Below are 288,358 nucleotides of genomic sequence, written 5' to 3'. Positions count from 1 at the left end.
ATGAGTTTGGCCCCATCACTCAGGGTCATCTCTCTCTCAGACTCTCCTTACTATGCAGCCACACTGGCATTTTCCCTGGCTTTCAGGAACGCCAGCCACATGTGCTACCCTTCCACAAAAACAGGACCTCAGCCTCAAAGCCTGTGTTAATCCCTTCATTTTCCCCCATTCAAGCACACTCTTTCTCAGAGGTCCAGCCTTGTTCAGCAGGAGGGGGTCTGTTCAAAAAAGATCCTTTAGGTTTGTCAAAAAATATTAATGGACCTGGACAAAACAATAAATGAGGAAACCTGCACTGCTTTCCTCACTGCTCTGTGGTGTATTGTGGGTCTTGGTCAGCGTCTTTGAGATGTCCACGTTTCCCCCAGCTCATGGCTTCTCCCCCAGTTTATACGGTCTCTCTTACTCCTGCAGACATTTTGTTGTTCTTTTTTCAGACTGATCAGTGAGGGACTGTCATCTCTCATCTCCTTTGTCACGTATCTCCTTCGTCCAGTCTGTCCATCAGTGTTATCAGGCAATAGCAGTCTTCTGCTAGACAATCAATTCCCACCTCTTTGAAACCTGTTCTTGAAAAATGTTTTTTCTGAGCCATCTCTTTTTTCCCAGTAGTCCTCTGTTTGAATAGATGAGCATCAGAGTTTAGCAGCCCTCCCTTCTAGTCCTGGATGAGATGGAAGAATTTATCCTGTCACACGTTGTGGGTTTTATCTCCATGTAGGGACAGGGAGGCAGCTAACTCCCACACTCAAATCGAATTTTAAGTCTGACATGAGTAAATGTGTAAAATGCAAGTTCCTAACACTGAATTCACCAACTCTCTGTAGATTTTGTGAATTATTTCAGGCTAGTTTACTGAAATTAAATTACATAAAAGTCATGCAAAACAGCACATCATTATGTAAAACTCCACAAAACAAGTGCTGTGATTTTAACTGAGTTGAACAAATAAAACATTAAGTGTAATTTTTGTTCAGGGCCATGTGTTAGCTTTTGAAAACAAAGAGGAAATAAATGAACCATGCCACACAAAACATACATCTGCAGAATAATGATAAAACATATACCGTATCCGGACATCTTGTGTGGTTTTAATTCTTGCTGCTGTTGTGGCTGGAGGCTTTTGCTGTGCAAAAAGGCTGCACTATGTTCATATTATAACACAGAATGATTTTTATTCCTACTGCATCAGGAATAATGTAATCCTCTTGCACTAAGGTGGTAGGTTCTGAGTCCTTCAGCGGAGACACCTTCCTGGAGAGTGCTGAAAACTTGCAGAAAGACACTGTTCAGTCTTTCTGACTGATACGGGTCACTTATCAACCCACCCACAATATGAAGGAGACTGACTTCGCCTTTGGTGTACAAAACCCTAAACTTTGAGACTAAGAAGTCCAAAGGAAGGGTCAGCATGTGACCAGCTAAATTTAAGCAGTCTCATACCAGAATTTCTGTCACTATGCTCTTAGAGTTGCTTTGTTAAAAAAGCCATATGAGAAGTGGGGTGTTTCTGTTCTCCCTATTGTGTGCAGACTGCATTTTGGGAAGAGAGGCTGTGGTGGTGGCTCTGAGCATGCCAAGAAGACTCTCCTGGTATATACAGGATAGAAGGGCACTTGCCTCTCTTGGCATCTTACAATTCATGCCAGGATTAACCAAAAAGGCATGCTCAGAGGTATTAACAAGGTCCCTTTGGTAGCTAAAGATCTGTCTATTCCCTGGATTCATCACTGCCTTACCATCCGTCATCCTATCATCTGCTTGAACTTGTCTTCCACAGCTGCTACTGCAGCCTGAACCCTGGCTCTGGTACACTGCTCTTGGAGCACAAGTATCCATATCTTGCAATTCTGCCATTGCATCTTTGTCATTCTCTGGGCAGCACAGTTGTGGTGCATTTCTGTCAGTGTTCAAGGCATGGGTCAAGAGTATAACGTCTTAATTAGCTTTTTCTTGTTGAGCGTGATTTCGTATTGTAGGTACACGTGTTTAGCTGTCAGCTTGATTCTTGCAACAAAGGGAAAAAACCAAACCAGTAATAAACAGAGAAGTTGCACAAGCCGATCTTTAAATAATGGCATTGGGTGGAACACGTGAAATAGGAGCTGTGGCTACAAAGCAGATTACTGCTTCCTATTCCTTGTATGAGCATGATATAAATTACAGCTGTTTAAACTGATGCAGCAACCAAGGAGAATATTGAAAGCCTGAAGATGCCTCTGTATCCCTCCCGCTACTGTTTCAGGTTTGTAGACTGAGAAGTGAAAAACTGAGCCCTGAGCCCCAAGCCCCAAGTCCTCTTCCACTGAAGACTGGTTTAGTTCTGCTGTACTGAGCAAAAGCATTGCGAATTCATGCTCGTATTTCCTGATGTAACAGTCGCTGATGCTGCACAGGACTTTGAGGTCCCAAGTCACGAAGAACTGAGTAATCAGGCACTGACTTTTGAATGGCTGTGGGAAGGGATTTCTGAATACTTAAAGAAATCAGGCCTTAAAAATGGAGGCATGGTATTCCAAAAATATGGAAATGTGGCTTTTAATCTTCTATCTTTTAGTCTTCTATCATTTCATTTTTTTAAAGGTCTTAGTTTATATTTAGAAGGTAATGACTCATTTTTGCAGCATTTCATTGTATCACATGAAATATCTTTTTTGGTGAAGGCAGGTTAATGTGACCAGTAGATGCGTATTCATCTGTCAGTACATTTGTATTTAAGTCAATGAGTGGTTTAAATGATTAATACCATTCCAGATTTCTTCAAACATCATCATTCAACATTAAACCACAAATATCTTCTTTTTAAAAAAACATTTCTTCAGATGTTTGTTTTTGAAACTGTGATGGTATCATATACCTGAAATATAAATGCATTTAGAGTAGTGGAATGTCCTCATGGTTTTTTGTATTATAAATGTTTCCAAACATATATTGTAAAATCTAGATTTTGAAGCCCTGAATTCCACAGGATTCCTACAGTTCTGTCCAGATTATATCAAAAAAATGAAAAGAAATACTGAATTTTAGTTTTTCTTACAGCAGTCATTGACACAACTTCTTCTGATTTCATTATTTACATGCCTGTATCACAAAATTCTGGAAAGAATGAGAAAAATGGGTTCTTTGGGACAGAGGTAAGAGATATCTGAAGTACCACATGCCAGAGTGATTCCCCTAGCCCCCAGCTCACGCTTTGCCATGCTTTTTCCTCAGGACTTCTCTAATTTGGGCAGTGACTTATCACAATGAATTATTCTGATGCCCCACTGCTGACCCCAAGTTCTCCTCTTTCTGGAGGGCCTCATGTGCCCTTCCTTGTCATGAGATCACGTGTCCACTGCAGACGGCAGCATGTAAGAACAACCTTCTTGCCACAAAGCAGAAAGGGACAAAAATATCAAGCACTATGGGTGTATGAGACAAAAACAGTTTCAAAAACGAAAGATCTTGGTACCTCCATTTTAGGGTGTTTCAGCTTACTAGACACATTTGAAACTCTTGTCCCTAACGTGTGTTTTTGCAGAAGCATCCTACACTTAACGATAGTACAGTAGTAATCCCTAGGACTTTCTTCCTTCACAGATTAAAGTTATAACTTCATTTTAGTTGTGAATTAACTTGTATTATCACCTAGGGCAAATAATGCTCTTGATCAAAACGTTACTGACAAATTTGTTGTTTACTTGAATCTAGACATAAGCATGATCTCTGAACTTTTTGAGGAAGAAGCTGCTTTTTAACATGCATTTTTCACCAGAAAAACAAAAACTTGGAGATTATTTTATCCACAATTTTTTGCTTAATCATCAACATCTTTTTTTAATGAAATGGTAATGTTTTATGGGGGAGAGAGGAATAATTTTCTGGGCAGTTCTATTCTGAACTAAACCCATCTGAAAAGGATGTACTTGGCACCGGTGAGGCCGCACCTTGAATACTGTGCTCAGTTTTGGGCCCCTCACTACAAAAAAGACATTGAGGTGCTGGAGCGTTTCCAAAGAAGGGCAACAAAGATGGTGAAGGGTCTAGAGCACAACTCTTATGAGGAGTGACTGAGGGAACTGGGGCTGTTTAGCCTGGAGAAAAGAAGGCTCAGGTGAGACCTTCTTGCTCTCTACAACTACCTGAAAGGAGGTTGTAGCACTGTGGGTGTCGGTCTCTTCTCCCAAGTAGCAAGTGATAGGACAAGAGGAAATGGCCTCAAGTTGTGCCAGGGGAGGTTTAGATTGGATATCAGGAAAAATTTCTTCACCGAAAGGGTTGTCAAGCATTGGAACAGGCTGCCCAGGGAAGTGGTGGACTCACAATCCCCCAAGGTATTTAAAAGATGTGTAGATGTGGTGTGTAGGGACATGGTTTAGTGGTAGACTTGGCAGTGCTAGGTTGATGGTTGGACTTGATGATCTTAAAGATCCTTTCCAACCTAAATGATTCTATGATTCTAAGATTTTACAACTACTTAAATGGATCAGTGCAAGAGGGATTCATTTACACTCCCCTGGAAGTGGGGATGGTGTATATGCACCATCAGAGATACTTGATTGAACCTCAAGAAGAATGCTATTAAGCTTTTTGCATTAATTATGCTTAAAACCATCCCTCTAGTGATATTTGGGCTAATTTTTAATTGATACACTTAAATCAATTCCTTAATGGACAGACATTTGTTCATTATGAACTCGTTTTTACGCACGGCCACTCTCAGAGAAAGCAAGCTAATATTGTTCTGTCAGCAGTCAGGTACATTAGAGAAGCAATTGCTATATGTCTCCTTCTGATGTGTTTTGATGGTGCTCATTTCTTCTGGCATGCTTTTAGCTCCCAGTGATTCAGATGTGTCAGCTACTATAGCTGTAAGAAAACATTGATGATGGATTTATAACACTCAGGCTTCAACTTACTGACCTGAAAAATGGCTAAGTATTTGCTTTTGAAGCAAAATTGGTTTTACCCATACAAAACCCATGCTTCCTAAGTTTCCCTATCTGTATTTTAATGAAACATTTTATCCTGGTTATAATTCATGACTCCTGTCAGATGAAATTTTCTCAATGAAGTATATTTGGGGTAGCTACTGAATTTAAGGGAAGGAATCAACTTAATCTCTTTAAAAGTGAAGTCGTCATGTAAAGTGTCAATTGAACTGTATTGTATAATGGTTCTGAAATGTCTCACTGTCTATATTAAGGAGGAGTTTCTCTAGGCAGAGAGATGCTAGAGCTCTGTCAGGGCAATGGTTGTCCAAGGAAGGATGCTCTTCAGATGTCCCTCTGGGAACAAATGAAATTTACTGTTGTTGTTCTTGTTGTTGGTGGTTTTAGAGCAGCTCCTATCTGAAATCAGGTCTCAGCACGCTAGGTGTTGAAGAGGTATGAAGGAGACCCCCGCCTCTGCACCAAAGGTTAACACTCCAGACAGAGATAGGTTAGAAGAATCAAAGGATTAGTAAAAAATTGCAATATATGCAGACAGAGCTCTCTTCCTGCCAGATGAATTCCAGCAGTGAGATCAGATATCAAGGCTCCAGTCCTGCCGTCCTCATTCAAACAGAAATCCGGTTGTACTTCTGAGCAAGCTGTTCCAGCATAAACCCTGATAGATTATTAAATAATGAATTGGATGTATCTAATATTTATTTTCCATCTACGTTCTTCAAGTGGAGGAAGAGCTCCCTGAGACAGTGTCAGCTCTGGGACATTCATGCTAGGTTTGTTGAAAGCTTTACTGAATCTCCTGAGAAAAGAAAATAATCTGCCCAACAACAATCCCACTGGATGAAGTCAGGAGATCTCAGTTCACTTTTCAGCCTGACTACAGATTTTCCTGTGTCCTTGGATTAGCTATTCAATCCCGTTCTTTCTCAATTTACCATTTGCAAAATGGGAATGACAGTATTTCCCTCACTGACAAGGAACAGTCCTCTACTCAGGTACTATCCTAAACTGTAGGGTAGATCTGGGATATATTCTTGGACTGTTTTGTCTCAAGTAAATAGGGTCTCCCATGCAGAAGTTAAATGGGATACCTCTCATACAGTCTCATTCTGAGGGCTAGCTGGATTAGGGAAGACAAGTAAAAGGGCCCACATTTTAAAAAATATTTCTATGCTGCAAAACAGTTTAAGTGTTTTGAAGTTACATAAGATAATCCCCTGTTGATGTTGGACAGAAGGAGTCGGGTTATTTGGCTTTGAAGTACATCAGAAAGTGGCTTCTTCCCCTCCCTCCTCCAGCAACTACTATAATATTTCTTCCATCCCACAGAGAGAATTTAGCTTCTAGTACAGGCTACCCATGGAGCACCTCGAAGTGCATCTCTAATAGGGCCACAGGGATTTCGTAGTATATAATTCATAACCAGAAACACTTCCCTTATGGACAGGTTCCTTGACACACCCTAAGCTGAGGGCAGACAGCTGTGGTTTTCCTCCAGTTTCAGGAGACTGGGTTAACCTCCCTTCTGCAAGTCACTAAGGGAGGTATTTAGCTCTTGTCACCCCTGCTGCTGCAATGGTGGATGGAAAACAGAAGTCACTGAGCATTGAGCAGGCAAAAATCAGGCAGGAGAAGAGCAAGATACCCCTGTGTGTGGCTCTCTTTGAATCTTAGCTTTAGCACTTAATCTTAAAACTCATTCTGCCCTTGGCCTCTGCACTGAAGGTGCCAGTCATGGAAGTGGTTTTCGTGGTATCGACCTCTCTGGAAATACAGTGGAAGCAAAGGCCATCTATCCATGGTCAGACAGTCGATGGCTTTTGGTCATTACCACACCGGTCTGGATGTTGACCTGTCGCGGGTGCAGCAGGAGAGTGAATAAAGGAGCTATACCCTCCCAGGGGAGAATGAAAGCATTTGGGGTCCTCACACCAGATGAATGGGCTAGCGGGGAAAGCAGAGCTGCATCAAGGTGCTCAGCTTTGTAAGATACTGCCTTTACTTGCCTGTGGAGGGAACTGGGAGCTGGCAAGGGGAGTGATGCGAGACCTGCAGCTGCAGAGGTGCTGAGCCCTGTGCCTTGGCCTGTGGAGACAGCAGAGCCCAGAAAAGGCTGCTGCCATTTTGGGGGAGCAGAAAGAAAGAAACGAATCCACTTGCCTGGCCTTCTCCCACCCCCCTCTCCATCGACTGGGCCCTGCCAGCCTCCTCGAAGGGGGCCCCAGACACTTCTCTGCTGTGCAAGAGCCTGTGCTGGGAGTTCCTACCTGCTCGCTTGTTTATAGTTCCCTGGCTCAGACCTGATGTCTGCTCTCTCCTTTCAGCTAATTGGCAGACAGAGGCCTCGAGGGGTTTGGTTTAGTGCCATCAGACTCCTGCTAGCTCCAGCGGTGGTGTTCTTCCCCAGACAATGACTTCAGTAGCCTCTGGGCACCCCAGAACCTCCTAACAAACATCTCTCATAACTGCCTTATTAACTGATTGCTGTAGTAAGATAATAATTAACACCCTTACTTGTGTCTTAGCTCAGCCAAAAATATTCTCAAGTGAACTTAGAAATGCATAAAATGAATAAATGATTTATGTTTACTATTTTTAATGGAGCTACTTATTAGCAATGCTCTGATACAGAGCACCGTAAAAACACTCCTGATTTCGTTACAGATTTAGAAGGTGGTAATGAAAACCTGTAGGGAATAAAATGGGGAAACACTCCCTGAGCCAAATTCTGCTCTCAGTTGTATTTAAAGATCTTGCTGAGTTGCATCCTACAGAGGATTTTGGCCAGAAAAGCATTGAAATGGATAGAAATCTCTGTCATCTACTCATTCCAGCTCACCCATTCAGAACCTGTACCAGCCAAGAGAAGGGTGCCTACCCCATAAGTACAGATACAAAAACACAAGTGCAGGACGTGTATATCTGCAGCAGATCAGAAGGGCCATGTTTACGCATGCACCCTGTGTTGCTGACTGTATGAGGCATGAGACAGTGGGGAATTCAGCCTCGGCCGATGAGAGATGAGAGACGGGGAAGATGTGCTGAGCTTTTTGTGGGCACTCCTTTGCAAACAGAGCAATGTCACTACACCAGGGCCTGGTGTTCATTGGGGATTTTATGTGAAAAAGTGAAAAAAGCTAGTGGGATGATGAAAGATTTCTTACATGGGCACTTGAAATAAATTCTATTTCGCTTCTATCATGGCAGCCTGAAGTAGTTGTGCTGGCTTCATCATGCAGGCCATACAATGCCAGCATCTCTGACCTCGACGGGAAGTGGGAAGGTTCATGCAGCAAATCTTCACTAATTTATGTTGTTTCTTACAGTGATAAGAACACTAATTAGGAAGACATGGTGGCCATTGGAGAGGGCTCTGACGCAGAACTCTGGGGACATGAATGCTGTGCCTTGCACGATTGCTGGATGATCATAAATGCCACCCTTTCTTCATGTCCTCTGTACCAAATTGAAGGCACTGACCTTTGTGTTTAAGGTTCAGGTGCATTTCGGAGCCTTGACGTATGGGAACAGAGCATATGAACTCTTCACAGTGGATGGGTTTACTTGAATTTAATTCTTCAGCCACAAATATTTTTTGCTAATACTGTACCTGAAACGAAGAGATGGGAGTCCATCACAAGCTGCTGTGGCCTGTGACTGTTGTGTGACACACAATTCCCAGATTTGTTTGACTGTGTAAATCACATTGTTTTATTCCAACTCAGAGAGGAGTCCTAAGCCTTGCCTCTCACTTAATTTTCAAGATCTTCTCCTGATCTCTCTTCAGTGAAGATAACCATGCAGGCACATATCCAGCTTGTGGTTTTATCCTGAGATACATATTTAATATTTAGGATATTTCTTTGTGCATGCATTCCATCCAGCAAATGCTAATAGAACAATTTAGCAAATACCACTAAATACCTGCAAATATTTTCTGGCTGTTTGCTCACATCTGTTGTGAGAATTAATAATGTTCATCAGCTGAAGTTCCCCAAAAGAATTTGATATGCCTGTCTAGCAGTACCATTAAAGGCATCTGATTTTTCTTCTAGATGGACAGGATTTCAACCCTGTCTGAAAAATCAGGGCACTTTAAGGTGCTAGAGGTGTCAGACCATTAGTCTCTGGAGATGCCAGAGAATTTTCAAAACTACATTTTTTTCACTAACATGTAAATGAAACATCCTGTGGATATTATCAACATTTTTTAGGCAGTCCTATCAGTCAGTCACATACAAGCTAAAGGCTACAGAACTACACTTGTCATGAAGAAATATAGTATTTTAAGATAACTGCCATACCGACCTCTGTGATGTGTCTTAAAATGATGTATTGCTCTATTTTTTTTAATTTCCAGAAATAAAACCGAGTTTGCTTCAGGGCAGAGACAGTCTAAAAGCTTGTGCTAATAAATCTATGCAAGTTTAGTAGCACTTAATACATATTCTGCTTCAAGTGCTTTTTAAATGCATTATCACCTTTAAGTAAATACAGTGGAAGACTGCCAAATGCCTGGATGCTGTTCTCTGTAAATTTATGCATTTATATCATTAATGCAATGAAATGTTTAAAGTTTCATTGAATTTTGCTAACTGATTTGCAGTTTGAATGGTAGTAATTCTATGCATTTATCAATTACCATTTAAGTAGCTGCTATAATATTTCTGTTTAGGCAGGCAAAGCACACTCACCAAAATACTTTTACTCTAAATTAGATTTGGGATGAAGTATTTGAGTAATCACAAAACAGAGGACACATCCAAGGTATAAAGAGTTCAGAGTTCCTCATTCCTGATACGAAACAATATTGAGCCTTGCAGAAATATATTTTGGGGGGTTGTCTCAGGTTCTTACCCTACTGGGCAAATCCTTCTCTGTGGCACACTTGTGATGCAAGTGGGTCTAAATGATGCCTTGACAAAATTGTTATCAATCTATCATGTGTTGCGGTTATGCTGAGAAACCGTGGCTCCATTGCATGGTGTGCTGTAACAAATTCAGAAGATGACCTTTGCCCCTATGAGCTGATGCATGGTCACTTTATGCAGCTGTACATGGCTGTACCGGGTTCAAAGTAGTGGTGAATTAAGGCTACGGTGTTTTGTGTCACGATGCCACGTGTCAGCTTTTGTAAGCTGTAGACACTTCCTGCTCCTTTTGTTCTTCTTGGCTGCTGGGTGCCTCCCCACCCAGCTCGCTGCCGTGTCCTCGCTGCTGTCCGTGCCCGTCCAGCCTGAAGTACCAGGCATAGCAATATCCATGGCAGCAACAGCTTCGGGAGGGAAATAAAGGATTTATTTGTTCAAGGACCCCATCTCTGTGCCCCGGCTGTGACTAGTGTTAGGAGTGGCTGGACGAGGAGAGCTGGTCTGTAGCCATATGACGCAGGCGGACGGGACTCTGCCCCGTCTCCATCCACTGCGGGTGGAGTGAAGGAGGCCACAGACCACATCTGTGTGCACCCACCTCTTCTAATGCTATTGGCATGTTGGGCTTTGGTTGTTAATAGGAAAGGAAGTAGACAAAGCTGCAGTGGTATTAAGATGAGAATCCTTTGGTAAAGTGTTTCACCAACTATTTTCTGTACTAAATTATGCAAATTTTGTTTTGAACTGTTCTTCCTCCAGCTAGGCAGATCTGTAGGTTTCATGTGGGTTATGTATATGTAGCTGAGAGAAGATTTCCCTACAAAATGGTAGCAGGTATGAGGATCAGTACTTTGAGCACTCTCACCTCCAATAGATGTCAATACACAGCATCAGACTATGTTTACAGTTTTTTAAAATCAAGCCCTACCTGTTTAGGAGCCTACCTGGAGGTAGACATTATAGCAAAGTAATTTTAAGAGAGCTGTGTATTGTCTTTTTGAATTTATGCTAATTTACTAAAAGTTTTGGCAAAAGATTACCATATATGTTAAGGATAGTCTCTAATTTATAAGTGAGCTGATCCACCTTAGTGGATGATAATTCCTCCTGAATTTTTACTATAAGAAAAGAAAGAATATATAATGATCGTGTGCATTTTTCTGCCTGTTTTGCTCAAGTTTCAAGTTCAGAAACAAGTGAAGAATGGATCGAGTGCCTTGTTTGAAGATACAGAAAAACATCTTTCAGCTCCCACTTGGGTTTAGTTTTCAAGAGTGACTAATAAGAAGGTGGTGATTGCTTCATTAGCATGCACTGAACTGAGTGCACAATATAATTATATATTTCAGTTGTAATTAGGACATTTAATTGATTTGTTTTAACTAAATTAACAGACATCAGGAAGAAAAAAAAAGATCTGTGGCAGATTTTGAAATGTTTTCCACACAGCCAGCTGGGTTCAGCTGAGCAGAAATATCTGTCTTATTTCTGGATAATGTTTTGAAGATCAAAAACCTTGCTATTGAGAAACTGTTATGAAATAATCTTGCATTTCTTCAGCTCTCTCCTTTATATGACAAAAATTTACCAGTTGAATTTCACAGAATTCTTATGAGATGGGTATGGATACCTGTAGGGAGAGAAAAAGTGACAGATAGAAATGACTCGAAAAGGAGATGTTTCCATGCATTGCCATAAGAAATAGGGTTAAACTGCAGATTTCCTTTTATTAGATTGGTTAATTGGTAACTCTGCTACCCAGTTAGGCAAATACAAGCATTACTTAGAAACCATCTTCTTCCTCCTTTTTGGTCACCTACTTCCCTCTGATTTTTTTCCTGTTTTTGCAACCTGGCTCCATACTTCTTGATTCTGGGTTATTCTAACAAGATGGCTTTTCACTTCCAGTTTTTAGCATGGAAGCAGAAATGCTGATACAGCATGAGAGAGGCTCTGCATGCAGTATGGCTGCTAGAGACTCTCAGTGGAAGCATTACAACGCCTCTTCCATCATTTTTTTACCAGCCTTTTGTCTTGGAGGAGAGGAGGAATATTTAAAGGAAAGCTTAGAAAGTCTGTAAGTTGAGTTCCATCTACAGTATTTACATCCAGTCAGATGCTTTATCTACCTGGGCTGCTTGATCTGTATGATCCACAAGGGCTGCCAAAACTAGCCACTGACCCTAGGCCTGAGAAGGCTGGACATCCTGACCCAAAAAGTATTTACACTACTGAGTTTCTGTGTGAAATTAATTTGGCTTTTCATTTCTGTTTTGGTTGATCATACACTATTTTGAATTTTCCTGATTTCAGTACACCCATGTTGCAAAAATGAATAACAGCCCCAGAATCTACCCCATCCGACTGGTCCTGAGAAAAATACTGCAAATAAGCGTGGAGACAAGACATGCTTTGGAGGCAGCAGTGGTTTGCTGCTCATGCATATCTGTAGTAGCTGACTGTAAGGAGTAGTTTAGAAACCTCTGGTGTGAGAATGAGGTGGGGCAGCTGAAAACACTGTGGTTCCTAAATTTATTCTGCTCTTACATTTACAAGAATACATAGAATTGTGTGTGTAGCTAAATGCACACAGAATAGGAGAAAGAAAACCTAAAGGAAAGGCAGTAGCTGGGCACTCTTCTGGTAAAACCTGTTCTAGTTTTTAGGAACAGCTCATAATCCACTGTTTACAAACAGCAGTAACATCAACGTACAGCACAAATGACTCATACAGAGACAAAACCACACAAAAAAAAAAGAAAGCAAAATCCCCAAATTGCCACTGAGTTCTGACACAGGGCACTAAAAATAGGCAAATTCAGAATGAAAGTCATGGCACGGCAAATGGCTCTCCTTTATTAATGAGTTGTGTAGGGACTCTGCACTAAAGGGGTGAGACAGATTTTTCTCTGAAATGTTTTCCTTTGAAAATATGGTTTCATTTGAACTAAAAATTTCTTCAGGAAACTTGTCAGAAACAATTTAATTTCATTTAGATATCTTGAGGCAAAGAGATCCTTTGATAATGTCAATCATTTCATGTCAATATTTTCAGAACGTGTACTGCATATTTTTATTTCAAATGATCGTTCATATTTACATATTTTTCGGTTCCTTCAAGAAATGTTTAGAATTAAGTTTGGAAATCAGGATGAGATGGATTCATTTGATCTAACGGAAATAATTCACTTGACACATAATGCTTTTCTATTTTTAACATCTTTATGTGGGGAATAACAAAATGTATTGCAACCCTGACAACACAGACTCAAAACCTATGGAAAAATATTTGCTGTAACAGCAATGTATATTACCAGGAAATTTTGAAATGCATGGTTTGTTCTAAAAACAATTTTGTGTTAAGTGTGTGTGCATTGAGAGCATTGGTTGGGTCATTATGGTTCTGTTTAGGAATAAAAACAAGTTTTGAAATAACAGCTTCTAATGAAAGAGTAACTTAAGTTTTTTCTGTAGGAGAAAGCAGAGTTCCCAAACACCCTTTAAAGCATGGGACGTTCTGAGCTCTACAGTCAAACCAAATGAAAGTCATGGGGGACTTGTAGAGAAAACTCGTACATATGCTGTTGATTTGCACATGGACGGCGAGGTTTTATTTTGCTTTGCTGCGAACAGACAGCTTGACATTTAAAACTTGGCAAACTGCAGCGGGAGCAAGGGTGTGCCCCTGCTTGGGCAGGGCCAGCAGCTGCATCTGGGCCTGGGGTGCAGCAGGGAGATGCTGCGTGGATACGGTTACATCTACAGTGAGATCCAGAAAGCTGTTTGTCCCAGAGATGTGGATCCTGGTTCTGCTACCCCTTTCCTATCTTCAGATAAAATCCTGTTTTTCAGACATTTGGAATACTTGTTGCTACAGTATGACAACTGGATATACGGAAGCTTAGCATCTTTGGAAATGTGGCCTTATATACCATGTCATATTTCCATTTCCAACAGGAAAATGAGGAGACTGAAACTTTTATTGTTTCTTGCCCTTCCCCATCCCATCAGGTTAGACCACTGACTGTCTCATGCTAGGTGTTATTAATCCAATCTCCATTTACATCTGTAAGGTCAATTATATTATTATTAATATATATTGTGCTTCTGCAAAAAAATACAGCAAAACAGGGAAGGAATTACATATTCGGATCATCAGCACATCAGGATGATTCATAGCAAGGAAAGAATTGGTCCATTTTTCTACCCTTTCTATCACTTAGTAGCCAAAATTCATAGTTTATAAAATATTGGAAGTATTTTATATCTTTAACACTGTTGTAAAGAATTCTTCTGAAAGGAAATACACGTAGTTAGTCGCTTACTTCTTTGCACTCTAGGAAATCCAAACTTCACATTTTGGTGCCACATTGCAACAGGAAATAAACAGGTCTAAAAACAGAAAGTGAAAGCACATCAGCCCATTTTGCCTTTCGTTTGGGGGGTAGAAACGCAAACTTTAAAAGCACAAATAGTAATCCGATCTCAACTTTTCACTTTTAATGAGTGTAGATTCCACAGCCAAAGAGTAAAATTAAAGAATAGTCCCATGTGCCCTTTTAAAAGTTTGAAGTTTAGAGTCTTTTCTCTTTTTATTGTAGGAAACCAAGAATCTGTTTATTATCTGTTTATTATAAGGCAAAAACACTTTCAAATGAAATATCTTTGAATTAGAAAAGACTAAACCTCAAATTAAATGGGAGAGTTTGAATGCAGTATTGAACTCCTCCTGCTTTCTGTTAGCAGCACACAGGAGTTTCTGAAATCTGAAGAGAAATTGATGTAGTAGTAGCAAATTACTTCAGGTTTGGAGCAATACATGTGTGGGTGAAGAGTGTTAGAGAAGCCAGTGAAGCTGGCTGAAGTGAGTTTCCTATTCTGGAAGAAGCTGCAGTCTAAAGACAGAATCCATTAAACATATTATTAAAAGGTATCTATTTCTTTGCCCATGAGAGTACACCTGGGAAGCAAACCACAGTATTGATTAGTTGTAACTTCAGCGGTAGCCTACCAGTTTGCATGTAGCTGATGACCAGGTCTCCATACTTCCTTAGGAATGCAGTAATTCATCTAAAACATGGAAGGAACAATGCGGACAGCAGGAGCAAAGGATTTGGATGGAGTACCAGGGAGCCAGTCTGCACCCCGCACCATGACATTGGTAGCACTTCTGCAGGTAGCTCTCAAAACTAGTTTTATAAGCCACTGAATCTTTCATTGTTTGCAGGTTATGTGCTATGGGTGCACTTAGATAAGGCATGTGCAGAGGTATCTGCAACCCCCAGGCCCTCAAAATCTACTTAGCTCACAGCTGGCATCAGTGAAGCCCCTTTCTGTGGCTTGTCCTGTCTTGTGGCTGTTGAGGTGGGATGTGCTTTGCCTTTCCTTTGCAGCTTCTGTCTGGTCATGCACACTTTGTAGGCTGCGAAGAGCATGCTCAGAGATTTGAGCTTCTTGTAGCTCATTTATGGTGTTCAGAGTAGTCTGAGAGAGGAAGGGCTGTAATGAGAGCATCATACGGCTACTCTACCAGAGAGCACAACCTGGGTGTGGTTTAACAGCTGTGAAGAGGAGGTTCTCCTTGTGTTGGCTTTGCTTTTGAAATGTAAGCAGGTGTTCGAAGGAAGAGAAACAGCCTGGGTGCTGTGTTGGATGTAGTTTGTCTCTGCAATGACTGATTTTCTCACAGTTCTCCTTTATTTCATCAAAGTTTGGTGGGGTTTTTTGGTCCGTTTTGTCACAAATTCCACTGAGGTATTTTGAATGGAAATGCATAAAGCAATCAACTATGAAATACCTGGGTGGATGGAAGCCCTATGGCTTACAGCACCAATGGAGTTTGTTACTCACTGAGATCGTTTTTGGTGGGCAGAAAGGCATATCCCAGAGCTGTTTGAGATTTCCCAGAATAACTTATGTAGCTTTCCACCACCTGAAACTGGCCTAGGAGATACATCCAATGTAAGTGATACCTTCCCCCATCACATGTGCCATACTTTTCTAGGTAAAATGCACATTAAGTTTTAACCGGGGGAATGAATGAAAACTTTTCCTTGTCAGATAATAAGACAGGGGAAATGTATGTAATTAGTTTGGAGTGAGAAGTCAACCTCAACAAAACCATAGTCAGAGCAGTTGGGAGAGTGTTCTGCAGGGGCATGGCAGGTTGCTATATCGCTGATTCATGGCTGAAGAGTGATGTGGCCAGCAGACATATCTGAGAAAAGGCAGCAAGCGTGGGCTGAAGGCACACAGAGTACCAGCTGCGAGACTGTAATGAGTCTTTACTCTGTCTAATCCTAAAGATGACACCATTTAAGCTGTATTAGCTGGTACAAGAGCAGCATGTTCCTTAGGAGAAGATATGATATACCTGAATGTTGGACTCCACTATTCAGAAAGCAAACTGTGAGTTGAGTTTTGCAGGCTCTTCATGGCCAATATGACCATGTATTATCTCTCTTGCTAGAGAGACGCTAAGACTACTGCTGAGAAACTCTGGGGATTACAAACCTATCCAACAGGTAGCATAATAATTACTGGCTCTTGCAATGTTACCCTTTGCTTCTCTCTGTCCTCTGGGAAAATTTTATATTCTTCAAGCCCTTGGGTTTGGTGTTTCAGAAAGGAAAGGCACTTGTCCACAAGTGAACCTAGTTGAGGTATCTCAGTTTTTGAGGTCTTTGGATAAAATCTTGATTCATTTTTCAGAGGATCTCTTTAGGGATCATTTCAGAAAGCTTCCAATAGCACCTGGCACAAGGGTTACTGGAACACACTTAACATCTTGTTAGCTCTGCTCATTTCCAGGGAAATGTTGAGTCTCCCTGTTATTGCAGTAAAATTTGGTAAAATAATAATGTCTGCTTTTGAGCCCTTCCTGAAAGTGTTACGTGTTGCTTCAGTAGTTAATCATGTCAAATAATCATATCAAATGCTTCAAACTGAGAAAAAAGTATCTTTCTGGAGAATCTTAAGGGTCTTTTCCAACCTAAATGATTCTATGATTCTAATAGTGAGGCACTACAGAAAGGCACAAATATTTGCATTGGAAAGAATATTATTACTAACTCATATTCTTCCAAGAAATGTAACATTTCGGTGCCTGCTGGTTTTTGTTGTTTAAATCAATGTAGTAGTCTGTATGGGTTAAGCTTCCTAACTAAATTATTAAGTGTAATTAAACTAAGAAATGCATAGCCAGAGACCCTAATTTGTGTTGAGAGATAAATGGGATCTGTAGCAGAGGAAAAATACACTTTATGTGAGGCTGGCTCATGAAGGATTTTGCATTTAGCATAAACAGTCTCCTGGCTACTCCATTGTGTAGATTCCTAATCTCATTTAATTCAGTTTACTTTCCTCTTGTGGGCAGCTATAGCACCTTTTGCACCAGCTTTAAGGGCTATAAATCCTGCATTCGTATAGTCAGCTACTACTTTCCCTGGGGGCTTGAGGGAAAACTTAGATCTTAGAGCACATGGAAAGGGGTGTTTTGACCTGAGCTGAAGAGTTAATCTGATGAAAACTTGAGCACGGCCTCAACTGAGCTCTGTGCTCAGTTGTGGTATTGAGCCAGGGAAGGACCAAGCCAATGAGCATATTCTGGCATCAGCTCTTGGAGGTTACAAGAACCTTATGTATCATTTTATGTATTTTCTTTTCATGTGTATATAATCAATTCCAGTGGCGAGGCTTGTGTTTTGGTTCATACAGCCAAGCCAGGCAATTGACTTGGCTCCATTTTCAAACCTCTTGGCTTGCTAAATGTCAGAGCCTAAGTAGGGCTTCTCTTTGTATTCCAATCTCATACAATTGGCCTGAGTTATGTGTGTTCCCTGAGAGTACATGCACGGCCGTGAATACAAATCAAACCTAGTTAGAAGCCAAACACAGAGGTCAGCGAAGCAAATATTTTTGTCTCCCCAAACTACCTTTCTTGCCTCCTGGCACAGCTATGTGAGGCCCTAGCTCGACAAGTCTTCTAAGTCCCATACGCCAAGAATTGAAAATGAAATAAAGTAATAAGACTAATAATGTAAATGCATCAACAGCCTCTGTTAAAGTTCCCCAGTGACTTAGTGGATTCTTGCAGTTCTGCACCTAAGGGAAACTATAAATACTCTGAAAGAGGGAGGCACTGGAGGGTTTTTTGGGGGATGGTTTCTTCAGACTGTTGATTATCTTAGAGCTCCTTATATAAGGTTGTGAAGAATACGGACTCCAGCAAACAAAAATGATCAGTTCACCGTGAGATATTTAAATTTCCAGTAATACCTAGGAAACAGTGAGATGGTGAACAAAGGAATGTTTAGGAAATTAATATTAAATGCATTATCTTTAGATGAGTCTTATAGGCTTTGACTGAAGAGACCTGCAGATGCAATTTTGCAACAGTTTTACTGGAGCATGGTCAGAGATGCTATTCCATTTGCAGCTGAACTGAGTCAAGAAACTATCACTCTCAAGATGAGCTAGCTAAAAAAAAAAAAAAAAAAGCCCAAACAATAAACATACTAAAAAGTATTTAAGCTAAGCTGGATCATTCTGACAGAGCCAGATTTGGGAGTGTCCACACATGTGGTTATGTGGCTCATGGAAAAGGGTGGTAACCCCTAATGGGGGGCCATGGATAAACAGCTGTGGGCAGGCTGGAGGTGGTAACCTCCTAACCTGGCTCAGCTTCTGCTGGAACAGCACGTCAGGCTGTGCCCTTACTTACACAATACTGGGATTTCTTAATAGATGAATTCTTAGATCGAAGAGCAAGCTGCTGTCCAAGTTCGCAATGGGATGTGCTGCATCCCAAAATGTATGCATAAATATACATTCCCCAAACGTGTGTGCTAAGTGAACATTCAGTCCTTAAGAGCACCAGCACATAATACTGGCTCTGGTTCCTCCCGTAGCCATTGTGGTTGGAGCACAGTATGTTCCAAACAGCACATTTTGCTGCACGAGCCTCAGCTGTAGATCTCGAGCAGAGAGAGGCTTCTATTAAATGCATCTGTACTTGTGTGTCTTTGGTCTGTATCAGATTCTCCTTAGGTTACTTAAACTGCTTCCAGACTAAGCCCTCTTATGCTCCCACTGCTCCATGATATTCTTAACCCTCTCCTCACCTACCATCCATCAATCAGGACAAGCCACTTGCCTGAACGTGGTACAGTGCCCAGCTCTGTTTTGCCTTGCGGGAAGAGAGATTAACTGGTTAAGCATGAAGCACACAAGCTGAAAATAAGGCAGTGCTCCACAAGCCTCTAAACACAAGGAGGAACGAAGGGCTGTGCTTTGCTGAAAGGTCACGGTGAGCTCACGCCGGCAGGAGGACAGCGTTTTGGGCAGGACTCTCACTGGGTGGAGGGAGCTGCCTGAATCGTTCCAGCGCTGAACTGGCAAGAGGCTGTGTGGAGGGGAAAGCCTGACCACACCATAAGAAAAAGGCAGGGGGGAACTGGATATGAAGACTCCAAGCACTGGGTTGGTTTAGATTTGATGCAAAGAGATGGAAAGATGTGGCTTACTGCTATTAATACCTTTGTTCCATTTTTTGCCCCCAGAGCATCTAAAAAGCTATGACAGTGTAACGATGAGACCAACTGTATGCTTTATCTTGAGGTTTTTCCTCAGGCTTTTTGTCCCATATGCTCTCAATCTCTGCTACACCGCAGGACCACAATGCCTGTGATTATGTGGATCACAGAGACCCTGTAGCAATTAGTCCTAGCCCAACTCCTGAGCGTCCTGTACCAGAGGAGGGGTTGCCACCATGCCCTGGGCTCACCATGCACCGTCCTGAGAGGAGCTCTGTGCTCTGCTGACTTCTGCCATGTCTGGCAGCAGGTGGGAGAAGGAGAGGTAGGGAAGATCCCACATTATGCTGCCAAGCTGTCCCTCAGGCATCTCCCTTTGTCTGCTGAGCTGCTTTCAATGCCCTGTCAGGAAGGAAACCCCACAGCACCAAAACGTTACCTTGAGTTACAGCTGCTGGCACCATGTCCTGAGCGTGTCAGGTCTCTAAAATCTCCAAGATTTGGAGTCTGTGTAGTCTTAAAACCTATAGCCCCTCCATGGTGGAGTGCTCCTCTGGTACTGTCCTCCTGTACTGTTCTGTTTAGGAAAGGGCAATCTGTCCATGAGAGAAATATTTGGGTATGAGCCTCTGTGGCATCGATTACTTTTTCAGAGTGAATGTTTAGCACTGCTGGGATAGGTCTCAGGAGAAGAGTGAAAATCAGACTTTAAACTGCATATTCACTTAAGGTTTGCAAGGTGAAGCTTGTGGATTTAGGTTTGGTCTGGTGTTGCTGAAGAAGGTGGATGCCATGTGGAAGACCTTCCTCTTCCCACCTGTGAGTCCTGCCCTGGTAGCCTCAGCTCTGCAGCAGACGGGCTGTGGCAGCCTGCACCTCGTCCAGCACAAAGCGCAGGTGTGACACCTGGCTTTCCTGGCTGATATTTTTTTCTAAATGATAGTTTTGGTGATGCTCAGAAAGAGTCATGTTGTTCAAACCTGCTGTGCTACAGGAATTCCCTGGCACTGGTGCTGCCAGGGAGGACCATGTGCCAGAACCTGCAGAGCTGGAAGAGTGAATTGCCCTGGCCTTGCACAGGAGCTGTGAAACCTGTCGGGCCCTCTGTCCTACTGAGAAAGGAGGATTCCCTGAAGTATTTGTACATGAAAAGTGGGGGAAGAGGACTGTGAAGCAGCTCTTGAGAAAGCATGAGAGGAAGTTAACAACCAAGTGGAAGGGTGGACTAATATGGATGCGTTTGAAGGGCCAGAGAGGGAGCAGGGCTTTATATGCATTGTTTCTGAATGCTGGCTGTATGTTTAGACCTCTATAGAGACAAGAAAGGACATTGTACAAAGCTTGTATGGTTTTCCAACTTGAAAGGCTGAGGTCCAGCTTAGCTTAATTTGATTAGAATTATTTGATTAGAACAGGCTTTATCCCTTCTAAAAATGAAGAAAAGCATGGTCTTTAGTTGTAGAGATGCGATTTTATAGGAACAGATAGTCACCAGAGTGGCTTAAGAAGGGCACGGAGACAAATCCTCAGGGTGGTGGTGGGAGCAAACTATCAGGATAAGCAGAGGCAGTTTCTTTTCTCTTCAGGGTGTCAAATGTATGTAGTTCTTGGCATAAGTTTTCTGAGTGACCTTAGCCTAGTGATATAAATTTTAATTACAACTTTAAATGATGCTGGGACCAGATGGGTGAAGACTAAAGAAACACTGTTAGCTCTGCCCACTTCCTGTCTGTCAGAGCTTTGCTTGCAGAGTATGGAGAATGGCTTTGGGAGAGGACTTAGGTAAGGATCATTTGGTTTACGGATATCAGCAAAGCAGGAATACATGTTATCCCCATCAGTTTGTATGTATGTGGATCAGTGCTGTGGAAAAGCTCTTTATGAGCCTCAAGGACCATGACAATGGCTTGTGAGGCCTGGGTCCGACCTTCCTGAAGCTGCAGGCTTTGGTACCTCAGCATGGCCAGCTGCAGTGCTGGGACTGAAGGACATGTTTGCAGCTGTCCCAAAGTACAACCTGGGTTGTTCTGCCATCCAGCAACACCATTTTTCAAAGACACAGGAGGACCCCTCTCTGTGCTAGTTAGCTGCTTTTCTGTGAGTAGTTGCTTCCAATGAAAATGAAAGACTAGAAGCTTTGGGAGAAGTTGTCGAGCATCTGCTGGGATGATGATCAATTAATCCACTGCACGACTCTTTCTTTGCTAGCATTTGCGAGGCACGAGGGTTTCCTATCCAATGTGATGTTTTGAAGAAATGGGTAGTTTTATTTCATACCTAAAATTTAATGGTGGTTGCAGTTAATTTCACACAGCAAATTAGACAAAATACTTGAGCTACTTCCACCATCTGAACTCAACAACAAATGAAAATAGCTTTTTGGAGGGTAACTTGAGAGTTACTTGAGAGGGTTAAATGTGTCTCACCGGTGCACTCCGTTTGACAGGCTGATGCACTTTGTCTAGATGATAGATACGAAAAACTAATATCTCGGTTTTCAGAGGGGTTCTGAAACCTAAAATCGAAACCAGATGTGCAACAAAAAAGAGCAGTGTATATTACAAAGTGTTGTGAAATAGCCCAAGGGAGGCAAGTAAGCAAAAACAGCCCTGTTTCTTAGCAACCTGCAAAACAAAACAAGTAACAGCTTGGTTGGCATCTGATGGGGCAGGTTTTGGTCTTTGCAGTGGAAAAGAAGACTGGAGAAAACTTGGAATAATTCTGGAAGTTTTGGTGACCTGGAAACACCTTTCTTTTCAACAGAGTGGTTACCTGATTTCTCTCCTCCCCTAGACCTCCTCCCTGCAAATGTATAGCAGTTGAGAAGCACCGGAGCTCTCTTCTTGTCTTTCCTATCCTGCTACAGCCTAACATAGTGTGGAACATAGATCTCCCTTTTTTCCCTTGCTTTCCCTCTTACTAAAGTCAATCACACCCATGAAAAGCGGGTGAATGTAAAAGCTACCAAATCAAAATAATTTTGAAGATTTTGCAGAACTCTAAATGATGAGGTAAAGTTCATTTCCTCAAACACGGAGGAATATCCAAGTGTGACTTTTGTGTAGAAATGGAAAGCAGTGTTCTGTAAGTAAAAAGTTAAATTTAAATACATAATAATTTCCAAAAGAGTATTTAAATCACTTTCTGGAAATGGTGCTCTTTTTTCATTTGATTTCATTCAGCTTCTTAATTAAACTAGTGCATTGTCTCAACCCCACAAATGAAAAACTCACAGCTCAGATCCCAAAATGTTATTAGATAGGTTTAAAATTCAGTCCTGTAAGCAAGAGAGGCACTTGCTCACTTCAGTGAGCGCTATGATGTACACTAGAAAGCTCTACTGGCACAGCTGTGTCCATCAGGAGAGTGAAAAAGTCATACCTCTCAGCAACAGCTGTGCTGCCAGGTGCTGTGATGGGAATGGGCTTCTATCTTCAAACCAGTCTGTTTGGGGAAAGAGCTTATTCTGCTCTACAATGTCCATTGTAGCTGTTTGCCAAGGCAGATCTACTGGTATTTCTGTCTGAGCAAATTCTTTCTGAGAAAATCCTTCCTAGTGTAGGCAAGCCATGGGGTATTCCTGTAATCAGCCTGACTGCAGGACCTACAGCTTGAAGCAAAACCACAGTGTGCCCTGAGGTTTGTAATCAAATTGTGAGAGTTAGCATTTGTGATGGAGAGGGAAGGTGGGTGGATTTGACTCGGATTGGTTATTTTTAGAGAGGTTGAGGCTGCCAGGCAGCCAGGTTTTATGTTTGGGCGTTTTGGTTTTGTGTTGTGGGGTTTTTTTATTTTAAAAGAATAAATTTCTCTTTGAAAATGCTGTTTTGGCAGAATTAGAATTTTGGGGGAAGTTCGTCTTGATGAAGTTTTCAACGGAAACATTGATACTACTTGAGATTGAAATAGCGACTTTCATTTTTACTTGTTTCAGAGTTTAGCTCTTTTCAGCTTCTAAAAATTACTACAATATTAAAGATTAATTATAGACATGAATGGTTTGACATTATCAGATAGAAATTCTTAATGAACTAATTTTGATCCTTTCAGCTAAAAATAACTCAGTTTCCATTCTGCAAAATATTTGATATTTTGCTTTTCTGTCTGATTAGCAGAAAAGCAAATGTCAGTATCAGAATCTTCCATAGGATGAAAATCCCATGGTTTTGCTACCTCCAGTAAAGCCTTTAAGTCACTACCAAGCTGACTGGATCTGAACCAGTATCTTCGAAAGAAGGCACGGTTTTATTAGCTTTGGGTGCAAAACTGGAAGGGAACAAGGTTGTGTTACTGACTTCTTTCTCCCATACTGAAGTAATTGTTTCTCTTGAGGCTTCTAGCAGTTCTGTAGGACATGAAGTCTCCTCAGCTTTAAAGTCCTTTTAGAAAGATGCAAACAAAAATGATGAAAGCAATAGAAAGTGATCCCAACACGATAACTGAAATAAGGGTCACTATCTAATCTGGCCCTGTTTCATGGGACCCATAGACACCATCCAGGCTCAGCTTGTTTTCCACCCAGCATTTTAGTTCTTTCTCTGGTGAATCAGAGTGGTGGGACTTGGCCTCTAGTGCTGCCAGGTGTCCACTACAATCAGTTTAACAATAAATTTTGTCTCAAACAAAGCACCAAAAGGAAAGCAGCACAATGGAACAATAAAACAAAGCAGGAGATTAAACTGTCTAACCCAAAGAAAATCATAAATGATTTTGTGTCATTTGATGTTGTGTATCTTCCCGTACTATCTCCTGATGCCTGTGCTGTTCCTGATGAGTGTGAAACTCCTCTTTCTTTCAGCGGGGTTTCTGGCAGGGGAGTCCAGGGCCCAAGCCCCTCAATAGTAGGCATCGAAGTAAGTATGTTTTGGGTAGAAATGTATTGTTCTTTGCAAATGTACCATGATGCAGAAATTTGTTTTCCTGATGATGAGGAGGTGGACTGTTTTCAGTACCTGTGTATTTTGGCAGGCAGAATTGTTGCTTCATATATCTTGCAGCGAGCGGAGGCTGATCTCACTGGTAGCGTGCAGCAAGGAGGGACGCAGGTGCTAGAGAGGTGGGTGGGCAGGTTTTGTACATCAGTACTAGAGTCTCCAAAGAGCCATCTCTGTCATCACAGAGCAGCAGCAGAGTGTCATGGAGATTTACGTCTCAGTAACAACATGTCCCGTCCCAACTGCTCATCATGCATTTATTTTTGTATTGCCCCATATAACTATTGCAGCTGGTTTTCCTGCATGAAGAAGAGAGTAATTCTTAGATTAAAAAATAACATGACTGAGAACTGCATCCACTGTAAGGTGTTTGCCAGTCTACTATTTTTGCTGTTTGTATTTAAACTCATAGTAAGTATACCAGTAAAATTTGTAAGTGCAGTCCAGGTCAAACATGGCCAGTCAGGCAGGTGCCGCTGGTGTTGCTCCTTTTTTTAACTGTGGAGAGAAATGTGGGCATGTTTACCATTATCAGTGCCTGAGATCCACAATGTTTAATAAATTAAAATGGTTCTTTTCAAATTGCAAAGGCTTTTACATTTGACTTGCATTGGCCAATGAAGTCCATTAATGCCTGAATAAGTGGTAGTGCTGAGTCACAGTTATTAGTGTGTCTTAGCTCCCCCTTTGTAAATCACAATTGGCAGCTGTGGGATTCTTCAGCATCCCTTGACCAGTACCTGGGGCAGGAAGGAGAGGGCTCCACAGGAGGGTTTTGGAAGTGGCCGTTTCTAGTGGTCTTTTTGCAGGGTTGGAATGGGGTAACCCATCTGTGGCGAGCAGCTCATTGTAGAGGATGTACTTCAAGAAACTAGGAAACTTCAAGAGAGGGAATACTTTGGAGGAGATGGCGAGTCTGGCAGTCATAGGATATTCATGTCTCTTCCTTTGGTGTCCAAGAGGCATTGAATTCATTGCAACCTATTGCGTAAAGTCAGCCTGCTCCTGCGTGATGTCTTCTGTATTCCCCCATCAAGCTTACAAATGTCATTGAGTCTCCTCTCCTTGTCAGCTTGTGAAGGATAGCACTCCTGAAATGGTAGGGAGTAGAGGATGGTAGGGAAAACATAGGCATGTGTTTACATAAATACAATTTTCTCTTGGGGCAGCTTTGTCTAAATGAAGCATTAACATACACATTTTATTCAGTGGGACTCTGTAATATTTTCAGCTATGATAATGTCTTTGTAAATAAGGCAAGGAGATGCTTGAAGCTGTTGTGCATCAGTTGTGCTCTTGCCACTCCTGTTTGAGTGTCAAGGATTTTTTGGAGTGGAAGGTTTAGATTAAACACATAGTGATTAGTTTTCTATCCTGCATTTGAAAACAAAGTCTTTCTGTCCTAAAACTCCATTTTCAAGGGGTGGCAATCCTAGTCACTGTTATGCCAGTAATTGCCTTCACTTTACACCGGTGAACTTCAGTATCTTTTGTGATGGAGTGCTATCATTCATACTTCCAGGAAAGATGAGCAGAGAGATAGACAGACCTTGTGACTCAGTGTAAAATTATTTATCGGACTTAACGCCCGTAAGTTGGTTTTGGTGCTTCTCATAGGTACCTGTCCCATCTGTGAGAACATGCAGAGATGGACAGATGAGGAACTTCTAGTCACTTTGCAGCTGTATTTTGTCACAGGATGAAAGTGTGCAAGATGCAGATCAGATACAGCTGCTGAAAAACAAATTGAAACAAAGAGTCTCACAAAGAGAATGGCTGCAGCCAGAGTTCATAAAAGGGCTCTATATGCTTTCTAATGTAATAAGCCTTTATTCTGCCTGGCTAGCCCTTTGAGTAATCGTACAAGAAAAACTGACATCTCTTTTCAATAGGAAAGAAGAACATTTATTTTATTCCTAACGGTTTTAACAAACCTCTCCATGATGAATTATATATTTATTGTAACTGCATGCTCCACAGCTACAAATTCTTGCAGTCTCTTTCCAGCTGAAAGCTCCAATAAAAGACTTCCCAAGATAAAGGCCAGAGGATTTGAGCCATGTTTTTTGTATTTAGATTAATTCAGTTACTCTGATTTCTCTGGACTGGAGATTTCACAGACCAGATGAGTCAAAAGTACAGTAAATGAAGTTATAAAATATTAAAAAAGAGTAATTGTGGAGCCATGTGCCTCAGCTTCTACTAGCTTGCTTCTTTGATTTTTATTTTCCCGCTTTCCCCCAGCAGCTATGGCTTTTCATCTCTTTCAGTCTTCTTTCCTTCATATAACACTGAATCCAGAGGTATTGACAACTTTTCTTAATTCAGAATAGATGTAAAAAGCAGTCAAATTCTTTTTTAGAGAAAAGGTAAAAAAGGAGCCATTACCCCCAAAGAAACAATTGTTTGCCAGCTAGGATGAAATTCAGCATGTGGGCAGAAGGGATTGTTCAGGGAAGCTGTGTGCCCCTGGGAGCAGAAGCACTGGGGAGTAGCCAGAGAGGAGGCAGACAGACAATAAGAACTGGAAATTAGAACTGAAAATATGGCCATGAAAGATACTGAGGATAAAGGTATGTGTCCATGGAGGATAGGAGGAAAACAGGCTTTCAGCTGTGAGCAAAGAGCCTGACTCCAGTTGATCTAGTCCTGTTTTGTTCTGGGAAAGAGGACCTCATAAATAAGATTACACTGGACCTGACACTGTTCTGTGGCTAATGGAAACATCTTAAAAGACTCTGAATATAGGCCAAGTATGTGGGTCAGTAGAGAAACTACTACTTATATTTGGACCTGCCTGTGAATACAGTATAATATCCAGCTGTTGAAAATACTAAGAGAAGTCGCAGGAAAATTTTTTAGGTATAAAATGCCGAAGACTTTGTCAGGTGATGTTGCTGTTAAAACTGCAAATTTACTTTCATCTCCCGTGAATTCAGTGGGCAGCTTCTTGAAAGTTCCCATTTAGCAAAGTTATCTTCAATCTGGTGAGTAAGAAGGATCTACTCCCTGAGTAAAAACCTTGCTGAATCACAGCATAAAACTGAAATATGAAATAACATACAATGAAAGTGAATTTTGCTGTGGATATTTAAGTATTTCTACTGACTTTCAGATTCTACAAACTATCTCTCTCTACAAATTATCTCTTGCTGGCTTGTCAAATCCAATTCTGTCTTGGGAAAGTTCCCACTAGCAGGTTATAGAGGATCTCAGGAATTTTCACTGACTTTGACTGTGCGTGCTGCAGGCGAGCTGTATACACATGTAAAACCAGGGTTTTGAGAAGTATGAGTTCCCTATCCACAAAACACTCATTGTAAATTATTCTTGCCTTGTAAAGAACATCTGTTACAGGATTTAGGATGTGATGCTTCCCTTATAAAAAGAGAGAAGGAGGAAAAAGGTTGCAGGAGTCACTGATGCTGTGAAAAGGGTGTTCATTATAATTTCTCCACAAGTATAAGCAATGAGCGTTTTGGGAGATCTAGGGCTGAGCTCCATTTTGGAACAGGCCCATAGCATCAGTGGGAGCTTTCTGTTGGTGGGGTGGAGGACTTTGATTTCCATCAGGGCTGTGGGGTCTTGTTCCTTATTATAAAAAATGTGTCATGCTCTGTTCTCTACTACATCTATTGATGCAGGACAAAGGCTGTTACTTACAGCCAAGCTGGGCTGTAAGTTTGTATTTTTTTTTTCCTCTAAGTTCTTTTATGATCCAAATCTATAAGAAAACAGCCAACATGTAATTCTGCACTCAAAGAAAATTACTTTTTTCCATAAATGGAATTTAGACAGTAATTGGAGTTAGCAAAGCTTTGAAGGTGCAGCTGGAGTGCCATGTAGAAGGGCGTAGTTGAGTAAAAGAGAGCTTTTCCAGAGGACACAGGGGGCCTGGAAGGGGAGAAATTGGCCATGAAACCTTCCAAACAAGGCCAGAGTGCAAGGTTATTGCAGTCTTTGACAGCTTGCATTGCACTGGTGGCTGGAGTTCATTCTGATGGGCCAAATCTTGCTCCCTACCATCTCTGTTGCTGGGCCTAATATGCGACTTATCTGTAGCTGTATGAGTGCAACCCTATTTACTCCTGGTGGTGTGTATGAGAAGGATGACTAAAAGCAGAGTTAAATTCCTTGTATTTAGGTATTAGCTCTATCTGAAAGCCTTGAAGATCTGCAAATAAACCCTTCCTGGGAAGTTAGAACAAACGGAGAAAATGATGTGCAGAAGAGGTCAAGTCACCAGAGCAAGATGACAGGGTGAGAGCAAGGTCTCAGTCTGGAACCTCCAGTTTGCTCCCAACCACAGTGCACGACGCCTTTCATCTTGCCTGAAGGAAGTGGAAAAAATTACTTCATAATCCTTTGTCGTGGGGTTGAGTATGCTGCAGGTCATGTGGACAAAGCCATTTGTTCAAGTAGCTTAAGCTGAGGACTCCTCAAAAGCTGTTGAAATCTCACGGCCTCTCCTTCCTCAAAGGAGTAAAGTCCTGCATCCAAACTAAACATGGATGGCTCCTTCCCCACTTAATCTTGAGCGCTGACCAAGACCTGCTTCCTCGTTCTCAACAGTGTCTTTTGTATCTGAGAGATTTTCCTGCCCTTTCTGCAGCATCCTTTAAGCACAGTAGGCCAAGATGAGCTAAAAAGTAATCTTTCACTCTGAAAATTTTAAATTATTGCAGTTTGTCACACTTTTTAAAATCAGCAGCATTAATAATATTTGGTGTTTTGGTGGTTTGGCCAAGTCCCTCACTGCTGGTGGTGGTGTTGGTGTGTCACTGTCAGTATTTTGCACTGAACTATCTAACAGCTGTCTTGGCTTCGTTCCCCAGTAAAACAACTGCTGCTTCACAAAGAACACAGATAATTTTGTCTTCCTTGATATTAACAGATCAAGAGAGGCCTTTGCCAATACAAACTCATCTTTTATTTTTACAGTCTGAGAGAGATCCTTGGTAGAATTTGTTGTTCTCTTTTATTCTGTACTTGGAGACTAGTTGACATCTAATCTTTTCATTTCAAGTGATGCTGAGTGGGCGGGACATCTAGAAGGGGGATAAAAACTCTCACAAAAGAATCAAAGTCAAAAGGAAGCCAAAGGCAAAACAAAAAGCCCTGCAAAAGGCACCAAAATGAAAGGACTTGTTTAAAGGCAGGAGAACAGTAACAGCACAGTCTTCATCTAGGTTTTAAAAGGCAGTAAGATGAGAGACGCTGCACTGAGATTAATGTTCACCTCCTGCTATGTCTACAGATTCCATGCTTGCGTGTGGGAAGGAGAGGGGCATCATACACCAAATGGGAAATGCTGCTGTTCCTGCTTTAAAAGCCAGACCTGGACAAAGGTCTGCAGTATCCACAGCAGGCCATTTTCCTCCTGCTCTGCAAAGCCTCTCTGTGTGGTGACAGAGGTGTTCACCATGGAGGTGTTCATGGTACAGAGTCTGTGGAGTGGGATACTGGGAGGTTAACAGTGTCTCCAGCATGACTAAAATGCAAACCTGTGTAGTGAATGATCACTGGGCTTGTCCACGAGTTTCTGGTCCAGCTGCAGTCCGTGGCAGGCATCCTGGTGTGGTCAGTGGTTTAATACTCAATGGGAGGCCAGGACTTGGTATTTGGCACCTGCCATGGAAATGCTGGTGACGGAAGGTTAGATGCACCCACTATCAAACAGGAGGAGAGAGTCCTTCCTGGTGTGAAACTGCTTACTTCTGTGATCACACTAGGTCCAGTTTTTAGTAGATTATTTAGTAGATCAATTAGTTTTGGATAAAAGTAAGACAATTTCAGTTTGAAAATAGTGGAGGGTGGGTTAGAGGAAAATTTTAAACTCTAGTTAAATTTTGGGATGTAAAATAGGGACAATTTTTTTTTTTTTTAATGCCATTAAAAGCAAAACTCATGTCAAATGCATAGTATTGAAGGGCTCATCCTCCAGAATGCCCTAGGGGATTTTAATTGGTGAATCTTGCAGTGATTCAGCGATGACTTGGGTTCTCTGAAAAATCTGCTAAACACCTTGAAGACTTAGCTTGTGATAGCTGTATGCTATTCATTTCCAGCAACCTGGTCTTTAAAATTCCTTGAGTTATGCATTGCTAGTCTATCAGGCAGAACTAAGGTTCTTGCCAGAGCACTCTCATATCTGCATGTTGTATCACAGTCATCTCAACAGTCACAGAGCGGCTGCTGTGGCTTCCTTTTACCTGTTTCTTCTAGAGTCATCCAGCCAAAAATGTGGTGCTCTTTCCAGATATTTCCCTACTGACGCCTCTCTGCAATAAAAGATCAGGATCTCTGGGTCTTTGTTATTTGGATTGGTTGAAGGTAAACCATAAATTTCAGTGACCCTTTATAAAGCCCTACTGGGCTTTATAGCAGAGTTTTTAATGGACTTTATTACAAACTGGACAGTTCAGAGGGGCGGGAGTAGCAGAATAAAGAGTTTTTCAGTACCCAGGGTGAAATCTTGAGTTTCAAGTCAGAAAGGTGAGAATTTCATGCAATCTTACTCAAATTTAGAATTCCAAATTCAGGGCATGGCCTTGCATGCATATACATGCCTTGTTGTGCATACATACATAACCACTGGTCTATTTAACTTGAAGGTTACCTCTTAGCAGAGTTGGTCATAGAGTATTATTTGCAAGTTATGTTCTCAGAGTCATGATGGAAGAGAAGTAGTACAGCAGTGTGGGGAAAATCTGCTAGTTTCAGAGCGGTTAGGTGGGTAAACAGTAATATTTCTCACTCCCTTACTCCCACATGGATAATGAGCTGAACACGTACTATGAGTAATTTTGGTTTTTAAGAATTGAAATTGACCCCAGATTAGAGCATCTGTACCATACTTAATGTGTTGCTGAAGAAGCTGAAGGCTCATCATTTGAATTTGGGAAGGTGGCTGTATTTCTATAAAATGTAATACGATGAAATTATATGGGGAAAAGATCTTATGTGAAAGATGTAAGAGATTATTTTTAAGGGACTATCAGAGGGCACCTGGACAGTATAGTATACTATAAAAACCTATAGGCATTGCAATAGAAGGCATACTACCCCTCCTCCCTTACCCCAGCATCTGTCAAGCACTTCCTATTTATTTATTAAGCAACCTCAATGACTTCAAGTTTCACAAATTATGAATGTCTTCCTACAAATGAAAAAGCCATCTATTAAATTGGTGGACTATTCGGTGAGATGTTTTCTTTTGTGTTCGAGATGTACCTTTACTTACTCTAATGATGGCAGACTGGTGTACCTGACAGTCCCTTTGCATTTCTGTGTTACCTACTTGTGTGTGTGTGATACAGAAATTGTTTCTTTACATCTGGTGTTATTTTTGCATGGCTGGTTAGGATGCCCACCTATCAGATTAATATTTATTTACTGACTAGTGTTAGGCAGCAAATAAGCAACATGTAGATCATGTGATGTAATCTGTGTAAAGAGTAGTATATGTTAGCTAAGTATGTTGGTCACCATCAGGTCACGCGCTGACTGCAAATACCACACAAAGCTGTCGCAGAGTTGTTTTTTCCTCCCACTTAGAAAAGAAAGCTCTTGTGATAGCTTGTATACCAGAGTGGTACTGTTGGCACATTGTGACTCTTCAATGGCTTTACTATAAATAAAAGCAAAATAACTTCATGATATAATTCCTCCTGGAAATACATTGGTGGTGGTTTGTTAATGGATGTTTTGCAGCAAGGTCAGGGTTCTCCACAATATTTGTGTGGTACCAAGTGCCTGAGGCTTTTCCAAAAGCTGTGCCAAATGGAAGAATTCATGAGACTGCTCTTCTGCCTGTTCTCTGTGGGATGTGTCTAGTCACAACCCAACTGGCCAGCTAGCCTCCAGGCAGAGGAACTTGATAGAAGTGGAGGCCTGGCTCCCACACTGGCTCTGTCCTGAAGTCCAGGTGCAATGAGGTCTAGCCACTTGGCTGTGTGAAGCTCAAGCCTGTATTCAAGCAAGGGAGTTTAGGCATGGCCAAGGTGTTTCTGTTTCAGCATTTCATCCCTCAGGAACAAAAAAATGCATAAGGGTAATTCCTGTCCCATCATATGCACCACAGGTCTCAGGTTGTCACGGTGAACAAAAGGGAGCTATAGACAGGACCTGGTGAGGGGAGGTGAAAGAAAGAGAGCCGATGTCCATGATCTTCTTGCCCCTTTCCTTACCACTGTAATTCCTGACCACAGTGTGTTCACTCCAATGCTGGGTTAACCTTCCTGAGGGCTGGTTATGAGACCACAGGACTCCAGTAGCTGGTGTACAGGACCTTCCTACCATTTTCCATTTCTCTCAGGCTTCTTCATGCAAGTGCAAAAAATCCAGCTTGAATCACTAACTTTGTATTTCCAATCCCTTGTATGTGCTAAAACTGAGTGAGCTGCTTCTGGTACAGCTCTGCACTGAAATGGATATGCCCTTGTCAAAGCTTCTGCTTGGCTTTCAGGTTCATTTATAAACTCTATTTCAAGTTTACAGTGGAAGCACTGACATGATCTCTGCCATGGTGGTCTGGCATAACTTTGGATAAGCATCACTTGAATAGCGTGCCCAAGCACATTTTAGTGCCTAGTCTTCCAATGGTGTCTAATAACTTGGATTTGTTCCTTATATCAAATGCTTAGGCCTGACCTTTCCAAACTGCTTACATAAAATACAAATACTGAGGCTTTTTAGAGCTTAGAAAATTATTTCCAAGTTGGAGGGAAGCAAAAAATGCTAACACTTCAGCCGGAAATAGGAATAAGCAATATAATTGTTTATCTTACCTTGGTAAATATCCAGGTGAAACAATAAGCTATGATTAGCTATACCTGTTGACAAGCACTCAGGTTCTGGAGAATAATTTTTGGGGTTTTTTTTAACACCTTGCAGGAGTGTAAGTTCATCCCCAAACTAGTAAGATCCTAAACTACTTAGGTGCATTCAAAAATTCTCCTCCAAGTCTTGGGTTAGAAACACTGACTCATGAGAGACCTTAAGGTTGAGTGGTTTGAAACAAGATCAAGAACTCTAAGACAAGTTAATTAAATACACTGAAACCTTTTTCTTCCAAAACCTGCTAATCCAAATGACTTGGCCAGCTGAATGGTAATGTGTTATCCCCTCTGTCACTCCTGCTGCTATGGCTACATTTTGTCTTAAGTCAAAACTTTGGCTTTAAGGAAAAACAGGAAAAAAAAAAAAAAAAAAGCAGTACTCTGGTATGTCTGACTACATACTAATATTAGCAAACATAACCTTGAAATAGCATCGATGTTCATTAATCTGAACACTGTTCTAGTCCAAAAATGCTCAGATTACTGACGTTCACTGCAATTTTCTTCCCCATGCCACTATCAATAGCAGTCTTAATACCAATCTTTGAATATACTAATTGCCTCAAACTGCCTTTAGGCAAATAAATAATTCTGTGATGCAAGATGAAGGAAAGGAGTTGGGTTTCTGACTAGGTTAACTTGGACATTTTCCAGTCAGCAGATACGTATATGCCCACATTTAGCTGTTTACAGATTTTCTGCTACAGGAGTTTGGTAAGGCATTTTATGCCTATAGGTGGAAACTTAGGGCAAACTTGGGCACCCTGGGCTGTTCTTCAGCTGGTGAAGTCATCACAGCTCAGCAGTAATCAAGAGCCCTTCCAGCTGACACCAGCTACTGCTTTGAGAATCTGTGAGCTGTCTTTGACCTCAGAGCTCAGCTCCATCTGTAAAGTAGGTTTCATGGTTTCATATATACAGTGAAGGTATGAGGAAGTATTCTGTGTGAAATTAAAGGTTTCAAAGGAGCATCTTTTCAGTCTCTGAGAAAGGGAGAGCACGTCCTTGTAAGACATGTTTGTACATAATGTAGATTTTAAGTAAATGCTAATTGCTAAATTGTGTGTGACTTTGTCTTCAGAATGTCTTCACTCAGCCTAAGAAAACAATCTCTAATACCTATGAAAACAAAACTATTAACTTCTTATATACAACCATGTTTATCCTAATTGGTATCTGTGATGTAATTCTAGACACCCACATATAGAAAGTTAATTTAGGATTTTAAGAATTATTATTTTTTCCTAGTGCTCTCTCAGCACCAGCTACATAAATAGATCCAGAACATAGCTAGTAAATTTAGAAGGGGCAGGCGGAGGGGACTTGGTTGTGTCTGGGTCAGCTGTGGTTGATGTCCTGGCTTCACCATGGTGGATTCCTCAGGACGACGGCAGAGCCCCATACCCACATGCTTCACTGTTCCTTCAGAAACAGAACGTGTTCTCTGCTGTCACCTACCACCTCCCTTGAGAAACCTCAGACCTGGTCAGAAGGGACACAAATTGTCATTCATCGCACAAGTTTCTCTTAGGAGCTGTAAGTCAGTCAAGGATTATAAATAGGCTGAACAAGATAAGGAATGCATGTGGTATGCCTTATAGTTTTATTCAATGCACTCTAAAACAACTTTGTGGTCCCATTTTTTTCTAAAACTCTGGAAACTGGAAGACCTGATGGTTTCCTTAAGCTAAATGGTTTTGGTGATACCATTGACTGGTAGACTCTTTTTAAAAAGTACACTAGGCAAAAGTACTTAGTAAAGTGTACTTTAGTATAAATTGCCAGCTTCTGTCTGCAAAAAGACGTAGGAACTTGTCCTCATCTATAGGTTCCTCCTGGCAGTATATAAAAATGATGAGGTGCCTCGTTTCAGCAAATGCCTCTTTCTGGTTTCTGTAGCTTGCTGATTTTTTTTCTGCATTGGCTTTTGCATCTTGCATCCCTAAACGGAGCATCATAGGCGGTCATGAGTCACTGTACAGGAACTAAATGTCAAAGTTGAAATAAAGTTTACTGCCACAGTTGGTGTGAACAGTGTGACTGGCGGTGTGTCATTCTCATAGCATGGATGTCTGGGCAGGGGAGAGCTAGGTTGCCCCCCTGTTAGAGGAGAGCATAATTTGACAGAGGTGTCACTGAAAGCACAGCAGCTTCTGCCTTGATGATCTTTAAAATGTACATTTGAGGGATTCAAGAGACCTTGAAAACAAATGTGGTGACCTAAAAGGATATGCAGGGCAAAGTGCCCTCCAATTCAAGAGAGCCGCCTCTGTGCCACGGTGTGACTCTGCAGACATGCTCGCACCCCAGCAGTATGGCGTGTTTTCCCTGAACAGCTGCATATGGATAATTGAGGAGATCTCAAACTTGAGGTGCCATGCAGAAGGCAAGGCTTTGCTGGGCTCTCTCCTCTGGCCTTACGCTGGAACAGTATGTGAAAATTGTCTGTCTTGGGTCCTCATCTAACCTCCTCTTAACAGAAAACGCTATAGCACTTGATGGGGAGAGCTAAAGGATCATGATAGAAAACTCTACCCCGGTCCTGTGTTAGGTGGTAACACTCAAGACACTTGTTTTGGCTCATTTCCTTCCCTAATGTCACCCTTGCCATCATGGGCTCCCCTTCTTGCAACTCATAGTGTTGAAAATAGGAGAGGATGGAGGAGTCACTGTGGCCTTGCTGATGACAGCAGAGACTGGGCTCTTTCTGCTACTGATTTGCCTGGGTAGCTCGAGTAAATTACTTCAGTGTGCTAAGACTCTGGTTTGTCTTCTGAAAACTGTCTGGGGTTCTTTTGAACTATGTTGAGATCAATGGCTGAAGCCTGTTGTTTCACTATTAAGCGCTATAAAACATAAAAAGGTAAAACACGAAAATTAAAAACAAGAAGCAGAAACAAAAAAAGTTGCAAGAATTCCTTGCTACTTAAATTGAGACTTCTTGGGATCAAGGATCATCCTTTCTGAACACTGAGCAAGTGTCAAATGACAACTGTAAATAGTCAGCGATGGTTTAGGACCATGGTTTTAGGCTGGGTTTTGCCACTGTGATGGGAACTCAGCACCTTTGAATTCTATGTGCGTTAAAAGTACACAGCATCTTGCAGTTTGAGTGTTAGGTTTTTCTCTTTTCTTATCTGGCTCTAAAGCTTCATTCCCATTCAGCAGAACTCCATAAATAAATAAAATTACTTAAAAAACCCCAACAACTGACAAACTGCCCTCTCGGTATTTTTAGGTCTTTTATGGAACCTTGTTTATAGAATGTTATTTATAGATTTTTTATATGCTCCCAGCTAACCTGCCTTGCTGGCTCTTTGCAGAAGCCTCTGCACTATAGTACATAGCAGCACCCCTGTAAGTGTCAGCATTCCTCTGCAAAGTTGGCACTTCAGCAGGGACATGCTAGGTACATGACCCAGCTCAGGAGGTACGTATTGTCCTACATAAAATGCCAGTGCTGAGCCTGTTCCAGTTTTATTAATTCTCATTGCCTACATACAGCTTGAACGTTGTTATAGACAAGGATTCATTCTCCTTCCAGTTTGTGCCTCCTGGTCATAGTCCATAATACTTCCTAAGGACAGGAGAAAAAAACTGGGAGCCGTGCATTGTAGAAGTCTGAGTCTGTGGAATAAAATTCAGAGCAAGGAGAGTCGTCAGTTGCTAGAGTACCCCAAATGCCCCACAGTGAATGAACCAAATCTTTTAAAATAGGAATGAGACGGGGTAGGACTCATGGTTGGCAGGCATCTTGGTAGCAGAGACTTGGAGAACGCAAACGGTAGAGATCTGTGATTCTGATTTGTGTTCCAAACCTGGTCCTTCCAAAGATCAGTCGCGGTTGCGCTTTGTGTACTGGTTGTTTGCTACTTGCTGGAACTAGGCTTGGGCCGAATGCCCCTGGTCTCAGCACGTAAGGTGCCAGGTCAGAGTCCAAGCATTGCTGACTTGCAGCAGCTGCAGCATGGCTTGGATACTGTCAGGATATTCTGCTTTGCTGTCAGACTCTGAATGTCACATTGGCTCTATGGCCACTTCTGGCCTGAAAGAACAAGGCTGTGCTTCTGGGACCGAGTCCTTCCCATAGACTCAGCAGGAGTCAGCTGTCATGACACCTAAAAGGCTGGAAGAGCCATGGCTAATGGTAACAGGGGTTAGGTTCAGCTGAAGGAGGCATGTGTAAGTAGCAACTTTTCCCAAAACTTGAGAAAAGGTCAAAGCATGTGGAGCTGGCATTCTGGGACAGTCCTACTGCTCATAACTCACGTAACTCTATCCCTATGAAGCCATTCCCAGCACTCAGCTCCTTTCCACAAGAAAGTGAAACCGTTTCAACTTTGCAAAAATACCTGGACATCATGCTTACCTTATTGTAGACCACTTACACTTTCACGTCTGTCTCATCAGACCCTAAAAATAACTAATTTTTGTCTCCAAAGTCTTGATATCTCTCCAAGCTGTACTCTTATTGCTTTTGGACCTCCAACTCTTGTGAGTCATATCTGCAAATTACATGAGTCGGGTTTCAGTGGTGACCATCTCAAATTGGCTGGCCATTTAAGGTGGAAAAATCCACCATTAGTTCATGTGTTTTTATTTGGCATATGGTCTTTGTGTTGTGAGTCTTTGCCATTTCTCTTTTCTCTTATTTTTTGAAGTACAGGGACAGTAAGTTTGCATTCAGGGCCATTGTAAGGAAAACTTTGCTCTGCTGGCCTTGGAGGCATTATTATCTTAAGGTGTCCTTAAAACAGAAAAATGAGTTTCAAGTTCTGTGATTCACCTAGAAGTGGTTGAGTTTGCAGGTAACAGATAATACAAGGAGCCTAAGCAGGCCTTGGCAAGCTGAAGGACACTTGGCCAGCATGGCTGTGCTGAGCGGTGATGATGAGTATTGACAGGCACAAGCTGTGGGAAGGATGTAGGTGCCTCCAGCTGCTGCCAGGACTTTGCAGGGACACTGAGACAAGATGCACTTGCCATGCGGAAAGTAACACAGGAAACATTACGTTTCCCAGAGCAGTGGTGGGGAATGGCACAGAGTGTCCTCTATGAGCTCAAATTTACGAAAAGGAAAGCATTTTGTCAGCTGTAGCTTCTGACAGAATGAGGATTGTAGGCTTCTGCATTCAAAACCAAATTTCGTTAAATTGGCAAGCAGCTACTAGTGCTAATGTGAAGACTTTTTCCAAACTCCGAGAGAGGGAATTTACACCGTGCTGAAAACAGCAATGAAATCACACTGCTTCCTTCCTTGCTGCAGCTAGCCTTTGTACTGCACTTAACGTGTTTGCTGTTCCAGAGTAGACAGGGGACTGCTAATACTGTTTGTCTGGAAGATATGAACGTAATATAAGACAGCTATTCAAAGGCTACTGCTGTCTTGCGAGTGATTTATGGTACGCAGGAAAGATTCTGATGTGTCATGCTGCAGGGGGAAAGGAAAGCGGGACTGGGGTCATGAACAAAAAGGAATTTGCTTATCCAATTTCCGTCTCTTTCTGAATTTGATTGGAACTCACAGTTGTCAGGCTGTGTTTAAGTCTCGTCTTTACCAACGCCTCCTTAACTGCGGAAGGTCAAAACCAATTATTGTTTTGCCTCCAGGGACTTTCCTTCTTCAGAGAGACCTTACAGTGGATATTCTTTAAACCCTTTTCTTTCCAATTAAGGCAGCAAATTCCTTTTTTAGAGGTTTTTTCAGGGGGTGGGGGGACAGTAATCAAGAGACTGATAGATTTATCAATAGCCTTGAAAAACAAAGCCTGTATGTCTCAGGAAGCTTGAAATCTAATTCCTTTCAATGACTTTTCTCACTCTGAACTTTAAATCTGTCGTTTCATTACACCGGGAATGGAAAGCCCCTAATTTTCCCAGGCTACAGTTTTCCTCTGTTTTTTAACCCTCAAATACCATGTGGATCTGTGCCTCTGAGTACCTGGTGTTTAAGTCTTTCAAGTTAGCTAAAAATGTTTAAGTTCTCTTTTTGGTAGGAATTTACAGCTTTGTGGACTGGAGGCAGTTGTGAGAGGCTGTACCTACATCAACAGCTGTAGTCTGACAAGTAATTAAGAAGTCTTCCAGATCTTCCGGGTGGAAAGGGAGAGCATCCTGAGATAGTTTTAGTGGTTTGGTTTTTTTTTCCTTTCCTTTCTATTATGGACAGCCTGGTTTTCAGTTTCATAGCCAGTATCTCCTTCTGCTCCAATCCATTGATACCCACTAAAGCCTGTGTCAGCAGATGGCTTTTTTTTTCATTTGCATATATATCATAGAATCATAGAATCATTTAGGTTGGAAAAGACCTTTAAGATCATCCAGTCCAACCATTAACCTAACATTACCAAGTCCACCACTAAACCAGTTAAGGGTATAGTAGCAATTTTGTGTTTCCTGGTTTGGTGGCTGGATTATTTATAATGGAAGTAATGGGCTACTGTCATTATTCTTTTACCCATTGTAGGGGTTAAATATACTGTTTCCCGTATATTTTGAACGTGCCATTTGTTGTGGGAGAAGTAGCAGCAGAGCAGACAGAAAATAATGTCTCTTGAAAGAGAAAATCCAACTCTAAGGTCAGGGGAGAGAGGCTGTAGAGGAAGCGATACTTTGGTACTGCAATTGGTACAATACATTGCAAAAATACTTTGTAATTGCTATTTGTATCAGGATGAAGTGTGAAAACATAGTACTTGGTGAGAGGTGTAATGGCTGCACTTCACTGGGTACTTCTGTATACTGTAATGTTTAGGTGGTTGAGATTACATTGACTACACTGGCTGCTCCTACAAAAATACTAGATTGTGCATAATATTAAAGGAAGTCTGTTTTTCTGGAGCTGGCAGATTTAAAACCCTTGATTAAGTGCATTCACAGCTTCACTGACGAATTGCACACTATGATTATGTGATTATAGGGCCGCTGTGGTCTTCTGGACTGAGAATAAGGACAGGACTTAGGAGATGTGAGTCTTGTTCTTGATCTGCCACAGCCTGTTTTGTATGATCCTGGGCAGGTCACTTAAAATGCTTTGGCTACTATTTGATAGACCTTTTTTAGATGTTTACTTTTGGAGGACTCGGCTCACTCCTTTGACTGTGTTACCCACAGAGAGAGTGTGGAGTGACTGGCTCAGATGCTCAGGTTTCCATCCTAGATGCCTGCATTTAATCAGATAATTCCTATCTGCTGTGCATAATGGGGCTGATAGTGCCCTGTCGGTCAAGATACTGTTTGCAAGTGGTTTATAAAGGGTTAATCTATTATGAATGTCTTGATCAGTCATTACATAAAAAGTTGAATAAGTCTAGGGGGTGCTGCTAAATGACTTACAAGTTACTGTTCCTGTCTGCAACATGCATATAACAAGGGTTAGCCAGGTATTAATCCTTTCTAAAACATTTATAAATAAAACTTGAATACTGAGTGTGGCCGAAATACTCTTAGGTATGACTCTGACAGTAGAGGTGCAGAGTACTGTTTTCCTTTCACACGGTGCTAGCCTTTAGCCCTGAGATCACATCTGGGCAGACATCACAGCAGCAGTACTAAGAAATATTTTATTGGTTGAAAAGAATGATTTCCTTCTTACCCAGAGTAAAGAAAATCATCCAGATCTAATAATAACTTGCTAATCTTGCCCCACCAGACTAGCACAGATAATGCAACGGAAATTTCCTTTTCAACTACTGGGAAAGCCTGTCCCCAAGGAGGGCTTTTCTTTTGATAAGGTGTCTCTCCTATCCCGCACTGCTGAACCAGCCTGAATCAGCACGTCACCATGTGAGTGCAGGAAGATCCCAGTCTCAGCCGCTGAGTCACATGAATAACTGGAATAGTTCTGCAAAGCAGAATTAATTCCCAGAACCTCTTCAGGCATATACCAGCAGGCACATGCTTTTGCTCCAGCATTACTTTACAGCTCTGTGATGTAGTGGAAAGGACACTACTGATATTTTTAATTGAGATAAGGCAGTTTACCTGGTGTTTAGATTGTTAAACCTTACAGGTTTATTGTTGACACTCTCCTGCTTCCAAGAAGATTTAAGAATAAGCCACAACATAACAGAGCTATTAGAGTTAAGCTCAAATCAACTGTGCGATGACTCAGAGCTTGTAGTCCTGTGTTGGGGGGAGAAGCTTGTTATTATTAACTATTGAGTAGCTTGTGGTTCATGCAGACTGTTTAGCCAGCAAAGATATCTAAGGAAACTCTGAGTTTTTTGATCGATTGTACTTTGTCAAAAAAGTCTGAGTTACAAGAACAGCAAATCAACAGCCCTGAGATTCTGGTTTAGCAAAGTCCTTAGACTTGAAAATTGGGCTTGCATTTTGGGCAGAGATAGGAAATACGCTATAGAACCTTTCAGTCCGAAAACTTGCAAAGGCTGCCTGTATGTTAAAGAAATGAACTCATCTAAAACAGGAAAGTGAAGGAAGAATGCCCTGTAGCAAATGCAGAATCCAGGAATTGCTCCAAAAAGTGGACCAGGGTGTGGGGGCTGTAATAGGGAAGTAGGATGAAATAGAATTGATAAGAAAGCAAGTAGAGGGTTAGTCGTTAATGAAAATTTTGAAAGTTTTTCCTTTTAAGCTGTATTTTATGTTATCTGAATAATAATGATAACCTGACCAGGCACACAGGGGAATGAAGAGGAAACACCACTTGTACTTTTACCGGTTGCTCTTGAATATATCATAAAGGAATACAGGATAATCTGCTCTACAGTCCAGCAACGCTGATAAGAGGAACTGGCTACATGGCTTTTATTTCTGTCCTCTCTTCATTGTTCTAGAATATTAAAGTCAGAGTTTGTGCCATTTCTTTACAAAATGCTGTAGTTTTTAATATATGTTAGTCCTTCAGAAAACCTTATGCCGTGTTACTCTTGACCTGTTATTTTCAACAACCGTCACAAAAGAATATGAAATTTAGAAGTGCAATATAATTAGGAAATATTACTGAAGAGGAGCTCTAGGGACAGCGCTTAGAAGTCTAGAAGTCTGGATGTCGATGCTTCGTATTTTGCCCACAGATGAAAATGTGGCACTTGCTTGGGCTCAAAGGCAGTACATTTCCCTGTGATGTATCTGAAATGAATGCTCACTAAAACCAAACATTATTTCTGACATCTGCTGCTTGTTTGGATGGCAAAATTTGTGATAATGGTCAGAAGAAAGTATACAGTCCAGTAGCCATGGAAACCTCATATAGTTTTTTCCTGTTTCTTTCTCTACTTTTTCTAGTGAATGGATTGCTGCTGAATCCAGCTGGATGGCAGCCCAAGAGACTGCAGTTCTCAGCTTAGTCACAGCACAGGGCAAACCTAGTCAAAAGCAAGGAGCTTTCTCTTTGCCTGTTCTCACCAAAGTGCTGTTTTCAGTAAGCAACTTTTTTTCAGGAAGAGTAGTTCAGCGCCTCAGGAAGAATGACCATTCATTCCCTAGTGTCTCTGGCTATGGCTAGACAACAAAATAACCCAAACACAAAGTAGCGTATCATGACTCATATCCACATGATTCAACTTTTTCCCCCCATTCCTGCATCCCAAACAGGTGGCCTCATCCAGACGGCCTCCTGGGAACAGTCCTTGGCCTTCGCTGTCCCCCAAGTGTGCCCAGGCATCGTCTGGGAGAGTGTGAGCTGGGAGAGGCCAGTGTCATGCCAGGGAGTGTCCTGATGGTTACACAACCTGAGAGATCATGGATCAAACCTGTACCCTGGTCCTTCTGTGTTTGCAAAATAGATATAACCTCTGTGAAAGCTGTAAGCAGGGAAGGCAGATAGTGCCAGTGGTGGGTTTGGTTGTGTGATAGAACAAGGCCAATGCTGGCAGTCTTCTCCTGTTCTGTGACAGGGACATGAGAACAAGGCCAATGCTGGCAGTCTTCTCCAAATGCTAGTTCACAGAAGAACACCTCTCAAACCAGGGAACCCATAGGAAGAACAAGGATGGCTGGGATTTTCAGGGTCTATCTGGATGTTTTTGTGTGGTACCTAGGGTTATAGGATCTTGATCCATTCTTGCTGCACTGAGATGCCACTGCAACTCAGCTGCTAACTTTTCGTATACCACTGTGCCATTAAGGTGGTTTAAGCGTATCTCATACTGTCTAGATGTTGTGCAAGTGTTTGCAGTGATGACTTATATACTTTATCAACGCAATGCATAGGACAGACATACTGTCTGCTGCCAATAAAATGTTTCTCAAATTTGATTTGTGCTATCATATTTTGCAACAAAGAGCACTTGCTTAAGGGCTCAGTCCAAGGATTGTTGGTGCTTATAGCACCTTTCCTGTTGATTTCAGTGGGTTCAGTATTAGGCCCCCAACACTTTCATTGTGACAGCAGCAGCAATGCTGCTGAATGTGCTCAGCTGCTCCTACAATCACTGCTTTCAAAAAATTATTTGTTATTTTGTAGGTCTGACCCACTATTAACTTCTGAGAATCCAGTCAGTACCTTCATCCAAGTGAAACCAGTGTGTGGTTTCATTGTTGTCCTCTGAAGGAACTAGATGAGTCCTAAAACCTGTACAGCTACTTTGTGTGATATTAATGCATGTATTTTGTACATTTCCTCCATCAAGGAAGGGTTAAACAAATACGTAACATGGTTCTGTTCAGCTTTGCCTTTTATTTATGTTCTCCTCAGGCAGACAGAAGGTTGATAGCAAAATCGTGGCTCAGACAATAGATCTGGCTGAGCACTAACGCTCAGTTTATGTTCCAAAATGGAGGAGGACAGGTATTTATTATAGGAAAGACCCCAGAGTGCAATAGTTAGTGGAATGCTCTTTCTATAAAATTTTACAACCAGTTTATAGAGTTCCACAGAGAAGATTGTCAAGATGCAATCTTTATTGCATTTCTGTCCAAATCTCTGTGTGGCTTCTAAATGTCTGTAATAAGTGTGCCTCTAAATGGACTCGTCCCTGGTCACATGGGAAGTGTGTCATGCCAGAATTGATATCATTATTGGATTATCCTACTTGTTAGCACTTTGAATCTTTGTAATGCACTTTGAAGTCTTCAGAGGAAGAGCTTCATGGGAATATTTGGAGAGCTTGATTCAGTTCTTAATTGGACTGACTCACGTTGAGTCACCAGGAGATCCATTAGCTGTGTCTTTAAAATCCAACACACAGGTTTTCAGAGGACTGTGAGGAAATCGGGCACCCCCAGCTGCTGCTGAGGTTCCATAGGATTGGGATATCTACTTCCATCATGCTCTCTGGGAAGTGCTCATTTCTAGTCCACCAAGCAACACAGCTCTGGCTGCCAAGCCAGCCAATTTCTGTCGTCTTCTGACACCCGTTTTACCAACTGTTTGCCAGGCAGCTTTTGAAAATTATTTCCTACTCCCTGGCTTCAGCATCACTGGCACCTATTATGCGCAAAGAGTCCAGCACACCCCCACCTTGCCATACTACAGGAAGTACTTGGCTAACAGAGGCAAAGTTAAAAATGCAAGAAGCATTTTCCTTTTCATTTCTAGGAGGGGCTTTTTGCTCCATAAATCAGCTCCTTGAACAAAACACCAAAAGGCAGTGAGTAAGGCACCTGATGACTAAAATAATTTAGGTTGTGGGAAGCAGCAGAATTTGATGTTGAATAAAAATCTGAGTGGGATTCATTTCACCTAACTTAAGCCATCTGAAGTTAAGCATTCAGTCTAAGCAAGTTGTCCAACTCTTGATCTGTTGTCAATGGGGACAAGTAGGTACTCTGAGATGGTGACTCATCCTGTCTGTCTTCGTTCTGCTGGGCTGAAATGAATCGCCCTTTGAAGTCGCTTCCTAACACCACTTCCTAATCCTCTACAAAATATGTAGAGGATCTGGGGTGGGTAGTTTAGTATTGCTGGTTGATGTTAGACAGCTAAAGTTAGGTAAGATAAAGACTAGCACTAATACATTGCCATGTATTGCAAAGGCCCATATTTAATAAAAAAGAACACTGTTTATAAGGCCAAAGTCTGACTTGTATGAAAACAATCATGGGAATTGCCTAAACTGTATATAACCAACCAGACATAACTGGTCCTGGAAATAGTCATACTGGCACTGAGAGATGCACGGGTGTGGGATAGAGCATCTGCTCCTGCTTTGCAGGTATACTGTGGATGCTAGCAATTTTGCACTTAACCTTGTTCCAGACATGCCCATGTACTGAAAGTGTCTTAGTAGCTTTCTTTTCCTTTATAGGTGGCACTTGTAGCAGCTTTTAGCTCATTATTACTGCTTTTGGGGTGGAAAAAAGGGAGGCATCTAATCTATGGACCACCTTGTGAATCACTGCCCCATAAGGCCCTTTCCTAGAGGAAGACATTTGCTTCATTCTGTAGCAACACCACCACAGAACGGACGACAGATGAGAGAACAAGCAATTCCAACTATTAGGATAATGAAGGGAAAAGAATTGGGCCACTCAGTCATAAAATTAAACTTTGGCAAACTTGGTGAAACCCATATGTGTGTTCTGGATCCACTTTATTTTACTTCTCTTTGAGGATCCAGAGAAGGATGTACAAACCCCAGCAGCATTATAGGGCTGCTGAAATTTCCATCACGTAGATGCAATTTGGGCCAAGATTTGCAAACTTGTATTTGATTGATAGAGTAAAAAAAATCCCTGCAAGGTGTTTGCAGAATTGAGGGTAAGCTACTAATGCTACAGCCTGACCTGAGGTGTGATTCTGCTTTTTCATTTTGATACAATAAACCTCTAAAGCTAAGAAAAATTAGTCCTGACTTAGACTCACTAGAAAGACCCCACAAAACAATTTACGTGATCTGTGACAACTCTCTCTGAATAGCAGAAGGTTTGACTTGAGCATAACTGTGGGCAATTAAATATTGAATGTAATATTTCCTTTATGTTTCTTACGACATTTCTTTGGTTAATTATATCATGTATCTGTTGAATATGTAAAGCATGCTGCTAAAAATGTTCCACTTCAAAAATTAATAAAAATATGCCAGAAAACTAGCTGTGTTATGAATAATACTAGAAATGTTACAAATAATGACAACTATGGAGCCAACAGGCCTACTCCCACAAGTGAAAATTATCAGGCATGAATAAGAATTGCAGGATGACAACTACAGTACTTTAAATCTTTGAAACACTTCACACACTTTTCACCCTAGAGACACCTTGCAACTAAAGAAGAGGAGAGATTTCGGACCTGATCCTGTACTGTTACGTCAAACAGACCTTTGCCAATGACTTCAGTAGGTCTAGGATCAAGCTGTATAATTTGCCTAAGGTTGAACTGGATGTCAGTGGCAGGATGAGCTCAGGCTTCTGGATTCCAGCCCTGCATACTGTCCATGAGAGCATACAACTTACATACTGTTATCTTTTAGCATGGTGGTGACCGTATAAATCACTCCTGCCTTTCAGTTTCATAACATTCTAATATTAACAGGGCTAGAAGTTAAGGAAATAGCATTGTGTCCCTTCCAGCTCAAACTATTCTATGATTATATATACACACAAACACACACACATGCCCCCACCCACCCACCCCATACTTAAGACCTGGACATGATCTGCTTTACCTAAAACACCTTGTGGATCATGAAGACTAAGGCTGTTTTAAGGCTTTCTTTCTGATGGCCACACTTATCCCTCCTTGGATCCTAAGAGAAGGAGCAGTACAGGCTGAAGCAGACCAAAAGGGCTTAGGGGACAGTGTGGAAGTTACTGCTTTTTTTTCAGAAGATCGATAAATGTGTAATTCTGGAATAAAGCCCAAGATCTGAAAAGAGAAGGGATCAGCAGAGCTAGACAGCAAGGGGAAGGGGCGGATCTGGCCCTGGCTTCAGCTTACATTTTGGGCGTATCCCTGCTGTTGTATCACTCAGTGAATTTTGTCATCCTGGTGCTTGCAGATTGTTATTCAGAAAGAAAATCAGTTGGGCTGACTGACAGTATGCTGGATGTGTTGTCCTAGGGATAACATTTGCTACCTAAGCAGAGGACTTGATGTAGACAGTGTACTTGCATTTTGCCCACGTCTGCACATGTGTAATTCCCATTGACGTTGCTGATACTTGTTTGTGAAAAGGCTAAGTGAAGCCCCAAGTTAATTCACTTTGCACTATCAACATTTCAGTCTGAAATAATAGCTGTATTTGTGAGGACTGATCAAGTATGACTGAAGTCTTTCCACAGACATGACAGGGCTTAGGGCTAGGCCCTAACAAAGACCAGATTTTTAAATTTATTACCATATTGCAAAAATGTTCTATGTTATTTGCTTATTGTTGAGTAATACTTGATTTTGGAAACTTTTTTTTCTTCCTATAGTAGAATGAGAAATCTGGAAAATCATTGTTTCATGAACAGGACTGGTAAAAAAATGTGAGATATACTGTAACTTCTTAAATGAGAAATTAATCTATCAAAACCCCACAACATTGGACACTCAAAGAGAAGGATGTGTCAGGAAGGAGAACCAACCTTTTCATGGGTTGTATCCTTATTTTAGGCAACAGTGCCTTGTTGCTGTTTTGTTCTTTGCCAAATTTTCTTTTTATCTTGCTTTAGTTACTGTGCTCGGCTTTCTTGAAAAAGAATGTGTAACATGGGGTGATACCTGAATGGTTAGAAAGATATTTCAACATCATATCTTTGTTTATGAAGACTGTCCTTGAAAAAAAGGTAAGTGCTGCTAGGATCATTTTAGCCAAGTTTTCTAAGGAAACAAGACTCACCACCCATAGGTATGTGGCAGTCTGTTAGTCCCTTTCTAGTAATCCTTGATGGTTTTGGCTGATATTAACCAAATTTGACTGGGAAGCAGAGGTCAAATACATGAAGTTCCTATAGATTTTGTGCAAATAGCTGGCCAATTAAAGGGTAAGAGGTCTTCTTAATGTCCTTTATGAGGGAAATGCAAACACAACACCTATATCAGAGTCCACATGGTAAAGGCAGAGTGGGAAGTAGGTTTCTTTTGTCCCAGTGCTCATGGAACTACTTAGAGAGCAATGAGTTCATCCCTCTCTAAAAAGAAATGCAGCATATTGGCTAACTGGGTGACTTCTGCCTCATGAAGAAAAGGTGCTTTTCAGAGGGCTTTAGAGAAGAAGGTGCCACCCCATACTAGTAAAGACTTTGCACATGGAAAAAAGTAGACGTTTAAAAATTAAAGAGAACGATCCAAATGAAAAGGCACAAAGATACAGAGGTGGCAGGAGAAGGGATGAGTGAAGGATGTTTAGAGATGTTGACTGGACCAGATGGGTGGGCAGTACCTCCTTGTGTCTGGCTAATCATTGGGATGCAAAGCTTCAAGGTTGTTTCACAGCACATGAACAAGCAAAAGGATTAAGTAAAAGAGGTGTCATACGCAAAAGAGGGAGTGAGGAAGCTGATCTTAACAGCTACATTTTTCTATGTGTGCTGCGTCCTTTTAGGACCACTGCACAATAGTGACATAATTTAAGAACTCTTTATTTTGTTGGCAGAAGCAGAAACTGGTACAGAGTGGGACAGGGGGTACTTCCAGTTACGAATGGCTGGGTCTGTCCCTCTCGGCAAGAACACTGGATATTTTTTTCCCTGAAATAACACAGTCCCTTTCCCTCCTTCTTATGCTTTATCTAGACCCTGTAATTACTGAAAGCAAAGGGAGTTTCCATTGTATTTCTTCAGCTTTTGCCAGTCTTTCACATCTTACTCTATTTCAGATACCACAGAAGTTCTTTTTAGGGCTTAATTGTTACCAAATGTGGAGGTTTATCAGAACCGATTTTTAGTGCCAAATTGATGTGCTTGCTCTGTCCCTCTCAGAGTTAGTGAGAAGAGTAAGGTAGGGTGTGAGCACACAACATTTCAGCAAGTCTGTGATAACTGCCTGGATGCTCGCTTTTACCCTTGGAAAGTGGAAGTTAGCTTACTTCTCTTTTCCTGAAGGCAGTTTATTTTACGTTTACTGAAAACAAAAGCAAAGCAATAAAGCCACTTTAAGAAGTTCCTTCTACTCTTCAAAGTTCATTTCTGCCCTCATGCTGCAGGTTACTGTCTCTTCTTGGTGCCAGTCCAACTGTGTGTGGAGGTGTGCTTTAAATTAGAGCATGGAAATAATCTGGGCTAAAGAAAACAGACAACACCCCTGATTTTTATTTGGATTTTTTTTTTTTACTTGGGTTATTTCAGTGATCCAGTTCTCCATGTAGCTCCACAAACAGTTGTCTTGCCACATGAATGAGTGGCAAGCATAGCACAGGGGCAGAAGCAAAGGAGGGGGAAAACCTTGCTACTGTCATAAGGTGTCACTGAACTCTGATCGCGTGACTCCCTGCCGAGCAGCTGAAATGCTTTGGTTTCCCGCTGTATCTTACCTAGCTTTAACTCATTTCTGTATTCACTACTAAGGCCTACTAGTAGCTTTAGCTGTATCTTCCTTAAGCAAATCACCATGAGTGTGTTTCATGAAATAACGTCAAACCTCACTAAAGCTTTTTTAACTTACTGACTTTAAGACCTGATCCTGCTTCCACTGTCATAAATGACAGAACTCTCCTGATAGTGAGGCTGGCCACAAAATTGAAAAGTCATTGTAAATGCTTTAATACCAATGGATTTAGGGATTTTCTCAAGCACTTTATAGTTATGTTCCCAGCGCTGTCTCTGTTTCACTGTCAATTGTCTACTGTTCTCCCTAATCCTCCCTGGGCTTTCTGGAGCTCTATCTTCCCTTCCCACTGACAGATAAAAAATTATTGTTGCTAGCTTTAATGTTCTTGATGTATTGAGATCTCACTCCTTTCATGTAAACATAGGAATGTTTTGGTGTTTTCTTTTAGTCTCGAATTGTTTAAAGATAATTCATTCAATCTATTATTCTGTTCCCATTAGCAACCTAACATCTGAGCTTTTAATTACTCTGACCTTGCTGTTTAATTAGTTAAGCTTACTCATCACTTTGAAAATTGAAAGTATTAAATACTTTCGCAACACGATTATTTTATATTTGCTGAACAATTAGCATCAGGACATTTTAACCTTCTCTTTACATCCATTGATGGAGTAATATCCTTTGTCACTTCCCTCCAGAAACCAGAGACATAGACCAAAACCATCCGTAGAGTAATTTCTTTAACATCATTTGACTTCTGACAGGGAGAGGTTTAGCTCTGTGTTACTTATTATGTCTTTGCCTCAGCTTTCCCCACTTTTATGGTCCTCTCTCTGCTATGGATCCTTTTCAAGTGGTTGCTCAAATAGATCCCAGAAAGACTTGGGCATGGTGCTGCTGATGCATTTGTCTGTAGCAGAACCCACCTGCCCATGCCAGGAATGTATTTGTGATGCACTTATTTTGATTTATGCATTGGGAGATTAAAATTCAGTGCACCTCGGTTGATTATAATTACAGAATTCTATCTCTTATCCAGTAACAGTAAATGTGGTAACAGCTGTCCTGTGTTGGTCTTCATCAGGGGAAGGAGAGCAGGCAGCTGTCTAGATATCACTGAAGCTGTGTGAATATTCACACTGAAAAACTAAACAAACCACCTCAGAACTTAATCTTCTTTTTAAGGCAGTTTACCTGCAAAAGAGATGTAGATTTATTATATGGTAGTAGTCAACAAGTTATTCTGATATTTAGTCTTGTGAATTACTTGTATTCTCCAGGACTATTACTTTTAAATGTTAGCTCTTATCATTACTGCTTGTTATTTCCCACTTAAGCCACCATGTATTGTTTCCTTATCACTAACTGGATAACTCCCAAGCCCACAAAGACTCATTGCTTTTGTAAGACTTTTTTCTAAGGCTGATTTATGCAAAGAGAGTTGCATGAGTACTTACAGCAATGCTCTCTCTGAACATACTCCCTCCTGTAACTCTTGTTGTGAACACATAAAAGACAAGAATATGGTTGAAGCAAATTTAGTTTGTATGCATGTGTAGCTTTTGGTTACACTTGACCAAGTTATACCATTGTTGCAAGAGGTCTCAGTGAGAGAAATATCTGAGTTTCTAGTCTACACTGATTTTGAGACATGGAAAAATTATGATTGTAATAGAAACAGGGAGTTCTTCAGATTCAATTTTCAAGAAGACCATTAGATACTTTTTTCTGATATAATTTCCAATCTTTTCCTACTCAGCTTTGATAATAAATATCCCTTGAGGACAGCAAACATGAATCTATTGAGCATCTTGGACGAGGGGTTTTAATGATTTCATTTAAAGTGCTGTTCGTTCAATTCTTGCAATCTGTCTGTCGCTTTCTTCAATTCCTTATGTTTTTACTCAAAGAATTGTCCCTTCCAATTAAGTGAATGAACCTTAGAATTGAGTAAGGCTGTCATGGGAAGTAAAATGAATATGACTGATTTTTGTAATATAAATTGGAAGCAATTACCAAGTTTTCTATCTTCATGCTTGCTTGGAACATTTACACTTAACCCAGCAGTACACCTTAATTAAAGGCCTATCTATCTATCTATATAACCTTCTCTTTCTAGCAAAAGTCCTTCTGTGAGCTATATTAAATTTACTATGGCTTCATCTCTTTATTAATAACCTTTTTGTATATTTTCAATTAAGTTTCTGGTCACATTATAGCACTGAGGTAAGAGCTCTGTCTGACCTTTAATAGGATATGGATAATAGAACAACTTTGGCTCATGTTCTCCTTTGGTAGCACAACCTTCCACTTTTACTAAAAACATCTATGGAATTTGTAGACAGCTAAACGTGCATGTTGCATCAAGAAAGACTACATCAGACTGCAGTAAAACTGGATGGACATCCATTTGCAGTCTCTGAGACTAGACAGTGCTTAAACAACCTCACTTTTTCTAGGTTTTATGGCAAACACCAGTGGGAAACCATGAATGACTCTTAACATAAGATAAAAATGTTTTATTTTGACTGATATTTTCCATATGGCAAGTCATGCTTCTCCCCACATGAACCCTAAGGAGTGTACTGTGGGGCAAAGGGTGTAGTTACTTTCAGATGATTAGGACCACATCATATCTGAATTCAGATGTTAATTTTCTGGGATTTGGACAACAAGCAGAATTGACAATTAATGATATAGAGTAATAAGGAATGTTTACGGTCCCTTCAAGTCCAAATTATTTCTGGGTGGGAAGGGTATATTTGGTAGCCAGCCAGAGTTGTGTCAATATGAATATCTGAACCAGCTGCTTTTCTTGCTGTTCTCCTATGATTGGGCTAATCTGTTCTTCTTTATGTGTCTTTTTTCTTGTAACCTGTAGGTCATGATGCTCTTAAGAATTTTATTGCCAGAGGCATGTGTCATGTATTTTTCTCTTGATAGGTGATTATCATTTAAACTTCATAGAGTATGAAAACCCCAGTGCCTCTTCAGTTCCATTTTTTTCATTCTTGAATCAGCCTTTCCCTAATTTAGTTCAACAAATCATACAACCAGCCTCAGCTGAAAGTTGCCAAAGCACAGAGGGGACATAGTAAGTTACATTTGCCAAGGTGAATATCTCTGCATTGATTCCTGTTGATATTTTTGTCTCCGTGGATGTCTATGAGTGTTTAGAAAGAAACCTCATCTGGTATGTCCACATGAAGTGGGGTCCAAAGATCAAAGCAGTAAACTTGTCCCACATGAGGCAGGGCTTGATATTTCATATGGAGAACTTGATCTGTGGCAGACCCTCACTGGATGCCAAGGGAACAGCTCTGGGATGGGCTTGGCTCAGGGCAGGGGTGCCACTCCTGCCACTGTGATGTGACTCACAGTTATTCCCACATGGGTTTGTCCTATTGACTTGAACGCATGAATTACTGGTTGAACCTGCCAGTAAATGTGCCATATCAAAGAGTCGTGGAGCAATATCTTCCTCAGGCAGGTGCTTGGCTCTGAGCACTCCTTTGGAAGTAGCTGAGATCCACAGATAACGCTCAGAGAGGTTGCGTTATTTCTGAGGCAGTCTTGCCTTGGTTTAGATGCAGTCCAATACATCTTGCCCTGGAGCAGCAGAATCTAACAGTCACTGTCTGGGTTGTTTCACCCTTAGTCAGCAGGACTCATGCTTCATCACTGTCCAAACTGAAAACGTATTCATCATCATCATCGTTTGTACACCTGTCACAATACCGCCTTCAGTTCTACCAGTATTTCCAGCCCAGTCCACTCATTTATCAGCTTCTTCCACAATTATTTCCATACTTCCTTCTGTGTCATAGACTATGTTCCCAGTATGAACTCCCTGACTTTTTCCACCAGGCTCTGAGTCTTTGTGTATTTAGTCTCTCTTAAATACACATTTTGGCTTGTTTTTCTGTGGAACTGAATTTACTTCTACACATATTAGGTTTTGCTCCCATTCTCCTACCCGCTTTCTACTTCCCTATCTGTCCTGAGATTGTGGGTTGAGGAACAATCCCTTGTTTAACATGAAAAGCATGCAAACACATGCTAAATAATTATGCAAATATTTTTCAATTGCTTTCATTGTGATTTTTATTATCTTTGTTTTGGTCTTATGATGGAAAGCGGAAGCCGAGTGAGCCAAAGTACCTGTCTGCGAGTGGAGCTGGGACTAGACCCTGAATTTCCCCATTCCTGTTTAGGCTAGAGCACATGACTGTCTCCTCTGTATGTTCTCCTCTGGAAAATTTTTATTTACAGATACAGAAGTTCTGGAATTTGCATAACTTTGTAGCAGCAGTTTCTGCACTATGCTCAAAAGATCTTTTTTTAATATTCAGGCCATGCCAGCTACATTTCTGCTAAATCATAGTAAAGGAGATTACTGTGAACACTGAATACTTCTCTACTGTTATATTTCCCACTGTGAGTTTGCTGTAGTTGCTACCAGGCTGTTCTGTTATTGGGAATAGGAGGGAGTGGCATAAAAGAAACCATTTCTTTTAAAATGCGGTGCACATTGGAAAGTCTCCAGAGCCATGTGTCTGGGAATTGCATTCAGGCTTGTCTTTGGGGGATGTTAATGAAGTGTAGTCCTAATTGCAGAGGAGGGAAGGGACTCCTTCCCTCCCTCAGAATCAGCAGATCTCTTTCTGTAGCTGAGGCACAGGAGGAAACAGGAGGGTAAAGCCAAGGAAGGAGCTGCTGTAAGCAGTGCTGGTGCTCTGGGACTGGTCTCCCATCGACAAGAAAGCAGCAGACTCATCCCTAAGGTGCTGTCAGCTTTGTCCCTGCAGCCTGCAGGCTGGCTTCTGCTGCTTGGAGGGCCAGCGCAGCAGTGAGTAGCAGGGCTGGGTGCTCCAGAGATATGGAGAGAAGGTTCACCGAGTGGTGCACCATCTCCTCCTGTCACACGCTAACAGGGAACCGGCAGCCCACTTTATTTGTCATCACTTCCTTTCCCTCTTCAGGTAAATCCACCTCCCATCCAGTGGCAACTTCCAAACCAGGGCTGAACACGCAATGCCAAAAGGAGAGGACAGAATGCTCTGGGAGACAGACATGCAGGATTTCCTCCCCGCTGCCATCTCAACCCCTAACAATCAGTTTGTTTTCCTGGACATAATTTTAGAAAGAACTGGAAGGAGAGAAACCTTTCCTGCAACTTCCATTTCTGGAATGAAATAATTTCTGGATCTCATTTCTAGAACAACAGTTCTGCCTGCTAAGAGGTGAACACAAGGGATTTAAGGGAAGGAACTGAGCTCTGACCCTCTGTCCAGACACTCCTGCAACTGCCTGTGCTGTTCATCTCCCTCAGTCTGCACAGGAGACATTGGGAGGGGCTGAAGACATGGTAGGAAGAGCCTGAACATATTGTGCAAAGTCACACATCCTTCAGTTGCTGAAAGGGACACTGAGGAATGCCACAGATCTGTGGAAAGAGCTTCCGGAAACAAGCTGAGGGGAAGCAGCAGTATTGGGCAGCCTGGAAGATTGGATACTAAGGAATTTTGCAAGAGGAGGGCTTGGGCTGAGTGAGATGCCTGGCAAGAGGATGAATTTTCTGGAAATACAGGAGAAGATGTATGCACAATATTCAGTTCCTTCGTGATTTAATCCAAAATCATTCTGTGTTTTCCATTTTTCAGAAAGCCCTAGTTCTCATATCATCTGATTATGTGAGGCTTTCTGCCTTCAATTAAAAATAATTCTACTGGTTCTTCAGGTCATAGAGAATAGCTTCACACAGATAATCCAGTTTGAAAGGCTGAAAGCCTAGAGTGCAAACTGCATCCCTTTGGGGTAATGTGTGTTCACTGTATTACTTTTTTGGAAGTCACCAAGAGCCAGTCAGAGCTGCAACACGTATTTGGGCTTTTAGGCCATGCATTCTACCTAAAATGTGGTACATCTGTGGGAGGAAGATTGAACAGCCCAGAAATGGCATAATTTTGACACATGGAAGACAGTGATTCAGTTATTTCACAGGTACATGGACTACTGCAAGTATGCAGCTCATAAAAATCTTGACAGTGTTTAAAGAAGCAGTTTGATAGTGTCAGTCCCCTTATCATCATGCCAACTGGTCATTTTGTTTTGCCATATAAGTAGAGGGCTCAAGGAACAGGTGAGCACTTGGTTGGCCTGAGGAAACATAACTGTCTTCTAAGGAAGAAGCATTGTGCATGAAGCTTTAATTGACATTTCTTGATTTGGACTTGTTCTGTGAATGAGGAGAGGACCTCAGTCTCTGAGGATGCTAATCCGGCACTTCTTGCTGACCTGGAATTGACCTATGTAATTTAAACCAAACCAATGTACAAGTGACACAATTTCTGCTGAGAAAGTGCAATATGTGCCAACACTTCCAATATTACATTTTTTTTCTGTCTGTTTAATCTAGTATCTGATGTGAATGGAGGGAAAAAATGATGTACAACATATTCCTTGCACCAAAGTCTTAGTAAAGAAAATGTAAATGCATGAGTATGACACAAACTCCCCTTCTGTTAACACGCACTCACACAGACTTGTTCAAATTGCCAAAAGCATAGTGAGCCAACCTACAGCATGTATATATGTAATTTACTGAAGGGAGGGGACAGGTCTAACTTATGCACTTGGCCCTCAGACCATGGTTTACCTCAATACTTTTCAATGCACAAATTCTGTAAATCTTACTGGGAGAAAGAATGTCAGCTCACGCCAGGCTCTGGACATGCTGAAAATGTCGCTCGAGCAGCTGATGACTTGTATTTAATTTGCTGTTGTGGATGGGCCTGAACCAAACTCTCTTGTTCCAAACATCTCTAAATTTAGGAGTTTTTGGCATTGCAGTCCAGATATGAGTCAATAGTTCTCTGTGTTCCAAAGAATAAGTATTAGGTTGCAAAGGTGGGAGTCGTTATGTAAATGGCATAATATAAAGGAATATCTATATTAATGCTTTTGTTATGCCTTGGAGCTAGAGGTTTGCCAAGGCTTAAGTGGACTCAGGATGAGCTGGACGCATCCAATTAATATAAGTAATGTGACTTCTCTTGAACAAATGTGACTCCTTGGTGCACATTACAGCTGTTGAGTGTTCCAGCACTGCAGCATCTGGTCCTTGGAGATTTAGAAATCTGTATTCCAGTGTTGAAGCCCGCTCTTATTTCCTCTTATTTCTGATTTTGTTTGATACTAAATAAATGGGTTCTGATTTTCAATGCTTCTGTCAGGGAAGTAAAAAATATTGGTGTGTGTTATTGATGGATATAGAAGCCCTAGGAAAAAAAACAGAATATGAAATTAAGAATTATGTGTCCATATGCAAAGTAAGTGCATTGGACCTCCCATCTCTTCCCTGATGTCACTGCTGTATTCATAGTTTCTATATCATGTAAAAGTCTTTTAAGGCTTCTCTCAGTGTAGCATCTGAATGTCTTCCGTTAATGCCATAATTAACATCTAAGATGTTCTGCTGCTTCTCTCTCTTGTCCAGAGGGAAACTGTATGTGCAGTTTATCATGGGGCTCGGGGGCTGGCTCAGACAGGGCAGGTGGAAGATGAATGCCTTGAGCTATGCAGTTGTACTTTGCACTTTGAAGATGTACAGTGGGTTTTGCTCAAGTGTGCAATTCTGCTCAGTTTTAAGGAAAAGGAAATGGGACTTCCTTCCACAGTCTCCTACAGAACCCTTAATATTATTTAAATGTTTTGTGATTCACCTGCCATCATATACCAGTCTCACTCCAGGATGTCTCCCGAGTTACTGGGATTCATCATTGGCAGATAAAAGGGGAGGAAAACAGTGGCACCAAGGAAGATTATTCCAGTCCCTCTTATGGCTTCCCAGACTGGGAAGGACAGGCAGTTCCCCCTGCTCCTCCACAGCTTTCTCCATGGCTTACCGTGATCTCCACCTCCACTCACCGCATGGGGCCCCTAACTGGAATTGTTCTTTCCCATCCAGTGGTCCCTTGCTGCTGTGAACCATGCTGGTTATACTGCAGTGGAAGAAGCCAGGTTTGTCCCTTTTTCTATGCCGTCTGAAATGCTATGCATTTTGAATTACCCACACATTGAAGCAGTAGGCAGTATAATGCAAGCATGGAGCAAGCACAATGTACTACATGACGATCAGCTTTGCATGTTGGATCAGTGACACTTTGCAGCATAATACAAACCACTTATTCTTTTTCACAGCTGTTCTCCCAAGCATTTTAAGCATACATTCACCCTCAGCATGCAGGAAATTTACGTATTTCACTTCCATTGACATGGTAGAAGAGACCCTCCTCGCTTACAGATTTGTTCTTTTAATAGGCATCCAGCACAAATGTGAATTAAGTACATGTGTGTGTCCAACAGAGAGTAGACCAGAACCAGCTGCAGGCACAAATAACTGCTTAGGAGGCCCATTTTTTTGTGCTGATTTGGTAACTCACAGGACAGCCAAATCTTCCTTTTTAGGAATGGGAAGAACAGGAGAAATAGGGGACCTCATCTTCAGATTGTATCACCCGTGGAAGAGGAGAGTCAGCAGGGAGAGAACTCTCTGCATGAGGTTCTCCTCTCCCTGCTGGAGCAGCTGGAGCAAATAAGGTTCGTCGTGGGCAAATGTGAGCTCATTTTGCCTCTGCTCCAAGCTGGCAGAAAAGTCACGGTGTTTCGGGCTCTGATTCAATGCTGTGATAACTTGCTCGCGTGACTTACTAATTGAAGTTAGAGATCCTTCAAGATACTGAGCGTCTGTGGCATAGACATGCTTCTCTCAGTCTTAGTTGTCTTATACTCCAAACCTTTTCAAATCATAAGTCTAAGTCAAATGTATTGCAAATGGTAGAAGGACAATGTGGATTTTGGGAGAGACAGGTAAGGCTCTGTACACATTCTCACTATCAGGAGATGCAGAGGTGAGTCATCTGCCTTGTATGATGACAATGTAAACACAAGGAACACAGTCCTCAGCAAAGTCCTTTTAGAATTAGCCATACAAAAAGCTGAATCTTAAAGACAAAAGAAAATGGTATTAGGAGGAAAGAAGTGGCAATGACTGGAGTCCTTAATTTCATGCCAATGATATCTCAGAGTAAGCAATTTCCCAGAGGATTGTCAGAGATGTGAAATGAATTGTAAGAGCTGCTTTGCAGGCATTTGTGGGCACACACACCTGCTTACAGCAAGGGAAAAGACAGTGCGTAAATGTCTGGAATATTACATAAAAGCTGTCTGGTAGGCTAGGCAGAGCAATTAAAATCCATCTCGCTTAAACGAACCCTGAGTGCAGGTCAAACAAATCTAATTTTTATTGTTCCTTAAGGAGATGTCTGTATAGGAGACAAAAGGGGGATGCAACTGTCAGGTTAAAAAATCAAGATGCCTTTAAAAAATTAAATGTTCACAATAGTGCTGCAGCACGCTAGATAAATGATATATTACAGCGATGGTTTAAAACTAATTGATGACTAATGTTGTAATGCATTTGTAGCTACACTGATCTATTATATATCTTGGCCAAGCTGAAGGGACACTTCAAGGAGAAAAATTGCTAACTGTTTTAACCTGATGGAACTTGGGGAAAAAACAGTTACTTTAAGAGATAAATGGAAAGGTTGTGACCTCCTAATGTACATCTGGGTCTTGCAATGCAAAATCAAATTATCATTAAACAGAATGTGATCTGTGATGGAATTAAAACAACTACAAAGCAGCACAGAAATTTCTGTAGAGAAATACAGCAGCGCAGTTTGAGCTGGGACCATGAGCTAAAAAGCTGCCTGGCTAAAGAAGTGGTGTAACAAGTTGGTATGGAATTGTTTTGCTCTAAAATGAAAGTTCATTTAATTGGAGACTGCAGGAAAAATGTAAGCATATTTACAGCAATTTACATATGTAATACATTCTATAAACATTACTTAATTAGTGTATAAATAATTAACAATTTACCCTAAGATCTGAGTAAATGTGTGTCTCTGGCTCTTGGAGGGGAGGCAGGAAGCCTCATTTTCCCCTCCTCATTTTTGTCATGCCTGAGGCTCATGCCCGCTGGCTTTTACCCTTACCGTTGGAATTCAGAGAAGATGTCAGTCAGGCTCTGCTTATTTTCACATCTAATTCATGCAAAACCCAGGTTTCCTCCTGAGGCTGTAAACCGGCCCAGATTTGCTTCAAAGTTTGGCCTAGGTTCAGTGAATGACTCACTTTAACTAAGGTACATCCATCTTCTTGGCTGAAACACAATATGAGAAGTGTTGTCAAGGAGCAGATACCCCCATAGAACTAAAGCCTGCAGATTCAGGACCTTCAAAACCAAAAGTAATAGCTTGTTTCATCCCCTGGTTTCCTATTACCCAATATTAAGGACATTGAGTGGGTGTAATAAGAACATCGTTACTCAGAGAATCAGTGTTGGTTTTTGCATGCTAAACAAGCTGCAAATGGCTTGGATGTATTGCTGGAAGCTGTACTGGGAGGAGTTGCAGTCAGTAAGCCTCTGTGGTCATAGGGTCCGTGCAAAGTTCTATGGAATAAATATAGCAACAGATTACAAACGAAGATAACATTATGGGCCCCTGCTAAAATATGGATTACCTTGAAAAGGCTGTGATTAAAAGGCCAAAAATACCACTGCGATCCTTAGCCTTACTCTCAACCTCTGATTCTATTAAATAGGAGTATGATACGAGACCAGTCTCACAAAGGCAACCCTCACCACAAGTGACACTCATTTTCTTCTGGTTGAGAATAAGTTAATGTAGCAAGGGCATGACCAACTTGTGATATTGTCTGAGAGCACTGGATTCCTCTATGATAAATTAACCTTCCAGTGGGAAGAGACATGATTGCAACACCAAATTGCAGATATTTCGTACTCTGAAGGGTTTGATGTTCCAAAACCCCCAAAGCCTCCATATACTTTAACTGCTGTACATTCGGCTTCCTCCTTTGCATTCATGCAGTTTTGGTTTGAAGCCAATACAGGCAGCAGTTTGAAAAAATAGTTCTCTAGCTCAAGATGGAGCAGCTGAAGTCTTAATTCTGGAGATCTTTCTTTTAAAGGGGGACATTACCCTTGGGTCAAAATTTTAAGTTATTCAGATCATGGTATTGGTGTCAACAACATTAGAAACTCAAGTGACACAAGTACCACTGAGCTGACTTAGAACATACACTTTTTCAAAAGATGATAAACAGTCACGTCCACAGCCCTATCTGGCATTTCTTTCCTTTCACTAACATATTAAAACAAAGCAACTCTAACAGATATTTTTCCTCTCATATCAAGGTGATTTCCTAAAGCTTGGTGCTGAGTAAATGGTTCCTGGATGGGCATTTTTTTTAAGGCAGAAAAAGCATACAAAATAGCTTTAGATGAAACTTTGAGCTGCCACTTAATTTAAAAGCAATAATATAAGGGAAAAAACCTGAGTGAACTTGAAGCATGGCACTAGCCAATCAGATTGACTGTAATAGCTGGTCGAAAAGGATGAGGTTGTATTCTCGAAAATTTGCTTCTTTCAGTAAAAGTTTCTCCTCCCTCTTCCCAATTCTTCAGAGCTTATCTTAAGATTTTTTGGGGAGAAATTTGAGTTACAGCACTAGAATATACAAATGAAGGAGTGGACAGAGTTAAAGCATCATTCCCTTTGAAGGCAGCAGAAGAGAGTACATATAGAGGTGGTTGAACCCCCTGGCCTCCCTCCCCAAACCCCGTCACCAGCTTAGGGGGGTCTGTACAGGCCCCTGTGCTCTCAGCAACCACACGTGGCTCTAGTAGTGTGCCCAGCATGGTGGAGCTGTGCCCTGCACATGGGCTTGTTTCTTAGCTGCTGACCCGTGGAGGCTGGGATTCCATTGAGGGAAATGTTTGCAGCCCATGGGATAATTATCTGCCATCCTAATTTTCCAGTCCTGAGTCTCCTTGGTAGTGTAAGTTAATGGTTGGACTGGATGATCTTAAAGGTCTTTTCCAACCTAAACGATTCTATGATTCTATGATAAGATGATGATTTTTCAGTGTACATCGTGATGATGGGGACGAGGTGTCAATTAAAACATCCTATGATATTTACATGATTACAACATACTGTAGGTAAGGAGACTGTCCTTGTGTTTGGATCACACTCATAAACAACGATCCCAGCAATTCTTGGATAGGGTGGAGTTATGTACCTAGTCTCATACTCCTCCTACTTTTGAAACAATCAGACACAAAATAGCCTAAAATAAGAGTGCAGTTACCATTTATTTTCTTCCTCAATTTTTAATCTTGCTTTATAACAACATTTCCTAGCTGTGGCTGACAGAAATGTCACAAATGTACAGTATTTCTGATTTTTTTGTGTCTTGTTTTTTATTTCACTTTCAATTTTTCAGACTGGTCAATGATTCAAAAAGTTGATTAAAGCTGTGATGGTTTTATCATTGCTTCAGAAAGACGAACTGTAAAATCCAAAGGTCAGCAAACAAAATGTGATGTTAAACAATGCTTAAATGAGTTTTCTTCTGCTGTTTGTGCTTAACATGGGAAGGACCTCTGAATCGCAGCTGTCTTCTGTACCAAAATGTTTTTTAACTTTTGTACACAGATTGCTATGTAAGTTTTAATTTACTGATAGCATTTGCTCCATTTGATTTACAGTAAAGGCTTTATGATTGTCAGATTAGTGTAAGAATGCAAGTAGTAAATTTAAAATGTACCTTTGATGGTTCTATTATGTTTACCATCTTTTTCCATGTTCTTTCTAATATTATGTCAGTAGTCTAAAGGAGTTTTTGATGCGATGCACTGAATATTCTGACTCGTAATAGAGCTCAACATTGGGTACACTATTTACCAGTTCGCTGCTGCCAAAAACTGTTGCATCCTTCTTCCCTCTTGACCCAAGCTTGATTAATCTTTCCATAGTTTTGGTTCTAGTATGATTTTGAAACAGTGTTGATTTTCCCAGGAAGCCTTAAGTAAGAACCTAGGCATCTGCTTCATGCTGTTTGGGCAGCTCAAACAACTGCAGAGGGAATGGAATAATCTCCCCCAGACCTCTGACAGCATCACATTTCCACTGTTTGCAACCCGCCCCCCCCCCCCCCGTCACTGTGCCCAGTACATGTAGCACTGGCAGGAAGAGCTGGGGAGACTCCTGTTTTCTGGCCCATGATCTATGAAGCTGCATGGTTTTAGGAAAGACCAGGTTAGCTCTAGGAGGAGGGAAGTGTTATAGTTCTTTTTCTCTGATTCTGCACAGAAGTCATACGTTTTCAACATCAGTGAGAGCATCAGTGTGTATATTCTGATTTCCATCTGTCACGCAAAGCATAAATCCAAAGCACTATGTGAGATCAATCATGCCCAAAATATTTAAAGTTATCTAAAATGCTGGAGAATTAACATCTTACATTTTTCTCCTGAGTCCTGAGTGGTGCAGACGTTCTGTTAATTGTACATTACAAGCTCAGGCAATACATTAAGTTTGGAAAATAGATTTCTGTAACAAAGATGAAGCAGAATTAACTGGATCCACAAATGTCTTTCTACTCACAGCTGTCCATAATTGTTTCATTACATTTCTTTGGTTTTATTCTGTTTTGCTGTGACCACCTACTGGCAATGTATCTGTAAGGAAAGAAAAAAAAAGGCAAGAAATTCTAACATGTAAGATGTACAAAATAAATCCTGTGATGTTTTCTAATATGTGAATATTCCTAAATGCCAGACTAAAACATCCCTCCAACGGTTTCTTTTACAGACTTTCCTTGTTCCAGAAACTTGGCCTGCGTTAGGAGGAAACCCCATAACTGTCCCTTAAAAGCTGAATTGCATCAGTGTGGGTAAGATGTTGGGCAAAATTCTTCAGTGGTGTAATTCCATGAAAATCAGAAATACTACACCAGGGCTGAATCTGCCCCGTGGTATAAAATTATCTCCCTAGAGGCAAGACTTTTGGAAACAGTATCATATTTTAATTATAAACAGACAATTTGTTTTGGGTTGTATACGGAGCATGAAAATCTAACTGCTGTAGGAACTAGCTACATATATGGTGATTTTATTCCTGTTTCTAGTGCTGTTTGGTTTATTTGTGTATGATTTACAGGTGGCTAAATGATCCCGCAAACTTCTTTTTCTGCACTTGAATGAGCCCCTGTTGAATTTAAGATTTTAACAGATTACAGTGCTGGCTTTAGAACATCATTTGTACATTTTGCAATGAGTTTAGGAGAAAGGCTGCGTGTTGTTTATAATCTGGGAAGTCCAGATTCCAGTTAACAATCTTACCCTTGGAGAACAGACAATTATATTTTTTTACGAATTAAGAGATGCTGATGGTACTTTGCCTCCCATGACTGTGTTCACTAGTTTCTGAATTCAAAGGGCAAAACGGGATCTGCCTTTTGTAGAAAGTCCCAGTCATGGCAAGAGAGTATGCTGCTTGAAGTGTGGCTGAGCCTTCAACCCTTCTCCACACTGACTGGATTTTGGCATCACTGTATGATGTATCACCACTGTAACAAACTGCTTCAAGTAACCTGGTCATATTCTATGGAAAAAGTCTTGAAAGGATGTTGCAGAAAAACATTTAACCTTTGTTAGTTATTTTTCATGAGTTTTAAGGTATTGTGAAATTTAAGGAGCTCGACAGATTTTCACAGCTTGGCTTGTGAAATTCATTTCCAGCTCAACAGATTGTGATTTCACGATTTTGCACATCTGGATTTTGGCACAGAGTTATGATGAAAGATGTCTCTGGCAAATCCGCCTCCCAGACAGAGCAGGACAGTATGTCTGCTCCTGGTCAGTGAGGAGTGCAGTCCTGTCTGTGAGTTGTAACCTGCCTGCCCTCACCTATGTAGTTTCTCTTCCACAACGCAAAGGCTGCACAGCTGTAGTTGGCCCTGACATCAGTGATCTCAGGAATAACTTGAATATGAATGTTACTGATAAAGTCGTATTTCGACCATTTAAGGAGTGTAAAGGAATATGCAAAAGTTGCAGGGGTATCTGTACTGTGTGTTCACAGACTCAATCTGTTCTGGGGAGCAAACAGAACATTTTCACATGCTGGCAACATGGGTGGGTACAGCAACAATGTGTGCAAAGACTATTGAGCACCCCCTCTGCTACACTGCAGCAGTGGGCTTCTTTTCTGGCCAAGCATTTGGGGAGGCGGGGGGGGTCTTCTCCTTAACCTAAGCTGTGGAGATCTGGCAGTCTTCCCAGAGGGGAACCAGTTGATGAAAACATGACTTTAAGCCAGAATTTTTTCAGCATTCACACCACAGAAGGAGAGTTTATAAAGGTGGCAAGTGTCATGCGCGTTTTCCCTTTGTGTATTGCTGTATGGCCACAAAGTCATCCTATTTGCCCACCAGGATCACACGGTCTCAGAGAACCTCACTTATTCTTATGGCATTGGCAGTGCGGTTTCAAAAGAAAAATCCCCGTGCTGTCTGGAATGCTCAACTGTTGGGTACCAGAGTCAGAAAACATCCTGCCTGCCGTGAACGTTAGGAAAACAGGGCAGCCCTGACTCAAGTGCCAAATGGTTTTTTGAAAGGCTGACTCCCCTGAGAATAAAGGATATTGGTATGCAGCCAAGAGGGCAGGCAGGAACAGGCCCTGGGCAAGACACTGGAATTTTGGTGGAGCCTGAAATATTGTATGCTTGTTTGTATCGGCTTCTGACTTTTGTATTAAAAGGTGAGCTACCCAAAAGGTGAGGAAATGGGTCACAAATTGATAAAATGTGAATTAGTTTTCTAGCTACGTATAGAGCCGTGTAAACCAGGGATTTCCCTTTTTTGGCTGCTCCAGTATCTAACAGTAACTTAATATCTCTGTTAAAAACAGAAGAAGTCCCCCAAAGGAAATTTCCTTTTTTTCCTATTGTACACTCAAAAATCCCTTCTTGTTGTTGCATAGTATTCAGTTGTTTTTACTTCCCTGTTTCCCTGTTTGAATGAATAGTCCTAGTCTAATGACTCAGTAAGCTTTTAATCCAGAGTATTCCCCAGCTTCTATTTCCTATACCAGTGTTATACTGCTTCTTAAAAATGAGATTGAAAACCACCCTCAGGTGCTTGTATGAACTGCCTAAGTAAGCACAAGTTACGTGACCCTTTAAAAATCTTTTCTTCCCTTCAATTGTTATGCTAATCAATACCTAAGTAAGTGGAATTTTTGAATGCTCAAAGATCCATTTCTACTTCTGTAAGTAAAACAATTTGCTTATCTGCTTGTTTTGTTTTGGTACATGGATTGGTTTTAGATGAGGTTTTCTGCATAGAAATTCTTGAAAACACCACACATAAATGGGAAAATTGCAAAAGAGGAGGAGATTGTATATATGGATAGATTTTATATTATTTGTTTCCTCTTTATCTTAAATTCAGAAAGGTTTGAAAGATAATAGATCAGATCCCTTTGTGGCTTTATTTCCAGTGTTGCAAAGCAGCTCAGTAGCCAGCATGGCTAGTCTCTAAGCTTCTACCTCCTCTGAAAAAACGTAGGTAATGTGAAGTTGTCTTAGCGATGCTACTTATGCCGTCCTTGGCCTCAGTGAAGGATACTGGATGAGAATATATCCCGACAATCTCTCTTTTATCTGTGCTGAAGTGTGGCACTGAACCTGCGTAAGAACTCTTTTTTCCCCTGCGGTGGTAGTTTCAGTTATCAATATATACCCACGCTTTCTGAATTGGGGCCCCAAAGAAAGTCCCAAAGCCATTTCCGTTCAGCCTCTGGGGTTGAAGTGCACCCCACTGGACTGAAAGGTCTTGTCTGGTGTATCTGAGAATCCTGAATCACTGGATTCAGAAATGCCAACAATTTTTTCCACTTACTTATTTTTGCAAAATGCCCTGTTGACTGCAAAGCTAGGCCCAGTATTTGCATTTCCAGCACGGCTATGGTGGCCAATTCAGCAAGACATTCTGCATATAATTTTTTACTGGGGCATCTCACTTGTGTACATGTGCGCTCCTGAAATGGCGGTTCACACTAACATTCAACAGCAGGCTGGGATGCTGGGCCCGAGCTTGCATCCAGGGGGGCTGAGAGATATTTTTGTGTTGATCTCAATGGAGTGGGACTGGATCTTTATTTTCTTGACAAGTCTGGAAAATGTTCATTCTGTCTCTTTCCCCTATGCATACATATTTTCTTTTCTTTATAGAACAAGTCATTTGTCTTTATCTCACCATTCACCTCTCTCTTTGATTGCAGTTAATGGAATTGTCACCTTTATGTACTCATGTTCCATTTCTCAACCTGTCTGGACTTTGGCCTCCAAAGGTTACCACTGCTAGTGAAGTAATATGATTAAGTGAGTCTTTTTAGACAGATTTACACACGATTTCTTCTCCAGCAAGTGTCACATCTAGTCTAGTTCTGCAAAAGAGAATATTTCAAAGTGCCAACTGTCATCTAAAACCACTAAATTGTTCTGCAGTGCTGGTTGAGAGGACTGCAGGCCACCTCAGAGCAATGCTGATTTACACTACCTGAAGCTCTATCCCTACAGCTTGAAATACGGGCTTTTGTTAATAATGAAAAAAAGAATGTTCCTGTCTCACAGAAAGCACATTTAAAATGGAATTTTCATTAGTTACTCTGTAATGAAAAGGCAAAAGGGTATGAAAAGGCAAAAGGGTATATTTTAAGTTAATATGTCCAGAATCTTGGAAAAAGAGGGAGATTATCTGAAGCAGTAATATCTGAAGCAAAACTGCAACAGTCACACTCTAAACAGAAAAAAGTGGTTTTGTGTTCCATTTAAGGTACCTACAGCTACAAGATATTTCGAAATTTATAGAAAGATCTTGAAATTATAGAGGATTCACCGCACACATATCTACTCTTCCTCCATTTGATATGAAACACAAATTAATCATCATTATTCTGTACTAATATAACACCTCTTAACATTCAGCTTTCAGAATATTTCAAATCAGTAATGAATTAAGCCTCATGAAGTCTTGGGAATATGTGATAATCTAAACTCAGATTCTTTCATTTAAAAAAAAAAAGCATTTTCAGGACTTTGATTTTGGAAGCTGGAGATCTTGTAACTGTTCTTGAAAATATCTTCATTTGTCACCCCCTTGGAAAGAAATCATGTGAGTGCTAGAGAAGTGTAATGAAATGGAAAAATGTGTTAAGGAAAAGTTAAAACATTTGTCTGTACTTACAGACAGATAACTTTTGGGGGTTTTTTTGAGCTATTTATTGCAGCAAAAAGACCTGGATAAATCAAGGTACTAATGTGATATAAGTGTAAAAAAGGCAAAACTGATTCCTGTCTAACTAGAAGAGTGCATAGGGAATTATTATTGCCACTGTACAAGTCACTGGCAAGACACTGTTTTGAACATTACGCATTATGTTGGGCTGTGATCACTCATGTTCAGAGAAGATGAATTCTGACTGAAACAAGTGCAGAGAAAGCTTATTAGATAATCCAAAACTTACTGTTATGAAAATGTAAATGGTTAATGTTTAACTTAGCAGAACAAAAGTTAAGAAGGGATTTAAATGGTGTCTACAAATACGCTGTGGGAGAACAAGTATTATTTATATAAAAACAAAGTGTCAGCAGTCTATGACTATACAGAGGACAGAAATAATGAAATTTGATTTTAATGAACAGAGGAATAGGATTCTGGAACAAAACAGTGAAAAAGGGAGATGGGAGGGTGAAGAGCAAGAACTATAAAACGGAGCTCAGCATGTGTATGGCAAGGTTTATAGGATTTGATTGTCAGAGATAGTAGAAGCACACTCAGGTCCATTTCTCTGGGCTTCATTTTACTGCTTTTCAGTTGAACAAAACATTTTGGTATATCCACAGACACAGTACTTTGTTTCGGGTCACTGAACTAACATGAAACAGCTTGTTTGTGTCTCTGAACTCTATGCTTTCTCTCCACGGTGCACTTCCTTGGTCAGAGCGGTAGCCTTACGCTACGATTTGTTCCCATGGGCCGGGTGCCCGCGTGCCTGGACCGCTCCTGACTCAGATTGGGATGTACACGTCTCAGAAGAGAGAAATTTGCATCCCACTACAGGAGGTGCAGACCTCCCGGGGAGCAAAGCAGAGCATGAGAGCACACACTCCCACCATGCAATGAGCTGACTTGGAATTCCAGTCAGGAGGGTGGTATTCAAAGCAAAACATTTGGACTAATGCAAGAAAACTCCAGATACTTCAGTTTGGGCCTGATGTCCTTTCCTACCCTGCCTAGAAGCAAGGTATTCCCAATGGAAAGTCGATTTTCACCCAGAAGATTTCAGTTCTGTAGAAGGAGTGTTTTCCATCAGAAAACCATTCCAACGGAAAATTACTAACTGGTTCTAATACAGAGTGACTAGCGAAGCTCTCAAAATGATTCAGTGGCAAAGCTGCAATGAGAACCCACAGCTCCTGACCACGAACCCTGTGCTCTAACCACGAGACAACACTCATCTTTCCCTGAGCAAGGTTCTTCCTGCAGTATTTCTGCCTGGGCCAAAGTGGGAAAACTCTGGAAATGTTGCAAGAGAGCTTTTTGCTACAAGATTTTGTGCTGTAGAATGTTTGGGGGATAATGGGAAAAATCCCTGGTGACTCCCTGGGGCCTCTTCAGAAGTGTTTGGACATCATGGGAATGTGAGGGTTTCCACCCGCTCCTCCGTACGTGGGTCATGGAGGGATGTGGTGGGGTCTGCTCCTACCCACCGCTGCCGCGTACAGCCACTGCTGGCCTGTCTCTCTGTTTTCAAGGGATGCATTTGAGGGGATCCTACTGCCCTGTCTCCCATTTTAAGCAAACCTTAAGTAAACTCAGGGTTTATTCCTCACATCAGGAATTTTCCAACTTTTCAGGTAAAACTCTCAAACGGAGTAACGCCATGCAGAAAATACAACTCACGGCTGGCAGTCCTGCTTTATTTATTTAAGAAGCAATTATATATTTATAGGTCAAGGTGGGGGGATGTCCTCAGTCCAGACATACCCTTCTGCTTGCTTCCCTGTATTTATTCTTCCCCTCTGGCTCTCCGTGCACCGCTTAAAAGCTAAATGCTTCTGCAACCCCCAGTTTTTCTGCAGTCTGGTAGGGCTGCGGCCGAGAAATACGATTTAGCAAGAACCCCTTTAACAAAAAGAGCCAACCCCCCTCCTTGTTGCCGTTTTATTCGCTTTTAAATAAAGGAGAAATACGATTCCCTTTCCGAGGCAAAAATACTCGTATCAGTTGAATTCCTGACAGGGCACAGCGCACGCCCGGCTTTCCAGGGCAGTGCAGCTTGACAGCTATGCCTAACACACAGCAGATCCCTTCAACAGCGCTCGGGGCGAGCTCCACACGCGGGCCCCCAAATGCAAACCAGATGCCGGCACCGGCCGGCGCAGCCTTCAAAGGCGAGCGGGGGAGGCTCGGCTGCTCCCGCCTCCCCTTCCCCGCCCCAAACGGGGGACGGCAGCGCAAGCGCGGCCGGGCACGGGGGGAGCGCGGCGGGCTTCCCGGCAGCGGCCGGCGGTCAGGAAATTGCCCTGTCAGGAAAAGCGCGGTTTCTGTAGCCCGCTCCCTGCGCAGCTAATATAGTGTTTCAGTTTGGACAAGTAAGTGACTGACGCTCGCCAAGCCCCGGTGGCGACTAGCCGCGGCCGGGCGGGCTTCCCCTCAGCCAGGCGAGGCGGGCCGCCGCCCCTGCGGGGGGCGCGCTCCCGCAACCCCGCGCGCGCCGCCGTCGGCCGTTGCGGCCGTTAACGGTGGCGGCCCGGCCCGTTGGGCCCGGCCCGCGCGGGCAGCCGGCCCTGCTAGGCCCTGGCGGGCGCCCAGCCCAGCCCAGCCCAGCCCAGCCCCCTCCCCTCCCCGGAGCTCTGCGCTGAAAGCGGAACGCGGTGACATTCAGAAAACTCCTTCCCTGTTCGTGAGGTGCTGCTGGTTGAGAAACCCTATCGCGTTTGCGGTGGAGGTTTTTAATTAAAAAAGCCTGTGATGCCCGCGTGTAACACCCCTCTCCGGCTTTTCCCCCAGGGAGCCCCTCTCGCTGCACCCCCAGGCCGCATGCAGCTTGTCCAGGGCGTGCGTTGGCTGCGCGATTAAATTCCTCCGAATCGTTTTTGGAGCCTGGTTTTCACGTAGCTGGTGGAGCATTATAGGATTTACATTCTCGTCTCCCTGCCCGGCTTCCCAAAGTTTGCTTTTACTGACGTTTCTCAACAGCACAGCCTATATATAACGCCTGAATTTAATGAGAATGGGTCTGCCCTTTTTCACAGTCCCTTTGCGTTGACAGGCTCCAAGCAGCACAGGGGGTGTGCAGTGCCTGGGGAGGCACTTGAGGTTTTGCAGGGCTGGGGCAGGCACGCCGCTTCCTCCCAGTGCCTCCTCCTGCAGATGGTGGTGTAGGAGTCACCATTTTCCCTGCCGCCTTTCCCTGAGCTTTAAATGGCAGCGCTCAGGTGACCTGACGTAGATGGGACATGTATACCCCTTGCATACTTGCTTAATCCTCCAGATCCCTGGGAGATTTCCTTAAATGTATTTCTTGCCCTTACTCAAGTTGGTAGTTTCCAGTCTTGTATCTGTGGCACAGGTATTGCTGGCATTGGTGTCCTCTCGCTGCTTGCTTCCACTGCTGCCGCCTCCTTCCTCTTGCAGCTCCGCTTTCTCGCACCTTTGCAGCACTGTCTCCTTCACATGGCAGTTGCTCCTGTGTTCTCATAAAGCTTGTGGGCTGGCATGGAGCCCACCCCAATAACCTGGTGGAGTTTACTTGTGCTCTGCTCCAGACCTCCCTGTAATGGCCATGTTCCTCACTAGTGACGTGCTCTGCACCGATTAGGAACCGATGACCTTGCAGATTTTTTCTCTACTGAGTTGCCTGGGACTTGTTAGCTAGTTTAATAAATTTAGCATCAGTGCCTCTTCTCTGGAGAACACTTAAGAAATAAATGTCAGGGAAGGAGAGGAGAGGGTATCTCATCTTTGATGTTCTTAGAAAGTAATAAACAGATGTTACTGTGAAGGTGGTCTCCTTGTTTTTCATCCTCATGTATTCCCTCATCCTTGAAGGCCATTTGCTTAATTTATTGAAATTAACTTTTTTCAAAGTGTACTTAAATATAGGACAAAAACATACTGAAATTTTAAAGTATCTTTAAATGTTAATGGTCCCCTTCAGGAATATGTACTGGTGTATGGTTAAAAAAAAACCAAAAAACCAAACCCAGCTTTTTTTTTTTTTTTTTTTTTTTTTTTTTTTTCCCCCTCCCTGGGAAGGGTGCCTGGGTTAGGAGGATGAAAGAGAAAAACAGGGGGAATTCAGTTCTTGTAGGTACAGCTGTTCCCAGCTGTAAGAATTAGGGCAGAAATAAATTTATAGCATTAGGAGAGACTAAATAAACTAGTACTATGCTGGGAAGTTTTTATGTGTATTCTTAGCCACTTTTGTTACTCTGTCCTGTGTTTCTAACAGTCTTACAGCTAAATTATCATTTGAAACTGTTGGTTCTTTTGGAAGAAAAGTCCTCTTCCCAAGTAGGGCTCTTATCCCTTTTGTTTCTTGTACTTCCTTAGTAAGTCTGCCTTCTCTCTTTCCATAAGCCATTCTCCCTTTAAGCGTTCTTTTAATGCTGTTAGAGGTTGATCTATTTCCTGAGAACTAGTAGATTTACAGGAGAGGATCAGAATAGCTCTCCTGTGTGTTCCTGTTTTGTATCTCAGGCTTTTCTAATGACTCACGTTGAAATTTTTCCCTGGTACCTGCCACTGAAATACCGAAGAGCCTCATGCAAAATGGACAGTAGTGGCATGGCCTTGGTAGAAATGTGTTTCTGAGCTTTATTTTCAAAGGGAAGTCTCTCATCAGCATTGTCTGGGTTTTTTGACTCTTTTTAGTACCTTCTGGTTGGTGTCTTGAGCTGCCTTCAGTTTCCCCTCTGCGTTTCCACATGTGAAAGGGAAAGTACTCAGACTGTTCATAAAATAAAGTTGGAAAGTTTGTGACCTTGAGCTGTTTGAAGCAAGCAAGCTTACAAACTCTTAGCTTCTGACATGTTTTGAGAACGGCATTGAAGGGAACTTACAGAGAGGTGTTGGCCTGATACCCTTTCAGGTATCCCTTTGTGGGAGTTTGAAATGATGAGACTGATAGGATCATTTCAAAGGCAGATTTTGTGCTGATAAAACCAAAATAAATAAACATTCTCCCCCCACCCGCCCAGCTGTGTATGTAGGGAGAAGGAAGAGAACTCACTGCATTCAGAAGAACAGATGTGATTTTTCTTTCACTGCAAAAAAGAAAGAGATGTAGGCATGTTACACAGGTACGGTCTATCTAGATATCTGATTTTTGTGCAGAATTTGTGTTTCTTTTAACCTAAGCTAATGTGTAACCTCACTTCCTCTTAAGTAGTTGTGACAGGAGCTGCAGGGCTAGTGTTTTTGGAATTGCAGACCAAATAAATGTTTAATTTTAAAATGACAGATTATTTAGGGCTGTCGTTCTCATGCTCTTACTATGCAAGAGTAAACAAATACTGTATAGTAAACTCTGGATTTGACTTACAGACACATGTTTGCTTCTGGGCTGAGCATCTTGAAAGAAGTGGTTTACAGCATGTCTTTAAAAATTGATTTCACTGTTGCATCTACTACTGGCCTAAGTGTTCCAGTACCTGCCAGAAGTAATTATAGACAGTTGGTTCAGATGTTGCTTAAATGTGTAAGCCTTGATGGGAAATGCAGTGGATTTCAGCCAGAATGCTAATTTTGATGTTTTGTCATTTCATAAAACTGTGAACCCAGAACAAATTATTTTTATACTGATGTACTGATATGTAATCACACAGCTAGTGCCAAATTCAACCTTGGTGTAGCACTGGAATCTACAGATGTGATTAAAGTTAGACTGTCAGCACTAACCTGAAGTTGGCTAATTTGGTATCTGCAGTAGCATAATGGCTTTATTTACCTAGGATTCCAGGTAAGCATATGTACCCTGCACTGATGCTCATGGTGCTGAGGCTGGTTTGCTCCAGGAATGGAGTTTAAAGCTAGTGTGCATATGGTTACATGAACTGTAATTGTGGGTTTTGAATTGCATTCTACTCCAAGTTATATTTTATAATTTAAACAGGTATTTTGTAAATTAACATGATTGTGCTAGGGTGTGTGTTTACTGTATGCTTCTTTTTTGTGTATTTATTTTATTTTATTTGTTTCTCCATTTCCCTTACAGCATAGAAGAGAATGAAAAAATACAAAAGTCACAGTACAGGAATCTGTCTCTCTTTTACAAGCAATGAACAGAGATTGTTCTTTCTGTCCAGTGGTAGGTTAAAGTGATAGAGAGATAGGAATAAGAAAGGTCTTCCTCAGCATTAGATTAATAACCTGATGGATCCAACCACTTGGATCCATCAGTTATTTTGGAGCCTGTTACCTCCTTTCAACTAGTCATGAAGCTGTTACAGCTAGAATTTATGTAATAATCAGATGACATTTTTTTTTCCCCCCTCACAGTCAATGTAAACAAGATAGTGTCTTCTTTCAGAGCTTCAAGTATTCTGCAGTGTCATTTGGGACATGCCTGTCTGCCAGATTATTAGCACAGCCCATGCAGCTGCAGTGTCAGAGGAGGGAATGGATCTAAGTAGGTTAGTGTGCATGAATTATATCAATTGCCATTTTCAGGGTGTGGAGAAGAAGGGGTGCTGCTATATAACCTCTTAATTCCTTAGGTTTTCCTGCGTGAGAATTGTGTCTTGGCATAAACTGATCAATATTTCCTCTGTTTGACAAATTGTAGGTTATGGCAAGCATTCAAAATCCTGCAGACGTGTGAGTGCACCTGTGATGTTCACAAGTGTCAAGAGTTTAATCCTGAACTACTAATATGGCTGGGAGTTTTGCCACTGACTTTAATGGATGCAGGATCAGACCCTGCTTTTGAAGTGATGGCCCAGTCCAAGCAGGGCCAAGAGAGCCCCAGAGGGAATTGGAGCTGTTGGGTTTCCCCAATAGCGTGTGTCTTCTCTCTTTATCTCATTTTGTGTGTTCTTGTGGCTCTTTGCTCGGCCTTCCTTTTTCCTGAGAGCTCCTCTCTGCAGCTGTTTCCTGCTGTGCCTGGTGTTAGACAAGCAGTGAAGCAGAGAGAGAGCTGAACTTGTTTCTTCCGTGCGGCATAGTTATAGGCTGGGGAACAAATTGGGCAGCCCAGTTTACCACTGTCACGTTGATAATCTAATAGTGATGTTGCTGGGTCTGTCTTTGGTCTCGGTCTCTGACCGGGCAGCCTGGCTGCTTTGTGAGGCATGCTGCGGCATTGGTCTCCTGCCTGTTGCAATGCAGAGCCCATCAGGGCATGCAACAACTGTGTGGGTGCCTTGATCTTCCTTCCAAAGAAAACCAGGGTAAGCAGTAGCCTTAAGTCTTCTCCAAGCATATAGTTGGGAGGAGCTCCCAGATTGCTCTGTTTAAACACACTGTGAGGTCCAGAGTTTTGGGAACTGCCTGAAGTTTGAAATCCCTGGCCTTCCATAGCAGGACCACTCTGTTCCCATCAGTTGACACCAACACATTGTTTTTCTACTGGGAGCATCTCTGAGCAGTATCTCTACTTGCCCAAAGCGGTCTTGGGATCGTTACTTGCTGCTTTTTCGTACTTACTACTGCACTGTATTATGGTACTGACTATTGCCACATCTATGAACAGTCAGAGAGAAAAAAAATGCTTTCTGACTTACCTGACCACATTAAGATTGTGAATTCAGCTTATCACCACAGTCTGTAGATAGCTGCATTGAGCCTTCTGGGGACGATTCAGAATACGATGTAATCATGACTCCATGGAGAAGGTAAATACGGAGCAATTGCTTAATGTCTCCTCTAGCTCAGGAACTCGGGCACATCAGACAAAACTAGTAGGTGGCACGCTCAGAACAAATGAAAGGACTTTTCCTTGCATTGTTTACACAGAACTTTATAACTCATTACCACAGTAGTTTGCAGTTGCGAAAGTTCCCTTGGATTCAAAAAGACCACGAACAAATTCCAAGAGGAAAAAGCTTTCAAGGTCTGCTAATCCTAAAGATAAAATTTCTGGCTCAGGAAGTGCCTCTACTATAGATAGCAGGAGGAGGAAGGTGTCCTGGGGAAGTATTGCTGGATGAAAAGGGCAGGCATATGCTTTTCTTATGGCTTCTGCTGTTTGTGGCAGGATACTGTACTAATTGGACCTTTCATCTGACCCAGTGCAGCCATGCTCTTCTCTTTAATCAGGGTCCAGAATGCTGTTGCTCTTATTTGATCAATGGTACTATGGGCTGTATCTGCCAGCATGAGTTCAAGAGAGGAACTGGAAGGCGAGCATCATTTTTCTGTTTTAGTACAATCCCTTCTAGAGCAGATTATAAAGAAAAACAACTCTGTTGTACATTTAAGCACTTGATATTTATTGACACTGGTCATGCTGACATCTTTCTGCTGTTCATGAGTGAGGTATCTATTCAAGCAGAAGCAGCTGAAAATGAAGTTTGGGTCTCATTTCTTAGAATAATTAATGTAGTCATTTTAATTTCTCTGCTGATTAGTTACACCAGGATAAACAGGGATATGTCTTGCTTTGTATCAGAGCAGGTGGAAGTAGCTTGGCCTGAAAGTATTTAAAATACAAAAGAGAGAGTTAAAGGGCAGAAGGCAGCGATGAAGTAATGGCTTTATCTTGGACACTGCGAAAGGAAAAAAAAAAGATATGGAGACATTACAGAAGATTAGTACATAGTGAATTATTTATAGAGAGAAAAAGAGATACTAGAAAATAGTAGAATACTTTCAGTCCTGTGGTGGGATTTATTGAGACTATATTACAATGTTGGGGAGGGTAATTAGGAAGGTTTTGGTGGAACAATCCAGGTATTAATGGGACTGGGAGCTGGGGTCTGATTCTGCTACTAAAATGAGGTCTCTTCCACTACTTGCAGATGCTTTTCCTTGTTCTAAGATCCACACAAAAAAGAAAAGAAAGCTCCACAGAATTTCCCAGAGAATGGATGAAGTTATCTAGAAGTGTTTGTTTTTTAGTGAAGGAGCGTACTTTCTCCAGCTTGGTTTTTATTTATTCCAGTTTTGTTATTGTTAACACAGTCCTCACATTCCAAAGACTGAGAGATCTCCTGCATGTACGTGTTTCTGTTTTGGGAAGGGAAAAGGAGAGACGAGGTGTGCTTTTGTTCCTTGTTTTTGTTTTGTTTGCTGTTGGGTAGCTGAAAAATAAATGCTTGTTGATAGTTGTAGCATAGTGCCTTGGGCATTTAAGGGTATTATTCTATATTAGTACTGCCCTTCAGTGCAGCGTTAGAATTCCCCATCTGCTTCCACTCTCCCACACAGACATGTGCCTTCTTTGTCTCTTCACATCCAAACAGGAATTAAAGATCCTGAAAGGAAAGGGAGTTCACTGTCTTCAAGAAGAGATTGCCACTCTACCACCACCAGTGTTTTGGTTTGGGTTTGGTTTTTTGTTTGTTTGTTTGTTTTAATTTTGTAATTACTGTAACCCTAGAAATCCAACAAAGTGCAGAATTTCCAATACAATGTCAAAAATGCTTCTTTCATTTTATTTCCTTTCTACAATTGAAGAGCAGCTTTTATTTAACATATTTAGATCTTTTTACGCTAACGTTATGAAGCCTAATTTGAGCCTGTTGATCTTTTTCTCGGTAATCCATAGAAAAGCACAGCTGCACTACTGAAAACATACTGTTTATCCATGGTCTCTGGGTCTGGGCAGCCTGCAGTGTTCCAAAGATCAAAGTTTAAAACAAACGTTCCAGTCCTTCATAATTCCTTGCATTTAGGCACATGATACCACAAAATCCGTACTTGCCGTTGATAAATATTTCTGCTGAGCTTCAGCCTGCATGTATGTGAGTATGCAGCTTTCCAGTACTGTAGCTTTAACAGAAAGGTACGTCCTGGCAATTTGATAGCCATGAAGTAAGGTAGGACAAACTGAGTTTAGTAGTTAGTTGTAATGAAACAGTCATCTGGTTACTTAGTCATTCCTTTTAAATTAAAGTAAACAATGTTAAGGATTTTCTTTTTTTGAAGAAATATTTTTGCAAATGACAGTTTCACCCCTCCTTTTTTTTCATTGCCTATGTGGGAAAACTAGCACGTTTGTTTAAGGATAAACTGGGAAGTCTGTGGTTTCCAGCACGCACATTTTGAATAATATTTATACAGACTATTATTTAATGGGCCATATAAATATTTATCATATGCTGCAGCCCTTTGATCATAAATGCTTGTTTGAAAAGCCATTCTGTCCCTGCTGTGATTTGCAAAGAAAGAGGCCATTGCTGTTTTAGTGCTTGGAGGGAATTTTGGCTTCTTGTCCTATCTTAGCAGTTGTAGTCATGGACTAACATGGTCAAGCTGGACATGTCTTAAAAATTATTTTTTTTTCTTTCTCCCTCTTTCTGTTTGCAAATTCAAATAATAAGTTGTAAATATGAGGCCCTAATTCTGCCATGGACAAATCTGTATTGAAGTTTTGGAGGTCTTTTTTCCTGGCTGCAAGAAGCCAGGCTTCCTGGGTTAGATACTTCAGAGGTATAAAGGGTAGTGGCATTATCACCACTGCTTTCCATGACTTGGGAGGTCCATAAACATGCATCATCCATGCATCAGATATTTTGGTGTCTTGTTAGGAATATTGCGCACAAGGAATTGACCTGTCTGACTGGACCTTTAGGACTTTTTGTTTCAACCATTTTTCTGGTTCACTGTTTTACTCGTGATTGTATGGACTGCAGGAGCTGTATGCTAAGAATCCAGTAGATAAAAAATCCAAAACGAGGTTTTAATTGCACAACAAAGTTTTATTTGCACATGGCAATGAACATGGGTGTCCGGATTCCAAAGCAGAAAGTTTGTGCTGGGACCTCCCTCTACCTCTGAACTCTGTTAAAGAGTTTCTTCATTTCTGATTTGGAGCCTTCTTTTGTACTGAAGGAATCTTCTGTAAACAAAACTGAATGACAGCATTTATCTTTAAATTCTTAATAAAGTACTTTGGCTAAATATTTCCCACTGGCCTCACTGCTGAGTTCTTAGGTTCTCAAGAAATACCTTTAGGCAGAGTCCCTACTTGGTGACACTTATGACCTCGAGATGACAGTGCTTTTTGTGGATCCGGCTGACAAGTAGGTGGCATACCAAGTGATTGGTATTCCAGAAAAACCCTTGGCATCAAATGATGTTTTTGCAAGCAGATCAGATCCTATTGCAGAGACGCTATACTTTGAACAGCCTTGGTAACTTAGTGCTTGCTGTGCTTGAAAAAAGGATTAATATTTACTTTTTTTAGCCTTTTTTGGAAAGATACTGAGGCATTGCTTTGTAAACCTAGGTGAGCTTTACCCAGAGAAAGACTGGTTTAAATAGGTTTGTCGTTCTGGTTTTTGGACTCTGTCACTTAACTCTTTCTTGCTAGTTGTCCACTGATACACAGAAATAAAGTACTGGATACGCACAGACTGATATGTACTGCTTGAGCATATAAACAAACTGTGCTTCCTGCGCAGTCACTCACACATGCGCATCCTGGTTGCTTAGTAAGGAAAAAAGGAAAGTAAACATTACATGGGCTGATTGGGTTCCAGATTTCAAATGTTTGTGGGAAGAATCCAATGCAAAGCCATAATTTAAGTGCTGAGTAGGAGGTACTGTGAGCTTAATTTTCTGACATCTGTTAAGCTTGTTCTCAAAGTAGCAAAAACACATTAATGAGCTAAAATCAAGGCTGCCATACAAGGAAGAGAAATAACAATTTAGAGTAATATTGTGTGTGTGTGAGAAGGAAGGTAGGATGTAAAATACTCCTTTTCCTATTTGTATTTTGTGAAAAGCAAGCAAGAAAGATTTGCCTGTGTTTTAAAAAAAAAAAGCTGCTTTGCAGCTTGTGGTTTATTCTCTTCTTTTTATGTGTCAGCAGCTAAAGGCAGTGCCAAAATAGGGAAAACCAGGGAAATTTGTGAGATAGTATCAGGAACAGTCTTATGCAATTTCTTTATAGTAAAATTTCTTGCAAGTAGCTAGCAGCATCTGCAGCCAGCCTTTTAAGCTTTGAGGAGATGGAGTGCAAAATTAAAAAGTGAACATCATCTGTTGAAAAGAATGTCTTAAAACTGCTTTTACAGCCAAGGGCTAAGAGGAAGATGCAGAGTGCTGTAAGTATCCCCAGCTGACAGATGCAGTATTAATCACTGATATCAGGAGAATTGTCCTCTCTGTGACAGAGGCATTAGCTTTTGTTAGTCTGACCAGGTCATAGAGCCAGGGCCAAGAAAATAAAGCAAGCTTTCTTGCCAGTATTCCTAGGTGTTAGACTCACGGCACACCATTATTTTTAGCTGATTGCTCATCGCTTGAACAGATGACCTTGCTTAACAAGATTAGTGTGTATTGCCCCTAATCTACTGGGCAGAGTCAGAATGCTCAGAGAGAGTAGCTAGTATTTCCATCAGTACCACAATATGCTCTATAGCTTTGAGTTTTTTCTAGTTTCTGATACTGTTAGAAGCTAATGATCTGTACAACTTCCTCTAGTGTCCCTGCCATCGTGCATGCAGAATGTGGTGTGATAACTGCTTTCATTTGTACCGGCCTGCTTAGGCACTTTACTGATGGACAGAACTCCCTCATGCTAATGCTTTCCAATAGAAGAACAAAAAACAATGGTCCCTGGCCCCCAGCAGTGGTAGTCTAAGCATGAAATCACATATTCAGGCAGTACAAAATGATCGTATTGGGCAGGTTGTGATAGTAGGTCTCCACAGACTAACCACAGTTCTATGAACCATTTAAGGGGTAGGATGAGGGGACGCTGGGTAGTTTTCTTTAGCCAAGGTGTTGGCTTATGCTGTTTTAAGTGCAAATGAAACTTTGTCCTAATTCAGCTGTTACACTGCTTAATTATTATCTGGGCTGATGCTTGGAGTTTTCTGAGATAGTGGACTGACTTTTTTCCCCCCTTTTTTTCTTCTTTATTTCACCTGCTACCCTCAGTGATCATAGATTTGTAATAGCCATCGACACCAGTGGTTACAAGCCAACCATAGATGTAAACAGCCACTTACATTGTGCCAACACTGTGTTCGAACTGCCACCCAAGGATGGATCTCAACCTGTACTCAAGATATTGCATGAAAAAAAAGGCTTCGTTTTCTGTTTTGTAGAAATAAAACAAGTAAAAAACCTTGCTTCCAAAATTGAGTACAATTTACATGGCTTTATGAAGAAGGCCACAGAAATGATCCGAGGGCTGGAGCACTTCTCCTATGAGGCCAGGCTGTGAGAGAGTTGGGGTTGTTCAGCCTGGAGAAGAGAAGGCTGTGAGGAGACCTTATTGCAGCCTTCCAGTACTTAAAGGGGGCCTACAGGAACGATGGGGAGAACCTTTTTAGCAAGGCCTGTTGTGAGAGAACAAGGAATAATGGATTTAAACTAAAGAATAGATTTAGACTAGACATAAGAAAGAAATTTTTTACAATGAGGGTGGTCAAGCACTGGAACAGGTTGCCCAGAGAGGTAGTGGAGGCCCCATCCCTGGCAACATTCAAGGTCAGGTTGGATGGGGCTCTGAGCAACCTGATCTAGTTAAAAGCTGTCCCTGCTCACTGCAGGGGGGTTGGGCTAGATGATCTCTAAAGGTCCCTTCCAACCCAAAGCATTCTATGATTCTATGATCAGCTGTTATTGTCTGAAGGTAGAAAGAGAACTTTCACCGTTTTCTGTTCCACTGCTTTTTCTATCAGGCTTTTGGTATACTTTGCCACTAAACTCTAGTTATTAAAAAAATATATATGGAGAGAGGATAAATTTGAAATGTGAACTGTTTTACTAAGCAGTACTTTCCAAATCGTTCTTCCTTTGCCCATGTCCCTCCCTCTAAACAACCCATCTTCCACACACAGAAGTAATCCAGGTCACTTCTTTGGGAGAGATGGGCTGTTTTTAAGTAGAACCATTTTGGTGCTTAGTAAATACTGTATATTCATCAAATTATAATTGACCCATTCACTTTCTGGAAATCAGAAACTATGCATCAGCTGAGGTTGTTTGTGTTTTAGAGGCTTATTAGGAGATTCATACAAGCACAAACTTGGTACTGGTCTGACATTTTAAATACTTTCTGTCAGCTCTTACTTAACATTCTCCCAGCTTGATTAAAATGTAAATGTTAACTAATAATTGAGGACAAACTGTGAGAATTTAAGTACAGTGCATTTGTCACTGTATTAAATGTCAAGTAGTTAAACGTAATACAGTGAAGTAAGCAACTCATTGTGAATAATGAAATCAATTAACTTAATCTCACTTTATTCTTGTAGATTGTCAGAGAGTAGGCAGGGATTTCCTGGGATGCTCTCATAACACATTTTCAGCAAATTAATTTCTGAATCTTTAAAATTGTGTGGATTGATGGTGGATACCTCTTAAAAACATAACCAGTTTGTTTTTCAGGTGGTGTATTTTGCTTTGCGGGGCTCAAAATTGGGCAATATGTGCCAGATTGTCACTTAGTTATTTTAATTATCAGCATCATACCCCCTTTTTTTGGGAGGGGAAACTGTTTTCATATTCTGCAGAAATTCAGCCTGACTCACTGTCTCATTCGGCAGTAATATGCCACTCATTAGCTGGTTGGCTCTTTGCGAGCCAGTAGCTCTTGGCTCCTGGTTCCGCTTCAGTTTAGGGTACAGTGGAGCCAGGCACACCACCCCTTTCACCATTTCAGGAGTATAATTTGTTTTCATTGAGGCAATGACTTAGACTAGACATAAGAAAGAAATTTTTTACAATGAGGGTGGTCAAGCACTGGAACAGGTTGCCCAGAGAGGTGGTAGAGGCCCCATCCCTGGCAATATTCAAGGTCAGGTTGGATGGGGCTCTGAGCAACCTGATCTGGTTAAAGCTGTCCCTGCTCACTGCAGGATGGTTGGGCTAGATGACCTCTAAAGGTCCCTTCCAACCCAAAGCATTCTATGATTCTATGACATATCTGTGGTGGTACTTGCTGTCTTGTTCAGAGGTGAATGCAACTTAATAGTCATCAGCAGCTTCTCCATCTGCCAGAATTCAGGAAAACCTTGGAGTCTCTGGATTGAAATTTCCCTTCTGTGTAAAGCACCAGCTCCTGACTGCCACTGTGTTTGGAACCATACCCTTCCCTTCCCTTCCTATCACCTTCCCCTTTTTCCCTTTATGTAGATGTGATATCATATAACCAGAACTCAATTCCTTGACTGTATGAGTCCATGAACTTTTATCATAGCATGCATATTCTTACATGCAAATTGACAAATTGCTTTTCAGGAATTTCTGTGCCAAGCAACTTATATACAAACATTTGAAGAAAAGAAGTACAAGAAGTGCAAGACTTGAAAACTCAAATTAATTAAATAATGCCAAGTGAGGGCTTGCTGCAAAAAAGAGTTATCAAGCAAAGTGCCTGCACAGCATCTCTCCTGTCCTGTTCAGCACAGCTTTCCCTCATCAGTCATTTTATCTGTTTTTAACCCCTTTTTTTATTTTCCCCCAACAGGTTTTATTAAAAATGCACAGTAAGAAGCAGGCTCCAGTAAAATACTACGTTGGAATTGATGTTGGGTCAGCAAGTGTTCGCGCGGCTTTGGTAGACGAGTTTGGGACAGTAGTGGCACATGCAGATCAGCCAATCCAAATTTGGGAGCCCCAACCAGACCACTACGAGCAATCATCTGCTGACATATGGGCTGCTTGTTGCTTGGTCACAAAGGTATGCAAAGAAAAACACAATGAAGGAGATATGTGTTGCAGGTAGCTCTTGAAGTTTTGAAAGTTTAAGGCCTTCCAGTCACTGGCCTTTAATATCCAGTTCTGTGCATGCTGCATTACTGTATAACTTGTAACTATCCTTGTGCATTAAAGGCACCTTTAGGATATGGCTGATGCAGCCTTACAATGTATGTTATATAGGTGAGGAGCTGAAGACCAGACTGAAAAAAGCTTGTGCTACAACTGAAGATAGAATGAAAGGCCTTCTTCCTTTGCGCTGTTAGCTCAGGAGGAAGACTTACCCAGTGCCTTCACGATTCACATCTGTGGGTTTTGTTTCACTGGTTCTAGCCATGAGACAGTTCTTTGAGGAGTCGAGGTTGCTCAGAACCTGGTAATGCATATATTTAAGGATGTGTGTTGTGCTGCACTGGAATCACAAAGGAGCATTTATTGTAGAGAAGTTGTAATCTGTTTTGTGGATGGTGCCTAACATAATGTCTGTCACCTGTGATCCTCATTAAGATGCCTGTCCAGTATTATAAGACCAAAATAAATTACATACATTTGTGGATAGTATCAAACATAAAACCAGATTGAAATAAACCTTACTATAAGGGAAAATTTGTACCCTCTGATCCAACGATCTGCCTGTACATGCTGGTGGTAAAATTAAATTAGTGGCCTTGCTTGGCAGTGCACATGTAGGCCATTTCATCCTTCTTAATAAAGCTCCAGCCTGCTCCGTGTTCTAAGGTTGGCTTTTAAAATATTCATGACATGCTTGGTAATTTGCAGATGGACAGTTCACCCATTCTCTTGTTATTGATCAGCCTTTTCAAACATTAATGAGCTTGGCTCTGCAGAATTGCCCTGAGATGAAGGAGATGAGGAAGGAAGGAAAAGAAGGGAGTGACAGGAGCGATAGGGAAGAACAGTTTGATGTTAAAGCAGAGCAAGTCTTTTATTCTGTGTATTTGATTTTTCTCTTTGTGAATTGCTTTGTTCTTGCTCTGGACCTCTTTAAATACAACCTCTTATATGTAAGCGATAAAATATGGTCTCTGAAACTATAGCTTTCCAGGGCCAGTAAGAGACTGGCACTGTAGCAAGTCTAGTGAAAGTCTTTTGTTACAGTACTAATTAAAATAATGATATTTTTATTGTTGCTGAGAAGTGGCAATTTATTACTGTGTTACATTTTAGGTGTCTTGAAACCTCACTTGGCACTTAATCCATGTGGGTGTTGTGGGTTTTTTTTCCAGTGCTGCAGGAAGCCATGAAGTTCAGATCTTTTGGGATGGTGATCGTTTTTGGAAAATCTTCCAAAAAGTATGCTATCCAAACTCTTGATAGCAGAGCTTTTGAAAAAGTGTGCATTGCAGAGGTATTATCACTGCTATAGATTTTGACCAACTTTATTTTTGGGACCCTTCACTATTGCAAGACACAAAACTGTGGCACAATATTACCAAAGCAATTCTAGAAGATTGTTGCTTCCACAGGTGGGAACTGAGTGAAGTAACTGATGGAAACACTTGGCCCTAACTGTGTGTCCATGTTTCACATGCAGCTCAACTCCAAGCTTTTAGAAAAGAGAGCAAATTAACACTGCTACTTTTCTGCTACTTTTATTTTCTGATATTTTTGTGCTTCCTGCTTTCATCCAGGGCTGTGGCTAGTCAGATTAAAAACCTATTAAAGAACTTGCCATGGACCTTTGAATTCAGTTTTGAAAACCAAAGAATTTTTGGTAATTTGGTGTATTTTTTATTAGAGACGTTAAAGAATAGCAAATCACAAAAATTTCAGAGTGTGAGCTTGCATTTCTAATCTGTAAGTCATTTTCTGTACTCACTAGTTCACATGGTACATGCATATATATGGATATGTTTGTATTCATGTGTGTTTTGTGTATTTGCAGAAAGTTGTCTGTGGAGTAGATGCCAGCCAGATTCGAGGGGTTGGTTTTGATGCTACGTGTTCCCTTGTTGTTGTGGATAAACAGTTCCAACCTTTGGCAGTCAACTGTGAAGGTAGGACTGCAGCACAAAAATTGGTGTTAACTGTGTATGTTTTGCCACTGACATGAATGAACTTACAATTTCATCCAAATACCAAGTGATGGGGTTGACTCTTGGTGATATAGATGATAGAAAATCTTTTTTACGAGAGGATTTTTTTCTGGTTTTACTATTTTAATTCTACTGCAAAATTAAATTTGAGATGAGAATTAATTAGTGTTTGGCTAAATGTTTGGCATCCTAAGATCAAATTCATTCATCTTGGCTCAGAAGGACTGCTTCTGAGAGAGATCTATGCTCATTTTTCTGTTGTGCATATTTTCTCCTTCACACTTTACTAATCATAACTTTCATCACGTGTATAAATGCCCATCCACACTGGCTAAAGGAATACTAAAAATGTAGTGTTAGTTTAGTCTAACTGCTTACTCTGTCATGGAGCGGCAGGCAAGAGGTTCAGCTTGCGTATTTTATTACACTGTGTCCTGTCTTTGTCCAGGACAGTGTTAAACTTGAGAAACAGTCTGTGACCTTTTTCTAAAAATTTTAGGGTTTTTATTAGTTTTCAAGTAGATGATTCAGAAGACTCAAGAAGTCTGTGATGCACTGTTTTTCAGTGAATCCCATTTAAGATTAGGTGTGTGCTAAATCAGTAGTTACAGAGCCATAATCACAATTCTGTTGATGTTCCCTTTCTATTCTCAGATGTATTTGTCATCTTCTCCTGTCTTTCTCAAAAAACCAGCTTTGCCCCCAAAATGTCCCTTGCTAAATTTAGATGAGATTATTTATTTTTCAGTTTGAGAGTCTCTTACAATCTGTTCAATGCCTAATGATGTCTGGGGTTATTTTGGTCTACTGAGTCAAATTCAGTTCTCATTTTTTATTCTGTGATATCCACAAGAACTTTGAGTTTACGCAGTATTGTTTTTAAATAAAAAGACAAGAATGCACTGAATACTGTCACACTAGTATGGGCGTGCAATGGTCTGGTCAGGCAGTCTCACAGTTCTAAGTTGTATTTGAATCCATGTTAGAAATATTGGTGTGCCTCATACTTCTTCCTTGTCTTGGAGTATGTTTTCAAGATTATGCATGAGTGGCTATGTCATGAAGTTGAGTATGCAGTGTACTTAGCAAGAGAGGAGTCTGAAGTGTCATCTGGATTATTGTTCTACCTGTCTAGCAGGTCCTTTGTAGGTTAATTTTGATAAAATGTTCTTTGCTTCTTGTTCTCATGTGTTATGCAGACCTACCAAATGCTTTTTCCTTCCAAAATAAAAGCATTTCAGCAAATTACCCTCTCCTCCCCGAAACTGTATTTCTGAAAGGAATTAAGGTAGTTCTCATAATGACAGAAGAGAAAAGAGAATCCCTGTAACTAACCAGCTGACTAGCTGAGTTAATTTCAGTTTATAACACAAACGCTCAGATGTTCTCACATTTTTAGTTCTTAGTCACCAAAATGCTTCTTAAGTATGCGTACTTTGTCAAAAAGTTTGGGTTCTTTGAATGAAATATGGTCTGCAAGAACATGGCGTTTCAAAGTTCTTGGTTGCTCACAAGCCTGATTGGTTTCAGTCAGCATTCTCAGTGCTCATCATGTCTTAAAGTTGTCTCAGAGGGCTAGAATTTTATCTTTAGATGTCTACTGTGGATTATTAACGCAAATAGAATTCAAGTTTTCTATGTAGAAGTGAAAGTGTGAAGCAGCTTAGAGTCTAGTAACTTACAGTACTGAGGTGCGGTTAAACCAGACCTAAAATAATCTCTTTTTTTTTCTTCCCCCAAGGACAAAACTATAGGAATGTTATTATGTGGATGGACCATCGTGCAGTCAGTCAAGTTGAGCGCATCAATGCAACGCAACACAGGGTTTTGAGCTATGTAGGGGGAGTGATGTCTGTGGAAATGCAGCCACCTAAATTGCTGTGGATAAAGGAAGTGAGTACATCTAAGACTGTGGTGCATTTTTACTAATGATTAATGCCCTTTGTTAATTTCTGAGAATGAAATTTCTAAAACAAAAGTCTTCAGCCTTACTGTTGAACCCAAAGGTGTGCAAAGTAAGGCCAGCCTTAAGTTGTGATGAAAAAGTTTTGAAGTTCTTTTTTTTCCTCTCAATTATTTAGAAATATCTTTGATTCTGTTGAGATTTAGTGTTTCCTGATTGAAACATTTCATATGCCTTTCTTATCTAATTTTAAGGTTAGATATACATACAAATTTAGTTGCAGGTAATGAATGAGTCCTCGAAGTATTCTAGGATTTAGTTATAGAGGCGTATTTCCTGCTCCAACTACTGTAGCTGGGCATGCTTACAGGGGTGTAGGTGCCACTTCTGGGATGGATTTACAGCAATTTGAAAACAGCACCATCTCAACATTGGAAATCCTGGCCAGAGGTACTGCCTTTGAGGCATTGCATCCAACAGTGAGGGGATGTGTGATGTCTTTGGCTGCTGGTAGAGAAACTGTTAGTTAGAGCTTCAATTTAGTTCAGTCCCATTTGTAGGAATTAGACCATCTGTAGAGGGAAGGTGCTCTGTTCATAATGTGGAACTCTACCTCTGTCTCTTGTGTTTAAATTTTGTGTGTTACAGAATGACATATGGCCTTTTAATAATAACTGTCAGATAAAAGGAGAAATGCTTGCCACTTGAATGTTTTATAACCTTCTCCAATCTGGCTTTTCCATTTGGTCTCAGTGATGTTTGCTGTCATTTTAACAAAGCCCAAATGTAAATTACTTGCTGCCAGTTTCAAGCAGCCAAAGTCTCCTGTCCTTACAAACATGAAACGCATCATATAGTAACAAGGTGCAGACTGGGGAAAGTCAAAGGAATTAACTGGTAGAAGCAGGTACTGACAGATTAATGATAATAGAGGATAATTAATGTTGTTTGTAGATGCTATACTGAAATACCAATATCCATCTACTACTTCTTTCCTTCTTGAGCTATGAATATAATATTTCAGTTGTTTTATAAATAATAAAAAGTGAAGCTGTAAAAACCTTAAATGAATCCATTGTGTTTAAAACATTTTTATATTGCAAGGTCTGGAATATCAGTACCTGACTGATCAGGAAAGCACAGATTGTGGGGTCTCCGAATGCGGTCACCTAGAGATGTAAGGCTACGCTATGGTCTCAAAGCCCTCTGACATAATTGCTGTAGTATAAAGGGGAGAGCAAGTATTGCAGGGCTTGTTCCCTCCCTGAGCAAATGAGTAGGAAATAAAATTCACCTTACCCAGCATGCCAGCCAGTAGCAGAGTTCGCCTGGCAGAAGGGCATCACAGAACAGGTCTTGTTCATATGTCCCCTTTCAGCTCCTAACGTACCAGCTAAAGAGATTATTATCATTAAGAGAGGGTTTTTTTTTACCTCAGTATCTACTTGCTGAGCGGCTCACATGACAGTTCCCGCATCCCGAGTGGACTAGCAAAGACATCCTGTTAAACTGCTTAGGCTTATCCTGCTTAGCTCAGGCACCTTAAACAACATCTGCAGTAGCACCTCAGCTAGCTCATGAGAAGGAACAGTAACATTTATTATGGAGTCAGTTGTAATCAGTTGAGATGTGGACATATAGTGTTAAACTTTTTAGCTTCAGAGAGGTATGTGATCGAGTCTTTGCTTACTGCTTCTATACTTGTTGCAAAGTAGGAGGGTGAAAAAACTTGTATGAAGAATGATAGTTTATTTTCAGCACCAGTCACACTAATGCGCCTATGTATTATATTACATGACTTCTAGGGCTAACAGCAAAGGTTCACGTTAGCCTCCGACAGCTGACATTCAGCCTCATGTAATGCAAGTGTTCTCACTTTTTGCCAAGGAAGGCAAATTTTAGAGTAACTTTGATGTCAGGTTCTCCAAATGAGAGCTAAAACACCAGTTTGCACATATGTTCTTATTCATTGGAGTGTCTTCAAGTGGGCTACAAATAATAAATTACTTAAGTCTCTTCAGATTCTTTTTTATTAATATTTTATAGATGAATAAACTATGACTGACACAGGTATTAAAAGCATGGTCAGGAAAACTACTTATAAAATGGTACTTAATGTTTTCTTCATGTTTTTTGAGTTCTGTCATCTTTCTTTTCTGTGTTTGGTGTATTTCCCTCCTACTAATAATGCACAGTTCCCAGAGATGCGGTAGAGTTAGATTTTGATCTAGCTCATACACCACAAGGAAAAAATATTCTAATTTGATTGCAGGATTGTTTCTTAAGTTAGTGATAATGCACATCCTGGCAAAAAGGAAGTTTGGTTTTCACATCCCTTGGGAGAGTCACAAGATCAGCAGGTAGAAAGAAACATTTTTATTTTAGCCTTTTTGACTGAGAATATCTGAAGACTTTGCAAAGTTGAAACTGGAATTCCCATTGTGCTTCTATTTAATTGTGATAACTGGTAGTCAGAAAATAACTGCACTGTACCTGGTTTGCGCAGGCCACACGTTGAGTCAGTTGGCTAGATGGGAACTTCATGAGCATAAAACTAGACTCTTTTAAAAACATGGCCCTCGGTGTTGATGAGGAGGGGGGCAAAATGGGATTGTTACGAGCACTGAATGTTAGGGCTGAGGTGTGTTGGCAGAACTGCCTGGGGAAGTTTACATAGTGTCTGCCCACACTGTGTGCCTGGCTGTGGTCACAGCTTTTGGTGTCTCCAGCTTTCCTGACTACTAAATGTCACCAAATATGCTACCAGCAGGGTTTCTTTAAAGTATCGTAGATCTGAGTGGTTTATTTGTCTGATTTAAATCCTCACTTCTGCTTACGTTTTCTGTATCATATGGGAAATAACCTTTCCTTGCTTGCTCCAGTGAACAGTGAAGTCTCAGGAGCTGCTTAAAAATAAGATCCCTCTCAAAGCATCCCCAAAGTCTGTTGCTATATTGTATAATGCTCTCCCAGAATTTTCTGCCAACCTCTGCAAATACGTACATTTGGTTCGGGTTTTTTTCTGAAAACGTCCCCAGTATTTCCAGAACTATTTGCAGCCATCTGACTGCAGGTGGTACAGCCTGCTGCTTGATGCAAGAACCGTATTGGGTCAGACCAGAAATGCGTTTGACTCAGTATTTGTCTGATTAGTAGTGAGTGTTTTGCTCTATGAATTTAGCTAATCTTTTCTGAACCCCCATGCAGTTTTTGCATGTACTACGTCCTGTGGTAATGAGTTCCACCGTTTAACTGTACTTTGTGTGAACAGGTATCTTTTTTTCTGAGACAAGCTCCTAAAATTTCATTTGCCTTTTAGTTCTTGAAATGTATGAGACAGTGAACTATACAATTCCCCAGTCAACATCTCCATGCCATGGACCATAGTGGTGTTTTTTTTTCTTTTCCTCCTTTATTCCTCCTTCATGTTGTCAAATACCTGACTGTATCCCAGAAACTTAAGGCAAACAATGGATTGGGCACATTGTTCTATGACTGGCCCTAATCAAAACTGGCTAAACGAAGGTATCCAGAAGCTGCTTTGGGCCTTTGTCGCTTTGGTAGGCATCACGTTTCTGGAAGGTTTTTGATTAGAAAGCTTGACGTAGCTGCAACACATACAACACATAGATGTTTTAAAAACAAAACAGAACAAAAAACCACAGCCATACACTTTGTACAGTCATGCTCCAGGTCAGTGGGTATGTCCTGTTATATGAAGATTCACTGTTGACTTTTGCCTCGAATTCCCTGGAACGTTTTTTGAACTTCCTAGGAGTTTAATGTGTCTGCTGTTAAATGCTTTTGCTATTTTTCCCCCTGTACATCTTTGCCTGGGGTTGGTGCTGGGCATATTCCATATCTGCTTGCACTGATCTAGGTTTTGCAGAGAGGGTGCAGTGGTGAAAATAACTGTTTTAAGTTATGTTAAAATAGCCTGGAACTAATAATTAAGAACAATTTATAGACCCATTGATGTAACCAGCTGAATTAACTTTTGTATCACGGGGAAAATGTTTGATACTTTTCTTTTAATCAGACCTCATATATTTGTAACAGTAAACAGCATGTAATTGAAAGAACCTTAAAATGTGTCCTAATGAAATACATTCCTTTCAGTGGATCCTCAGTTCGTTGGAACTCTTAACATTGTTTTCTTGAGCTTCAAAGTTTATTTAGGTTGGCATAAATATAAATGTTTCTTTTTGAGTTTATTGTCTAACTAATAAATATTCAAGATACTCCCTTGACGTTTCCATGTTCCATATTCGTGGAGTCAGTCATATGAAACTGCAGTCTTGCTAATACAAGATAAATTGCACAAATGTGACTGTAAACTAAATTAGTTTGTTAAAAGTCATTTAGGAGACTAGTGATTTAGGAGACTAACTAGATGCACTTTTGGAACTAAGTTATTTAAAGTATTGGTACTAAATGACCCTTTGGACTGTTATTATACCTGTAGGTTAATTGTGTGTACATTGTCTTCAAGGCCTCCCTCTCCCTTTCCATTGCTAACCCGACTATGGAAGGCCACATTAGGAGATCCTGCCTTCTCACTATTTGCCCTGGGCTCTCCTAACTGTAATATCTGAAAACTTGACATCTGTGAGGAAGAGTCTGACATAGGTCAATTCAGCAGTATTGCTAAGTGTCAAGTGATTAGGCTGTCTCTCAAAGAAAGGAATTGAATTTCTGTTACTTGAAGAATTTTCATCTAAGCAATTGAAAGTATTACTAAAGAATATGACTTCACAAATTTACTCTGAATTCATTGGAAGTAATGAAGAGGGAGGAGAAGGGGGAGAGGGCTAAGGTGACCTAACTGTGCTTTTCCATTCCCATCATCATCTTGTTATTAGACTTGAAGTTGAAGATGACCTCACTGACTGTGAGGAATGACCTGACATCATTATACGAGAAGTAGATGCTAGTCTATCTCTTGTGGCTTTCCTGTTACACTTACATTTATTTGCAGAGTGATGTTGCAGTTTTTCTTCCAAGTCACAAGTTACTCTCATCTGCTTCTTTTTGACTTTCTTTTCCATATAATGCTTTCTCTTGAAGATTTCTCTTCATCTCCTTACATTCCCATTGTACACAGAGTAGAGATTTACCTAGAGGCTAAAGGCTTCAGCGCATATTCTATTCTTCCAACTCTTCATCTTTATTCCATTTTGGCTCTGAATTAAGAAACTAAACTATGAAGGCCATAATAGGTCTTTTGAGATCTTTTGTTTGAATTGTGTTGGCTTACATTCAGTTTGGTTTGATTGCTGCTGAATCATTGTACCCTCTAGCGCCTAGTGGTTAGTCTACATGAAATTAATTGGGTGGTCTTGATGTTTGTCATTGCAGATAGGTGTTCATATGACAAAGCCATCATTGCAAGTGGAGTTTGCATGTCGGGGACAGCTGTTTGCAGTAAATGATCAACTGAATGCAGCTACTGTATAGCCCTGTGGGGCAGTCTTGTTAAAGTATGCACATCTGTGGTCCAGTTATGAGGACTATTGTATTTCTCTGCCTGTGTGGACCATGTGTGGTGATAAAGAGAGTCCAGTGTTAAATCTGTAATGTAAAACAAAATGAATATGTGATTTTTTAAAAATGCTAATTTCTATGGATACAGTTACATTTGACTTTTGAATGTGATCAGCTGAATTAAGAACATCAACTGTAGATGAAGTTGAAATAAAGATTCATCCTTTCACAAATATTTAGAAACTAGCTGAAAGATAATTCTCACAAAGTCCTCCTGAAGTCAGTAAGATAAGTTTGAATGTAAACATCACTGAAAAGGAAAGTAGACCCTGGTAACTGGGTCTTCCAAAATAACCAATTAAATTCACTCCTCTTGCTGTTATTTACTTCGATTTCTTAATTGTTTAGAATCATCTTGCAAAACATTATTGCAATAGTTCTTTACTTCTGGAGCTGCAGGTACATTTTTTGCAGCTTTGCTAAGCAGGTTGTGCTGTTTTGTTGACTATGGCTAAAGAAATTGCACGTTCACTGATTGAATGAGTGTGTAGATAGATAGTTCCGGTGGGTAGATGCATGCAGATGAACTGAAAATGTAGGTACATACTCCTTCACTTGGAAATTATTTTGCTACAAATGGTTGTCAGTACAGTATGGTTATATGGATGTCTATGCTGTGGCAAACTAACACCACAGCAGTGAGAGCATAGCTTAAACAGAGCAATGTAAAAACTGCAGTGAGGGTTTGTCCAGCTCTAGAATTAGCCTGTTAGCATGTTTTTCCCAGAGGTAGCAGAAGAAAAAATCTTGTTTACTAATTTCTGGCTGGAAATTGTATTGTGGCTTGTGCCAAAATGAAAGGATGCTTGTTATGTTTTCCTCATATTAATGACATGACAAATCAGCTATTTCTAAAAAATACTAGTCCCATTAAATCAGAGGTGCTGTAGCATATTCTGAATGGGTGGGGGATGCTGGACTGGGAGCAGGTATTTGCTTGGTAACTGTCTCCAAATAAAATGCAGCCTTCTTACAGTGTGCTTTCACAACTCTGTTTTTAATATGGTGCGTAAGAGCAGAGAAGAGCATCCCTTTAGCAAAAAAATCACTTCACAGAGTGCATGGCTAGCATATCATTCCTTTGCAATTAATAACTAAAATCAATAGGTTTTGAGTAATTTTTTTTTTTTTCCTGGCACAGTGGTCAGTGATCTTTCTATATGTTACTGTTCCCATCTTCAGTTACAGCTGCCTTTTTATGCATCATTGTTCTTCTTTCTGTACACCCATGACTTGCAGTGACCAATGGGATAATTTGCAGAAACAATTAAAATGTGTCTTGCCCTGCCTATGGAGTGAAGAAGAATAGTGGATGTGCTGGCATTAGCTTGGCAGCAACTTCTTTGTTGATGCATGTCTTCTCCCTTGCTTGGTGCCTTTGCAGCTGGCTTTTTGTTTAGTTGAATGTGACTGGTAAGATTTTGCCATGAAAATAAATAATCAACTCCATGTTAAATGAGAATGAGTCCAAGCTACTGGGTTCGGAACTGAACTCTTGATTAGAACTGTTTATAAATGCTTTAACAGCTCTGTTATCAAAATCCATATGTAGTGCAGGCATGTACTCATAAGTTGTACTTTAGACTGTTGAGTTTGGCTTTTAGTTGCAGTTGCTAATCAAGCAGAAGTACCATTTAAAAAAAGGTTTAACAGCTGGGAGGTTTGAAGCACCTACACCTCTAAGTATGTCCTACTTAGTCTGTCTCCCAGCCATCTCTCTCCACTCCATTGCAGTGTGATGAGGTTTACAACATGCACACAAATTGTCCTTCTTAGAATCATAGAATTGTTTAGGTTGGAAAAGACCTTCAAGATCATCCAGTCCAACCATTAACCTACACTACCAAGTCCACTCTAAACCAATCAGGGGTAGACTAGACTAAACCATGTCCCCAAGTGCCACATCTACCCGTTTTTTGAACACTTCCAGGGATGGGGACTCCACCACCTCTCTGGGCAGCCTGTTCCAATTCTTGACCACCCTTTCCGCAAAGAAATTTTTCCTAATTTCCAACCTAAACCTCCCCTGATGCAGCTTAAGCCCATTTCCTCTCGTCCTATCGCTAACTACATGGGAGAAGAGACCAACACCCGCCTCACTACAACCTCCTTTCAGGTAGTTGTAGAGAGCGATAAGGTCTCCCCTCAGCCTCCTCTTCTCTAAGCTAAACAATCCCAGTTCCCTCAGCTGTTCCTCATAAGGCCTGTGCTCCAGACCCTTCACCAGCCTTGTTGCCCTTCTCTGAACACGCTCCAGCACCTCAATGTCTTTCTTGTATTGAGGGGCCCAAAACTGGACACAGTATTCCAGGTGCGGCCTCACCAGCACCAAGTACAGGGGCACAATCACCTCCCTGCTCCTGCTGGCCACGCTATTCCTGATACAGGCCAGGATGCTGTTGGCCTTCTTGGCCACCTGGGCCTTGTTACAGCTTCTGCCAACTCAGCCTTTAATGTGCCTGGTCTGTCCTTCTCTATCCCTTTCTGACCTGGACTCTGATGCTCGCTGACTTGCGGTGCTAAGCTCAATGTGCCTCAGGGATTTGAAAATACCTGCACGCATCTAAGACAGTGTCTTGGTGGTAGAGATGGTGTGTTGCAGCAAGGCAACTTTCTCCACCTCCAGCAGCAGCCTTACACTAAGAGGTCACTTTCCAAGTGTGTGTCCTCTGCCCCCCCCCGCCCCCAGTTCCAGCCTCAAGATGAATCTGATAATTCAGTTAGTAAATGTTTTACCAATTAATTTGAGTGCAACTGGTAGTTGCAAAATTGATCGGTTTGCAGCCTTGGCTCTGGCAAGGATAGACAGAGCCTGTCTTGGGTATCTCAGAGTAGCTCTATCGCATGGCTTGGCATCCAGTCTAAGCGTGGGAGATCCAAGTTCTAAATTCTTGATTTGTCTGAATTGGAGTAGGGCATGAGACATCAGTTTCTTATATCCCCATGAGTGTGTGCATTATCTTCAGTTATTCTCTTTCCCTTCCTTTCACAGAATGTATATTTGTTTTCTGTAATTTAGAAAAAGAGAGATTGATACACTACATAGCCTACCATTACAGATTGCCTGGGAGATGGAGAATCAAATTTGGGGTTGAATTGGGAAAAGCAGACAGTTTGTCCTGGTTTCGGCTAGGATAGAGTTAATTTTCTTCCTAGTAGCAGGCATAGTGCTGTGGTTTGGATTTAGTAGGAGAAGAATGTTGATAACACACTGATGTTTTAGTTGTTGCTAAGTACTGCTTATGCTAGTCAAGGAATTTTCAGCTTCCCATGCTCTGCCAGGTACACAAGAAACTGGGAGGCGGCACAGCCAGAATAGTTGATCCAAACTGACCAAAGGGCTATTCCATACCATATGACGTCATGCTCAGTATATAAACTGGGGGGAGTTGGCAGGGGAGCAGCGATTGCTGCTCAGGAACTGTCTGGGTATTGGTTGGTGGGTGGTGAGCAATTGCATTGTGCATCCTTGCTTTGCATATTATTATCATCATTATTGTATTGTTATTATTATCATTACTGTTTTACTTTATTTCAATTATTAAACTGTTCTTATCTCAACCCAGGAGTGTTTCTCACTCTTACTCCTCCGATTCTCTCCCCCATCCCATCAGGGTAGGGGGAGTGAGCGAGTGGCTGCGTGGTGCTTAGTTGCTGGCTGGGGCTAAACAACGACACAGTTCTTTGGTGAATGAGTCTCTTTTCTGATTTTCAGATGACTTAGATTTTGACCTGATATGGAACTTGAATGCTCATGCCAGCTTTCTTTTTTTATATTAAATGCTAAAACATTTTTCTGCTTCCATCTGTGCCTCTTGGTTTTAATCTAGATTTCTAACACACCATTTTGGGATGATTTTTGAATTTGTGGGGTTTGGCTGATAAGTAGCCATGAAATTCAGATTGATAACCTGTGCTAAATCACATCTTGCTTCTAGCCCATCTTTAGTTAATCTCATGGCCAACAGGGATCTGATAGGAAGGCTGTCTATAATGGCATGTAAGATAATTTAATTAATATTTAATCTGTATTAGCAATAACAAGTCAGGACATCTTTGGTGTTTATATACTATTTTAATTCTGGTGGAAAAAAATGCATTTTCACAAACATTAGATACCTGAAGATCACTTCATCTTACAAGAAAATTATGTACCTGGTAGAAGTAGAAATCAAAGGTTTCCTGTACAGAAACAGACTACCTCAGCAAACCAGGAAAATACGAATGTGAAAGCTCTTTCAGCTTTCCTGAGGAGAATGTGCTTCAGGGTGTCTCCAAAAAATTGTATTGGATGCTGGAGTTCACGTAAAATTCTGAGTGTGTGTGTATTTTCAGTCCAATTAAGAAGTGAACAAATACACATAACACAATACAAAATTGTGCAGTAGGGCTTCATGATAATCTTTTGACTTGTCAAGGAATAAATGGTCAAGGGAGGCCTTGCATGTGTTCTGTATCAGTTCTCCCATCCCTCACTCTCCTAGACCCTTCTTGTCTAGGAAGATTAAAAGGCATTGTACTTCATCATTCTTAAACTCTTTGCCCCCAGGTATTTGGGATTATCTGTAAGGATCTAAAACAATTATTGTTTGGAGGTATAGTTGTTAAAAAAAAAACCAAAACAATCAGAGAGAGAGAGATAAAGAAAGGGGACTCCATAAGTACCCCTGGAAAATAGAAAGATTGAATTAGTTTCTTTACAAGTGAGTTTGGAGAGTGAGTCGCAGGATATGAATACAGCATTGGGAACGTTCCCGGATCTTTTCCACAATCCTTTTAATGTGGTCACAGATTCCTGACTGTGAGTGAAAATAAATTAGAATTAACTTCAGTGAGTGTCGAAAACATGGAGACTTTTAAATTTGTTTGGAAAAAGCATCAGGGCATGCTATGATTTTTTTTTTTTTTTTTGTCTGTACTAATTAGTGATGACAAAGCATCAAGATGGCAAAGAATGAATCATTTAGATGTTCATGAAACAACATATTTTAGTTTCACTAACATGTGGCTTTAGGGAATTCTTGAAGTACTAGAATAAGGATCCAAGGAGTGTCTTTGATGAAACAGATTCATTTGAAGAAAACAGTTATTCTTAATCCAATTTCTTTTCTGATTAAAACTAATAGCCAAACTACTCCTGTTGCTTCTTGAAGACTGTCAGGTATGTTAACAAAACATAATGGCTTATATTATCAAAATAATCAGGCTGAATAACCTTTGTACTAAACTATGGAGCACCTTTGCATTCACATGTAAAGTTAAATTTGATGTGAGTAGCAGCCACATATGTCTAGAAGGTAAGCTAAACCCGAGTGATTAGGAACAGGCATTCAAAGGTTGTGCGTTTTATGTTAAAAAGTTGTAATCGGAGCATTTCTTTTTTGAACTCAATAGGAACCCAGTAAATTTTAGAAGCTTTTGAAGAACTAAACTCAAAGAAGACAGGTTTTTTCATGATCCAAAACTACATAAAATTGTGCTTTTTTTGCACTTACCCAGTTGCACCTTAGTTTCTGGAATTCATAGATTCCATTTCAGTAACTTTCTGGACTTGTAAGATTTTAGTTTGTAATCACACAGTATCTGAATTAAGTTATAGAGCCAAATAGTATTTCTTAAAATTGAATTATCTTTTATTTTAGTTCAGCATGTACATTCTTGATACCGCATGGAATTAATTTTTACTCCAGAAAACTGATGGTAGCTTTTAAAATGCAGGTAATTTAAATTGTCATATTAGTTTTTGACAATTTACTGAATAATTTGAAAAAAAAGCTTTGAAAAGAAGAGCATATTCGTGAAGCTACTAGACCCTTTGCTAACTTGGGCCTCCTGCTCAGCTGTGTACCACAGGTTCTTACAGGGTTTTTGGGGATAGGGGGGAGGACTTGGAGTTGCTGTTGACAAAACTTATGCTATTGAGACTCTCTTAGTGTTTAATCATTCTCTAAAAAATTCTCTGCTTCTGGAATCTCGTACAAGAGTCTTGGCCTGAATTTATGGAGAGTAGGTGAAAAAGGTGGGACCTGAAAGCTAAAAGACAAAAAGACAAATAAATCATCCCTCAGATTTCTTCTATAGAGATGAAGACCCACATAGTTTCCCATCTCATGCACTTCTGAAGTATCTTTCCAGCTCTGCATTAGTCTGCTAGGTGCAGGCTTGTGTTCTTGCTGAAGCTGTGTCATCTAGCAGGGCTCCACGCCCAAAATACGCCAGCTAGCCTTTGTGTTTCTGATACAACGGCTGTTCTTAAGTGAGACAACTTCACACTGTTCCAATTATTTAAAGAGCTGGTGGAGGTTTTTAAAGCAGTCTTACCTTTCTGTGGAAGTCTGATTTGTGAACCTTGTCACTTTTGTTTGGTTTTGATAGTCTTTAGTTATTTTAACATACTGAGGCCAGAGGTGGCTGTTGGATGGTATAGTTGTATTACAGGACAGTGATGCTCACTCTTTATGTCACACTGGAATAAAAAGTTACACTTGGGGAAACTTTTTTCCCATTCATCATCGTCTGATACCTGTGGCAAGTGTGGAGATTGTTTACGCGGAAAAGTAATTTTAAGACTATGCATTGCTCTCATAAGCTGAAACCAAACTGAGCTTTGGAGACAGAAACAAAGAATAGAGCCTGGCTCAGGTGATATGACCAACCTCTTGCTTTCTGGACCACTAGCTCTCTGCAGAGTATAGTGCTGGAAACTCTCCGTAAATGATCTGTCTTGGTAGAAGAGGTTTTTTTAGGAGTTTGGAAATATCACATGGCTATCTGGAGCTTGCAGGTATCATTGGAGGGTTATCCTGTAACTGTCTTCAGTTATTCCCTCAGCTGCAGAAATAAGGTTGAACCTCTTTTCAAATGGAAACTTAGGCATTCATACGGCTTTGTGTATTGTTATGCATTTCAAGGAAATTTTGCAGAGGGGCAGAGTTTGCAAAGATAAACTTCTGTTAATTGTTTGTGTGAATTCATGTGCATGCTGTGATGGCAACTGTAGGGTTGTAGTGTGGATTTAAAGCTGGCATTGTTACTGGTTAATCCAGGCTGTTGAGAGCCCCCGAATGTCCCAGCTGTGGAAAAAAGCTTCTTTGAAAGCATACAGGTTCTTATACGCTTCGATCATATTTCAGTCATTTTGAAGTAGATTTGAAAGCTTTGTTCTTGTGCTTATAAGCCATTTGTTTTCTTCCTGTACTTATAATTTAAAAATACTAAAATACTAAATTTAAAATGGTTTATTTTAGAAGGTAGGGCATTCTTCAAGCAAATATTTTATGAGAAAGTTGTCCATTGACTTTGAGACTGCTCTGACATTGAGCAGCTGACGGGCAACTGAGAGAGCCCGCATTATTGATCTGAAACATGTGCCTCTATGAACTCTTCATGGGAAACGCTTCTCTTATGATCAGTCTGTGGTGGGGGAAAGGCTCAGTTCTTCAGGCTGTAAATCACTGTAAAGTGAGTAGAGCAGACTGAGTGATCAGAATATTGGGTTTGGAAAAATTACCATTTTTACATACATGGCAGGTTTCTTAATTGCATTAAAATAAGGACATGATCATGCCTGGCCTCTAATATTGGCATTTCTAAATTTTTTTTTGTTAGAACTTGCAAGAATCGTGCTGGAAGAAGGCAGGCTACTTCTTTGATCTTCCAGATTTCTTATCTTGGAAAGCCACAGGTGTCACTGCAAGGTATGTTAATTATAATATGATTTGGTCATCTTCGTCTGTTTTCTTACGTATGTTTCTGCTTTAATTCATTTTGAATGGACATGCTGTTATGTACATCTGTCTGTAATTCAGCCTGCTCCAAAACATCTTGAACCTATCTATCTCCTGCTTCCATTGTGCATTCCTGAACACAGTTTTTCCTGTGAGCAGTGTAATTCACAGATACAGTATATTGCTACAACTGTCGGTTAATTGGTCTTGTACTCCATTTTGGAACTTAAATATGATTGCTCTAGTTACTGTGAAATATGCTTCTAATAATTTTTTGAAATCTTTTTTATTGACAAATTTGTTGACTTTTTTGAGAATTGGAAGAAAACACCTCTTTGCCATGTGGGAGGGATCTGGTAAAATCTTGTTTAAAATGGTCACCTCACCGTAAAACACAGCAGCTGTATTGCTCCCCAAAAGCATCCTAGAATACTTGCTGAGCAGTTTACCAAACCCCTTTAAAATCTTGATTAAATGATTTTTCAATACAAGTGAAGTGCATTTGCAGATAAACTAGTCTTTGTGAAAAGTGAGGTACAGTATTATTTATTTAAAACAAAGTCTTATGGACCAATTCCGTGCCCAGCTCAGTGCAGTTCACAGTTATTCATGGTTCTTTTTGTTTGAATGCTCTCTTTCTCCCTAGTTAGTCTCCATGATTGACAGCTATTGTTAAATATCTCGTATTATAGAGCAAGAAAGTGCTAGGTGATAATTGAAAGATAGTATCTCAGATCTTCCTTCCTTTGGACTTTTAGTCAGATTCTGCTGTATGCTGTATAACTGGGAACTATGTAACAGAAGAACAACTCTCACCCTAAAGATCTTGCAATCTAAGCAGTCCTGTCACCTGACACAACTCTAACTTCAAGAGGATAAATCCCACACTCCCAGAGGATGTGCCCTGCAGGGTCTCCATCTTGTGAAAGTACTCAAGACTTTGATTTAGAACTAGGACCCTTTGGTCAGGGGACTAGGTGGAGAAAGGTGACTGCTTTGTTCCTATAAACTGTATAAGGGTGTGACAGATCGAGTGCTCCTCAAATTTAGGCACAGTCATATGTGCGAAAAGTACCCACCCATCCTGAAGAGAACCTTTTTGAGTTAGTTGGGGGATATGATGACCCAGAAAATAAATGTCAGTTTATTGGGTTACAGATTCTTGCAATTTGTCTACTAATAGTTCTGTTTAATAGGATGGGGGAACATTCTCATCTGCTCTTACATGTGGTAGGGGTGTCTTTGTTCTACCCTTCTTATTTGGCTAGGGACCCTGTTTGGAACTCAATTCCAAACACAGTTTTAATTTGGCTTTGTGGCCAGATAATGATTAACAGATGGGATAAAATGTGTGAGCAAATCATGAAATATTCACCTTGTGCTAATGGCTGAAGAAGCTAAACCAGAATATGGTCCAGGTGAGCTTGAAGTCAAATATTATTTAGAATTTATTTTTAAAGGAAGGGAAACAGTTTCAGAGAGAATGGTGATATATTTGAAAGAGAATTCTTATCTTGCTTGAGCAGAGGGATCTCCAGCATTGATGAACAGAGTTCCTACTCTTCCCAGGTCTTCCTTGATCTATAGCATGTTCTGTCTGTCTTGTTTTTCCTAGTGGCAGCCATACTTTCAGCCAAAAGAAATCCCTCTCTCCACCCTTTCCTCTCTCCATCTCTCTTAACCTCCAACCTAGGGTATCTTGTGAGAGCAGATGGAAAAGAACAACAATGCCTTCCTGCAGACTTAAAAATGTAGCTGTTATGATGACTATTCTTTAGCTGTTGGGAAATGAATGATTGTATTGTAGTATAGGAGTTATACCAGCTATGCAGCTATCCAAGTTGCAGAATTAATGGATCGCTGTTAACAACTGATGCTGCAGTAGTGGGAAATCTGGATGGAAATGAAGATTAACAGCCTGCTTAGTACAGTAAAACTTTTTATCATCTTCCTTTTACTTGTTCCTGAAAATTCCTATTATGTTTTTTTCACAAAACTCTTGCTAGAGTTACACCATGCATGGTACTTGCTATTCCAATGTAGTATTTGTCCATCTGCTTGCTGCATGTACCTGTCTGTGGTTATAATTTCTGCGAGGTCTTTGGGGAAGGGCAGGTGTTTTCTTGGGTGTATTGTTAGTGCCCAGCACTGTAGGACCTAATTCCTCCTGGGAACTTCTGTTGCAATAAATATTACTAATAACAGTGAAAGAGCAAACATTGTATTCTCTAGTGCTCATCTAACCTGTACAGGAGTACAGTCTGAATTCCTGAGATGAAAATTTTCAGCCTCCTCTGTGACTGTTGTATGTAACCAAAATGTATGGCAGAAAGTTTAAAAGGAAGTTAGGAGGTGTTATATAGGAGCTTGGAGTATGATAACAGAGTTCCTGTCTACTGTCCCTCCTGGATGCCTTAATTTAGGAGGCAGTGCTATTTGTGGGTGTGGGGAAGGGAAGAGAAGGATGGGGTAAGAGTAATGCTGTAGACTTAGTGTAGTGGTGCTGTCAGCTGGTGTCAGGCTGTCATGCCTTGCAGTGGACTTTGGGACTGTCTAAACTCAGGGAAGCTCAGGTTTTGCTTTGGAAGTAGGTCTGGAAAGGGAGCGTACTGTGGTAATGACAGCTCCTTGGTCCTGCCTTGCTTTGGCTTTGTGTTCTTAGCTGTAACGTTCTGGAGGTGAGGCAGAGAATCTGTCTCAGAAAAAAACAGAAAAGCTGCAGAAGATAATATTCAAAAGTAGAAATGACTGAATTTTTACTGGCAAGTTCATTTCCTTAGAAATGGCATTTTGAGTATTCAAAAACTTTTTGACTGTATTGATGAATGTTGTAAGGGAGAAAGGAATGTTGGGAAAAGACTTTCCGGACAAAGTCTTACCCCACCCTTTCATTGAGAGTCTTCTATTTTGGATAAAATAGTTCCTTGTACATCCTTGTTTCTTGTCTTAATGTGCTCCCCAAAATTAAGCCCATTGTTTTGGCTGTAGTGGAATGTCTTATAGGGTGACAAAGGAAGAAGAAAAAGACAGGAAAATAAAGACAAGTAATGTTTTGTTGGAATGAAACCTAATTTTTTTTCTTTCCTCTGCTCTTCCCCATGCACACCTGTTTGTTGGGAATTTCCTTGTAGTTTGGTGAAGTAGTTTGTCCTGCATATGCTCATAATACTAGGGAAGTGTGAATTTATCAAGTATAAGATTCTTACCACCTTTTCTTTCATTAAGCACAAAGGCAGCTATTCACAGGGCAAGACACAGTGTTAGTCATTGTGAATCATACATAGCTTGGCCCTGATAAAAGAAAGATTTATTTTTTAAAATTTGTTTTGGTGATGGGGATTTTACCAAAAAAATTGAAATGCCAAGGGCACTTTTGTAGGAAAGACTTCTACACACATTGAAACCATTACTCTTGCTTCTTTAAATTTTTAAGGGGCTCTTTAAAACATTTTGTATGTATTTAACATTAAAAAACTATGTATAGTCTTTTTGACTTCAGTGAGATTACTCAGAGCAAAAAGTAGTGTGTGAGATGAGGACTTGAAGTATTTGAAAAGCAGTTCTTGATGTGTGTTTCTGAGCATGAAATTGTTTGCCTTTCACCTTTGATTCTGCTGGTTTGAACTGCCTTGTAGCCAAGTTTTTTTCCAGTGCATGTATAATAAACAGTAAATGCTTCTTACGTGAAAGGTGAAGACTCAAACATATTCTGAGATTTTTACCTATTGTCTTTGAAATTGCTATATATCTCACTGAATAGTGTCCACCCATGAACTGCAAAGGGTAAGTGCCAAATCGTAGATTCCCATTATTCTTGGAAGATTGTTGCCTGTAATAGTCCATGGTAAAAATAGGTTTTTTGTATTATTTCTCCTTTGGGTTGATGAAAGACCATTGTATTGTTCTGAATGATCCAGACAGCTGACTATTCTGCATTAAAAAATGTTACTGACAGCTCTTTAGTTAAAAAATTTAAAACTTTGGAACTTCCCTGCTCCTGCCCCCCAAGGCTGCAACAAGAAGTATTGATTTTGCCACTTGAATACTCAGTTGTCTTACTTCAGAAATGCTGTTGTGGAGAGGAAGAGAGAGCTGTTTTTTCACAGACACGTTAGCAATGCTTTTCAGAGGCTCAGCACTTTTACTCATGGTGAGTGTGACTCACTGCTCTCTTCCACCCACCACCTATAACCTCTGATAACTTTTCCTTTATATGGTATTTTGGATAAAGCTATCTTAATAAAATCTAAATGCCTATCATCTAGTTTAGTTACAGGTTACTGTATTATGGATGGAGAATTCTTATTAGAGATGCACATCTGCAATTTTATTGTATTTTGGAAGTCTCGTGAGGGATTACATGGCAGATAAGAATATGGCTGAGCTGTTAAATTTGTAGAATTCACACACAAATTTCTCAGAGGTTGTGTGTATTTAGATCCAGTGTTCTGTTTCAGGGCCACTTTCAATCATAAGCAACTCACTGGAAAATTAACTAGTCTCTACTGTGTTCAGCTGCGTGGCTGAACAGAGTGACTTAAGGGATAGGGGGCAATGGTGACAAGTTCCTGACCGGCGCAGCAGGCGCATCTCCTCCGTGACTATCCCACCTTCCCACATGTCCTTGCATAATAGCTATAAGGCTCTGCAAGTAGAAATGGACAATAATGAGGACAATGGTTCTCTAGCTTGGAGGTGTCGCCGAGGTTAAGTTGGCCTACACCCTGCATCAAAACTGCCTCCATAAAGAAAAAAAGATGGGTTATTTTCATAGGAGACTCTTTTCTGAGGAGAACAGAAGGCCCAATACACAAACCAGAGCCACTTCTTAGGGAAGTCCTCTGCCTCCCTGGGGTCTGGGTTAAAGATGTGAAGAGAAAGCTTCCTACCCTGGTACGGCCCTCAGATTACAATCCATTATTGATTTTTCAGGTAGGCAGTGATGCAGTTGCAACAAGTAGTCTGAGGGCAATCAACAAAGACTTCAGGGCCTTGAGACGACTGGTTAAGGGATCAGGAGCATAAGTAGTGTTCTCCCCTGTCTTACCAGTTGCATGGAATGATGAGGGAAGACACAGGAAGAGCCAGCAGATCAATACCTGGCTCCGAGCCTGGTGTCACCAGCAGAATTTGGGGTTTTTTGATCATGGGTCAGTTTACACAACACCAAGCCTGCTGGCGACAGATGGGGTACACCTGTCTCAAAGGGGGAAAAGGATCCTTGCACAGGAGTTGGCAGGGCTCACTGGAAGAGCTTTAAACTAGATGTGAAGGGGAAAGCGATAAAACCAGGCTTGCTAGAGATAAGTCTGGGGGCGGCATGCCAATGTTTGAGGGATGGTGTGCTAGTGAGGTCCTTCAGTCTGCTGTCTCATCCGTAGGGGATGGAGGTCCATGCGGCAGCAAAGACGCAAGGGTTATGGATGTGTTAGAAACGATGGAAGCACCTGAGAATAGTCACGTAGGAATTAGGGCTTCTCCCCCCAAAAAAGTGGTGGGATCAATAGCGCAACTGAAGTGCGTCTTGGAGAAGTAAGGAGAGGGGTCAGCAGAACTGCTACCTTGGACTTCTGGAGGGCAGACTTTGGCCTCTTTAGGAGACTGGTTGGCAGAGTCCCTTGGGAGGCAGTCCTGAAGGGTAAAGGAGTCCAGCAAGGCTGGACGTTCTTCGAGAAGGAAGTCTTAAAGGTGCAGGAGCAGACCGTCCCCATGTGCCAAAGGATGAGCCAGTGGGGGAGAAGACCAGCCTGGCTGATCCGAGAGCTTTGGCTGGAACTCAGGAAAAAAAGGAGAGTTTATGACCTTTGGAAGAAGGGGCAGGCAACTCAGGAGGACTACAAGGATGTTGTGAGGTTATGCAGGGAGAGAATTAGAAGGGCCAAAGCCCACTAGAACTTAATCTGGCTACTGCCATAAAAGTCAGTAAAAAATGTTTCTATAAATACATTAGCAACAAAAGGAAGGTTAAAGAGAATCTCCATCCTTTATTGGATGCAGTGGGTAACATAGTGACAAAGGATGAGGAGAAGGCTGAGGTACTTAATGCCGCCTTTTCCTCAGTCTTTAATAGTAAGACCAGTTGTTCTCCAGGTACCCAGCCCCCTGCGCTGGAAGACACGGATGGGGAGCAGAATGAAGCCCCCATAATCCAAGGGGAAATGGTTAGTGACCTGCTACACCACTTAGACACGCACAGGTCTACAGGTCCAGATGGGATCCACACAAGGGTACCGAGGGAGCTGGTGGAAGTGCTCACCAAGCCATTTTACATCATTTACCAGCAGTCCTGGCTAACCGGGGAGGTCCCAGTTGACTGGAAGTTAGGAAATGTGACGCCAACCTACAAGAAGGGCCAGAAGGAGGATCTGGGGAACTACAGGCCTGTCAGTCTGACCTCGGTGCCGGGGAAGATTATGGAGCAGATCATCTTGAGTGCCATCATGCAGCATGTACAGGACAACCAGGTGATCAGGCCCAGTCAGCATGATTTTATGAAAGGCAGGTCCTACTTGACTAATCTGATCTCCTTCTGTGACAAGGTGACCCGCTTAGTGGATGAGGGAAAGGCTGTGGATGTTGTCTACCTGGACTTTAGTAAAGCCTATGACACCATTTCCCATAGCATTCTCCTGGAGAAACTGGCTGCTCATGGCTTGGATGGGCATACTCTTCGCTGGGTAAAAAACTGGCTGGATGGCTGCCCAAAGAGTTGTGGTGAATGGAGTTAAATCCAGTTGGCAGCCAGTCACAAGTGGTGTTCCACAGGGATCAGTACGGGGGCCAGTTCTGTTTAATACCTTTATCAATGATCTGGACAAGGGGATTGAGGGCACTCTCAGTAAATTTGCAGGCGACACCAAGGTGGGCAGGAGTGTTGATCTGCTTGAGGGTAGGAAGGCTGTACAGAGGGATCTGGACAGGCTGGGTCTATGGGATGAGCCCAATTGTATGAGGTTCAACAAGGCTAAGTGTCCGGTCCTGCACTTGGGTCACAACAACCTCATGTTGCTCAATAGCCAGCTGCCTATGAGCCAGCAGTGGGCTCCTCTCTACAAGAAAGACATTGAGGTGCTGGAGCGTATCCAAAGAAGGGCAACAAAGCTGGTGAAGGGTCTAGAGCACATGTCTTATGAGGAGTGGCTGAGGCAACTGGGGCTGTTTAGCCTGGTGAAAAGGGGGCTCAGGTGAGACCTTATCGCTCTCTGCAACTACCTGAAAGGGGGTTGTAGCAAGGTGGGTGTCAGTCTCTTCTCCCAAGTAGCAAGTGATAGGAGAAGAGGAAATGGCCTCAAGTTGTGCCAGGGGAGGTTTAGATTGGGTATCGGGAAAAAATTCTTCACCAAAAGGGTTGTCTAGCATTGGAACAGCCTACCCAGAGAAGTGGTTGAGTCCCCCTCCCTGGAGGTATTTAAAAGACGTGTGGATGTGGTGCTTAGGGACATGGTTTAGTGGTGGACTTGGCAGTGCTAGGTTAATGGCTGGACTTGATGATCTTAAAGGTCTTTTCCAACCTAAATGATTCTATGATTCTATGATTGTACTAGATTTACATGGTTTAAGATGAGCTGTAACCAAAGAGAGATTAAACCTGTGGAGGAGGATTTGGAAACAGGAAAGAATGTCAGGCTGACGTTATTGAGGTAGAGAGTGTCCAACATCATGCTATAAGCCACCTCCCAGAATTACCAGAAAATGTTGGAACAAACTCAATATTTGTGCAGAATAATTTTTTTTATATTATTACGCTCCAGATATGGTAATATTTGGGGAAAGTAATGTGTTATCTAGTAGAGACTTCATCTCATATATGAATGTTGGCCTAAATAATTTTTCTTTGGAAATACTTGTCCAGTCAGTGTTCAACTGCTAGCCATCATGACAGGGAAAATGGTGTAACAGGTATGTTTCATATACTTTTACATCTTTAGTAAATGACCTTCTTCCAACAGATCTCGGGATCATGAGTTTCTTCAGATAAAATCACTTGTGTAAGAAGGAAATTCATACTGTTATGGTAATTACAGACAATAAAGTGGAAGACAAATGTTTATAATTCATAAAAAACGTTTCTGGGAACCACATAACTAATATTAGGTTATATCTGTGTGTGAGTGTGATATCTTTTTACTATACAGTATATTTTCAACAGGAAAATACCTTGACAATTTTTTTTCTTTCATTTATGAGAAAGGGGCTGGTTTCTTGGCTTGTGCATGTTTAAATAGCTGACTATTTATGCTAAGCAGGGATTAAGTGCTTAAAGTTTATTTGTAACCTGTTCCCAATTGCTTATCATTAGGGCTAGAGATGGCTCTGTAGTACTGATACAAACCCAGAGAACTCCTCTGATATTAGTGGGGTTGATGGAGAGTACGCTGGGATAGGTAGAAGTAGGGTCTGGTCCATTGGTGAATTGCAATGACGGAAGTTTGTAATAAAACATTGAAGTTAGGAAGGTGCTTTTGAATCCAGGAGTCTGGATTCAAGTCTCTGCTCTGTTATGTTCCCTGTGTGATTCGGAGAAGTGAATTAAATCTACATCTTCAGAGGTGTTTAGGCAGCTGAATACCTTTGAGGATTTGATTCTTATTCATTCCTCTGTTTGTTCTTCATCTGTTAAACTGATACATACATACACTCTTATGAGGTTGCTTACTTTTACTGCTGTGAGGTATTTCATCAGTGTGGTTAGTGGAGTCCTCACCAAATATTTTATCCAGATAGGCTGGAAACTTTGAGAAGAGAGAGTTTGGAAGAGGAGCTTATGTTTAGAGGTGCTGTTGAAAAAACAAACTGGTGTGAGTTAAATGATTATCTGAAGGATGCCTGTGTCTTTTTAAAGGATTGAGCAATCCTGGTTAGTGAGATTTGGTAAATGGAGCAGCACAGACACCAGTCTTCTGGGGCCAGATGCCCTTCCCTTCCTTCCTAGCCTTGCCATGACTAATGTATACACTTTGGCTGGGATTCTGGTGTTTGGCTGCTTCTTGTTTATATTTTGTGCCTACTTCAAAAGATGCCTGGTCTAAAAATCAGGCCTCTCTCTGGAAAGGAAAGAGCTAGGGAGTATTTCAGAAAGCTTTCGTGATTAGCACTGCAGCCCATGTGGCAGTGACAGTATCCTGAATTGCACTCGGGTTTTGTGTCCTGTTTATGAAATGAAACCCAAGACTTCAGACTTGCAGACTTGTTTGGAAAAATCTCTGGAGAAGGGAGAATTATCTTGAAGGGCTAGTTGGGAGGGGAGGGATGGTGTTTTTGTGGATTGGACAAACAAAGTACCATGAATTTCTTGTCATGGAGCCAAAAGCAAGTGTCCCTGTGACAGTATCTTTGCCAAATGAGAGAATTCCACTTCTATCAGGCTTTTAATAAATTCAAAACATGTTATTTGGAGATGGGTGACACACAGACTGATCCAGTGTAAGAAAATAGGAAATGTATAGCTGGAAAAGTTATCAGGACTGTGAAGGGCAGGTGCAATGTGGGCCGTTCCTGTTAGATTCTTTTTTTAAAATATTTAAAAATGACATGTCTTTAAGTCTACAGAGTAATCTGAAAGAGTTCTGTGTGCTAAATAAGAAAATTGTTACCAGGTCTCGTTAATGTTAGCCAGGAAGCACACAGGCAAACAGGAAGCTTTAGCTATTGTTATTGTACAAATGCCCTTTACAAAATATTAGCAAAAGAAGCTTAATGTGTTTTCCACAAGAACAGGAGCCCTTCCTAGTGTCTAACTGTATCTGCACAGTGAAGAAAAACTGCATTGTCCCTTTCCAACAGCTTTGACATACATTGAGACATTGGGTTTCAGAGATTTGCATTCAGATCTTCAAATATTTACTACTTTGATTATTTCTTTTAAGATGTTAGGATTGTTAATTAGCTGTGACAGTATCCAGCCCTTAGTCTTCTATTGTGTTCATTTGTGGCTGAAAAAAAAGTCAGCTAGGTCAGTATAGAAAAGGATTGGGGGCAGGCGCGGTAGTAGATGTGTTACTGGCAACTTGCCACGGAGACAGTGAACTCTGAGCCAACCATGAAGTCATTTTGAACTCAGGGAGTCTCACTAATCCAAGGCAATGTGTCTTAATTTGACAAAGCAAAGGCTGCTTGATAAGCAACCCCCACTAGAAATGCTGTTAAACAGGGGTGTTTGTAAGTTTAGTTTGTGGATGACAATGTGGTGATATGAAAGGAGTCATCTTCTTTTCGGGTTCTTACTCCCCCAAGCCCAAAGGCAGGCTTGGCTCTGTTCTCCCCTGCAGTTCGGGCTGTGCAGGCTTGATGTGAAATCTGAGAAACATATGTAGTTTTCTATTTCAGGAAAATGATCTCAGGGATTGAATGTGTGTTTTGTTGGCTGTTAAGCTCTGATCTTGCCTAGTGTGGTAGTTTGAGAGTGTGTTGAGAGTGTGTGTATATGTGAGTGTGTGTGTGTCTGTGTGATGGTTAAGGCCAGTGCTTTAAAAAAAAAAAAAATCAGGGTTCATATATTCATTGCTGTTAAATATCTTATTTCTTCAGTCTCAAAATGCAACATCCTACATCATAAGAAGCCTCTTAAATAAATATAATATGTACATCAGAAAATGTTTCTGTCTTTTATTTTTCCATAATAGTCATTAACATTTACTTGAGCTGATGAGTGGTACACTCACAGTCTTCCATCAAAGCAAAGGAGCTGTGTTTAAACAACCCTTTCATTGTTGATCCTGTACAGAAGCAATATATATATGAACACTGTAATTAGTAGCTTCTCTGAGGGTCAGATAATAATCTCCCCTTAACAGAGTTTGTAAAGAGATGGCTAGGAGTCTTTGAGATCCAGCTTGTTGACGTGCTAACTAGTGGTGGGACTGGATAACTGTGCTTCACTGAAGCTGGGGTGGGGGGTGGAGGAGTATCGAAGGAGGTTGTGATGTTACGGCCTTAAATTCTGAGGAAAGACAAGGCAGAAACCACAGAGGAGCTTGTTGTCTTTCAGTTCTCTTCATCTTATTTTTTTTACAATCATCTCAGTTCTCTTCAGATGTAGGCTGGGTGTTCAGCGGGTGTATGTTTCTTTTGCATTAGCTTGTGTGAACGCCATCAGGGATCAGACCCTTATGGTACAAGGCATGTTATAAACAATCTGTCATCATCTTTGAACTCTTCCTTATGTGAAACACCATGGAAAGCCCCATGCAAAGCCCTTGTCCCCTGTGAGATTGGGTCTCTGTGCCCCAAGAGCTGTGTAACAATTGCTTTCTTGCATAAATTTGAACCAGATAAGAAAATAGCCATATTTATGAACTTCTGGGTCATTTACAGCCCCAGCAGTGCTTCAGTGTGCACATATATAATGCATGTATTCACAGTAAATTCTTAAAAACCACCCTCTGAAAACAATAACATTCCAGGAGTGTTCTTGTCCAGTGAAGGAAAAGAAAGGTATGTAGCATGAAGTCTGTGCATTGTATGTGTACACATAGTGCTTAAAAGTATTAAAACTCACTTAAATTTATTATTCCATAAGGGGCTCTTTCTTCTTTTTTTAAATTTTTTCTTTTAAACTTTACTCTTCTGTAATATATTGCATATGAGAGAGTCTTAATAAATTCAGCCTTAAAATGCTCTTCTTAAGTAAGAAGGTGGCATTATTATTTTATAGATGGGAAAATAGCCATATAATTTGAAGGGTAACATTTTTCTTAGTGTTTAGCTGGGTGTCCAGATTTCTGTCTAACTTGCAGTGAGAATTAGGTGTCCTATTCCATAGGCAGTTTTACAGATCACACTATAAATTACTTTTTCTGGACCAATTCTTCCTCCAGACTTCCCAAACAAATGCTTTTCGCCGCTAGAGTGTTCCTCCCATCACTTTCACTGTAATACATGGTTGTAACACCAGTCTGGGCCTGGAAGGCAGTTTACTTACATGCTTGCTTTATTTTTGTTGGCTGGCTATGTAAATCTGTTTAATGTTAGTAACTTTCACTGGAAATTCTTCTCGTGCTTTAGGATGACACTGATGGTGTCAAGGTTGATTTACATTATCTCTTTAAAGTAGCATTAGCTTACATAGGACTTTTTCTCTTACTTGTTTTAGCATTCATATTATCCAGAGAGGAGCCTTTTAACTGTGAAATGTAAATAACCTGACAATGAAGACTTCAAAAGAAAATGATTCTTTGTCCATGGCAGTGATACCAGTTTTGCCAACTCCGTAACCTTTAAAATAGTGTACTTTTATGCTTGACCTGTCATCTGCCTATAAAAATAATCTTAGATCAATGATACAGTGCTTTCAAGAATGTGTCTAAAAGAAAGCAGACACTTCTACATACCTGTTCTGTCATTTCTTCATTTTGTGGTAGACCATCTGCTGCTTTAACTATAAGTAAGATCTGGTTATTGATTTGGTGTAAGTGCTTGGCTATGCCTTCTACTTACATTAAGGTAGTGAACGCTTTTACTGTAGCTTGCAAATTGATGTTGCCAGATAGTGAGCCCGATATTATATAAATATATAATGTGTTACATGAAATCACCAAGGATTTGGTTTTCCCTTCCCTTGTTCTTTATTTGAGTGCCATTCCATTAAGCTGCTCATTAGATGAAAGGTTGTAATTCAGTCTTCAGTGGATGAAATGTATATGTACTATGGAATCAAAGACATTCCAAGAAAGGTTGTTTATTTTCTTACTACCTTCTTTAATTAAGTTTCAGTGGTAGGATTCTGACTGTCTGACTTGAGAGAAACAGATGAAGCAATAATGATTGCAGTGTGGTACAGCAAAGATGACTGAAGTTATGTTTATTGGTTGTCAGACCCTGCGTGCATAGGAAACTTAATTCTTCTGTGGATAGGATTGCTGAAATTTCAGATTCCACCATGACTGTTAGTTTTATTTTAAAGTGAAGGGGGAAGTTTTCTATTTTATCTTTTAGTATCAGCTGGCTTCAGGTAAGATTTGGATTTTATATATATTTGGCTCAGATTGCTCACATTCAGCTTTAAATTGCCTCTGGAGCTGCTAATCTAAGTTAAACCTGTGTCCACTTTATTTTAGTTCATGTGCTCTATCTTAGGTTTGTCAGCCTGAGTTATGAGCTTGCTGGTGCTCTGCGTTATAGATGTATCCTTGTACTCTCCTGTGTGAGGATTTGGAAACAGCAAGCATTCCTCAGAGAGCCTGTCCCTGTGTTACCCGCGGGGCTGTAGTCAGCTCGGGGCCCCAGAGCTGTGGCTCTTCTGCCACCAGTCCCAGGCTCCATGTGCCAGTGTTGGAGTAGAAGGGAGTCCGTGGAAGATGGCCTAGCAATTGCCTCTAGTACCCACATGCAAGGAATTTTTGTCAAAGTGGGAAAGTAAGTAGGAAAGCCCTTCATACTGCAGAAGTTGATCAGGAAAAACTTATCTGAGGATGTGCAAAGAGAGATACGCCTGTTATTCAAAACCGTCCCTGCTCCCAAAACCCACTTGCATTTATGCATATGTGGTACACATTGTTAGGATGAAGGAAATAACTCCAACTTTCATTCACTGTAGTTTGAAACTTAGAGTTTTGAAACTTACAACTTTGAATGATACTCTCCTCTCCTTCCAACCTGATTTTCCAAGGTGAGTTCTTTCTTCTGAGGGATGAGGTTGGATCTATACAATAAGGTGTTTTTATATTTATTTAAAAGTGATGAGAAGGGGAGGACATGCCATGAAATACACAGAAAACTATTTTCCTGTAGTTTCAATCCTCTAAGATTCCCTCCATGAACCTGTACTTGGGAGTTTTTGATGCTGGTTTGTCATTGTATATAACGTATCTAATAAAGGCTCTTCTGAGAAAAAGCAGTATTATGATATAATTTTACTTTCAAGAAACAAAGTCAGTGTGCTTCCTGTCATAATGGAAAAACTAGGTTGATGTCCATAATTCCTTGAACACAGCATCTGTACACGAGGTTAATGCTGCATAATGCTTTCATCTCCCTAGAAAAAAGGGAAAATTGGGAATGTGTAAGAGCACGATACACTGTTGACATCTCTACTTCATGTTTGTCCTTCATGAACAGTATCTTTCATATGTCATACTGGGTAGTGCTTGTCCATGATATATGTAATTTGAATGTGTATCTCAAAGACAGATTTGAGTTCTTTAGTGCTCACCATTCCTCATACTGATGCCCCAGTACCATCAGGTATGAATATAATGAAAGCGCTCTCTGGAGGGATTCCAGTTTGTTTCAGACTTCCTGGTTTTGTATATTTTGTCCTGTAGCAACTCTTCATTCTGTGTATAAAGACAGTTCATAAACAGATGTTGAATCTCAGCATGGTGCCTGAAATTTCCTGCTATTTCTGACCTGCCTGTAACAACACAGACAATCCTTATTTACACCGGTTAGCTCTACTGGTAATCTATCTAAGTAAATTTCTTTTTCAGGTTATATCTCTTTAAATGTGGATCAAAGGAAAGCTACACCTACTAAAAATGTTAAGAGTCAAGAGATTTCTAGTTGCCTAACTTATCAAGAGACATATTAATTAATTATTTAAAATAGAAGCTTATTTGCTTTGGCACAAACAGAATAATAGGGAGAGAAAGGAGGAGGGAGAGTAAAAAGAATGATGTCCAAAATGACATAGCACAAATTACCTTGTAACTATATCTGCTGTGCTGATGGAAATCACTTCAGGCTGATTTCTAAGGCTTCATCCGCTACCTTGCTTACTTGTTGGTTTATCTGAAAGTGCCTCTATTTGTGTATGTGTGTGTATGCACACGTGTGCATAAAATAGGGAATACAGTTTTACCTTATTAGATTTGAAACTTTGCTTGGAGGAATATTGCTCAAGAAAACCACATCAGGCCAGACTTTTGAAAATGCAGACTGGTTTAGAGAAAGCATTTTAATGTATTGAAGCCTCAAGCCATCTACCTCTCTGCTCCTGAGAGCTCTACCTGAAAACTTCCAGGGCTGAATAATTTAAGGTTTGGGTTTTTTTAATCTTTCTGCAAGAAATAGTAGTCTGATGTTTTATTTTCTTAAAGTCTGAACTCCACATAACTTTTTTTCAGAACTGTTTATCCTCACTCCAGACATGAACCTTGGAAAGGTGGCAGAAAAAACAAACAGCTGCTGTGTTTTTGGGCAGTCTGCATTCCTTTAAACTCTCTGAGATCAGACTTGTGCTGAGATTTTCAAATTATTTGTCCTAGGGCTTAACCACTTTCACTCCTGCTTAAAAGTCAGTGAGTTTGCCATACCGGTGCTTGTAAGAGCTGTCATGCAGAGCCTAATGATTCAAGAACTATGAATATATGATGTGTTCTTAGGACTTTTTATTATTGTTTCGTTCCAACTTCACCTACCTCCCTAATCATCTTTCCATTTTTGCACTCCAACCTTTTTTTAACTTAAGCATTTTGCTTAAGACATTCTAGGGAATTTTGTTTTCATTTTGGTTTTCGGGTAAATTTGATGCATATAAAAATGTTATTAATGGACCAGGGTGGAGGTAATAAAAAAGACTGTCACATTCTCGAGACCCAGAGTCGGAAATTATCTTCTCCAAGCTTGGGTTGTTTCTTTCCTTCACAAGTGGGAGAGGGGAAGGAGAGCCATCGGTCCTGTGGCAGTGTTTTGTGCCTTCTTGGTGAGGTCTCCAAAATATGTTCTCTGGAGCTTTATGTAAGAGGTGGGAGGGTCAGGACAATGCGGGCTTGTGTGGTGAACTACTAAAAGCATGTTTAATGGTTGGGGCCTTCATGTGGGTTTGCCTGTCAGAGAGACGTGAGGGTGCTGCTTCTGCTTGTGCCTTATATAAGTAGCCTAAATCCCAAGCAAGTCTTGCAGTTCCCTTGCTTTCCAATTCATGGAACGTCCCTGAGTAAAGAGATTGGTTGTACCGGATTTTTGTGATATGGGTTAAATATATTGGGCAGGATGCTGAGACCAAACATGTGTTTACTAGCAACTAGAGTTAATGGAAAAACAAAGCAGTCATTCCAGTTCTGAAGGGCTTTTCAGTTAACCGTGTTCATTCTTTTCTTTGGGCCTTTTTCCAGCAAAGCACTTAGGCACGTGCTTAAAGTTAAAGCATGTGCTTAAGTGCTTTGCTGGTCTGGGTCCTTTATTTGCTATCTAAGCATGTTGGTATGAACAGGCTGTTGGTTGTATGAATGTTTGGGGAGCTGTTCTTCTTACACTGTTCCTTTTTCTCCTCTGAACTTTCTGTCCACTTACAGCCCAGAAAAGAGAATTTGTGGTTTCAGTATGACACAGATAATGATTTGCAAACAGTCTGTAGGTTATTGATTGAGATTAATTGGATCTGATTATGAAGAAATTGTGTATTTGGAAAAATCAAGGTCAGTCCGCCCAGAGAAGTTTTCATCTGATGTCTTGCTCCAGCTGAGTAATCTGACTGGCAGCACTTGTCATATGACAAAAGCATCTTCAGACAGTTAAGGTATTGTGGATTTAGTCCATGGCATGACATGTTATTCCATCTTCCAGAAAATTCTCTTTAAGTAACTGCTGCCTTTTAGGTGAGACTTGTTATTTTTTGATCTGGATGTAGATTTGTTTGTTTATTTATTTATTTATTTCTGTTTTTCATTACTGCAGTCCAGAGTTGCATACCTCTGATTATTGCAGGACAGCAGGTCTTGTGCTGTCCCTCCTCCTCATTCTCATACCATCCATGGCAAGTCAGGACAGGAGAACTCAGTTAAATTCAGACCTTAGGATTTCTGTCTGCATCTTGCAGCAGTGAAAGTTGGCCTTTCACCTCTAGAGCCATCTTAGAACATCAGTGAGTTAATTTTCTTTGTGCTTTTCTTTGTCAAGGTTCAAATCACTTTACACGAAGGAAAATGGCTTAATTATGCAGAATGGACAGCCTGATATTGCTGACTTAATTGCTGGAGTTAGTAAGGACTATCTATATAGAATAAGTCAAGCACAATCCTGCAGTTGCTTATTCAAACAAAGGACTTACATAAATGCTCCAGTTGACGTCAAAGACACTATTCGTTCAGATCAGGTTACTCACACCTAAGTCTTTGTAGGACCAAGCTCATAGATAAATAGCAGTTTGCAAAATTGCATTTTAAAAAATTTGTTCATAATTTCTCCTACCTAAAAATGTACAGGCTTTCTATGAAGAGTGATCTTTTTAATTCCATCATTTAATTTGGCAAAACACACAAATGTGGAAATTCTTGCTTTTTTTTTTCTCATTAAAAAAATGTAAAGTATTAAAGAGGGAATAAAGCATTCTTTGTTTTTTCAGGCAGCTAACAGGGATTTTAAATTGATTTTTAGTTCATTCTTCTCTGTGCTTGCAGCATTTGCAAGTGTATTTTCTGCAAGTATTGCAGTGTAATTCAAGTATCAAGAAAGGGAAAGACAACTATTTCGGTGTTGTTAGAACTGCATGGAAGGGTTCATAAGAGTTTAGAATAGTGGTAAACTCCACCCTTCTGGTTCAACCGTCGCCTTTCACAGTGTTTAGTGTAAGGCAAGCTTGGGCATTAACCCGGCTTACCTGGGAGGGTTAGCTCTGTCTCTGAGAGAGCTGTGGATGTTCATTCCCAGATTAAGTTGTTTTTAAGATTTAAATGAATGTAAAAACCATTGTTGTCCACCTTCCTTGTGTAACAGGCTAAAGCATCTGAAATTAGAAGAGTAACATCTTTCTTTTAGCCACTCTTCCAAGAACCCGTGGGTTGATTTATTTGATTGTTATAACAAGTCAAAGTGGAGGTTCATTTTGTCCAGTCCCTTCTTTTTCACAATAGCAGCAGTAATTGTTTCAGAGGAAAAGAAGGAGGGAGGAATCCTAAAACTGACAACATGTTAACTTCCTTCTCGGGATAGTTCTTTTACGTCATGCTCAGTTAATGAGAGTTTATGTTCCCTTATATTATTTCTCTCTATTATTATGAGTGGAAACAGTCTAGATATCCGTGTAATGTAGTCTTTTTTTTTTTTTTTTTTTTTTTCTGTTAAGGTTTTGGTCCCAGCAATACCCATACCCTTTTTCAATTGCATAATGATTGCTTGTTTTGTTTGAATGAATGTATTGCTGTGTTCCGAGGAATGACACCTGATTTATCTGCTCTGTAGGCCTTCCTTGTTTCCTGGATTGATCTCCCATTCCTCTTCCTACTGATGTAAATAAGCTAGTTTTTTCATTCTTTATGGAAATTTATGTATGCTTTTACTCACTTCTGTTATCTGTTTCAGAACTCCTTGTGGTTCTGCTTGATGGGGTTTTCTTTCTTTGGTTTGCGAAATCATATAGCTGTCCAAATAATACTGTTGATCTCCTTGCTTTTTTGAGATTTGCTCAAAAATTTACCCTCTTTTTTACATGAATACAATTCCAAAGGACTGTAAGCTCAAACCATTATTATTATTATTAAATATACTCTAGAAATAGGCACACTGATACTGTCATTTAAAAGATTAAAGTACAAGCATCCAATACAGCATATGATGTATGTGAAATGAGCCATCTTGCTTTTCCTTTGATTTAAATGCCTTACCTTAAAATCTAACCATCAAAAATGTTTTTAAAATTGGTACTAATGACTGTAAATTCTGACCAAATATGTCTAGTATTTAGGAATTACTTATGATTTTAAGAGTATACATGGACTGAACTGATTCTTCTGACGGGAGATAACAACACACCTCATTGCCTGTGTAGGAATTTCTAATATGCGTCTTTGATTCAGGTGCACATGGCAGCTGAATCCTGTCATCCTAACTTGAGTAAGACTTGAAGGAGGTTTGCCTGAGTAAAGGAGGAGGGCTCAATACTGGCGTTTAGCATGTGAAATTGGATCAGTCTGCATCAAAATGCAGTTATTAAAACTTTCTTTTATTGCAGTACTCTTGGCAATTTCCCTGCTTCTGTTCTGGTTTCACTTAGGCTTTGTCTGGCCACAAGTGCATGACAGCCTAGGTTCCAGTTCAGCATAGTCTGACTAAGCTGGTAAAAACTCCCATTAACTGTACTGACATTTCTTCAGGACTTTATACTCACACATATATTCACGTACCGTGCTAAATGAGCCTCTCAACAGTTTTGATGTTAGGAATAGATACATTATTTACTCAAGAATTAGTAAAATGTGTCTTTATAGTGAACTTGTGAAGAGATTTCTGGGCTAGCAGTTCTCTCTCAAAATACCAATGTTAGGGTTGTAAGGGTGTTTTTTCCCTCCCTAATTCTAACCAATTATACGAAAACAGCACAAACCACATCATGAAGCGTAGCATTGCTCATGTGGAGATTTGCTTTACTAGTCAGTGTATAGAGTGTCAGTGTCCACATGGCTGCTGGCCAGACATTGTCTTCAGCATCATGCCACACTTTCTAAACCACTAGAAAAGTCCACAATACTTCCTAAGTCATTGTGCTCCCTAAACATGGATTTTGGTGGTACGTGTCCCATGTTTACTTTTCACACAGTAGAAGCATAAAGTGTCATGGAGCTAATAACTGCAATCTTCCTATAGCCTGCTGGTGCCAATCCTGTGGAATAATAAAGTCTATTATAGTACAGCTAAGAGATGTGAGGATCAGCGGCTGAAGCACCGACTGGTACTGATAGATGTGTTAGGTGATGCATGTGTGGATGTGAGTAGTGGTGTGCTGCCTTTACGGTAAGGTTGCTGTAAGGGAGTAATCTCGCTCTATCAAAAGCCATATGGTGAGGGAGCTGGCCTGAAACCTGACTTCCTTTTTCTCAGTTACCTGTAGTCTTTGACTAACTTCATCGAGTCTTTGGTGAAGCCTTGAACTATGGTAAATTTGCTCAAGCTTAGACTTCCAGAAGAAAGCTGTATGCTGGCTCTGTATACCGATACTTTCAGTTTTAATTGTGTAAAAGTTTTAACTGCTTGAAGAAGGAGAAGATATGTTTTTAAAATACAAGCTCTTAATTGAAATAGATATTTGACTTCCTGTTGCAGAGTAGTTTGCTTGAAAATACTGAGCTTGAAAGAGTATATTTTTCTGAATAAATTGAACTGAATCACTGCTGATGTTGCATAATGGCTGGAGGTATCTCCAGAGGGCAGGCTGCCGGACTGGAGTGGCTGCATATGTGGGCTTTATTTCCAGTTTTGCTTTTCATTTGCCTTGCCATTTTTTAGATGATTTTTATAACCTCTCCACTGCTTATTAAGCTTTTAAAACTTAGAGTGGCAAGGAGATTCAATTTTACATATGTGCACGCTTCTTGTTAACTCTCATATTTAAAAATTTAGACTGTAGCTGTGCATAGGAATATTTTTATTATGTTCGGCATCGTAGTATCTGAATGGTGTCATTCTGCCTGGATCTCTAGACTGAGTCTCTGGAGTTCAAGATTCAATTCAGGGGTCTGAATGAGGTTTACTCTTTGACCCTTGGCCAAGTCAGTCAATTTCTTTTGCCTCTGTTTGCCATCTTTTAAGGGAATGGATTAATATTTCCAATCCCACATGCTATGTCTGATTTGTCTAGACAATACATTTTTGTGTCTAGGACTGTGTCTCATTATGTGTTTTTCAAAAATGCTGAAGACAATGGGCTTGAATCTTGGTTGGGTGTCTGTAATATAATACAGAATGAAATTAATAAAAAAGCAAGCAGTCTGCTGACTGTTTGCTTCCCCTTGCCTCATGACATGGTGAGGCGTATGTGGGTGGATAAAATATTCTTATTTTCTACTTTCTGGTCCAACTCAACATGTTTAGCTAAATGCATCCCTGGTATGAATCCTCTGAAATTATTGGATGTACACAAAGGATTAATCTGACTTGATATGTTGCACTTGAGTTGGGTGTTTCCCTTCAGGTCTGATGACATAACTTCTTCTAGGAATACTGAATTTAAGAGTCTAAGTCTTCAAAGCTTTTGATAATGTGTTCCTAAAGAGAAACACTTTTTTTTTTTAATTGGACTGTTACAAATAGTAAAAGAAACATAATCTCATTTTAGTTAGTGTGATTCACCTTTTGTTGTACAACTTTTTTGACATTTGCAGTGTTTGGTGCATTTATTTATATTTTTTAAATGACAGGTTTAAATAGATTACAGCAAGCAATTACAGATAGATGCATTCTCCCAATCCAAAGTAAATATCTGTATGTGTATAAATATATGCGTGTGTGTGCGTCTGTTTATGAAAAAGTAAAACATGCCAGTTTTCTTACAATACTTATATATCAAATGCATACTTTCACATCTCTGGCAACATGTACAAAGGTTACTTTTTTAAGGTACCTTATCCAACACAGCATTTTATTTATGTGGGTTGATCCTTAGAGTCTGAGTGTCACAGAAGTGGTTTTTCCAACAGTCTGTCATTAAGTTCGAGGTATATCTGTATAATACAACATCAGTCCCATACCTCTTCTGGAGTACAGGAAACATCTATGCTTCTCAAGAGACTTCTGTACTTATTTTGGTCATAATTGGAGGTCACTCTTAACTCTGGTTGGGGTGGTCAGTAGATTGATAGCAGAGTTTAAAGCACTTTGCTGCTTTGAAACCTTGTGCTGCTATGTTGTCTTTGAAAATGATCCTATTGTTCTTTTTTTTTTCTTTCGAAGTGGCACCCAGGTTTTAAATATAACATGGAATCTTGTCAGGGAGTGGCTGTAATCAGAGGAGATTAATTATAGATGTGGGTGTAGAAAATTGCAAATGTGAACTGTATTTTTCATACAATGAAATCTATCCCTTTAAGTAAGCAACATATTTGCTTAGAAAATTCTGTAATTTAAAAAGCCAGCCAAAAACCTCCTAAGTGTTACAGCATGAACACCAAATACTAGAGTGAGGTTTGAGTTAATTACTCCTTTTTCCCCTTAACAGAAATAATTTTAACTTTTTGGTTTATTAATTGAAAGACTTTCTTGCCTGCTCACTGATTGTTGCTGAGGTCTGTGAGTGGGAGTTCAACATGGATGTGTGGTAGTATGTGTTCAGAAGAGTCAAGAGTCCTACTTCTACATACTGTATCCTAACAAAAGACCTAAAAGCCTGTGGTAATATGTCTGCCTTGAAATGCCTCCTCTCGTTGAGGTCCTGGAAATAATCTGCAAGGAAGCTATGTTATGGTTGTACAAAAAAATTGTTTTCTTGTATTTTCTTCCTGGATATTGTCAAGAACTTATATAATACTGAAATGGTGCTGGCCAGCAAGTGGGCACGGAGACAATATTTGTGAAACGTGCTTAGCCAGTGCTTTTCTTCACGTGGTGCAACCTTTGCCAGAGTTGGAGCTCCTGCTTACTGCATGAGAAAACCAGTCGTGTCCATAGCTGTCTGTTTTGCCTGCCTTGTGACAGCTGCCCTTTGAAGCATAGGGACCATTTTTGTACTTGGATCTGTAGCACAGGTTTCCCTGAGCGGTGATGAAGTCTGATCTAATACCTCACAAGTTCAAAAGAGATACTCTTCATTTCACCTCAGTGGAAATTGGACAAACCCCATTACCCCTTACAGCCCCGTGCACTTCCTTGTCTGGTAAATAAGTTTTGAAGTACTGGTGTAATGCCTATGTCTGTTGGTCAGAGATTTGATGGATACCAGTCCCTCAAGGGCTACGATGTAGCTGCAGTTCCCTAAGAGCCTTCCTCCTACCTAAAAGAGTACATTACTCTTTCATGGACTGTGCTTTGGCAGGGAGATTTACGGTAGAGGAAGGGAGACCTGTTTTACATTTTTCAATAAAAGCTGTGCCACCAGTCCAGTGAGACTTCTGACTTTCCAGATGTGAGACAAACAGAGCTGCTGAATACAAGTTAACAAATTTTCAAACCAAAATTTAGTCTTGTCGATTGTGAAGGAGTCTTTTAGGACCATACAAGTTCACTGAGTCAGCAGTGTTCAGAAAAAACGGAGGGAATAGTGTATATTGAAATTCAAACAAATACGTTAAACACAGATTTTAAAGAAAACCTGTGAAATCTTTAGGCCAAATGTAGTGCTTCAATATAATTTTTTTGCAATAAAAAAATTGTGGCTTGAAGGGGTTTGGAAAGGTTATAGTCAAATATCAGTATCATCGTTAGCTTTAATGTATCTAGCTGATAGGTCACGAGCTGTTCACTGTCCTTTGGGTTGGTGGCTTTGTGGGTTGGCATCTTCTACCAAACTTCCACTCTTGTGGCAAAAAGAAATCTTTTCTACTAAAACTTTTTATTTTGAAACTGAGGAGCTCTTTTCTGAGGTACAGTTTTCCTCATGGTGAATTCAATACCGAAGATGTTTACAACGAGATAATGAAGACTTCTAAACAAACAAAAAAAAGGAAGATCCAAATAATTTTTGGACCACTAATTCTTGAAGGCTGAGATCTGGAGTTTAATCCTATTTCACCTGTGAAATATGACAAAATTGCCAGTGACCTTCATGTTAGCAAATACTGGCTTTTCATTGCATTATGCAGAAGGAAGGAAATTCAGCATATACAATTATGTGTATACTTACATATATATTATAGATCTTTTTTTTTTCTGTGCAGTTTTAGTGAAGATTTCAAAGTGCAGAGAAAGCTTTGATTTTGTCATGATATTTAACTTCTTTAAAAAATCGGCAGTCAGACTACTTTTTATTATTTATGACATATATAAGTGTTATCCAGAGCACAGAAAGGATGAAGCTAGTAGAATTGCTAATGCCAATTACCGTAATTTCCTTGCTACCTTTATTGGCTAGGTTTAAGTCCTCAGACATGCAAAGACTGGAAGTCGAGGCCTCTGAGTGCAACTGGTATGTGTCTGCTAGTCGTCCCAAACAGGCTTCCCCACCTGTCTTTTTTGTTTGGCATGTTTAATGTTTTATTAGAAGAAGAAAACCCTTTTCAGGCAAGAGTCATATTGCACTGCTAAGACAATGGGTTTGGGCAGGCAGGAATTTCGTAGGCTTTGGGTCAAAGGCAACAATAATAAAAAATGGTGTGTTGTAAATATTAGGAACTTGGGATTTGCACGGTTGGGTGGGTGGAACAGACCCTGACATGTTTCAGTTTGTGTACATGCAATTTAAGAGCTGTTGAATAGGTGAAATGAGTAAAATGCAGACAGCGTTTGTGAAATAGAGCACACCCAGACTTACTTGGCCCTGTGGCTTAAAACTAATCTGCCTGAGAGATCTACTGTAGTAACTGAGTGACAACAGGTGCAGCTCTTCTTACACCACTGTGAACTCAACCCACCGCTCTGTGATTCTTTTTAGCAAATGCTTAACATGGGCAACATCTCATGCATTTTATACGTTTCAAAAAGAAACTAGGTGTCACATTTTTTCTCCTATTACCCGAGAAGTATTCCCTTAGGACAAATTGCCCTCCTCTTTTCCTATTTCCCCCAAAGCAGCCAAATACACCAGGCAGGCAGATACATTTGCGTGACAGGTATAAATACCAGCAGCGTATGTGGATCTAATTATCTGGTTCTATTTCAAAGGTCATGTATTAATGTATATGGCATTAGCCATAATGGAGCAGAGAATAATTACATGTTTCCTATCGGTCTGTGATAACCTCTGCTGTATTTCAGGCTCTTGCAGTACCAATGCCCAGTTTTGCTTAATATAAAGCTTGGATGCTCTGAGTATGTGTGCTGTGTCTTAATTTTTTGTCTGGAACATTTTTGCAAAAACCACAGTCAGATCTATGACTGTCTTAGAGCGGTGAATTGCTCGCTTTTGTAAAAAGCCTCGAGACTGTGGGGTGCATAATTTAGGAGGACATTGACAGCTTAGTCCAGATGTCAGTATGTGGAGAAGTTCAGCTGAGCAAAACCTAAGCCCTGGTTTTCAATTTGAATTAAAAATCTGTTTTAAATTGGAAGTTTGCAGAACAAAAGGAAAAACATGTTTGATGTTGTGACAGTCACACTCCATTGTTTCAGGTCTCCTTGCCTTCATAATGTCATACAGCTTTCTTAGTTCTTGATTCTTTGTAGCTTTAAATAAATCTGGCCAAAAGACCACAGAAAATTACTCTGTCCTACTGCATGCTACTCCTTTTGGAACCTACGTATGCCCTATCCTAGCTTCTGTAGGACTCACCTTCGGTACAGTCTTCAGCAGGTGCAGTTGGTTTTAGTTCATCAGCACCAAGTCACTCTCAGTATGACAGCCAGGTTGCAAGGACATTTTTCATGGAATCGAGAGCACAGCTTCCATTCACTTCAGGATGGTCAAGACAGAGTACTCTGCCTTTAAAGCTGGTAGCTGACTCATTTTCCAGGCTAACTGGTATTGTACTAACCCTCTTGAATGGAAGATCATGAATAAATACCCTATGGGGTCACTTTTCAGGGAAAAACTTTCTTTTACTAACTATCCTTGTTAACAGGACTTTTATATTAACTTACACTCAAAGTTAGGATGACTTCCAGAAGACTACTGCAGTTATAGAATACACCCCAAATGGTGTTTCATTGTCAAAGATAGCAAGTATTCTCACAGACAGGGCAGAATCTCTGAAGAGTTGGGAGTCATGTCCTTGTTTGCTTTATCCCTTCTGGAGTTGTGGGAGATGGTGTCAGTGAAGAACAGACCAAAGTGTAAAGCTGTGACAACTCTTAAGTAGGTGTGGAGAAGCTTTTTGGAGAAGCTTTATCTTCTAGATAAATTTTTATGCAGGTAACTAAGACCATGCAGTATTTCCCATTTTTAAATGTGTATCTGATTTCCTTCTCTCCAAGAAGTACAATAGAGTGAGAGATAATACTGACAATGGGTAGACAATGTGCGAAGAGCCACGTATCAACTAACTTTGAGCACCTGAGTTGCTTTGGCCACTAGTCTAGTTGCCCTGGATCCTTTTCAAGGTTAGTGGGGGCAAATAGTTCCTTCCAGACAGCATTTTGGGAATTACCAGTGTGTGTTCGATCACTACAGACTCCTTGAACCTCATGGTTTTCTTATGAGGACATACTGCTGGTGGGTTTTTCAGAATGCTGAGATTCTGGTCATATAGGACTTCAACACATCTGCAGTCAGTCCTCAGCAAGAGATGTGCAAAAACTCAGAGCTAGACAGTAATAGAAAGGATTGTGTAATACGCTGTGCCCAGCCAAATCTACTTTGTAATGAATGTGGCAGGGATTTTTTTTTCTTGAGGCTGTTGGATGCAAGTAGGATCCTATAGTTCTTTGTAGACAAGAATTTGTAAGAAACTCTGAACATAATCATGTTCCTGTTGAAAATCTGGTTTAAATAAAATAAAAGTTTTCCATGCAGAAGGGTTGTTTTTTTCAGTAGGAGTATTCTATGCAAAACTTTTTGTTCTGAACAGAGAAAGGAAATCTTTCATTTCATTGTATTGGGAATATGCTTGAGGAAAACAGTCTTCAAATTCATGGTATTTCAACCTAGCTACACATGGCCTGTGCTACTGAGGGGTTCCGCACCATGTCTTCTCAAGTCCTGCATTATATTAGGTGGTCGGGAGAGGACTGTTGCCTAGATGATTGCTTACTAACTCAGCACCTTTGAACTCAGTTGATCCTGGTAGTGAAGTAAGGGGAACATTTGCTTCTATCCGTCTGGTTCATCTAGCTTCAGCTAGTGCGAGTCTGGTGTTTAGGGCCACATAACTGAGGCAATAACCGCCAAATAATTTGGAAAAAAGGAATATACCACAGTGAGTATCAGTACTGTTTCTGTTTAATGTCTGCCCTTCATCTCATAAAATTTAGGAGTTACTGTGAAATACAAAATTTTGTAATAGTTGAGGCTTGCTTTGTAGGTGTAATGATTTGGTTCCTTGGCTTCCTCTTTACCGTAATGTCTTTCTGGATACAGTTTTTCCAAGTTGCGAGTCATGCTATCACTTTCTCAGGGTGATACTATGGAGGAGAATTTCTGAGTGATTGCCTATAAAGCTAATATATATCTATGCCATTGGTATTCAAAGGTGAAAAACCATGAACAAACTGCTCTCTCTACATGTGCCTACAGCTCTCTAGGATATACAAATCAAGCAGCTGTGTGTAATTATTAGAGCACCTCATCAGGTAAGTGGCAGGGGTTTGAGTTCAACACATCCAGGTTCTTTTGAACCATGTAGTGAAGTTAATATGTCATTACAGGCATCTCAAAGAAGTCCCTTTTTCTTGAACTATTATCTAAGAGAGCAGAACGTCTTTCTGCAGTATAATACTTTCTCTTAGATATTAAAGATTTGTATAAAGCTATATTGTTCAATTAAACATGTACTTTTTACATGAGTAGGGGCAAGGATGGAATAAGGAGCTTAAATCCCAGAGAAGCGTAAATGCTCAGACTGTGTTTACAACAAGTGTTTTGAGGTTCTTGTGGCCATGAAAACAAAACCTACCAACATAATGGGTTAGTGTTTTAGCTCACATTTGAGGTTGGTCTTCATATCAGAACCTTCCACTTACAGATCTCCCAGTTAATTCATTTGGGAAGAGGTGTCCTTCCCAGTTCATGTTTTCTGTCTTGTACTAAAAATTCAACCAGAAATCAGCTATTTATCCTTCTTCTGTAAGCACTTTGCATTTATAAATCTACACAAGTAGGATGAAAATGCTCACAGCCCCATTGCCATTTCATACTAGAGTATGTTCAGTCCAGCCAGATCCAGTAAGAGAGCTCCAATATGCTGGAATTCAGTGCATTGGCAAGGGCTGGTCTGTCCCCATTCACACTGTTTCAGTGGGCCTATATATGTAATGCGGTGGTGTTCAGAGTGAACTGTATGGAAGAACTGGCCCCTGTTTTAAAACATGCTCTCTGGAGTCCAGCAAGGCTGCTCCAGTTTCTCTTTGGATAAGCATGGAGACTCAAGGAGCTGCTTTGTGATCTTTGAAAATGAGGAGCCATGGCATTTAGCGCTCATCCTTAGAACATTTTTCAGGGTGTGGCAATAGTTCATAGCATTGATCTAATTAGAAAAATAGATGTTCAGTTCTGATGAGAATTTGTTATGATTTGGTATTTACCATATTTGGGAAAACTCGATGCATTATTGTTTCACTCTTTATGTCTGAATTTTTCCTAAAGTGATGAAATGATCTTTATTTCAAATACCCTGTCTTTATTTTTCCTTCTAATGAGAGGTTTGGGCTGATTTGGGGAAAATGTTTATTTTTTCCCAGTATTTTCTTCAGCCTAGAATGTATTTATTCACCCAGTTTTTGTCAGAGGTCCTAATTAGATTTCTGTGTCTGGCTTTTAAATCCTTGGAAATTGGAATTTCTTATATCAACATTGTCATTGCTGTAGTTACAGGTCATGTGCTTTTCTGTTTTCAAACCAGACACTGAATTGTAATTGTCTGACCTATTCTTAAACTGTTTAAGAAAAAAAAGGGGGCGGGGAAATGTGTCAAAACTGTTTGAAGAGTAACCCTGAAATAATCTCCAGAGTATTTATAAGAATATAAATAGTTATCTCTAATTCTTTTTTCCCCCAAAATGTGCAATGTTAATAAATTCTCTCGTTGCAAAGAGCAAACAATGCACCTTTGTAAACAGTGGGATTGTGAAAACATCACCAGTCCTGTGGTTGTAAAAATATGGTCACTCCAACAGAACAGAATGAAATGGAACATGATGCATTTAAAATAAACATTTATGTCCTGGATGAGAAAATGGGAGTACAGGGAGTCCATATAATCATCCAATCTCCTGCTCAGTGTCATATATGAGGATATACACTGAGAACAGTGCCTTGAGCTGTCCCACTCTGTGAGAATCCTGCCCTCACTTGTACATCCTTTGTTGTTGTAAACCCCCCAAAAATGGTGAATCCAAGTTCCAGATAGTTCTTCCTGTTCTTCTTTGGCTTTATTGTGTGTACAATATCAGTGTCTAGAAGCCTTAGCTTTGATTTGTAGATAGTAAATAAAAATAGCTTCTCTTTTTCTGTTTTGTTTGCTGATTTCTTTGCTAGTTTCTGTTACTGTGTTTTAATGGAGGAGAGGCACTCACTGTTGCTTTGGTTGTGGGGTATTTCTATATAAATGAAAGGGAAACAATGACAAGGATGTTTGTCAAGCTGGAAAGTAGCAGAATCCATTCCCTTAGTGGCCTCTCTTTTAAAAAGACCAGACCCTTTAGTATTTACTGCATGTTTTTTGCTACAACTGTAAAATAAGAAGCTCTGCTTAGCCTAGACAGGAAAAGTGCAATGGGATCTGTACTAGTAGCAAGTATATTATGTCAAGTTTTGTCTCTCCCTTTGACAGAATACTTTGTATTTTGAGTGTCTAGTTGGGTTTAATTGTGTTTTATATATATGGGTTGTAGATGTTGATATGCATGACATTCTTTGGGACACCCCACTGTATCTGACTATCAGCTATGTTGCTGTCTTATTTTTAAGTTTCCTGAAGGCAGTAGTCTTTCTTCTTTGTTCAGTAATTGTACCTTGCTGTAGAAGGTGGGGTCATTGTCCGGAGCTGGTTTTCCTAGGCATTATGGTCATGTAAGTAACAATATGTAATACAATAATAAGACTTTTAGTTTAATTCTCCTCAGTTAGGTCCCTAGGTGGTTCACTTGGATGAAAGGGAGGGTTTACTTTAACTCAAAAAATATTTTTTGTAGAGAGGAATTTTGCCTGGATTCTACTTATGCAAAACTGCAAGAATAAGTAAAATGCTTCAGTAAAATTCAGTTTGCTTTGAAGATACATTTTCAAATTGTAGCATCCTAATAAAAAGAACATGTCTGTGAAAGCACACCTTGGCTAAAAATTAGTCACAAATAAGCTGTCTTGTAAGACATCAAAGAAAATCCATCTCTGAAAGGGGTTTCTCTTTGAGAATAGGTAAGATGTTGTGTTTCCCTGAGAGGCATCCGAGATGTCTTGCACTTGATGGTACCAAGACTACAGACAGCTGAAATTTTCAGTAGTATATAGCATTTTTAATACCTTTTTGTTTATTGACTTTTCAAGCACATTTAAATACTGATCTTCTGAGATGGTTCTTAGTGTTCAGACAGAAAACCATCTGTGCAATACTAAATCTTCAGGAACGTTATTCATATTTTCGGGTGAATGAGAGGTTGGGGATGTGGATCATTTTAGGAGAAGAACATTCTATTTACTATGATAGACCTTTCCGCAAGTTTTCTTAATCTTTTGTTTATATTCTGCTCCTGTAGTTTGCCCTTGTGATGCTGTACTGTCCCAGTGAAGTTCAGCATCAGTTTATCAGGAATGAGACTTGAAACAAGAACTTAATATTGCACTCAGCGGCATCATGGCTAATGCTGTTTCAGCATGTCACTGAATTGCCATCGGTTTCTGCTGAAATATAGACCTAATGATAGTGGTACTTGAACACATGCTATGCAGAAGCTCTGGTAGTTGGATGCAATTTTGCTTGTACACATTCACCCGATAAACGCATTTTGTACCTGCAGGTATTGAAGCAGTGCCATTTAAGCTAATTATCAGTGCATATGTAATCTCGTGTAAGTTGTAATTCAGCTTGAGCATAAGTAATAGAAAGTTCCTCTAAGGACATACTGTGTGCAAAACATTGCTATTTAGGTACAGCCTGGAAAAGCAGGAATCTCTGAGCTGCTTGCTAAAGAGCTGTTATGTTCATGCTATGCTGTCTTCTAGGCATATGCATGGCCTGTTATTTGACTGATTTATGCAATGAAGTGGCCAGACCAGGACTTGTTTCAGCACAGAAGAATCTTAAACATAAGGTCCTTTTAAGGTATTTCAAGACATGCACTCCAAAGAGTAACCATTTTTTTTTTATTAATGTTAGCATTACGCTTGGAATTTTTGACCAGTGAATGAAGAGATCATTTTGTACAAATTTCTTTCTAGTCACAAGTTTAAAACCAAGTGTATTCATTTGCCTGATTCCGCACCTATATTGTCTCTTTTCTAGGTCCCTCTGTACAGTAGTGTGCAAGTGGACGTACACTTCAGATGGAGGTTGGGATGACAGTTTCTGGAAAATGATTGGTTTGGAAGATTTGGTGAAGGACAAGTATGAAAAAATAGGTATATCAGGGGTTGTTTTCTTTTATACATGTATATAAAAAAGTTATATATGTAAAAGATATATATGTATATATATGATATATACAAATATATAGAAAAGATATATACATATAAAAAGATCTTTTGTTGTATTATTGTGAATGAAGCTTCAGCTGGTTTGATAACAAGGCTGGATGCCAATAGGTAACAGCTTTCTAAGTACACTTTTACTTGGCATTGTTGTCAAAAACTGTGTTTAAATTTTACATCTTCTACCCTTCTGAAAGGCCTAGCTAGCCTTTCAGGACTGCTCAGCCTCAACAATAGTGAAATAAATGGGAGCCTCAGCAACTGATTACATGAAGGAAGCACCTGATATGGGTGTATTGGATGGCAGGCTACGAAAAAATGCCACAACGTAATAATTTATGGCTGTTACTGATAGCATGTTTTCTGACCTGCACCAATCTCCCTTATAATAATTTTTTTAAAAAAGTGCTACTTCTGCTTGTTATTATCTTCATACTGGTTTTTTCACGCTCTGAGAGCCTAAGTTTAATTAGAATGGTAGCCTTGCTAATAGCAATTCCTACAGCAGATATTCATTAAAAGTCCATAATGTTAATATACCAGAAAATTTCCAGGATAACTTTATTAGACTTTCCCTGTTAAGTTAATGGACTTTTAATGGATGTCCTAAGCAGACATGTCATTAACAAGAATATTACCAGACATGAATTAAAATATGCTCATTCATCAAAGTTAATTGTCTGAAATTTCCTTTGATTTTTTTTTTTTTTTTAATGTCTAGCACTTTGAACAAGTTTGTACAGCAGTTTAAATGCAGCAACATGAAATGGAAAGCGTGTAGGGAGGACTGTAGTGAAATGAAATGTAAGGAAATCTATGAACTTTTCTGATCATCACAAAATATACTATAAGTAATTTTCAGGTTATCAGAAAATTGTACTTGAAAGCTTCCTTGAACAGATTTCAGCTTTTCCCCCTGCAACTGGAACTGCTTATGCAAAGGTATAAAACCTACTAGGAGTATTAGGCTTTTAGCTTCCTGAGGTTTTAGTTTGAATACGATTCTTACAACATCATGTGGCTTTTAGCAAATGTTCAACAAGTTCTGTTTTTACCAGAAAATTGAATATCTCGGCAGCTGGTGGTCTCATGGAAGAGTTTTTTTAAAATAAATTATTTATGAAGTGTAAGCTAAGGCTTTAATACAATATTTATGCAATGCACTTCAAGGACAGTGCAAAGCAATTTGCCATTTTAAGTAACTAAACATACATGTTTTAAATGATAAAGTAGCCATTAATAAAAAGGGTCTTTCGTTGTGACGGAAGCCTCATAAAACTAATCTATATATGGCTCAATATTTAGCAAGACAAAAATCATTAATTTCCAATATCAGGCTTACATTTTTGTAAAAACACAATGTTTACAAAATAAATCAGTAAATTAACTTCTGTTGGTACCTGTTTCTTGCAAGACAAAACTGTTTTCCTGAGTTAATGGGGAAAGTGTCTAGTTCCCTGGGCAATTGCATTGATTTTCAGGAAATTAACTGTAGAATACCTGGGTGCATCTCGGCTGGAGTTGGAGAAGCAGAATCTGGCCTCCAGAATTGCACCAAACCATAGGCTAGAACTTGAAGCTTCTGAAGAGCACATACTTTTACTCACCTTGAGAAATCCTTTGATTTTCAGATTCTTGGGCTGATTACCTTAAGCATATCCAAAGTATAAGACACTTTTTGTGTTGCATAATAATGCTGAAACCTGGCCTTAGGTAGAATATATGCTTATTTCCATGACCATTTGTCTAACCTTGCCTTGTTTAAAAGCAAGGTGTTACATTCATTGTATTTAGCTGTGTGATAAAATCACAAAAAAACAGGACAGTGACCTTCATCCGTGTGTCTATGAAGAGGGAGTAAGGAGCTCACTGTACAAATGTGGAAACCAGATAGCAACTACTCCTTAGCATTCCTTTGAGTTTATCTTCTAAACTGTGCCTGTTGGAGTCTCTTGGAAGGGTTTAGCTTCAGGAGACAAAAAGACACCAAAATGGAGCAACTCACTCTTCCTGAGAAGCTACTCAACAATGCTGAGCTCTGTGTTGTGTGCTGTGGAAGCGCTTTGCTTTCTGCCACCCCTAATCTTAGCAGTGTCCCTGTACATGGGAAAATGGAAATGGTAATGCTGTTCCAATGAAAGTTTGGGGGGTTTGCTTGTTTTAATGAATGTTCACTGTTGTTGGACTTGGGAAGAGCACTCTGAATAAGCTCAGCTTTTCTTTACTTAATTTAAATTAATAAGGACAGTGTAGAACCACCTACCAGGAAAGTGCCATTCAGTCAGTCGAGCAGCACTAGTCAAGCTGCAGCTGGAATGGTCTTGTATAGTGGAAGACTCCTTCCTACCCACTCCCAAGGTGTCGGCATTGGTGGCGAGGCACCGTCACTGCATAGACCTCCTCCCAGGAGCCCACAAATGCTACACTGAGCACAATAAACACAGGATCACACCTTGCACAAACTCAACTCAAGCTATGCTTATAATATTGCTTCAGGGTGCTGTCCCATAAGTGAACAGTCTCAGCTGCCGTTAACTTCAGCACATTATACAAAAGGAAGGCAATTTGTTTAAGTAACTCACAGGGACAAACAGAGCGTGTGCTTCCAGGAGGCACATCATAATGTGCTACGGCTGACAGGAAAGAGTTCAAAGCAGTAGACTTAGCTGGCTTGCAGATTAAGGAACTCGAAATTGCCAGATAACCTAGGTAGGAGTAGGTTGAAGGGAGATGGTACATGGTCAAAAACTCCTCCTAAAATGAAAACAAAACCAAACACCTAACAAGTCTGAAGTAATTCTAGTGGAATTTCCTTTTCTGTTCTCAAGCTTGTCCAAGTCCGTGTATATCTGCTCAAGGTTTGTTTAGCTCAAATACAAGGATGTATTTTAATGCCTGCGCGTTCCCCTTGTAAAGAGAGATAATAGTATTTTTCTGACATATCTCCCCTAAAAGATTAGCAGGCTCTGAATCATCATTTCTTTCTAAACAAAGCAAAATGTCACAAGATAAAATTAGCAACATTTTCTTACTGTGACAGAAGTAAATACACAGTTTACCAGTTTAAAATAGGCAGAAAAGCTATGTGTCTAGTGAAATCATTATTGTTTCCAGTCAGAGGGAACTATAGATGAATAGTTATGACTAAATGTTTTGGTTTTTTTTTTGAAGTAGCTTTAACTTTCATGACACTGGAAATATTTATGGAAATTACCTGAGAACAACTTCTTTAATGTATGTATGTATTTATTCTGACAAATACACTTTTAAGCATCACACTTAAAATGTCTTGCCCTTTAAAGATATATTTACTGTAATCAGAGTGGTGCTTGTGGTTCCAGGTAGTACGTTTCTCTTAGTTTCAGTTTAACTTAACATATGACCTTGTTGATAACAGAGACCCTCACATCTGACCTTTAGGATCTTCCACAAACCTTTCCCACATCAAGGCGTGGGTTCACATATGAAAATTCCCAGGCCTTTGACATTTTACATTTCTCAGAGCAGACTAACTTTTCAGGGAATCCACATAATAAGTTGTTTGTGGTTCCTTCTGTACATTGTGAATTTACTGATCGCGTTTGTGAAGGTAAAGAGTGTTACCTAGAGATAGTACAAAATTTATTGATCCCATTAATTTGCCTACCAAGAGAGTGAGAAGATGGCTTGTATTCAAAACCACTATGAAAGTGTTGTGTACTACAGGCATTAGCATTTATCTGCTGTGGTGAAAGTGCATGATGAGTATCTTTTTGTGGTACTATAAAACCTAGAAAGACATTAACAATTCCGTTAAAATTTCATGTACTATAGACCTCTTAGGGTACTGAAGCATATATTCCATTTGGAGGAAAATGCCTGATAAATTTTCACCACAGCTCTCTACTTCAGGGGCTACTTAAGGGACCAAATAATGATTTTTTACTGAATGGTAATATTTTATGCCAGGTCTTTTTTTGGTTGAAGATGGTGCCTTTGTCTGAGAGAGCATTGCAGGTACTACAGAATAGGTTTTACTGTTCTTGTAGATCGTGCATTGAAGGCTAAAATGCTATCTTTTGTGAAGGGGCGTTTGTCACTGTCATGGTTTAACCCCAGCGGGCAACGAAGCACCACACAGCTGTTCGCTCACTACCCCACCCCCCTCCCCTGCCTCGGTGGGATGGGGGACAGAATCAGAAGAGTAAAAGTGAGAAAACTCGTGGGCTGAGATAAAGACAGTTTAATAGGTAAAGCTAAACCCAGCACACTCACCTTCTTTCGTCTGTGATGGAACGGCACGCTGATTTTAATGAAGTTTTTTTTTTGAAAAGCAAGCTTCATATAGCCCTTCAACGTGATGAAGATTTCATAAACCCATTCCGCAGCTTTTCCTGACTAGGAATTTACAGCTACATTGTCAGAAGTGGATAAATACACAGCTCGTATGTATGGGATCTTTATGAACATCTGAGGCAAAACTGAGAAAAGTATTTGGATTGTTTAAATCTCACAAGTTTTATGGAAATTCAATGCTTGCTTGAACTTTGAGTGCTTGAAATTAATATGCTAATGAAAATAACTTGCATGGACAGGTTGTGACATCACCAGATAGGGTTTTGTAGACAAGCATCATCAACAATTCTGCTCACAAAATGATAAACTCTTTCTTAAAACTACTTGGATTTTTTTCCCTTAAACTTTCATATGACTGGATAATATGGAGATCAGAGTTTTATGCCTGTCTTCAAGCAGCACTTCTCTCCCTGTTTCATAACTCTAAAATTTTAGCTTTGCTTAATTTGCTTTAGTGTAAGACTGGTAGAATGCTTTTATATTTGATTTTGACTTTGCAGGTGATGGTGGTGTAAGGAAGAACACCCTCTGGTCCTTATACGTCTCTTTACTTAAACCCCACTCTGGGTCTTTTACCCACTCATTCTTCTTTGCCACCTTCAAGAATAATGGTTCCCATTTTCCTCAGATTGCCTCAATCCACCTCCAGTAGGATTTATCCTGATTTTTTTTTTTTTAAATTTTGGCACTGTGTTTTCAATTATGAAGGGTTTGACTTGATTCTAAATTGCATTTATGGTTAATGGTCTTTACTCCCATACATCAGTACAATAGCGTCACTCTCCCAGTTCCAGCACTCTGACTGTGCTTTAGTGTACAGCCCTAGCACTTTGCAATCTCTTGTTCATAACTCTTCCCTTAATTTCAGGGCTTTGGGGACTAGAAGCTTGTTGGTTTCATGTACTTGGGCACTTGGGTATACTATTTTTGAATGCCCTGAAAAGAAGGATCTGTAGAATTGTAAGACTGTGTGGATGTTCTTTTCTAATGCTCTTTCATTTGTAGTGCTTATTTATAAATTGGTAATAAAGAAAACCATATATGATTTGGGACTTTGACAAGATAGCTGTGACTCTCTTGATTGGTGCCTGCTGTCGTTCTTACTGTGCAAAAGCTTTACAATATGTTGGATTTTCAAATTTAGGTGTTCCTTTAGGCATTCAAACAAGTGACAAAACAGCAGGCTGTTTATTCATGAACATGTTATTATATGAATGGCTATATTCTTGCATCTGCCAGTGTCTACCTCCACATACAAAACTAATGAAGATAGTGGTATTGTATACCTCACTTTTTACACTTCAGTGGAGTCTGCTTGGGTTTTGTATTTTGTCAGAATTAGTCAGTTTTAATACTTGGAAGTTCTACTCATTTATTTACATTTAGGCTGAAAATGGAAGTTTCAGTCCAGGGTGGGAGAATACAATCAGTAACTTATGCTACAGCAGCTGTGAAGGGAATGGTCAATCCATTAGTTCTGCCAGTTTTCTATCTCTTCCAAGGTCTTTGATGCCAGATGCTCCAGAGTATATGAGGGATTTCCTTGAAGGCTGAGAGAAAGGGATGATGATTTTTTTTTCAGGTCAGCTTGTACCTGCCAGCTCTTCTTAAAACTGGATTGTAGCATCAAGCTTTAAACATGATGCTTTGCAAATGGTAGAGAAGAATAAGTAAAAAGATTCTCTCAAGTATGGGGTCCCTTTATCTGTCTTTCTTTGGTCTTTTCCTATCCACAGTAAATTACAACACATTACAATTTCAAACAAAATTCAAAGGATGAATCAGAGGATATTTACACTTACATGCTGTCAAAATCCATGGAATTTACAAGAGAAGAGTGTTCCAAATATACTAACATTTTTCTGGCTTCCTGTCATTTCAGTCCGTCCAAGAGCTGTAGCAACTGTAAAGGAGCTGAAACTGGCACAGCATAAAGAGGTTTTAGGGTGTCTCCTTCCTCAAAACTTGAGGCATTATTTCATAATATATGACTCAGCAGTAAGAAGGTAGAAAGAATTTTTCTCACAAAAGCTACGTGTTCCTGTGATTTATATTTTATTTTATGGGTTTTTTTCCATCTTGAGATCACTGAATCACATGAATGGTTGAGGTTAGAAGGGACCTCTGGAGATCATCTAGTTCAGCTCCCCCTACTCAAAGCAGGGTCACGTACAGCAGGTTGCTCAGGGCTGTGTCCAGTTGGGTTTTGAGTATTTCCAAGGATGGAGACCCCAAAATCTCCCTGGGGAACCTGTTGCAGTGTCTTGACCACCTTTCCCCAATAAAAACATTTTTTCTTTTGTTTAAATATAATTTCCTCTATATCAGTTTGTGCATGTTGCCACTTGTACTGTCACTGGGTGCCACTGAGAAGAGTCTTGCTCCGTCATCTTTACTCCCTCCCATCAGGTATTTATATACATAAGATCTGCCCCCTCCCCCACCCCGCCCCCAAACCAACAAACCTTCTCTTTGCTGGGTTTAGTCTCAGCTCTCTCAGTGTCTCCTTGTATGATGTGCCTCTGTCATCTTTGGGGTCCTTCTCTGGACTTGCTCCAGTATGTCCATGTTTCTCCTGTACTGGGAAGTCCAGTATAAACCACAACATTCCAGATGTAGTCTCCTGAGCAGAGAGCAAGGATCACCTCCCTTGGCCTGCTAGTGGCACTCTTCCTAACGCAGCCCAGGAGGATGATGGCCGCCTGTGCTGCAAGAGCACATCACTGGCTCATGTTCAGCGTGGTGTCCGCTGGACTTCATGCTCATTTTCTGCCAAGCTGCTTTCCAGACAGTCAGCCCCCAGCCTGTCCTGGTGCATGGGGTCCTTCCACCTCATGCGCTGAAATTTGCTTTTCCCTTTCTTGAATTTCAGGAGTGTCCTGTCAGTTTCCCCAGCCTGAGATATTCTTCCTCTTTCCAGTAATTGTTTTTTAATAGGCTAGGCTAAACTTGGGTAGCTTAGGTTTCTTCACAGTGTTTCCTGGGTGACATTTTCCATTCCTCTTCCACTGTAAGGAAGGAAACCATCATTCACCCTGCTTATCATCAGGTTGAGTCCTGCTGGCGGATGGTACCTTTCCACTTCTCCCTCCACTCTGCTGCAAGAAGTGAGGGGTACTGTGTGGTGTTCTTTCATCCTCAGGCTCTGTCAGAGGTTAGATCAACTACTAGTAAAAGCTTAGAGCTTTCAGAAAACAAAAATAAAAACATTTCCCACTGTCCACTTCTAGAGTTCTGGTCTCAGGCTCTGTCTGCCTGGGGAATCATATTTTCTTCTACTCTAGCAATATTGTGGACTTGTGAACTTTCTAGTTTGAAAACCAGGAGTTTTTTCTTTTAATTTCTGTTTTTAATAGTCATAAGAGAAGCTTTGAGCAGACTTTGAGCCTGTTGTCATTGTTTTAAATTTCTCAAATATTTATCCTCCTTTCTCATTTTTCATACAGTTCTAAAAAAAAAAGAAAGAAAAAAAAAGCATTTCTCAGAATAGTTCTGGGTCATTTCTTGTTTTTACCTGACTCCTCCTTTCCCTGGTCCTGATTTGTTCTTCATCTTCTTTTTTTTTGCTTAAGCCTCATGCTGAGATCACTTTTAAAACAGAGATGTCTGCTTTATGAGTCAGGATTCACAAAACCAGAAGGACTATTTCAAACAATTTGCCAACTTCCTCCAAGTTAGAGGTTGTTGGACTCCCTAAAATTAATGTTTAAGTAGCTTAAAGTGTATCTTAGAACCAATCTTGATTTTATAATTTCCTGTGATGGAGAGCCCACTTCAGACTTAAAGGTTGTTGATTGTTAGTTGCTGTCATTTCTCAAAATTAATGAATTAAAGAATACACTTCATTTTTCATCTGAATTTGAACTTCCTACTCCTCTCTGGCAGACTGTAGTGACATGCCTGACCTGCACAGACTGAAATTTTCTGTGTTGAAGGAAAACACTGAGCTGCTTGAGGTTTTTCACCAAAACTCTTATGTGAACTGTCATACTTCTCAGTCCTTGTAATTGCTTTCCTGACTCATTTCTGAACCCTTTATAATGCATCAGTATCTTCTCAGTACCGGTATTAGAACTGGATACTGTGTGAATGTGGTGGGGAATAAGATTCTGCAGGTATCAGAACCTTAGCTGAAAGATTCAAAAGCATCCTTTCAGTAACTGATATTTTTAGTCTGTCATTTCTTTCAGTTTTGAAGCAAGGGTAATTATTTCTTCAAAGAGGAGTTGCTATCATGTGAATTATTAAAAAAAATCTAGTAATAAAAAATACTCTGTTAAGTAATAATCCATAATTAATATAAGGTAAATTGCCTGTGCAATCTTAGTGATACACTGTACCAAACCAGAGTCTGATTACTTGCAACTCTGAAAATATAGCAGCAGTAACGTCATCTACATTGATGATCCTTATATTTAGAGAGACTATTAGGAATACTGTACTGTAAAATGCCAGAAACCTAAATTATTAGCCTATTGAAATTATTGTTTGCAAGCAAAAACATGAGATCAGGTAGCTGGGTTTGGCTGCAAATACGTTGCATCTAGTTACTTAGTAAGGCATCCAAATATATGTATTGTATACCCACATGCATGTCAGCACAGTGAGTAGTGAACCATGCGTTACAAGAGATGTTCGTTCTGCACTGTTTCACTGAAATCTAGTAATGAAAACTCAGTCACATCCGTCAGTGTACACGCCTAATGATCCAACGATGCAGAATGCTTTTTTTCTTTTTCTTTTGACCTTTAACCAGGAAAGCTTATCATTTATACATGAAGTAGTTCTCTTTCATTTGGACAAGAAGGCAGTAGGCTTTGTTGAAGTAGGGACCTATGGTCTGCAGACCAATTTACTTTTCAGCTTAATGAATCGGGATCTGCCTGCACATAGGTTGCTTGCTTTTGCCAGTATTTAGCAATCTAATATGTCTGCCTTCAGTAATTACATGTTAGGTAGTTGAGATGTAGTTCAGCCAAAGGCATAAGCTGGATGGGAGAGTGGGATGGAAAGGACCCAAATTAGATTTGCCTTGAGCTACTGCGGCAGCTTGCATAGAGAGAGATGAATTTTGAACTGAAGAAAGCCAAAGTGATTTTGTTTAACCAACTGTTTTTCTCACTTTTAAATAAGCTGGCCTATAATATCACAATTTGTTTTGGTTTTCCTCAATGAAAATTCTGAAGTTTTTAACTGCCAACTAGGAAATTTATGGAGGGTATTTCCATGTTAAAAAAGCCCCAAATCTGACTGTTTCTAACACCTTTTAACCACCATGTATTCAGTCCTAAGAAAAAAATTAATATTATAATTTTATAGTCTGCATCATTATCCTGCTTCCTTCTGATCTTAGTGCTATTTTTGCTAATCAGCTGGCTTAAAAATTGTAGAACAATCAGCCATATATATCTCTAATCAAATGTGAGTATTATATGTAATTGAGAGGGATATTAGGTAATGTATTGTATGTGAGATAGGGTTGGGACGATGTATCAGAAGAGTTATAATACTATTTATTCAGATGCCTTGCATGTCCCAGACTTTTTGGCATTGTGTGGATTATTATAAAACACAAAAATTGGAGATTCTCTACAAGCTTTGTAATGAACAAAGCATCAAGGGGGAAAATCCCTTACATTGCTCATTGCAAGATCCATTTGGATGGATGGTGCTTCTTTTTACTAAGGTCCTGTTTCCTTTGATGTGTATTTAGCACCATTTTGTTTAACTAGGTAGCTTTTTCAATGCATGTTATATATTACTTATTTAACAGAATATCTGTTTTGTGTATTGTCTTTTAAATTAAAAAACATTTAGATTGTCCAGTTTGGGGAGGCTATAAAATGGAGGCAGGATGTACCCTTTGGTTGGGTTTCTTTCTGAGGTTCCTGGGATTTCAACAAGGGATTGATATATCCAAGTTGAAGTTTGCTTGTGTCAGGTTAGTGAAGAAGAGGGACATCTCCTTTTGATTTTCTTCCTTTTGTATTTACAGCCAGATATAAGTGCTTATGAAATGCAGCCACGTTCTGCATGGTAGATGAAAAGCTGTTCTCAGGGAGTATGTCATAGTTGAGTCAGCTGGGCCCCCTGCTGTGCTCTGCTTTTGTTGTTTTTAAAAGGTCTATGTCCTACAGTACCTAGTTCTGTTAAATATTAGTAAGCCTGTACAGTGAATTTTGATTACTAAAGTTGACTGAAGATGTATTGTCTGCCTTGTGTGTTGCGTCTGGTAAATAGCTGGTTGCTGTGGTAACCGCCTAAAAAGGTAGAGGGTCGTTGGTACCACATAAATTCTTTAAACAAAACCTGATCATAGCAAATTCTAACATTAGTCTTCGAGGAAGGATAAAAGAGGAGGAAGAGATTCAGACAGCTTTTTCCTTTTGTAAACTCACTGCTTTATGGGGAAAAAATAGCTAGAAATAGTCTGACTCGTATGAAATGAAAAGGTTGTGGATTAAGGTATTGCATTAGTGAAACAGCTGTATGAATGTGAAACAGAAAGTTCTCCAGCTTCAGCCATTATGGGTTTGTTTGGTTAGGTCTAATTTTGGAAGTCATTATAGCAAAGGTAAATGACTTGCACAGGAGACGACTGTAAACAAAAGACTCGATACATTTACTTTGGCAGGAGCCTTGAGAAGACTCAGTCCTTTCACTGCCTCTTTTATGCAGCCTTCTGTAATACTCTCACTGCCCGCCTCTGTAGGCAGGTGGTTCTCATGTCCCTTCCTCCCTCCCTGACAGCTTCTTTCCCCTGACAGGTGGGATTGAAGGAGGGCAGCACCTGCCATTGAAATGCTGGTGTGTAGCTACAGAATACCTTTATTTTTATCCTAGTTGTCCCTTGACTTCTAAAGCCACTGTGTTTTGCTCAAATAAGAATCTATTCATTCTCTCCTGCTCTAATACCGGAGTACAGTCTGTTTCAAATGCTTTACTTTTTAATTGTGCCTCCTGTTTGGTCACTTTTTGTGGTTTTTATTCTATCATTTAATAGCTTTATACCTACACATTCTAGGCAAACTGATGCTTAGGTGAGTTTTCTAGTTTTTCAGTGAAGAGTAAACCATGAGAATTTTAATTCCCTTTCCAGGTCTCTACCCAAGTGGTTAAGTCAAGGCTCTGCCCATTCCACACCTACTCACTCGCACTTGTGAGGGTGGGGAGGCAACTTCCATGATGACAGAAAGAGTGCCCATGCAGAGCCTGCTTCTTTCCTTTTACGAAGCTCCTCATGAACATATCGCATGGGTGTAGCAGAGCTTTCATTGATTTCTAAAGCTGGGAGGATGAAGTAGAAGGGCAGAGTCAGTATCCTTTCCTTACTGCACTCGCTTGCTTGGACCTCTTTTCTGCTCTCCCTGACTGTTGGGTGACCTAGGAGACTCCCCTTGGCAATCCTTGTCATGGGTGACTTCTGACTGCTGTCGCTTCCCAGATTGCCGGGAAGTGCTTTCAGTCAAGGAGTAACTGTTTACCTTGACTCCTAAAACAGATGGGGCATACTCTACTGTTAATTTTTTTTTTTTTTTAGTGCAAGATTTTTATGCTGCATCTTCAGATCACAAGAAACCCATCCCTGCACATTCTCACATGCTTTATGTCCATGGGGGATAGCAATGCTGCTGGTCATTTTGATATATACCTAGTACCAAAGGAATCTACAGGGTCATTTTCTACTGCTGCTGTAGAAGAGAGGATTATCTTTATCTCTGAAATTGCTCCCTTAGTGCTCATTAACTAGAACATACAGTAATTGAGAAGCTGGTAGGAAAAGATTTTGTCTAATAGTAGCCCTGATCTCTAAAATGGAGTTTAACCACATAATAATTACACACTGAAATGTTTGACCAGTATGACTGATATAAACAAGCCAACCATGGAATTGAGTGCCTGAAAAGAGGTTTTATTTCAGATTAATTTCATCTCATGCTGTATATACAAGATATTTGTATGCTTTCAGGTCAGGCAACTGATTCTGAAGAAGATGTGGTTTTAGCTGCATGAACTCTTTTGAACTTCCTTCCACCTGCAGGGTCTTTGAATGTCAGGAGAAACAGACAACTTTGTTTTACTGGTATTATTCTCCAATATGTTAAAAAACCAGAAAGGTAATACAAAAGTTCTCTTGAAGATAAACATCCTGCACTCCAACTTATTGGGGAGAAAAATGCAAAAGATAGACCTCTTGAAAAAGCTAGCACAATATTTTGACTTTACACTAAGAATTAATAAAATACAGACCTTTTTTCCCTGTGAGGAGATAGTTTAATGTCATCACCTCCTTCTGTATAAGCTAAATGGTGAGGTTTGGTTACTGCCCCCAATATTTGAATATACACCCAAAGTCAAGTGCAAAAGTTTTGGCTGTACATACTTGTTTTAAATTTCCAGTATGAGATTCAGCCTAGCATTTCAGAGGCAGTGGTGTGGCTGTCAATAGAATAGAAACTCTTGGAGACAGGAACTCTGAGAAATTGCGTGTGTTGTCTGATCATAAAGTGCTCCATACATTGCATCTGTCAGGAAGTGGGCACCTTCCTTACAGTGAAGAACCAATATCATTTACAGCAAAGAGAAAGATCTAAGTGGTATGTAAAACTGAAGACCTGTTTTCCACCCATGAATTTAATATCATGACCTTCTTTTCATCTAACAGTAAGGTAGTATAACTGTATTTCTAGAAGATTATGGTCATGGGCATTAGTGTATTCTTGATATTTTCTGCTCTGCTATTCCTCTTAATTAATCTCTATTGTGGAGGATGTTTTACTTCCTGTCTACACATCAGAATGTGCTTTATGTGAACCGTTCTCAATAGAATTGACTGTGAAAATAGGTGTGTTTTATTTTAAAAAGGAGTTTTGTCAACTCTGCCCAGAAGATTTGTTGAATTTAGTAAATGCTACAGATACACACTAAAAGCCATGATATTGGCAGGGAGGTATATGGGCGCTCCCACTGTGCCTTTCACTGCCTCTCACCCACCAAATCTTTAGCTAAATAGGGAAGCGTGGTGCAGTTCCAGGAACTGTCAGTCTTACTGCTTCAACTGTGGTTATAGTCAGCAGCCAGAGAGAAGGCTCTTGGGGGGGTGTCCTTAAATTCTGAAAGTTTAATGAATCTAGATTCGTTCTTCTAAGCTCTTGAGAAATCTCTATCACCATGATTTAATTATTGAAACAATCTCTTTTTGCAATACAAAACTCAATGTGCATTATGGTAGCGGAGACAAATGCAGACAGGACCTGCCATCAGGCTCCCTGGTGACAGGACTGAGAGGGATGGGTTGCATTGCTTGTGTTTGGGGTGACCATGATGTCCTTTGTACTTCATAAGTCCAGTGAAGACTATAAGGTCATAAAGGGATTTTTTAAGTCTGTGAGGAAATACTGCTGCAATAGGAGGAATTTGCTGCTTAAGCCAGTTTCTTTTTCAGAGTTTCTGTTACTATAGCCACCTTATTTCTAGTAGGAACTGCTGGAAAAGATGGAAATTGGAAAAAAAATTGTCCCCTGCCTTGTGCAACAGGTGCAGTTTGCAGTTGTGAGCATAGGCTGAGCTGAATCTTGTTCACATGCACAGAGAATGGCTGCAGGCAGCCTTGTCAGTAACTACCACAAGAACTTGGGATTTCTGCAGAAGTATTTCATACCTCTTGGAAAGATGCCAAGCAGAATTTATTTGCTTAAGGTGAAATCTTTCTCTGTGGCTAGATAAGACATTGAATACTTTTGAACTTTCAAATTGCTATGGGACAGCCTGATCTAGCATGGTTGTATTTAATATACAGACAGATAATGAAAGATACTTCTTAATCAGATAGAGTTCTTTGATGCACCTTTTTGTTTTAAATATAGCACACTAAGTTGAGGGAGAGGAAGGGAGTTCTTGTAATAACATACACATTTGTTTTTCTGTTTAGTAAATTGACAGGTGTTTGGTTTTTCTTGTGTCTGCCCAGGAAACCACGTCTTGTCTCCTGGAGAGTCTGTTGGAAAAGGTCTAACGCCAGAAGCTTCAAAAGATCTCGGTCTCCCTGAAGGGATTGCGGTAGCAGCATCTCTCATTGATGCACATGCTGGAGGACTAGGTACTCAGTCATATATTTACTGTTCTTGGAAACAGGAATGTACTGAATTAATTTTAGAAAGCCATTTTTCTCACAGCCTGTTTTGTATCCATCAATTCGCTCTGATGCTATTCTTATGAAATAGCATAACTGAAATTAAAAAACCCTCACAATAACTGCTAATATTGAATGTCTGTTTATAGAAAGGGGCTAGTTTGTTTCTTTTCAGCTGGATTTCCAAATTGTTTGTTAAGTTCTGCTAGTTCCACTTTGAATTCCTGAACTGAAACACCATTGTGTTGGCATGTCAACGTGCTGAGAGTTTGCATCTTCTGTTGCTCAAAACTTTGGGGGTAGGCAAGAAAAATAAAAAATTAACATTTTAAGGGAGAAGTCTCATGTCTGAGACTTGTTCATAGCTAGTCTTCCTTCTTAGTTTTAGAAGTGATTCATGCTTTGTTTAAATAATGCAGTAGAGACTTTTTCACATACATTTATGCTAGCATAGGATATATACCAAAAACGCTGCTTTTGGTCTAAGGGGTTAGACTATGTAAGTACTGTGTATCTAACTAACAAGCAAAAGTAGAAGGGGAGCTGGCCACTGCACAGCATACCCCTTCTGTGACTTTGAACTTTTTACACATAACTGGAGTGGGAGGCCTGATGCTTAGATTTTTTTCTTTTCCAGCACAATATTCTGATATGCCCAGTTTCAATTGTGTTGAAATATATTTGGTGAGGCTCAATGGTTTCATTTTCTTACTATGCTGTTTGGCCTTACCTAAATACAGTCAATAACAAAGTGATTTAATGTAACTTTTTCAGCAGGAAATTGAGGTTTTTTTAGTTTGATAGTTTAGAAAAAAGTCTTACCTCAGAAAGTTTCAGTGTTATTGGAACAGTACTGTTCAATGGAAATCTATTGCTCATCGGAGTATTTTTCTCTAGATCTAAATGAAATATGATTAGTTGCTAAAGTACCAGTTTTGTTTCAAATATTTTGTGGTGTTTTAAATCTCATTTGTTCTTCCAGATGTTGTGGCCTGGAACTTTTAAAATCATGTTTAAATCCATTTACTATGCTTCTGATAACTGTTTCTGATGAGGTTAAGTAATCATGTAGATTGCTTTTCTTGTTACCTCAGAAGGATTAGGTAGAGATCCAGCTGCAAAAAGGAAGACTGAGTTTTAGCGTCATAGTTGTAGATGTGTTATGCTCCTACTGTGTGACTTACTTAAAAATCTGTTTGTGTCAATTAGTATCCTAATTGCATAAAAACGTGTTTAAAACTATGCGACCTACCAGTTTTGTGTTCTTGAAAAGGATGTAATAATAAGCTGGCCTGAAATAATAATCTTGCTGAAAAACTGGATTGTCACAGACCACATGAAAATGACAGTGGAGGGTCCTCCTTTAATTGGCATCATTATGTGAGTACTCGATTCAGAGCACAAAAAGATTGCCCAGTAAATTTCATGTGCTGAAATCAATGAATTGAATTTAAAGAAGAATAGAGAGCTGTTCATTTGCTATAGTCTTCTGTGAAGAAACTGTAACAGAAATATATAGCTACTGGCATCCAGCAGAGTAAGATTTCAGTGTATAGAGACAGTCTGCTTATGCTAGTCCTGTTTATCAGAATATGTTTTCCCAGATGGCACCACAAACACTAGCAGACTACTGAAATGATTGCCAGGAGAAAAAAAAAATGTATAGGTTGTTGTTAGAGAGGGAGAGAGGCGTTACAGAGGGAAGGGTCGGTAACGCAATGGGAGAACCTGCATGCTAATCACACGATAACCGAGTAGAGTCTGGGAAAAGAGGAAGATTTAAGACGGAACTCATCCTTCTTGAATCTGGAAGGGTAATAAATAGGTAGGGAAACTACTAAAAAAAGACAATAAAAAGAAAAAGATTTGGATAGCAAAAGAGACAGCAGGAGCACAAAGAGAGCTGAAGTGCAAATGTATGTAAAGAGAATGAATAGTGTGGCTACATCGCAAATACTGAATAACTCTGCTTCATCCATAGCTGTTAATAACAAGAACCTAAATCTTTTTCAAGTCTAGTTTAACCTATAGCGTGTAGAACACAGAGAAAATCCTGAAGGAAAAATGGAAAAGCAAAAGGAGAACACGGATAATAGAACTAGGAAGTGAAACTTTGTTCTGATTAAAAGATTTTAAGGATGGCAATGCACTAAAACATATTAATCTTTTAATAATGAAAAAGAGGCACAGAAGAAAAGAAAATAGAGAAGAGATATTCAAAACTGAATTAAAATGTGAGAATATTGGAAATAAATAACTCCTGTAGTTGATGTAAAACTTTTGTTTTGAAAAGGTACTGATGTGTATTTTAGTACTTACTCTGCTGTGATCTGTATTGAAATATTGAAGTTTACAATTTGTTTGAAGGGTATGACTTGTACATTAGTAAGTATTAGATTAGTTTGTGGGACAACAAAATCCAATGGGTGTCATTATACTGATTCTTGAACACATTCTGCTGGTTATTTTAAAAATAGTCTGTAACACCAGAGTAACGAAAAGGGCTCTTCCGTATCCTGCAGGCTAAACCAAAATTACATGATGGACATCTTGTTTTCAGTATTAATAACTTTTGATGCACTGTTCAAATCTGCTTTTGGCTGGATATAAAGTCTGTTTTTGCTGAACAGGTTCCTGAAGTTTATGCAGGCTTCAAAGTTTTGAGTAAAAGGTAAAGATAAAGAATTATGTAATATGTATGCCTGTGGAGGTCATCTATGACTCCTGAATCAGACCAGGTGATACCTATTATAGAAAAGTAAAAATCTAAAAGCTGAGTAGTTATGTCTTACATTTTGACCTACTGTACCAATTTAAAAGAGCCTACAGATGAAAATGTGAGTATGGGAGGCCAGTCTTTTGGGACTGGCCTCATAAAAATAATGTTTACGTTCCACCTTCTAAAAAGACATCAGCATTGTTTCAGCAGAAGTAGATAATTTATTGTACAGTATCTAAAATACTTTGTCACTGTGGAAGAGATCCAAAGTACGCAAGCTAAGCGTTGCCCGCTTCTCTAAAATCTCTCCTACAGTTTGTGTGGTATACAGACTTCTTGTTCTCAGTCTCTCTTGAGAATCTTCAAAAGATTTTGTGTCTGTCTCAGAGTATGAAAAATTCCAACTAAGTTAAAGGTGAAAGTGACTTATAACAGCAATTAAATTATTTTTAGCAAATAAAGTATCTAAGCTTTCCTTGTTATGAGAATGTACCAGACTTATTTGCTGTCTGACTTCAATTAATCACAAATAGGAAGGCTCTAGCAACTGTAAACACTAGTAAAGCCGCTAAGAAAATCCCACTGATTTCAAAAAGGCCCAGCATGCATATTTTGCAGAATGCATGTTTTCTTAGTGATTAAAAATATCTAAACATGAGGCTCTTCAATTTTGTGTTGTTTATGAAAATACATTTGCAGCATATGCAGATAACTCAGTTTAATAGATTTGTTCCCTCTGAAGTGTGAACAGTATTTTTAACTCCTTTAAGAAATTCTAATACAGTGTTGCCTAGTACAGGAAATTGCCTTTGAGACAACCCTATCCAAAATCCTTAATACGAACTCATGCATGTCTGTGTTTGAGCAATGAAAAATAAAGCGTAAGAGGTAGAAGTCATACTTTTAGCTTTCTTTTGTTCCATACAAATAAACTCCGTGTATGACAGCTATGCTACTACATAGTTACAAGCCAGCTAGGATAAAGGGACATAAGGACAGATTTTTAAAGACTGTACAGTTTTAGATCTTAATTTTTTGGTTATTTAGGTAACTTCCAGCAATGATAATACCATGATAACTGTGGCAACCACGATAAGACAAACCTCAACAGACTGATTGCATGTGCCTTTTGCTGGGTGCAGCACAGCATGATGCAAGAATGCAACGTAGGAGAGGAGGAGGAGAGGGCAGTTGTTCCACTTTAGCCTCCCCTTAAGTGAATTAAGCATGATGTGATGCATGCTGAAGCTTGGTTGTAGGTCTGCCCCATTCTGTAAGCAAGCTTCTGGCTCCTCTCTGGCATCTCCTGGTGTATGTTTCTGCATCTTGCCCAGTTTGTCCTCCTTCCTGTCTTGTCCTGCATGCAGAAGCTCCTCAGAGGCAAGCACAGTTCCTCTTAGGGAAGTAGTAATCTTACTTTAGATGGTTCTGTCTGACATGGACAGAACAGCAGCAGCAGTCAAGACAACAAAACTGTCAGCCTTCCAGTCTCCTGCCAAGTTACCCCTTTCTCCAACTTATCCCCTGACAAAACACATCATACAGTATGTGCATGATAAACTGTGAACAAGTAAACATATTTGCAGTCTACCGTACTGCCTTTCACGACAGGGCAGTGTACTACCTAAGGGAATAAAGGTCAGGTTATAGTCAAAATAACATTTAAAAATTATGATGATAAACATGAACAGAGAAGAAATCATCTTGTGTCCTCATGTATCTAGAATAAAAATACATTTTAATGTGATTTGATAAAATAACTTTGTTTATTGACTAAGTAGACTTTTTTTTTGTTTGTGGCAGTGGTGCGAGATACTCGGCAATTATTTGTGTGCGGAAAAACTCTGTTTTATGAAGGTTGGTTTGCTCTTCTTTAAAATAGAATTTTAATTTTATTTTAATAGGAGTAATTGGGGCAGATGTGAAAGGACATAACCTGCCATGTGAGAACCAGCCAATTACATCCCGGGTTGCTATGATCTGTGGAACATCTTCATGCCACATGGGGGTAGGTTGTATGCATAGTCCTGCTTTGTGCAGAATATACTAACTAATGTTTTTGAAGGGAAAAATAACCTTTGTCCTTCTCACCCTTTTCCTTTTTCTTGAATTTTTTCTGGTAACTCTATCTTTACTATTGGATATTAATTATATATTACCATGCATTTGCTTTTAAGCAAGAACTTTAATAGTAGTAGAAATCAATACTGAAAAATGACATGGAAAGTAAAACCCACGATACTAGAGTGGCTTAAAGAGCAGCCTGAAATCTGAGCCAAAGACTCTGAGCTTGAGTTATCCATGACAAGCCTGTCACTAATGTGTTACAGAATAGTGTCTTTGGAGAAGGAGTGCACGTCTTCAGTCACAGCCCTTCTCCCCCACCTCTTCACTTAAATCAATATAAATCCTTCTACCTCTGAACATTGCCATGATGTATAGAATTATGATATGTATCATGACTAAAAAGAAAAACCCCAATAAGCAATTTTCACTTTGCTAATTTTTCTCAGTGAATTAATACAAAAGCTTTTTCTGAGATTGCAATTAAAATTTAGTGTCTGCTTTTGAAATGATACCTTTTTAAAATGTATGAGTCTGAAAGCATTCCATTTAGATAAGTACCCTTTTCTGCCACATTTTTTATTTAAAACTCATTTCGATCTTAAATTTAGACTGACTATAACTTGGATTTTTCCAAAATGAGTAAATGGCAGTGGGAGTGCTAGAGGTGTTAGAGAGGACTAACATGCTTCATGGAGAGAACTCCAGTAGAGAAAAAGAAAGGAAACTGATAATAAAATGTCAGGCTTAACAGTAAGTTAAGTTGTCTTCGTAGTAACAGCATGAATATATAATGATCTTGAGCATGAATAAATGGTGATCTTGTCACATGGACTGTAGTTCAGCAAAGCGTTTAAGCACATGATTGAATTTAAAGACGTGAATAATCCCTGTATTGTGAAGCAGAGCATTTAACAAAAGCTTAAATCCTGTAGACCAGTGGGAATATATTTGGATTCCTTCCTAAACAAGAGTTTCAAACCTCAAACTCCACCACTCTTAGCTTACTCTGTTTCTGAAAAATTACATTGGTATCTCTTTGTCTATCACCCCTGCAAATACCAGCTCTCAGGGAAGAAGTCACCCTTCAATCCTACCACTACTTTTATTATTTCCATTTTTTTTTGATGGAGGCTTCTGCCCTTTTAGAAGAATCTGTTTGTGTGAACTCTTCCTAACCTGTTTCATTTAGCTGAGTTAGTTTAAATCGTTAAAATTAGTTGGGTTAATAGGGACATAATACTGGACCAAAATGAGCTGAGAAGCTCGCAGACAGTTTCCCCAAAGGGTCTAAGGGCAATGTTAAGCAGCTGGAAATGGGCCAGCTGGCTCTAACTTATTTCTTTAGTATAACTAGCCCTGGAGGAGGACACGTGTGTGTTTGTTTATTAATTTTTAATACATGTATATTGGTAAGTTCTAACGTAGACCCAGTTCGCAACTATAGTTTGTTTTGCTTCTGAAACTACATCATGGCATATCAGTATAAACACTTTCATGGCACTTTTTGTGTGCATACTCCACAACCATGAGAGATGTGGCTCCATTAAATCTGCTAATGTACCAAAAGTGACATGGTAAAGTCCGTGTTGATGTTAATCAATGTTCTGTTCTGTCATTAAAGCAACCCCAAAGTCATACAGAGACTGCACACCATAGACAAGGTAGAACCTTTTAAAGCTCTTAATCACTTGAATGCAAGCTCAGGAATAGATGCTTGTGTAGTTTTTGGCTAGATTTAAGTAGATTTTTGTTTAAATGTAACTACTCAGCATTTTATAATAATTTCCTTAACTGCCTGCCTTCACTCATCTGCTCAGAGGTATAACAATCTCTAGCCAGCAGACAATAAGCAAATTCTAAACTTCTCTGGATTTAATCTGTGAAAGGGCTTTGGTTTACTGTTCTTTTATCTGTTACCTGCATAGTCTGCATGAAGTGAATGTAGAGCACACAGAGCAGTTGTATTTGTGTTTTAATGAGACCTGTATGCAGCTGCATTTGGCTGAAATTAGCTGTTCCTTTTTTTAATTAGGGCTATAAAATGAAAGTATATTATACTTGTGTTTTGATAGAAATATATATTTTCTCTCTCCGTGTGCACCAAGGGACCCTCAGGGCTACAGAGATTAATCATCGAGTTTAATTTAATGCAGTGGGAGAGAGACCTGTGTGGTCAGGCGGGCATTAAAAAGTGCCTTTGATCTGCCTCAGGTGCACTGAGCCCCAGTGAGCCAGCAACAATAATACCTTTGTGAGATGATCAGAGACGAGAGAGGGAGAAAATGGCCTGTGTGGAAACTCAAGGCCGTCCTTTGTTGTGGTTCTGGCAAACGAAAGAGCCAACTGTCAGGAGAAATTCAGAAAACAGAAAGCAGGGTGAAAGTACGGCTGGATTTCTTTCAAGGGATCGTAACAGGAAACTGTTCAAAATCATCTGCTATTGCTTTCTTTTCTCCCCCCTTCCTCCTTTTTTGATGAGGGCAGGGGTACTACTGTTGGCGTATGTGTGTTGGTACAGTATTTCCATTCTCTAGACCCAATACTCCATGAGTCACCGAAGCAGGCATTGCTTGAACACAGCATTTACTTTAAACTTCAAGAGAAACTACTCTATGACCCAGTTTTCATTACCTCAAGGACTCTAGAGATCTTGAACAAAAGACTTTGCTAATCATGCCTTTGATATTTTAGAAAGTACAAATGTGGAACCTAATTTTACTCATGGCTATAATAGTTTAATTTGTGGTAGAACTACCATTTTTAAGTGAGGATACGCTTTTGGAATTAACCACTGACAGTTTGGGGTAATCACTTACACACAAAGCATTTTGTGTTTCTGTTGAGATACTCGAATAGCTCATGAAAGAAGCAAAAAGCATGTTGTAATTAGGTTACTGATCCAAGTCCAGGTCTGAGTTGGTAGTTAATGAAAGTCACTGCCACCTCAGGGCTCATCCATTATCCATGAGGAAAAAGAAAAGAAAAGATGGTTTTCTGAATATTTTCGGACAGTTATTCATTTTACATGATTCTCTGCTGCCTCCTTTGCCCTAGCAAAAGTAATTGGCAGAATTTGCATTTGGAATAGCAAATAAGTTGTCCTTTTGCTAGTGAAGGATTGTCCCTTCATTTAGGGGTGAGATTCATTTGATGCAGCTTTGATCTGCCTGTGCAGTGTAGGTATTCCTTTCAAGTGACGGATACTCAGTGGCTGACTTTTCTGAGTGGGCTGCTGCATGTCATCATGCTTTGTAGACAGGGTCTGTAAGCTCCAGCACCCACATTAGGTTTGTAACTTTTAGGAGACTTTCCTTGTGTAGCTATGGTGACTACACAAAATGTGTGAGTAGTTTTTCACAGTAAAATAGCAGCAGGTTTGAGGCCTTCAAATAGGAGCTTGCATGTTATTCCTAACTAGTAGTTTGCATGGGTCTAACAGACATGCCCTAACTTCTGGGAATAAGGTAATTGGTTTCCCTAAAAGCCTGTCTTCCTGCCAGTGTCTTAGGGGTTTTATGGGATATTTTAAAGGTTTCAAAAATCCTTTGTTTTCTTCTGAAACCTTTATGTGATCGGGGCGGAGGGGGATTTTGGGTACAGCTATCTGTATCATCTTGTCCCAGTCCTGAACACAAGCATGCTTGCCCTTTTGCAGATCTGTAAAACCACCAAGAATTGAGTTAACTCTCGGGTGCCAGTTAGCAAACAGCGAAACAGTAATATGAACAAGCGGTGTGACAGGGGTACTTGTACACAGAAATTTCCTAATATTCCCTGGAGCAAGTGATCTAGCAGTACTGCTGCTTCTTTCTGGTAGATAAATCTTGCAGTTTCCCAGACCTGATATCAGCATAGCACTCTTCTTGTGGGCACTAAATTAACGTAATAAAACTCTTTTTTTCCTCAAAGTAAAATGTTTCATTAAACTGTAAGGTTTTTGTCAAAGAGAGGACAGGTTTGAGTAAACTTATGTGGCACCTAACAGACTGGGACAAGACTGGGACTGGTTTTTGGTAGCCAGAGGTTGTGAAAGGAATTTGAAGTAATGTAAAATGGTAAGCAGAAATAAATGATAGTTCTGGAGTGGGAATACTGAGAGTGCTGAGGGTTTTGCAGTCACAAGGGCATAGTGCCTCTTCCCCCAGACCGGGACTTTTATGGAACACAAGGAAGACATGCATACAGAGCTGCAAGATCCAGAAAGATTGAAGCCCATTGTGAGAGAGAACTGGGATCATCTTTTGCAACACCCCATCTGCTCTTTTGTTGTCTGCAGTATGGGGTCCTTGCTAATCTTGCATGTGTACAGGACATGCGCTATTTATGCATATTGGATAAAGTAGGAGAGATCCACATAAAATAGCCCTGTTCATAAAATGTGTATAAACCCTCATTTCTGCCTATTTTGTGGTGAATTAGGCTCACTTAGAGATCAGTGTTCTGCTTTGCACTTGTCCCAGAACAGTTTTTCCATTTTGAAAATATTTGTCATTCTTGCTCTAACACCTTTTTGGATTCACAGCTGAAGGAAGTAGCCAGGACAGCTTCTAGTGGGAACATTGTCTGGCTTGATTTCAGCTTACTGAGGCAGGAGGGTCTGAATTTGCTGGCATTTTGAGTCCCAAATATACAAGGTTTGTGTTCCTTCCTATCCAGAGTCTGTGATATTTTTTTCTGTCTTCGTTTGGTGATGTGGTCTGTGTGCTTCTTCAGTCATTCCTTCTTATCAGCTCTCTGTACTCAAAACTTCTTTTCTGGGATTGTCAGGGAATCTTTTCAGGTTTAGATGGAGTCTCTTCCTTTGCATCTGTTTTTGTTACTATCTGACTCTTGTCATTGGGAACTGACTCACCTGGCTTGGTGCGCAATTCTTTGTTCCCTGGGTGATAATGTGTACGTGGTTTGAAGCTTATAATTTAGTAATTTTTTAAATTGGAGAGGCACAAGTAGTTTATGTTCTATCTTTTCAGATTTACTGCATGATCTAAAAGACAGAGCAACTACACAAACAGCAAAATGGGAAGATCATTTTGCTGTCCCAGTGTTTACTATGGATTATTTCAGGAAGAATATCCCATACTCTCTTTTACCAAGCCTGACTAGTCTTTGCCTGTTTTCTGCTAAAGGAACTTCAGCCCAATTTGCTTATTCTAAATTTGTTCATTTGATTCTCGTGATGACTGGCAAACACAATAGAGCTTCTTTGCTCCACAATATCCGGCCAAGCTGCCAGCTTTGTTCACACAAATAGAGTGTAAAGCACGTTTCCACCCCCAAAGCATGCACAGTACGTGTCCTTTGCAGTACATCCTGGAGTGGAGACTACAGAGACATGCTGGCTCAAAGTGTTCTCATAGCCTGATCTCTGTAATCTCGGTGGGAGCCAGACCAGCAAGTGGATTCAGTATATTTTGGCTCCGATACGAGAGTCTCCTCTTCAGAACATGCCACGTTGTTAAAGCAGCAGACTTTTGAGTAATTACTACACTCAGCTGCTTGAAATCATCTGTGATGAGGGGAAAACTTGCAGGGACTAAATAGGCTGGTACTTGCATTGCCAGCTATATTTAATCTAGTGGGATGGCACTAAGCAGTGCGTTTCTGGAGGGTGAGTCGGAGGACTGCGTGCAGCACTTCAGCCTTGCACTCTTCAGTCACTGCTGCACATGCATCCCTGACGTGAAACGTGCAGTCTCCGAGAGGACAGGGCCAGAAGCTCAGGGCAATGTGTCCAAGTGCCAACTGGCCATGACCCAGGGTTTAGCAAAGGCAGCAATTTGTCCTTCTCCTGACCAGGGGAAAGGGGCTGGGTTTGGGAGGGTCAGGCAAGTGGGGAGAAGGGGGAGGAATGCAGTAGGAAAAAAATAAATACAAAAGCAAACCTATTGAAGCTAGGGCAGCCTAGACAAGTTTTTGAAATGATCTGTGCTAGCTTTATGAAATTGATAAGCGCTTGCCCCCTTGGTTTTTTAATATTCTTCTGTAAGGCCTGTTCTGCACATGAGTCACAGAGCTAGTGTCTTTCAAATGGGAGAAATAAATTAGTACTGCAGGAACCTCTCCCTTGCTCTGTCTTCGTTCAGTTCAGTTCTGCTGGCTTATATATTGCATTTGGCAGCAGTCACAGTGCTGACTTCCCAGCTAATGAAGATGTTTTACATTCAGGGAGGGCTGCATGAAATGAAAACCACATTTACTTCACGGCTGTTGTTACAGGTTGCCCGTCCTTAGTGTACAGAGGTTTAGCCTTCTGAGGAAAAGGTCACAGAGTCTGTTCAGGTGCCTTTTCAGCCTGTGGCCTTAGAAGGGTTATATATCCATAAAATTGCCACCACCTTCTACTTGTCCCTCAAAGAAGTCATCCACACCCTTTTTTAATGAGACTGTCTCATTCCATGTTCTAGCATCCTTGGTTTGAAAAAGAAACAAACAAAACTGTAGTATCCCCTTTGCTGGCATTAATTTGACATTGTGTGCTTTGTTTGCTTTGTTTTGTTTTTAAAGGGCAAAAAGGAAAATATTTCTGCTAGCAGGGTATATAAAAGATTGTTGCTTTTCTGACCTCCTTATTATATTAATAAAAGCTAGGAAGACTTCAGTAGTGGTGGGAGATCATGTGCAGGCAGCCTCTGAAACCCAAAGCACTTACTTGCAGAACTAGTAAACCACAAAGCTTAAGATCTTGAAATGTAAATAGGAAGTTGGAGAGTTTACTTCAGAGCCAGCAATGGTGAGTCTGTACAATGTTTATTTCTGCTTGCCTCCCAGCCTTTCCTAAAGCTTGGCAGAGATGAAAGGAAGGCTTTCTCAGTAAATGAGTTATTAAAAGTTGTTCTTATGAGCAAAATTCCTTTGTTCCTGGCCTGACATAATTCAAAGCTCAGGTATGCCACGGTGACTGGGAGAACGGGACATTCCTATTTAGTGTAGGCCTGTCAAGAGATATCCAAGTTTCGCACCCCATCACTTTGCCGGGAATCAACCTGTTCAGAGGAATGTAGCTGAAAGCAATACAATCTCTATTGTACATAAACTAGATAATGCTTAGTAACATGTCCAGAAAACTGTGCAGTCAACTCTCCTTCCCCTTTGTGAACAGATCATTTGAGTTCAGATACTCCAAGAATTGATGTGGACAGAGTGAATGCTTTGAAAAATATTCTGCTTGGAGATTATATGAAGGCTGATATTCTAGAGACGTCTCACTGACATCAGTGAAAATGCTTGCTTTGAAAATTCCAACAGATGTGGTGGTTATCATACTGCAGTTATCTGCAGGCTACCCTCTTGTGACACAGAGCCATGTATTAGGGTGTCGGATTTATAATACTAAGCCTTTCTGCATTGTCTTCTCTTTGATGGTCTTGGGGTTTTTTGCAACAGTGAATGAATGGGGTAAGAGAGTAGGAACTGCTATTCTGGTTTTATTAGGTGGGAGACCGAGGCACTTCATAGTTTAGTAGGTTTTTAATTGTTATGTCTTTACTTTTACAGACTGCACCTATGCAGTGCTTTGGGAGTGTATGACATCCGAGTTGGAAATTTTGCCTTGTATGTTGCAAGGTTCTTCCGTGTTCTAAAATGACAGCATTTACACACTACAGACAATAGTGTATTGCACTGTATGATAAACAATGTGTAAACCAGAGATCTGTTTTCTTCCTTCCTTGGATTTTCTATTCTTTTTGATGTGAGCACAATGGATATAAAGTCTTATGTTGGGCTTCCTCCAGGTCTGACCGCTAACAGTGCTCCTGTCCTGTTCCTCACTCCTTTTCCCACATTTTGCCTTAGAAAGAGTCAGCAAGAGAGACTGAGCTTCTTACGTACTTACGTTGACACTAGTAAGATTTATCTGGTCTTGCTGCTGGAAATACTGGGCTGCCTAATTTGGGCCTCTCTGCTTAAAGCAGTGTGGGATTGAAAGTTACCTGGTAGTAGATCTAGCTCTAGAAGCTAGCACTTTGCACCTTTATTTCCTAATTATAACCGTTGTATATTTTAATAGGGCTTGGGGGTGTTGTTTCTTCTGCTGTAGGAAGGAGATTGTATTCTGGATTCTGTAGCTAGGAAAGTTATAAAATTGTCTTCCTTCATTGATGTTCAGATAGCATAGCATCACTCCATTGTAGGGGACTTTGACTCGTTCTTTATGTATCATTATTCTCATTTTTGTTCATGAAAGTCCATCATCATCATCATCAGACCTTCATTATAACAGAAGTATTTTATCTTTCCTTTTCTATATTCTTCAAAGTGATGATATCAGATTTGACAGGTACAGCACTCTCATCAATGCTGCAAACTAACCAATTCTGATGGCTCCTCTCTAGACCCAGAAGAATGTATTAGTCCGAAGCCCACAATCTTGAGCAAACCTGGGTGTCTTCCTGGAGTGTTCTATTCTGAGGAGAGCTGGATGGGGGATTTCCCTTAGATCACAAGCATATTTATATATAATGAATGGCCTTTCCAGATCCCGTGTTTATCTTGGTTTTGTGAGTAGGCATGAATTTATTAAACAGCCTGCTTTTTCCGTGTGTCTAGATCTCATGGTGAATAAAAAAGACTCCTTTTTGTGCTCCTTTTCTTACAAGAACTTAACTGAACTGTAAAAGAATAACTGAAATACAGATAAAATGAGATATGATAAGGGATGTCCTTCGTCATCAGTTAGGTTGCCTCTAGGCCCTGAAACGCTTCAGTAGAATTTTCAAGGGAATAAAATAATTGTATGAAAAATGACTTATTAGTTTTCTGTTAGTTTTCAAATTTTTGAATTATCCGTATTTGCAATAAGTAGAGTGGAATTTAGGGTCAAAATCCCAGATTTTGTTTGGTGTTGCTGGTTTGCTGTATGATTCTGTCAGATTGTTGCCTTTCCATAGTTTACCCACTTGCAATATGAGCATGAAACTGAAGCTGTGCAGACAGAGATCTTTCTAATGAAAGGTGTGCTATGTGAGTGCTGGGTATTAAGGACTCCATGGTCTACGGTGATATAGATGCAATGGTATTTCTAAGTATGTTTTTACTTTTCTTAACAGCAACAAATCCCCTAGTCAGGCAAACTTCATCAGTATTTGGCCAGTAGGCCTCTTACTGAGGCTTTTTTTCTCCGTTTCCAATTTTATTCAGCCTCATGTGAATCAGTAGTTTTTCATCTAAGTTTCCTGTTGCTGCTCCAGCTGTAGGTGGGGAAAGATCTTAGATGGGGCAAGTTTTATTAGGGAGAAAGTAAATCTCATATAATCATTCTGGAAACAGAATGAGGAGAAGCTCACGAGGAGAAACAGCAGGAGCTGCTGCTTTTCTCCCACTGTCAGCTGGGAAACACTGTTTATGATGAGTTCATTGTTTATAACTGTGGGTGAAGGTCTGAGGTCCTCTTTCAATGTTTACTCTGTCCTTGGGAGTTTGTCTCAGTAAGTAAGGGCTGAATAAACACCAAATAAGGTTCTCAGGATTTACCCATTTAGTTATTCAAATGTTTAAAAATATGTTTAAAATAGTGTGTGATAGCATATCCCATATAATGTAAATCTGCTTCCAGTAACTCAGAGGTATTGCAGGAGGTTTATTTTACTTGTAAGTATGATACTATTGTTGGTAGTGGCCTTCAATAATATGGAAGGAATACTTACCTAATGGTGAAAAAGGAAAATAAATCTCTAAAATTAACTGTATTATGCAATAAATAAGTAAGAAAGGCCTTAAGGTACATGGGATGGGCATCCAGAGTAGATAAATACACCAGAACATATTTGAAAAGATTTTGGTTTTCCTTGGTATTTCAAGTTGATTGCAGTAAGAACTGCAGGTTTTGAAGAATAATTCTCCCCCTTAAATAATAAGGTTAGGAATAATACCTACACGCAAAACTCCCTTGAGTTTCCTGTTTAAATGCCACATCTGAGATTTCTTTCCCACCCTTGCCTTGAACTTCTGTCACATCAGCTACTAAGCTCCAAGTCAACAACTGATACAGTAAGTTGACTGGACTGGGGTTATCAAGACTTGGACTATTTAGCATGCCTGTTAGAGATAACTATGAAAGAAGACAAGGATCTTAACGATACAATCTGCAGGAAAGGGTATGAGACAGGACAGCTCATATCTTCCTACAGTTCACAATTCTACCATCAGCTCTTTGGGAGAAGGTCAGTGCTAGAAACCTCTTATGGAGACCCTCTGTTCCTGTGCTGGCCCAGCATGTCATACTGCTGTCTTCTAGCCTCAGTGACAAGGACTGGGCCTGCCTTGGACTATGCAGAGTTTGGCTGGGAGGGTTGGTGGGGTTTTCTTAAGTCTCATTTGGAGGTGGAGTTGGTTTTGTATCTGGTGAGTGAGGTGCAGCATCCACCAGTATTTGTGACACAGCTGTTCCATGTGCACAGTTCCTAACCTTTCAGGTTGGGATGAGGTCTCACTACCTAAAATAAGGTAGTGCTGCAAAGTGGTATCTGAGCTGTGTTTGTTTAGGAACTAGAACTGAAGCTGAAGGGCTGTGAGCTGAAGGAATAATTCTGAGACACTTAAAAAACTCCAGTGTTCTTGTAAAAGGCTTGTACTGATCTACAAGACAGCATTATCGTAAATTTCTTTTCTAATGCACAAATGGAGCTTTTTACTGAGAGATTGCTAACATTCATGAAAAATGTGTTTTGTTTGCAATCTCAGTCAGTCTCTTTTGAAGACTTGGTCTCTTGTGCTGGTTGGAAGTAAGAACAGAAATTTGCTTGAACTTCTACTCACTGGAGGCTGGGAGGACATTCTGGGGAAGAATTATCGTATGTTTACCCTGTTCCTATGCTCTTCCCTAAGCCATCTGTTACCAGCCACTGTTAACAACAGGTTAGCGGGCTATATGGATCTTTGGTTTGACTTTTTGATTTTATTTTTTTAAACATTGCGAAGAGTTAGTTCATACTGTGATGAGCTTTCAGGAATTTAATTTACCATAGCAGCAAATTGTGGTGTTAGAAAGTGCATATTTAAAATGGCCTGCAGTTAGTTGTCTGTGCTGGAAGATTTATAATCTTCACATAAACTGGCATTTTGTGACAGTGAGTATCTATCATTGGAAGAGAAGTAAAAATAAATGGGTGGTATAAATTGTTCTAGCTCATTTGAGGCCCTATATCCCCGGTGAGCTATTGTTACGAGATGCACAGAAGTAACGGCTGTGAGTCATGGAGCAGCATTGCTTTAGAAGGGTACATAATAGCATTTCAGCAGAGGACACAAGTAGAAGCTATGGTGTAACCAGACAACCTTTCAGTCCATTTATCAAAACACTTGTAGTTCTCATTTCAAGGAAGGCGACACAGTAAATATGAGGGGAAAAAAAGGTTAATCTGTATATCTGTATCCAGACATTTCACTAAATAAACCAATAAAATAAATCAGTGCAGAACTGCTAGTGCTTAAGTGCTTAGCAAAAAGCTTCTGAATCCATCATGAATGTGGCCTTTTTTTTTTTGTTTTGGATCTTGAAAACAATTTAACAGATTAAAGCGTCTTTTTTTTTGCCAATTTATGTAAGAAACCTTGACCTTTGGGAATACAAAGGAAAGGATGATATGCTACTGTGTGCCTGTTGTATACTTTCCCAACCCAAAACATAAAATATGCTTGGTGTTAATGGATACTGATAAAAGGCAGAAGTAAATGTATGTGAACATTCAAGCTTGGAACAGTCAAAATTCATCTAGTTTAAAGGTTTTGTTTCAAAGCTGAGCATTCGGTCAGGGTCCCTGATAAGACATTTGAAGTTCTGATTTAGGCAGATGGAAATGGTGAACATTGAATGAATCTGGAATGATTACCCATGAATTCATTCTTCCAGAGTTGAGACTCTGAAGTTGTCCCAGGCTTGGTTCCAAGTTCACTTCCTGGAATAAAGACAGGAGGTTAACCTCACACCCAAGGAATAAAAGCTTACAGGGGTGGAAATTTTCTGTTGGGGATACCAGTTTTGTTTTCCTGTATCTGGGGAGAGCAAACCCAGGGACAGTTCTAGAGGCAGATGCTGTGCTTAGACTTCTCCCGGCTCCCATTGTGGTCTCCTGGAGACCTGTCTTGTATGTGGCTCTGATTGACCTAACTGTTAATCTGAAACTACTCTCTAGTCCCTCCTGACCTCTCCTTGCACTGATACACAGCTTGATCCACTTGCTCCAGCCCCTCTCTGGGGACAGTTCTTAGTTCTTGGGTCCAGCGTCTCAACCATCTGACAGTTTCTCATAAAACTCTTCTTTCTACAAAGAAAACAGCATCATTCTTCTACAAAGAAAACAGGTCCATCTACCCCTCTAACACCTTTAGTTTATGATACCTCTTTAGAAGATCATCTGTTGGATCACAAGGAGCTTCGCCAGCCCATTGGTGTCAGGGGTAATTTTCTACCATCTTGGTCTTTTTGCCTGTTGCTCAATTGGAAGGATAGATTTTATTGCTCAGATTTTCTGTTAATAGGTTTCAGTTTTAACTCAACAGTGTTCAGGATTTGCCTTTTTATAACAGGATTGTCAGGATCCAGCTTCCAAGATGGTGGAGCTACCTAACCCCAAGCTGCCATTCTCTTCCATCACATGTGAGGTTTGGATTTCAGTATCATTTCTGAACTGGAGCACCCATTCTGTTTTTGTTCTGTTGTGAGGAGAAAATTAATTGGGAAGGTTTACTGCAGCCCTAAATGCAGTGAGCCAAACTCGACTTTCTTGCAGTTGAGTTTCATTGCTCTGATGACATAGGCAATATATGGTGAAAACAAAATATATACTCACCCTATTTGATTTAATCATGCTTGAAATTTTCTTTTCTCTTTCTGTCTATCTTTGTCTCTCATTTTACTAACATCTTTTCCCAGCTGAAAAGGAGATTTATAAAAATACATTTTTTGGGCAAGAAGTGATATTTTATTAACATTTCACCATTTAAAAACAGGTAATAATAAGGCAAAGAAAATGAAGAGCATTTTGCTTCCAATAAAATTTTCATTTTTTTTCTGTTTTTATATTCTGCTTTTGAATTTGGAGTTTTGAGTGCAAAGAGAGGAAGTCAGAAGTTTACAGTAGGAGAGGTAGGTACTGTATTTTCCCCTCAGGAAAATGGCAGAATTTCATAATGTGAAAAATATTCCTTTTAAGACAAATCTCAGTTGTCCGGCTTTGCTGGTTAATATTTGGATGCTGATATCATTGCAAGCTTCTTTCATAAGATTAGTATTAAAGAAAAAAAAAAGAATTTAAAGATCCTGTTGTGTGATCAAATAATAAGAGTACAGGCACGTGAAGAAATTAACTGAGTAATCTATAGTGTGTATTTGCACGATGTCAGCAACTCTGGAGTAGCACTCCTGGCCTTGGTTTCCTGTGGAATGTGCGAGGTCCCTGGGATCTGTCACACGATATACCACAGAAAGATGATGAGTAGAGGTGGTTTTGCCAGGCAACTGACCTCCTAGTTTTGCCCATAATAATTTATTCATGTGGCTGTACCCTAAGACATACTAATACTATACATACCATTGGCTGAAAACCGATGTAGTGCATTGGAAAAAAAAAGCATAAAATACCCACAGTCAGCTCAGATGAAGAGGATGGACCTGGCTGCTGTCTAAAAATGGGCCGCTGTGTAGAGGGGTCTGTTGCTCTGTTAAGGAGTACAGTGAGTTTAAGCCCCACAGCATCCATTGTCAGGTTTTCTGAGAAATACAGCTTCAATCTGGCTTCTGGTGGTAGCCCAGTTAATGTTTTATGGAAAATACAGAAAATTAGAAATATTTCTGCATGCATGTCATTCACGTTTTGCTACCCTTCTTATAAGGGTTACCCTTTGGAATAATAGCTAACAGTAGTCCCTAAGAATTCATCTGTGTCTCCTACTTGTAGGCTGCAGTGAACGTTTTGTCTGGAAAATAACTAAAGCAGGGATTGAACTGGAATACTAGCACCAAATCATCATCAGAAATTTCAGATCCCTGTCTGCATTTTGATGCATACTCTCTGTGTGTTTCTAATTCCGGTAATTTTTACTTAAGGGTGCTACTGTGGTTGTGATTGGTTTGACCTTTGTCATACAAGTTTGTGATATTACCAAGTGCAGAATAACCAGCAGAATCAAGAAGGTGTTTTTTTTAATATTGTCATACATGGCTTTTGTGGGTCCACTGCACTTGGAACCTTGCTGAGCTGCTGGACTGAAATGTGCTGGACCTGTGTTCTTAATGTTATCGTGGTGTGTAAATAAGCAGTATCATTGTCTTCTCCCTTGGCCTCTCAATTGCATTTTCTGGGTGGAAACTCTCCTCTGAGACCCCTCAGGTCAATTGCCTCAGGCCCTGCGAGCTAAATAGGCGTGTACGCCTCTGCCAGAGCTCCAGTCCTGCGAGCAGTTGCTCTTTACATTTACCTCATGTGGTACTAAAGGCAGTGAGGGGACCCGGGTGACAGGAAGGCATTTCTTTACTACAGCCAACACGAAAGAAACCAACTTGGGCAAAACAATAATACTGAACACATGTTTCTGTTTCCACTTTCCCACTACGGGCCCCTCTCTGGCCATAAGTTTATGCTCTGGGCAGTACCCAGCATCCTTTGATTCTCTTGCACGATTTTTTCTGGTTTGGATGATATCTGCCTTTCTGTCTGTCTCTCTCAGCCTTGCCTGGCTCCACAGAAATTTTATCTTGCAGTATCTTATACTGCAAAATATTGCCCCCTGTCTTTGAATATTTTTTGTTGTTGTTGCACAACCTCGATAGACATAGTTGGACAATTTTGTTTTGCTTTGATTCATTCTGTTGCCATCCTCATAACTAAATGGGAGTCTCTAGGGTTTAGTAACTTTCCAGGTCTCTAGGTTTGGTAAATCTGTGACATAGCCTTGGCAACAAATGATGGAGCGTATGTTCAGCAAGGCATTGATGAAAGTGATTTCATCACATAAGCCAGAATTCTTCAACTGCATGTAAACAGATTACCAAAATAATCTGTGGATGGATGTGTTCAGGCAGAATCCCGAAGTCCACATTCTGTATCTATGTTGTTGTTGCTCAAGTAGCTTCCATGCTTCCAGTGGGATAAAGTTAGCTCCATGCAAAAATTTTTGTGGCCTAGCCTAAATATCATTGCAGAGCAACTCTGTCACTGCGGATGGCCCATGGGATACCAACCTGTCACATGGAAGATTGCTATGTGACTTGCCACCACAAGCTATGTAGCTACATAGCAAAGCAATGATGGCCAGGTGACAGAAGCTTAAAATAGAATCAAATAAATTACTGGTGGTATATGACCTATAGGAATTGGAATATTAATAAATTTTAATTTCCTTTGTGTTCTGATGTACATTTCTTGTGTCCCAAGACCTTATTTTCTTAAATATCTTTTACATCAGGTTAAAGCTTGAATGCTGTTAGATGTTTAATATGTAATTACTGCTAATAATAAATATATTTTAACAAGTTGACTGTACTCACCATAGTCTTAACCTAGAGAGTTGCCTTCAGTGTTATGGGGAAGCTTAGTTTTCAACCCATTTGTTGCTTGAGAAATAATGCCAGGATGGCAATTTTAGAGTAGGCATCAGTTCACTGAAAATACAATTGCATGCTCCAACTCCGCCCAGTTAATATATAGGCCACCAGAAAGTGCTGTTATTAAATCACACATTCAGTAGCTATTACTATGACCTAAGTTTGAACCAGAAACCTAGAAATGAAACATTCTTGGGTTTCCCTTTGAATTCTCTCCTTTTTTTATGAATCTCTTTCATTCTTTGTCAGGGAGTTGTGGTTGAATAGCTATATGAGACCCATCTGTCAGCAGAAGCAAAATTATACAGTTTTCTTAATACAGGATTTTATGCATCAATGTAAAACCCCTGAATTGAATGAATGTCAGTATTCTCAATCCACAGTCAGTCAGAAAGTTTGAAAGTTAAAAGTCAGCAGAGAAGTTAATGAAAGTATTTGACTTGTCAATGATCAAAGGCCAGAACTGTAAAGAGTATTTATTAGTTGGTGACTGATACAGTGCTTTTCCTTGTTTCTTTCCCTACTCTGCATTAATATCTTAGATCTTTTTTCATACCTGCCTTAGCCTAACAAAAGCAGCTGTTAATTCTGAATTTTTGGCTATAGAAGCTGGTAAGTGAGTTGATTTTCAAACAAATTTTCTGACCTAGCTTCTCATTAGCAAACGGTTACTCTAAAACAGTTGTGACAGTAGAATGGTGACAGTAGAATGAAGGCTTAATTTGGCTTTCATGTAAGTGATGGCAAGTCAAGAATAGTTCTACTGAAATTTTATTTTCTCTCTCTATTGCATATTGCAAGTTAATAGAGAATCTGATAGTGATACTAGAATGCTGCCAGATATCAGAGGTCCAATATTAGGAAGCAGAAATAAAAATGGAAGAAGATGGATATATAGCAGTATACCCTGTTAATATAAAGATTTACTTTTCAGGTAATAGCTAAATTCTCCAATAGTGTTATTGTGAGGAATTTGTGTAAGCCTCCACCAGCAACAGATGGTGTCAGCTAAGGAAGAAAATTCTGAAGCGTGCTGAAACTCATGCTTCCATAAAACTGCTCTCACCAGTGTGGCCTGTTTTATTTTATCTTGTCTCTGATTACTGTAACATTTACATAAAACCGAGGAGGAAACACAAGCATGTGCCTGATCATTATGGCTAGTCTAGCAAAACAAAACTAAGCAAAAAAAATCTCACATTGTGACTTACTCATTTTACGGGATGGCTGTATGCCTAGGTGATTCTCATCTGTGAAGGTCTGTGTTCTGTTCCGCTCTTTGTACTAAATGACAGTCCTGAAAGCTGAACTTATTTTGGATTAAAGGCACTGACTCCTTTCATTCACTTACATGAGCTGTAAGTTAGCCTATAAGTGGTAAGTAGTGTTTTTTTCCACATAGACTTCTACAAGAGGTGGATTTTTTTGCCTGGTTTTGTTTTAGAGGGAGAGGCAAGTGGGAAGGACTAAACTAAATTAAATACATTACAGAGCTCATATTAGTGCCATTTAAGCAGGTCCTTTCATACTTTTGCTCAGTTCTATCTAGCATTATATATTTTAAAGACATTTTTCATTTCTGTGGGCTGCCAGATGTGCTGCTGATACTTTCTGATCTTACATAGTTTGACATTGATTTTCCTAGCACACGCCAGGGTTGAAATCTGGTCTGTAACTCATCCAAATGATGTATTCATAACAAAAAGTGCCTTCTGGCAGTTGCACCACAGCTGAATATTGTTAAACTGAATTCATCATTTCATTTGTTTCTGATTGCTCTATAATGTTTACATATCTTACATATTAGTGTGATCTTTTATAAAGCACACGCTGAGGTTAAATCCTCCCAGACAGAACGTTTTTCTCTTTTTTCTCCCTTTCAGGTGGTGTTGAACTCTTTTGAGTTCATCTCACCTGAAATGATGGGCTGACCAAGTAGGAAGGTTTGTGTTGGGGAGACATGGAAAGGTGACATTTTCCTACACAAAGGAATTCTTCCCCATCCACAGACAGAGTAACTGTGAGGTGGAATTGCTTGTCCAAGTATAACACTTCTGTAAGTAAGCATCATCACAGATGAGGGCAATAGTCTTTGTGTGAATATGTTCAACTGACATATTTATAGATGCCGCTTATGACTCAGAGTGTGAATAGGTTCAGATTCTTCTCATCTCCTGTCTTCAAATTCCTGCTGCAATAATTGTTGTGCAGAGATCATTCTAACGTCTAGCAGAGGATATCCTCTCTGTGTTTCAGTTTCACTATAGGTAAAAAATGATAAACGTTTACATGCCTCACAATAGGAGCATGTCACAGGATGAATTTAAGTTAAATAGAAGGCAGAAAGTCTGAGGCTTCCTTTGAACATGTATTTTAACTTTCAGAGAAGGATGACATCTCTTACTTGCTTTAAAAATAAAAATCAATTGCCCATAAATCTAAAACAGATGTTGTTTTTCTACTAAAAAGATTAAGGATTTTCTTAAGCTCATTAAAGGAAAAAAAATAATGACACCACATTAAGCCTCCTATATCATCATAAGAATATCTGAAGGCAATAGGAAGCTATGAAGAGGACATGGTATTAGTGTAACAAAAATAGCTCCGAGTCTGGCAAATTGTGCTTACCTTCTGGGTTCTGTGGCTAACTTTGCACTATTTCTCCAGCCTTATGCTTATGTCTAGTCATGTGTTTTAGTGGGATTGGGTGGTATGTACACTCAAACAGATTTTGGACTTTTTATTATGAAAATACAAATGCCAGCTGCTGCATGGCTTGAAAAACTTAACCATCATCCAAATTATTTCAAGGAGGGGAAATGGAAACCATTTGCTATTTCTTATGCACATATCTATGGAAGCATGTTCACCCTGTTGCTTCTCAAAGATTGTGTGTCTGTTTTGGGGAGTATGTTATTTCCCAATTTTCTCACTTTCCACGTGCATCAAAACACAGAGTCTGTAAAATGTGAATTAAACTCTTTAAGTTGAAGGAGGAAATAGGAAATCTGATGATGCCATATGCAGCACCAATAAAGCCCAGCATGATAGCCAACGTTCTTTACTCCAGTTAAAAGTTCCCACAGCAGAAAAAAAGTGATAACCTAATACCCCACTGGCTATATTCATCAGTGTGGCGGTACGCAGCTCCCTCATTTGCTCTATTTATGTGTTGAGAGTTTGCTGGAATGCATACAAATGGTCCTTCAGTAGTAAGATGATCGGAAAGTCTTAGTGTAATTTGAGAAGAGCCAGCGCGGAAATATCCTGTCCTGGCAGATTCCTGTGGTTGTCCAAAATACTAGGCCAGAAGTACTGGCTCCAGAGAGAGTTTGGTCTTTTAATGAATCTAAACCTTTTAGTGTTATCAGACATATAGGACAATTTGGTAAGTTGTGGACTAAGGACAGAAGAAAGTTGGGGGTTTTTTTAACTGTATCGTCCTTCTCGATGTTTAGAACTTCCTGTGTGTTCACAAAGCATATTTGTGCCTTTAATATCCTTAGACTAATTGCTTTCTTCAGACTACACAGCAGTTGGATTTTAAGCTTGATACATCTAGTGTAGCTAGATTCTTCCCTCAGAAATCACAGTAGAGTACAGAATACTGCGAAGTTTGCTGCATCAAAAATAGTTTGAGGTGAGACTTCAAAAACCCAGGCCCCTTCTGCCCTAAATGTTCCTTCCTACCTGTAGAGACATACCTTGTGTCCACAGCTATAGGATGGGAATGAGATGGGATGCTTGTGTTCTTGGCACTACTTTGGAGAAAATACTAAATGGGAATTTTGAGCTTATGCTGTGTTCTCAGTAAGGTCAGTAATGTGGAATTGGTCTAAAAATCAGGTTATTTTAGGATTTGCTTTCTGTTGCACTTCATTTTGTTATTGAAATTGTAAAAGAAGGCTTGCCCCATAGAGGTGTTGAAAACTCAAAGCTGTATTAATTTGTAGTTTTAAGAGAAAACAAAACAAAACCAAATGTCTTTGCAATGTTTTTGACGTAGCTTCGTCCACTTGGAGTCATAAATGCCTTTTTAAATTCAGTGCAGCTATTCTTGCTCTTTAATGGGTTTAGCCAGCCAAAATCTTACGCAGACACACAGACATATGTGCACGCATACATCTTTAGCGAAAGTCAGCGCGTTAGAGCTGAGTGGAGAACTGAGCAAGATTCTTGTATTTATTAGATGCATACCTAAGAGAAACCAGGATTGCTTGACACTGTAGTGATGTATTTTGAGAAACCAGTTTTTGTTGTTTTGTTTTCCTACTTCATGACAGGAATCAGCTGTAATGTAAGTTTATGGCTTGAGCAGACTATTGTTTGTGCAGCAACCTCCCTGCTGGTGTATTTACTAAACATGTGTGATGCACAAATGCCAGTACACTGCATCTTGGAGCACATTCCCTAGTTGCTAGCAAAAACTGTCTTTAAAGTTTGGCCTGTTTAAATATAGGGAGCATGTGCATCAAGTTTAACAGGAACAGACCTGAATTTTTAATTACTCCTCCTCAAAACTATTTTGACATGAAGTCCAGGCCTTACTGAAATCAATAGCAAACCTCAAGCATCCTTTAATGGGTCTAGAATTTTGCTAATGAAGAGCAAGGTCTAAATACAAAAAAACCCATGTCCCATTGACTAAGACCTTTCTTTTTTGCTGTTCCAGCATTGCAAACCTACAGGCTTATTTTGTTAGGGAATTGTCATGTTTCCTCCTCTTGGAGCACTTCCCACCTTCTAGAGAACAACAGTGGCAGATTTAGCCTTCCCATTAACATGGACTAGTGGGAAGTGCATTCATGCATCATGTGATGGTGTAGGATGGCACTGCCATCCTCTTTTCCCAGTGAAATCATGGCTGCGTATACCTCAAATGTATATACCTCTGTTGGTCCTGGATGAGAAAACATGAATCATGCTTCAAAGAGAAGACAGGTAGCCTGCCAGGGGAGTGCATGACCTGTCTTCTCCAGCCCCCACTGCAAGAATTACTCATGTGTTCAACCAGTGCAGAATACATAACTAGTCTTTGTAGCAAGTACTAGGACCCGAGTTCTACTGCCCCGTTCCCCATAGTGTGCTGTGCTTCACTTGCTAGACTAGATAGCATACCTAGTTACACTTTCTTTCTGGACCAGAAAGGAAGTCTAGAAAGTCTATCTAGTCTATTGAAAGTGGAACAGCTTTATAAGAGGAAGGAAAATGCCCTCCACCCTTAAAAACTGGTGATTTGCATCTTCTGAAGCAGAGAAAGGAAATGAACCAGTGTCTCCCACATCCTGAGTGGTCTAACCACTAAAATACTGCATAGGAGCAGGATATCACTGTATATGTGGGTGTTGTATTTGTGTGCAAGCGGTAGAATACAGTCCTGTTCAGTTTTTGGATGGTAGTGCTTAGATATCTGCCTTGATGAAAGGGTTCACAGGTGTGAAGGAAGGAGTGGTTTGTGTAAAGCTAAGCCTAAGTAAGGGGCAGAATCTAATGCTTACCCAGGCAAATGTTTCCTGTCGGCTAACACAAGCCCAGGTTTGCGGCTTCTACCTAAGACACCTAACTCTCCTGACAGCACTGTGAGAGCGCTTAAGCTTGGGGTTCCACTGCAAGCCTTGGGAGCTGATGGCAGATCTTGGGCGACCTTGCTGTCCTCTGTCAGCAGGATTCCCCCATGATTCTTAACTCTGAAGACATACAGGATGAGTGCTCTGTAAATGCTGGTTGCCGATTACATTGGCTGTATTTTCTGATGACAGTCAAGCAGAGTGTTGTACCAACTGTTCATTCTAAGTCAGGTGTTCTTCTGGAGAAACAGGGCGGTTTCTCTCTCCCTGTAAAATACAGCTCCTGTTCCTGAAATTTCTTACTTCCTGCATGGCCAGACCCAGCTGTTCTGTAAATGGGAGTGAGCGGGGCCAGTTGTGCAATCAATAGCTGCAGCTGTGTCATCTCATCTAAAAATGACGCAAATGGGGGACGTATTTCTCCACATTCTTCTTAGAGTAAATCTCTACTGATACATCTCCACTCATGTTGGTAACTCCAGTGGAGGAGCAGGAGTTATTTCAGTATTGGACTCTGATAGCTGCCAAACATTAGTTGTGAAGTACATACTTTGACAGGTAGTTTGATTCACTAGAGCACTCTCTTGCTTTTCCAGGTCAGTGAAACACCCATTTTTGTGCCTGGTGTTTGGGGACCTTATTTCTCTGCAATGGTACCTGGATTGTGGTTGAATGAAGGAGGTCAAAGTGCTACAGGAAAACTGGTAAGTGTTTGGAGACACAAACAGACTGCAAGATGGAAGGTCTGCCACGACTGCTTTAATTTGGAATAGTTCACCATCAATTCAGCCAGAGCTCGGCCTGAAACAGCTCCATAAGACCACAGGAGATACCATGCTGCTGAAAGCAGTACACAATTAGTTGATTGTTATGTCTCTTAACAAAATGTTCATTTACATACTGATAGAGGATTATATATGGGGCAGAGCACTAAGGACATGTTTTCCTTTTATGATGATGATTATAGTTATTATTTTACAGGCAAATAGGCATTCATTCTTTAGTTTAGTAGGAGGCTGAGATAGACTTTGAGATAAAGAAAATTATACATATTGTGTTATATAGGACAACTGTGCTCATTGATGGGCATAAATGAAAGATGTATTGTATGAACAGAATAGTAATATATTAAAGTGTTATCCTGTCTACATAGATACTGCATATATTGTCACCTCAATTCTTTCCTTGAGTGCAAAGAGTCTAACTGTATTAGGTTAATTTAATTTATTGAAAAAATTAAAACCAGACTGTATTCTCTAAAAATTAATTTTCTTATTTACAGTCAGAACTAAAACACTGGTGTCAAATTTAAAGAAAGGCTAGATGTATAAAACAGTATTTAGGCTTGAGTCCAAAAGTGCCAGCAAGACCTTAGTGGCTGCTTAACCCTGGAAGCTTCTAAAACTCCCCATGTGCCTCCCTGCTCAGTCTGTAGAAATACTGACTGCCCTTAGGGATGAGGTGCCAAGCTCCTCTTGAGAAACTACAGGAGGCGGGCCTAGATCTGTAGGTATCCTCTGTAAGCTCAGCAAACATACAGCTGGGTTTGGCCTTTCACAAGTTGCAGACATAATTGCTCTCTTACTCAGACCTAGCATCACCCACCTTTCTAAAAGCCTAGTAATCAGAGTGCATTTCCAGGAAGTAGTAGATTGGAGCATCACTGCATTTATACATTCTACATGGAACAGTCACTGAATGAGAAACAGAAATAATCCTGGATCAGGAAGCCCAGACACACCCTAAGCGCTGAGCTATGAATTGGTGTTCCCTCCTGTGCTCTCTCCTTGGCCACATGAATCTGACATTCCTGTCTGTACAGTGTCACAGCTTCAGCAGGAGAGTCATCCCTCTTTCTCTCCTGCAGCCTCTGCTTCCCATCCCATCTTTAACCCATCCTTAGCCTCATGGCTAAAGCGCTCTCGCAGCAGATGGGATGTGTGTGCTTTAAATTTTTCAGGTCAAGATGGGGCAGGCTAGAACCAAAGTGTCCCATTTTATAGGTAGCTGCTACAGCCAGAAGTAAAATTAAATTATTACTCATAATACCACCACTTTAAAAGCAAAATGGCAAATCTTGCATGTTTCTCTGTAAGACCACTTTTGAGAGAAGTCTCTATGTGCTTAATCCAAAGCGGGTAAGGCCACTTAACAAAGCTCTAGAGAGGATACAACAAGTCGGTGTTTTCCGTTGGCTGGCTCAAGGTGGTTCAACACTTAAAATGTACCATGAGAGTTAGGGCATTTTAGAAGGATTATTTTAAAAATCCTTTCTATTCTAGTACCAGAGAGCAAGATGTTCCTGAGTCATTAAAGAAATTGCTGGAAAAATGTATGATCTTGTTGGGACCCATAGCAAAACTCAGCTGTAAATACTGTAAGTTATATTAGGGAAGCTGTCTTATTAAAACGTTCTTAGTATATCTTATTGTGGTTTTCTTGAGGTTGTATGTACTGAAAACAGATAGGGAGCCATAGGAGGAAACAGTGTATGTACACACTAGTGTGGAGGGTAGGTTGCATTCATTATCTTTGTAATTTAAAAGCTGTAGTCTTTTTAAGACCCTGCTTTCTCATACTTCAAGCTGTCTGAGAACAAAAAAATTGACATGTTTTGGGATTCTTCTCATTGCTCAATCTATGCCCAAAGGTGAATTCTTTTAATGAAATTTGAACAGTTTGTTGAACTTCTTAAAAGTAAAACTGATACGCTTCCCTTTAAAAATCTCTAATTAATTTTTTATTGATACAGCTGCGAAAAAGTCTGTTGGATTTTGAAAATTGGTTCAGATGGAGTCCAAATGAAGAATTAAGAACTTGGCTTGTTTTAGAAAAGCTTGTTGGTTTGTCTCTTATAAAAGATGGGCTTATTATAAAAGATGGGCTTTTGCACTGGATTTTCAATATTTATAGGAAGAAAGATGTTGCACAACAAAAACAAAGGATGGCATGACATCATTACAAACTGTAAAATAAAGAATAGCAGAAAAGTATTTCTAGATGCAACCCTCATGTGGCCATGTCTTGAATTGAGGGCATTTAAATATCTAAATTCATAATGTCTGTAAAATTTTTGTGTAAAGTGCTTTCATATCACACATGTATATGTGATACTTATTTATAGATTTAATTCTGAATTTATGAGCTGCTCCTATGTTCTAAAGAGATTATGCAAGATTGCAAAATTCAGGCCTGAGCTTTGTTTCTAATGCATGCACATGTTTGAGTTTTGTCTTTGATGCAAATCTCAGAAAGAACAGGATGCATTATTTTTATTGCTGTGTTCAGATGTGTATGCTTCATTGTATGTTTTCCTATACTGGTTAAGGACTACACTGATGGTGTTAAAAATTAAATACCTAATGTGGTTTGCTGCCAATAGGTATTGCCAAATATACTCAATGCTCTTGAGTAGCTCTAGTTTTGCCTCCTGAGCTTTTACTGTCACCTCTCATGGGATATTACCAAGAGGCCACAAAACCTGCTGAATTATTATCTTAAAAGTACCTGATACTTTGTTTTGTGAATAATGGTAGCCACTGGACTGAAAGGACAAGCTGATTTATAAATTTAGTATAAGACAGAGCCTATATCGATCTTTTTTTATAGCAATAATTGCTTGTCAGGGTATACATTTTGTTTCCTGAAATGAACATATGGAGCATCTATCAGGATGACAACACACCTTGTGTTTTATTATAACAGTGTGATATAGAAAGATGTAGGGATTTGGGCCAAGAAGATGCTCCTGGTAGAATTCCAGTGAGGATGTGCATGCAAGAGAATGGGTGAGACTAGAGGACATGTTCTCAGGTAGGGTTGGACAGGAAAAAAGTCATCCTTTCAGCTTGCTCTTCTGACTGAGGAGCTGCATGCTTAGCATTTTGCCTATTTTTGGTGCTGCATTGGTTGTTTTTTCTTACTGTTTTTAAGCCAAATCCTGAATCCAGTAATGTCAGTGGGAGTTTTGCCATTGGCTTCACTAGGACTAGGACTTAACACCTCACGAGTAATTTAGAAGCTCTCTTGTCTTTTTCAAGTTATGACACTGCATTACCCTTTTCTGGGACCAAATCTGTAGCATGTAATCATCCAAAAAATGTTGCTTTGCTCTTTTTCAGATAGATCATGTGGTCCGAGGCCATGTCGCCTTCCCGGAATTACAGTCAAAAGCTGCAGCCAGGTCACTGTTCTTATTCCTTTATCACATACCTGCCTTACCAATTGATGATACACTGTATTCCCAGCAGTGCAGAATTGCACTGCTGTATCCTTATTCTGAAACAGGGGAATTAACAGTCTGATAGTGGTCTGGAAGTATTTACGAAGGCTTGCCAGGTGATTGCTCAAAGACAAAAGCTTTAAACTCTCCTCAGATACCTTTGGCATATCTAAGTGGTGATACTAACTTCCTGTTTTTCAGCTTCTTTTTTATCTAGCCCAGGGTATTTCTTGATACCGTAGCATCAGCCCTGTTCAGCAGACCTTTATGCCTTGGCCTAATGCTGTGTCTTAATTTGTAGGTGACACTATTAAGCTCCAAGGATGAGATACAGCATAATTAGGAATATTATTCAATATTTTTGGAACAGTCATCTAAAGGAAGGTATAGCCACTGTATGAAAAACTTTTGCATGGCAGCACAAATAGAACAGAGAAACCCAGGATGAATTTTCAGACAAAACTTAAGATGTAGGAGTGAATTGGAGGTAACTCCAGGATTCCTTGAGCGGGAGGCTGTGTGCGATGTGGAATTTCAGTTTGGTCTGCTTTGGAAGTGAATGAAGACAGTCCAGACACTTCTGTCAGATCTGGAATTTCTCAAGCTATTTTGGCTTGGATTCCTTTTAAGATGGTTCATGTCACTCCCAGAGAGATCTTAGCTGAACAGTTAGGCACATTGGATGAAAACTTGATTCTCTTTTAATTTCTTTTTCCTCCTTAGATTAAAGAAAAGAACAGCTAACTTGGCATTTTATCTTCAGTTTATCAATCTGGTCTAAAAGGCAAGGGTCAGTCCTGATAGATGTATTAAGTGCATGCAGTTATACAGTTATTTTCAGACCTCCCTGGGGGGATAAGGCTACCTGCTTTCTCTGGATGACCCTTCCATGCTTTGTAGTGCCCAATTCCTTACTTGTTTGTTAAGAACTTGACCAGGATTCCCAGAAATGTATTGGAATTCATTCAGTATGAAATAGATTCATGCTTCCTAGAATTCTCTTTGTTGTTCTTTAAAAAAGGATATCAGGAAATAAATGCATCTGTGTAGGTTTGGAATAAGGATTGATCTGGGTGTTTTTCCAAAATTTTGGCTTCCAGGCCATTTTTCCAGTGCCCCCATATGAAGCAGAAGCATAAGACAAACAATTAGTTTAGTCTGTGATGCCAGGATAAACCATTTTTTTTTCTGTGTTGGAAAAATGAGTATAGAGTAGCCTGCTTGTCCATACGAGGTCTGTTACTGAACTGACTGACCACAACTAATTTCATAGTGCAAAAAGCTTGGAATGTGATGTGAATAGGACACTAAATACAGAATATTGGGAATAGAATTCCATGTTATCCGAGTGTATGGTGTCATAACTTTGGATTTGAGTCTCCTGCAGTTAGTAAAACTGTGGAGGATAGCATTTATAAAAAGGGTTATAATATTTTATAAAAAGAATGATAATATTTTATAAAGTTAATTTTCTCAATGATGTTTTTATAATGTTTTCCAGATATTACCCTCCTAATGAAATGTTTGGATAGCTATCAATTTAGTAAAAAGGTCTCTTATTAATTCCCCCATCCCCCTTCTCCCTGTCCTTCTCAAATATTCGTTAAATTTAAAGAATGTAATTTGAATAAACAAAAATCAAGAACTTTGCAATTTGAACTGAATTTTTCTCCTTATTTCTTCGTTTCTTTCTACACATGGAGCACAAGCTTCAGCCTTGCCATAGGGACTAGTAGCAGTAGCAATACAAGTGGAAGGCATTTTTTTAGTGAACAGTGTTGGCCCAAACTTTGGATTATGCGTTTACTTACACTAAGTCATGTAGTTAACAAGAACGTAGTGTCTTGTTTTGGGGGATTGTTGGTGATGATGGTAAATTATTTGCCCAGAAATCTCAGCAGAATATTTCAGAGAATCTGGTTCATTATGTTCAATATATTCTCTGTGTGGTGTAGGAATTTATATCTGTTCAGCCATTGCAAGTGGTCATCAAAAGAAAACAAAATGAGAATTCCATACTTAGGTGTGCAATTGCATATTACCTTTAATTCCCATGCTAGGTGCAACACTGTGGAGAGTTGGGCTTGTTTTGTAGTGACAAAAACCACATGCATGTCTGGATCATTAGAAAACAACATCTGAGGTCACAAATCCCTGCCTCTTACTTGCTGCTGCCTATCACCTACTTCTACCTCCCCAAGCCTGTCTTTCCTTTCTCCCAGGCTCACAATGCTGCTTATAAGCAGATTTGGCAATGGCAAACTGCCTGCTGAGCAGCTGATCTCAGAAGCTTCACTGTGCAGACTTCTGTTCCTTTGCCTATACCAGGAGCAAGAGTTTGCAAGCTGTTTATCACTGTTTCGATAATTTGTGGTAGCTTGTTAGGGCGCGAGCGGCTCAGACTGATTTGCCAGAAACCAGCTCCTACTGACCACTTGTGCTGAAGACCAGTCTTGTGCAACCCTCCCAGTACTATTCCTATGTTCTCTTTTCCCTTCTTTTACTGGAAGTGGAGAGAGTTGAATTACATGAGGATTGTCTGGACAGCTGTAAATTTAGCATTTGGTCTAACTAATTGGCATACTCTGTGAGCAACAACAAAACTTGGTTTCTTTCATGCAGAAACTGCTTTGTAGATAGAACCTCTGGTCTTCAACCTATATATTGTGTAGGTCTGACACCTAGTCATTACTGATATGGTAAAACACAATACAAGTAGGCTATAGTAGGAAAGCAAAAAAAGAAATCATATGATCATTTATGCTTTAATGTTTAAATACTTCTGCTTCCTAGAATCACAGTTTCTAACTGTTTGACAGTGAAGATTATATGCACTTTGGCGCTTTGTGAAGCGCTATGTTTTAGGACAGAATTTCCTTTCCTTCACTTCTCAATGCCATTTCCCCATCTAAAGAAATAGCTCCTGAAAAAAATGTGGTGAAGCGTCACACACATTATCTGCCATCAATTCTGGGATCTTTCAAGCAGAACATAATAATCATATTTGACAGTTCCCTGTACCTCTAGATGTTTTAGACCCCTTTTTTTTTAGATTTAGAAATCTAAAATTTTTAGATTTTTTCCTGGAAGATACCTGCTGGCATCTTCCAGGATTCCTGAACAGTTTAAATACCAACCTCTTGTTGCTTTCTGAAGTTACGTCCCTGGCAAACTTGCATTGATTTCTTATTCACCACTTTCACCATAGTTTCTTTTTAATAGGAATAGCTTGTGCTCAACTCTGCAAGTCAGATCGAGCTGCTACTGGTACTTTCTCACAGAGCTGAATAGAAAAAGCTTCAGAGAGCTAATAGTGTAATACTACATATAACGCAAACTTGGTAGAAACTGGAACTGGCAAGTGTTTGAAGGATTTTGCCAGTCACTCAGTCCAAAAGTAGTGCCTTGAACCCATATCTGTATGTAGGAAAAAAAACCGTAAAAGGTGTGGGGAAAAAAGTGTAATTCCAAGGTTATGCAGATCTTAAGCATATTTGGCTGAACTTCAGCCTCTTTTGTACAGTCCTTGTGTTCTGTCCGAGCTGCATGAATGGCTAATCCTTGCGAGAGCAATCGAGAAGCAGGGATGTCTGGTAGGTCTGTGGTTGAGTGAAGCTTTCCTTTCTTTTCCTTCCCAACAGTCAAGCCATGACTTAGACTGGAAATAAAATGACTTTGTCCTTAGCATGTACTGCTTATAGTGCAGTCTGTAGGGATGTAGAAAATAGGGCCACTTTTACAACAAGGGGGAAAAAATGATTGTGACCTCAAAATTATCATAATTCAGGTCCAGGAAGACACACAAAGTACATTTTAAAGTACGTGAATAATTATGTGAATTAGTTATTTTAATGTCTTCCAAGTGTACTTCATTTTGAATGATATCCTCTGATAGCATACACATGGTAAGGTATAATTGAAAAAACATGCAGCTGAATGGTTGAATGCAAAGTATAAATATACAGCTGCTAGCAGGTCAGAAGTCAAACTAGTAAAGCATATGCCAAATTCCCTTAGGGATCTCATTAGTGCATGATTGAATATACATGTAGAGGCTAAATGAATATCACTGTTTGGGTCTACAGTGGATGAGACAATGACTAATCAATTGTAATTAGGGTTAGATGCTATTATTGACCCACATGTCTAGAATTAAATGCCCCACTTGGAGATTTCTGAGGAGTTGAAAAATGTATATGAATGTGTTTATGAGAGCATGAGTATTTGAAAAAATATTCTGAGCATAATTGCAACATTTTTAAAATGGAATGTCACTAGAATCATTGCAAGCCAAAGCACTGAAGAATTCACCATTAGTCCTAAGATTACTCTGGGTCCAGGAAAAAGTCTGTTGGATATGGTGGAGCTGGGTGTAGTATCTGAACTTAGATACAATCATATTTAGGCCCACGTTCAGCTCCTCCCTAAAATAGCAGCCACTTGCTTTCTCTCCTCCACCCTTAGTGCTGCATTTTAATCATAACACACACTGAAATAATTATGGTTTAAAAAAGGAAAGCTGTAAGTCCAGTGCTATTGATTAATCAGAGAAATTTTTAAACATTTGTAAAGGAATTTGATTTTAATTTCTGTCTGGAATCATCCTTATTCCTCTCTCTCAGCTTGCTTTTCTCTAGCTTTCTCTTTCACAGTGTCAGCACCTTTCTGTTAAGAGACAAGCATCATCAGCCCCAAAAATATAAACAGCTCTGGCACACCTAGGGACCCATAGGAGTCAATGTACAAACTCAAGATCACAAACTGCCATTATCTCCCCTCATCCTGTGGGATCAAGGAACTCAGATGGCCTGTTGAATGGACGTGCAGATAGACATCCCCACTGCCCTCACCCTGCAATGCCATGGGCTCAGCAAGCAGTCATTTTTGCTTTTCTCCCCCTGTGTTTTAAATTTGGGATTTGGCATTCTTTGATGGGTTTTCTGCATTTGATGGTAGTACAAATGTTTTATGTTTGATGAATAACCTCCCCCACTCTTTTTCTGACTTGTTTTTCTTCTAGTGCTCACAGTATATATACATACTTGAACAGTCACCTGGATCTGATTAAGAAATCTTTGCCTGTGGGTTTCCTCACTGTTGATTTACATGTTTGGCCAGATTTCCATGGTAACAGATCTCCCTTAACAGATCTGACACTAAAGGGCATGGTAAGAAACAGCCTGTCTTTGCAGAAAGGTCAATGGAGGGTAAAAAAAAAAAAAGTTTGGAAGAAGTTTTTTTCAATTTTGAGCGTACTCCTCCTTAGCTATTTAAACTATCCCATAGGATTTGGGTTTCTTGCTGCATTTCAAAGTGTGCTAATGTTTCAGTAGAAAACCAGAGATCATTGTAGTTGAGATATCACTACAGCCACATTTATTTTCTAAAAATATGAGGATCGTGTGTGTGTCCCAGTATCTTTCCTAGGAATCACATTTCAGAGCACTGACTAGCAGCGCTTGCTGTTGTTAACTCACCTGTCTACCAAATTTTGCCTATCTGTTGCAATTAATTTCAACAGAAATTTGGGTATGCTTATCTGGGAAAGGAATGAAACATTCTGAGGAGAGATTGCTTGATTTAAACAAATAAATATTCAGTAAACGTGCTGTACTAGAGTTGTTGCATAGCAAATTTCAACAGAAACTGAAAAGCTCCTCTGCTTATTGTTAAAAATGGGCATAGATGCTCTCATGATCGGAAATACGCAACCATGGTGCTTCATACACATCTTTGTTCAAAGGTAAACCTGATTTGATTCTGGCTTGTGGGTTTAAAATTGCTACTTTTGGAACTTAAAGGGATTGAAATATTGTGTTCCGTACAAAGAAATTTTCAGAGCATTGCAATCTGGGACCAGAAAGAGCAGTGTCTGGAGGCTCAGCAGAGGACCTCTGCTGGGGAGATTTTCAGGCCATCTTTAAATGTTTGGATGTTTCTCTTCACTGAACTTCATGGTGGTAGATTGGCTAGGTCACAAGCCCAGGATGTTACTGTGCAGAACTATAGCAGAAGAATATCATAAGGGTATAATTTGATGATATCAAAATACCTGGTGATTAATGCAAAAATCTACTTCAAAATGGCATATTGTCCTTGAAGCGAGCATCTCAAGCTATTCACCAGCACCAAAATCTGCTGTATTTGAGACTGAGATAGGAAAAGGTAGGCATAAGCACCACAACACATTTTAAACCACAAACGAGGGAAATATTAAAAAAAAAATAGATGGCTTATATTTTGGGAGTCCTAATAATACCTGTATTATTTTATGAAAGAATTATATGCTGCAGCAGAATCAGAATTTTCTTGGTATGATGGCCATATGCAAATACTGGTAATAGCAACACATTTTTTCTGCCACAGTTATGGCTGCATCCAGGTCTTGCCTATGCTGATATTAATCCAGAGTAACTACAGTGCAGTATTGATTTATGTCAGAGTAAAGGAGGTTAAGATATAGTCTTTAATTATTAATTGTGTTTCAGTTTTAGGGTGCTTGGAAGGGAGGGGGAGAAATGCTTTTAAAAAGTTATTTTTATGTAATAGCATTTTCATATTATTACATTAAATACATTCACGAGCAATATCTGAGTCATAACATAAAACTGTCAGAGTTAATCTATCTCTAATCCTGTACAATATGGTGTTTGTTCTTTATTTCTTTGCAAGGGCAAGAACAATTTATGTGGTTCTTCGCAGATCAGGAATAACATGTTTAACATAGCATTATGAGTACAGCTCACAAAAGTAGGGCTTAGAATTAGCACTTAAAACTTGTTACAACAAGAAACCATAGAAAATAATAGAGTTTTACTTTGGCTGGATTTGTACATTTTCTTTTTGATCTTTGCACAGGTTGTTGGACTAACGTTGTCTCGGGGTCTGGATGAACTTGCCCTTATCTACTTGGCCACGATTCAAGCCATTGCTGTAAGCCATTTTAAGTGCATAGAAGAGTAAATGAATTGTCTCATGTTCTGTGGCAGACTGATCATTCCCTTCTGCTAAACAGATTTCTAATAATTGATTAATTCATTTAATGGACTTCTTCAAGGAGCAAAACATTGTTTACCCACAATTGGTGACTACTCCCTACTGTAGGATAATCCACAGTCTGTGGAGAAAATGTTCCCCTAAAAAGTTTTCTCCTTATGGCAATTCTGTAAATGGAGCTTTTGCCTCTAGTGCAGATGTGAGGAAAGGGGCTGATACTATATGGGGCAGTGTTAACATCATGGGCTGTCTAGAGGGAAGCTGAGAGAGTGGAAGGAAAAAGCTTTGGCACTTGTATGAAGGAACTTGCAATCCCCTAAAATGCCTCAGCTTCAGATTGTTCCTAAATCCATGGATTTCCCCTGCTTGCCTGTTAGATGAGTCAGAACTCTGTACCACAGCAAGTCGGAGAGGGTCTGTGATTCAGTTCATAACGCAACAGATTGAACAGACCAGATCTCATTCTTCCCTTGGTTTCCCTGCTGCAAGGCAAGCAGTTGCCTCATGCGTGGCATTTCCAGCCCGTGGCTGTGTTTCTGTAAAAGTGGACAGTGGGACTGCCTTTATGAAAATGTCCTCGATGTGTGCTAACATGCAGAGATGGGTAATTTTATTGAAATACTTTTGTTTCTGCCCTAATTTTCTTTGGAACCCAGGATTTCCAGTTCACAAGAAGTTCTATTTTGAAGTGAAAACCTGGGCCATAGAAGTTGTTTTGAAACCCTGGTGCAGGGTATTTTCAATGGGGCGTGCTATCCCCAGGCATTTGGTGACTGAAATCGGCATTCCTTTGACATCCTTTCTGTGATTTTTTTTTTTTTTAAGTTTGTTGAACTTGAGGTGGTTTTGCAAAACATTAACAGATTGATGAATTGGGGAGTTTTCCTGACAAAACTCTGTTCAGTTGGAAAACTTCCAAACTCCTGTACTGGTTAAACAACAACTTTGCTAGGCTGGGTCAGCCATCTGGGATATAGAGGGTGGGCGGCTGCTGTAAATTTACTGTGAATCGTACATCTTATGTGCTAACCCTCCCTCTTCAGCAAATAACGAGAACTTAACCCCAGCCTGGAATTCATTGTTGTGAGTTTTGATCCTTTTTTAGATTAATGTAGCTTCGTTATACCTGATGCTTCAGTATAATCCCACCATTTAAATAAGAATGTCTAGGAGAGTTTAAACAATGCCAGCGACTGATACTGCCCCCTGAAAGAAACTTTCCAGTATCAAACAGGTGCTCCGTTATTATACCGTGCTAACGAAGTGGAAACATTCTCTGCTGGAAATCCTGGGAAAGTCACCTATTATCTCACTATATGATACAACTCAAATTTTATTGTAAGACACAAATACTGTGTTGAACACTAAATTCAGCATCTGCATATCTTTTTGATAGCTAATTGCACTAATTGTGAGATATAATATAAAAAGGCCATACCGTAGTTTTCATTGTAAGTTAACGGAAATTCATTTTTCTTAAAACACTATTGAAACAGTGACTAAAAAGTAGACAGACTAGACTTGGTTTTGACTTGGTGTATTTACTAACTGCTAATGTGATACCTAGGAAATTTAATTTTCCTCTCATACGCTGTCACTCCCAACTTTAGCTTCACTTTTGTTGAAGGAAACAGTTCTCATTCAGGACAGCCCCAATCCTGTACCATTAGCTGTCTTCAATGGGTGCAAGATAGACTTTAAACCTAAGTAAAAATCTTGTGAAAAGTATGGGCCTGCCCACAGAATGTTAATCTCTGGTTTTCTTTTCAGCAGGAGAAGCTTTTTTCTTTTTATATAAAATTTGCATTTGAAGCCCCTCAATTTGCATTTTCTCCCATCCAGGATTAAATTAGTTTCCCCCCCACCCACAGTGAAATAAGTCTGGCTTTAATTTAAATTGCTCTGTGAATACAATTTTCCAGGCAGGTAAACACAAAATAATTTTCACAGCATGTTCTTTCTCAGGGTCTTTGACGTGTGTATGTTGTGAGAGAAGTTGTTAATAAATTTGAATTTCAGAAGTAGTGAAAGAGAATATCCTTTTAACTATTCATTGCAAAATGCGATGCAACAGTTAGACTGATGAGAACATGATCAGAGATATAATTGTGGCCGTCAAGCTCGTTCTGAGGAGACAGACTCTTTTTAGGGCAGTTTATTTTTCCATAATTAAAATTGTGGCTGTGTGATTTGGAAATTAGCCCTCTGTGTCAATAGGGAAGCGATGGATTTAGTCAGCTGGTGTTGCGGCTGCTAAAGTTCCTCATAACTGCTTGAAAAACCAAAGTACATTTGAAGGCCTATGCAGAGTGGTGCCAGTCATTCACAGTAAACATCTCCAGTCTGACGAAACTCTGCTAGCTTCAATTTTCAGTAACTTTTATTTGAAGAGGGGTTTATTGCAGGCTGCAGACCTCTTAATGAACTTGCAGCATAGCATAAAGAAAGCTTAAACGACAGTTTGTGAAAACTTTGACCAGGTTGTGTTTTGTGGGGAATCTACCTACAAAGAGTCAGCTTGGGCAAAATTTTGGCTTGAATTTGGCATTTTGTCAAGTCTGAGCTTCAAAATTAGCTTCTAAGGTATTATAACGAGCTGGGAATTATTTTTGGACAAATAGCTTGTCAAAGAGAAGTGGAAAATGTTCTTGCAAGAGGAAAGAGGGAGAAGGTTGACTTCAGTTGGAGGCAAGCAAAGCAAACAAAAAGAAAAGATTTTTTAAAATGGCAAAGCATTTGCTTTCATCATTCGCGGAGCAGAACACTGAGCTGTTCTAATTTCAGTTTCTCAGAATGGAGACTGTAAATGAAAAGTTTAAACATATACCTACATTTTAGATGTTTCAATTAATCCAGGGATGAAATAGAACATTTTATTTTGCATAGGGCAAAGGCCAAGAGAAATAGTTAAGCCAATACAAAATTCTTCAGGTTTTCCTTTTTGCTGAAAAGACAGAAAATACAGTTTTTTATTTGCTCCTTTTTTTGTTCTGTTTTGCTGTTTGGCTTCAGAATTGAAATCTCTTTCCTGAGAGTGATTTTCAGATGCTGTTATACAAAGTAAATAGAAGTTTTTGGTGGGGATGTCTTTGCCATGTAGGTTTTAGTTCTGGATCTGGAAATGTTTTCTGTACTCTGCTGTGCTTGGTCACAAACAGCTGCTTATCACTGCCGTCAGTTTTTCCTGGTGCCCATTTCTGTGTCTTCTCATAATCCCCGTCTTCACCCTTGTCGGTACTTCCCTGTAAGCCCCATTTCCCTGTGTTATTGTGTACTGGTACGTCTTCACTTCTTCAGCCACCCCCAGGATGTTTACTGCAATATGCTGTGTCCATGTACTTCCCAAGTCTTTGTGCCACCTGTTTGATTTTTCTAGTTCTTAATTACAATGCCTGTTACTTGGCTGGAAGCTAAGCAGAGGCCATACTCCTGTGCAGGTCTGAACCCAGCCCTCAGGTTACTGGTAGGGGCAGTCAGTAGCATCATTCTTTTTAGCAAATTGTGCTTTAAGATCTGTTCCTGTGGCTGCTCTCCTGTGCTCATCTGTTTACTTTTTCCTTCCCCCCATTTCTGAAGTTAGGAACAAGACATATTTTGGAAACTATGCAGGCTGCAGGGCATCATATCAACACGCTGTTTCTGTGCGGTGGGCTGAGCAAGAACCCTCTCTTTGTGCAGATGCACGCTGACATTACTGGTAAGTTAGAGGAAGTGCGGGGAAAGGAGTGTAAACTACTTTATTTTAGGTGGCTAAATACTTTGTCTTTGGAAAAATAAATACTCTCTTTATATAGAACTGTATTTTGCTGGTTGGCCAAAAAGTGTGTAATGAAATGTTACTTCCTGCGAGACTGGATTTCCTGAAATTTAAAGACATTTGAATAACACAGAGATGCGGTGCAAGCAAAGCTCCATTCTTTGTATTGTTAGGAAACAGACTTCTGGAGAAACCTCTGGTATGATTTCCAATCTGCGGATCTCAGACTTACAGGTTTTTTAAGAAAGTGCACTTGAATAAATATAAAAACTTCGTATGGAATTTTTAAAGCCAATATGTATAAATTACCTGTCAGAGATGTTTCTCACTATCAGATTTTTATTTTTAAAAATTATTCTAAACATTCTATAGAAATTATTCCATTCAGTCAGATTACAAGAAGTTAGTTAGATGAGGATAATGCCCAGTACATTTTGTGAGCATGTTTTGCATAAGATGTGTTTTACTAAAACCTCTATTAGCTTCATCCTGTTTGATTTCTGTTGGACTTCTCCTGACTCTTCCTGCTCATGCTGGACATTGTATCCATTAAATAGAACAATTATTTTCTGAATTACTTCCATGTCTGTATCATTAATATGGCTTAGGGGACAATTTCTGGATCCTTGCTCCTGCATGGCATTGCATTTGGTTTTGTAGAATTCCTGATGGGTGGAAGGTCCTGGGTATGTGGTTTGTTACAAGAGGAGGTCTCAGGCTTGCACGGTATTTTTGGTCTCCCTTTAGCCTGTGTGTGTTGGACATCTTAGCACACCTGTGAGTCAGTTGAATATACTTTTAAAAATGTGGAAAAAATAACAAAATTTAGTTTAAAGGACTACAGAGAAGCTTTGAATGAGGTGTGTTTTGGGTATATTTCAAATTAAGACCAGTTGAGCTGTCATGAATAAAGTTTAAGGCTCAGTTTTGGGGCATTTGGTCTGGAGATCTGACTTGCCCTAACATCAAACCACACTTCATAACCTCGATGCAGGAGGGAAGATGAAAATATGCTTTATGTCCTTACCTGAGTTGAAAACAGAAGTGGAGAAGCAAAAAGCATAATGCGTATTGACCTTAAAATTCACTAAATACATTGTAGTCAAAGTGACGCTTTCCGTTTGTGAAAAAGTGATGTTGTCAAGTGCGTGCCTTTCCTTGTATAACTCAAATGTTTTAGGTGAATTTCAGCTACGTGTAGAGTTGGGATGCTGGTTCACGACGTGTAAAATAAAAGATCTGTGAAAAGGTATTCTGATTAAAATGTAATCAGAAGTTCTTTGACTGTAACTAATGGCCAAGTACAATTCAGCACAAAAAGGCCTTTTTGCAGTCTGGAGTTCTCCCCCATTTGTAAAATCAGTGACTGACAAGGGATGTCAGAGTTCATCTAACTGAAATGCTCTCGGTTGTGTTGAACTCATTAGAGCCTATCAGATAAAATAACTAGCATTCCAGGATCAATCCCCCATTCTTTCCCGAAAAGAAAAAAATCTGAATATATTATTGTTAGCTGCAAATGCCCATGACTCAGCCATGCAGACATCCAATAGATAATTTCGCAGGCCACTTAAAAAGTATCTTAATCTTTTTGTTTGCCTGGTAAGAATTCTGTATTCATTCTGATGATGCGGGAAATGTGCAGTAAATTTTAGAGCATGCTGAAAATTGCTTACTGCTTCAATGCCTGGCAAACAGCCGTGTAGCTGTAAGCTTGAGTTTTAGATTTTCTGTTCCAAGTTGACCCAAGTGCTGACCTGTGGTCCATCTGAACTGGAGGAGTGCTCAGGTGACTGATCCTACTCTAATGTTTTTAAGGTGGATTTGTTTCGTCAGAGAAATTTAAGGGATGCTGTAATTTAATGCTTGGACTGGATGATCTTAAAGGTCTTTTCCAACCTAAACGATTCTATGATTCTGTGAATTACATTAGTTCACTGTTAGTAGTCATTCCAGCAATCAAACAACAATTTCTCACTGTATCCACTTTCTTTCCCCATCACTCTGCCTGTGCTAACTGTAGGAAGAAGTGGCATAAAGACCACTGTGGCACCTTTATGTCATTGAAAGTTGATTGTAAGGAGCTTTACACTGGTGTAAGAGTGCAAAGTTGGCATAATGTAAGTGGATGCTTGGGGTGCAAGGTGAATTTTCTTTGTATCAATAATTGTTTCTGATACTAATAATTCTATTTCTCATTTTGAAAAGTGTGTATTTGCCTTTTCCTCTGTAGGAGTTGTACCTGGCTCGCTTTAGATCTTCCTCCAAATTTCAGCTCCTTCTAATCTTACAGTTGGCTCTCAGGAGCAGCATTTTTGGGGGCATAATATCATTGAGGCTATTCACAAAAGGAAGCCCTCCTCCCACCACTGTGTTTGCATCACGATTCATTGAATGAAATTATCTCAGTAATGTAAATTTAGACACATGCCAAATACTGTAGGAATATTAAATTCATTGGCTTAGTGAGGATGAACATCTAAAGTGTAGCTAGAAAAGTATTTAGACTTATGCTAGTGTTTTAGGTTTTTTAAGGAGAATTAAGAAAGCAAGCCAATTTTTATTTGTTTATTACTCTTTTTCCTGCTCTTTTTACATTAATAATACAGGTCTTAGAAAACTTTATGTGAACCAAGGGAAAGTATGTTCATGACAGTACCCATGGGTGATGAAACAATACTTTTTAATTCTGCTTCAGAATATATATTGAGTTTGTTTGTTTGTTTGTTTGTTTTTCCAGTGTTTTAATCTTGGGTTTCAATATCTTGCACAATTTGGAAGACAAGATTTCTCTTATGATTTCATACATAGCTTATGAAAGTTTACTACTCATATTTTCATGTCTTCCAGCAAAACCAGACTGGCTTTGTTGGCTATATATTTAAAAACAAACACAAACAATCTTTTTTTTTGTTGTTCATTGCAAAAGAAACAAAAAGGATACCACCCTGTTTTCTCCTCGAGGTCAACTTTTAATAGGCACGTGGGTTTGGAGGGTGTGGGTAACAGGTTTATACCAAGCCCTTGAAGATAAATAGCCAGTGTCAAAGATCTGGGGGGGTGTTCTTTGTATGCTTTATGTTCTGCATTAATATTTTGCTGAAATTGTTTTATTTAAATTCTGCATTTTTCTTGCATTTTCCCAGAACCACAGAGCAGGGAGATTTACATGAATCTACAGTAGGCTGTAGCTCTGAATGGACTTGTGAACATGGTTTTCAAGTCCTTTTGATTCCTCTTCTTTTTTTCTTTTTGCTTTAATTATTTACTGTGCCGCTAGTGCAGTACTGCTATATTTTTCCTAACAGAGGCATGGCTTTTTCTTGTATAGGCAAGCCTGTTGTCCTGTCCAAAGAAGTGGAGTCTGTTTTGGTGGGTGCTGCCATTCTTGGAGCTTGTGCTTCTGGGGATTTTGCATCTATACAGGTATGCAGTACCTGATTTTTTTTTTTTTTAGTTTTAATGTGTTTTACACTTTGACATTTGGCACTGTGCACAGACTTTTGATTCAAGTGGAAAAGTTTGTACCTTCTGCACAGCTGGACAAGAGCCAGCATCTCTTTCTCTCCACCCTCTTTTTAACTCCATATGTTATTTAGGTGTATTGAAGATTCATCTTTTGACTGTAGAGACATGCAGGTAGCAGCTGCTGTCTATGAATTTAGGCCATGTAATTTTACAGACAAAAAAAGGAATTTGGCAAGGCTCGGATCCTGCAAGAAGGTCACACTTTCATCTCAGTTATATTTATCCTACTTCCCTTCCTTCATATTGAGGAATGTTAAACATAAGAAACACCATAGCACTATTTATGCAGTAAAAATTGACACACCTATACCTCTTGTCTTGCCCACGGTGAATGCAGAGTTAATAATGAGGATGGAACTTCATGTTTATTCATGTTATTTCAATCCATTAACAGTTGTAAAAGTAGCAGTAAGGCTTTTATGTTCGGTGGATTAGCCAAAGAATGACTTAGCTTCATTTATATAAACAACAGTAAGTATACAGAAACCTGAAGAAGGGTCTGAATTCCCAAAATCATATCTGTTTTTCAACCTGGCAATTCCACTGGTAGAAGACACGTCCTCTCCTCATGCTACACAAGGACACTAAACAGTACATTGCATCCACTTGGACAAAATTATTTGTCAAGATGGTCCCTATGGTGCCTATCAGGCACAGATATTTGTAGATGAAGTTTTGCAGAAAAACTTATCAGAATGTATTTTCTTAATAGGGGGTCAGCTTCTCAACCTAGTTAAATTGACACAGTTCCACTGGAATCAATGAACAGCTCAACATAAGCTGAGAACCTGGGCTGTGTTTGGCATTTTTCCAAATGTGAAATTTCCAAATGTGAATATACTACAGCGCGGTATAGGTTAGCAGGAAGAGCAGTTTCCTTTCATAAGAATTTTTTCCATTAACATTAATGGCATTGCAACAAATATATAGTACAATATATATCTGTATTTGATAATTCTAATGCTTGTAAGGAGAACTTATTTTGATAAATGTAATTTCAGTAGCAACTTTTGGTGACAGGACTTCATATTTAATTCTTACTCTTCTGTTAATCTTCTGCCTTTAAATACACAGATATTTCATTCCAAGTTTAAGTTGTTTTGCACTGTTAGGCACTAACTGAACATCTCAAAACTGATTTTATTAAGTCTGTCTTCATAACCATTAGAAAACTCTAATGCTGTGAAATTTTCTGTGATGTGTTTTTATATAATTTTGGTATATTCATTTACCTTTAGTTTTTAACCCTGCCCTTACATAAAAAATATTTCAGAAGCATATCCAATAATGTCAGAACAGACAGGTATATTTTATACATAGGTACAGATATGTCAGTCTGCATAGCACACTCCTTCAGAAATCTTTTTCAGTGAAACTAGATCCTTTGAAGCAGTCACATCACAGACTTTTTAATTTAAAAAGCATTTACTCTTTTATTGTTACGATATGTCAGGAGGTTCCTGCCTCTTTGGCCATGAGAATGCATTTTGGCTTGTCATAAGTACAGTGCACATTCTGTGGGTCTTCCTGGAGTAAACTTCTCCTAAGTGCTTACCTGTGACTGTCGGGAACCGGATTTGATGGCTCCTTATGCTCTCTTCTTTTGCTGGAATCAAATAAAAGAATACCAGTACATAAAGACAAAGAATAAATACAGATTTCAATCCAGTGCCTCAGCACTGCATAAGGAGTCTGATCTCCGAGACTTAGCCTCTGCCTTTTTCAGTGCTTCAGCAGCTATTCATGTAAGGTCTGGTTCCAAGGGTTTTGATAGTCAGCAGGAGAGTTTCCTTTTGTTTCACTGAGTTACAGGTCAAGCCCGTGGGCTTCCCTGGGATTTCTCTGAAACAGAAAAGGGGAAAGTAGTTTGGAAACTACTGCTATTATACATCCCACTGGGCATTTGTAGTATGCTTCTTTCCATCATACTGCCTGTGGTGATCACTGGGAGCCAGGTGAGGTCCTGAATCCTATCCAGGATGCCACAACATCTCTGCAATGTGAAGAAAACACCCGCTAAGTGTTTTGGCTTAGTGTGTGTTCAGAAGATTGTCATTAAAGATGTGCCACCTATGGCAATATCAGTTGTATCATGCAGCAAATATTTTAGATTATGTAGAAATATTTTTTTAAACAATTCAGCTACATGAAATCAAGAAACAAGAAACTGAATGTCTTTTGGGGGAGGTGGGAACGTAAATGCATATCTAGCATTGCAGTTCCATAGCCTTCTCTTACATTTATTTTTCTACCACATCTTCCAAAACAAACCTTACTTAGAGGTGTTGCTGCAAGTAGTCATCATTGTTGTAGACTTTGCAAATAATAGAAGTTATTATCTGTCCCCTAAATAGATGATTTTTGCTTAATTATTGTGCTTTCCAAAGCTCATTATTTGCTCAGCCTAATAGTAATGGAGAAAATGATGTGTTTTTTACCCTCTTTCCTTATGTCTGTGTGTGTTTAAAGGGGAATTTTTACTGTATTTGTCCCAGTGATTTTGGTCACGTTTCTCAGAATCATTTTTGGACATTTCCATTCAATGTCAAAATCAAAATGTTTAAAAGCTATCTGGTTTTCATGGGTTGGCTCAAAATCACTTCCGATAATCTTAGTCTGGCTTTAACATGCTCTGCTGACAAAAGGACCGGCTGCTAATTAGACACGTGAAACCAACTAGTGATAAGCAACAGCAGTAGTGCTGCCAGGCTTCTGCCAGGGAATCTGGTATGGAAGTATGTGCATGTGTGCCGTGTGGTATGTGCACAGGGAATGATGCTTCAGGGAGCTGGTGAGCCTAAGGGGCAGGGCTGTGCTTGTGTCTGAATACTAAATCTGATGCCTTGGGTATGTAACGTGCATTAGATGCTGGAGCTGACCTGCTTGTGCATTCTGTCAATGGGGGGGTTTTGGGGCATGGGGCAGCCAAATCAGAGCCACTGCTCTGGCAGTCTGCTCTTCACTCAGGAAATCTGGACACACAGAGAAGATCCTCAAAATCTGCCAGGGCATCGCTTTTCCATAGAGGAAACAAAAGATGGATCATCTAGGGAAGACCCAACTCTATGGTGACCTTATATAGTAATTAGAGTTAAGCTTTATTCAGCTTACGGTTAAGAAATGTGTTGGAGTTGAATGGTATTTCCTTAGGGGTAAAGTATGTGGATGTGGTGGTTGCTGTTACTCTCATACTCCTGTACTATCCTGATGCTTAGTCCTGTGTGTGGCATTCCATCATTTGGAAATGGTGAAATGTGTCCTTCAGAGACGTTCTGGAGGATCACTTTTCCAAGGACAGGCAGCTTACCTACATATCGCTGTATGATGAACTTAGAAGTGTGTGTGACACAACAGGATTCTCACCCTTCACTTTCTTGGGCAATTGGCCATGCTGGCTGGAACACTAAAGAGCTTTTCCTCTGTCCTTTGGTATCCCCAAGTAAGTTTCTTCTCGCAAAGAAACAAGCCCCAACGTATCTCCCGTGTCCTTTCCCTTTCTATAATACAGCAGTGACTATTTTCAGGATGCAGTATTTTGTTCTAATTCTTAATTCTCATATCTTTTTATTCTTATTTTGAGTGATTTGTGGAGTAAAGGTTTTCATGCTTTCTATTGACCACATCTGTATTAGTACCAAAATTCTCAGTACACTGAGCTTTTGCAAAGAAGCATTAGAAATGAAGGTTATTGCAAAATTTGTAACCATGCAAGTTAATTTGCTAGATTCTGGTGTGGTTTTAAAAGCTCAAGGCCCTTGAAGCTGCAATTTCATCTTTAGGTAATTCTATCAAGGAAAGATTTATAACCTCCATCTCTCATGCCTGGTCACCATATGTTGTTGCTTCAAAGAATGTTGACTTCCCTATTTTCCTCTTCATTTACTCTCTCTGCATTTTTCTCCTCTGTGGTAAAACTGAATTAAAACAATTGGTCTATCCAGAAAGAAAAAAGAACATGCAGTGTGGTGAGTTATTCCCCATTTCATCTTTTGGTTATTTAGTCTCTAGAATCTCCAGAAAGGTGAGAAAATCTTGTGAATTTCTTCTTGCAATTTGGATTATCTTTTCATTTGCCCTTACAAATGCTGCACCTTTTTTCTTTTAGTGGTTTTGTTATGTTTTGATTGTTGTGCCTATGAACTGTAACACAGCCTGGCTAAGTCAAAGACGACAGTGCTGTGTAAAATAGTATGACATAAGGATTCTTGAAATATACACTGTATTTTTGGGTTTTGGATTTTTTAAATATGCATAACCTTAACATTGGTGGCTTAGATGGGTCAATTTATTGGTTCTAGCCATTCCTTTCATGCTGAGCAGCAGGATCCTGGTTTTCTGTGTGATTGTTTTTGTAGTAAAAATATAGTTTCCTGTTTAGCAAGCCAGCAATTCCTTCTCAGTAAAAATGTTCAATAAATAAATGTCAATGTTTCCAGTATATCCTCATCACTCTGCCTCACTTGTATGTAATTGAAAATGGGAAGAAGGTGCTGTTTGATTTGGCAGTCATCCAGCTCTTTTTTTTTGGATAACCTACTATTTGGGACAAAGCTGTACACCAGGGAACAGCCTTATAAAATCCTGCAGCCCACTGTCTATCTGTTAATTGCATATTAAAGCAATCAATAAAATTACCTGTATGAAACCAGATTACCAGATTTATTTTGGATTTGCTATCTTAACATGGGTCATTGTTACTGGCTGATATGGAAGAGAAGAAACTTTGTATGATTTACTATAATACATTTTACTGGTAACTTTCTGTAATCAGCTTTCTGTAATCATTTTTGGTGTAAAACATTGAACTAGAATCATAGAATGCTTTAGGTTGGAAGGGACCTTTAGAGATCATCTAGCCCAACCCCCTGCAGTGAGCAGGGACAGCTTTAACTAGATCAGGTTGCTCAGAGCCCCATCCAACCCGATCCCAAATGTTTCCAGGGATGGGGCCTCCACTACCTCTCTAGGCAATCTGTTCCAGTGCTTGACCACCCTCATTGTAAAAAATTTCTTTCTTATGTCTAGTCTAAATCTATTCTTCTTTAGTTTAAATCCGTTATTCCTTGTTCTGTCACAACAGGCCTTGCTAAAATGGTTCTCCCCATCCTTCCTGTAGGTCCCCTTTAAGTACTGGAAGGCTGCAATAAAGTCTCCTCGCAGCCTTCTCTTCTCCAGGCTGAACAACCCCAACTCTCTCAGCCTGTCCTTGTAGGAGAGGTGCTCCAGCCCTCGGGTCATTTTTGTGGCCCTCCTCTGGGCCCGCTCCAGCAGGTCCATGTCCTTCTTGTGCTGAGGGCCCCAGAGCTGGACGCAGTACTCCAGGTGAGGTCTCACCAGAGCAGAGTAGTGGGGCAGAATCACCTCCTTCGACCTGCTGGCCATGCTTCTTTTGATGCAGGCCAGGATACGGTTGGCTTTCTGGGCTGCAAGCGCACATTGTTGGCTCATGTCCAGCTTTTCATCCACCAGTACCCCCCCAAGTCCTTCTCCGCAGGGCTGCTCTCAATCCCTTCATCCCCCAGCCTGTACTGATAGCGGGGGTTGCCCCATCCCAGGTGCAGGACCTTGCACTTGGCCTTGTTGAACCTCATGAGGTCAGCTTGTCCAGGTCCCTTTGGATGACATTTCATCCTTCTGGTGTGTCAGCTGCACCACTCAGCCTGGTGTCATCTGCAAACTTGCTGAGGGTGCACTCGATCCCACTGTCTATGTCATTGATGAAGATGTTAAATAGCACCAGTCCCAGTACGGACCCCTGTGGGACTCCACTTGTCACCAGAATTAGAAATTAGAGTCTACATGACTACAAGATTTTCCAGGTATAAAATTGACTTCTAAGGGAGGTGTAGTCTTTTCTTTGTTAGTTTTGGTTGTGATGCAAGTTGGTGTTATATCCTGCAAAAAGATAGGGAAAAGCTTTTTCACTGTTTTTATAAAGCAGATTGGAGGTATATAAAAATTACCCAGATTCTGTAGAAAAAGGTGTTAGGTAATTACCTAATGTGGATTAACTGAATTATTTAGCAGCAGTAGCAGTTGAGCAAGTGAAGTACTCCTTAGGTACAATTTGCATCCCTGGAAGCGGCCCTAGAAGCTGTGTGGATCAAGGTCACTTGGCTCACCTTCAAGATAATGGACATAAAGGCCATAACTATGAGGGAGATATATTGCAGACAGGGGTTTAAAATTATGATGGTGCAGGTGAAATGATTCACTTACAGCTCTGTACTAGAGGAACTCGAAAGAGTTTTGTTTGTGTACTGCTTGATTATGCTTAATTTAATGGACATCTCCTCTCAGTTGTCTAAGGAAGTTGTTGGGAGGTATAGCATAGCGGATGAAATCAAATAACAAAACCCACAGATAACACAAGGTTTATAAAGATCAGCCAGGAAGAACATGCAATATTCAGTGTATTTGCCTTCTAACAATGAAAATGTTACAGACTGTCCTGAATGTAAAGAAGTTCTTTAGCGCAACAGTTAGTCCACAGCCTTCGTAATGGACCAACTGGCAATTGTGGATAGACAACATTTCATAAGAACATCCATGAATAGTACTGGGATATACTCAGCATTTCTGCTGACAGAACTGGAGGGGATTAGGCTATTTCCATTTCTGGATCAGGCAATCTCTAGTGTAATTTTGTTCCGCTTATTTCAATGGACATGCTTCAGTTGATGATCTGATCCTTTATTCCTCTTCCAGAGCATTACCTGTCAGGTCATGGATTGACATTAATACAAGTGTCTTGTTGATTTCCATATTTTCAAAAGCAAGAACCGAGTGAAAGATCAGGGAGAGGATAGTTTTTTCCTTAGAAATGCTAATAACTTGGGAAATCAAAAGAGGAAATAAAATGACTTCTCCCTGTTGAGTTAGGGAATGTTGCCTTCCCTCATCTCATTAAAAATTTAAAGCACTCTTGTTTTTGAGCCGGGTGAATTAGTAATTAAGTGCTATAATCAACTTGTGTAAACATAATGCTGAAGGAGAGCAGCAAATTAATCATTTCGTTGGCTTGCCTTACCCAATTAATGCACCTTTTAGTAAAGGCCTTCGTGCCATGTTGGGATGATATTTTTTTCTTCTGTTCCCTTAATCAGAGGATTTTGGAAAGGCAGAGGAAGGAGGTGGTTGTTCTTAGGCACCATGCTGTACACAAGGAGTGTGTTAAGGTGCTGTGATCTTGCCTTCCTTTTCTTCAAAAGCTCCAAATTTGTACATGTACAGTTTGAGCCCAGGGTTTAGCAGAGACCATCCTTGGGCAAGGCTGGGTGACAGCTTTTGCTTTTCTGAGTAATGTTTTGGCTGGGTATGGCCTCTTTATCTAAGTGATTTTAAAAAAATTCCTTCCTGGATGTGTATATCATTAGTCTCAGTTGACAGGACATGTGCTCCATAAAAAAATGACTTTAAATTTCAGTGCACAGCTTATATACCTACTGTTAGAGACAGTATTCTAGTGGTGAAGAGAGCTGAATCTTCACAGTCCATTCATTTGTTATTCTCTCACTTCCGACTGGCAGCAAAGTTATCAAGGGATGTCATGGACAGTTCATGATGTGGACTCTACTGGTTGCTGAGAATCAAACTTTTCCACATAAGCAGCTAAGATGTTCGATGACTGTGGAGTATATTTGCAACCAGCCAGGCCTGGAGTCAAAGCAGTCACTTGGCAGTAGAAGAACTCTACCCCTTTACCTCTTTCCTTGGTGTTTTGACACTGAAATACATCTTTGCCTAATTGAAAGGTTGTTTTTTTCTTGCATAATAAAGTTAGATTCAATATGGCATGCATGAAACCACCAAGATACTGGCAATGCCTCTGGCTTTTGTATAGAGTCAGCTGCCTTCTTACCAGAAATCTTTAGAGAAATATAGATGAGAGAGAAAAATTAAAAGGCAGTGATTTGATGGCCACTGTCCAGTTCCTTGTGGCCTAGTGTTTATGGTACAAAGAGTGCCTTTTTAGTTAGCATATTTTGGCCTTACTGTCAGAAGTCTTTGCAGTAAGGGTAAAGAGTGGATGAATCACAACTACTCTTTTGCCCTAAGGATGATCCTTCTGTATTAAAGCTGAGAAATATAAATGCTTGTCTGTCTCTGCCAAGCACAGAATGAGCTTTCAATCAGTTTGAGAGTGTGATTTTTTTTTTTTTTTTTCACTTTTCAAGCCGCAATAAATATACAGAAGCATTTCTGCTTCCTTTCAGCTGACTTCAGTGGACGGTATTTCCATATGGTTGGAAATCCTCTCTTGGTGCGAGTTAAATCACACATACAAGCACCACCACTTAGTCAAACAGCTGAGATGTGGCTGTAGCTGATAGCATGATGCTTTCACAAAAGTGCTAAGAAAAGTACCCTCTGTCTTGTTGCTGTTTACTGACATGTGATACCGGTTGACATCTGTTGCCCTTCTCATTTGAGGACTGTTTGCTTTACTAACTTTAACATTTCCACATTGCTATGCTGTTGAAGTGCAGATACACAGATCTCCTTGGAGTCCCCAAGGTCCTTTTATGAGAAGCAGAGCTGCCATCATTTGATATCATCCTGCTGGCTGCCTTTTATATTGGAGTTGAGAGAAATAATTCTGTTGCTGTTAAATATTCTTGGTGGAGTGCAATGTCTAATGCTATATGTTGTCATACATTTGATGTATTATCAGATCAGTACATGCTGCATGGTAGTGTTTGGTTCATTGTCACACTAGATGATTTGTAGTCATTTTATATCACTTGAAATTATTACAGGTAAAAACTTGTCTAAGAAAATGTCAAAGTTTATTGTAGCAGGTCATATAGCTACTGAAATGATGGATGGTCTTAGTCCATAATCATAATGCAAAATTCTCAGTTAATGTAAATCAGTATTGCTCCAGGATTTTGAGGAGTGACACCAGTTTGCTCCAGTGCCCTGATCCAATCGAGAACTTAGGTCCATCATCTAACTTACAAGTAGGCAAGAAGTTCAGCTGAAGATAAGCAGGACTTCCCGTGTGCTGAAGTACTTTACTGGATCAGAGCCCAAACAGGAATCTGACACACAGTTCACTGGTGGATGACACATCTTGAAATGATAAAGGCTATTACAGCTCTTGCAATTGGTTCAGATTATTACCCATTCAGCAACAAGTTGTTGATGCTATAGGTAATAGGATACAAAGGCGGTGTCTTTTGTTAAGTGCTGTCCTTTTGTGGAAACTTAGCATGCTCCATTTTAAATGTCATCCAGTACACAAATGTTCGGATTTGGAATTTCTTGGTAACTCTTTAATGACAAGGAAAGGCAGCTGCAGTAAGTCAGTGTAATATATTGGCTATAACAGAGCTACCCATTTACCTTAGCTGAGTATTTGGCACAGAAGTACTAAAGTTGGAGGCAACAATCTCAGAAATCCAGTACTTAAAGATGTGGCCATATTATTTTTCTAAAAGTAGATGGTTTAATGAAATAGCACACTAATGAAATTAAATGAAACATGGCCTTTTATTTGGGCATCAGTGGAAGGAGATGGGGCACTGTGTGTTGGGTTATCAATGTGACTTACCTGTTTATTAATTCTGCCTGAGAATGGTGATAAAGATTTTATTATTTACTTTTTACATTTATGAGGATGGACTGAAAAAGTAATAAAGACCTCTCAGATGCTCGAATGACCAAAGAAATCTATTTAATCCTCTGTCTTTATGCTGGAGGTGCAGCCAGCTTTGCACATTGTCATAGCTCCATTGATTTCACCTGAGTTCTGTATCTTGCATGCACATACCTGATTACCATATTTCAAGCAAGCATATGTATGCAAATACAGTCTCTTCTGTCTGTAGGCTCAACATGTATATTGTCATGCCTTTTAGCTTTTAATAAACTCACATCAGCTGATGGTGGCAAAGAATTAGATTTAGTGTTTTGTTAATCTGCAGAAGTTTGAGACTCTCACTAAACCAATGGTATTCTTCTCATCTGACAGGAAGCCCAAGACCTGGCAAGCAGGAGAAGATACGCTGCCTAGAATAGTTCAGGTTCTGCTGCTGCGTATTTTTGTAACAAACCATGAAATGACCATGGTGGAGTTTGTCTAAGGAGATGTACAATTAGTTGATTTTTTTTCAAGCAGACTAAGACTAAGATCAGCTTGTAGAAGTAGTTTAATAATATCACAACCTTACAGTTTTTCTAGCTTGCTGGCCCTGTCTTTTCTTGAGGAAAACCATAAATATGAGGAAACCATAAATGTGTCTTTATAGTAGATAGATACTTTCTTTAAAATGTACTGTGATCCATCTCCTTTCTATTTTAAAGACAGATTTTACCCACATACTCAGAGACACAGCTGAAGTCATTTGGACCTTGAACTCCCCTTCAGTCCAGGCCATTTAAGCAGGGAAAAGCATGATAGCAATATTTTATAAGAAGGATGAATACAAAGGAGCATACTGTAGATCCCTTGTAATTGTCAGTAGCCAGTAAGGTCCTTTTCAGAGCGTGTCTTGCTTAAACGATGTCCGGGATGTCAAACAAGTTAAAGTCTCTCTGCCCTCACCTCTTCAATAGCTGAGCAGAACAACCCTGAAGTTATGCACTGGAGAATTGGAAACTCAATCTGGCTACATTGTGAGATTAATTTTCCATCTGGGATTTGCGCTCTTGCTATGTCAGCACAGGGGATCAGACTGTTCTGTGGCAAAGCATAAGCATATAGAGTCACAGCGCTAGCTGTCTGAAATGCTTGGGGTTTTTTCACAATAAATTTTTTGAAGGACATTATGATCACTTAGTTGTAAGATTTGATGCCAGCAGTTTGTACCACCAGGACATACTTTTGCCACCCTATATTTGACGAAGTTTTATAACTTACATGTACTATGTTGTCCTTTCTCCTAAAGATGTCTAGAGGGGGTTGTTTCTCAAAATTTGCCCTATCTGTATAGTTTAACAAGACTCTCTTTACCATCTAGGCATTTCCAATATATTTCATTTTATTGTGGTTAACAGTAACGACATTTTTCTTTATTCCGTTTCATATAATCATGGATCTGAAATGGTAGAGGAAAGATCCCATAACCTTTATTAGCAATAGAAGGCAGTTGCTTTATTAGCATACTGGCTTTCTTCATCCTCAGAATTGGAATCCAGTTCTCATTCTCCTTTCTTTGTTCATCTAAGTCATAGGCTCTTGTTTCCTTGGTTTCTTAGACATAGACATACAATAACCATTCCCAACCCTTGCTTTCTTTCTTGTTTTGAAACAACGTTCCACACCCACTGTGCTTAAACATTTCTGAGGCACAGTTTGATACTAGAAATTGGACAATGACTTGTAGAGAGAATCCATATGAAATTGCTTCATGACTCTGTTTTGTTTTTATTGGGACAAGTGTTCACGTAATTATTAGCAAGACCATAATTGTCACTCTTGAGGGAAGTCTCGGCAGAAAGGCCAACCACCAAGTGGGCATGGAAAATCATAAGTTGCAGATTTTTGCACAAGATACTCCTCCAGATGAGGGCTGAAAAACGGTAGCACAGGAATAAGGACAACTGCTGTGCCCATATCTTGCTGTGCCTTGTAGGTGTGTATAAGCAGTGAAGATGAGTTGGATTGTCATCTTTCACAAGTGCACTTTTCAGCTAAGAGTAATTTATAGGGGATGTACTCAATGCATAGTATTCCTAGGGGTTACATTCACCACAGCATTACTAACCGTCAGTACATAAATATATTTTGACCCTTGCAGAGCCTGTTTGTGTGAGCACCTGCTGTAAGTTGCTGTGTTCTGCACAGCTTCCAGATAGTCCTTTAGCAGGTGGAAATTTTAGGGAGGAGTGTGGGCATGGTAGCTCTGATTGGGAGCATATTGTTTTGTCAAGGAACAGAGTAAAGTGATGTGGCAATGGACTTCTCACTAAGGAGAGTGATACCTCACCATGTCACTTCCTTTGGAGCTCTGGAAGCATGGGGGACCCTCCAAGGGAAAACACTCTGGAAAATAAACCAATTTCTAATCACTATTTTCTCCTCTGAAGAATCTCTCCACAACAAGAGTATGTGTGGATGGCTGTACCATCACCAAGCCCAACCTCTCCCTCCCAGAACTGTGGGGTGGAAGATGATAATGGGTCGCATTTGGAAGGTCCATTCATTGCCCAGCCCTGTAGCTCAGAACTGAGTTAAACACCTTGGAGATATGTTCAGCAAAATATTGCTGAGTCTAGCAGCCTTGTGTCAGAATCCTTTTGCTTTCAAAATGCCTGGTAAGACTTGATTTTTGCCTAATTTTCCCAAACTAGTGTCTTCCTATCTGTTGTCATGAAATCAGTAATTTCGGTTAACTTTAAGTAGTTTAGATACTGAATCCTGTATCTTTAGACTAGACTGGGGGAAGCAGTGCTTGAGTGTCTTACAGCAGATAAATTGGGTATGTATTAGCCTCTAGATTGGAAGCTGGCACTTAGCTTAGGTGAAAGAGATGAGTAATGGCCCTAAAGATGCTAAGCTGTTTGAAGCCCTTCTGATAAATGGGGTCTTTCTGTAATGAGCTATCCTCACTTTCTTTGACTGGTTGGTGTAAAAGCCTTGTATATACAAGCACATTATTCATTATTTACTGGTTGTGGTTGTAAGGTTGTTTAATTTTGCAATAGTCCCATCTAAGGGATGATTCTTGCATTGCATGAAAGGGAGACTAAGCAAGCTTTGCTTTTCATTTGCTTTGTGTAACTTTGCTCCTGTGGAAACATTGGATAGCCAGCATATTTGCGATAAGACACAAAATGCCAGACTTGTGACTTTCTGGAGATGGAAGTTCCACTCATCCCAGCGAAGAACCAGAGGACTGGCACGGAAAGAGAAAGAAACATGAGAAAGATGAGAGGTGTGGTGGAGAATGGGGCTTTTCTTTTTTGCCACTAAATCCCCAATATCCCCACCATCTCCCTCTCCCTACTCCCACTCTGATATTGTTCATTCTTTCCTCTTGTATTCTTGCTGCCTTCTTGTTCATGCCTCTCTTTTGTTTATTTTTCCAACTTTTTCTTCTTTTCTCATCTGTTGATTCTTCTTCTCTTATTTAATCTTATTCCTCTTCTTTTGTTCTCTCTTTCTTTCCCTGCTCTTTCCATATCTCAGTCCCTTACCTGCATCCTCACATAATAAAAAGCAGAGAGGAAAGGATGGCTTGTGGCTCATTCAGTGCTGATCCCTCAGGTCTACTGTCAATGCTCGTAGGTCTAAAATGTTGTGGTGTATCCTCTGTTTAATGGGTGCAGCATAGCCACACAGCACGGATTGGGCTGTGCCAGTGTTCTTGGACTGGAAGAGGAAAGATTTATGATGGCATTGATCACAGTGCTAAAATAAACTACCCTCCCTTAGCCAGTGGAATATGAGTTTGCAAATGCCAGTGTTTTATACACAAAATGAAGGATACCGGCTAAGGAAGCCAGCTGCCTAAGTTAGCTGTTCAAGATCTGAAAATGGCAAGTCTTTAAAAGCAAAGAGACAGAAAAAGTAATTTATATTAAAGCAAACTCTGTCATGAGTCATTTGACTTCTTTTTCTTTTATATGCATAGTTTATGTCTCAGGCCTTCTAAGGCCCAAGTAACATCTGATACTCTTTAGGCTGAGCCGGCTCTAATAGGAGTAGGTTCCTGCTTCCAGTTACAGTGTACCACTTAGAACTATATTTAATTTGAGTCTTGTGTTTACAGGCTGTAACTATTACTTATTTGTCATTTTTATGGTAATAGAAAAGATTGTTTGTCTGTGATTCAGTCCCAGCCATGCTGTTGAATAGTTCTGTGTCCTCAGCAGCAGCAGCAGAGAAGTGACCCGAGAGGGGCTTTGACTTTTTGCCTCATTCATTTTTCTCATGCGGCTTCAGTCACGCAGGTCATGCAGGTCAGCAGGCATCAATGGGGATGCAGGTCCCTTGCCATCCCTCTCAGCCACTACCTCAGTCTAATAATGTCAGCAGAGCATTGCTCCACATTTCTCACACGGTTTGCATATGAGCTGCATGTGATTTTTTTCTTCCCTTCTACTTGAAAAGAGGTAACACCAAAGTATACACTGTCTGAAAAATACAGCTTTGCCTTTTTTCCCTTTTTCTTCTTTTTCTTTTTTTGGTCCTCTTCCTTTCCTTTGTCCCCTCCCTTCTGCTCCCAGGTTTTTGTTTAAATATTTTTACCAAGCGCTTCAGGTGTGAAAACAGTTAATTGCAGCTAGAAAATATGAAAGGTGTATGAAGTCTCATTAACTGCTTGTGCCAAGGCCTATACAGACCTGAAAGGGGAAAGTGAAACACAGCCAAAGGTCAGAAAAGCTACAGGGCAGAAAAGCTTATCGGGGAAAGTGTTCAAACACCCCAGCCAGCTTCCCCGGGCAAGGATAACCCTCAGAGCCCACGGCTAGAAGTGGCTGCGCCTTAATTAGGCAGCATGACTCTTGTTCCCCCTAGTGGCTAATTACACAGGATGTGTTTCACAAGAGCATTTCATTTAGCTGCCTTGGAACTTCCCTGCCTAATTTTCCTCCCATCCACATTTTTTGCTATGTTTTGTAACTTTCTCGAGAAATTTCTCCGAATGATGGCATTTGCCATTCATTTGATTGTGACTTCAGGAAGCAGGAAGATGTGCTGTGGATAGATAATACCTCATATCTGCAACACAGCAATAGGATTTAGGGTTGGAGAGGTTTTTGCACATATTCCACCCATGCATGCTGGATTTTTTCTGCAGCATTAGCAGTAAGGGTTAAGGAAAAAGGGGTTTTCTTTGTTTATCAGCATCCCTGTTTGTATTGTATGAACATGTCCTCAAGTATGAACAGATACGAATGTCCAGAAATGTTAGACGCCTCAAATCAGCAGGCTTATTTAATGTCCTTGAGATACGAACTGAATTGCCTGGCTTTACAGATCAAACAATTACCACGTAAAATGTAGTGCAGTATTTCTTAGTGACAGAGAAAAAAAAAAAAAACCCTATATTTTCCCATGTAGTTCTTATTAGCAGCCTGGTAATGGGAGATATATTGGGTGAAAGTCATCAGCTGTACTAGTTCAAATCTAACATAAGCCACTGTAGTATCAAGTTCTTCTGAGGTTACCTTGGTATAAATAAAAGCAGAATTTTGCCATGAGAAAACAATGTATGTTACCTAACTCGAGAGTCAGAGTACATGGGTTTTATTCCCAGCTTTGCCACTGACTCTGTTTATGACTTTGGGCAAGTTGTTTAACTTCGTTCTTCATCCAACTGATTTGTGAAGCAGATCTAGTGATGTTTAAGTACCTCATAGGCTGTTTTTATAGTTATATTAAAGGTGATAGAATGAAAAGTGGAAAGAAAATGAGTGATGATGCTAATGATGTTGCTCTAGTGGATTAAAATATGTAAGCAGGGAAAGGCCAGTAGACTGACAACCCAGTTGCACATAATTGGAAAATCTTTTGACTTCTGCACAAGAAAACAAAAGCTTTAGAACTGCAACCAGTTTATTATGTGTGGGAATTTTCATTGCTATGTATATAATATGAAATATGGCTGATACAGTATGACATGAATATAACTCAGACGTTTATATCAATTTTTAATATTTAGAGCATTCATGACTTTTAAGGGTTGTGTTCTACATTTACAATGAAATGCATTTCATATGTAGAATTCTTGTTTTTAGAAAATATTTGGGCAGCAAAGGGAGACCACATCCTTTAAAGCACAAATTCACTCATGGTTTGTATTGGCAATTCCTTAGGAACAACAAAGGCGAATTCAAGATCAGCATTTTCATTCACAGGCTTGTAGCTGTAGACATCTAATGCTGTATCTAACACATAACTGAGAGACTGGGTATTCTTTTTGCTCAAGTATGGAGCCTTCTGAACTCCAGTTGAAGACATTTGCTGGAGACTTCTGAAAATCGGATGTTATCCTTTTTTGACTGCAGTGCAATCAGGATTAGCAGAAACAACAGATGCGTCTTGCATTGCTGAGTGTTTTTTGATTTGCATCTGAAACTGCTTTGTGACAGGTCAGTAACCCAGTGAATGTAATGTAAAACATTCAACAGGATAAGACCTCCTTGTTAGAACTGTATCCTTTTTCTTACATGTCTGGGTTGTATTTTTTTAATTAAGTTACTGAATTGTAGAATGGTCTGCATTCCTTCTATTCTTGTAAAAATGAAATGACTGACAGATTTCAGTTGCACATGATCCTACTGTTTATTAGAAGAGGAAGGGGCAGGATAGGATCCTACCAAATTTTGCATGTATTATGTATAGAGGAAAGATTGTTGAGCATGAGATAACTGCATCTTATCAAACAGTCTGTTACTGATCTAGTCTGATTTTATATAGATCTGCACAAATTAAGACCAAAAACCAAGCCAGAGCAGAACAATGGGCAAGTGCATTTAGAAAATTTGTATGGTAAAATTAAGACTTTCCTCAGATAAAAGTAATTTAATTTCCCTCCTCTCATTCTATACTTGTCACAGCCAAAGAAGTACCTTTGAACAAAAACTAGCTTTTTTTTAGATTCGCTGTATTAAGCAATTTCCAAAGTACAAAATTGCCACTAATGGAGAAGTGAAACAAATCCGGGATTTTGAGCTAGTGCAGTATTCGTGCAAGTAATTAGCCTGTACAAAAGGAGCATTCATCTTGAAATGACAGATAAGTGCTAAGGACAGGACTGAAAACTGTAAATATGTTAGCACTTTAAATGAGAGCACAGCTTCAGCACTTGTTAGACTCATCAGCTGCTGTAAACAATATGGATCTTTGAAATGATCTCTGCTAAGATCTCAGCACATTAGATAATGATACAGTTGTTCAGTTTTGCTTCTTCTATTTTGTTTTTTCTTTCAGAAAGTATTTTCTGCAAAGAACAGGCCTATGATGCTGCCAGCACACACACTTAACTTTCTCCATGAGGAGACCCAGTGAGGGCTGCAGAAGTCACTGTGGGGAGTAAAGAACAAGCCTGCAGAGCTGGGCTCTGCCTTTCCCGATTTATGCACGAGTGAGGAACAGTATGTGCAGCTGCAGTACAACTTTCCTCTCATGGCTGTGCCTCTACCCAAGGCTAGGAGAGGCTCTTTGAGGTCATCCAAGCTCAGTTCACAGTTAGGATGCTTCTTCAAGTACGATTTTAAAAGGCAGGCTGTTCACGTGGTGGTGATGGTAGCAGTTTCTCTTGTGTAGCTTTGTGAAGGGTTAACAGTGACTGAGCTGTAACAATGGAGGGTTTCATGTTGTGAAAACTGCATACAATAGAAATTAATTTGAAACCAATAAATCCGCTTTGCAAAGGACACTATAAAAAGCTTGCATACCAAGATAACTCGCAAACACTCACTGACCTTGCTGAGGTTCTGACTGGTGACCTACAAGTGAAAAGCTCCATGAGCCATTTGAGTCTCTGCTATTCATCTCTTCTCTCAGCTTGCTGTCTTTAAATGAAAGGCCAGATCCTCAGCAGCAGGAATTGGCTCAGTTCTTAGGATCAGCTGAATCGTGAAGCACAAAATGTTTTTTCTTCAGTTGTGTCCCACATCGGCTAGATTTCCCTCTGAAGTGTTTGATATTAATCTAGTGGTGTTATTGATTCCCGTGGAATATATGAGAAACTGAGGTGCAGAAAGCTTGCATGACTTGTCCAAGATTAAAATTTAGGAGCTGGCGTATACAACTGCCCCCCTTACAGTCACAGAAATTGTACTGGGAAGAGCTTTCGCCCATAAGCACTTCAGGAGCAGTGGGTTAGAAATTTCTCATTAAAGTGAGTGAAGGGGCAAGGTTTGCTTGGAAATAGGAGCCACAAGGTGCAGCTCACTGGGGGCTTCTTTAAAAATGGGAAATGGGATGGGACAGCAAAGTAAAAGTAGGAATGGTAACTGGCTGGGTGTTGTAAGGTGAGAATATCCCTCTGGAGGGATTCAGTGCTGTTCACCTTTCCTGGAGATAGAACAGCTTATAAACAAGCTCACTAACCTCCCACCTAGCCAAAATTTGGAGGTGGGAAGGTGGGGTCTGTCTAGTGTGCTCTTCTCTGCAAGACCTCTACTTTAAAGATAACCCCTGGGGCAGGATTAGATCTCAGGCTGTGAGCCAGCCAAACTCTGCTACCACTTGATGACTCACTCACATGCTAACTGCACTTTTAATTCTCACTGGTGTGTTTTCAGACAGAACCAGCTATTGTTTTGGGCACAGTCAATTATAAAATGTGCTCTTTTTCTATTTGCCAAATGAATACAAATGCTTTCTTAGAAGGTCTCCTAAGGAAAAAGATGCCTTAGATACCTTTAAAAATTCCTGCTGGCAATGCTGGGTGGCAGGTTTAGATTTGCTCTTTAAAAGAGGTTATGTAATATTACTGTAATCAAAGGCTCTTTTCTGGCTCTGGGGCAGGTGGGGATTAATAGCCCTTGGTTTTGGTTTTGTATAGAAAAATGTCAGGCCTGACAGATAGCTAGAGTAGTGATGAGGGTAACTTTTGACATTTACCAACAAGAATAGTTTCTTCCCAGTGAATTTGTGTAAGTTGGTGCCTACAGGTTTTTCTATGCAATAAATGTAACTACAATACATAGAGAGGTTGTGCATATAAAGAGGTTCCTACTTACAGAGAAGTTTTAATGCTAAAGAGAACTGTATGTACCATTTCCCAATGGTCTCCAAGAGATGTAAGCCAAACTTTTTAGGAGCAAGGGGAGCAGAACACCTATTTTGATGTGACTGTTACACTTTCCTCGTATAAATCTCTCTGAATTCTGTGTCCACAGGAATCCCACAGTTCAGGCTGGGATTCTCTCGCTGCTGTTAGAGCACATTTGGCAACAGACTGGCCATCCCGTTTGTCAGACCAGGCTTCCCAGGTTTTTAAGGAACCAAGAGCTTTCTAAAATTGTGTAGCAATATGTATCCAGCATTTAAAGTGCTTTTTAGGAACAGCACTCTTCTTAAAGGACAGTTTTAATGGCAGAAGAGCAAATGAGAGCAGTACCTTCTCATCCCTGGCTGCCTCTCATTTTCAGACCTAGAGGAAAGATGGTGCTCCTGTTTTTAACAAAAGAGGACAATATCATCAGCTGATTAGTGTGCCTTGCTTCAGTTCTCACTCAGTTTAGTCACTTGTAGCTTCTAATTTGGGAAAGAAAAATACTTTCTGGAACAGTGTGCTAGGAAAGGTTGCTAGCTCCTGGTCTGTAGTAATCATGGCAAGAAAACCAAATGCCCTCTGCCATAGACAGCTATTTTCTCTGTACTGTTCTTCAAAAGGAGAAATGGCTATGCAATCCAGTTCTAAACTCTTAACAGATTTCTCATTTCTTCTAGGTTTTACTCTCTGCCCGCCGCATGTTGGATATCTATAAAAAAACAGTTTTCTCTTAAGTGATATTTTAATTTTTTGTTGGAGATAGGATGTCTGTAAGGTTAACAGAAATGCTCTTTTCATATTTTAATGCAGTCCTACTCTCTGTTTTAACGTCTCAACCTTCTACTGGTTTACAGTAGTGAAATACCTTTTTTTTTAAAAGGTCTCATGTTTTTTATGAGCCCCTGTCCAGGGTAATTTCCCAAATGCAGTCCAGATTGGGTAAAATGTAAGCATATTTCTGAGGTATAGTTTTTTTTTATAGTAAACCACACATCAGATTAACTAGATAAAAAATAATCCCAAATCAAAACTCACAGCAGGGATTTCCCTCATTAACCTCAGGTAGACACTGGAGCATGGCAAAGAATATATTTGAAAGATGAGGGGAAAAGGAAAGTCTCCTCAGCCAGTGTTGGAAGGATGGAAACAATAATTAGATGAAGAGTGAAATGTCACTAATAGTTTAATTTTCTTGATGGAGGAACCCTAAAGCAAAGTTTAGGCAGAAGTTGTTTTTATTATGAAATCCCAGCTAGATACCCCAAAAATGCTAAAACCGACCGAGTGGGGAAATGAAGAGAGAGACGTGTACAGATTAATTAGATTGAAAAAATGTTTTGACAGCATAAGTGAACATATGGAAAGAATTGAGAGAACCCGATCCAGTTCCCCATGTGTAAATGATGCCTTAGCCATAGCTCATAAAGCAAATACAGATGAAAAAAAAAGAAAAAACAGCCCCTTTCCTATCCCCTCCCCCCAGTAAACCCCAGTCCATTGCCAGATGGCAAATAAAAGTTTGAACTCAATGACTAAACACAAGGAAAGCTGTATGTTCAGCATGAATGTGAAAAGAAATCAGCTGAATAAATCTGAATTTTGCACCTTAAAGGAAGTGGTGCAGTTCAACTAAATATTGTGTCAAGTACACAGCCGAGTGTCAGGATATCCTGTGCGGATGCAACTTCTCTGGTTTACCCTCCCCTGTCCAAATGACTCCTTCTGCTTTCTGTCCAGCTCATTTCTTTTGTTGGGCAAGCTAGTGTGGAAACACACACCTGCCCTGCCTGCCCCAAAGGTTTTACCACCTAAAATTGAGGATAAAAGCGTTAGGACAAATACTGCAAGCAGAGGGTGAGAAGGGAGCTAGAGAAGCAAAATAACTTACTCCAGGTTAGGCAGAAGAGCAGCACTCCCAGGCTTAGTTTACTACGTCACCTCCCAGGCTTAGTTTACTACATCACCAGCAGCAATGAGTATGGAGAGAGCTGATCTAGCATATAGCTACAGTGCATTCCCCTGCATCCGGATCTGATGTAGGAATCCACTCTCTTGGCTCCCAGGTGAGCTTGCTTTCTGTTAAACAGAGCTGCCTGTCAGCATAACATTTCCAAGCCTAAAAAGTGGGTTAAGTCAATATATTTCATGTGGTTTATATGGACAAACCTTCTTAGTCTATTGTAACAGTGATGCTGTGTGTGGTTAACAAATCTATTCCACCTCAGAAGGGGGTGAGGGAAATGTACTGTCTGTCCCAGCTGGTGGTGTAGTCAGGGAGCCGCCCCTTTGGTAATGAAGCTGCCAGCCATGGCATCACCACCCACAGCGTGGGACCGGCGAGGAGGCAGAGTGGGCCTCAGGCTGTGGAAACTGGACTGGTGGGCAGGCTGGGCAGACCTCCATGCTGCTGTGATTGCATCTTATCAGTATCTGTGCTATCTTGGATCTTCATACACAGACATTGCAAAGTGGACAAACACTTCATGAATACTCTATACAAGCTCATGTCAGGCTAAGTGTGGCTAAACCGTGCCCCAGCTCTGGTGCAGACTGCTTAGATGTTGCCCACAGACTGTTGATTCATGGCACCCAGTGCCAGCAATCTGTGAAACTGAAACAGGAGCTAAACACTTGGGCTCTTTCCATTGCCCAGGTAAGCTGAAACCCCTGCTAAGCTGTCAAGTTTGCATCCAAGCAGCTTTGGGCACTAAGAGGTGCCAGCAATGGAGCCCTCACAAAGCAAACTGCTTAATTCTTTGATAGTCAAAGGCGACTCGGGGGAGTGCAGAGTCAAATCAACAACAAACCAACCTATATTTAGTAGCAGTGTGGCTGGACCTTAGACCCAAACATAGTTTCCAGCTGATAGATGATGTGGCAATCATAGCTGACCCTCATCCCATTCTAAATTTGGTCTGCTGAATAAGTAATTAATATCATCGCTAGCATGACAAGCCACCCTTTACAGCAGCTGCATTACCACTGCTGCTCCTCTTATGGCTTTGTCTGTCGGCTGGCCAGCCTGGCTGAAGCACAAGCTCAGTGCAACATTGAGCTACGGTGGCCACAGTCTGTCTGACACTGAGCGTAGTCACTGAAGCAGACTAAAAGTAGGTGCTCTGGAGGCAGAAGTGGTACCGTGGCCTTATCTGCACTTGTCTCTACTGTCATGTGATCTTCTTTCCATTTGTTCTTGTCTCTGATACTAAGGAGTAAGAACCATGCTCCTGTGGTACAGGACAGGTTGAGTGATACGTACTTTAATAAGGCATGGAAGGCTGCAGTAGGACTGAGAGCTCTGTGTACCACCTACGATGCAAAATTAGGGACAAACCTGGAGTTTAGAAACTGCGTGTACAAGCCAGACCAAACCTGAAGGAAAACAGTGGGTGCAGCCTATTTCAGAGAGAGGTAACTGAAACTTAAAACAGTAAATTACATGTCCCAGATAACTCAGGGAATCTGTTGCAAACTTTCTGGATCCTGATTCAGTGCTTGAACCAGGCAGCTGCTTTGTCTCAGTACGGAGGATCTGTCCAGTTGGCCCCTGTGAACTGAAGCTGGATGGTTTAGGGGTAGAATAATGTCGGGCTGCTTCTAAGCTACCTGTCTGATTTCCCTCCACAACAGTAACGGCCTTTAATAAACAAATGTGTAAAATATTCCTCTAAGATGGGCCAGTGCTATTATCGAATGTATGGACAGTGAGATTCAAAAGGTCAGTGACTTTTCCTGGAAGACAGACTTAAGTCCTGAGCTGGTGTCCTGCTTGCTGGACCTCCATCCTTTTGTCCTCTTCTCCCTCCTTCTCTGTAGTCTCACAGACAGACACAGACAGACAGAAACACAGTCTCTCTCTCTGAGGTTTGATACGAACACAGAAACCTATGTTGGAACAGAGCAAAAGGAAAATACAAGCTTGTGTGAGATTTTCCACCTTTTCACTAAATGTATGAAAGCCAAATTTTCACACTTTGGTCTTAGGTGTGAAATTTTTGCTCAGCTCTAATATTTATCCATAATGTGTTTTAAAACTTGGCTTGCTCCATTCAGAATACCACAGAGAATTGAGTTACAGATTTTGGGCTTTGTGCATGCTGCCAAGATCTGCCCCTATAACTCAAACAAATTTAAGGGGGTAAAAAAAACCACTAGAAAAATATTGTATATGGTCCATCACATGCTTTCTTCATGCAGTCATACACCACCAAAAAGTAATGTTCTGCTAGGGCTCTGTTACATAAATATTCATGTAACTCCTGTAAGCATAGATAAGATGAATTTTGCATCTCCAGGCTATTGAGTAAGCAATCCCTAAATAAAAGCCTATAAGAAAATAGCAGCCTTGCTTACAATTCTTAGAAAAGTTTAAAAGTATTTCTTGAACATCAGCATTTCAAGAAATCTATTTATTCCCCTCAAATCCAAATATATCTGTGACCGGACTTCTTAAAATGATGTTAATTAACATCTGTTAGCCTCTGCTTATGTGTGTGGAATAGCGATGAGCAAGACAGAGGTTCTTCACTGTTGCAGAACAGTAAAAATAATTGCATATAACATTATTTACTGTATTGGTTATGAGGACTTAGAAGCGTAAAGAAAGTCAGTCTGTTTGAAGGTACTTACACCTGCTGAATTCTGCAAATCAGAACAAATCTGGTGGGGAAGAACGTTCCTACATTTTAGTCTGTTGTGAATGGGGCAACTTTTATATTATTTTCCTCTGACGCTGGATCTGTGACAGTAGAGCTGTACAAAACCACCAGAGAGTTGAGACTGAGTGGGAGTCTGGGTAATGTTTTCAGGGTAATGAAGGTACAATTCACATTTCCAAGCTCTGTGTGGTTCAGAAGTTGAGACTGACCTTCCATGCATACACTCGTGTCACTCTCAGGAATATGTGAAGAAGCACATTTGCTGGTACAGATTTCTCACTGTGTTTGGCTGTAAGAATGGCAGCATTTGATCACTTGGCTTGTATTGCTACAATAAAAAGAATGTAATTTCCTACTTTTGCGTAAGTACTGAGATTAAGTGAATTGACAACTTCAGTTTGGGAAGAAAAGTAAGCCATGTATCTCATTCCAGCTTGTTCTGAGGTTCCTGAATTAGTTAGGTTAGAATTTATGATCCAAAACTGGTTTACAGCAAAGTTATTTTGCATCCTTCCCATCATTTGTAGGCCAGTCATTCTTGGTGCAGCAGAACCATGGCTGTCATGGGACAAGCCATAAACCAACAGTGTTCACAGAGAAAACTTGCTTAATTCGCATTTGAGTACACCTCTTCGCTTTCATCTTGTCTAAGGATTCTTCGTCCAAGTAGCTGGCACACTGTTGCTGTAACTGGAGCATTGTATACACACACAATTTGGTGAGCTTTGCTGTATGTTTTTGTACGTGCAGGCCAAATGCTTTCAGCCACTGAAATTGTACAGTAAAACTTCAGATGATATGTGGTTGTTTTCACTGTTAATAACAATGCTAGGTAAAAGTCCAAAGATTTCTTGGGATTATCAAAATGAGTAAGTGGGGAGAACACATCTGGGAAATTGCATTTGTGCCTGAATGCCTCATCCATTTAACTTTGAATACAATTTTTAATGTACCTAAATAAAGCAAAAACGCAAATTCTTAAGGGGACTGATGTTCCCAGGTCATTCATTTCAGTGGGATTTAGTTACTTGACTTCCTTACCTAAGGCCAATGTCCCTGTATCTGATTTCTCATTTGATGTACACTTTTAAGAGCCTACATCCCATTAATTTTCGGTAATACTCAGCCACATAAGTCCTTGAGTCACTACTGAAAGTCAGACTTAGGGACTATTCACAAGTGGGTTAATCTTCCTCGGCTCGTCTTGTGGGGTGAGCAGGATTATGCTGGGTGCTGTGAGACAGCCCTTGCAGGAGCCCATTGACTAGGGAATCAGAGAAGATCAGTCTCCCAATCTAAAGATAGTCCCTGTAAGCACGTCCTGTGGGCTCCTGATGCCAGGCTGACATGCTTTTCCCGGTGCCTCCTGGTATGACAGAGTAGCTTGCTGCACTGTGGCTGCCATGCAGTGTTAAAAACCTTTTCCTTTCCATTGTTAAAGGGATAATGGTTGAAATTTCCAGCTTTTACATGCTGTGTCAAATATAGGGTTTCCCTAGGAGATAGGGTTTTCCCTGGGTTCCAGATAGGGTTTCTCTGGGCGATCTACTGCCTTTTGAGGCTACCCTGGTGTCTTAAACTTGTCCCCTGCCCCAGATCATGCTGAAGAGCAGAATTCAGCCACCAGTATCAAATTAATTTGAATGACTACTGACCTTCCCGGCTGGGTCGCTCTTCCAGCAGCAAAATGGCACCTTGTTCTGAAATCTTGGTGGGCCTTGGAGAACTTGGTTCCCTGGGCCTGTGTTCCTTCTGTCCCAGGCAGGGTAACCGTGTTTGACTAACTCTCTCCATGGTAAGCAGAGTGTTTACTGGCTTGTATCTGTCTCAGCTTTGACACTCTAACAAAAGGTTAGAAATCATGAATGCATCCCTTTATTTCTGCTCCACAGTGCCTCTCTTTTTTTTCTGTGTAAACCCTTCACTTGCCTCTTGCCCAGCCTTTAGAAATGATGATCAAATGCGAACTTTCAGGGTTTATTTATAGCATAGCCTTTATGGAAAGAGAGAAAAGAAATGATTAAAAAGCAATTTTACAAAATATTTTGTTTTAAGAGAGAATTCATTGTGTTTAAATCACTGTATTCATTGTACCGTCTAGACTGGCAAACAAAGAAGATAGAGCGTCATTCAAATTAAGACTGTGAAATTCTTGGTGACTGGAATTATGGATTTGGATGTCAACCCTCAAACAAACTATTTCTGAACAGCAGTATTATCACTTTGCTATATTTAAGGCTTTGTTGGAGACAGAACAGTGCACAAGGTTGATCTGATTCAGTAATGCAATTCTAATGTTCCTTTGTTTCCGATTTCATTATAAATTCATATTTTCAATGTTCTGTTCCTCTTTGTCCCCAGAAAATTGTTGAAAAGACTCTCCTCTGGGAGTAAAGTTTTTGTTCAAACTAACAATGGCCAAACTGACTTTAAAAAACAAAAAAACGCACAACCGAAATGCAAATTAGGACAGAGAATTTATTTAGGATATTTTGAGCAACCTAGAATGAGTGAGTTGTTGAAAACTGCTGGCTGTGTATTTTTTTAACATGTTATTCCACATTACCGTGGTAGTTGCTGTGAGACCTTAATGCTATGCATTCTTAGAGACCCATGTATTTTCAGTAGATTTAAAAATACAAAAGTATTTTACCAGGTAAACTGGAAAAGATGTGGCATCTTCCTCCTTAGCTACATGTGGATAGATGGGTGAACCAGCAGAACATAAGCAGCAGCCAGGCGCTGTTCCCTAGTTTAGATCAGGGCTTGAAGGACTAGTTTTCCTTTAGGGACCTCTCTAGCCTGTCCTGCTGCCAGCCCCATCATAGAATCACAGAATCGTAGAATCATTTAGGTTGGAAAAGACCCTTCAGATCATCGAGTCCAACCATAAACTCGGAGCAGTGGCTCCCTCCCCGGCTCCCTGTCAGAGGATGGGGCCTCTGTGCCACGGGTTTCAGGTTCGGGCAGACCTCACAGGGAGTGTTAGGAGGCTTTCGTCAGCCCTGTGGAGACTTGGTTTCAACCTTTGAAGACCACCGTTGCAAAGCGCCTGGTCTGAAAGCTGGAGCGTCGCAGGTGCCCCCTGGGGTGTTGGGCCCCAGCAGGGTGGCGGAGGCACGGGGGGGGAGCGAGGGGACGTGCGGGAGGGAGCCCGAGCCAGGGCCGACCAGGGCTGCCCTCACACCTCCCACACCTGGTGGAGTCGGCGCTGGTGTCTGTTCTCTCTTGAACCAGCCTGAGGAGACCTGTAGTTAGATGAGTAACAGCATAAAAATAAAACCTGTCTGAAGATACGTTTATCTCAAAAGGCTGGCTTATTTCCCAAAGAAGCAGTAATGCATTTTTCAGCACTGGAAGTCGTAAGAGGCCCCAGAATAAAGCAGAACATGAGTCTGTAGAATACTTATGGCAGAAGCAGAACATGTCCTGGGAATGGCGCTGTGTCCTGTTCTCTTAACGCTGCCCAGATTGGGGCGGCAGCAGGCAGACCCTGCGTGTGCACGGAGGGGGTGGATGGCAAACTTTGGCCCTCCCTTTCATTTTTGTTACACCTGAGAAAAAAGTGGATTTGTCTGAGACGTTTAGACCCTTTAGATGTCTTGGTTTTATTTCTGTCCAGTATCCTCAAGGCAATTAAAAAAGAGATGTAAAGCAGGGAGCAGAAAGCAAGGCGACTCTTTCCATTAGTGAGAGTGCTTCGAGGGGCTTTGCCTTTGCCTTATGTTTTCTGTTTTCTATCTGGAAAAGCAGTATGGATTGTAACAGAGGGAATTGTCTTTTACTTTGAGGGGATTTTTTTTCTGTGTGTTCATTCATTTTTTTGGGTAGCCTCTAAGTCCAGCTGGCCATGTAAGGGAGTTGTAAAAGATAGACTTATTGTAAACGGGAACAATGCTTGAACAAGTATCACCTGTTAAAGAACAGGGAATAAATGCCCATTTCTCTTACTGGGAAAGATCTCAACCTTTCCATGCCAGTACTTTAATCTGGCTGGTGTGCAGAGTCTCTGTGCCAGCAGGCTCACATGTCCCAGAGAAGAGAACACACTATCTCACTGGAAGTGTTATTTCAAGGGTGTTTCTTGGGGAATCAAAGTCCAATCAACTTCTGCACGTATGAAAGAGTATAGGCATATGAGTGTACAGAAATACTCCCTGCTGTTTTATCAGAAGCACTAAGAGAGTAAATCCTGACTGCACCATCACTGGCAGTGCTTTGTACTTTGGAAGAGCCACGATTTCATCCAGTATTAACCGCCTGAAGTATAAAAGGATGTGTTGATGCTGAAGGATGAAGCAAACACGCCCAGAACATGCCAGATAATGCTGCAGGTTCAGCCAGCCAGGCAGGGCTGGGGACTGCCTGCTGCTCTGGCACGCGGGTGGCACCCCAGGCGTTTGTGCCTAGCTGAGCAAACGCTGCCGTGCATGGGAGAAAGAGTACCTGCTGGCTTAATGGGCAGCCCACTTACATCCCGGCATTTAGGTCATGATGATGTTTCTTTAACACAGGGGAAATGGGAAACCAGAAGCTGTAAGGTCTGCCGGTCATCTTGCTTATCCTCAGAGCCTCCCTGCCTGTCCTGGGCCAGTGAAACTGTGCTTACATTCCTCATCTACACTGTAAAGTTCTAGGAGATCCTCAGCTGTAAAATGCTGGATTAGTGGGAAGCAAAGGTTTTACTACAGCAGATATTGCAGCCTATAAAATCATCCAACCCTTTTAAAAATCTAGCCGTAGTATTTGACGAGATGGCTTCCAGCAGCAGCAGAGGCCGACTGTTCTCCAGGGGTCATTCTGATACTCTCACTGTGCTTTAGGCACTAACATTAAAACAGATTTAGGGTCCTGCTTAGAAACTATGCACACTGATAGAGATTTAGTCAGACACTGATTCTTGAATCCTGATCTTTTATGTTAACACTGCTGCATCTGAAAGCTATTGCTTTAATGCTCCTTGTGAAATAACTTCCACTGAAAATAGCCTGTGCCTGCTGCCTCCACCCTTGCCTGAGAGCTTGATCCTCTATTAACATCGGTGATTAGTGTCTCGTTCCAGTGGGATTGCTCAGGAGAAACCACAGAAAATCCAAATCTCACAGAGATCAGGAAAGGAACCAAATTATTCGGTCCTCTCCCTTCCACATGGGACTCTGTCCCAGAGACTCCTTCTGCAGGGGATTCTGCGACATCCCTTTGTCTGACTTTGTTTTGGCCAAAAGCAGAGCAGGATCAAAGTCTGTCTCTTACACGTCTATACTGGAATGGGAGGGCAGCTGTGGGCTCCGTAAGAGAACTTTGCAAGTTACCTTTAGCTTCTGGAGCACACTTGAGTCCTCCCTTGCTGCAGGGAAGTGATACTTTAAGAATATGATTAAGGGATCTCATGTACAGTATCATTTTATTTGAGAAATCTCTCCTCCGGGGATGCAATGTTTAACGTTTCCTTTGGTTAGTGTAAATAATAAAAGTTAAGTCTGTTCTGCCTGGGACTCCCAGTAAGAAGGAGGAACAGATTTTGGTTTACTGAGGGGTCTTGCAGTACTTTGTTCTCATGACTGCTATATAATGGGATTGAACATATTTTATGCCATCTGGCCTGTTCAGCCGAAATAAAATACATCAGTAATGTTCCGATTGGTTTTGAAACATCTTGTTCTTGTCAAAAAGTATTTTAAACCAAAACAGGCTTTTCCAGTTTGTGTTTGTCTTTTACTAGGAGGCCATGGCAAAAATGGGGAAAATTGGGAGAGTCGTGCAGCCTAACCCCGAACATAAAAGGTAATCCTGACTTTTGTGCGTTCATCCGTGAGAATTTACTGAAGTTAAGGTCTGTCTCTCTGTAGCTCTGCTTGAATGCAGTCGTATTTACCACCCAGACTTTTTAAGGATTGCATGGGCAACCAACTCTTCAGCTTGGCTGAAGGCAGGCATTTGCTGTCAGCGGGGTGCGAGCACCGTAGCCCGTGAGCCCTGCCCGTGCCCGTGCCCGTGCCCGTGCCCGTGCCTCTCCTTGGCAAGGGAGCGCGGCCGGCGGCGCGCAGAACGCTGCCGAAGCTGCCAGCAGCTCAGAGCCACCGCAGCGGACTTTCCGAAGCGGCGGCAGCTCCCGCCGCACGGAGGCCTTTGCGTCATGTCTCGTCCGCTTCGCCGACGAGCTCTGCGGTCCCCGAGGGGGCCGCCGTGCGGGGCCCGGCCGGGCGCGGCCCCTCGCCGCCGCCGCCGCCGCCGCCGCCGCCCAGCCCGGAGCCCGCGGCCGCCGGGACTTCGCTCCCGCCCGCGGCGGCTCCCCCGGCGCGGCGCGCGCACGGCGGGGCGCGGGCTCCCCCTGGCGGCGGCGACGCGGCGCTGCGGGCGGCCCCGCGGGGCGCGGGGGGCGCGGGGCCGCCATCGAACGGCGCCCCGGGGGCCGCGGGGGTGGGGAGCCGTGAGCTCGCCGCTGCACGGCCCTGGCGCTCGGCCGGCCGGTGCCAGTGGCTAGGAGAGCAGCGAAGTCCCAGTGCCTACGCCCTCCCCCCGCGGAGGAGTCCGGAGGAAATACTGTCGGAAAATCAACGCTGTCCACAGGGTAAAAGAAAAGGTGTAATTATAAGTTGAAATCACTTGTTTGGGTGGACACTGTGCTCTGGCAGCGTACAGGACTCTGATCCTACTAAAACTTGTAATTAGGAAAGAGTCGAGGCTTCTTTGATGCCGAGTGAAGGAAGTAAACGTGTATATTACAGGGGATTTAAATCTCAGGCTTTGTTGAAATTAACTTTCTTATACAGATTTTATGACAAGAAATACGAAGTATTTTTGAAACTTGTGGAACATCAGAGAGAGTATCGCTCCATCATGAACAGCTAATCCAGAGCCATGTAATCTGGGAACAGCAGGGATAACGAATTTCCAGATACTTGTGATGAGGGTAATTTCTAATTACTGTACTGTCCATGTTAAAAACATACTTGTACCATTTAAAGTGTACACTTTAATTTTTAATGAGAAATAAAATGCACTCACTTCACTGTGAAGCACTGGGTATTTTCTGTCAATAATTCCTGCACCCCAGGGACAAGGAATAATCATTTGCCCCAGTCAGGGGAGACAAGGTAACCAGCTGCGGATACCCCAGTGCTGGTCTTCAGACTGGCCACAAGCAGGAGGAGCACAAGGAACAACGTAACCAACTCGATGGACTCGAATCGCTGCCCTTTGCCATGTTTTTCCCAGGTAATCACCTGGCATCACATGTGGTCCTTTTAATTTTACTACCTGCTACAGCTAAGACCTGAACATGATTTCTATTGGAAAGTTCTGTTTGGGTTTTTTTTACTCTGATTATAGTACTTCTTTGGCGGCTGATATTTGAGAATCGCTTTTGCAGCTGTGCAATCTTTTTCTCTCTTCTGTTTCCTGCTCTCTTTTTTTCTGTCTCCATTCTTGCAGCACAGTCGTTTTGCTATCAATAATTTGTGCCATTTTGTCTTTTGCAAGTAACTCACCCTCAGTGCGCATTAATCACCGTGCAGATGTGAAACGGCCCATTGTTGACATTGAAAGACTAGGTTGAGCAGACGCAGTTGCTGAAAATATGTTCATAATGCAGGTGCATTCCTCCCATCCTGCCAGCTGCCTCGCAGGGAGTCAGCCCTGAAACAGCCCAGCTCTCCCTGTCCATTCTCATCACGTTGCTTCAGCCAGACCCGGGTCAGAGCCTGTGTGTCTGCACAGCCCGCCAGCTGCAGAGCTGAAGGCAGCAACAGCAGGTACAGGGAACACAGAGGGAGAGAGAAAGGGTTTTCCTTCCTTAGACTTGCATTTGTCAAGGCTCAGAAACCTTCCTGGCTGCCTGCTGACCAAATCCAGTCAACAAAAGGCTTTTATTTGTTCCCAGGTGATTTTGAAGGTTGTTCTGGATAGTTAGTCCTACAAGGTGGCATAACTGGGCTGTGGAAAGAGAGAGTTTGGACACTCTGGTTGTATACAGCAAAAATGTTTCACCCCTGACAGTACAAATTGTTTTGATCTTGCAAGATCCAAACACCGCCAGTGCCTTCAGTGAAATTCTCAGAAATTCTTTCTTTCTCTGCCATTTGTCTGTTACTTCCTAATAAAAGACACTATTCTGTTTAAAAAGCAAAACCAGGGTCCCCAGCTGAAGGAGAGGATTAAGAAGCGAGGGGTGACAGAATAGAAGAGCGTATGCAGACCAACTACAACTCTGTTATAGGTCAGTCATGAGAACCCTTCTTTTCTTCAGACTCTGAACTGCCACCCTCTTGGTGAGCCTGTATTACGCAAGAGGAAAAACCTACAGTCTCTTTCCATAGAGTCGGTATTCATATAGATGGACTCCATCTTTATATGCTTAGCTTGATAGAAATTTCATTCTTTAGTATTGGCATAGGCTGTAATTCCCAGTTAAATGCAAACAGAAGTTACACAATAACAAAAGTACACTTAGAGAACTTGGAAAATAATAGTTTCTGGGTTTTTTTATGTTAGTAGTCAGCACTCAAAAACATCTGGTAATTTTTTTAAAGCAACAATGCACTTCCTGCCTCGTAGTTCATGGAAAAGCAATTGTTGCCATTTCCAAAGTACCCATTGTTAAGAGAAACAGCTTTACAAGTTCAGGGACATAATTAAAGACAATGAAAGTTGATGGGAATAAAATGAAGAAACATCATAACAAGAAAAGTATAACAAACAAGAAAACGACTGCAACATAATGGTATGTCATAGCTTGCAATTCAAGAGCACAATAAAATATGTCAGCTGAAAATACGTACAAGGAAAAAACAGTTGGAGACCAGTGTCCTGTGAACAATAAATATTCATAAATTTTAATATATCTATTTTAATATACAATCCATATATGAAAATGAAGTCCACCGACTCCAAATACATAGCAAATGTACAGATTATACAGGGACAGATGTGTAGGGTTGTCTGGAGCGTACCAGCATTTTAACTCTTTGCAGCTCAACAAAAACAGACATGCACACACACCCCTCAACTTTGGCAAACTTTCCATAAACTTCCTGCTATTTATATCATCATCATAAAATTGGCCTTGATCTCTCTGGCTGAACTGGTACCACGACTTACAAGGAAATCACAAGGAGTGTGTGAAGTCTAGAAAGGAAACAAACAGTCATGCTGACTTTGTTAAAGCTTAGCTGCACAGGGTTCAAGGAAGCTATGTACCTTGCATAGGCTTATACAAAACAGTTACACAGAGATTTGTTCACATTTCCTGCATGATTTTTTAATGCTTTTGTCCCCTTGTAATACTTCTACTTTATAGTTGTGTTTTTGTTCCAAGCCAGTGTTACTACCAGTTTCATATTATCCATTTTAAAAACAGGACTGTACTCATTGCAGAGCTATAAAAAATCTGTATTCCAGTGGATGGGTAATCAGCTGTGATAACACAAAGCATTGATACAAGATTTTGTAGTGATACTATCTAACATTCCATATGCTATACAAGACTTAGCAAATTGTACGGTTTGCTAAGGTCTCAAATTAAAATTTTATTCAAATTGAGCCAAGATGTAAAATGTTCAAGCTCGAGAGTTCTAAAACTCTTCAACTGCAAGTTGATTTGCATTGTAATTTTAAGCTCTGTTCATAGCTTTAGGCATTTTCAATTCAGGCACTTTGTATGAAGATAAGTTGCAGAAAAATGCAGCATGAAAGAGTCTACCAAGTCTACAGTGTAAAACTAGCCTTCTAAGCACTTGCACATCGAATCACTTGGCCATGCCAAGTATTGCTGAGTCCTGCTTCAGCCTTTGTCAGCAGCAGAATGACAAATCCATCATACGCTGCCCCAAATCAAAGAGAAGCCTGTCATCGCTTGATGAAGTGTGACCAAGGAATCCAAGTCTGAGTCAGTCAGGATTCTGACAGCATGCTCTGAGCTGCAGACCTTGCCATATTTACCCCATTAGATGTAATCTGCTGACAAATATTTATAATGTAAATTAAAAGGAGGGAAACAACCACCATGTCATCAGCTGTTCCATGTGTCCTACAGAGAGGCCCAGGCTTCATGTCAAATGGAGAAGACAAGCATATGATAGTTTCAAAGGAGCAAACAGCAACTCTTAGGAAAAAAATCCATGCGAGACCACACCAGGTGAAAATGCCTCGCAAGGCAGGAGTCAGAAATAACGGCATGTCATAAAGGTAATCTGCAAACTAATTATTCAGATGAGTTACGTTATTTTGCATTCTGGTGCATGCAGTTCTTTGAGTTCAGTGTGTCTCTTAAGCACTTCTAGAGTCAAATGCAGAATGCAGAAACTTTCTGTGCTGTCCAAATCCACCTACACTGTTCAGTTGAGTTGCAGTTATCTAGAGGCACACTTCTGAAAGGAATCCCTGCTGCCCCAGCACTTTGAAAAGAAAATACTGTGCTTGACATTGAATCCTGTTGGAAAGTGGGTCTTAATGGCTGCACTGAGTTTATGCCTGTCTTTAAAATCTGGCATCAAATGAATGCTTGAAAATGAGGCCTCAAGTCTCGCTTTGGCGTGGACAGGAACCATAGGACTGAGTGATTATTCCTCTTCATTAATGCTAGTTTGTTGGGTTGAAAAATAATATTCTCCTCCACAGTGCTTAGTTTAGTCCGTAGATTGAAACAGACTCCGCAGTCCTTTCAGGCCCCCTACCAGGATGTGACAGGAGAGGAAGATTTGCTTTGGTGCTATTCTACACCCTGTCAAGAATGGGCCTCACTCGTGCCTTCAGCCCTCATCTTTCACATCATCTCCACTGCCTGTCATGTCTCTGTATCAGCTGGGATTCCAGCTTTTAGAAAGTGCAGAGCCAGGGTGGACTGTTCGAATTTGGCAATACCTGGGGAAAAAAACAGCTCAGCTGCTTTCTAAGCTGGAATCTGATTTGAAATTTTAGAGGCAAGTTAAAATCCTGGAGTTCAACTCTGAGTTCGTATTTGAAAGTTCCAGCCTGACCATCTCTAGTTCTGCTTTGCTTCCTGTATTTCATCTCACACTGCTTTCTCCTCCCTGCCAGGATGACTGCAGAAGGACTCCTCTGAGCTAGGAACTCCGAGAAGCACCTTTACTAGAAGCTGCTGGACCCAGCAGTGGATGGTAACACTTCCACTATAGTATTGCCATAAAAAGGTAATTCACATAATGATACAAACTAGTTCTCATTGCTGGGTCTCTTTCAGTCTTCTATGTGTTACGCAGTACTAGGTAAATGCAGATTTATAAATACCTACGGGTTGAGGTTGCCCTGTTGTAATCTCTAATGTCATGACCAATTTGTTTACTTGGCTTATCTTGTTGCTTTTCACAAGAGATGTTATCCAGAAGAACCACCTTCATTAGTACGGTGTATTTTAATCTCCAGTATAAAGGATAGTGTTCTGTAGTAAGTGTCTCTCCATAGTCTCTCTCTTGCAGTTGGACCTTTGTCCAGCTCCAGCAGCTCCACAATAGCAAGAACATTTTCCTTTTATAACCTGCATCCAACCTTCCAATACAACAGGCAGCCTCTGACTGGGGTCAGATGAGATTAGGAACTTCCATACTGCTTTTTATTGAATGTTATCCCAGAGATTCAATAAACTATACACAAGTAAAATGCTGGAGGCCTGTTTAATATTTCAGAGTTGCCTGATATTACATGTTTCAAATGATAAATGTGAATGGCTGCAGGGCCATTCAAGCCTAAGTGGGTTTTGAAATGCTATGGAAAATTAGAGGATAGATAAAGTCGATCCTAAGAGCTCAGGCCTGTCATCTTGTATGTGTCATAATGCAGATGGGTACACGGGAGGTAAGTCTTACCTTTTGTCTTCAGAGAGGGCAGGTTATTACTGCTAACCAGGGACTGTGTTTCCAGTATGTGATCAGACAGGAACCTACCAAAAAAAAAAAAGAAATTGTATTAAGATACATGAAATACATTTGAGGATATTTAATGTTTACAAGGAAATTATAAACCCTCTTTCTACAACTGACTGTAAAAATGAATGTAATTCTTTGCTTTCATTTTAATATGTGGTTTTACTCTGCAAAGTGACTGTGTAAAAATGGAGCCTTAGCTCTTCTACACCAGTATACACAGAGATACACGGCCCTCCTAAGGCAGACTTTGATGCAGTTTCTTTTCCTGTGGATAGCCTCTATTCTTGAAGCTCCCCTGACTGTGGTTGAAGCGCTCAGGAATACAGGCACCTTTCAGAGCATGGCCATGCAGCTGCAGAAAGGTGGAGTCCTCCAGAGCTAGTATGACTTTTAAGGCTTATGAGGGCCAGTTATCCCAAATAAACAGCCAAGGGACAGCCTGGTGATGCAGACTCCTGGTGGCACAACATAGATCTTGGTGATGAAGTGTCATACATTGGGCCGTTTTGTCTGTTTGCTCCTGCCCCGTGCCCCCTTACTGTATTTCAACTCTGTTACCCTTCTGGAACTGCGTAACTCTGGAAGAGCAAATTGCTGCATTCTTTTTGACTCTTCTTACACAGACAACTGCCAACTGATTTCCAGATACAACATACAAAGGTTGCAGGTGTGAAAGAGGGCAGAGTCTGAGGACAGTAAGATCAGACTGCTCGTATAACCAACAGCAGCGGTTAACATACATGAATGTCAGTGCTGGCACTAACAGCAAAACCAGCAAAGCATAAATAGCATCTAATCAGAAGCAGCACAGCTTGACTTTCAGCTCCTGGGCACAGTGTGCAGTGCGACAGGTCAGGAAAAAGAAAATCTCTCAGCATTTAAACTGATCAAATTTGACAAGGACCCCAGTGAAAACAGAAGCAGAATGCTGCGCTGCCATTTTGATGGAATTGTTTTGTTGAATTGAACAATGCTCTTTGTTCTTAAAACTAACCAGCAAGTAGTTTCTTGTAAGCAGTATTACAACAAGAAGTCTTCAGGAGCCCTCAGTGCAGGGTTTTTCTGCACCCAGACTTACTTTGTCTGTTGCCACTGAAAAGGGGATTATTGGAGAAAGTGTGTTTGAAATCAAGTATAAAAATGTTCATGATGCTATCACTTACATCTTATATACTAGGACTAGGGATGTTAAATCTGGCCTGAAGATATTTTTATGAACCTTGCTCTGACTTGTGCTTTTTACTTTCGTTTTCATTTGAGTGCAGGGTCTTTCTTTATGACTCTTCTATTTTGTTTGTGTATACAGACCAGTTGGCTGGTCACATGGCTGTGTTTATATCTAAATCCCCATGCGGTATGTATAAACTCAGTCTGGCGGCCAGCTTCCAGCTTTTGCTTGAACTTTTGCATTTGACAAACATCGTGCCTGACCTCAGGAACTGCTTTGACCCTCTGGGTCCAGATCCTGTATCGTGATCCACACAACTGTATTGTTGTGCCTGTGCTCAGTCCCAGTGATGACAACGGGGCACTGATGGATCCCATAGTTCTTCAAGGGCTTTCAAAAAAGAAGCCTGTGGAAATTAAAATTTGCTACATGCAGAATCCTTTGTTTAGTAGAACAGGAAAGGAAGGACTCCTCTGAAGTTGACCTATATTTGTGCTTCAGTGCATTTTTCATAAAGTAGACAAAATCCTGTTTTAATCTAGCCTGCTACACAACCTTCTGAGGGAGTCCGTAGGTTTCTCTAAAATATCTCTGTGGTTATTATTAATTAGAGAAAAATAATATTGCTCAAGGATCGCTTTTCAGTTGAACTTCCTGAACATATGGTTCAAACTGAAGCTGAAAAGGAAAACTTCAGGACAAACTGTATGAATTACTACTAATAATAAAATCAGACATTTTTTATAAGTCCACATTAATCTTCTTTAAAAGCTCTGGGTTGACCACATTTTTTAAATAAAACTTTTACCAGAGCGGAATTTATTAAGAGCTCAGCATTGCCTTAGCTCTGTTCCACAGGGCATCAAGAGGAGTTTTATTACTGATTTCAGTCACAACAGACTTAGATCTACACAGAATGGTTTTGATAAGCCCAATGTAAATTTTTATTGGTTTAAGACATGAAAAACAGACATGTTACAGAGGCCGCTTCTACTATATAAACATAGTCATAACATATATAATGCATTGCACTGGAATCAATGCTTCAGAGTGTAAATGATGATGTACTTGAGGAAAGTAAAGCCTAGCTAAATATATACAGCCAACGATAACAATATATACCAAACTTGTATATGGTACTTCTCCTCTGCAGATCTCAAAATAAAATAAAAATAAAGTCCATATCGTTATGTCATATTCACAGATGGAAAAGGGAAAATTAACCAGGCCAGAGAAAGAGAACATTGATGGTCTTTGTTGTTATGTCTATCTTTGCATTTGAAACTATAACTACTGTGACATTATTTGAAACACGTTCTGAGGCCATATGATTACTGTTTGTCCTGGAGTGAGTTCTATTCAAAGCATCCTTTTCCTGTATGTTATAAAACAGTGTTATAAAAACATGAAACAGCCTCTGGTATTAAATGTGTCACTCATGAGGTAGATCAGCCCTACAAAGTGTCCCTAGCTGTTGGTGATCCACTGGTTTGTTGTGGTTTCAGAGGAGGGAGATAGTGGCAGTGGTGATGAGGAGTTGTGCTGTGTTAGCAACATTTCAATCTAAAGAAAAATGACACTTCCTAAAGATAAAAGTGTGCTTTTATTGCCCCAGCATCAACAACACAGTCCCTTGTTCTCATTTATGCTTAGATCTTTTTATAACACTCTTACATGGTGAAAAAGATGTAAATGGCTTGTAAATATAATTTGCGCTTGCTTTAAGGTCTCTGTAAAATGCCAGAGCAGTAGAAAGGAGCTTTATTGTTCTGACCAGTGTCTCCTGATGCGTCTTGCTGTTGCAGTAGCAGTAGTACTGCCTCCAGCCGCCTGCCTGCCCCTCTGCCGGAGATTACTGATCTCACGCTGCACAGCAGCCGTGAAGTACCTTTGTGGGCAGTTTCAACCCCATCAGATCATGAACTCCAGTTCTCTTCTGCCAACCCTGCTGTGGGGATGACACCATTCAGCAAGGAACCTGGTAAGCAGCTGGGGCAGTGAGGTTGTAAACTTCACCTGTAAATTCACTGGACGATGGATCTCAGAGGTCTTAGAGGAAGTGTTCAGGCCAAGTATGCTGGTGGCCTTATCCTGCTGCCGTTCAGAGCAGGTGCAAAGCTCCCACTGGCTCTAGTGGTGCAGAATGTGGGCCTTAAAAATCCTGAAATCCCCTTTATAAATGCAATTATGAACATAATTCCCTCCACTATTCTATGCGTCATCCTTGTATTCCCTTTGAAAAATTATTTAAATTTTGTAATCCTAACCATATGGCTTAGCAGCCTCAAAGAAGGCATTTAGCAGACACATTTATCTAGAAAATTATGGTTTTACTTAGATTATCCAGTGACTATAGATGCACTGCAAGAGGACAGGAGACCACACCACAGGCAGCCTCAACAGAAGGACCCTCTAAATCTGGATCTGTCCCTTTCCTGTTAAGACAGATCCTGGACTGGAATAAACAGTTACTGAGCATGCATCGTGATGAGATGTCTTTGAACATTTTTCCCCTGTATGACCACACAGATTTACTTAAAAAGCAATAAACAGTTTAAAAGAAGGTTTATACATGACTACCAACTCACTTTTTGAATTGTTTAATATGTAACTTCCACTAATTCTTTTTCTTCTAAGAAAGTTTTTACAGGACTACAAACCAATGTAATTATGCCTTCTTGCTCTAGATCACTTCCGCTTTATTTTAAGCAAACGTTTCACATGAGAAGCAAGTCTGTGGAACAGAATCAGACCTAAGCTCAGTGCGTCTTACTCAAGATTTTCACAAATATAAATACAATCAGAATTAATTTTATGGGATAGCTGGATTTTTATGCTGTTGATTAAAAAGACAAGCTGTCTTCCCAGAAGTGAGTTCATGCTTGAAGATAAAACTTCATGTTTGTTACATCTTGAGCTTTCACAGTTACAAACTGCATGATTATTAGAGTGTTGATTTTTATAACAGGGTTTTTTTTGCATAGTTGAATACAAATTGTGTGATTTTCTGGTGCATTTTACCCATTCCATGAGTTTGTGTTGTAATTTAACAGTATCCCGTGAGAAGGTCTGTTACTTCTTGTTGTCTTAAGACTTCCTGGGCATTCAAAAAGTGGCACCTTGTAGACTTGAAAGTAATGAGCAAATAAAAATACTGTTACTGATTTTTTGAGAGGATTTAAAGATGGGACGACTACTGCTTCTAGTGAGAGCACTTCCATTAATACCAGGGAGAAGGGCTTGGTCCTGGTTTTTACATAGGACTTGAGATTTCTGTAAGAAGAGTGCTTTATTTAGTAGCCTGTATAAGCACTGCACTGTCAATCCAGAAAATTTGCCACAGAATAAATGTCCACAGTTGGTTTCTACTGGGAGAGTAGCTGTCTGGAGACAGATGGGGCAGCTGAAGTCACTGTGATTACTAGGTTGCCAAATTTGGAGTGATTCCTGGAAGAGTAGTAGACTCTTCAATGAATTAGTATTTTGATTGACATATTCAGTTCATTAATAATTTACTGTGATTAGCAGAGAGTCACAGAAACTAAGTATAGATGTCATGCATAACTAATCATTACCTCAGCAGATAATGAAAATTAGGCACAAAGAAGTGAAGTGCTTTGTGTAATCCTACAGAAAGGACCAGTGTCAGAGGTAAGATCATGATGCCACGTTTCTGCTTTCAGTGATATATCCACACACCACTGGATAATATTTATGTTTTGAAAGCCAGTCGAGTTTGCACCACTGGCTTGTCTAGCTGTCATTATCAGTCAGACAGCACCCCAAGTCTGCCTCAGTAGCTTTTGGATCTTTTTCCTCCTCCTTTGTAGTTATGTCTGTCACTTAAATGTACTGAAATAAAGACTGGTGCATTCTCTGCCTTCTTTGGGTGGCACAGTGGCATCCTTAGCATGTACCATAGGCCATGTAACAAAAAGACTCCTTTATTTAAGTAAAAAGATTGCTTCCAAACATTTCTTCCCTTTGCTTAGTAAAGTCTATAATTAATATTGAGCTTTGTTGTTAGAACTGGAAGATAAGAATTTTGTAAGGCTCTGAAATGCTAAAGAGGCATTTTGAAGCACATTTGTGTTATAATATTTCTGTAGGGGAAAGGCTGAAGGATGTACATCAGTATTCCAGTCTTTACTCCTAAATCATTGCCTGAAAGCAGTAAAAATCTATTTGGCAGTATATTCATCTATGCCAGGATTGTTTGATTCAGTGGGAGATAAAAACCCCATTCTTACCACATTGAAAGTTTTTGCTACTGTTATTATGATGCATTAGATAATCTGTAATGGATGATGGACCTGACTACTTCGTCTTAGCGCACCGTGGAGGAACTTGCATTTGACCATATGTTCAATTGCCATAACCACAATGAGATCAGTCTTTGAAGAAAATGTAATAATAATGTGGTTAGTGTCCTTTCTTTCTCAAGATGGAGTTATTTCAATGTTTCCATCAGTTGCAGAAACAGAGGGGCGCTTCTGAAATTGGGAGGGAGCTTCCATGGAAGTTCCTTCACTTTAAGGCAGTCTTGAAGGTTATTGACTGTCCTCCACTGCCTATGCATGTTTAGCAAGGTTCAACAGGAGATGGCATCAATTACGGTTTTATTTTGTATTTTGATCAAAAAATGAGGAACTTCACGTGTTTCTTAATGACCAGAGAGATCCAGCATTATATGGAATGGGTGGTATTTCTCCATTACTGAAGTAAGGCATTCAGATGAGATGATGGCATACTTGGGGATTACAGTATCCCTGTCTGCTTGCTGTCCCTTGTTGCCCAATTTGGATTGCCTATTTGTGTTTCAAATACCTGATTGGCACCTGTCTATGTGACAGATCAATGAATACACTTCCAAGTATTTGACCTATTTACAGAAGTTTTGATAAAGAGAAAATTGAATAGATTCTATACATTGCATGTCAAATACTGGAAGATCCAGAGTGACTGTGAAGATTCAAGCTCATTTGACAACAGACAAAGATTTTATTTAAGTAATTTTTCTAATGTAATGATTCCAAGAAAGAAGAGAGAAGTCACCATGTAGGTCTGCCGAATGAACGAGCAGGAAACCAGATCTCTTGCCACAGCCATGTCTCAAATGACAGGTTCACCAAATTAGTAATTTTAAATCAGCATCTTTAATACCAGTCTTTCCTTCCTATAATGAGGGTCTGTAAATATGAAGAACCAGAGGTTTTAAAACAATGTGCCGTAATTACTGGAAAAAGTCTTTCTCCTTTACAGTTTGTGAAGTTATAGATCTATTTGTTTCTGATTCTCAACACAAAAATTTCACATGCTGAAGATGTTTACATTGTTTTCAGGTTTTCCTCTTGATGCACTGATAAGATTATCTCCTGCTGAGATAACAACCACACAATAGCCCAACAAAGCTGGGGTGACTGGATATCAATAACTAAAACAATGATCAGATTCAAGTCCAGTACCCCGACAGGTGAACTCCAGGCAAGCAGGTTGTAACACAACACTACCTAAAATTCCTATGGCGCATCACATTCCTGTATTTTGACTTCCCATGCAATAGTGATGGGGTATTTGCAGATGCGGAAGAGCATTATTTCAACTGATACAAGCTGTAATAGCTTGCGTCAGCTGAGGAGCTGCCCCAGAGCAGTTGTGTTTATAAACACTGCATACATGACATAAGCCAGTTAGGTATCTACTCTTTATTTTTGCAAAGTAATAACACACGCATTTCTTTAGCTTTGTCTCATACAACAAAGGGAACCAAATGTGTTTCTGATTATGCAATAGATACCGAGTCAAGGGAAACCCAGCATTCCCAGACCATAACCGATGGAAATTTTGAAAAGCTCTCTCGCCCTCTGCAACCTCAACAAGTTGAAACCACTTGTGTATTTTTGTATTAGAATGTGTTGTACAATAATTAACTTACTGGATGACTCCTAGGGGACAAATGATTATAGTTTTTTTTCCAGATGACTTATCTTTTGCTGACTTAATGAGCAAGTCTGCAGAGACAGAGTTTGTGCTGTTCAGAAAATCGGAAAATTGAATGTTGCTGTGTTGCTGTATGATACCAGTTCTGGCTGCTGAGGTAAGCTACCATGCAAAGGGGCTGGAAACTCATCAGCTGAGAGCAAGTTGCTGTTGAGACCTTGAAAATGCTCTCAGAGCATGAATTAGAGTTAGGACTCTATGAATTAAAGCAAAGAACCAGGCAATGATCCTATACAAATGACACTGGGTGAAGAATATGTGCACATACACAATGAAGAAAAATCATTCAAACTTGGTACCATGAAGCAGCATTTTTTATCTTCTTGTGATCTCTCTCTTACTGAATGAAGCAAGGTGGGAAACTCAACCAGCTCTGGCAGCATGATTAACAGGTGGCAAATTCTGAGGAAAAAAAAAACATAGGCAGTTGTTTACATTTACAATTAAGCAGGGGACGTTCTTGTTCTGGATGCTAGAAAACACAACAGGCTCAACAGGTACTGGGCATCAAGCACTATTAAATGCAAAGGTAGTACCTCTGACTGAGGAAGTTCCTGAACCATAAATTGCTAGAGGGTGAAAGAGTATTCTGGGGAAACATCAGTAGTGTTTCTTTACTCTTCTGCAGGCATCCATTGCTGCAGAGAGGGCACGATGGCCCTGGTGTGACCTGGTATAGCCATTCTTAGATCAGTAGAGCATTTTGGGAGAAAACGAGACTCAGAGTCACCTTCAGCAAAGATATCAGTGGCTTAGTCTTGTCCTGAGTAGATAGGCTAGGGAAAACATGCCAAATCTTTCATTTATTTTTAATAGATTATGTGCACATAATCAAATTTCTGATTTATTTAGTCCAAGCACTCAAAATGTTGTTCAAGCTGGCTTTATCCTAGTTATAAGGGGACCGCCCAGCTGGATCTGATAGAAAGAGAAGACAGATGATATCTGACATAGCTATAAGTCTGCCAGAATTAATTTACCCCTTCCAAAATCTTGAGCCAGCCTTTGAACATTTGAACTAGTAGATTGAATTAGAGACAGACGTAGCGATTATGGCAGTATTTTGTGACATGAGGCTGTGAGTTTTTGATGGCATTAAATAGTCTTAACAAAACATTTAGTGTGACTTTGCCTAAATGACAGATTTTTAGGGAACTTCCTCTCATACAGTAGTTCTACATGTAGTTACAAACAGTAATTAAAATTGTCATTCCTGTTAATATCTTAGGCTGAAAACTTTGAGAGTGCCCATAAAAGTTACTATTTCATAGCCTTGTATTTGGATCTCGGTGCTTATCTCACCTTTGAAAATCCCAGGCCTGGATAGTGCCGTACTGATACTGTAAAGCAGCTTTGATGAATAAAAAGGGGACTACGGAAGTAGTTTTCAGTATAGCATCCGGAAATTATGCTCCTGTGCCAGGAACATCTCTGCTTTGGGAGAAGTGGGGCAAACGTGCACCGTTTGTCACTAGAAACATCATGTTCCAGTAACTGTTGGTTAGCTGCAGTCAAATTAGGTAGAGCCACAAATTACAGGACAGAAAACCAAGGGTGGAAGTTCCTTCAGGATTCATACTGCTCACACCAGTGAGGTGTGAAATGAGTTTGTTCCCAAGTCTAAGAGACAGAGGGAAGCTCAAGAATTCCTCATACTTGAAACCACAGTATTCCCCTTGTGTTATATGAAGGAAGATACCCAAGTCAAGATTTTCCATACAGTTTTCTTAATACTACTTTGAACACCTAATATGAGCTTTTGTCTAAGAGTCATCTTTAAAAATCCTAAAATATTGGTGTTTCTAACCTATGTGTTCTTGGGAATCATGCTACAGCCAGAATGGCACAGTAAAATATATAGTCCAGTAGAAGTCAATTTATTTCATTTGGAAGAAATGAGGGAAAAACACCACCCAAAGTTCAGAAGCAGATTATTCTGAAAAATGGACTTAGAATCCAAAGATCCAGAGAAAGCTTTAAATTCTGCCCCCTCAAATTTTAAGTGCCACAATACCTATCTTTTGGGTATTCCTCCCACCATGAATTCCCTACTCCAGAGTTATGACTCCCAAGCACCTTATATAGCACAGAGAGAGATGGAGACATACAAGGATAATACCCAAATCACCCGGGCCAAGTACTGGGGATGCCTACCACTAGCCAACAGTAATACTAAACACATAGGTTACGTCTAAACTCTCACCATGTGCAAGGAAAACCCTGTCATGTTATGAAGCTGGGGGACCCAGTATCCTCTCAAGTGCACAGGAATATTCTTTGAAAGAACTGGGCTGGGCTCAGCATTTTCAAGGAGTGGCACTAGTCACCTGTTAAATAATACTCAGTAGTGAAAGCTTTCACCTACATTAAGATTATAGGAGTTGCAATGGATGACGATGTACAGTGCTTCACGTCAGATTTTAAATTTGCTGGTTGGCGAAGACCATGGGAAGTTTACATGTTTATTTTTAAATACAGTTTTAAGTTTTTCTAAAATCAGGTCCTTATGTTTATATTCCTTTCTCAGTGAGCACCACAGGTACTACTTGCTTTTGGGATCAAATTTGCAAAATAGTTCTCCATGTAGGTACCTCATCAGGGGTCGGGCCTTGAAGCTGTTCAAGCCCAGAAGTTCCCTGTATGACAGTCAGATTTTTGAGAAAAAGGAGATCTTTTCAAATCCAGACAGATCTTTCGGTTTAAAATGAAAGCTGGGCATTTCAGAAAATAATTGTAGTAGGACTCTGCACAACTAAGCCTATTGTTCTAAAATGCTGCCACTAGATTTGATGCATTTTTAATACTTACATGCAAAAGAAAGGCATGAAGGAGTAATCATGTCCTTAATTATGAAGCCAGAAACCTTTATCTCTGTGACACAGCTCCACTCATGACATCTTTCAGTTTCACCACAAGGAAATTTAGTTTTAAAGCATCGGTGATGGGTCCATCCTCATCAGCATGTCTGAAGAGAAGGACTTAAAGTTTAAAAGCACTCAGCAGATTCAAGTGCTAACAAACATTTATTCATTTTTTCCATGAACGTGTGCCATTATTTAGAAGTAAAATAGACCTTGCTTTGAGGTTTAAAATTGTTAGGAAGGCTTGATACTGTGTGACCTCTTGGTCAGATTCCTGTGATAGGCGAGCAGCTGCTCTGTGTCTCGATTACAAGGCCAATTAAGATGATCAGGGAGGATACACAGGACAGCTCATTATTTGACGATACATATTTAACCTAATCACAAGCAAATTAAAAATATGACATATTTTACAGGGAAGAATTGGTTCATGCCCATTTTCCAAAAGTAATCTAATGATTCAAAGTATAAATACTTCAAGTATTTATTCATAATCGTTGTAACGAACACTTCCTACTGTGGTTCAGAAGACCTACATAAAGTTTGGCTTACCATTCCTCTTTCCAGAAATGTTTGAGAGGAGCTGAGCAGGTTACACCAGCTGACAGTGTTGGTGTGGAATCATTCATGGAGGCCAGCTATGCATCTTTGTCAATTTTTAACTTAGTTGCCCCATGGCAAGGGTCTGCCAGGTTTTCTAAATTACGGTTCTGAAAGAAACGTGGTGGGGTTTTTTCTCCCCTCAAATAAAGCAAATCTGCTAAAAAAGCAGAGGACTCATGAGAAAAGAACCAACAGTCCTCCCTTTCTAAAACATCTAAATAAATCTTCTCCCCCCAAAAGATGTTTAACATAATTGAAAAGATACCTGAACCTAATAAAAAAAGTACATTACTATTTTTAAATATTAACTTGATCAAGGGCACACCACAAGTATTTTGATCATCTGATAGAGAAGCAGCTTATCAGTGCTGTTGTGAAACAGGCTTAAAACTTGCCAGACACTTGTGGTACTTTGGAATTGTATAACTGCAGAATTAGACTGTGTAATGCAATATTGTCCAATTAATCAAGTAAAGTGTAGAATTTCAGCAGAAGGCCTAACATGCTAAAATAATTTTAATAGATGGGCATATATACTTCCTAAGGTATTTGGTTTTTGTCATGCTCTGTGGTCCTTAAGAAAGGCTTGATTTCTGTAAAGATGTTCTCATATTTAATGCAGCAAAATTAATAAGGAAAGCTGTTAAGGGCTTGGTTTTGTGCAGTGTTAACCATCCTGATCCTGATTCAACAAGGTACTGAAGCACATGCCTAATTTTCAGCCCTCAGGTAACACATAGCCTCGTATGGAGGGGTGGAGTGGGAGTCAGTAATATTGGAATAGAAATGCACTTAGAACAAAAATAATGCCCCTGGCATTCCTGCTGAAGCACTGATAAGCTAAACAAAGCACTTTTCAAACACTAATAACCGGATGGGATTTGTAGCATAAACAATGCTCCTTGTTAGTCACCAGTCCCCAGGGCATCTTCCTCACTTTGTTACAGATAAATTGGCAACAAATGAAATACTGTATGCGATTTCCTGCCCTGGGTACGCAGGCGTGCTCGCATGCCAGTGCGATAGCTGTCATTTATTATTTATCCAAGTATGTATACAAATCTAGAGTGTGATTTAATTACTTACTGAAGGTGCCAGACTGACAGATGCAGAAGCTGGAGCCGTTTCTTTATCCAGAGAACTGACACCGTGTAAGCAGTAGCATCCTCTCCAGGCTGTTCCAGTAAAATGCTTCACCCTGATGGACTCCCCAAGTATCTGAGTGTAGCTCTTTCTCTCCAACCTTTTCCCAGCTACTCCGCTCAAAATGTTATATCCATGAAGGCTGCTAACAAAGATGTCAGTTATTCCTGTAATTTTTAGACAGGAATGTTTATACACTGGAAAATTGGTTTGAACACATTTTAGCTAGGCCACTTGAGTATTTGATTAGTACTAACTCAGAAAAGGATTTGAATGGTTTTAATACAGAGGTGAAACCCCCTCTAACTAAATAATAGCAAAAAGATTATAGACATTCTGTAAAGGTGAAATGAGCCCAGAAGATTTCCTTTTACTTGCCAGGGGCTGTAGGCATAGTGCTCTGGCTCTTTTGCAGTCACTTACGCCCCTACCTAACAGACACGCTAGTCTTGGAAACTGGATGCAAAATTCTGCATTGTTTCAATAAGCAGGATTTTGATTCCATTTTTTATGTCACTCTAAACCTATTATTGCTCAGTTACCATTACAGTTCAAAGCACTTCTCCCCGCCCCCAGGCACAGCTAGATGCAGGACAGCAGGAATCTGCAGCCTTCTCACGCTTTCACTCAGCGTCCACTCTTTAATGGAGAAACTCAGATTTTGTTAGGCTTAACTCATTGAATTTGAACATACCTGTTTGCCAGAGGAAGACCATTAAATAACAGCAAAGTTCCCTTCACATAGCTCCATAATATTTTGAGAAAGATAATGGACACAAGAAAATCTCTTAAACTTCTATGAAGCTATATGTTAAATCAGCAGATACATGATTGCCCATGGCCAGCCATTCCTATTGCCTTGCTGACTTTTTTGGTCCCAGTACATGCCTGAAAGTTGCAATCCTGGATCCGTTTTGTCTAATGGCAGGTTGGGCTTTTTTGATGCTAGATCTTTGGTTGAGGCCTTAAAGCACAACTACAGTGCAAGTAATACTCTTTACTGCTTGTCATTTTGGCTTTGGAATTTGAGCTGGCAAACAGTTATGTGCCTGAGTTATTTTGCATAGTTGAATAGTCCCATCAAAGCCAACATGTCTGTTCTTGCCAACAACTTCTATTATTGCATTATTAATTCCTGATTTTACAAATAAAGTTTCTTATTCTACTCCACAAAAGCCTACCAAACCAAAAACTGGGCCTGAGAAGTATAAAGATGGGACTGAGAAGCACAAAGATGTGGATAACACTTCCTGGCAGTGTTTTGGAGCAGGGTCTCTGTAACAGCATTTGACGCAAACCAGGGGGGTTCAGCTGAGATGGAGTTTTGCATTATGCACTCTCAGTATGTCACAGCTGTGACCTAATTGCATCCTGGGATGTAGGAGTGGTGGCTGCTGGCTGCTGGGTAGGCAGGCTTCACAGTGTTCTGCTAAAATGAGGAGCTATCAGAACCGCTGTGAACCTGGTTCCTATGCAAGAGCAAAATGTCAGACCAGCTGTCAGTGAAGAGCATCAGAAAAGCAAGAAAGAATTTAACAGCAAGTGATAGCTATAACATTTTCATGTAGTGTTCCTATTTTTGAACACAGGCTTTTCTTCTTCAACTAGAGAATACTATTTAAATACTCCATTTAAAAACATAGAATCATAGAATCGTCATCCAGTCCAACCATTAACCTAACATTACCAAGTCCACCACTAAACCAATTAAGGGTAGCGTAGCAATTTCGTGTTTCCTGGCTTGGTGGCTGGATTATTTTTTAATGAAAGTAAAAACTAGGAATCATTAAGTTTGGAAAGGACCTCTAAGATCATAATTCCAACCATCAACCCAACACCACCGTGCCCACTAAACCATGTCCCCAAGTGCCATGTCTACCCGTTTTTTGAACGCTTCCAGGGATGGTGACTCCACCACCTCTCTGGGCAGCCTGTTCCAATGCTTGACTACTCTTTCCGTGAAGAAATTTTTCCTACTATCCAATCTAAACCTCCCCTGATGCAGCTTGAGGCCATTTCCTCTCATCCTATCGCTAACTACGTGGGAGAGGAGACCAACACCCACCTCACTACAACCTCCTTTCAGGTAGTTGTAGAGAGCGATAAGGTCTCCCCTCAGCCTCCTCTTCTCCAGGCTAAACAACCCCAGTTCCCTCAGCCGCTCCTCATAAGGCCTGTGCTCCAGACCCTTCACCAGCCTTGTTGCCCTTCTCTGAACACGCTCCAGCACCTCAATGTCCTTCTTGTAGTGAGGGGCTCAAAACTGGACACAGTATTCGAGGTGCAGCCTCACCAGTGCCAAGTACAAGGGGATGATCGCTTCCCTGCTGGCCACACTATTCCTGATACAGGCCAGGATGCTGTTGGCCTTCTTGGCCACCTGGGCACACTGCTGGCTCATGTTCAGCCAGCTGTCGACCAGCACCCCCAGGTCCTTTTCATACTTCTTTTAGTAATTTTTCACACCAACTTATAGATGTTGAGAAAGGAATACCGTTTAATAACTTAGCTCTTAGTTTTCCACTTAAAAATAATGAACAAGTTATTAACATTTTATTCAGTGAATCTTCTATACTGATGATCAAGTTTCTGAATAATAAGATAATGGTATATGATAGGTACAATGGAGCAGAGAGTTTTGAAAATTATTTTGTGTTTAGAGAGATTAGAGATAATACCAAAATTATTTTCTCTGTGCAAGACTCCATACCCTGGCACAGGATTAAGTTTGTGATTTCCCTGATCCTGGAAAAAACATACTCATGAGCAATCCCAGACTGTGGTGAAAACTGGAGGTATTTGGTGCACAGTATTGAATAAGTGCAAAGATATTCTCAGGATCAGAATCTACAAACCAGTGGTCTTGTTGGGGCACAAAACCACGTGCCAAACCGGTGCCTTAGTCAAATGAAGTCACCACATTGCACTGCCTTTTCAATGCACCTGTGGAACAGGATTTGAAAGTGTGAATGTGGATTTGTTTGTGACAAATACGTCTCTGTCATAGTTCATATCCCAGTACTGAATTTTTTTGTTACTGGCACCAACTGAAATTGTATCTGAGAAATTTAATATATGTGAACTTGTAAAGCCAGGAGCTGCTACCATGACAGCGCAAACAGTTCCATGATGTCAATTAATGTCAGCTAGCTAATACTGGAATTGCCAAAGCCCACTCTCACTTGTGACCTTGTTCACTGGAAAAAAGATAAGAGTACTAAAATAGAAGTACAGATATCTGTGAGAAAGTAAACAAAAAGCCAGAAATAGAAAAGCATAGATATGAGATTGACAAATGTTAGAGAAACAACCAAGGCAGCAAGAGAGCATGCTAGGAGGGAAGGTTACAGTGACAAAGTGAAGTCTTGTTGAGGAAAAATGATGTCATAGAGGTGTAAATATTTTATCTTATTTATGTTAACCATTTATTCTCCTGCTGTGTGAAGCCAAAAGGTACAATTACAAAGATAATAGATCATTCTCTGCACTCATCTTTTCTACTTCTTTAAGGAGTGACCAGGTAAGGTAGTCCTCATGTAGTCTATCTTGTCTTTTTCTTTTTGACCTTGTGAACTGAATTTCCTTTCACTGGGAGAATTTAAAGACAGTGGACTGGTCAGAGACACTCACATATACAATTTAAAAAGAAGCCACATTTCTGCAGAGCCTGTGGCTCTGAAGAGTACTGAGGCAAGTAACTTTACAATTGCTTCAAATCAAGTCCAAGCATTCTCTCTGTCCATTCAGCTCCTTTCCCCTTCTCTTCTTTCTCCAATAAAAGATAAAAAACTGTCTAGGTTTTGTTTATTTGTCTTACGCATGAGATTAACAACATATTCCTACTGTGCAATTTAATATGCTCTGTAATAAAATGTGATCTGCATAGCTCATGTTAACAATATTGTTAAAGTACCATCTGTTTCAGTTTATCAATGCCTACTTCACTGACATACGATAAACCTTAATATTTTTATAAGTACTTGCTATTTTTTGCTGAAACTATGATAATAAACTAAATACACTAAAATAATAACACAGTAATTGTGGTGTTATTATTCTGTGTAACAGGTGTAGATGCATTTGTAGTCTATATACACACTCACTGTATCACACAGGCTAAGATAACTATACCTGAAATTTTGTGTCCAAGGATACCAGAATTACTCCAGTCAAAACAAAATTCATTGTAAGACAGACTAGAAATGCCAGTCCAAGCCTTCATGGTTTTAATGAGATGACTATTTCTTACCACCATTAAGTCTGTGGGGATCAAAGAAAATGTTCATTGAGTTAAGATGTGCTAAGAAAAGTGTAAAGAAGAGCATAAATGGCTCAGGAATTCCAGGAATCCCACTGGCTTAAACAGTCTTTTATTAAAAGCAAGTGTTCTCATAGTTGAATGACTTCCAAGAAGGGCCTCAAGTGATGAAAGTATTTCCATCAAATGTGAAAATACTTGAAAGATGCTTATTCTTTGTGAAAATATTTCCACCTTTCAGAAGAGCCTGAATACAAAACTCCTTTGATGACTATACTTTCATACCAGGTATTAATCTTCAGAATCAATATACAAAATTCCTACTACTTTTGATACCAAATAGATTATAATGACTTTCATCTCCTATAACGCAAATATAAGACAAAATATTTTGGAGTATTTTACAAAATAGATACTTCAGTTATATAGTGAAAAATTTTACATTCTTCATCATCATGACTTTGCTCCCATTTCCCTCAGGGCGTAATTGACCTGGAAAGTTTTGTAGAGCATCTTCAGAGAAAAAGCAATGGGATCTCCTTCACACACATCACAGCACAGTAGTCAGTCATGTTGGCTAACTGTGCAATATAGACATACCCTATATACCCTATATCACCTACCTGCCCCTTACCTAAAACACCAATAACAGTACCTCCTGCCCTCACCAAAAATCATACAAGCGCATAGACCAGAAACACTGTGAAATGGTCAGCTATCCCAGTAGACTTTCAGCCACCAGGATGGTCTCCTCTTACTGTTTCAGGTTTTATCCTTTCTTTCCATCTTCTCGAGCTGTTTTTCTCAGATAGAAATAAGGAGGTAAGCCAGTATCATGTGCCCAAACAGGTCCTTTTCGGATCATTGTAAGATTTTCTCTGTACCTGAACCACTCCCTGCTCTGGGAGTTACTAGTCTTGTAAAATGCGTTTCATGGTGAGATTGGAAAGCAGTAATGAAATAAGCTGTGTCCCCCCTATCCCCCATTCTTACACCCGAATGGAGTAAGCAAGGAACTGGTATGGCTCTTACAGCTGACACAGGTCTCTTGGGTAACTTTCTAAGCAGCCGTCAGGCCCTGGGGGTACAGCAGTAATCACAAGACACTGAGTGCTGACTGCCAGTGACCTGCGGTTTTTGGAAGCCTGTTCCATCTCTTTGTGCAATCAGAAAACACAAACCTGCGTGAGACCAGCAAGGTACAGATAATCTTCAGCCAGTCAATGTGAATTCACATTAGAATCATGATGTGTTTTTTTAATTTCATATTTTATGAATTTTAGGTGTTCAGTTACGCTGAATAATCTTTGATTATAAGAACTTCTAAATTGGCCACATTTGGGGAACAGACAGATAGCCAATGCCTTTTTCATGAAAATATAATTTCCAATACACATAGAGCTTGATTCAGAAGGAAGTGGGAGTGTATATGCCAGGAAGATGTAAGAGATTATGACAAGACGTGAAGGGATGTGTGGCCCAGGGAATACAGCAGGTATCAAATCAGTTTGTATTGTGTAATAATTAACTGCACACATTTTGGCAATTGGTTAGTTTCTAGTTCCTGCATCTGAAAAATTCAAACGTGCCTCAGGACCACAGAACATCATGAGGCTTCTTTGATGCTTCTAAAGCTTTTGAAAGATGCTCAGGAAGTGCAGATGTCCATAAACTGTATCAGTCAAGCTACTAAATACAACTGAAAAGCTGAGAATCATTTTTCTTCTCATGTATTCTAATGGCGAGAAATGTGTAAGTTACATAACTAACCACCAAGTGTCACTGTTTGGTATTTTAACATTCTGACGTCTTTGTTTTCAAGTACTTAGAAAATCCCTATTAGATGCAGTCCTGTAAATGAGGATTTTCCAACAATAATACTATTTTTAAACTTCAAGAGACATGCATGTGTGCCACACAAGGTACGGGAAAACTCAAGTGTGTGGATATGTGGCTTTCTTGAGCAAGCCACCAAGTAATGTCTGCACTAAATATTGTTCATATTACTGGATAGAATAATGTAAGTCCCACTGAAAAAAAAAAAAAAAAACCCCAACCCTTAGGAATCAGATTTTATTTGTAAGCCTAGCAATTTAAACTATTGTTTAATGCCATTGTCATTAATGCAAATTAATGCCATTAATGCCAATGCCATTAATGCAAATGCCATTCTTTTTTTGTGTTAAGAAAGGTAGATGACCCTTACTGAGAGACTGTCAGATGCTTTGTCAAGAAGGCAAAGGATGCACTATCAAAAAGAGTGAACACATTTTAAATAAGTTCCCATCATGGGAAGTAATTTAATCTGACTTTAAAATGTAGTAACAGCAGACATTAGACATCAGGAGATTGAACCGCAGTGCTGGTGTGAGGTACCAAGCTAGTCTTCCCTGTTTCCAGAATGTTAAGATAGGTCATAATCTTTGATTGGCACAAAACCAGAATTTGCTGACATTCATGTCAGCTGCAGCTCATGAAGAAATTTCCAGACTTAAAAACCAAACTACCTTACTCTACATAACTTACATAGCTTCCCTTTGTTACTACTTCTGCCCCCCAACTGAATTCTAAGCGCAGCTTGCCGGTGCTGTGGCATTCCTGATGTGCCCCTGTGTAGCTGCAATTGGAAGGATGTAAAAGAGCTGCACAGATCTGCACATATATTTGTATTGTAGTTCTCTACAATTTGGTATGCTGTAAGTGTAATGTTCCTTAGAAAGATCCTTGCTGTGTGCTAATCCTGGTTTATCTGGGTGAGCACTCAATCATTCGGAGTTAGCCATTTGGCGTGGGTGCAACAGCCAGGAGTGTACGGGTGAGCCAATCTCTTTTGACATAATCCCAGATGAGCAAACCTGTATAGCCTGCCTTTTATTTCAAATGAGTGCCTCTCCCAGAGATCTCAGCCAAGCTCCCTGCACTATTGACAGTCTGTAACACTTTTCCAGCATAGACAACCCTTATGAATAATAATTTCTAGATGCTTTTGAATGAGGACAAACCCTGAAAAAGGGGTATCAGGCCTTGGCTGGATCTGATTACACTCCACCCTGCCCTCCTGTCTGCAGTGTACAGCCCTCTAGTGGAAAACTGTTCTCTGCCGTAGTTTTTGGATGTATGGAAGATGACCTCACTGAAACAGAGCATGTTGTCAGGACCCTGAGTGCACAAATAGACCTTAATGGCCTCACTTGGTGCCTCCATCCACACCTTCTGCCCACGGGCCACTCTATTTAAGCTCAGCCCTAGGCCTTCAGCAGAGTCAGAGTCATGCCTGTGCCTGGCCACAGACTCCACTGACCTGGACTGTGACCTGTGGACTGAATTCCCAGCTTGACCTCAGAACTGCCCAGTGATCATGGGACTGCGCCTGACTCTGGTTAACCTCGCTGGGCCCGACCCTGACCGGTGGTTTGCCTTCTGAGCTTTACCTTGTACTTGCCTCATCACCATGAACTTGCCTGACCATCTGAACTCATCATGGTTGAACATCCCCAGACCTCCTCGCCTTGCTTGGATACTGTGGGATGGGGCCCTGGCTGCTGAAGCCCCTGCCCTGCTGGCTGTGTTCTTGCTCTTGGCTCCATGTTGCCTGCAAAGCAGCTGGCTTTTGCTGCTCCCTGGCTTGTGTAGCATAAACCCAGGAAAAATGAGTTGCCTGTAGAAACTGTATAAAGAAAGCAAGTGTGTGAGAGGTTGAATCTGCAGAGAAAAAGCATATGAGTTCAAGAAGCAGAAATGCAGAATTATATGTCTCTGTGAAACTGGTTGTAGGAAACTGGGTAAAGGTTGGTAGGAAGTGACAGATGCTAGGATGTGATACTTCCTGAGAAGGGAAAGGATATAAAATAATAAAGGAGAAACAGTAAGCAAAGAAGGGCAAAAGAAAATTAACAAAAGCTAGCAGAAATTATAAAAGAGCAAAAATATTAAAAAACTAAAATAAGCATGCTGAACAGTACAAATCCTAGCACAGAACTGTGTGGGGTTTTACTGTAAAAACCATTTATTCCTTATTCTATTTTTAATAAGGATTTCCGATAATCTTCCGTGGCAACCAGATCTCTTTAAGAACATTTGGTGAAGGAAACAGTCAAAGGGTTTCCAGAAATCCAAGTCCGCTCTTGAGCCTTTATCAATTCTGGACAGCACCACTGGGGGAAATAGTCATGGACATACTGTCCATGTCATCCACAATTTTAATCTCTGTGAGTCAAAGCAGAATCAGTAACAGAAAATTAAAGCATGCACCTTAAAGTAAATAGCCAAAAAAGAAGAGCATATGATGCCTATATCAGCTATTCAATATTTAGTCCACTCCTAGGCTGACCTAAACACTGATGTATTTAATGCCATTCTGCACATTCCAGCAGCAACAGGCAATGTAAGCATCTTCATAAACAGAATCAGCTAACAAAAAATAACAGTTCAAATCAATTAGCAAAAGAAGCTGTCGGAGAGAAAAGTTACTGAAGTTCTTGTGCTGAAACAGCAGAAGGACAGAGTAATCGCATCTTCTTAGTGTAAGGTACTTAAGACTTTTCTCTGGAGTGTCTGAGGCAGGGTATTACAGGAGACAAGATCCTAAACCAGGCATACCCAAGATCTGATCAAATAAGGTAAGATTTTCCCTATGAAACAAATATAGGAGAGGAAACCAAGTGAGAGTATTTTGGTGTGTTTCTGAAACAAAAAAGATCAAACAAAAAAGTACTCCTACATTGTAGATATGTAGTGAAATACGTTAAGATGAAAAGAAGGTGCACGGTGCCCGTCTGGTGGTGGTTGACATACTGTGCAGGCAGTCATTACAGGGCCGCCCGCGGAGACTTGGCAGCATGCCCTGCGCGCTGCCAGGTGGATGAAAGACTGGCTGGGGAGGAACAGTTCGGCAGCGCCCCAAGAGCTGTCAGGCCTCCTTCACCCTCCTCGCTGGCGGGGTGAAGACTGCCAGACGTCAGACACCGCAGTCTGGTGGGCTTTGGCTAGTACTGAGTACTAGAGTTCTCTGCTTTGAGGCTGAGGAGAGAAAAAAAATGACAATATAAAGAGGTAAAACTGCCATAGCCCTTTACAGTCCCACCTACGCTGTCGGACAGGGGCATGTTGCCCCACCTCCTGGAGAAGGGTTGAAACTGTTGGTCATCAGCCTCACCTTTAAGCGCTTTCCATCCTTCGCCTCCCCAAAAGAAGGAACTGGTGTTTCTGCCTCATTTAACAATGGTATTTTTTAAGCAATTCTACATCCTGCCCTGAAGGCAACATTTGTGGCTGGCACAGGTACACCGACCTACCTATACGTTAGGCACAGCTAAGGCTGAACCATGCCAGAAGCTCTTCACCCCGTGACCTCCACGGCCCGTCCGCGCCTGCCCTATGGCAGCGGCCGTGACAGCCAAAAGGCCGCCGCGGCCCGGGCCGCCAGGGCGGGAGGCGGCGGCCGCCATGTTGGGAGGGAGCGGCGCCTGCCGTGCGGGCTCGCGGCCGCGGCGGGAAGGTAGGGCCTGAACCCGCTCATTGCCCGGCCCACGCTTCACCCCAGGGGCAGGCGGCACGCTCCCGCTTCGCCCACGCGCCCCGTTCCGGGGGCCGCAGGGAGCGGCGGCGGCGGCGGCCGCTGAGGGGAGCCGCCGTCCAGAGGCGCGTCCCCGCGCCGGACGAGCGCCCCCCTGATTGGCACGAACAGCTACGCCTCCTCCTCTGTGATTGGCCACACCCGCTGTCAGTCCCGACGTTTGAAGGCAGGGGCGGGCGCTGACGTGTACGTCCTGACAGCATCCCCGCCCTCCCGTGGAGGTGGGTCCCGCTCGGGGCGGCGCGGGCTGGGCTGTGTTGTCACGTCAGCTGTGCGTTGTTCTGGGCGTAAGCGCGCTCGGTGCATCGGGTGCTTACGTAGCCGCCCTGAACGCGGGCGGCCGGCGGGGGGAAGAGGCCGCCGCCATGGAGGCGAAGCCGGCGGACCTCCTGCTCTGTGACAGCCTCATCCTCTGGGTGAGTGGGGCGGGGGAGCCTCCTCCCTGCGCCCCACGCGGCACGGCCTCCCGCCTCCCCGCGCGCCGGCGGCGCGTCCTCGCCGCCCCCGAGGAGGCCTCCAGAGGCGGCGGCGGCGGCGGCCGGGGCGCTCCCGCGGGAGCCGCCCGCCCCGGCGGAGAGGGGCGGCTTCGCTGTCAGGGCCCCGGAGCGCGGCGGCGGGCAGCGGCGCGAGGGCACCTGTTGGGCCCGCGCCGTTGCCGTGGTGACGGGGGCGCCGGCCGCGGGCTGGGGGAGGCGCCCGCCGCGCCCTGCGCCCGCCAGCGCTGCGGCGGCGGGAAGGGGCCTGCGGGGGCCGGTGGGCGCCCTCCCCGCCCGGGGGGGTGAGCAGCCCGCTGGCTGGGGCTCCTGTCAGGCGCTCTGGGGGGCGGGGGAGCGGCCCCAGCGGCAAGCGAGCAGGAGCCGGAGGCGGTTGGGATACAAGCATGGCTGCGGTAATGGGGCCTGCCTGGAAAACAAGTGTTTTTACGAGCAGTAGAATGTTCTTGCGAACACCCTTGAAGTGTAGATGTGGTGCTTTGACTATCCCGTAGGCCCAAGTAGTGGTTCTCCGGCAGTGGCTTCAATGTGGAAACTGCTCAGTAATTAACAGTAACAACAAATATATGCAATTAATTTGAATTGAGTTGACAGGAGCAGAAACCTCAGAACGTTTCATACCAGCTTTCAGTTGGTTAAAGCGTTAATTGCAGTCAGTCACAGCACACCTGAATGTGTGGTGTTGCCTGTGCAAGAAGCACGTGTTTGTTCCGTTCATCAATCAAGCTTGCGTTCTTTTTATTCTTTGTTCTTTCCAAGTTTCTTCTGCTTCTTTCTCTGTAATTCTGGTCTTGCAGATGCAATATTTTTGGTGAGAGTGAGCTCTACTAAATTTTGCATGAAATCTTGGCAAGGAAGGCCACAATTACCTGGCATGAAGCGTTTCTCTAGAAATAGCAGGTGGTTTGTCTATGTGAAGTGTAAATTGGGGAAGGAAGGGAGTGTTTTAGAAGCATTGTAGAGAGCCAGGAGTGAAAATGGCAAAAGTGATAGCAACAGCTACCAAAGTAGGTGTTCCTTTTACAGTACAGAAGTTTTGATGAGTTAAAGTCTGTAATAAGTCACTGAAAACCAATTTCCTCCTTTCTTTTCCTCCCTCCATTTTCCTTTTAGTGACCTTCTATGCTTCCAGTATTTTGTTGGTCTTTAGAATTTCAGCTGTCTTATGCTTACCTCTCTGGAGTTGGACATCTTTTGTTGTTTAATCTATGCCTCCTTTCTCTTTTTTTGGGGTCTTTAACTTTGTATTTTCTTCTTGGTAGTCAGGTAAGAATAACTCCATCATGATTCAATTGCAAAATAAATCAATGCATTCCTGAACTCTGTCTCAAAATCCTGTCAGCAGTGCTGAACTCTTTTTTTTTTTTTTTTTTTTTTTATAATTTTTGCAGTTCCTGCTATATTTTAAGCCTCATTCTCATTTTTAGTATTGTCACAGTGCATAGCTGTAATTACATCATAAATCTTAAAGGGAATGCTAATGGAACTTTAGTTAGCCTTAAACTGAAAGAGCTTTGTGTAGTGTTGTTGATATAAATGAACATCCAGCTCCGCGTGTTCAGGTTTTGTGTACAACACTCAGCAGATGCATTGCTGGGTACATGTTTTTAGATTTTAACACCCGATTTCTTGGACCTTGTTTACAACTTGGTAGAAACCGATTGTTAACACTAAGATATGTTTCAAACATCCTTTCAACTTGAACTTCAGACTGAATAATAGAAAAAAAAATTGATCTTCTGAAGTTGAGCTTATTTGGGCAGGGGGAATGAAGTGCTGTATATCTGGAGAGAAAATGGTTCTGTAGCTCTCTGTGGTTCTAAAGGTTTCTCAATTTATTTACTCATTAACATAGTGAAGAGATCCTCATGATTTTCTTGTGTTCTGCTGCCAGATCTCGGATTTTTTTTTTTTAAATTTTATCAAAGTCTATATTAGAAAGCATGCATTGTCCGGAGAAGAAAGAGAAAACACAAATAAAAATGTTACCTATTGGTTCTGTAACCCAGGTGTCATTGAATTTAAAGTTTTGAGGAGGTTACAGGAAAAACATGATGGATTTAGATTAAATTATAGGGGAAATTTATATGAGTTTCCAAGGAAAATTGACTTAAGTAATATCTGTTAAGACTAAACTCACAAGTCTGTTGCAGAAACAATTTTCTAAGTCAGAAAGGCAAACTTTAGTTAGTATATGTGAAGTGAACCTCAATATTTTCCACCTGTGAGTAGGAGTGGAGTGATAAGAGTAGCAGCAGTAGGCCTAGCAACACAGTAGTATCTTCTATGTTTAGGTGCCATTACAACAGGTGTTTTCTTTACTGCAGTAGAACAAAAGTTTCTTGAATATCTTTTGGTACTGTACCACTCTGAGGCTGCTTCTGTCTTTGTCTCCAAACTAGAGACTACATGTATGGTAACGTCTTAAGCAGAAAGCTTTTTCCACAATAGATGTACCCCTGTTTGGCACTGGCAGCATTGGTAATGTTAACTTTGCCAATAGCTGGCTTATTCTATTAACATTTTGGGATTACAAAGGGAATGTTTATTGTTACTTTAAAATCTCTTCGACTAACTCTATAAAACTTCTGTCCCTGGTATGTGTAATCGGGATATAACCTGAACTCTACATCGTCTGGATGAAACTGAGGGCATATCTTCTCAAGAGCTGGATAGGTTGCTTTCTACTGAGTAATGTGAACAGTCTTGTTTAATCTGTAGCTGTTTGGTGGTAGAGCCTTCAGCAGATCCAGAGAAAAGGCATTAAGTATTACGTGATAGAGAGTTAAATTTTCAGATGTATATTGTGAGCATGGTAGCTGTATGTCAGAAAAAAATACTTGCTCCTCTTGTAGTAGCAAGTGGCAGGGTACATTTAAGCTAGATTGATGAAATGGTCTTCATCATGAGTAGCAGCATGTACTATATTTAGTAAAACTAATCAAATTTGAAAAAAGGTTAGGAGTACTACATAGTCCTGAAGTCTATGGCTGCTTCTACCAATCTCTGCCCCATGTTCATTACCTTTATTGGGTTTGTAAGTACAGCAGAAATCTGTTTTGAGGAAATGATTGGGGTGGCATGGGGTTTGGAGAACCCATAATTAACACTACTCTCATATTATTTCTTGGTGCTTTTGTAACTTAAATATATGGAGAAACTAAGACTCTCAGTCCTACTTTTTGCTTAATTTTAATTAGCTGTTTCTGTTCTGGGAGATAAAGCAGTGTTGCATGTCACAAGGTTTTCTAAGGCTTTGTTCACCTGCTATAACAGGCTTGGGTGAAATGGTAGTGCCCAGTACTTAGCAATTTCTTTGGTTTACAAGGGGGTATATCCAAATGGCAGCATCAGGATATTGTGCCATAAAACTCTGCATTCTGGCACACTGAGTCTTGACTTGTAAGCTTGTGTGCCTGTTCTTGCGTTGGCATTAAGGCTGCTGTACTATTAGAAGCCAGTGCTGTCAATCACAGCTGCTTCAGTTGGTGTTCTATTTAATCTTTTATGTAACCTACCAGGGATTACTGACTTCTCACTTCCTGTAATATAGGATTTAAAAAATACTTTTTTAATTGAAAAACCAAAAGAAAAAAACTCGCTCTGCATATTTTTATTTTCTTGTCTTGACTAGACTCTTTTTGAAGCAAGCAAACAAATATTCAGAGTATATGGTCACTCTTTATAAACACAGAATGGACAACTGCCTCAAATTGTCACAGCTGGAGACTGTACTTTTCCACCACTCTTGTCCAAGTAGCTCCATTTCCCAAACACACTTGACAAGGTTGTTCACCAGTGACCTCTGAAGAAGCTTACATTTCACAGGATGTTTGGGAAAGCCCTCTCACAGATGGACAGGTAATTTAGGACGTTGTAAACATAGTAAGTTTAAGTAGTCCATTTTTGCAGTGGACAGAGATTATAAAGATCTGTCCTTGCTTCCATTCTGTTCCACATATACATCTTCTAATAGTATTAATAGCAAACTCTTCCCTTTCTATTCTATTCATCATTGTGAAGAAGGCTGAACACTAAAAGAATTGCTGATGAGCTTATATTCCTGAGTAACCGTGTGATGAACTGACATGCTTGTAGAAACGGCATTCTCACCTAGAATAGTTACCTCTGAGCTGGTAGGTTTTTTGGGGAATAAAATATTGCAATTATAATAGATAATTCTGTCAAAATGTTAGATATAACCTTGGGGATAGTTTAAAAAAAAAATACAGATACAATATCCAAAATGGAGAAACATTTTTAACATTGAGGTAATCCCATCCCACAGATCTTAAATGCAGGAAAACCAGAAAACTAAGAGAAAAAATGGGAAGTATGGAAGTCCTCATGGGAAGTATGGAAGAGCTTCCATATGAGAATTGGCTGAATAGATGAGGACTGTTGGTCCTGGGAGAGACACAGTGGGAGGAGATGGCTGTGGTAAAGGTCAATACAGACTTGAGCTCCTGGAGGAGGCAACTGGGGAAGGTCATGGAAGAAAACTTCATTAAGGACTGTTAAATAGAAATGTACTGTCTGTGCTCCAGGGGTTCTCCAAGACACAAAGTCCTGGAGCCTGGTGAAGTTTTTTGCAGAGTTTGCAGTCACTTTTTACAGTCTGTGGAGTCATCTGAGGACCTGGGTATCTCTGTGTTTTAAGGCTTTATACATGAAGCAGTCAGAATTGCAGGCAGCAGAAGAGCAGCCTGTGGATGTGTAATAAGCTACTATTACACATCAGGTTGATGATGGGGTTCTTCTGTATAGAGCTGTCTGCTGGGTGTTTATTACAGTGCTCTGTAAGGATGTAGGCATGTTGAAGGTATTCATGTCATTTGAGTTGCTTTTGGAGAAGCTATCTGCAAAACACTCAAGTTATTAAATTCTGTTCTTTAGGATGGGAATTGCATCTTATTTGTGTAGCCCTATTACAAAAGGACTTTAGGCCTACTACAAAGGAACTGGAAGCACCAGTTAGAATACAAAGACTGCGTATAACAATTCATATAGAATAGATCAGGCAACTTGTTATGAAATGCTTCCATCTGTAATCTGGTTTTGTAATGGGGGAGAAGAGTGCAAACTGGGGCTTTCATGCTTAATCTTTAGACAAAAATATGTAGACAGGGTAAAATTGCATCCAGCCCTGTGTTTAAACACTAGGTAGCGTGATGCTTGGAAAATAACAGGAAAATATGTATATATAAAAAATATAAATACCAGGAATAATATATGGATAAAATATGATTACCAGGAAAAGATGTATAACTTCAGGTTATAGTAAAGTTTCTTGGGTTTATAGCTGTATTTTGAAGTTGTCTATTTAAATAGGAACATCTTTAGAGTAATTTTGGAATCCCTGAATTGCAAGGAAGTATGTTGCCAGCTCACAGGACTTACGATGGTTCAGTCTTTTTCAGCTATCTTCATATCCTTAAAGTGTGCGGTAGCTGTCAGACAACTGCTTTTTCCACTGTTTTTGCATAATTTTCTCCCTTCCATTCTTAACCCCCAAATAAATTCAGGGGTCTCTGTTTGTGTCATGACTTCAATTACTAAGTGCTTGTAGTAAAACACTGGATTTTTTTTTTCCTTCAGCTTTCACCTGTTCTTCTGACGCCATTTTTTGTTTAGGTAGTTACGTGTCCAGCACTAAGCACTCCAACATAATTTAAGGGACGGATAAATATGACTTTAGTTTCCCAAGTTACTATTCCATATTACAATAGAAGGACTAGTGTGAAAAAGCAAAGCATGGTAATATTAAGCTACTAGGCATAATCAACAGTCACAAGTATTGAGATAACTGGGTTGGCTTAAAAACTACATAGTTCAAAAAGGATTTCAGCTGCCTCCAGTAGAAAGACATCTTGCTAAATGCCTGTGCCTTAAAGAGGAAAAGGAAAATGCTAACTAATTTCATGTACCTGTCTACTGAGTGAGAAACACGATGTTTATCCCTCTTTTAGTTGCAGACATTCCATACTGCTGCACCTTGCAGAGATGTTCAGGACTTGACTAATGGGGTTGCCATGGCGCAGGTACTTCACCAAATGTAAGTTGACACTTAAGTTCAAAGAAGAGGTATTTAATTTCTTGAGGTTTTTGTGTTTGATGTGCATAGTTGCTTTCTCCCACCCGAAGGTTTTTTGTAAAGTTAAAGTAGACAGAAGCTTATAGCCGAAGATAAAATATACCTTTATGTTGTTGTTTTGGGGATGATCTAATAGTTGAATAATAATGTGATAGAATGGAGAAGGTGATGAGGAGTTATTCTAATCCTGCAGTATTAAATTCATACTTAAGGGTAATTGGGCAAGAATGATAGGATCTTTTTCATTTTTCCCATCAACACTATTTCCATGGATATTCATGCCTCAGGCAGTAAGTTCCTCTTTGGAATGAGGAACTAAAAGTTCAAAAGGCATGTCTTTGTGCTCTCTTCTTCTTGGTTTTGCTCAATTGATATAATTTAAATCCTAGAACTTAAATCTGTAACTTACTATTTGTGTGGAAAAAAGAATTGTGAAACTGCAGTGGCAATTTTATTATTAAAAATAATAGTGGGCTAATGAGAATCATAGAATTGTTTAGGTTGGAAAAGACCTTTAAGATCATCCAGTCCAACCATTAACCTAACATTACCAAGTCTACCACTAAACCAATTAAGGGTAGAGTAGCAATTTTGTGTTTCCTGGCTTGGTGGCTGAATTATTTTTTAATGAAAGTAAAAACTAGGAATCATTAAGGTTGGAAAGGACCTCTAAGGTCATCAGTCCAACCAACCATCAACCCAACAGCACCGTGCCCACTAAACCATGCCCCAGAGTGCCGCGTCTACCTGTTTTTTGAACACCTCCAGGGATGGTGATTCCACCGCCTCTCTGGGCAGCCTGTACCAATGCTTGACTGCTCTTTCCGTGAAGAAGTCTTTCCTAATATCCAAGCTGAACCTCCCCTGATGCAGCTTGAGGCCATTTCCTCTCGTCCTATCACTTCTTGCTTGGGAGAAGAGACCAACATGTGCCTCACTACAACCTCCTTTCAGGTAGTTGTAGAGAGCAATAAGGTCTTCCCTCAGCCTCCTTTTCTCCAGACTAAACAACCCAAGTTCTCTCCTCATAAGATTTGCATAATTCCTGTTTTACTGGTGGGATGACAAATGGTACTGGGTTGAGTGACATACTAGTTTTGAAATTTAAAGTTACTTCAGAGGGTTGTAACACAAGTCTTTTATTGAAAGTGTCTCATGCTGCAAGTCATCACTGCAATTTTATTGTTGTTGTTGGCTCGGATAATAAAGGAGAAGTCTGAATTACCATCTCCTGCTCAAACTATATTTTTGATTGTCAAGAAATTACTTAAAACACCCCCACCCCACCCCACCCCCAAAAAAAACCCAAAACAAAGCACCCAAGAAAACCCAAACCCAGAAACTCCCCTGCTTGCTTGAAAAGGTTTTAAATATGCTGTGTAAAGACAGAGCTCATTCTTTTCCTGGGGCATGGCAAAAATTGATTTAGGATTCCGTAGTGAAGATTCACTGAGGGTCACTTCCTGTGTGTTTGTGGTACTAGGCTGCCACAGGCTTTGGGCAAACTTCTTCTAACCAAGTCGGTTGATAGGCAAGTGGGGATAATAATTGTCTTTTGTTAGGTGCTTTGAGACCAGTAAATAAACAGTATGGTGTAAAAGTTAAGATACTGTTAGATATCCTGTGATTGTACTGCTTGGCAGCTCAGTGTGTGTAAACAACTCCCTCAGCAGCTCATCCAACTCATCCTTAGTTACGCTGGCAAAGGGGGAATTATGCTGCCCAGGGGAACCAAAGACATTAAAAAAAAAAAAAAAGCCAGTTGGTTTTTTTTTTCCTTGATAAGTGCCTTTGACAATTTGTAGCAAATGTTGGAAAATCCAAATGTACAAGAGGAGGTACCAAACTTAACATCAGCACTAGTCAAAAGAAGATGTTTCTTTACATCATTATGATCACTTTGTCAGGTATAAAAATTCAGCATGGCAAAGGCCTTCACATCCTTGTGTTCCTAGCTGTAGCTAGCTCAAGCATGTACAGAAAGTCTTCCTGCCGTGGAAGGTGGTGTCTTAATTCAGGTATCAGGATGGAAATTTCCTGTGACATAGGTATAACTTGCAGTCTCCAGGAATTTGTGCTTCATTAGACACTGTGGTCAAACATCTGATGATTTAATGCTGGGAGTCTGGTATCTTATTTATTTCAGTGTGTGCTTGTTGATGTTTAATCATTTAATTTTTTTCAGAGATGTTGCTTGGTTTGATGCATCTTGGCTAAATCGTATTAAAGATGATGTTGGTGACAACTGGAGAATAAAGGTATTCAAAACTGAAGTTAGTGAATGTTTGTGGGATTGGATGTAATGTCTGTCCTGAGTGTATCTAGCAGTCCAAAAACTACAGAATGAAGCTCAGACTTTTTTAGGTTATGTTAAATGAAGTTGAACTGTCTGTTAATAGTTTAAGTGCCTTCCAGCTTTGTTGCATGGGGATTTTCTGTTGCAATGTCATTATAGGGACCTCTTGTAGATCTGCTATGTAAACATTTTATTATAAAGTATTATTTGATTTCAGCAAAATCAAGGATTTTAATAAAAGCCTGTAACCTTATCTTTCATGTACAACAATTAGTCCAGTAATCTGAAGAAGATACTGCAAGGAATTATGGACTACTATCATGAGGTATGGAAAAAGCAGCAAATTTTTTTTCTGTTCTAATCATTAAACATTATGATTATTGTCCTCCTTCACATAGCTTGTTTTTTCCTTGGCAAAGTAATTTATTTTAAGGATTTTTTTTTTGGCAGAAAGTGTATGATAATTATCTGGTTAAGTGGGAGGTCTGAGTGAATATAAAATTAATTTGAACAGGTGTATTTTAGATAAGACTTTTGGAGCATAATCTGGAAACCATGTCTCTGTCATTGCCCAGCTGAATGTCATAAGGACTGAGCTGCAGAATCGTGTTGACATTTGTGCATTCGTATTTGCTTATGTCTAGTGAAGTTCTAATCCTTCTCGACATAACATGACAGATTCCACAACCCTAGTAGGTTTTATGATACTCATTTGGAAGCTGGGAGTTAAGTTACAAATCCTCCTGGACATAGTAAGGGTTATGTTTTGTTCTCTCTAATGCAGGATGAGTATGGTAGCCATAAAAGGGTTCTGTATGCTGTTAAAAACCAAGAAAACTGCTGAATTTTGTATGGAGCTTGATTACAGTGATGTAGCGGGTATGGTATAGAAAAACTTGCCAGATCTTCTTATGGCTTCCTGGTCTTGTCTGGGCTTAATTGTGATATTGAGTGCTGAGCCCTTCTGTATTGCCAGGACTGAGGCTCTCTGGCAAGCCCAGAAGTAGAACTTCTTTAGGCTTACGAGGAACTTTTTGAAGGATTAGGGAGCAACTGAATTTGGAAGTATTTTTAATTCCTTTTTTTATTATGTTGGTAGAATAAATTAATTCTCTCCTATTTGAGGTCTAGCCAAAGAACTTTCAACTTACTCCTGTTGCTTTTTCTTGTGTAAGTGGTCAGTTAACTAAACCCCCAGTTAATAGACTTTCAAAACTTGTGGTTTTGCCAGAACAATTTTATAGAACTCTTACTAAAGTGTATAACTTCATTGCACTAAATAATTGCTAGGTGTTTTGCGTGTATTTTTTAATGCTGTCTACTTTAGATTAAATTTAGGCCTATTCAGAGAAAAATCTGAGGTGCAAAGTATGGTAAAGGTCATTGGCTAGCAATGGATTGAGTACCCCTCTTCCCCCAATAACACATTCACGCTGAGGGATGGAGACAGACATTTGGAACAGTCTTTGCTGGCCCAAGAGAGGCATGGTGTGTGACATCTGGGTTTCATGTATGAAGCCCTCTAACAAATGAGTTAAGAACATCTGCTTTACCTAGACCTCTTCAGATTTCCTAATCTGATACTGCTATCTATGTACTCTCTCATAAGCCAATATTTTTAGTATGTATCTTCACATTTAATGTTTAAAATCTTTCCCTTCCATAAGTTTTATGGTAACAAAGTTATTAATAGACCATTTTCTCTGGATGGCTTGCGGAGTCCAGATTTCTTACATGATACCAGATTTTCATGTCTTACAAAAGTGGGAGTCCACTTTCTCTCATTTGTTTTTTTTTTTCAGTTCTTGGGTCAGCAGATTCCAGAAGAGCTTATTCCAGACTTAAACCAGATATCTGAGAATTCGGATCCCACTGAACTGGGCAGGCTTCTGCAGCTTATTTTAGGTTGTGCAGTCAACTGTGAAAGGAAACAAGGTATGGACTACCTTAATCTGTTCAACAAACAGCAGACTGCCTCAGGTGATTGTAAAGGTGGAAGAGATGTAGAAACTTTTCTTTCTTATGTATCAAAAAGTCCCTATTACTAGTACGTTGCATGTGTATTGTGAACTGGAGTTCACTTAAAAGCAGAAAATCTATGGGAAACTTCTGTGAATAAAACTCAAACTTTGCTCAGGGTAGGTTTAAAAAAAATAGTCTGAAGTGTGTGTGGATTATTCATACTTGTTAAAATGTGTACCAAGACCTGAAACTTACTATTCAAATGTAAATCAAGCAAATTAAATTAAAATTAAAGGCAGTTTCTAACATATCTGCAGAGGCTCAAGACTTGAATTAGTTGAGTTTTCTCTCCCTTTATCAGACCTAATGCTCAGTGCTCTGATGGATAAGGAATCCTCAGCATGATTCTGTTGGTAGAATAGGTGCGATTCCTAGGTACTCTGAAATGACTGCATCAAAGAATAGAATAGAATCATTTAGGTTGGAAAAGACCTTTAAGATCATCAAGTCCAACTGTAAACCTAACCCTGCCAAGTCCACCACTGAACTACGTCCCTATGCACCGCATCTACACGTCTTTTAAATACCTCCAGGGAGGGGGGCTCAACCACTTCCCTGGGCAGCCTGTTCCAATACTTTCGGTGAAGAAATTTTTCCTAATATCCAATGTAAACCTCCCCTGACACAACTCGAGGCTATTTCCTCTCATCCTATCACTTGTTGCTTGGGAGAAGAGATCAACATGTGCCTCACTACAACCACCTTTCAAGTAGTTGTAGAGAGCGATAAGGTCCCACCTGAGCCCCCTTTTCTCCAGGCTAAACAGCCCCAGTTCCCTCAGCCACTCATAAGAGTTGTGCTCTAGACCCTTCACCAGCTTTGTTGCCCTTCTTTGGATACGCTCCAGCACCTCAATGTCTTTCTTGTAGAGAGGAGCCCACTGCTGGCTCATATGCAGCTGGCTATTGAGCAACATGAGGTTGTCGTGACCCAAGTGCAGGACCGGGCACTTAGCCTTGTTGAACCTCATACAATTGGGCTCATCCCATAGACCCAGCCTGTCCAGATCCCTCTGTACAGCCTTCCTACCCTCAAGCAGATCAACACTCCCGCCCAACTTGATGTCATCTGCAAACTTACTGAGGGTGCACTCGATCCCCTTGTCCAGATCATTTATAAAGATATTAAACAGAACTGGCCCCAGTACTGATCCCCGTGGAACACCACTTGTGACTGGTTGCCCACCGGATTTAACTCCATTCACCATAACTCTTTGGGCCTGGCCATCCAACCAGGTTTTTACCCAGCGAAGAGTATGCCCATCCAAGGCATGAGCAGCCAGCACACTCATAAAGAGTGTTTGGGAAGTAAGCTGTAGGCTGCATTCCGAATGAAGATGCTAGCAATACTTTTTTCATTAAGTTTTATTTATTAACTCAATTGCAAGCTTGTTGACTCTTTGCAAAAGCTTATATATACATAGATGTATGTATGAAAAGAACCATGGAAATATGGATGTCTTAAAATCTCCTTGCTCTATTATGCGTAGTATAAATTTGTTCACTGAAGAGATTATAATCTCTCATCCTTATCTACCATATTCCTGGATAATAATGATGTTGGTTAACAGTAGTGCTCTGTATAAAAAGAGCACTACCTATTTTGAAGAAGCTTTATAGAGAATAGTTTCTTCTGGATCTTTCTGCAAACAGTATATCATGTTACTCAAGCCATTAAGATGAACATTGTCATGAGTCACTACAAATTCTTTTTCACAGAACACATACAGAATATCATGACCCTTGAAGAGTCTGTTCAACATGTTGTCATGACTGCCATTCAAGAGGTAAGTAATAATTTGTAGCCTAATGCTGTCAGTTGAGAAATTTGAATATCCATTTGCTGATCTTCATTAATTCTTTCATCCAAGCAAAGGTCAGGGAAGAGAGTAAGTCCTTCCCTAAATTATCTGGGAGGATCAGGACCAAGAGGCCCAAGACCCCAACCAAGGGGTTTTGCTTTTAGTCTCGTATGCCCAAACATAAAACTTGTGGAGACAATAAATGCTTCAGATTTCCTGTTTCATACAAGAAATGTATCTCATTGCCAACTGTTGATTATACTGGAGTCATGTTCTGAAATTTCTGTCCTAGTGCTGTAGTCTTGGACCCAAAGTTAAGCTGATTGTACCTGTGAGGCTATATTGTTCTGACAGACCATTCCAGCATCTGATTTACAAACTCCCAGGTGCATCCTTTCTATTCTTGTCATAGTGTGCTCCCCCGCTATCTTAATTTGTTCTTTGTTGGATAATCTTTGTGATCCAGCTTACAGCGTAGCTCTACAGTCTCTCACTATCGTGCTTTAACCCCAGTTGGCAACCAAGCACCACACAGCTGCTTGCTCGCCCTCCCCCCTACAGTGGGATGGGCGAGAGAATCGGAAGAGCAAAAATAAGAAAGCTCGTCAGTTGAGATAAGAATAGTTTAATAATTGACATAAAGTAATTAATAATAAATCGTAATGAAAAGGAAAACAACAAGAGAGAGAGGAACAAAACCCAGGAAAAACAAGTGATGCACCCGCTGACTGATGCCCCGCCAGTTCCCAAGCAGCAATTACTGCCCCGCTGGCCAGCTCCCCCCAGTTTATATACCGAGCATGACGTCATATGGTATGGAATAGCTCTTTAGCCAGTTTGGGTCAGCTGTCCTGGCTGTGCTCCCTCCCAGCTTCTTGTGCACCTCCTTGCTGGCAGAGTATGGGAAATTGAAAAGTCCTTGACTTGTTGCTAAGCAGTGTTTATACTAACTAAAACATCAGTGTGTTACCACATTATTCTCATGCTAAATCCAAAACACAGCACTATACGAGCTACTAGGAAGAAAATTAACTCTATCCCAGCCGAAACCAGGACACTCACATCTGTGAGCTTCAGGACTGTGAAGCAGAGTGTGAAGGGAGGCAAAAACTAAATGCTGACTTTGAAGAAAATGTAGTGTGTAGTTGCAGCCTCATCAAGGTCACAGTGGAGTTGGTCGTAGGCTTTAAAACTTAGATTTAAATTGACTATATAGTCTTTAAAGCTCTAAGTGTCCTGTTGGGAGAAATAAATCCATAAACCTATTCTTTGTTGTGTTCTGACTAATCAAACTTTCTTTCTGAAGAAGGTCTAGAAATAATACTGTAATTCCTGAGTAAGAAGTAAAGCCCTTTAATTGTTGACAAACATACTGCGTACATGTTCGTACTGGAGATCAGCGAGAGCTCTGTTAATGTTCCCATTGTTTGCTTAATGGCAATTAACGTGACACAGAGAAGTGTGATAGCTGTTAAACTGAGTGAAGTCCTGTCCTCTAGTTCATTTTAATTTGACTAAGGGGTAGCAATAACTTCAACATATCACAGATTCATCCAATAAGATGCTACTGCTAACTTGGTTAATTTGGGGAGGGGGGAGGTAAAAAAAAGTGTAATTTTATACTAGATTTGTTTAAAGCCTTTACTAACGATGAGGTGTGGTTTTTTAATTATTATTAATTTGTTTTGATATATTGAAGGGATGCGAGGACATGGTGGATTATACAATTGGTACTCAGTAGACAGTGAACTTACAGATATTTAACCTCTAATTTAACCTTCTTTTCCTGTGGCCTCTTTCTGTAGCTCATGAGCAAGGAGATAACAGGTCCTTCCACAAGTGATGCATCAAGTGAAATGGAACAACAGGTAACTGCCTAATACTTGTTGCTCTTGTAGTTCAAGCCCGAACAATAAGTTGGTATCTTGCCATCCCTTAAATGAAGAGGACAGCTGCTCTTCCTCTCCAATTCTAAAAGTTAAAAAAAAAGAAAAAACCTCAACAATAAATTGCACTCTTTTGTCTTCTATCTGGACAAACTGCTTGGTCTGTTTTCCACTCAGAGCTGATCTGATTAAACCATACTGGTTCACAAAAGGCAGAGCAACATACTGATGTAGGCAGAGAATATACAATAAAGTAATGCTGTTCTTCAGTGCTAATTAAGTGAAAAGTTATGTGCTGTTTTATAGCTTCTTCTAAAAAAAAAAAATGCAGTGACTGCTATGTCATCTTCCTGGATAGGGTAAAACTGGGCAGTGCAAACCCACGCTGCAGGAAGAGCTAGGGGTACGTCAAGGCTCAGCCTTGTCAGGCTAAACACTTCAGGTTATTTTCAAGGGGCCATGAAAATTCTTGATAACTGGAACAGTACAAGGTGTTGCACATAAAATGAAATTGTCTTTAAAAGTACCTGACCATAAAGGAGCATTGCTGTTTCTATTCTGAGGTGAAGGGCATTTGATTTAACAGGCAGGGATTTTGAAATTACGACAACGTGAATGCTCCTGTGTTTGGTTTTGGTATGCTTTTAGCCTAAGTTATTGTGTTGAATCTGGATGTTACTCTGAGTTTCAATAATTTACTCACTACATGTGGTAGTCATTTAAAATACAGGTGAAAGGAGCAGAGATCTTGATCTAAATGTGTATATATAGGTTTCTGTGTCAATGTGTACCTAACATCCTTCTAAACAATTGGTGTAAGCAATTGAGACATTTTGGAAGCTAGAACTGTGAGTACTTTGGGTATGGGCCAGAATGATTGACTACCTTATTTTTTAAAAGCTTAAAAAAGCTTTGGAGGATCTACAGGAAGCACTAGCAGAAAAAGAAGAGTTGGCGCAAAGGTGTCAAGAGCTAGATTTACAGGTAAGAAACAGGATGTCACTTATTTCTTTAATATGTAGTGGCACTGCTGTTAAGATGCAGAAATTCTGAAGGGCAAAGTGAATTTTGCATTTATTTAAGTTTCTATGAGAATTTTTAGCTGTTTGTGGGGGAAAAAGCAATCATTCTGTACTCCAAAATCCAACTACTGGAAATAGTTTCCGATGGAAGTGTAAGCTGAGGTCCTGTGCTAATTGTTGCTTAATCTACTGGCTTTATGTTTTATCCTTAGTAGTAGGTAGCCATCAGAACAATGTTATCATGCCCATTTCATTTTTAGTCACTGCTTCCTCTAGTTTTTTGAACTGTGTCCAAAAAATTAGTCATTAGATTTAATTATAGGAAAATTATGCTGTTTTCAGTAGGAGTTGATAAAAAAATAAAATGTGAAACTTACCTAAACCTTACTAACTTTTTCTTGTACACAGTTGCAACGTGGGGGATATTTCATCAAATAAAAATCATGGAAACAAATAGATCCTTTCAAACCACACTGATAGTAGGCCTACTTTTTGTTTTTAATGGATATAGAAGTTAATCAAGTCACCCTTTAGAAAAAGGAGAGAGGACTTCGTAACAATAAACAGGAACTTGAATTTCAATCAACTTTTTAAAGGAAAAAAGAAAAAACCAAAAACATTTGTTAGTCCTAAGTCTGATTCCTCTTTTATGGCAAAGAGGTTTATCTGGTGAGGCAGTTCATCTTGGATTTGATTCTGTACAAAGAGAACATTTGGGTGGCAGCATTTTATAGGAGCCAGAGTGCTATACTGGATGTATTAGCCTTTGGGGGGGGGGGGGGGGGGCGGAACCAAACCAAAAAACCAACCACAAAACCAGAGGCCAGTTTTATATTTCTTACAGGTAATGACAACTGAAAATAGTAGAGTACTTTTATTTAAAAGTAGCTCATAGCCAATTGTCATGCCCAGGAAGCTGTTGTTAGAATTGAATTGATACTTCATTTCCTTTTTTCTTGAGGCAGTAGTAAGGCTTTCACTAGAGAAAGCGGGGATCTAAAAATGCTTTTGAGCAGAATCTGCAGGAGAAAATTTCTTTTAAATGGGTAAGAGGATTGATTTGACAGCTGAACTCACAGACTACAGTTGTTAAACTTCAAATGTGTGCTCACTGTTCAAAAGGTCCCAGAGGCGCTGGGATAACGATTTACTTGCACTTTCTGATTCCATTAGGAGGCTTAGTGTGTCTCACTAGAGGAGTCCCAGGCTTTGTCCTGTTTCCGACAAACTTCTCTTTCGAGATTTCTCTATTAATTAATGATAGGTTACACAAAGCCAGTGGCTCATAATGTAGTGTGGGCCAGGTGAAGGCGTGAAAGGTGTCCAAGGGAAGAGTACTGCTGAGTATAAACAGATGAGTTAATGACACCACAGCTCTTTAATACTGAGATGTGTTTTTAAAATATCTCTTCATAATTTATGTTGACTTGGACACCACTTCTGTTATGCTGAAGTAATAGAAGAGAAAGCTATCAGAAGGGAACTGAGAAAAGATGAAAAACTTGCTCTGAGTTGTGTGAAAGTTTTGGGTTTTTTTTTCTTTTTGAAGTCTGAGACGTTATTCTAAAAGTGTGAATGTTGTGCATGTTTAAGGAGTGGCTGAACCTTGAACGTGAAGTATTATGCTGAGCAAGGCCCAGATATGCTCTCTACTCACAGGTGTTTGTGTGTGCAGTATATAGCAAAGTGGCATCTGGTATGTAAAAAGGAGTGAAGCTAGAAAGCCAGCACGTAATGAAGTGGTAGATTAATTACTGTTTTGTTTCTTACACCTGTTTGACTGATAGACTTTTAAATTATGATCACAAACTGTTTCTTAATATTGCATACTCTAGGTTATATCTAATCTTTAATCTAATAATGTCACCATGATATGTGGGGTTTTTTTAATTTTATTTATTTGAAGCCATAATATTGACTGACGCTTCTCATTTAAACTAATTCTTAATAAATTCACTTGTAAGGTCTCAGTCTTCCTTGATATTTTCCAAGAGTATAAGAAAGGTAGGTTTTCTTTATGATTCAGGAAAACATAACCCAAAAAGCATATTGTCCCTGTTTAAATGCCAGTTAACTAACACATGCTAAATGCTCTTATGTTTGACAGGATGTTAAAATTAACACAACAGCTTTCACTAGAAAAACTTTAAAGGTTCTATCCTCTTAATCCTTCCCCATTTTATGGCTGTCAATATACTTACTGTTTCAATAAAGTGTTGTATTTTCATTTGCTTAGCTGTGAACACTTTCAATATCAAACTTGTTTGATTGTTGCAAAAAATGCATGCTCTATATGAAGCTGTCTAGGATTTTTCTTTTGCGTGTGTGCTTACTAGCTTATGGTGCCTGAAATGGCTTCTTGCGCAACCATTCACTGCTGAGCGCACGGCAGTACTGTGTTAGTGTGCTAGCCAGTGCCATCCTGCTTTTTATTGTTAAGTACAAGCAAGATGGAGAGTACCTTTACGCCAGTACTTAAAAGCTTTTTGTACAGCGTCCATGATATCCTTTTTAATGAAAGTACCAGTTTCTCTCCATATCACATTGTCTGCCTTTACCATGGTTTCAGTTACAAAAATCTGTCTTTTTTTAGAGGGACTTTTCTTTTAGTGCTTCATAACTGTCATACACTAAAGCATTTGTATGCTCAAGTATGCTATGTAAATTACATTCTAAAATTTCTGAACGCTCAACCTTTTTCATAAACTAATTTGGTGATGTACTGCTGTCTTGCTTTAATTCTTTCCAGTTGGACAGATCTTAGAATGTTTATGCTGTTTTATCTGCACTAGGTGGCTGCCCTCCAGGATGAAAAAAACAGCTTGATGTCAGAAAATGAGATTATGAATGACAGGCTAGAGCAATTAGATGACTCTCTTGATGATCCAAATACTGTGGTTGCAAAAAAGTATTTTCATGCACAGTTGCAGCTGGAACAACTGCAAGAAGAAAACTTCAGGTATGAAATGGTTTCTCTCAAAAATCCTTCACTTGTCCTGTCAAATATATCCTGAGAATTTCTGGTATTCTTTCAGGATTTTCCATCTCCATTTCTTTTGCTATAGAAGCTTTCTAGTAATGTATAAACATATTTTGAAGACAGTTCTTGCCTTTCAAGAGAAAATGAAACTGTTACTTCTTGTAGAAAATAGTACTTTGTAATTGCCATATTGTAGCCATTTGACACATCAAAAAAGGTGATGGAAGGCAGAAGATGAGTGCCAAAGTGACTTTTCTGTAAAGAAAACAAACAAAACAAACCCCTACCCCGCCCCCCACCCAAAACCACCATATCTCTTTACTGTACTGATTTCTTTTACATATTAGTCTTTCTCCCTGTGATCCCTGTGGGGGAAAAAAATCACTTTTCACATGATCCCTGATATTGATATGGTAAATTTGCAGTATACAATCCATTATGATTTAACAGGTAGACAATAAAATGTTCCATGCTTACAGTACCATTTTTCTGGCTACTTACATCAGTGGGTTTCTTTTGTCTTATTTATTTTTAGTAGTTCTAGCACTAGATGAAAAACATGTGATACCGATGAGTTCTTAACAGAGTTCCTGGTTTTGATCTGATAGGCTTGAAGCTGCAAAAGATGATTATCGTGTCCATTGTGAAGACCTAGAAAAACAATTGATTGAACTGCAACACAGAAACAACGAACTAACCTCTTTGGCAGAAGAATCTAGAGCATTGAAAGATGAAAATGATATTCTTAGGTATGTAATAGAGAGAGCTCCCCACACACATTAGGAGGATTTAATGACTAAATCCAAGGCTTTGTATTTAACAAGATTTTTTTTTTTGAGGCATTACTTCTGCAGTTAGATCTTATCTGAATGAGATCTAAAATAAATGTTGGAAAAGGGCCCTTTGACAAAGGAGAGATGGAGCGCAAGCTTTCAGGCATAGCCTCTATTGTTTATATAAGAATAGCAACATGGAATTTTTCTGTGAAGCAGGATTAATGAATACAGTAATTATTCTTCTTCATGTGGGATGGAAGGTTGAAGTTCTGCAATTAAGAATTTGGGGGGGGTGCATTCTTATTAAGGCGATATTTGTCTTGGTAATAAGCTGCCTTTTCTCATGTAGAAGAGCATATATGCAGCTAGAACTTTGACATAACTTTTAGTTCAGCATTCTATGCTAGATTTAGGTTAGCAACGTGATTAACAAATGAATATGAAATACACAATAACCTTGATGAGAATTTAATGTAACATTCCAGCTTGTGTAAACTCAGTTGAATACCAGACCACCCAAGAAATATCCAAAGCAAATCATATTGCAAAAGCAGGTCTGCTATTCATAAAATAGTATGAATAAAACATGGAAAGAAAAGTGGTTTCAGGTGTTTAACTTATAGTGGTTCTTAAATAACACCCGAAACAAATCTTAATGATAGATTTTCTTCCATAACTTTCTAGTACTAGCTTCTAGTGATACGAGATGGCAGATATTAAACACAGATATTAAAATTAATTTGTGTATTTATGATCCAAATACTTTCTTACCAGGTAGATTTTTGTTAATGATCAGCTGGTAATCCTTGGTCATATCTGCTAATGATCATTTTCATAGTGCAGTTATGTTCTAACTACATGTAACTGTGCAATGAGAACATCTGCATGTTTTTCCTTACCAGGTACCAGTACTTTGAGATGACTATCTAGCACAGGATGTTGTGGTGCATTTACACTGCACCCCACAGAATTCTCTAGAGCTATTTGACATACTGGTCCTTGCTTGTACTTCTGGCATATGACTGTCAGTCTTACTCCCACTTAAACGCTGTGATGGTTTCAATTTTTATAAGCAATCTTTGCATAATGCAGGTTTGCATTGATTATGCATTTAAAAACAAAGCAGTAAGATTTAACTCTGCTGTTAAGCACGTTGCATCTCTGAAAAATAGCTTGAATGTGCATGAAAGCATAATTTGACTTCTTTAATCTTTTGAAGAAACATACTCTTTCTTCTCATTCCTGTTTATACTTTAAGGACTACTGCAGACAAGGCAAGTAAGCTGGAATCAACTGTTGAAGTGTATCGTAAAAAGCTACAGGATCTGAATGACTTCCGCAGACAAGTCAAATCTCTGCAGGAAACCAACATGATGTATATGCACAATACAGTCAGTCTGGAGGATGAACTGAAGAAAGCCAATGCAGCACGTGCCCAACTAGAATCCTACAAAAGACAGGTAAGGCTGTGCCTATACTTAGGGTACTACTTTTTCCTCAGATAGTTGTCTTACCTAAATAAAATTTTTAATTATGTTTCAATGAAAAAAAAAAAATGGAACAACTTAATTTAATAGCCCACGGACTTAACCTGTATTGTCCCCTTAGAATTTCTTATTTGTGAAAACTCCTTCATACTCTGCCAGTCACTTTCTGGTTTTCCCTGTTTATTAAACTAGCAAGCTTAACTGTAGCTGCCCTTTCAACTGGTTGGTTGTCCATGGTTTGCAGGGTTTTCTTCTTTGCTTTAACTGAGGTAACTTGTGTGCCTGGGAGATGTTGTTGAGCTTTTACTGAGATCTCTTGTATGTAATATTCTTAACTTTCTTCATGGAAGTTTATTTTAAGCTGTAGAAGTTTTATTTCAATTTCACTTATTTTAGTAGCAATTAAGAGATGCAGGAGTTAAATATTAAAAAAAAAAAAAAAAAAAAAGACAAAGCAAAACAAAACCCAAACAGAACAACAATAACAAAAAAACCCCAAACACACAGGCCCCCATCTGATCTCTACTCACCCAGGCTGAACTGGGCAGGAGTGAAGGTTTTAATATAGCTTTTAAAGGTAGTGTCTTGCAACATTCATGTGCTGAATATAGTCTTTTTATGAAAAGGTCCAGGAGCTTCATAACAAACTGTCTGAAGAATCAAAAAGAGCTGATAAGCTAGCATTTGAAATGAAGCGACTTGAAGAAAAACATGAAGCTTTAATCAAAGAAAAAGAGGTAAGTCTCTTGAACGAGAGTTTATTTGAACACCTAGTAAATCTCTCTCAAACGCTCTGCTTGAGGAAAACCTTCCCAGAAGTAGTGTTACCATAAAAATAAAGTTTAGTGCCATGTGTGTATGTATACACATGTAAAACAAAATATGTATTAAAATCTGTGTGTGTGTCAGTACTATTCCCAATTAATGTTATTTGGTCTTAAAGTGGTGCAAGATGACTTAATTCCACCTCAAATATATCTTCTTAGAGACTTATAGTACAGTGTGATGCATTAAAAGAGACAAATGAAGAGCTCCGGTATTCACAGATGCAGCAGGATCACCTGAGTCAAACAGGTATTGCTTTATCTTCAGAGGCTTTTTTTATGTATATTAGCGATTTCTCTAAGTTTGTTAAATTAAACTTCCCATGCAATTTCAGGTGCATTGCGTGTTAAAAGCCATGAGAATCTTGCTGCTGAAATTCTGCCAGTGGAATATAGGTAAGACAAACAGGTTGAGGAGTTTTTGTGATTTTCATGGGTGGGGGATAATATTGTCTCTATGAAAGTTCAATATTTTTTTGCAACGTGTCTCTGTTTTCTTGCTTTCCCTCCGTGATGCTTGTCTGGACCCCCATGTAGCTGTTAATAATTATTTCTCCGTACTATAATTACTTTGCATTCTTTCTTGAAAGCATATCAGATTGCTGTATATAAAGTTTGGCTTGAAACATCCTCTTTAATGAGTGAAACAATTCTTATCTTGCCACTGGCAGGCAGAATAAATAAATAAATAATACATGGGCAGAACAGCTTACGGCTAGCTGACATTACTTTTCAAGTCTGACAGAGTGAAACATAAAGACACAATAAAATCTGGGTTTGGAGTGGCTTAATTTAAAACTTTGTTCACAGCTCTTAAACTATTGTGATGTTTGAAAATTGTAAGTTACCTTTTAATAAAAAATTGCATTGTTACCCCAACTATATTGTTAAGCAGAACTTGTTTCGCTCACTTCAAGGTTGGGGGAGCTAATAGGAATATTACCTCCTACTCTTAGTCACCTTTTTCTTAATTAACAGTGACTTTTTTGTTGGTTTTGATTCAGGGAAATGTTTATTCGGCTGCAGCATGAAAATAAGATGCTTCTATTACAACAAGAAGGATCAGAAAATGAACGTATTACAGAGCTCCAGGAACAGCTGGAGCAAAAGCATCGGACAGTGAATGAACTAGAAACTGAGAAAAGGTGATAGGTGAAACAGCATCTTAAAATATACCAAAAATGCTTTCTGGACCTTCAGAGTGGCCTTGTCGCTTGCACCTGTAGTGTAGTACTGTGCAGGAAGCCACTTATTCTTTTTCTTTCACCAGTGTAATCATTAACAAAGGGTTATGAAGCAAGCAAGAGGGAAAGTAGCTTAAATGTGGTGGTGTAAAATGTGGTAGATCTGTGTGTAGTATATTCTGAAGAAAGTGTTGTTTATCAGACGCTCTTCTTAGCTCTGAATGATTCTTGGTAGACCAAGAATGGATGTAAACTAGGACGTCAAACTAATCATGTTGTAACACTGGGATATGGTCTGAATTTCTCTGTCAGTTAATGAATGCTGAAAGCAGTTTACTAGGATATTAGAATTTTGGGTAGTTAAGTTTTCTCAAAACTTAAAATTATTCTAGGTCTTTCATTATAAAATGTTTAATAAAGTCGTCATGTGTTTGTTTCAGCAGAAGTTCAAGTCAAACTAAAAGCATTTGAAATCAGTTTCTTTGTGGCTTAAGTCCTGCTGGGACTGAAAAATTATCATCCAGGCATGAAACAGAAAAATCTGTCTATTGTGGGCTGTTTAGATGGGTAATAACTGTCTTTTCTTCCTAAAAGGCTAAATGAAGAGCGTATTGGGGAGTTACAGCAGCAGATTGAAGATCTGCAAAAGACTTTACAAGAGCAGGGATCCAAGACTGAAGGAGTAAGTGAAAGTTCAGGCTTCTTGACCTTGAAGACATCTTGCCTTTTTTTTTTTTTTTTTAAATCCTTCAGTGTAACATCAAGTCCTTTGTTTAGATATGTGCCTCTTCTTTTTCCTTGTGTCTAGTGCTGATAACTACTAAGAAGGCAGGATTGTAGTTTGATTTGGTATTTGTTTTTTTGGGTTTTTTTAAAGTTAGTTTGAAATACTCTTACTACTGCATAAACTAGTGCAAGCAAGCTCTGAAGCCCCTTTGGGTCACCCAGTCCCCGCCCCCAGCCTGAACAAACACACATCTTCTTTTTTAAAAGACCTTACAAGCAAAGATCATAAACAGTTGAGGTTGTACCTACCTGAAAGCAACTTCCTCAGTTTAGGTAACACAGACTTGGCTCCACTGTACTCGGAGTAGATGAGTTTAGTCTCTATAGTATGAAAAGCCATGAGACCCCCACGCCAACTGCATTTCAATTGAAAAGCTTATGTTTTATGTGATTCCTTCCCCCTGCCTTCTTTAAGGAACTGTAACTCTTCTACCTTCTACTTTACTTTAAAAAAAAAAATCTCTAGTTCTGTCATTAAATGGTGGTATAGTGAGAAGGATAGCTTTAAAGAAAAAAGGTGCTGGAATTGGTATCTATGCAATGCAAAAAATATGAATGCAGTTACAGAAATGCATGAAAAAATGCAGTTTTAGAATTTATTTGCTTTGACTTATTTAGGTGTGCTATGTATTTTTGGCTGATTTGTAAGAGCATTTTAACATTGCATGGTATGAAATACTGAAATATAACTAATTTTAAATCTTTCCTTTCATAGTCTAGCAACCTGAAGCAGAAATTGGCAGCACATATGTAAGTAAAGCACATGTATCCACAAAAGCTTATTTATGCTAAATAATTTGAGTGTTGTAGCACAGAAACTGCCTAAGCCTTTGTAAGGTTGTCTTGTTTTTCTCAGCCACTGATTTGAGAATCATGCATGTAGTGAGTTAAGTATTAGCATTGTAGTTTTGTCTACTCTGATCATGATAATCTTGTAATACTAGTACCTACTTAACTGTCTCTTCATCACCAATAAGACTTTAACTTTCCTGATTCTACAACAGACTGCTAAAACCATTACTCTTACTGGACTCAAAATGTATTTCATTCTTCTGAAATACTTCCATCCTTTTAGCAGATGTAGTTCCTGCCGGGGAGGTGCTGGAGGGGTTTTTGTTAATTTTCTTTTTTTGTTTCTAGTTTTAGGTAAATGAGATTCAATTCAGAAGTCACAACTTTTACGGTTCTTAAGAAATACATACTAGTATTTCTATTTAAGTGCAAAAGAATTGCCAGACTTTAAAATAGTTGTTTAAACACTTCCACCATCAAGTTTCGGCTTTCAGCTCTTCAAACTGTGCATGGAAGTATTTGTGAGCTTAATCCTTAGCATAGCCTTTAATTTGTAGGGAAAAGTTGAATGAAGTTCATGATGAGTTACAGAAGAAAGAGGCTGATCTTGCAGAACTCCAGCCTGATGTTAGTCAGAACCGTAAGTTGTTTTGTGTGTTTTTTTTTTTATGACACTATGTTAAGTTTCTTCTGAAATTACTCCTGTAGCCACTGGGCTATGGGATACCTGTCTGGATAAGGCTTTCTGTGACAGCTTAGCTTTAAACCTGAAATTGGGGTAGGGGTAGGGGTTTTTTGCACACAGTGGTGGGCAGGGAGAGTTTCATGGGGGCTTAGTTTTGTTGAACAATCCTCTGCAAAATGGGAATTCAGGGTCAGGTGGGACTTATAACTGAAACAAAAATAAGAACTTAGGAAATTGTATAGTAGCTAGAAAGTTTATCTGGGGGGTGGCTAAATCAAGAGAACACAGAAACCTTGGAAGTACCATGTCTGTTTTTATTTTGTATGTCTTTGTTGCTAATTTCTGTAAATAGCCCAGAAGATTGGAGAGCTGGAAGCAGCTTTGCGAAAAAAAGATGAGGATATGAAAGCAATGGAAGAAAGATATAAAATGTACCTTGAGAAAGCAAGAAATGTGAGTGGCATATTTCTGAACATATACTTTCCTCCCTCAGAAATAGTTATACAGATTGATTTGAGTCTTCCCCCTCCACCTCCCAATTAAAATTAGTAGCTACATGTTGCTCTTTTAGTCAAATTGCTGAACTGTAGTCAGTTAAGTGTATGAGAGAATGTGGTTTAGGCTAAAGCATGAGATGCATTAATGATTCCTTTGTACCCTTTGATATCTTTTGTACAGTGTAACAGCGTAGTTTTCATCATAATTGCCTGACTAGTGCTCAGTCTGTTTTCACATTTTGACTGTGAGCAAATGAGATGCAGAGCTGTTGAGAATCAAATCTGACTTGTAATGCTTTTGTTTTGTCTTGTATAGGTGATAAAAACCTTAGACCCCAAGCTAAATCCAGCATCAGCAGAAATTATGTTGCTCAGAAAACAGATAACAGAGAGAGACAAAAAAATTGAAGCACTAGAGGTAAAAATTTACATATATTTAAAAACAACTTCTAATATGTTCTGCTGTCTCTGATGTTAAGCATTCAAGTTACTGTTTCCTAATGATACAGTACCCTTCAATGCTGCATTCAGTTAGAAACTGCACAGACCATCAAACCTAGAGATTTTTAGTTTGGCTTAATTAACCTTGTATTCTAGTATAAGTCTGTCAGAGCAGTTTACTTTTGTCCTGGTTTTGGCTGGAATAGAGTTAATTTTCTTCCTAGTAGCAGGCACAGTGCTGTGTTTTGGATTTAGAATGAGAAGAATGTTGATAACATGCTGATGTTTTAGTTGTTGCTAAGTACTGCTTATGCTAGTCAAGGACTTTTCAGCTTCCCATGCTCTGCCAGGTGCACAAGAAACTGGGAGGGGGCACAGCCAGGATAGTTGATCCAAACTGCCCAAAGGGCTATTCCATACCATATGATGTCATGCTCAGTATATGAACTGGGTGGGGGTTGGCTGGGGAGCAGCGATTGCTGCTTGGGGACTGTCTGGGTATTGGTTGGTGGGTGGTGAGCAATTGCATTGTGCATCACTTGCTTTGTATATTATTATTATCATCATTATCATATTGTTGTTATTATTATCATTACTATTTTACTTTATTTCAATTATTAAACTGTTCTTATCTCAACCCAGGAGTGTTTCTCGCTCTTACTTCTCCGATTCTCTCCCCCATCCCATCAGGGGAGGGGGAGTGAGCGAGCAGCTGTGTGGTGCTTAGTTGCTGGCTGGGGCTAAACCACAGCTTTTCAACAGTGTTTTTCAATGTACAACTGAAACTCTAATTTGGATTCTTTCTAAACCCTCTGAAAAGCTTTAAGTGAAATACTTCATAAGACTAGTAGTTTTTCTGTGTTACGGCAACTTGTACAGAGCTGCAGAATCTGACCTTTTTTACTAGCAATGTAACTTAGTTTGTATGAAAGACCTATGTATTTGAGTTGTTTAATTTACTAGAGCTCTGCTCTCAGTGGTTTCATGTACTGGAGTTTTTGAAACTAGAAGAGTAAAACCTGTTAATTCAGTAAAATCTGCTTGACTGAAATCCTGAAAGGATTGTTGACAGTAGTCCAAGGACCAAAAAAAATGTGGGGGGATGCTGCATTCAGTTTTATAGCAATATTGATGGGACCGGTTAGAATAGTTACCTGAGCAAATACAAAATTCCTCAACACGAGTTAGTAGGCTGAAGGGTCTGACTTTATAAATGCTGAGGCCTCAGATTTCTTCTATGTGTATGTACTAGGTAAGCATACTATGTAATAGCAATTTGGTAACATGATAAGAATATTCTGCTGCTAGAGGTATGTTCTTGTCTTTGACTTTCAGGTAAAAAAAATTAGTAAATTATTTATAGACTTTCTGGTACACCCTACAGTCTCATGCATTTCCCCCACCACCACGCACCCTCAAAGTATGTTTCTATGTTGAACTGCAACTTATGTAAAGTTTAGCCTCTTCTTGAAGCAGTCTATAGCTTCTCTCATAGTCATTTATGGAAGTATCTTTATTTACACTTCCAAGCCTTCTAGTTATTTTGCATATTTAAACATTTCTGCTGCATATGTTTATTTCACTCAATGGACTGCAATAAGTTTGTGCAGATTATTTTTGTGTTTTAATTGAGATTGTCTTCTCTATTGTCTGCTTGCAGGCTGAATACAAACTTGCTAAGTTACGTGATTACGAGGAAAAGCTAATTGTGACTGCATGGTATAACAAGGTGGGTCAAAAGTTCATTTGTTGGTATCTCAGAAATCAGAAAAACACATTTTGCAAAATGTGACAGTTACATCGCCCCTTCTTTTCTTTTTAGAATCCCTATAAACTGGTGCTTAGGAGAGAAACCTGGTAGTTCAGCTACTTGTGGCAGAAAAGTCAAACTTGCAGATTAGCATGGCCTCATGTCTAAAACCAGGGAGCTAAGGAAAGGAACAAAGCCTGAAAGTTCCAAAATGAGATCACTCTTCCACTTGCTAATTCTGACTTCAAGCCGGAATGCAAACTTAAGTGAGTTCTAGCTGGAATTCCCAGTCCTACTGAGATAACTTGGGAAATACTGGCATCAACATTTTTGACAGCAGCATAAAGGGGAAATATTTTAACAGTCAACTACCTTGTAAAATTATTTTGTTATGTTTTCTGCTTGTCTTCTGTGCTTTGGAACGGGAGACTTAAAATTTGGCATAGGCCATGACTTTCATGTTAGTACATGTTAGCAATGTACTATTTGCTGCCCCAGGCTTCCATCTGGATTTAGCAGGCTAAATTCCTGAATGTTCAATAGCATTTGTTGTTGATGTTTTTGGGCTTGAGACAAAGGGAGGCTGTGGTTCAAAATTCTTCCAGACTCCTGCTTTAGATGTTCAGTGTCTTTAGCACAGTATTTGTGAAATAAAGGTAGAGCCATCTTCTCATCCTGCAGCAGTGTTGCAAAGATTGTTAGAACATTTGACAGTAGACTGCTGTGAAAAGGACTGGAGAAAGTTGTTCATTTTCATATGAAGCAATGTTTAAATAAAGTTTCATAGAGAAACACCAGAATGGGAAATCAAAAAAAGGAAAGTAAAATTAAATGGCTTAATAAAGGAACACCTTTACAATAAGCTAAAATTAACACATTCTGTATGAATGTGAATGAATCTTACTTTCTTCAGCCTTGGTTCCTACCTTTTATAGCAGCAAGACGGTATATAAGAAATACAGTAAAAGAAATTCTGTGCACATACTGAGTAAGCATGAGCTTTGTGTGTGAAAGATGGCCAATTCTTTTTCTTCTGTTTTTGCTATAGTGTAAATGTTGTTTAACTTATTTGCAGAGTCTAACTCTTCAGAAGCTAGGTATGGAAGCAAGACTGGTTGGCAGTAGTGGTGCCTGCAGAGACGGGCCTGGACGCTCATTCCTAGCTCAACAACGCCACGTCACCAATACCAGAAGGAATCTCACTGTTAAAGTACCAGGTGCAACATCTGATTAAACCACAAGGACCATGAGGAAAACTTATATGCTGAAGTGTCCTTAAATGTTTTGTAGCTTCCACGTTAACTACTTGATGAAAGAGGAGGTTAGAATGGTGGGCAACTGCAAATTCAACATCAGAACCTATCAAGAAGAGATTAAGTTGATCAGTGGTGTGTCTAGAAGGTACCATGTAGCTTTCCAAGTAGAAGTAGATTTAATAACTGCAGTATGTATTTTCAAGCACAATTTAAAAGATTTATATTTGCCTTCAGAATATATTGTAAATATAAAAATTGGCACTATATATTTGAAACTTTATTTAATGGGTTTGGGCTAGAAAGATGACTTTTGTAATGGGAAGATGTTATGTAAAAATGTACTTCAGGAAACTGGCAATATTGGGCATTTTTGCTGGGCTCTTCTAAAAATAAATTTAAAAGATTGGTACCATGTTTTAAAAAAATATGTTTTTTTAGAATATGAGGTACAATTTTAAAAGCATGAAAATACTTGCATTTATAGAAAAAGAAAAAAAAGGTGTAGTACCAGTTGACTTGTTACACAACAGAAGACAGGATTTGTTTTGTCATCTCAGGTGAGAAGCAGAATTACTCAGCTCATTTAAAAAAGAAAGGATTAAGTTTGTGCATATGTACATTAAGGAAAAACCTGTCTTTAAGATGTTGAATTCACTAAAGCCAAATAAGCTGTCTTTTCCTGTGTAAGAAAAAGAAGCTATTATAATAATTCAAAAGTCTGGGCTATGTTTTAAAAGTCTGGCATATTGGTACACTGCATTTATTTGCAGAAAGTGGGTTAGGTGAGAAGGAACCCTATTTATTTAAAGCTATTTATACAACCCTGTGCATAGAAATTAATTTTCCTCTTTCTTAAATGTAGTTTCACATCATTTATTCTGAACTAACTGTGCTAGGCAGATGAATGAAAGATAGCTTTGCTAGTTGTTGGCAGCAAAGATTGTTTGTTGGCAGGGAGAAAAGTGCATAAACTATAACTGGTTTGCACTATCTAGATTGAAGAAGATTAAATGGGGATTGATATCTGAAATTTGTGTGCGGGAAGTTGCTATCTTTCACAAAATTTGTGTCACTTTATTTGCCAAATGTCTTATTTTTGTTGTGAACTGTATTTTTAGGAAACTTATTAATGTTCTGTTCTTCTTTGCAAACTGTCTAGAACAAATTAATTATACCCATAGTTAAATAAAATAGAATTACAGCACCCCTTAAAATAAACGAATACACTTAAGCTAAGTATTTGAGGGTGCTGTACCAGTCCGTGATCTAATATAAAACTCAACCATACGTGTGAATGAAAGCATATGAGCATATGTCTGTCTTCACCATTAAGGCCATCTTTGATTTGAGAGCAGGGTTCAGCTTTGCAGAATTTAGGGTTTGAATTGTGAAATTTGAGTAGTCTTCCATTTTGCACGCCCTTCAGTATGGCTTGTTCTTTGATTTCTTCCTTCCCCAGCATCTTAAATTCTTTATTGGGCATTGCATGCAACACTAGAGAAAAGGGAAGTATTCATTTTTAATACTTAGTTGCTTCTTAGTTGTGGTAGTTTTACAGTGCTATACGTTTAGGCATTCAACAGAGATTTCCTCTTTTAAAACTTCTGTCTACGCAAGGCATTGTTTTAAAGCCAGTCTCATGCTAAATGTGGCATGAGCAGAGAATATGCCAGCCAAACTGCCGTTGGACAGTTTTGTCTGTCAGGTTGGTTCTTCAGGACTCTGTGCTTTGGACTACCTCTTGGGTTTTGAGGTCTTTTATTGCTGCAGTGATATTATTGGGGTTTGTATTTTTAAGATACAATTGCTTGTTTGATCTGCTACTGGTGTGGGAGGTGGTGGTGAGCAGTGGAACAGGAGACTAAGTCTTAGCAAGATGCTTACGTTTCTAAAGCCTGGTACTTCAGTGTGTTTTAGTGAAATGTGAAACTGTCACTGATGGTGTTGAATGGATCTCTTAACCCTTGTTCTTTACAGCATGGAAACTTTCATGGATGTCTTTCGAATACTCGTCTAGTTAGTAGGCTTGATGCATTTATTGTACTTCTCACAGTAGTAGACCTGTGTCAGTAGTCATATCAGGTGCTGAATAGTGAAAAACTTGGAGCAAATGTCTTTGATGTACACTTCTCAAAACTGCAGACCCTGGGACCAAAAATGACCAAGAACCTCCCTGTCACTTAACTGGAAGCTTGTCTTCTGACTGGTGATGGAAGAATTTAAATACGGAACTACAGACAGGGATCAGCCTTTTTCAGGGCAGGGTTGTCCCCAGTAGTATTTTTGGGGTTGCCAAAAATTAATTGGGTTTTCAGGTATTAGATAAAATTTTACTTATTTGGGACTTTTCCAAACTGTTAAAAGTTAAGCCTGTGAATATAACTTAAGTGTTTCTTTGGGATTGAGAACCTGTTTAAGAATGGCTGGTTTATAACTGGTTAAACTTGGGTTACGTACTATGAATGAGGAACTGATCTGTAGAAATAAATACTTGATTACAAGCCATGGTGTTGTATTCACTTCAGCTCATCTGGGTGTGCAGAAAGGATCATGAGAATAAGTATGATTTTAATGTTAACTTCATTCATGTCAAATAAAAAAATCTACTAACAGCATTGCTGTGTTAACAGCTGAGTTGTATGCAACATGTAGCAGCAGAACAGCGTCAATACAAAGTTCTTTGATGTAATGTGCACCACTGCTGAGGCAGGACAAAGAAGCAAGCTACCTGTCTCTGCTGCAAGATGAATTCGTATCATGTCCAGACAGCACAGTTAGGAACAGATTCAAATTATGAGATTAAATCATTGAATATTGCTGAATTTAATCAGCATTATTAGTAGCTTTAGCCAGTTTCCAGTAAAACAGGTAATATAGATCCAAAGAAACAAAAATGTTCTGTTTGACGTGTCATTTGTTAATATTTTTTATATGAGATTGAGAATAACCACTATGGAAGAGAAGTGTTTTGTAGCAATAATACAAATTTTGGACTAGTAGGTTCTTTTACTCAAGGTGAATCAGGCAGCAGTTTTGAGAAGATTCTTTTGCAACAACTGTATTATAGTGGATTAAGAAATGTTCACTGACAATACATTTTCACCTAACTGATTTTTTTGTTCATTAAAAATATATATATGGGTACTCTATTTTCTACAATATACACTTACTTGGAAATAAGTAATATAAGCAATACTGATGTTTTACTTAGGTAGCCATAAATAGTTTAGGAATTAGAAAATGAAAACAATTGTTTAAGAGTTGGTAATGTCTAGTAAAGTAATTTTCTTAACTTGTTTGCTTTTTTCCCTTCCCCCCACTAGTCAAGCTAGAATTAAGGTTTTCAGTGTATCCGTGTCTACATCTTCTGTTTAAAACATATGTAAACACTGTGTTGCATAGAACTTGAGAAATTGCACTAATTTTTAAACTCTTGGTTTTATTTTTCTTTGGAAAGAATTCTTTTATATTCAAATAAAGATTTTTAAAATTAATTCTTTGGTGTCTATTCCAAGCAATGCATTTAATGGTCCCTAGCTGATGTAAGCATCCATGCTTCTGGGCAACATATGAACTGAGTCTGCATGTTGATAAAATTATACCATCTAAAATGTCATGTTACAGGATATGTAATGTGTAAGTATAATGTGCATATGTATGTTTTGCTGTTACAACAACAAATCAGAGTTGTGCTACCTTCCCCTCCTCTTTTCAGTTCATTCCCACCCAAAGCTGGTGACTTCTGCTCAGTATGCTGACAGTCATCTGAGAGCTGGGCAAGGGAGCTTGTGAGGTGGAAAGACCAAAACCCACCGCAAATTAGCTGTCAAGTGACTTCAGTAGTTGCTTATTGCTACTGAAATAAGTTAGGATTTCTGCCTACTCTCCTCAGCCCCACCTAAGAGGACATAGAGGACAGGTACACACTCCTAAATCACCAAGCTTGTTATTATTTGGAAAAGAAAACTGACTGCCCTCTACATCTGCTTTGCAGGTTATTTATGTGCCCAGTTCTTCGTGTTGTGGACAGCTTTCTTATTCCCTTGGCACTAACCTCAACCCAGAAGTGAGGTTGGGAATGAGAGCCAGCAGCTGTTCAGCCCTCCAAAGTGAGTATCAGCAAGGAGAAGGTGTCACAAGTTTCCTTTGGGGACCGTTTTCAGACCTGGTTTTACCACAGACCTTGGTTTTCCCTTTCTCTGAACCATAGTCCTCAGCCTGACTGGCCTGACATTGGTGAGTAACCGTTATTTATTGCCTTGGGCTCTTACCCCTATGAGGATGGGGAGCTGTGTGATACCTTGGCACAGAAGGGCCTTTGCACTGGCAGATGTGTCCCCGTGAGCGAAGTGAACGGCCAGATACAAAAGAACCATTTTTTCTTCTTTCTCAGGCTGGACTTAAAAGCATTTTCAGACACTGAAGACCAAAAACTGCAGGTGTGTGTTTGAGGGAGAAGGGAAGGGAAGAGGCACTCAGCTGTGCAGGAAGCCTGAACTGAGCTGCAGGATGTTTTCAGCCTGTATGTGATCTGTCACAGGACACACACCGGTAGCCACTGCTGCCTTCCTGAGCGCAGAAGGAGGGACCAAGGGGTGGTGTGTTTGGTCACGAGAAGCTATGTTCAAATGCAGGCAGCCTGTGCAGAGCCTGGGTCTGTGACCCTGTTTGCTTACAGCTTTTCTGGTAGCTCCATGAGAGCCAAGCACTGCAGCAGGAGGTTTGTATGTTAAGGCGAGGGGCGTCCCTGGAGGAGAGGTACAGGAGTGGAGCCCTGAGCACAAAGAAAAGGAGGAGGTGAGGTCAGCCGTGCATGGGAGATGGTGTCGGTGGAGGGGGCAAAAATAGCCAAGGAGACCCTGTGCAAAACAGTCCTGTGAAATGTGCTCTTTGCTCAGAGTACAACTCGCCTAGTGGAGACCTGGGGAGGAAGCTTTTGGATATAGCAGCAGCCTGGGAAAGGAAATGGGATTCTGAGCCAAGGCGGGGGGAGTCAGATGACACCTGCAAACTGGAAGTGCTTTGGGACTAATGCTGTACACAACAGACACTCGGACACTCGTCACTGCTCCCCTCTCCTGTTCCCAGTCGATTCCAGGCATGCAGCCCGCTCCCAGCTTTCCCCGTCTGCTTCTCCCAAGGAAGGAAAAGAAAGAACATAAGGTCTAGAAAGTCAAATGAACTTCCTTGTTGTGGGAGCCCCTTGCCAGGAGCAGGTCAGGAGGGCAGCTGGCATGAGGAGAGGAGGAGTGGAGAGCTGGGCTTGGGGATGTCTTCTCCCACTTCTAGTGAGAACCTGGTCAAGTCTCCTGCATTTTATAAATAGGTTGGTTTGGTTCCCACCGTGTGTTCTCATGTCTCTGCCTTATGGATCTGCAAAACAGGAGCCTCAAGTGCTGGAAATTGCATCTCAGTCCAACCTCTTGTTTGCCCCCAGCCGTGCCTGGCACAGAAAATCAGAGGAGGGGGCTGAGCCTCCCCACCAAGCCCTATGCTTGAAGAAGCTTTGCTAGAAGCAGTGTTCACCAGCTATAAATTTTGCTTTATGTTGTGTGGGTATGCTTGGCTCCAGTGTGCAGCTGTGGGGCCACAGGGTGTTTCTGCCCTTTTCTGGGCAAGTCTGCAGGGCCAGCTGAGCCTTCCATGCTGCCTCCCCTCTGCACTCAAAGGACAGGAAAATGTAGGTTAAAATAAAAGGATTTAAAACCCACCTGGGCATTAATGTTTGCATGGAAAAAGATGCTCAATTCTTGGAAGAGATGCTGGGGAAAAATTTGCTTCCTCTAGGAACACACAAAAAATACTCCAGGAAAATAGGAAAATTAACAGGAAAAGATTGCTTTCTCCTCACCTCCTCAGCAGGTGAGCAGGAGCCGGGCGAGTGTGTTATCGGCACTGGGTTGTGCTGTGGCTTCCTGCCACGTGTCCCTGCTGCCCGGTCAGGTACTGCAGCTTCTCATGCCTGGGGGCCTTGCTGGGGTCCCACAGTGCGACTGTTACTTGGAACTGTTTCACCTTGCATGTGATGGTTTAAAATAATAGTAATTTGTTGCTGGTATTTTCCAGGGGACCCTTTTATTCATTAGACTCTCATGCTCAGCAGGCTTAGCTGTGTGCATCCTGCATGCCTGGAGCTCACCACTCTGCCCCACAGGCTGCTCATAGATGCTGGGTGGGTAAATGGGGAGGATTTAGCATAGTCTAGGAGGCAGGACCCAGGACTTCTAGAGCTGCAAGTACGAGTGGTTTTTAGAGAGATCTGTCAGCATGGAGAGCACTCCCTGTTCTCCATGTGGGCGTCACACTGTTAATTGCTGTGGCATGCCAGGACCTGGCCGCAGGCTTTGGTGGTTTCATTGCTGCTTTACTCGTACTGTCAGGGTCATTTATTCTCATCAGTTCTGTAGGAATTGTGTTTGCTGTTACAGGGCCAAACTCTGCTAACGGAGAGCAATGCTGCAGCGACATGGGTCAGGTGCTGTGTGGCTGCCTCTGCCTGGGTGGGCTCGCAGCTCCCTGCTACCCCCTGGCCTGAAACACTGGGCACAGCTGAAGGCTACAGTCAGCACTGGAAATTGCCTGTTAGTCTTCACTTTGTGAAACGCTTCATGGCAAAAATGTTTCAGTAAAGATTTATTGTTGCATGACAAAGAGCTGTTATAGAGTAACTCTTTTTAATGGATTATTTGTCAAGGATAACAAAATCAAAAGATGTTGGCAATTACTACCTGTATTAAAGTTATAAAACAAGGGCTGATACTGCTCTTCCACAGTAGGTAGCCACAGCCTGAACACTGCAATCTAAAGTGTTGCTCATTCTCTTGCCACGGTGAAGCATGGCCATCCATCATAAAATTATGAAAGGCCCAAGCCCCTCATTCATTTACAGTGCTGTATCGCAAGCCTAAACGTGCTCTGAGAAATCCTAGGCTGATCACCTTTCTCATGTGATACAGAGTGCGAGGTCCGCTTGTAAAAGAAATTATTTTTGCAATTGCTTTGAAAGAAAGAAAGAAACTGCCCAGCCTCTCCCTGGAGCCAGGCAGTCATTACCGCTGCCCAGGGGAGCTGCCAAGGGCTTGTTTTCAGCATCCCTGCCAAAAGATTTTCCCTGCAAGGACAGGGTACCTCCCTACCGAGGCATGGCGCAGATCTTGTAGGGCTGCGGGGTCATCGTGATGCCCAGCTTGAACTGGAGGCTGAGTGTGGTGTCCGGGGGCGCCCGGAAGCTGAATTTCTGGAGCAGAGCCGTGAAGAAGAGGAAGAGCTCGGAGCGGGCCAGCACCTCACCCAGGCAGGCACGCTTCCCTGTGGAGAAAGCCACCCATGGCATCCTCAGCCTGTGCTGGCTACCCAGCTGCTTTTGCTGCTGAAAAAGCCTCTGCCTTCCCTTAGGGCCATGGTCTAGTTGTGTTATCCTCTTCCCAGGATGAGTTTTGCAGCCCAAACTGAGCTCGCCAATAACGGCATTGGCATTACAGCTTGGGCTATGTGAGGGCATGTGTGCGTAACTATGCACAGGCATTGTGTCTTCCTCTGTTTGGATAAGCTGTGCTGACACGCTCAGTCTCCACATAAATGGAAAAATTCTCTACAAGTTGAATATGTAATTAACTCTTTTCCAAAGAGACCCTGGTACGGGCAGAAGCAGTGGCTCTATCACAGGCAGAGCCATGCCTTGACCCACCTCCTCGGCCCCGCGCTATGGACATGCCCGTAGTGTATGGGCACACATCTTTGCTGGAAGTGGGTGAGCTTGTGACTTCCCACTTTGTCACTTCGTGACAAAGCCTCTGTACCACCATTTCCTTCCTGATGGCCAGTGGCGAGCCGCCATGGGCATGACCCATCTGACACTCAGCTGCTTCTCATTCTGTTGGGCTTCAGCTAGGAGAGTTTGGTGGTTTGAACTACACCAGAGAGAGCTACCAGAGAAGGTGTGGGATGCTGATACAGGAAACAGGGGGTTCTAACAGCAATCTCTCAGAGGAAGCTGTTGGCTGGGGTGCCCTGTGGTGGCAAACGGTGAAGCCCCTAGTGCCTTCAGCCATGTGGGAGCAGGAGCACAGAGTGATGCTCTTGCCTTGCTGAAGGTGTTTCTAGGGTCTCTGGCATTTTTATGGTCTTTCATTCATCCTCATCTGTCTTCTGTCCATGTGAAGAGACAAGAAAGGGCTCAGAGTGTGGTTGCGGTGCTTTGGGGTGGCCACTTGAGCACTGCTTGAGCAGGGTGCAGCCATCATCTGCCCTTTGCATTTGGAAGTCCCATCCCAGTGCCTCAGCATGGAAGCAACAAAATCCAGGAAATCTTACCTATAGAAAATGGCACGAAAGACTCCCTTTTCCAGAACTGACCATCCTTCAGGAAATGCCCAGGGTTAAAAATGTCGGGGGTTTCCCACTCGTTCTTGTCAAACAACACGGAGGTTAAATTTGTGAGCAAAACAGTGCCCTAAGATGACAAAAATAAAAACAAATTGCACTTTTTCTGTCATTGACAGCAGAAGGGGCATTTTATTCTTCCGGTCTCCTCTCCTTGAAGAACATCTATAGTCAAGTTCTGCTGCAATTATTTGTGCAACACCCTCTGCACAGCTGTTTTTTCCTACTTCCTGTCTGTTTGGAGGTTCAATGATTATATAGCCACGTTTTTCCCTCATCAGCATCATTTTTATCTGCTGTAATCTTGGGCCAAAGTTCCTGTAAAAATCTGCTTCGATGGTGTGTGCAGGGGGTGTCTTGCACCGTTCAACGTGCTGGACGTTGGACGACAAAAATACGTGATCAATAGGAGTGAACTCTGGACGGGGCAGGGACGCTGTGGCTTTGCCCCTCCTGTCTGCACAGGAGAGACGTGGCCTGGTGAAATGTGCCTGGGGAACTGGGAGTGTCTTGCTAAAATCTCAGCGCTCAGGAGTGGTGTTACCTTTGGTATGTGGAAGCCATCCAAGACCGTGTCCTTCACCGTCAGTCTTGGCACGTTGAAAGGGATGATGTTGGCTTTCCTCTGCACTTCATGGATGACGGCGTTGGTGTAGGGCATGTTGCTCCTGTCCTCCAGGGCTGGCTGCCGCGCCTGCCCAATGACCACGTCAATCTCAGCTTGCACGCGGGCTGGTGGGAAAGAACAGGGATCAGCCAATGTCCAAGAAAAAAAAAACCCATTGGAACAACGCAAGGTGTTTGCTGTGAGGGTGCCCCGAGGACCGAGCTGGGACACCTGCTGCTGTTTGCACCTCTTTTGTGTGAGTGCAGGAGGATTTCCTGATTTTTTTCTCAAAAAAGAGAGTCTCTCATAAAGCAGTGAAGGCTAAAAGCAAGGAAAACACCGACCTTTTGCTAATTGTACCTTGAATTTCCGGATGTATGGCCATATACAGCAGAGCCCAGCGGATGGTTGTGGAAGAGGTCTCAGTCCCAGCGAACAGCAGGTCGAGCGCGCACGCCACGAGGTTTTCCTCCTGGAAGCTGCCACTGCCATTGTCCTTCACAAAAAGGTATGTTAGTGCCCCACAAACAGCGAGGGCTGCCCTGACACTGGGCTTAGTCCAAGTCAACCCCAAGGATTTTGGCAGAAGTTGCTGGCCCCCCCTGCACCTCCATCCTGCTGATGGGTGCCCTGGACCTAATGTCCTTCCTAAGCTCATAAATGGTCGCACAGGTGGCTCAGATGGAGAACTTGGGCTCGTTTCTCATCCCTCCTGATTTCTAAGCCCTGCTGCAGAAGGGTTTGCTCTGCATTGCTAACCTTAGCTATCTCGTGCAGGTAGCTGTCGATGAAGTCCCGGTTCTCTGAGGGGTTCCAGTCCACCTTGTGTTTGTTGATCTTCTCTTTCACAAAACTTTTCAACAACCTCCAGTTTTTAAGAATGGTTTGGTGGGATCCAGGGAGTAACTTTATTATAGATGGGAAAGAGTTGTACAGCTTTGGACACAAAAGGAGAAAGGCAAGTTGAATAAAGGACTGAAAAAAACCTTCTGTTATCAAAACCTGAGGAGCCTGCAATGCCACACTTACTAAATTGCTGGAGCTGGTGGAAATAGCTCAGCTCTAGAAGAGCATTACAAGGGATTGGTATTCCTATTATGGAGTGACTCGTACATTACCCAGCGTTACAGCAGGCACATTGGCCGTCAATGGGCTGGAAAGGTGATGTTGGCTGAGAGTGAGCAACATGAGCATTGCACAGCTTGAAAATAAGGCAGAAAGAAATTACGGGCAAATCTACCCTGTGCAAAGGAATAGGGAATGACAATGAAGTTTGGTGATGAAAATGCTATGAGTTTCGAGGTTGACTCCAGAGAAGAAACTATGGCCCTGCAAAACTGCACACGGTCCATGTTGGTGGCAGGAGGGCTATACCTGGCTCATGATGGTCCCATGAAGGCCAACTGTCTCGTCCATCAACTGCAACAATTTTTGGAAGTCCTCATTATGGTAGTCAAATCGATTGCCAAAGGTAACAGAGCAGATGATGTTTGAAACAGCATTATAGATTTTAAAGTGAGGGTTGAAAGGATTCCCTGGAGAAGGAAAGCGGAATGATCAATTCTCTTCTAATCTTCACAGAAAAGGAGAAGAAAACACAGTTGTCAGAGGTAAAATATTCAACAAATATGAGTGAAATGAGTGGCCCCTGATGGGCACCCTCCTGTGTCACTGCTCTCCCAGGATGCCTCGCTGCCCCCATGAGCTGGCCAAGCTTGGCTGGGCAGCCTCTGTGGTCTCAGTTCAATCAGATTATGGAGATGTTTGTTTACTTTGGAAAGCAAGGTCTGCAGAAGAGCAGATATCATTTGAATTCATTGGAAACATCAGTGTTTACACGCACACGGGATTTTCCAGAGATCTCCAAGAGAGCAGTAGGCTGAAGGTGGGCTATGAATAATGCTTTGGGTGTTACCTAGCTGCATTCACCAGTCAGTCTGAAGGCAAAACACCTGTAAAAGGGAGCTGGGATGTTGGCAGGGTGCTAGCATTGCTTGCAAGGCAAGGTATTTTTCAGCATGCAGTGAATCATGGGTGAAATTATAATGGGCCATACCGGTTTCCTGCCTTCAGCACAGTTTATGAGGGCCGTGGCACTCACCCTGCTCATCCCCAAATGCATCCACGAGGCATCGGCACTCCTCCTGGATGCGTTCCTCCAGGCCCCTCTTCCCCAAGCCAAGGTTTCGGAGGGTTGTCAAGGTGAACCGCCTCTGCTGCTTCCACAAGTGCCCATTGGAGGAGACCAACCCTGGCAGAAACACCCCACCATGAGCCAAGGCAGATCCCTCCATTGAGGGGAAAAAGCTCCAGGGTTCTGCCTTATCTCCAGCCACCTCAGACCTCTGCAGGGTCAATGCTTTGACCTTACAGCTGAGATGCATGTCCTGAGGGATAACTCACCCATGTTGCTGAAGACCTCCCTGTCAATAGGAATTTCAGGACGATCCATGAAGTTTTCCCCTTGGTTTACAAGAACTTCCTTAACCATCCGCAGCCCATTTATGAACACAAATGATGTGCTGCCCATCTGCACACTGAAGATGTCCCCATATTTTTCAGTAAGCTGGGAGGCGGGAGGAAATAAATAAAAGGTGATTGATTTGCAATGAACGTGTCTGTCGGGACAGCGACAGCCCTGGCAGGGGACATGGGTGAAAATAAAGGAAGCTGAGGGCAGGAGGGGAGACAGGGTGTTTGCACAAGTGTTTGCTTGCCTGCATGTGGTCTTTTTTCTTTTCTCTTTTCCCAGCTCACTGATCAGGAGTTGGTGTTAGTCGGCCATCAATCAAGTAAAACTCTCTAGGTTTGATTTTTCAGTCCTGTGTTTTTCAATCTTTTGTTTCCCTCCCTTCCCAAATGTCCTTCCAGTCCCTGGTCAGACCTATGGGTTCCTACAGCCATGACTGCGCCCGTGGTGTCAGGCTGTGCCCTTTGCCCAAAGGATCACTCCACACTTGTCCCCCTCCTTGTACCCAGGCAA

The 288,358-nt window shown here is 40.3% G+C and overlaps 3 protein-coding genes and 1 pseudogene across 6 annotated transcripts in view; 2 read left to right on the top strand and 2 right to left on the bottom strand.

Annotated features, from left to right (window-relative positions):
• The first annotated feature begins 83,097 nt into the window (after nucleotides 1-83,097).
• Nucleotides 83,098-220,675, top strand: FGGY (FGGY carbohydrate kinase domain containing). The gene is made up of 15 exons (XM_075710850.1): nucleotides 83,098-83,298; nucleotides 85,222-85,333; nucleotides 87,114-87,265; nucleotides 100,428-100,516; nucleotides 131,437-131,552; nucleotides 145,927-146,055; nucleotides 150,712-150,815; nucleotides 172,579-172,686; nucleotides 176,104-176,165; nucleotides 181,225-181,372; nucleotides 183,063-183,137; nucleotides 186,777-186,897; nucleotides 190,289-190,383; nucleotides 219,546-219,607; nucleotides 220,597-220,675. The coding sequence occupies exons 1-15, from the start codon at nucleotides 83,098-83,100 to the stop codon at nucleotides 220,673-220,675; spliced, it is 1,653 nt and encodes a 550-aa protein (XP_075566965.1).
• A 3,039-nt stretch (nucleotides 220,676-223,714) lies between these two features.
• Nucleotides 223,715-247,185, bottom strand: LOC142593568 (E3 ubiquitin-protein ligase RNF170-like; annotated as a pseudogene).
• A 493-nt stretch (nucleotides 247,186-247,678) lies between these two features.
• On the top strand, nucleotides 247,679-276,494 carry HOOK1 (hook microtubule tethering protein 1). Its single transcript, XM_075710582.1, has 22 exons — nucleotides 247,679-247,729; nucleotides 253,777-253,862; nucleotides 256,087-256,159; nucleotides 256,472-256,522; nucleotides 258,000-258,132; nucleotides 259,938-260,005; nucleotides 261,826-261,888; nucleotides 262,807-262,890; nucleotides 265,721-265,887; nucleotides 266,517-266,657; nucleotides 267,943-268,144; nucleotides 268,798-268,908; nucleotides 269,158-269,245; nucleotides 269,331-269,391; nucleotides 270,000-270,140; nucleotides 270,774-270,861; nucleotides 271,681-271,715; nucleotides 272,315-272,397; nucleotides 272,795-272,895; nucleotides 273,256-273,357; nucleotides 275,041-275,109; nucleotides 276,206-276,494. Exons 1-22 carry the CDS (start codon nucleotides 247,679-247,681, stop codon nucleotides 276,362-276,364), a joined length of 2,157 nt encoding a protein of 718 aa, XP_075566697.1. The 3' UTR covers nucleotides 276,365-276,494.
• A 7,024-nt stretch (nucleotides 276,495-283,518) lies between these two features.
• The window catches only part of LOC104026694 (cytochrome P450 2J2), a 6,305-nt gene continuing 1,465 nt past the window's right edge, over nucleotides 283,519-288,358 (bottom strand). For 2 of the 4 annotated variants that reach the window (XM_075710567.1, XM_075710565.1), the window contains 8 exons: nucleotides 287,779-287,941; nucleotides 287,477-287,626; nucleotides 286,750-286,910; nucleotides 286,121-286,311; nucleotides 285,736-285,854; nucleotides 285,313-285,500; nucleotides 284,700-284,838; nucleotides 283,519-283,694 (listed from right to left, as the gene is read on the bottom strand). In XM_075710567.1, coding sequence (XP_075566682.1) covers nucleotides 283,519-283,694; nucleotides 284,700-284,838; nucleotides 285,313-285,500; nucleotides 285,736-285,854; nucleotides 286,121-286,311; nucleotides 286,750-286,910; nucleotides 287,477-287,626; nucleotides 287,779-287,941 — 1,287 coding nt within the window. Of the gene's footprint in view, nucleotides 283,695-284,699; nucleotides 284,839-285,312; nucleotides 285,501-285,735; nucleotides 285,872-286,120; nucleotides 286,312-286,749; nucleotides 286,911-287,476; nucleotides 287,627-287,778; nucleotides 287,942-288,358 lie in introns of all 4 variants that reach the window. The other 2 variants (XM_075710566.1, XM_075710564.1) reach the window with 1 other exon arrangement.

Source organism: Pelecanus crispus, chromosome 5, assembly GCF_030463565.1.
Source record: "Pelecanus crispus isolate bPelCri1 chromosome 5, bPelCri1.pri, whole genome shotgun sequence".
Taxonomy (NCBI): Eukaryota; Metazoa; Chordata; class Aves; order Pelecaniformes; family Pelecanidae; genus Pelecanus; species Pelecanus crispus.
The sequence above is the reverse complement of the archived record's forward strand: the minus strand, read 5'-3'. Positions and strand labels throughout refer to the sequence as shown.

Excerpts from the sequence above, each read along its gene's own strand:
- FGGY (XM_075710850.1), top strand. The coding sequence starts at position 83,098 with ATGCACAGTAAGAAGCAGGCTCCAGTAAAATACTACGTTGGAATTGAT. Across the intron at positions 176,166-181,224 it reads CAGTCAAAAGCTGCAGCCAG|TGCTCACAGTATATATACAT; the intron begins GTCACTGTTCTT and ends TTTTTCTTCTAG. Across the intron at positions 219,608-220,596 it reads CCTAACCCCGAACATAAAAG|ATTTTATGACAAGAAATACG; the intron begins GTAATCCTGACT and ends TTTCTTATACAG.
- HOOK1 (XM_075710582.1), top strand. The coding sequence starts at position 247,679 with ATGGAGGCGAAGCCGGCGGACCTCCTGCTCTGTGACAGCCTCATCCTC. Across the intron at positions 247,730-253,776 it reads GTGACAGCCTCATCCTCTGG|TTGCAGACATTCCATACTGC; the intron begins GTGAGTGGGGCG and ends TCCCTCTTTTAG. Across the intron at positions 269,246-269,330 it reads GGATCACCTGAGTCAAACAG|GTGCATTGCGTGTTAAAAGC; the intron begins GTATTGCTTTAT and ends ATGCAATTTCAG.